This window comes from Rhinolophus ferrumequinum, chromosome 7 (genome assembly GCF_004115265.2).
Source record: "Rhinolophus ferrumequinum isolate MPI-CBG mRhiFer1 chromosome 7, mRhiFer1_v1.p, whole genome shotgun sequence".
NCBI lineage: Eukaryota > Metazoa > Chordata > Mammalia > Chiroptera > Rhinolophidae > Rhinolophus > Rhinolophus ferrumequinum.
In genome coordinates, this window is record NC_046290.1 from 91,389,336 (window position 1) to 91,676,532 (window position 287,197).

Below are 287,197 nucleotides of genomic sequence, written 5' to 3' on the forward strand. Positions count from 1 at the left end.
CGAACGGGACACCTTTGGCCCTAATGATGTGGCCTTGCCGGTCCAGCCATGTGGCGTCATCTCCTGTCCTTGCCCATGTCCTCTCTGTGTCATTCCCTAATCAGCTGTTTCCCTCCTGACACTCTCCTCACTTTCCTTCCAACTCCTACTCACCTGGAGGACGTAACTCACACGGGTCTCTTCTGAGACACCTGTAACCCCAGTCGGTTCCTCTCCTGGCACTTCCTAACCACCCTGTGCGTGTTTCTGTCTCAGCAGGTGTTACATGGCTTAGACCTGTAGGTTCACTTAGCTATCTCCCCAACTCCTTAGGACAGGAACTGTACCTTTCTTGGCCTCTGGGTCCTGGGCACTGAGCCATGTACAATCTCACGTTAGCTCCTGCAGTTTCCCAACCCTGTGGCTATGGCTTGCTCTGGGATTTATAACGTGTAAATGGAAGTGGTGAGAGATGATTTTAGAAAGGTAGTTTGGGACCAGGTAGTGACGGGCTTTGAATGCCAGGCCAAGGAGAGTTCAGATTTCTAAATTTTTTTTTTTTTTTTAAGGAGGGCACAGCTCACAGTGGCCCATGTGGGGATCGAACCAGCAACCTTGGTGTTATTAACACCACGCTCTAACCAACTGAGCCAACCGGCCACCCTAGAGAGTTCAGACTTTTAGACAGCAGGGAGCCACTGCAGGTGTTAGAGGGAGAGCAGCTGGGGCAAGGAATGAGGCCAAGAGGGCATTTTGACCTGAGTGTCAGGCTCAACATGAGGTCAAATCCAAATCCTTGGCACCCTCTGCAAAGGCCTGGAGGGGAACGACATGATCTGCATTCTAGAATAATCTTTTCTGAAAGCCAGTTAGGGATGAGTTGGAGAGAGGAAGAGAGGGAGAGAACGAACACACCCTGAGCTTCTACAAGCCAGGCCCTTTCCTAACACTATACGTAGGAACGGATGTAGAGATGAATTTTCCTAGTGACCCTTGCAGAAACCATTCTTTCCACCTTATAGAGAGAGAAGGAAACTGAAGTTCAGGGAGGTGAGGAAGTTGCCCAGAGCAACTAAGCTGGGGTCCTGCTGGGCCTGAATGCTTACCGGAGGGCCTGGCAGCGGCAGAAGGAAACCAAGGAGACACTAGGGCAGGACCAGGCTGGCACCATACCCTGAGCACGACATCCACACCAGAGGGGTAGCAGCCTCTGGGTGGCACCAAGAGGTGTGCACTGGACTGTGGGGGCCGCTTCCCCAAGGCCCAGTCTCTCTGGGTGGCCCCCTGAGGGCACCCAGACCAGACTGAAAGAGCCTTCGAGAGGAATCAAACAGCTGCATGGGGCTTTGAAACAAAAAGGGTTACTTACTTTGTCCCCCTCCTCCCCATAAGATTTTGATTAAATTGACAGGGTCTTCTGGTCACAATCAACGCCTTAGCTTTAATAATGCCTTGATTTTAAAATCCTTGAAATAATTTTTGGCTCTTTTAGCATGAAAAGATTTTCCCTCAAAGCCTTTAATTCCGCAGTCTTCTATTTTTCCAATCAAAGGAAACTCCACAGGATGTTCATGGTCTTAATTAATGACTCTCTAATCAGAGTTCCACTCTGACTGCTTTATCTCCATTTTCCCCCTTTTTTTCTGGTTTCTCAATGAAGGGCTTATCTAGAACTTTTTTCAACTTCAAACAGACACTTCATAATAGTAAATTGCAATAAGGTTTTACCAAGTGGAACAACCTTTTCATTCTCTTTCTTTTGAGTCTTACTATCAAAGCCACCCCTTAGGGAATATGGCCTGCCTTTCTGTCTGGTTTTCGGCAAAACATGCCTTCTGAGAAGCACGGGGAAGGTGTTTTAGATTATCTACAACAAAGACCTCCATGGTGTGAATCCTTATAAGATGATGGTGGGCTGATATTTACAAGGCTCTTTGGAGACTTTTGGTTTGACGATCACACCTGACAATTCGTAAGCGCTGAACTCAATAGTTTCGGATAGAGACATGAGGAGAGCAGTCACCGCTCCCTCTTGGAATGAACGACGAGTTCCTTCTTTGGTCTGGTCATCTATAGGACCCACCTGACATTTTCATTTGTGGTTCTGTCTTTTTCTTTGTCACACACCAAGAAATAACAAGTAAAAATTGTGTCACTCAGGGCCCAAAATGTTCATGGATGTCCTCCAGATGCCACCCCTCAGAGGGCGGTTTGGCCTTGGCTCTCCACTTCCTGGGGGTTTGGGAGAATGATTTACTGATTTACTCAGATACAAGCTCATGTTTATTAAGCTGTGTGAGCTTCAGGCCCAGGGAGACAGAGATGAATGGGGAGATACCTTTGGTCTTGGTGTGTGGGATGTGTTGTGGGGGAGATGGCAAACGGGTTAAGAAGTAAGCATGGCAAGGGGAGGTGGGTGTGGCCATAGAAGATTGTGGAAAGATCTCTGGGAGCACAGAGTGGGCATCAATTCTGTTGGATGGGTTGGTGAAGAGCTGAATCCTGAAGAAGGCTCTCCAAGAGGAGACGGAGTGAGGGTGGAAGAGTGTCTTAGTCTGTTCTGGCTGTTGTAACAGAACACCACAGACCAGGGGCCTTATAAACAACAGACATTTATCTCGCACAGATCTGGAGGCTGAGAAGTCCAAGATGAAGGCTCTGTCAGATTTGGTGTCTGGTGAGAGCCTGCTTCCTGGTTCATAGACTGCCGTCTCCTTGCTGTATCTTCATGGTGGAAAAGGCAGGGAGCTCTGTGGGGTCTCTTTTAGAAGAGCATAATCCCATTCATGAGGGCTCCACCTTCATGCCCTAATTAACTCCCATAAGCCCCACCTCCAAATACCAACACATTGGGGATTACGATGTCCACATAGGAATTTGGGGGTTGGACAGAAACATTCAATCTCTAGCAAAGGGCATTCCAGATAGAGGGAGCGGTCTGTCCAGTCATGATAATGGGAACGCAAGTGTTGCTCTGTGGCTGGAGCATAGGGAGGGGGTGTGTGGAAGTGGGGGATGACAGAGGAGTGGGCGGGGCATGACAGGCAGGCAAAGCAGACAGAAACAGGTGGCAGAGAACTGAAGTGTCCCGTCCAGGAGGTGAGGATGGGGAGCCAGCAGAGGTCTGTTTCTAAAAGCAAAGGGATCACACAGTTTGGGAAAGAGCTTTCTGGCAGTCACGCAGAAGAAAGGGCAGAGAGGGTGACAGGAAGCCAGGGCACCTCTTGGGGAGTTATTCTAACAGCCTGTAGAGGGCCTGATGAAAGCCAGGTGAAACCAGGGCTTTGGCCAAGGTTGTGAGAGCTCACAAGGGTGGGAGCGTACAGGGACAGGATCTAAGAGTTAGCTAGACTAGACTGGACCTGGAGACCCTGACAGATACGGGGCAGAGGAGCTGGACTTCAGTCTGGGTGGTGGGTGCATGCTGGAGAGACCCAGGTGGGGTGGAAGTTGGCTCGCAGGCTGTAGATGTCCTGCTTGTCTCTGCAGGGGGCTAGTGGGCGCTGACATCCAGCCGGGGCTCTGTGGACAGAGCCTGATGGGGGCTGTGTCCACCTAGAAAACGGGACACTTTCCCTAATTTGCACAAGTGTGGGCAGGCAGTGACCCTAGAGTGGGGTTCAGTTCCTTACCTGCTGAGTTTGAAGGAAGACGAGGATGCAGAGTCCAAGGGTGGCTCACGGCAGCAGCCTAGGACGCTATGAGGACGGGGGGCTTTCAGAGCAATAGCACGGCAGCAGCAGTACGACCTTGAGGTGACAGTTCAGGTCTGGGGCTCGCCCCCTGTGGTGTTTGGCGTTTGCACACACTTTTGATTTTGCTCTCTGAATCTGTAATCTCCACCCAATTCAGCCCTCCGACCTGGCTTCCTGATGCCACTTCAGCCTGAGTACGGTCCCCAAAGTCCCACAAACAACTACGCCTCATGCTTTTCTCATGAGCCCTGGACTTTCAGGGCCAGAGGTGAGGATGAAATCCTGCAGTCTGGTGGGAGGAGAAAGGGACAGACCGCATCACCACACAGAGCCCTCCCCCACCTGGAGCTGCCTCTGGGAAAGGGCCTCGCTCCAGCTGTTATTTGTGCCTGCAGGTACGTGCATGTGCCTGGTGTGTGTGCAGGTGTGTTGGGCTGGGCAGGCACTTTCTGCTCCACCCCCAGCCTTTCAGCACATGATCCTGCTTTTGCCCCTTTGCCCTGCTCCTACGGGGGCACCACCTGGCCCTCCGCCTGCACTCGCTCCTCTGCGCTGCTAACTTTGGATTACATGTCATTGAGGACAGTATCTCTTTATTTGTACACCTCCTAAAGATCCTGTAAGTCCCACTGAAGGCAGAAATGATGTCTAACCAGGGTGGGCACCACCAGGGCCTAGCAAAGAGCCTCACCTGTGCGGTTGGGTTTTTCATGCCTGAAGGTTTGCTCAGTGAGAAGGAAGGACACAGCTGGGAAAGTGAAAGAGAGGATTAGTTCCTGCAAAAATGCATATGGATAAGCATCAAAAAGTCAAACCTTGGCCTCCTGAGGTCATTTTCTAACAGCTTCTGTGGGGCAAAAGTCCCCTTTGCACCAAGCCACAAAACCATACCTATGTCCTTAGTGTATATAAGTCAGGAAAGGCTGGGTGATGCTGCAATGGCAACTGACATCTCAGTGGCTGAACAAAATAAAAGATGTCCAATGCTAGTTAGAGGGTGGGGTGGGTGGGAGGGAGTGTCTTCTGCACTCAGGGATCCAGGCTGACAAGGGCCAAGCCCAGGGAACATTCTGTGACAGGGACAGACAGGGCTTGGGGAACCCATACTCCCTCTTCTCTATTTGACCCAGGTCCCTTCTGCTCATAGCCCATTGGCTAGAGCTAGTCACGTGGCCCTGCCTAGCTGCACGAGGGAGGCTGCCAAGGGAGATCTTCTCTGTGCCCAGAGAGGACAGGGAAACCAGATGTTGGTGAGCACTAGTAAAACCTACTATACTTATTCATGCCTATTGGGGGAGATTCTACTGTTGCTCAGACCCTTTTCTTGACTTTAGGATCTAGAATCACAGTCTGAGGGCCATAAGTAGTGCATTCTGTTTTATTTCAATGTTTCTACAAGGTGTTACCCCTCTCTCTGCCTGGATCCCTCTTGTGACGAGAAACTCAAGTCTCGCCCCCCCCCCCATGCCCCCACCTCCCCAGCAAAATCCAATTGTGGACAACCTATTACAAATTTCTTCCTTATAGTCAGCTGACATCTTTCATCCATTGGCTTCCAATTCATCCTTGGGGCTCAGACAACAAATTTAATTTTTTTCCTGCATGGCTTGAAGGATCTGTATCACTTCCCTCTAAGTCCAACATCCCTTTTGTAACCCAGCCCCTACCTGCCCTGGCGACTTCCCTCTTCATTTACTGTTGGCTTGTTTTACCGTCAGCTCTCGTGGGAGGAGCCCCAAGTGCTGAACTGCAGAACTGGGCAGTGGAGGGGTGTGGAGAGCTGGGCAGGTCCTCCACCACAGGCCCTCAGCTCGGGGCTCTTTTGTACAAGACATCATGATGTGGATTCATTGTGTTTGAACCTCCTACCACCTTCACGCCTGTCAGGGTAAAGCTTTAGTCCCCTGCAATGGACTGAATGTTTGTGTCTCCCCAAAGGCATATGTTGAGATCCTAACCCCCAATGTGATACACGGAGGTAGGTCCTTTGGTTATGAGGTGAAGCCCTCCTGAATGTGATTAGTGTCACTATTAAAAGCACTCCTGAGAGCTCTGTCACCCCTTCCACCCTGTGAGGACACAGTGAAAAGGCAGCTGTCTCTGAACTGGGAAGCAGGCTCTCACCTGACACTGAATCTGCCAGCACCTTGACCTTGGACTTCCAGGTTCCAGAATTATGAGAAATAAATTTCTGTTTTTTTCTAAGGCCTCCCCCCACCCCGTGCCCACTGTATGGTATTCTGTTATAACAGCCTGAACAGACTAAGACATCCCCTTTTTCATGTATCACCAAGTAATCTCAGTAAGCTCCTAGGGAGGCATTTGTTTAGCTGTGGCTACATTAGCCAGCAGTCAAACTTCTTATCGCTACATTTGCGTTGGGCTTTCAGCATTGGCAATTGGGCAGACTCCATATTTTTAAATGTTCTTTTAGGGTTTGCTTTCAATAGATTTTTTTTTTGCCCTTCGAACGTCTGGTTAAGATCACGGACTATTTTGTGGTAGCCATCTATTTTGCTGTCTTCTGACTGCCTGTTCCACTGCCAATGTTTGGGCAAACAGGGTAGGCTTACACTTGTAGGTATGCTGAGCAAAGAAGTGTTCCTTTTATAGGGCGTGGGTGGAATTTGGGGGGTGTCCAGGTAAAGAAGAAAATTCAGGGTGGGCATCTTCCAAAATACCCATGTTCTGCTCATATTTTGCCCCAGCCAAGCACAGAATGTGTGGAGCAAAACAAAGAAGCCCTTCTGTTGTGCCCGACCTGCTACGTTGAGTCAACTCCAGTCCATTTCTGTGCGGTCCTGGGATTGGAACAGCTGGGAACATAGAGAAATCAGTATGAAAACCACTCTGTTCCTGCATTGCCTCCCTGAACTTCTGGGAGAACTGCAGAATCCATGTCCTATAGGGCAATTGGGGGAGGGGGTTTCTGTTTTAGATTAACAGGAGGATTTATCATGCCAGAAGGTCAATATTTACCTTGGCTCCAGCTTGATGAGTATTTACTTCTCCGTTCAGTGGCTCTCTCTGCTGACTTCAGCAGAAGTGAAGATCTGCTTTTTGTCTGCCGAGGAGGATGCTGACTGATATTTTCTTATCAGCAAGGCCTGGAAACATAGTTGCGGAGGAGCCCACTTCTCTGGTGGTGGTGGGGGGTGGGTTTGTCTTCCTCCACCAAGAAATCTGATCCCTCTTTGTACAAACAACCCCGTTTCTAAGGTGCTTCTGAACTTACAGAATGGGAAAAGCACAGGATCCCAGACAAATCACTTCTCTCATCTCCTCGGAAAAATCAGGATTATTAGAACGCCTGCCTGTCCATGTCAGTGTTGTGGTGAACGGTTGTGGAAATAAGGGCTCAGTGAAGGTCCCCCCCAACCCTTACTTGTCCAGTTTTGATTTTATCGAAGTTCGGGGGATTATGTGATCACCAAAGGTAACCAAGGAAGTGAGGAGGAAGGTGCCAGCTCTACAACTGGGGCCCCAACTCCAAATCTTTAATGCTTGATTTTTCCAGCTCCTGGGAACAGTGGCTTCTGCATCTACTGAGGTTTTAACATGTATTTAGGGAGTGACGCGGGCACAGTTCTGAAAAATAGAGACAAGCACTTGTGTTGAAATCTGATCAGAGGCCAAGCAGGGATGCTAACATTTGAAAATGCGCTAGACTTTCCGAGGGCACTGCCGTGTCCTTTATTTTAAACTTTCTCACTTTTGCCACCCACAAATGTGTTTTATATTTAAAAGTAACATAAATTGCACATTCCACTTTATAATATTCCCGCTTAGTATTTGTTTCAAAATGAAGTTTTGTTATAAATTGTTGACCATGGAGTAAGATGCATCAGGTTAATCCCAGGGCTCCACGTCTTCTGAGAAAGCTCCGAGCACTCCCAGGAATGAGCCTGCTGGCCTGCCCCACCCTGGGGGCTTGAAAAGGATGGTGGTCTTCAATTTTATCCCTCACCAAAGTCTTGCAGGCAATAATAATTAAGCTTATTGGGCATTATATTGTGTCAGGCGCACCATTCCAAGTCATACGAATAATTCATTGAATTCTTTTAGGAAATCCATACTGTTATTATTATGATTTTACAGATGAGGATGCTCAGAGGGGTTAGGTAACTTGTGCATGGTCACACGGCTGGTACTTGTTAGAGTTGGACTCTACTAACTGGTGTTTTCTGGGGGGGAGTTTACAGGGTGATTCTACAGAATCCTTCTCCAATCTTCTTGGATCCCATGGCCTCATTGAGGGGTGCTACAGATGAAAATCTTGCCTAAAAGAGTGGCGACTTAATAAGGTTGGGTATAACCACAGCTGCCTTGGAGACAGGAGGGAGGATGAAGGGAAAAATGAATTACATGTGGCCAGAACTGGAAAGGTATTCAAAGACAAGCAAATCCATTCTTTATTGTTTAATCCAGGTCGCCTAGCAAGTTAGTGGGGGAGCCAGGAGCTGACCTGGGGCTTCTGGGTCTGCGCGGTGTGGGTGAGATCTCATTTCTTGATTTTATGCATCTTTGTCCTTTTATCCCTCACCATCTAAATGGAACCTCCTCTTGTTTCGCAGATGATTTGTCCATACTGCCTGCTATCTTTTGAAGAAAAACGGCCATTTTAATGCCTTCCGAAAGAATAGTATAAGCACTCTGAGGATGAGAACCTTGTTATTTGCTTCTCTAACAGCCTTCACTGCATCCCGCGCGATGCTGGACACACGGAAATATCCCAGTAAACATTTACGGGGCCAGAATGAACTTACTGTCCTTGTGTGAAGAGGAGGACCAAACTGGACAACTGCTTCAGTCCTGAAGTTTCTGGGATATATTCATTCTTTTTCTAAAGCTTTTGTCCTAAAAAAATCTTGTGCTATATGGAGTAGAGTTATCCCTTCCTCTTCTTGGTCCCTCTAGCTTGGGTGCAGCCCATGGCACTGGAAAAATGAGTTTAAGGTAAAAATAAAATTCTTGTTCCCTTACTGTAATGCCTGCAGCATGAAGGCAATTCACAGCAACATAAAATTTTCTGGTCTTTAAGATCTCATTATGTAAGTAAAGGAGGGAAAGGAGGAAAACAGAATGCTTACAAATTCCCGGGGGTATGTGTGACCTCATCATTTATTGTATGTTAGCCAACTGCCCAAGGAGCACAGTTCAGATTCCTTTTGGGGGAGGCACTGAAAAATCCCCTGATAATCCAAATTCTCCAGATCTTTTAGGCCTTGGGAGAGGGATGGAGGACCAGATGAAGGAAGTGGTCCTAGGTCCAAGTTATGTTTCCAATTAGAGAAATTCTGAGATGGACTCTATTTATCCAGATTCCTAGATGGAGACTCTGGTCTTGGGGAGTGTCGAAGTTCCATTTAACAGGCCCCGGCAGGATTTGAGGGAATTGAGCGGATGAGGATGGGTAGTTTGGGGAGAGGGTGAAGTGGGTTGGATATACCTTGGCATGTGTATTCCAAAGGTACCTATGGGATATGTACGTATTGGGATGTGCAAACAACAGGGCAAAAAAAACAGGAGTGCTGTAGTCCATCAAGCACTTCCATATCGAATGGGCTTTCCAGTCCTATAGGCATTTTACAGACCGCAGGCTCTCCACTGTCAGCAGGGCAGAGCCTTCCTCGGGCCTCTGCCAGCCTCTAGGATGCTTTGGGGAGAATTTGAAGGACACCCAGCTTGGGGAGTGAAGCACATGATGGATTTCAGGTCACACCTGTCCCTTAGGTGGGACACAGTGTGTTGGGGATCCTGCAGCTCAGAGAAGACCTACTTGGGGGCAGGCTGGCCATGGGCTCATGTACGATCTGGGATCCAGCCTTTTCCCCTGTAAAAGGTGAAATTGTATTACATCTCCCCCAGTTCCATTCCAGATTGGACGCCTCATGCATCCTTGATTCCAGGGACAACTTCTCACCCAAATTGAGAGCTTCCCTCATTTTCAGCTACTTCTCACCTTGGAGACACAGCTGGAGAGATACTGGTTGGAGGTGAAACGGGGAAAGGATTCTGGGGAAGCCTGGGTGTGCAATGGTTTGGTCCACAGAACCCTGGACAAGGAGCACGTATTTTTCTGGCTTAACTTTTTTGAGCCTCAATTTCCATCTCTGAAAAATGGGAATGGTACAGCCTAATAGAGAGAGCAATGTTGGTATTAATTTTGCCAGGTGAAATTGCCAGGTACAGAGTGGGTGCTCCATAAGCGTTTGCGGACCCGAAGAGGGTTTGGTTGGGAAGGTTCTAAAGATTGTATGTGCGGGGACCCAGGCGCAAGATCTGGCTTGCAGGGCATGTCGCTTCTAGGACCCCCAGAGGAACTCAAACCCCAGCTCTGCGGCCACTGACGCCTCCTCCGCCCCGGACCGCCGAGGGTTAAAGAGAAAGCCCCACGCCCCCTTTGACGGCACAGAGCCCACCTCGCAGAATTTGAAAAGGCAGCCCTGGAGAGGCGTGGGCGCCCCCCAGACACTTCCAGCTCGGACCCGGGCTCTGCTCGCTCGCCGGCTCGCTTGCTCTGCTCCGGGCGGGGCCGCGGGTTCGGTCCGGCCGCCGGTGCGCTCCCGACCGTCCTACCGCCCGGGACTCCGGGCCCCCGCGGGCGGCCGCGCAAGATGAAGCTGGCTCTCCTCTTGCCCTGGGCGTGCTGCTGCCTCTGCGGGTCGGCGCTGGCCACCGGCTTCCTCTACCCCTTCCCGGCCGCAGCCCTGCAGCAGCACGGCTACCCCGAGCCGGGCGCCGGCTCCCCCGGCAGCGGCTACGGGGGCCGCCGGTGAGTAGCGAGCGGCGGTGGGGCCTGGGGGCGCCGGGCGGTCGAGGACTGGGGGCTGGGGACGCAGAGTGGTCCGGGGCTGGAGACAAGACAGTGGGGGCTGGGGGCGCGGGGCAACGGGCCTGCGGGCTGGGGGCTGGGGACACGGGGGTGGTCGGGGGCTGGGGACGAGGACAGTGGGGGCTGGGGGACCCGGGCGGAGGGCCTGAAGGTGCGGGGCCCACCCTCTCTCCTCTTTTCCTTGCTCTCACAACCTTCGCCCCTTCAGCTCCCGGCTGCCAGTGGAGGTGGCTGAAACCTGCGGCAGGGGCGCGGAGCAGGCAACCGTGGCTGGCTGGGGTTGGGTGGCTCAGTCCCTGGACGTGCCCCGGCTCACATGGCTCCGCCGCGCTTACCTGCGCGGCCGCGGCTTTGTGTTGGGGAGCAGGTTCCCGGGTTGCCAAGGCCGTGCGTCCAGGTCCCCCGCCTCTCTTGCCTGCTACCCAGGGACACCGGAAGGGCGATTCTGTCCGGTGTTTGGGGCTGGGACCTCGGAGGAGCCTTCCCTGCGGCTTCCCAGGCTCCTGGGGACGTAGAACCGGCTCTGATCCGATGGTTCCGCGGTGGGTTTAGGAAGAAGCCGGGTCCCTGAGCTCGCGGTCCTGGGACCCACGGCTGCCTCCTCCTTCGCCGGCAGGTGGCGCCCTGGTCACCGCTGCGACGGTTAGGGCAGCATCTCCTCACCCGGCTGTTGAATTCCCCCAGAAAACGCGTTAGCACGCAAGTAAAAGTTGCCAAATGCCTCATTTGCGCAACTCACTCGAATTTGGCTTTTCCCCATTTAATAGTAATTACGCCTCACACGGCTGTAATAGGTCCCTAGAACACACACCATGCATTCATACCGTCCATCTCTTTTGATCCTAAAACCACTCCAGGGTTAGCTATTCGAGTGTTATCTTTCCTTTAATTGAGGAAACTGAGGCCGAGAGAGAGAGAGAGAGAGAGAGAGAGAGAGAGAGAGAGAGAGAGAGAGAGAGAGAGAGAGAGAGAGAGAGAGAGAGAGAGAGAGAGAGAGAGAGAGAGAGAGAGATCCTCAATTAGGTGGCAACTCAGGACTCGACCTCCTGAATTCTTTCTCCAAATCCTGTAATTTCTACGGCACCACTCCGCTTGTGGAGGAAGACAAGAGACCCCAGGTCTTTTCTCCTCCTATTTACCAAACCCGGGAGTGCGACCAAGATGAATTCTGGCAATGTCTTATAGGAAGGAGACAGGGATATTTTGTGCTGGGAAGAACGTACATTTAATGGCTGGATAAGGCGAGACTCAGAAAAGCTTATAAAAGTGCTCTGGAAAACTGCATGCAATTTTATGTCCCTCATTCTGTTTGGAAATACTTACCCAAAGCTTCTATTAGTATTATTCTCCAAGCACCCACAGTAGTGTGGCCTCTGCACACTTCCATATGAGAATAGTCTGAAAAATAAGCTTTTCAAGTTGCAGAATGATACGTGTAGCATGATCTCATTTATGAAAAAAAAAATTCTGATCTATGTCTAGGTATATAAGTGCCTGGAAAGAAAACATAGGGAACCGTTTTCACGGCTTCCTATATGGAGAGACCTTTGGCTGAAGTGGGGAGGAGGGGAGAGAGTAAAAGAGACTGTCATTTTTTTGATCTCTGTCTGCTTGTGTCTTGTTTGCCTGTTTTACAAGGAGCGTATATTCATGCATTACTTTTGTAATTAAAAAGTGCAGGGGGGTGGGGAAAGGCTCCTGCAGCCTGGAATATTAACTCTGAGAGGAGCAAGAGGTGAAGCCATGAAGGGAGTGAGTGGCTGAGGATGGGAGTCTGGTGTTTGGTGGGCTGGAACTTGGGGACCTCTGCAGAAACTTGGAAGGGATCCTTTTAGCACAAATAAAAAGAGGCCCAAACAAATGTGGTCATCTTCCAGAACTCTTTCCATCAAGATGGGAGCAGAGAGAAGGTATAATTATGTTCAGGAAGGATCTGGATGAATCTGTGGAAAATGGATTCCCAAATCGGATACCGGGAAGTGTTAAGGAGGTGTGGGGCAGGTTCCAGGAGCTTTGAGACTGACGCTCCAGAGTGCAGCAGCCCTTCCACGCAAAGCCCAGCGTGGGATTGCGGGCTTGAGCTGGCCTGGTTGCACATGTGCCTGTGTCTTAGGAGCTGTCAGTTACAGGTGGCCCGTGTCCTTGAAATTCAAGAGCCAGAAGCAGAGGGCTTGGGGACAGCATTTGGCATGATGCCCTTCACCGCTTTGGCTCTGTCCGTGTGTTTATAGTGGCTTGGTCTCAGTTGACAGGCAAAGCGACAGAGCTGTTTTTGACAAATAGTCTTCCTTTATTTCATGATATTGTTCCTGTTGGCATCTGATTTTTGGATGTGGTTTGTGTTCTCCCTTCTGTGTGTGTGTGTGTGTGTGTGTGTGTGTGTGTGTGTGTACTCGTGTGCGTGTCTGTCCCCACCCTCCTGGGCCAGGCAACGTGTGCTGGGGGCATCTTACCTTACCCAGGGGTGCTCGGCTCTGGTCATTCCATCAGAAGCCCAGGGTGGACCCCATGGTTTAAGCTATTTTGGCAAAAAGAAGAGAACCCCAATACCTCAGAGGGCTGTTTCCAGTAGAATCTTGCAGCCCTGTGTATGGGCCACTAATGGTTTTTGCCAGCCACACAGCTGTTCAGATGCCAAATAAAAGCTGAAGGGAAATGCAACATTAATTGACTGGACGGCTGCACTAAGGAGCCAACACCCCAACTTCCAGCCTCAGTTCTTCCTTCCATTCTACTCTAGTAAGTTTGCGACACTCTGTAAAGGGTGCAAACCTCACTCACCTCTTTCCCTCCTTCCCTCCCTCCCTCCCTCCCTCCCTCTCTCTCTCCCTTCTTCCTTTCCTCCCTCCTTGCCTCTTTCCTTCCCTCCTTCCTCACTCCCACAGATGTGTATCAGGTGTCTTGTCTGTTGTCTCCTCCTCACCTCTGTATTCAACCCAAAAGGAGCTAAAAGAGCAGCTGGTGATCAGAGCTCAGGGCACAATGAATGAGACCAGAGAAGGGCCTGTACCCCATCCTCAGCTGGAGCGGGGAGAAGTTTTAACCTGGATAAAAGATAAAGTTTTAATACCGTGTTTCCCCGAAAATAAGGCCTAGCAGAACAATCAGCTCTAATGCGTCTTTTGGAGCAAAAATTAATATAAGACCCAGTTTTATTTTACTATAATATAAGACCGGGTCTTATATAATATAATACAATATAAGACCGGGTATAATATAATATAATATAATATAATATAATATAATACCAAATATAGTATAATACCGGATATAATATAATATAATATAATACCAGTCTTATATCAATTTTTTTTTGCTCCAAAAGACGCATTAGAGCTGATTGTCTGGCTAGGTCTTATTTTAGGGGAAACATGGTGGATAGGTAGCCACATGCTGCTGAGCAAATTACTTAAATTATCTAAGTGTGTTTTGGAGAAAAATTATAGTAAAATAATTATTTTGCTATAATAATTTTATAATAAAATAATTATAGTAAAATAAGACCGGGTCTTATATAATATAATATAATATAATATAATATAATATAATATAATATAACATAATATAATACCGGGTCTTATATTAATTTTTGCTCCAAAAGACGCATTAGAGCTGATTGTTCCGCTAGGTCTTATTTTCAGGGAAACACGGTATTAGTTACTGGAGTGAGAGTGTTCTTCTGACTACGAGAAACCAGAAGAGCTGTGGGACCTGCTGGGTTTCAGCAGAGGAGGGAATGAATATATCCAGAGAGTGGGTCCATGGACCAGGGGACAAAGAACAGCGTTCCTTTTTGCTTCTTTCCTGAAGAATGGTGCGCATTCCACAAAACATTTACTCCTGTACAGGGTCTGAGGCCCAAGGACAAATGGAAGCCACATACCATAGGGCTAAATATCTACAGGCTGTGAATTAAGTTACCGATGTTTAAGTAAGTAGGTTCTGTCCTCCAACCTTGATGAATATACCTTTGCAATGACCTGGAAAGCCAGGTTCAAATGAGGAATTCTTAGATGCCTTAGAATTCTGGACTGGAAGATGGCGGCAAGGGGAGGTGCTGGCCCGGGCCCATTCTCTACCCTGGATTCCTCCTACACTGTGAAGGGCCTATGCACAGGCTTATGCACCACCCAACCTGCATGTCCAGGTTTAGTCCACACCCCTTGGCCTAGGAGTGGGCACACTGGCTGTGGGGGTTTGCCCTGGCAGGATGGCCTGGGAGAAATGGCCCTGGAATTAGGCTCAGGGCCATTTGGGCAGGGAACCTGGGTCCCCAGACCCAGGTTTAGAAGGAGGCAGGAGCCTGGGTGGCTACTTTCTCTTGGGCCCGCAGACTCGTCATCTCCCAGGAGGGGCACAGCTAGAGGAGACCAGAGCAGGGTCCTCTCAAGTGAAGGACCCCAGGGTAGGGCCTCCCTGTGGGTCTAAAGGCCACTGCTCCTCTCACCACAACGGGGTGGGGACTCTGGCGCTGCCCTAATTCATAATGTGGACTTGTACGTATTCTTTAACTTCCCTAAGCCTGTTTCCGGGTCTGCATGCTGAGTACCCCATGGAGACCAGGATTTGGGGTGTGAGGCTCGCTGGTGTGTGAGGAGCGGAGAGCAGGAAGTGATGCACAGATGCTGGATTTGCAAAATGCCTCCTAGACCTCATGCCTCCTAGCCCTCACCTTTCGGCTGTCCCCACTGTGATCGGGAGAATCCAAGCTGCTTCTCCAGCTGACATGGCCGCCCTCTGGCCCCCCCTGGAGGCCACTCCTTACCCTCCAGCCCGCTGACCGGCTGCTCCTGCAGATCGTCCAGCTGTGCAGGGTGCTCTCATTCCTTGTCACACCTTTCATGATGCTGATACCAATGAATGAGTAACAGTTTCTCCTAAATCCTCTCCCAGTTCCATCCTTGTCCTTCACTTGCGTGAACCTGTCATTCTCACCATATCCCTCAGGGCTGCCCACCACCTCCCGCCCCCTCCCTCATTCTGCCATTGTTTTGGGCGCCTAGGTGTTCAGGTGTGTGGCTCACCACTGTGCAGTGTCACACTGCTAGGCCTCTCCTTCCCTTTCCCTCCACATCAGCCACTTTCCTTGGCCTCCTCCTGGCTCTTGCTCCCCTGCAGGAACCTCATACCTCAATATCTCAATATCGCAAACTGTGAACTCAAGCCGTTTCGCCCCATCTGTCTCTCACTCACGTGGCTGATCCTCTTGGCTCACTCCGTCTTCTCGTGGTCTGTCAGCCTATCTTGTCTTCACGGCCTTTCCAATCCTGTCTGGATCTTGCTGATACCCTCAACTTCCTGTCCCCTTGACCTTCTCTCCCAGGTGCATAGAAAGGCCTCCCAGGGGACCGTCCTGCTTTCTGCGGAGGGTCAGGAGTGCCGTCAGTCTGTTTTAGCAAAGCCATTGCTCATTGGCAGTGCCAACCTAGCTGCTGTCTAATGGGACCTGTTTTAGTTTTATAATGATCTGTCTTCCTTCTCCACGCTGCTGCCCGATGGACCTTTCTCAGCTGCCATAGAAGCCTTTCCCCTCGTTAAAATCCTTTGATGGTCCACTGTCTCCTACATCAGTTTGACAAAGAGGTTTCAACTGTTAGGTCAACTCTCACCGGTTGATAGTAGCTGCCTGAGGCAGAGTCTGGGCTAAGTGCGAAGGCTGCTGGATGACTGAGTGACGGCCCGTGAGTGGGGGGCAGGAAAGTGCAGGCAAATGTGATGTATTTGCAGCTCCAGCCTTCATGATAAAAACCCACCCTTTCTAGGGCTATCTATAAAGGTTGCCTTTTTTTTTTTTTTTAAAGATTTTATTGGTGAAGGGGAACAGGACTTTATTGGGGAACAGTGTGTACTTCCAGGACTTTTTCTTTTATTCCCAAGTCAAGTTGTTGTCCTTTCAGTCTTAGTTGTGGAGGGCGCAGCTCAGCTCCAGGTCCAGTTGCCGTTGCTAGTTGCAGGGGGCACAGCCCACCATCCCTTGCAGGTCTCGAGGCGTTGAACCAGCTGGCCCATGTGGGAATCGAACCGGCAGCCTTCGGAGTTAGGAGCACGGAGCTCCAACCGCCTGAGCCACCGGGCCGGCCCAAAGGTTGCCTTTTTAAAGCCCATCCTAATATAGCTACGCGGTATTAGTTGTTTCTCTCACGCCTCTGTTTCTTTGCATATGCTATTTCATTTTCTTGGAATGCCTTCCCCTGCTGAGCTAGGTGCCCTCCTGTGAGCACCTGAAACAGTCTGCTTACCTCTATCTCAAGGTTTCTCCTTGAGTGCCCTTGACATGGTAGACTGGATAGTCCTTTGCTGGGGGGCTGTCCTGTGCAGAATGTTCAGCAGCTGCCCTGGCCTCTACCCACTAAAGGCCAGTAGCACAGCCTCCACCTCGCAACTGTGACAACCAGAAATGTCCCCAGATACTGCCAGATGTCCCCTGAAGGGCAAATTTGCACCCAGTTAAGAACCACTATTCTCTCTGAAGCTGAACATTCTGATTTGTGGGACATTTAAAAAAAAAATACTGTATTTAAATTTTTTTCAATAGAAACTTTCAAGCCTACACACAAGTGGAGGGACCCTCTCTGAGATTTGCCAACCATTACATTTTGCCACACTTATTTCACCTTCCCTCCCCAAATACTTTTTGTATGTGTATATGCTCACGTATGTGTAGCGTTTTAAAGTAAATCCCAGACTCTTGTTCATTCCACTGGTAATATTCAGTATATGAGGTCAGACAATTAAATTTGTGAGTTCATCCTAGAAAAAGTGATACATACCTTATTGCTGAATATCACTACGGTCAACTTCGAAGTACTCCCCTTGGGAAGCTATACACTGATGCCAGCGCCTAGTCCACCCTTCAAAGCAATTTTTTGAATTCTGTCTGGAACGGCCATCAGAGCTGTCATTGAATTACCCTAGATGTCCTGAACGTCATCAAAATGTCTTCTTTTCAATATTTCCTTTATCTTCAGGAAAGAAAGAAGTCATTGGGGGCCAGATCAGGTGAGTAGGGAGGGTGTTCCAATACAGTTATGTGTTTACTGGCTAAAAACTCCCTCACAGACAGTGCTGTGTGAGCTGGTGCATTGTCGTGATGCAGGAGCCATGAATTGTTGGCGAAAAGTTCAGGTCGTCTAACTTTTTCATGCAGCATTTTCAGCACTTCCAAATGGTAAACTTGGTTAACTGTTCGTCCAGTTGGTACAAATTCATAATGAATAATCCCTCTGGTATAAAAAAAGATTAGCAACATCGTTGCAACAAGTTCGTGAACTTAATTGTCAGATGGTGTTCATCTTGCTCCTTACCGCCATGCCATTACTACATCTAAAACACTCACAATCATTCCCGACTACGACTACTATTACTCCTCCTCCACCTCCTCCTCATTATTGTTATTTATTCCTTATTATTGGATCTAAAATTCAATCCACATTCAGATTTTTTCCAACCGTCCAAAAATTTCTTTATTCTTTGTTCAAATTTGGATCTAAATAAAGTCCACTTATTGGTTGTTGTGTCTTTTTAGTCTCTTTTGATGTAGAAGAGTCCTCCCTCTTTAACAAGAGTGCTTTCCCCCCCATGACATTGACTTGTTGAAGAAGGCCTGTTGTCCTGTAGAATGCCCATGTTCTAGATTTGGCTGATTGCTTCCAAGTGGTATAATGAATTTGACCCTCGACTCCCTGTATCTCTTTTATATTGGTAATGAGATGTAAAGATTTGACTAGATTTAATATCTCTTTTTTTTGGGGGGTGCAAGAATGCTTCATAGATCCGATTTATCATATCATATCAGGGTGTGTTGTGAACTGAATGCTGTGCTCCCCCCAAATTCATGTATTGAAGCCTTACCCGCAATGTGATGGCATTTGGAAGTACCATCGTTGGGAGGTGATTATATTTAGACAAGGTCATGAAGGTAGGGCCCCATGATGGGCTTAGTGTCTTTAGGAGAAAGGAGAAAGATCAGAGGTTCCCCCTCCCCTTTTTCTCTCTGCCATGTGAAGACGCAGAGAGAAGACATCTGTCTCCAAGACAGGAAGAGGGTCCTCACCAAGAACGGAATCTGCCAGCACTTTGACCTTGGATTCCCCAACCTCCACATCTGAGAAATAAATGTGTGTTGCTTAAGCCACTCAGTCGATGGTATTTTGTTATGGCAGCCCGAGGTGACTAGTACGGGAGGACATGATGTCTTTTCCGAGAGAGCTGGGTGTTATTCACCGGAACACCACTGTCTGCAGGTTTCCCCCTCTAGCTCTCTCTTTTCCTTGCAATTTACTGGTTGAAGAAACTAGGCCCGATATAGGGTTTTCCTTGTTCAGGAGTTTGCTGATTATATCCTCACGGTGCCTATTAACATGTTTCACCGTCTTCGGTATCTCCAGAAAACTAAAAATAGGATCGAGAGGCTTGATTGGATTTTTCTTCTTCTCCTCTTCCTCTATTATTATTATTATTATTTTGTCAAAATTATCTCTGTTGTGTAGTTGTCTTCCATCAAGAATCATCTAACAATGTCTGGTCATCTCCCTGCTTTGAGATCTTTCTCTACATCATTATTTCATGAAAGGTTGCAAAGTGATCCTATTCTAATTGACATTTCTTTTTCATTTAATTACTGGAATACTTGTATAAGTAATTTTCCCATTATCTACTATTTGTAGGTAGCCATGTTTTGAATTGTTTTTTAGTTTATCTTTCCATTATTTCTTTTTGTAAATGTAAGCGTGTGTGTGTTTGTGTGTGTGTGAATCTGCCTCCTCCTTTTCTTAAAAAGCGCTTGGCTTTTTTTTTTTTTTTTTTTGCTTTACAATGTGCTATGGAGACTGCTCTATATCAGGGCATAGATACCTTCTGCATTCATATTTTGTTTTCACAATTTTTTAAATTGTGGTTAAAATACACATTGCAAAATTTACCATCTTAACCATCTTTAAGTGTACGGTTCAGTGGTATTAAAGACATTCATAGTGGTGTGCAACCATCAGCACCATTCATGTCCAGAACTTTCCATGTCTCCTGCATTCATTTTCACAGCTCCATGCAGTTTATTCAGCTCGTCCCCTACTGAGAGACATTGTGTTTTTCTAACCTTTTGTGTCACATATAATGCCACATTATGTTATTGTGCATTACTTATTTCATATTTTCACTAATGAATCCTTAATAGAATATATTTTTTAAAGTGTGTTTTCTGAGTGAAAGTGTAAAGGCATACGTAGTTCTGCTAGATAGTGTCAAATTACCTGCCAGAGGGGTTACACCATTTTGCATTCCCATCAGCCCTTTTTCCTTGGGATACATTTTGAAGAAGCCACTATAATGATGCCGGATCAAAATGGCCTTGCGGGGATGGCCATTGACTCTGGCCTATACCACCTGCAAGCCCTGGCCCTCTCCAACATTTGCGGGGTTGGGGGCTAGGGTACAGATGACTACCCACATACCATATGTTTCAATATTTAAAAGTTATTAAGTTTACAAACTGCCAAATAAAGTATATTCTGTCATTGACCTTGACAAACACACCCCCCTAATGACCCAGGGGGCCAGGCTCATGTTTAGAACCCCTGTCTTCCTTGAATTTTGTCCTGGACCCAATGGTGCAGGGAGAACCACCCTTCACTTTCCTTCTTGTCCCAGCTGACTCCTTGCCCCTGGTACACACACATTGTGGACACTCTGGCCCCAATCCAGACCCCTCCCCTCACCCTAACATCTGCCACATGACCATACCTGGTACTCAGCTGTGTGGGGAAGGAATTCCAGGCCCCTGGGAACCTGTGCTTAGTCTACAAGTGGGGTGTGGGCTCTGGGGGTCATGTGCCCTTGGCCCCACAGTCTCCTTGCCCTGTGGGGAAGGGCGTGGCTGGAAGTGGGGCCCTTGAAAGCACAGCGCAGAGGGTGAGGCTCTTCTTGCCCAGGTTTAAGGCAGTTCTGTGTAAATGTCACCTCTGGGGAGATGTGGAGGTAGCCTTGGGGATGGAGTGAGGACATGTATATTCCAAATCCTCGAAAATCGGATGACCTGTCTCCAAATGTTCCCAGTCATACAAGCTGTATCACAGTGACTGGGTTCAGTTGTTTGCATTCAAATGTTTCCTTCTCATATCTTTCCTGCCTAACTGCTCTTCATCCCTCGGTAACCTGTGAGCGCCAAGGGGACATCACCCAGGGCTCACAATAGACTTCGGCTCTGCTGATTGTGTTGAGTGGACCCAATTGCATCCACCAGGGACCCACCAAGACCATGACTGTGGAGTGGGTGTGGGTCCTACCGAGGGTCACTCTTCAGTCCCCACGGCATCAGTCAGTACAGTGGCCCTGGACGTACAGACCGCTTTCAAAAATGACAAGGGTCACTTTTGAAGGGAACGCTCAGGATTCCCTTCAGGAGGGAATCAGGAGGGAACGCTCCAGGATTGCTCACAGGGACTCATTTCTGCTCTTTTTGAAACATGACTCTCTTCTGTTCGGGGATTTTGCCCATTTTCAGATGATTCTAAGAAGTCATGGGATGGAATTCAGAACTTGTGACTGCTTTTTGTTTTCCATTTAGAAACTCTCTGGAAGTCAGTTTTGGAAAGGGTCTGATCCCTGATATGACACTGCTGCAGCGGGACTTGTCCCTCTCCCCACTTCTCCCTCTTCCCTTTCTCTCTCTCCCTCCTAGTCTCCCTCCTCCATTCATGTCTCCCTAGGCAGGACCATTTGACCAGTGCAGAGTCCAGAGCCTTTTGCTAAGCAGGGTCCCATGCTTGGAGTTTAATGCTTTGTGCTCACCATCTTGAAATTCTCAATACTCTTATTTTTAAATATGTGCTATGTAAGTGACGTCTGATGGGACCACGGAGCATACTCTGGGACTTGATCGTCAGCTTGTGTCATGTTCCACCTCACACCGCCTCCTAGCCCCTCCCTGGGGCCTGGGAAGCAGCTGTTTGCTTCCCACCCTCTGGCACCCCAGGTCCACCTGGCTTCCACCTCTCCACCCCCGCCCAATGACTGCTGCCACCTCTGCCTCTGGCTGGTGGTTTAGTACTTTTAATGGCACGTTTTCTCCAGCTCTTTTTTTTAAGGAGGGTGCAGCTCCCAGTGGCCCTTGCAGGGATTGAACCGGCAACCTTGGTATTATCAGCACCACGCTGTAACCAACTGAGTTGACCGGCCACCCCCATCTCCAGTTTTTTATTTGCACTGAGTCCTACAAATTATTTGGTTGGTCTTGCTCCCATGCTAGGAAGAGCATCCCCTAAAGAAGCAGAGTGCTGATGGGCTCATCAGGATGAACTGGGGAGATAAAAGGATTGGATAGTCAGCCCTATCCCTGACTCAGGAAGGGCAGAGCCTGGAGATGGGTTTTAATGGCCTCCCAGGTGCTTCTTTTGGTGCAGCCAGGTTTAGGAAGCACTGCATGGAGAACAGAGTTTTTTGAGATTCTTTCATCATGACCCATAATAAGAAATACCTTTTATATGGTGACTGAGCATGCCTGCCCGCGCACGCACACAGACACATCTGAAACAAGTTTCACGAAATAATGCTTACTGTTACCATATGTGATACTCTCTTTTTTATTGTATTTTATCTAGTTCATAAAAAAGTGCTTGCCAAGATTCAGAAAATTGATTCCACAGCCCCTTCAGGTTAAGACCTGCTGTGGGAGACCCCACTTCCTGGGGGAACGCAGGGGACTCTGCTTCCCGCACTCCTCAGTTCCTGCGCACGCGCGCACACATGCGCGTGCACCTGGACCTCCAGCCGATCTCTGACTCTGAAGTCTCTTTCTTATTGCCTCGGCTAAGCTGGGTGATGAAGTGTCCCCTCCTCACTCCAAACGCCTCTCCCATACCTCGGTTCCACCCTCTTCTGGGACAGTCACAAACACCCCTCCTTCAGGAAGTCTTCCAGACTGACCTCCCTGCTCTGCTCACCTCTCTGTGGGCAGCTTCCTGCACCTCTTGTATCTATGATTGATTGTGGTTTGGGTCCTGAGAACTCACTTCCCACTTCCGTTCCCCGCAGATGGAATCATTTCTCCTACCTGTTTATGTCTCAGCGTGGCCCTGACTGGCCCGCCCGGGGGCATGAGTGTACGAGCCTGCGCTGCCCACCACCCACCCCTGCCTCTTGGGAATGTGAGCTTATCCAGGCCTGGCACTTAACTGCCCAACCTTCACTGGACCCACAGTAGGCAGGCTGGAGCTGGGGACTGAAACGGGAGGGCAGGGGCACTGCCCCAAGGCCTGCACAGGAACCCTGGTGCCTTATTTCAAGAAGTTACTATGAAGCACCTACTGTGTACTTGGCGCTGGGGGTAGTGAGATGATTAATGATTCAGACCCAGCCTCTGCCCTTGATGAGCTCAGAGGCTGGTTGAGGAAGGCAGACCCGTGAGCAAGTGTGGAATTTGGTACAAATGTGTGCAAAGTGGGGTGGGCAGGCAAGGGGCATGTGAGCAATTACTTGTCTAGGGGAGTGCAGGTGTGTGGGAGTTTGGGTGTCTTTGTAACTCAGTTTTCTCCCTCGTAAAATAGGGATGATCATAGTATTTACTTCAGAAGGTTGTTCTAGGGCTTAAGTGAGTTAACAAAGTGCTTAAGAAAACATGTAGTGAACCGTATTAGGGTTTGTGACGTGTAGTGTGCTAACGTGCCTTGCAAACGTTGGGAGGATGGGATTGTCACAACATAGGAAACCATGGAATCCTTTGTTAGGATGGTGTTGCGGACGCCATGCGTTGGGAAACGCTGGCCTGGTGGATCGGGCTATATGCCAAGGAGCATAGAGGAGTCATGTGTTAAGTGGGTCTTATAGGATGAGCAGGGTGGTCTCAGCAGTGACTGGGGAGTACATTTTGGGGGAACAGAAGAACCGTGTGAGGGCTGGGAGGCGTGACACGCCTGACATGTGGTTAGTGCAGTTGAGTTCCGAATGGCTGGAGTGTGGGCTGCGGGCAGGCAGGGGGCAGGCTGAGCCTTTCGAGCCTGTGTGCAAAGCCCCTTTTCTGCCACCCTAAGGAGCTTGGGCTTTATGTCAATTCAGGATCACAGTGGGTCTGGTGCCAGCTTTGCTGGTGGGGGGAGATGAGGCAGAGAAGAAGAACCAGAGGAGGGAGGCCAGCTAACAGTGTCTGGAGACCTGAAGTTGGGCAGAGGTAGTGGGGATGGAACAGGGGGAGAGGAGCGCTCGGAGCCTGCAGTTGGCAGTACCCGGTCACTCTGTGGACTGGGGATAGGCAGGGACAGGTTGCAAAGTGGGGCTCCTGGCCCTCCCAGTGCTTAGGGGCTGCTGGGCGTTGGCTGCTTGCTTCTGAGAACATGGCAAAGACTCTTCAGTGTTTTCTCAGCTTTGACAGAAAGGCGGTCATGTACCCTGCGTTTTTGTGAAATACTTATGTTTTTCCTACACGGGGTTTTGTAGCCAAATTTTGGCATCCAACACCTGGCTTGCATATATCAGGTATTCCATGGCTGCTTGTTGAGTGAATGAATGAACGAATGCCTTGACTTCTCTCCTCTGGGAAACTGAGACCATGGCCTCTGCCCCTATGCAGTTCTGTCATTCTGAAGGGTCCTGGAGAGAAGGCTTGTCTTCCCTTTGTCCCCACCAGGCCAGTTCTGGAAACCACATTTAGAGGAGACACGGAGGCCACCCGCTTTAGGGGTTCCTGCTTCTTCCTTTGAAGTAGGAGTGGGTGGAAAAGGGGGAGTTTTCCTGAAAATCACACTGAATGGCCTTTTCCTAGGCCCCAGGGTTTTCTGAATCTCCTCTCCCTTCATCTCACTCTCCTCTCCCCCACCCCAGCTTGTCTGTTATTTTAAAATCCATTCCCAGAGAAACAATTCCTATGGCAATAAGAACACCACTCCAGGCTTCTCTTGGCTTGAACTGGTCCGACACTTCATTGCCGCTTCGAGAGTGTGTGAGCTGGACCCCAACCAACTCTGCCTGGGGCAGGGGAATAGAGTAACAATAACTAACTGTTAGAGGATTTTCGGGAATCCTGCAGCCGATCCTATGGAAGAAGACACACGGCATACTGTTCTCCTCTCAGAGGAGTCAGAGGTCCCAGCCTTTCTTGCCTGGTCTTCCTTTTCTTGTCCCAGAAACCAGGCTCTAGATGTTTCTCTTCGGTGGCCTGTACGAGACCACCTTGAAAGGAGCTGGACATAGTCCAGGTTAATTCTGTAACACTCAGGGAGCGAAGTGGGGGCTCCCACAGGCTCGCGCCTTGCTGTCTGCCCCACCCCCAGCTGCCTCCAGAATGATCTGCAAAAGGTCAGAGCTGGCCAGGCTGCCTGCTGACCTTTGCCAGCTCCCCCTGCCTGGATGTTTCCGGAGCTTGTTCTGTCAGGTGTTAATGGGAGTTATGAGAAGAAGCTTGGAAGTGCTTGTGAAACAAACTCAAGAGTTTCCTTAATAAAAAGGGAGGGTGTGAAGAGCAGGCTCTGGAGCCAGGCTGCCTGGGTCTGACTCCCTGCTCTGGGTGGCCCTGCTTGAGTCACCTGACCTCTTTGTGCCTCAGTGTCCCCATCTGTAAAACGGGGATGATCATAACATTTACTTTATCAGGTTGTTCTGGGGCCTAAATTGAGTTAATATTATCAAAGTGCTTAGGACAATATTTTGTAAACACTATGCAGCCTCGTAAAATGATAAAGGCTTTCCCAGAGCCGGCAGTGTGCTGATGGGCCTTGCAAAGCTTGGGAAATGGGGAGTTTCACAGACATGTGAGGCCACCAGAACCTTTTCCAGGGAGCGTTTCATTAAGAGAGCGTGCTAGGTGATGTGCTCTGGGAAACGCTGGGCAAAGCTTAGATGTCTTAGCAGTTTATTCTGCCTCTAACCCCTTGGGAGCTGGTCCTAAGCACTCTCACCAGGGTCGTTTCCAACCTCAGCCTGCAGTCACCTACCCTGGTGCTTTGGGGGAGCCAGAGAAATACAGAATCAAAGGTCCCTTGGGAATCCCGCTCAGGTTTTCAAGGCTTCGAGTGAGGAGTGGGGGCTGGCCTCACTCCCAGTGGAAGCACAGCCACTGGAGGAAGAACAAAAAGGTGAGCTCACCCCCAGAATGAGAATGGGTAGCAGGTTAGAGGGCCTGGGAGTCCGAAATGCCTATGGTGAGGTCAGGGGCCAAGGAGTTATAATAAACTTTGTGTCCCAAGGGGTGTGACAGCCAAAGGAACCCCAAGTGCTTTTTCTGGCGAGTGTCCTGCAGCTGGCCTGTCATGACTCGCCAGGGGACCCACAGTCAAAGAGGCACTTCCCTCATTGACTCGGTGCCTCACAAGTAACATGAAACTAATAAGATTGGGCTGAGATCAAATAAGGAAATGGGTTAAATATGCAGACTAATTATTACTCAGCGGTTCCTGCTCACTGGGTAAGGGCCCCGCTTTACAGCTGTACATCTCCCTCACTCTGCTGCTACCTCTCTGAACAAAACTGGGGCGCACCAACACTTGCTGGAGGGTGTGTGTGTGTGTGTGTGTGTGTGTGTAAGTTGTTCGCACCCATGAAGGGCTGCGGTTTGCAGCTCAAATACTTTGTCTTTGTTTAAAAGTTTCTGGCCCCCCATCCCTTCCCACTTCTGGAAGGACAGGTACTGTGTGGCATTTGCTGAGAAGCCCCCCGGTTCCCAGCACTAGGAGGCCCAGCAGAGTCTTCTCTGCTTGGTGCCATTGTGAAAGGCTCAGGCTTCTCTCTTCTCTAGGGTGTAGCCTCTGGAATCAGGCCTTGCTGCAGGCTGCCTGCCCACCCTGCCATCCTGCTGTCCCCTGGAGGCACCAGGGCCTGTCATACACCCTGGGCCTGCCATTCGCATTTGGGAAGCATTGTGGGAAGGTGGCAGTTTCCTTCTGATTTGGCTCCGGCTGTCTGTGCCCCAGCCAGTTGCCTCTGGCATCTGACATTTTTGTCATTCCTGCTCTCCTAGAAGGGCTTATCTAGGAAATCAGCACTTCCCTCTTCCTGTCCCTCTGTGATTGACTTGGTCACAAGGTTCTTGGGCTCTCAGAGGTCTCAGCCTGACTGGGCACCTCCCCCTCTCCCCCCCCGTTTCTGGGGTTATGAAATCCTGGGCCTCTATAGGGTTTGCCAAGCCCTTCCTCTCATTTGTTCCACGGTGATGATGACAATTAAATCAGGCTCTGAAACTCTTCACACAAGAGCACTGAACATGTGGGTTTCCCTGGAGAAGCACCTAGCAGGTGGGAGAGACCCCTACATCAGGGGCCTAGTGAGATCTCTGTCTTCACCCCTTGTCTCTCTGGGTGCTCTGCTCACCACCAAGTTTGCCTTTTAACTTCAAGCCACTTCCTGCCTCAGGGCCTTTGCACCACCTAGATCGGTCTTTGTTTTCTCTTGGCCTAGCTAACTTCTCAGAGATCACAGCTCAGAGATCAGCTTAAAACATCACATCTTCAGGGAAACTTTTGCTGGCCTTGAAGGTGAGGTCAGGCCCCTTTGTTAAATGCCTTCAGAGCTTGTTCTCTGACTTAGAGGCTCATGATAACTGTAATATATAATTATAGGATTATATATCAATCCTATAATTAATCAATTGATAATTAGTTAATAATTGTCTGCCCTAAGGCTGTAACTTTTCTGAGGGCAGGAATCCCATCTGTCTTATTTGGCATTATATCTCTAGGTTCTCGCAGAGTGCCTGATTACAGAGAATACCCAGAAAGAACTAACCACTTTGCAAGCTGTATTAGTTTCCTGTTGCTGCTCTAACAAATGACCATAAACTTTGTGGCTTGAAACAACACAACTTGACTTCTTACAATTTTCAAGGTCAGAAGTCCAAAATAGGTCTCACTGGGCTGAAAGGTATTCCAAGGACTGATCCTTCTGGAGGCTCCAAGGAAGAGGCTATTTCCTTGCTTTTTCCAGCTTCTAGAAGCTGCTGGCATTCCTTGACTTATAGCTCCTTCCTCCGTCTTCAAAGGGCATCCTCCATGCTCTCTTTCCAACATTTCCTTTCTCTCTGACTCTGATCCTTCTGCCTTCCATCTTATGAGGACCCTTGTAATTAGGTGGGGCCCACCCAGGTGATCCAGATCATCTTCCGTCCTCCAAATCTTTACGCACATCTGCAAAGCCCTTTTTCCCATGTAAGAAAACATATTCACAGGGGTGGCCGATGAGCTCAGTTGGTTACAGTGTGATGCTAATAACAACAAGGTTGCCGGTTTGATCCCCACATGGGGCACTGTGAGCTGTGCGCCCTCCTTAAAAAAACAAAAACAAAACAAAACAACCCCCCCCAAAAAAAAAAACCCAAAGAAACATATTCACAGGTTCCAGTGATTAGGATGACGACACCTTTGAGGGCCATTATTTAGCCTACCGTACAAACAGAAATGAAAAGGGAAAGATACATCAGACATTTGGGGCCTTGGAGAGTTAGACTGATCCTAGATTTCAAACAGTATTAAGGACGAAAGTGGCTTTGAGCAACAAAAGCCTGTTAAGATTCAGCCTTGTGTGAAGAATCATGATAAAAGCATGACCTTCCCACACAAGTTTTTGCATAGGCTGTGAGGTAGTGTTTAACTTTAGTTCCCGCCCGATCCCCCAAACACACACTTCTATTAAATAATCCATTCTTTCCCAATAATTTGAAATGCCACTTTAATCATATGCTCAATTTCCCTATATACATGGATAATCCTTTTTCTGAACTTTTCACCTGATCTGGTGCCAAAATCACACTATTTTAATCTTTATTGTATGTTTTGTTAGCTGATAGAGCAATTCTTCCTTCACTGCTCACCTTCATCAAAATCATCTCAGCTGTTCTTGTACATTTTTCATTTGGGGTGAATTTCAGAATCATTTCTTCTAGTTCTATCAAACATGCTGTCTGTTGGGGTTTTGATCGAGGCTGTGTTGACTTACAGATTAATAGAATTCAGTGTTTATAATGTTGTGTTTTTCGGGAACAAGGTATACCGCTCCATTTATCTAGATCTTGTTAGATTTTCTTCGGCGTTTTATAGTTTTTATTGCTATCATGAATGAGTTCCTTTTGTTCCTTGACATTTGTAAATGTTTATGTCTGGCAAATAGGAAAACTGTTGACTTTATATCCAGCTACCTTCATGCATTTAAAAAAATATTTTAATGGTTTTTCAGGTGATTCTTGAGGATTCTCGACGTAGGGAATCCTATAGTCTCCCCATGGGTGTGTGTGTCACTCTGTGTGTGTGTGTGTGTGTGTGTGTGTGTGTGTTATTGTGTAAGGCAAACCTTGGTTGAGCTGGAAGGAAGGTGCTTTGTGTTTCTTACAAAGGATGACAGAAGTCAAGCAGAGAGAAAGGGCGTCTGGCAAGTGGGTGCTTAGGTCCCATGCACAGTCATCTTCTCTCCTCCTCCTTCTTCACTCTGAAGAGAGGCAGATATTGTGTGGGTCCAGGACATGGTTAAAAGATGATAATATCTTTGCCTTGCTTCTTCGTTTATAGAAAGCACATTTTATGGTGTCAGGGTAGCCTGGATTCACCTGCCTTTCCCTCCCCTGCCTTCCCACATTTATTAAATAAAAAGCCCAATAATCGCCTGTGGTTTCTAGACTCCTCGTAGGGCTGGTCGTTCTGATTTCAGGCTAAATTGTTCCTGCCATTATCGCCCATGTGTCCTCCCCCTCCTGCCATCAGAAACAACTTATTTTTCCCGAAAACAGTGCTGGACTAGACCACGAGTTGTTAGCTTCTGTTTGGTTTTTCTCTGTGTCCCCAGCATCTGTTTGAGGGGCTCCAAATACTGAGCTGGGGGTGGGGAGTGTGAGAGTTTACTTCCTCCCTCTGCCCAGCTTGTCCTATGCTGGGAGACACAGTTAAAATGAAAATCAAGGGCCATCTTGACCAGCAGAGCCAAACACATGAACCTGTGTCCGTCCGCACAGGTGTCACATGTAGGTGGTGTCCCCCCAAACTGCAGTTGGCCCAGAGCATTCCTGAGAGTGAGAGAACAATGTTTCAGACTGGCATGATACACTTCTCTAGGCTGATGCTAGCTGTGTCTTAGTTCAGGCATTCGCCGTCCAGTTTCCTCAAATAGGCTGGGGCTGGCGGTGTAGGCTGCCTCTGGTCCCTCTGCACCTGTTGGTGTGCGTGTGGCGGAATCAGAGGGACAGCTGTGCCCCAGAGAATACAGCGGGCCAAAATAATGAGTGCGTGGAATCTTGGCACACCCTAGCAGAGAAGATTCTGGGGGTCAGGGATTGTCTGCCTTGGTCATCACTGTATCCCTAGCACCTGCCAATATAGAGCCAGAATTAAGTTCATGCTGGGGGGGTGGGGGTGGGCATCTGCTGGCTGTGCAGAGCTGGGTGGGTCAGTTTACAAAAGGCTCAGCCAAATTGAGCTGTGGTGGGTGGGCCTGATAGCACAGACCTAATACTCAGAACTTTGGAGTCAGGCAAATTTATGTCAGAAACTTGGCTCCCCCTCTAGCTGTGGGCAAGTTACTGTTAACTTGCATCAGTTTATACATCTGTGAGATGGGACTAATTGAAGCCAGTTCCTATGGGAGCATTAGGTGAGCCATTTGAATCAGGAATGTGTGTGTTGCCCTTGGAATCCAGTGTGAGCAGTGTCCCCCGGAGCTGGTAGAACTGTGTTCTGGATTGTGTGGCACCTGGCCAAGTGTCTGCCATGAGCAGCTTCCCCCGGTTCTGGCCCGGCTTCCTGTATTTTTGTTTCATGCGCTTGTTCTGCACCTTGGCTGTAGGCCCCCGGGGTCAGGAGCCCTATCCTACAGGCTTTGTCTGCCAGGGCAGGTAACACAGGGCTGAGCATGGAGTGTGGGCTGAAACAATCCCTCATTGATTCAACTACAACACGACCAACTGGGCCACCGCTGCGTTTACTTTCCAGGCCGAGAAGTCCAAGTTGCTCTGGAGTCCATGAGCCTGAAGTTGCATTCTAACCTGGAATGAACCAGAGAGTGAATAAGAAGCCCAGTGGGCCCTGATGGCTGTGAGGGCCCAGGCAGTTGCATGACCAAGGGGTTTGGCAGGAAAGTCCACTTTTCTGCCTGGTCATTGGCAGGGAGGTGGTAATGCTGGAAGTCGTCTGCTTGCTGGCCTGGAGCAGCTGCACGTGGGGACAGCTGTCTGAGCTTCGGACATAGGATCTGCCCTTAGATTAATAACAGAGCCCGCGGGGAGCAGAGAGAGGCTTGGGTTACCGCACCAGGAAATTCGCCTGCCCTGCTGACAGTGGGTGGGTAGCCTGCAGGATGGATGGGCTCCGGGACCTGGGGGTGTCTGGGCAAGGCAGCTCACCACTGGTCGAGCCAAATCTACCCTCTTGGGATGTAAGCTGACCCTCCCAAGAACTACTTTCTTTCCGCTGGACTCGAAACCAGCAGGAGCTGATCTCTAAGACTTATGTGAAGAGTTGGGAATGGAAACCAAATGTTGGTGTCAGGTAGAGAAAGCTGATGGAAGCCCGTGGCCCAGCAGGCCTAGGACTGGCAGAGGCTTGGGCTCTGGTGGCCAGCCCAGATGTTTAGGTGAAAGGGGCCTGACACATTTTCTTGAAAGAAAAAGTTTATTTTTTTTCCGATTATATATATTAGAGCTCCTTTGGGAAATACGGAAAAGTGAAAAGAAAGAAATCATTTATAATTTCATTTTTTAAATTTAAAAATTTTCTTCTTTTTATTGTGGTAAAATATACATAACATAAAATTTACCATCTTAACCACTTTTAAGTGTACAATTCAGCGGTATTAAATACATCACATTGTTGTGCTACCATCACCACTAGTCATCTCCAGACTCTTTTCATCTTGCAAAACAGAAACTCTACATTCATTAGACACTAAGTCCCCCCTCTACCCACAGCCCTTGGCAACCACCTTGCTACTCTATGTCGAGAAATTTGACTCCCCTAGGTATCTCACGTAAGGCATCGTGCAGCATTTTTCCTTTTGTGAATGACTTGTTTCATTTAGCAAAATGCCCTCAGTGGTCATCCATGTTGTAGTATGTGTCCGAATTTCCTCCATTTAAAAAAAATTATTAGTTTCAGGTGTACAAAACAACATAATGATTAGACATTTACACACTTCACAAAGTGATAACCCCAAGTCTACTACCCATCTGACACTGTACATAGCTATGACATTACCGCTGACTATATTTCCTATGCTGTACTCTACATCCCGTAACTATTTATATATTTTTAATTATAGTTGACATTCAGTATTATTTTGTGTTAGTTTCAGGTGTACAGTACAATGGTTAGGCATTTATATAATTTAAGAAGTGATCCCCCTGACAAGTCTAGTACCCATCTGATGGCACACATAGTTTTTACAACATTATTGCGTATATTCCTCAGACTGTATTTTCACATCCCCATGACTGTTTTGTGACTACCAATTTGTACTTCCTAATCCCTTCACCTTTCTCACCCATCCCCCGAAACCCCCTCCCATCTAGCAACCATCAGTTTATTCTCTGTATCTATGATTGTATTTAAATCTGTTTTGTTTGTTTGTTTATTCTGTTCTTTAGATGCCACATATAAGTGAGATAATATGGTATCTGTCTTTCTCAGTCTGACTTATTTCACTTAGCGTAATACCCTCTATGTCCATCCATGTTGTTGCAAATGGTAAGATTTCATTCTTTTTTATGGCTGCGTAATACTCCATTGTATAAACGTATCACAATTTCTGTATCTAATTGTCATTGATGGATATGTCAGCTGTTTCCATGTGTTGGCTATTGTGAGTAGCACTGCAGTAAACAGAAGGGTGCGTATATTTTTTTCGAATTATTGTTTTGGATTTCTTTGGGTAAATACCCAGGAGTGGAATTGTTGGTTCATAAATCAGTTCTTTTTAAAATTTTTTTGGGACCCTCCATACCATTTTCCGTAGTGGCTGCACCAATTTGCAATCCCATCAACAGTGCGTGAGGGTTCCCTTTTCTCCGCTTCCTCGCCAACACTTGTTTGTTGATTTATGGATGACGGCCACTCTGACAGGTGGCTCATTGTGATTTTAATTGGCATTTCCCTGATGATTAGTGATGGGGAGCATCTTTTCATATGTCTATTGGCCATGTGTGTGCCCTCTTTGGAGAGATGTCTATTCAGGTTCTCTGCTTATTTTTTAATTGGATTGTTCGATTTTTCTGGTGTTGAGTTGTATGAGATTTTTAAATAAAATTTGGATATTAATCCCCTATCAGATGTATCATTGGCAAATATCTTCTCCCATTCAGTAGATTGTCCTTTTGTTTGTTGATGGTTTCCTTTGCTGTGAAAAAACTTTTTAGTTTGATGTAGTCCCTTTTGTTTATTTTTCCTTTTGCTACTCTTGCCCAAGGAGATATAGCAGTAAAAATATTACTAAGGGTAATGTCTGAGAGTTTACTTCTTATATTTTCTTCTAGGACTTTTATGGTTTCAGGTCTTACATTTAAATTTTTAATCCATTTTGAGTTTATTCTTGTATATAGTGTAAGAAGGTGGTCCAGTTTCATTTTTTTGCATGTATCTGTCCAGTTTTCCCAGCATCATGTATTAAATAGACTGTCTTTACCCAATGTACATTTTTGCTTTGTTTGTCATAGATTAAATGACCATAAAAGCATGGATTTATTTCTGGGCTCTCTATTCTGTTCCATTGACCTACGTGTCTGTTTTTATGCCAATACCATGCTGTTTTTATTACTATAGACTTGTAGTATAGTTTGATATCCGGTAGCATGATACCTCCAGCTTTGTTCTTCTTTCTCAGGATTGCCATGACTATTCAGGATCATTTATGGTTCCATATAAATTTTAGGATTCTAGTTCTAGTTCTGTAAAAAATGCCATTGGTAGTTTGATAGGGATTGTGTTGAATCTATATATTACTTTGCATAGTATGGACATTTTAACTACAGTAATTCTTCCTATCCATGAGCATGGTATATGTTTCCATTTATTTGTACTTTAATTTCTCTCTTCAATGTCTTTTAATTTCCTGAATACAGGTGTTTTACTTCCTTGGTTAAATTTATTCCTAAGTATTTTATTTTTTTGATGCAATTGAAAGTGGGATTATTTTCTTCATTTCTCTTTCTGATAGTTCGTTATTGGTGTGTAAAAATGCAACTGATTTCTGAATATTAACTTTGTATCCTGCTATTTTACTAAATTCATTTATCAGTTCTAATAGTTTCTAGGTGGAATCTTCGGGGTTCTCTCTATATAGTATCATGTCATCTGCAAATAATGACAGTTTTACTTCTTCTTTTCCCACTTGGATGCCTTTTATTTCTTTTTCTTGTCTGATTGCTGTGGCTAGGACTTCCAGTACTATGTTGAATAAAAGTGATGAAAATGATCATCCTTGTCTTGTTCCTGATCTCAAGGAGAATGTTTTTTAGCTTTTCCCCATTGAGTACGATATTAGCTGTGGGTTTCTCATATATGGCCTTTATTATGTTGAGCTATGTTTCCTTTATTCCCACTTTGCTGAGAGTTTGTATCATCAATAGGAGCTGGATTTTGCCAAATGCTTTTTCTGCATCTATTGATACGACCATATGATTTGATTTTTCATTTTGTTTATGCAGTATATCAAGTTAATTGATTTGTGGATATTGAACCAAACTTGCATACTAGGAATGAATGCCACTTGATCATGGTGTATGACCTTTTTAAATGTATTGCTGAATTTGGTTTGCTAATATTTTGTTGAGGATTTTTGCATCTATGTTCATTATGGATATTGGCCCATAGTTTTCATTTTTTGTAATGTCTTTGTCTGGTTTTTGAATCAGGGTAATGGTGGCCTTGTAGAATGAAGTTGGGAGCCTTCCCTCTTGAATTTTTGGGAATAGTTTGAAAAAATAGTGTTAATTCTTTTTTGAATGTTTAGTAAAATTCGCCTGTGAAGCCATCTGGTCCAGGACTTTTGTCTTTTGGGAGCTTATTGGTTACTGATTCAATTTCATTAGTAGTAATTGGTCTGTTCAGATTCTCTGTTTCTTCTTGATTCAGCCTTAGAAGATTGTATGCTTCTAGGAATTTATCCATTTCTTCCAGATTGTCCGATTTTTTTGGCATATAGTTACTTGCTTGTAGTATTTTCTTATTTATTTATTTATTTTGTATTTCTGTGGTGTCTGTTGTCATTTCTCCTCTTTCATTTCTGATTTTATTTATTTGGGTCCTCTCTTTTTTTCTCAATGAGTCTGGTTAAAGGTTTGTCAATTTTATCTTTTCAAAACACCAGCTCTTGGTTTCATTGTTCTCTCGTATTTTTTTTTTTTTTTTAGCCTCTATTTCATCTATTTCTGCTCTGATCTTTATTATTTCCTTCTTTGTACTCACTTTGGGCTTTGTTTGATGTTCTTTTTCCAGTTCTCTTAGGTGTAAAGTTAGACTGTTGATTTGAGAATTTTCTTGTTTCTTTAGGTAGGCCTGCATTGCTACGAATTTCCCTCTTAAGACTGCTTTCGCTGTGTCCCACAGATTTTGGGTTGTTTTGTTTTCATTTTCATTTGTCTCAGGGTATCTTTAGACTTCTTTCTTGATCTCATTGTTGACCCATTCATTATTTAGTAGCATGTTATGTAGCTTCCATGTATTTGTGTGTTTTTCAGTATTTTTTTTCTTGTAATTGATTTCTAGTTTCATACCATTGTGGTCAGAGAAGATGCTTGATATGATTTCAATTGTGTTAAATTGTTTTGTGGCCTAACATGTGGTCTATCTTGGAAAATGTTCCATGTACACTTGAAAAGAATGCATATTTTGTTGCTTTGTGGTGAATTCTCTAAAAATATCAATAAAATCCATCTGGTCTAGTGAGTCATTTAAGGCTGCTGTTAAAGTGTTGATTTTGTGTCTGGAAGATCTGTCCATTGGTGTAGGTGGGATGTTAAAGTCCCCTACTGTGATTGTGTTACTGTTGCTTTCTGCTTTTATGTTGATCATTATTTGTTTTATATATTTAGGTGGGTGTATAAATGTTTACTAGGATTATGTCCTCTTGTTGGGTTGGTCCTTTTATTATTATGTAATGTCCTTCTTTGTCTCTTATTATAGTCTTCGTTTTGTCTGATATAAGTTTTACTACTCCAGATTTTTACTCATTTCCATTTTCATGGAATATCTTTTTTCATTTCTTATCTTTCAGTCTGTGTGTCTTTTGATCTGAGTTGGGTTTCTTTTAGACAGCGTATTCATGGGTCTTATTTTCTTATCCATTCAGTTACCCTATGTCTTTTGATTGGAGCATTTAATCCATTTACATTTAAAGTGATTATTGATAGGTACACAGCTATTGCCATTTTATTATTCATATTTTTGATCTTCTTTGTTTTCTCCTTTCTTCTGCTTAAAAAAGTCTTTTTAACATTCCTTGTAATACTGGCTTCGTGGTAATGAATTCCTTTATCTTTTTCTTGTCTGGTAAGTTCTTTATCTCTCCTTCAATGATAGTCTTGCTGGGTAGTGTAGTCTTGGTTGTAGGCCCTTGTGTTTCATCACTTTGAATATTTCCTGCCACTGTCTTCTGGCCTGCAAAGTTTCTGTTGAGAAATGAGCTGATAGTCTTGTGGGAGCTCCCTTGTAAGTAACTAGTTGTCTTTGTCTTGCTGCTTTTAGGATTCTCTCTTTGTCTTTAACCTTTGCCATTTTAATTTTGATGTGTCTTGGTGTTGGCCTGTTTGGGTTCATCTTGTTTGGGACTCTGCGCTTCCTGGACTTGTATGTCTATTTCCTTCTCCAGGTTGGGAAAATTTTCAGTCATTATTTCTTCAAATAGGTTCTCAATTCCTTGCTCCCTCTCTTCTCCTTCGGGTACTCTTATGATGTGATTGGTGTTATGGTTGATGTCCCAAAGGTCCCTTAAACTATCTTTTTTTTTTTTTAATTCTTTTTTTCTTTCTGTTCTAGTTGGGTGTTTTCTGCTATCATGTCTTTAATTAATTAATTAAAATTTATTGGGGTGACAATGGTTAGTAAAATTATATGGATTTCAAGTGTACAATTCTGTAATATGTCATCTATATATCACATTGTGTGCTCACCACCCAGAGTCAGTTCTCTTTCCATCACCATATATTTGACCCTGTGTACCCTCATCTACCACCTCCCTCCCCCTACCTTGTCTTTTAAATTGCTGATTCAATCGTCTGCTTCATCTAATTTGCTATTGATTCCTTCTAGTGTATTCTTCATTTCGGTTATTGTATCCTTTATTTCTGAGTGGTTCTTTTTATGGTTTCTATGTTCTTCTTTATGCTTACTATCTCTTTATTGAAATTCTCACTACGTTCCTTAAGCATTCTATTTTAGTATATGTGCTGCCGAAGCGAGCACATCCTTAAGCATTCTTATAACCAGTTTTGTAAACTCTGTCTCTGGTAGGTTTTATAGTTTTATTTCTGAATGGCTTTCTGAAAAGCCATTTCATAGTTTTATTTCTGGAGGTTTCTTCTGTTCTTTTATTTGGGACATGTTTCTTTGTTTCCTCATTCTGGCTGCCTCTCCGTGTTTGCTTCTATGTATTAGGTAGATCTCCTATGTCTCTCAGTCTTTGCTGGGTGGCTTTATGTAGTAGGTGTCCTGTGTGGTCCAGAGGCACAATCTTTCTGATCACATATGCGTGTGTTCCAGGAGTGTCCCTTGTGTGTGTTGTGTGCATTCTGTTGTAGCTGAGCCTTGATTGCTTTTAGCTAGTGGGTGGGTTTGACTCCCAGGCTGACTGTGAGGATTGGCTATGCCCACAATGTATGAGCTGCTGTGTGTGGGGGGTGACCCCTCAGAGGGAGATCAACCCTCATGGGCTCTTTTGTCTGTTGAGACCACTCTTTGGGGCTAGGTAGGTAGTGCTCTGGTGTGGTCTGAGGCCGGCCTCTGGGTGTGTTGCTTCTGGTGTCTCTTGGGAGAGCCTCCCATGCAGGCCAATTTCAGCCTTTCTTGTTACCAGCCCGGGGCTACTTGGTAGGAGCTACAAAGCTATATGCAGTTGGTTGTTGCCTGTGCTGGACCTGTAGGCATGTGGGGGTGGCTTTGCTGTAAACTGAGGCTGGCTGCCACCAGTATTGGGTCTTAGTAAAAGAGCCAGGTCCCCCTAGGCCTGTTGCCACCTGCTGGCTGTTCGTAAGGCTCAGCTGTTGAAAGAGCCTCCTTAGGTGCATAGGCCAGGCTGGTTGAGTGGGTATTGAGAGGACCTCTAGTGATGCAGCCCTAGCTGGGTGGGGCAGGGTCCCAGGGAGTCATGAGGTATAGCCGGTGGTTTTTACAAAGTTAATGCAGTTTCAGGTTTTGCACCAGTGCCGGGCCCACGACCACTTTGCAAAATTGCCCTGAGAACACTGAGGCCAGCCATGGCTTGCCTCAGGCCCGCAGATCCCCGAGAGCTGCCCAAGAGCAGCTGTGACATAGGCACTGCCCACTCCCCCAGAGTTCCCTGGGCCACCTTGGGATATCCACTACTGTAAAGGCTTCCGCAGTTTGTGGGCGAGGCCTGCACCCAGGAGCTGGGAATGCCCCCAGCAATGTAGTACTAGCAGTACAGGGCAGGGACCCAGGGCATCACAAAGGTGGTGCACATGTGTGAATTTTACCAGACCAATGTGGTCTCAGATTTGCCCCTTTGGTTCAAATAGAAAAGATGGTGTCTTCCTGTAGGCTACCTGTGAGGCAGGCTCCACACAGGGACAATAGCTCCTGTCCCTCCAGCCCTTGGCCCAAAGCCACACAACTTAGTCTTTCCTGGTATGTCTCTGGCACCTCCTGAGTTGCCACCCCTCCATTGGAGACCAAGTGAGTGTGCAAGCGAGTAAGTCTGTGTATGATCTGGGTTTCCAGCTACCTTCCATCTCACTGGGATGGACTGACAGAGTCCTAGCTGATTTTCACTGCCAGATGTTGTGGGGACTCCTCTTCCCAGAACAGGACCCCTGGGCTGGGAAGACCAGTGTGGGGCTGGGACCCCTCATTCTTCTGGGGAACGTCTGTCGTCAAGGTGTCCCTCCTGGTGTTCAGCCACTATCTGGGGGTTTGGGGCCAGCCTGTTTCATGTCTTCCCCTCCTACCAGTCTCGATGTGGCCTCTTCTTTATATTTTTAGTTATAGGGGTTCTGTTCAGCTTGTCTTCAGATGATTTGTGAAGTTGATTGTTCTATAATTTATTTGTAATTTTGGTGTGATCCTGGGAAGCAGTAGGCATAGTGTTGACCTAATCTGCCATCTTGGATCTTCTCTGAATTTCCTCCATTTTTAAGGTTGAATAACATTCCATTGTATGGATATACCACATTTTGTTTATCCATTCATCCTTTGATAGGCACTTAGGTTTCTGTCACCTTCTGGCTATTGTGTGTATTGCTATGAACATGGGTGTACAAATATCTCTTTGCGTCTCTGCTTTCAATTCTTTTGAGTATATATACCCTGGGATTGTTAGATCATATGGTAATTCTATTTATAATTTTTTGAGGAAACGCCATACTGTTTCTCATGGTGGCTGCACCATTTTACATGCTCATGAATAGTGCAAAAGTGTTCCAATTTCTCCACATCCTTGCCAACACTTTTCATTTTCTGATTTTTTTTTTTGATAGTTGCCAACCTAGTGAGTGTGAAGTTATCTCACTGTGGTTTTGATTTGATTTCTCTAATGGTTCTTGATGTTGAGCATCTTTTCATGTGTTTATTGACCATTTATATATCATCTTTAGAGAAATGTTTATTCAAGATTTTTGCCCATTTTTTAATCAGTTTTTGTTGTTGTTGTTATTGAGTTGTGTTATTATATATTCTGTATATTAACTCTTTATCAGATATGTGTTTTGCAAATATTTCCTCCCCTTGTGTGGGTTGCCTTTTAACTCTGTTGGTTGTGTCTTTTGATGCACAAAATTTTAAAATTTTGATGCAGCCTATTTTATCTGTATGTTCTTTTGTTGCCCATGCTTTTGGTGTCATATCCAAGAAATTCAATATAATGAAGCTTTTGCCCTATGTTTTATTCCTATGTTTTGCCCTAAGAGTTTTATTCTTTTAGGACTTATGCTTAGCTCTTTGATCCATTTTGAGTTACTTGTTGTATAGGGTGTAAAGCAAGGGCTCAGTTTTATTCTTTTACATGTGGATACCCAGTTTCCCCAACACCATTTACACCTTTCCCTGTAATTCCATTTTTGAGAGTCATATTTCCTTTTGCTCTTTGCTCTGTGCTTGCTTGCTTATCTATCTACCTCTCTCTCTCTCTCTCTCTCTCTCTCTCTCTCTCCTCTCTCTCTCTCTCGCTCTCTCATCTACTATTTTGCAGAGTTGAGTTCACTCTGTTAAGGAGGAAGGTTAGTATATTTAGTTTGGGCTCCTGACTTTTCTTTTAACACGTTGTCCCAGAAGCCTCAATAAAGTGGTCTTTATTCATTCTCTAGATATTCCAGATGCCCGTGGTTTACCAGGGACTGTCCGTTGTTGAGTATGGAGACATAATTCAGGAGGGGTTACTGTCAAAGTCCAATAGAGGAGAGTAAATGAACAATTATCACAAGAGACCTGGAATCACAAAGGTCTGGACAAAGGGATATGAAGAAATAGAGGCAGAAGCAGTGTGTACCCTGGAGACCTGGGGAGGCTTTCCAAAGGGGGCGACCTTTGAGGTGGCTCTCAAAGAAGAGCCAGAGAAGGGGAAGGCTGAGAACAGGGAGTCAGCAAAGTCTCAGCAAGTGTATGGAAGGGGGCCCCGGCATGGTGTGGCTCAGGGTTCTGAAAACAGGAGGTGGGAAGCAAGGATGGAGGTGAGCATGGGCACCTGATGCAGAGCCTGACCTGCCAGGTAGAGGAGCTGTGGTTCATCCTGGGGACCATGAGGAGCCTCTGGAAGCCTGGAAGGAGTGGAGGGAAGTGGGCCTCCAGAAGAGATGCTGGGTCACAGGTGCAAATAACTGAGGATAATTAAGGGACAATGAGTGAAGATATGAGCGAACGACTGACCCACTCTCCTCTGGGAAACTGAGGCCCTCTCTCCTTCCTCCAGAGGAGGCCTGTAATTTCAAGGGGGTCCTGGGGTGAAGGCCTTGTCTATATGCTTTGTTCCCACCTGACCAGCTTTCCAGAAGCCACTTTAAAGAAGCCACGAAGGCCGCCAGCTTTAGGGGTCTTGCTTTTCTCTTTGAAGTGGGAGTGGGTGGAGAAAAGGGAGTTTTCCTGAAAATTCCTTGAGACTGCCTCAATGTAAATATCTGGTGAGGTCTCAGGGATTGGGAACCACTTCTCGGGGACTGGGGAGCTGCAGGGGGCTGTGCTGCAGGCCAGGCTCTGCAGGGAGGGGAGCTTGGCAGTGAGCCTGTCACGGGCCCCGAGTTCTTGCGCCCCCTCTCTCCTCCCTATGAGGCTTCAGAGAGAGCTCTGTCAGGAGAGCACTGCCCCTCCTCAGGTCCCCGTTTTGGCCTGTGCCCTGTGCCCCTGCCCCGCCTCTCAGGCCTGACCTGCTGACGAAAGCCTTCTGTGCGGAGGTCAGCGCTGCCTGGCTGTGGTAACAGAGGCCTCACAGGGGACAGGGCAGCGGAAGGAAAGGGGGATGGGGTGGGCCCCAGCCCTCAGAGCAGGAGCAGATGGTGAAGAAAAACATGGGCTTGTTTGCCTCTCTGGGGGTCCGATTCTAGTACAAAATGGAAGTTTCTTCTGGTTTCTGGAGTTTGCTTACACGCAGCGCATATGGGAGTGTGTGTGAGGGGTGTGGGTCACCCCTTTTTTCTGGAAGTCCCAAGGTCTGATGGGGATTCTGGTGGTTTACCTTCCTGGGGGCCTGACTTTGGACTGTGAATTCACGGGGGCAGACCTGTGACCCACCTTTGGGCCCTGCATGTCCCGGGTGTGTGTCAGTGAAGGGTCCTGGGAATGATAGTTGGAGCCAGGAGATTTCAGGAGAAAACAAGAGTCTTCATCTTCCTCATCAGTCCTCCTAAGTCTTCTCCATGACTCTCTGGGGCAAGGAGTGATCTCTGCATTTGGGCCCAATTTTAAAGGCCTTTCACATTCTGCAGGCTTTAGGTCGGGGATAAATGATAGCCTTTGTAGTTTTAGGCTGATGACAGGGTCTGTTTCTCATTTCAGGGGCAGGCCCCCCTCCCCCCCGCCCCCTCCTCCCCCCTGCCCCCCCACCCCCCGCTCCCCGACCCCCACTCCCCGCAGTGGGGAAATGGGCTGGGAGATGAAAAGGGACTTGTCCAAGGTCATCCAGTGGGGGCATGACTGAGCCAGGGCTGGAGTCTGGGTCTTCCGGCTTCACATCCTGCATCATCCACATCATGCAGCTTAGGGGATGCATTTGGATTGATGGAGTGGCAGGGTGTAATACCCTGTTTCCCCGAAAATAAGACCTAGCCGGACCATCAGCTCTAATGCGTCTTTTGGAGCAAAACTTAATGTAAGACCGGTTATTATATTATATTATATTATATTATATTATACCCAGTCTTATAGTAAAATAAGACCCGGCATTATATTTATATTATATTATATTATATTATATTATATTATATTATATTATATTTATTATATTATATTATAGACCCGGTCTTATATTATAGTAAAATAAGATCGGATCTTATATTAAGTTTTGCTCCAAAAGACGCATTAGAGCTGATGGTCCTGCTAGGTCTTATTTTTGGGGAAAACACGGTAGACGCAGTGTATTAAGAGGAAATGTGAGGCACAGACATCGATTACTCACAGTTCCCAAGATGAGGGGCCCTGCCAAGCCACACAGGGCCACACGGGGAGGCACCACGGGGCAGAGCGGGAGGATGGAACAAGAGCCTTGTTGTCGGTTTGAAGGAACAGGTGAGTGAGGGTAAGCAGATTTAGGATTGGCTAGTTTGGATAATTTCAGTGCGCTCTGGGATGTAAGGGCTGTCCCTAGTTGTCTGGTAGCTGGTCCTGGGTGATTAAGGCAGGTGGGTAGTTCCGAGTGTGAGAGGCCAGAAAGGAGGCAGTTGGGATGTGGACTCTGGATTGACTGGTTTGTGTTTAAGAGCATGCCCGGGGCAGGACTGGGGCGGGTGGGGCAGTGATGAGGGAGCAGGAGGCCAAGGCAAGGCGTGTTCAGCATATGCATGCAAGGCAGATGTTAAAGAAACTAGAAACATGGCTAATAGCAGATCGTGTGTGTGCCCATGTTTGAGTGGTGCCAGCTCAGAAGCAAGTGTAAGACCGGCTGTTTGCGGAGCTTGGAGGAGCCCCAGTTTTCAGCCGATGTGGCCTCAGGAGGCAGGGGCACATGTTACTGCTATACGCTGCTTAAACTTGGTAGTTTAATTAGTTAACAAATTATTTGTTAATATTCTGTGTTCTCTGTTAGACTATAAAATTCCTGGGCCGAGAGACCAGGTCTATTCTGCTCACTCCAGTGCCTGGAATATCTTAGATGCCTAATGACAGTGATCCACACTTCATTAGTGGTTACTATGTGCCGGGAGGCCTTCTAAGTGTGTTCGGTACATTATTAACTCATTTAGTCCTCACAATGAACCCACAGGTTAGGTGCTATGATTACCTCCACTTTGTAGGGAAACTGAGGACATAGGGAAGTTAAATAGCTTCCGACTCCGTGCTTTTAATCGCCTTGCTACCCGACCTCTCGGTGCTTGAGAATGGAGGATGAATGACGAAGGAAACACAGCCTAGGGAGACATGGTATGCCCGGCTGGGGGAGGGCCATGTACACGTGTGTCTGCACCCACACTGAGCTGGGGGGGTGCATTCCAGGAGTACAGCAGAGCAGTGTGGGAGCATGGGGGGAAGGTGGGGGTGTGGGCCTCAGAGGGAGGAGCATGTAAGTGGCTGGGGCAGGAGGTCATTCTAGGCAGAGGACTGAGAAGTTGCTGTGGGTTTCACGGCAGAGCTGGGACTTGGACCAGGAGGTGGGTATAGGGGCAGGAAGGGCTCTCGGGTAGGTGGAAACAGCAGAAGCAGAGGGGCCCTGAGGGCAGTGGGTCTGGCACTGCCAGTGAGGCACGTGCACGTACCCCCTGCGTCCCACCCATAGGGACCTTTGCACAGTTCCTTTTCTGCGTTAGTTGCTTTGAACCACACACCCTCTGTATTAACTAGGGACCAAGTTTCAAAACCAGGCTTATGGTGACCTCTGGGAACCCCGAAAGGGTGATGAAGGTTTCTGACCCAGTTCCCACTTGTCTGAACTGTGCCTCCCTCCAGAGGCCCTGGTGTGACCACCTCCCGGCTCTTTGGCCTGGCCAGCTATGTGTGGGAGGCAGAAGAGTGGCCCCAAGGATGTCCACATCTTGCTCCCCAGAGCCTGTGACTACGTTACCTTACACCAGGGTGTCCCAACTGCGGGCCCACACAATCCATTGTTAATTGGCCCGCAGCAAATTCCAAAAATATATTTAGTTTACTTAAATAAACCAGGTGAGGCAATACGTACTTCACCTCGAGTGAGTGGCCCGGCTGTTTGTGTATTGTTACCGCACATGGCCCTTGGTGAAAACCGTTGAAAAACGTTTGGACACCCCTGCCTTACACGATTAAAAATCACTTTGCAGATGTGATTGAATAAAGATGTTGCGATCAGAGGTTATACTGGATTATCCCGGTGGGCGTCTAATCACAGGGTCCTTATGAGAGGGAGGCAGGAGGGTCAGAGTGAGCAGATGTGACACCTGAAGCAAGAGGTTGGAGTGATGTGAGAAAGGGTCCCTTCAGCCGAGGAATGCGGCAGCCCCGGAAGTTGGAAAAGACAAGAACAGGTTCTCCCCTAGAGCCTCCGGAAGGAGCTGGTCCTGCCAGTCTGCGACTTTAGCCCACGGAGACTTCTGACCTCCAGATAATCAACGTGTGTCATTTTATATCACTAAATTGTAGGTACTTCGTTACAGCAGCAACTGCTATTGCCGTAACTTTCTGTCACCGTAAAGCAGGTTTCTGCCCATCAGTGGATGACGGGATAAAGAACATGTGGTATTTACATGCAATGGAATCTTATTCAATCTTAAAAAAACAGAAGGAAATCCTGCCATTGTGACAACATGGTGAACCTAGAGGAAGTATACTAACATTAGCCAGACACAGAGGGACAAATACTATATGATCCCAGTTACAAGAGGAACCTAAAATAGTCCGGCTCATAGAAGCAGAGTGGAAGGGTGGTCGCCAGGGATGGGAGGACGGAGAAACAAGGAGGTGTTAGTCAAAGAGTACAGAGTTTCCGTTACGCAGGATAAATATGCTGTACAGCTAGAGGCCTATGGTTAATACTGTATTGTACACTTAAGCATTTGCTAAGAGGAGATCTCATGTTAAGTGTTGTTGTCACCAAAAATGAACAAATAAGAGGGCAGGAGAAAACTTTTGGAGTGATGCATGTGTTTATGGCACAGAATTGTGGTGACGTTTTCACAGCTGTATACGCATCTCCAAATTCATCGAGTTTGTAGCCGTTAAATACACACAGCTTTGTGTATGTCAAACGCCCCCGATACATTGGTGTAGGAAAGAAATACAGGTTGCCAAGACTCACTGTCATATGGTTCCAAGTGTCCTTTTGTGAGGTCTCTTCTGGAGGGGAGAAAACCTTATCCTGAGGAATTCTAACCAAAAGCTCAGCCGTCCCACCACAGGACTGATTAAAAGAAACCTTCCTAGCAGGAAAACTGCAAGTCATTAGTTTTCCGCTTTTTCATGTGTGACCATTGGGTGGCCTGGTTCAGAGCAATTCTGCAGCTTGTGATGGATTTAATTTTGTTTTGATCCCATGGTGAAACCACAAACAAATAGAAGTGCCTTGGCTGCCCCCACCCCCCGACCCTGGCAGCTGAGCTCCTGGGGACCCTGCGAGGTGCAGAATCCCCTCCTTGCTCCTTGGAGTTGTACTGTCTGCAGGGGTTCCCCGGAGGAAAGCTCCGTAGTCGGTGGGGCTGCAGGGAAATGGTCTACAGAAACAAACCAAAACTTGAGATGGGTCTCCCCTCAGATACCAGCAGAGTTGCAATCTTCTCCAGTGATTTTGTGCCTTTCTTGTGGCCAGATGAAAAGTGAGGGGTAGGTTGGGCTGCCTGGGCCAGAGGGCCATCTGCCTTCCCAAATTAGAGCAGAGAACAAAGGGGGTTGAGGAATTGTGTTCGATGAGGGTAAGTGGGGTTCTGTAGAGACTTGCGGCCTTGCAGAGGGAATCTCAGCCCCCGGGGGTCATGCGCTCCAGCGGGCTGCTGGAGAAAACCTTCTAGAGCTTAGCTCTGTTCACACCCTGCCTTTGCCTTAAAAACTGCTCTGATGGCTTCCAAGGCGTCATGCCAAGCTTCGAACCCCTGCGGCATGGCATGCAAGGCCTTTCGTGGCCTGGCTCTTCCCAGCCCGCTTTCCATCCTCAGTCTCCCTTCCAGCCCCACAGAGCTGCTCCACTGGCAACTCCAGAGCTTTTAGAGGCGTCTGTGATGCCTGTCCTCCTCATGAACATTCTCAGCCCTGACTGGGAGTGAGGCTGATACTGGGTTACTTCGGAGGACACACACGGCTGAGCAGGATCTGGTCCTTTCCGTCCCTCTCCTCAGCCAGTATGGAAGGCCTGGAGGCGGCAGGATTGCATGTGTCCTGGGAGGGACCTGTGAGGCTTGGACCCGACATGGCCGGAGTGAGAGGGTTAAGCAGTGGCCAAGCGTGTGCTAAGGAGATGGCGTGAATCTGTGACATGGGCGAAGGGGCTGAGGGGGAGAAGCCCAGAGAATAGTGCTGTTTGCTGAGGGAAGGGCTATGGGAAGGGAAGCTGTTGTGGTGTGTGGGCCGCTGAGTTTGCCTTTGAGCCCGGGGGAAGGTGCAGTGCCGGGATGTCCTGGGGAAGCTGTCCAGGGGGCCTGCCTTCTCAGTAGAGGTCTGGAGTGGACCAGGTCCCTCAGGGGTGGGCATAGAGGGGGAGGGAGGAAGGCCCCGTGGGACCTGGGACCCAGCATCCAGATGAAGCTCAGTGAGGGAGGAGGAAAAGCGAAGCTGGTGGAGCTCAGAGAATCACGAGGGGAGACTTAAGGAGGCAGGGGACTGAGAAGTGCTACATCACCATGAGGCTGGGGAGAGGACGGAGAAGAGGCCTGGCCGACAATGCAGACGTACTTGTGGATGGAAGGGGCGGAAGGCCAGCAGGCAGGGGGCAAGTCCAAGGAGGACGCTGAACCTGGAGCCCGTGGCCCCAAAGAAGAGCAGGGGAGAGAAGGATGGCAATTCCCCAGCAGCTGTGGGGACCAAGGTTTGAGGTTGGATGTGAGAGTCTGGGGCATTCTGATTGTTGGAGCAGGAGCTAGTGGAGAACATGGGGGTTGGGGGACCCCAGGGAGTGCCCTCCTGTGGGCTCAGTTCCCAGTGGATTGGGAGGTAGTGAGGCCGGCAGGTAGAGGGGAGAAGGAGGAGGGGAGGGGGCCCCGGGGAGACCAAAGTGCCACCTGCATGGAGGGCCCTGCCCAGGCGGGGCTGTGGCTCTGAGGGCCTCCACACTGTGTGGCTGGGGGGTGTCCCTTCCTCAGCCCAGGCCTGGGGCATTGCTGGTGGAGAGGGTTGAGTGGCAGGGGAGCAAGGAGTGAAGACAGAAGGGAGCTCACAGGTGCCTGGGTGAGGCTTTGGGGGGTCAGAGTCCCTGTGCTGCCACCTTCCTGACCCTGCCAGGCTGAGCCAGACACCTCATCCTCAGGGCTCCCCCAGCACCCCAAGTCCTTGCCTGTTCTTGTCACCTGCCACGTTTCTATAGTTCTTTGTGTCGTTTGTGTCCTCTTCCCAAATGGCAGGTCTGCTTCTGTCAGTGTTGTCAGCCAGTGAGGTGTCATGTTCTGGTGCCTAGACAGGGCTTAATAAATGTTAATTGACCAGATGGCTTAGAGTTGCCCTATCCTGTTTTATTTTTTTTTAAACTTTTTTTTCTTCAAAGCGTCACTTAACTACATCAAAAGGCACAATCTTAAGCGGACATCTCGATGCGTTTCTCTGTGTGGGCATTCTCACATCACCGCCTTTCAGACCTAGAGAGAGAGCATTTCCAGCACCTGAAGGCTCCTACACGCCCCTGCCCAGGTAGCACCCCCACCCACCCCTCAGGTGATCACTATTCATTGAATAGCTCTGCCTATTCTTAAACTCCATGTAAACAGAATCATACAGTATAGACTGTTTTGTCTTCTTTCATCAATACTATGTCTGTGACATTAATTTGTGTTGTCTCAGGGACCAATGTGTTCTTTTTCTGCTGTGTAGTGTTCTATTGTGTGAATTCAGTACTTAATTTCTCCCTTCTCCTCTTGATGGACCTTTGGGTTGTCTCCTGCCTTACCCATTGTATCTTCTACTGGTGAATAAGAGCTGGAGTGCCTCGGCTTGAGGCTCGGAGATTAGGCGTCATGCCAGTCACGTGCAGTCACAGGCAGAGCCAGAATGAGACCCCGTTTTCTGTCTCACAGGCCAGAAATTTTCCCCCAAAGAGGGCAGAAATATAGACTGCAGGGCTTCCTCAGCGGTGCCGCTTACAGGGCTCAGGGCGGCCAAATCCCCATATCAGCTGATGCTTGCTCATCTAGGGCTCCGTGAAAGTCAGCAGGTCACAGGGGCCTGGGCGGGCTCCGGGGCATCCGAGTTCTCACCCCCTGACCAGCAATGATGGTGATAATCAGCGGTAGCAGCTGCCTTTCTTCCTGCTTTTATGCGAGCCAGACCCAGAGCGAGGCCTTATCTGCACGATTTATCCTCTCCTTCCTGCTTCCTTGTCGGTGGTGCCAGGGAAGCGGGTTCCCAACTCCCTCCTAATTGTCATCACTCCCCAAAGAGGGTGCAGAGTCCTCAGAGGGACTCTGCAGGGGAGGGGTGTGGACTGTGCTGATGTGAGGGCCTTCATCATTAGGTCATAATTGGGTGACGATCTGATTACGTAGACCAACCGCCTGGCTAGACTAGAGCGGAGTGGGAGGAGGGGCCGTTGGCCAGGGGGAAGGTGGGCGAGGACTGTTCACCCAGGGGTGGAGTGTGGCCCCCGGGTGTGGGCAGGGCTCTAACATACTCAGCGTGGGCTGGAATCTTCTAGATTAGAGATGACAATGTGTGCGTAGAATTAACAGAATACAATGGACATCCAGATGCGTCATCCACCCCATGCCTAATTACAATTCTGGGAGCGGGGTGAACAAGTGTGAATAAAACTCGCTGCTATTTTCCTGAGCCCTTATCCAGTGCGCCACTGTTCTGGTACCCCGCAGGATTTAGTCATTTAATCCTCACAACAACCCTTTTGGTATTGTTATTATCCTAATTTTGTACACAGGGCATGAGGCATAGAGAGGTTAAATCACCTGTCCAAGGTGCTCAGGTTATACCTGTTTTGCAGATGAGGAGAGCAGAGCTAGGAGGGAGAGGGAGGGACCTCTGATCCATGTCCCATCTCCCTTGTCTCATTCGCTGTGCCTTGGCTCCTGAGGGTACCCTCGAAGTGATGCGTGGTCATACACAGCCAGGGAAAGGGCGACCTCTCCCTGTGCACCTGGCCAGTCGCAGCCACAGCTCCTTCTCAAACACACCTGTATGTATTGCACTCTGCAGCGTTTCTTCTCTTGTACATTATAGATGGTCTCTAAAAGTGGGCAAATATTTGTATAAAGAATCCTATTTCTAATGGGCTTTCATTCTAATTTTAAAGATGCTTTCCTATGGGAAATAATCAGATAGTAAAATATGTCAGAATTTGAAAGTAAGAATCCTAAAGTTGCTTCTTTCAGTACGCAGTTTATGTGCATTCATTTCTTCCACTACTGAAATCATTCCTAGGCAAACATTTCACTTATCACCTACTTGATGCCAGACAGTGTCATGGAGATACAAGTCGAGTGGGTTTCTGCTCTCAGGGACTGGAGAACAGAGATGGTGGTGTGAGCCCACACGTGCTGTGTGGCTATGAGTGGGTGGGCAGCGTTGGGGGTACCAAAAGAAGAGCGTCAAGCTTGTCCAAAGGGACAGCAAAGATTTGCGAGAGGAGAAGCCGGGTGGGAAGGGCGGGAGGGGGCATTCCTGGAAGAGACTACTGGGGAGCTGCAGGCCCAAATCTGGGAGGGGATCAGCTCAGCCTAGGTAGGGGGTGGCAGGGCCCACATTCCAGGGGGAGCTCGGAGAGGGCCCACCAGAGAGCCAGACAGGGCTCAGTTACAGGGGCCATTTCAAGGGATGGCAGCTGGAAATGGATTTTGTACTTTCCAGACCTTAGTCTACACCATCTTGGCACCTTCTTCATTCATTTGTTCATTCAACACATAGTCACTGATGTGGACCCTGTGTGATGTGGACATTTGGGCCAGGGGCCAGGGATGCAGGAGCTCAGGATGTCCGCCTCTGGAAGATGCAGTCAGACAGGGCATGTAGACAGAAGCACACACCTGCACACAGCATGCCCCACACACGTGGCTGGGTTTTGCTAGAAATTCTCACCGAACCTTGGCTTAGGGACGATTTTTAGACGCAGCTGTTGGCAAACTACCTGCCTGGAGAGGTTGTCGGGCTAAGGCTTTCCCTGACACTTCTAGCTCCGTGGGCATTAGAAACCTGGCCCTGGCTGGCTGCAGGACAAGAAGAGACCATTTGCTCAGCCAGTCTGGTTTCCCAACTGTCTGACTTCTGGATGAGAGGCAGCGTTGCTCTGGCCCTTCTGTCTATCGCTGCCATTCCTGCGTTCCTGCTCCATCTGCTGCGGAGGAAGCAGAGGCCCAGAGGAGGCGGGCCCGGTGCAAGGTCACACAGCCATCCTCACAGCTGGACCCCCACCCAGGGCTCTGGAAGCTCTTGTGAGAGAGAGCTCTGGAACCCACTGGCTTATCTTAGAGGGAAAATGCAGGTTCCAGTGGTATCTAACCCACCTTTCCTCCACCTGCTCAGGGGTTTGATGAGCTGCCAAGGATTAGTGCTACATAGTGGCAAGGCGTCTCTTAGAGGTAGGAAGAAAAGGCAGGTTTGAGAAATGGTGATGCCAAAAAAAGGCGAACTTTGTAAACAGCAGGATTGAATGCACAATGCTGTGCTCATTCCCAGAATCCTAGTTGCTTCAAGTTCTCTGGGGCCTGCCCTTCCCAGGGGAATTGAGGAATTCCTTAGAGACGCAGACAGCTGTGGATTGCAGGGGTGCCACCATTCTTCTGGAAATGGACGCAGGTCCAGAAGGTGTTCCCGCTCACGAGAGGACTGGCTAAGTTTATAATTGTGTGTGATCCTTTGGCGGGTATCAAATGCCAAATTCCACAGCCAGTTCCCTTTCAGCAGTCACATTTCCTCAGATTCTTATCAGTTTTTTTCCCCCTCAAGTGAACACTGGGAACCAGTCATCCCACTGATTGCAGGAGGATGGGAGAAAATTAAAAACACAGGAGTCTTGGCTTTCCTCCCAATTCTGCCACCAGCTTGACTCTGTCACTAGCTTGCTTGTGCTACCTTGAGTCCTTTACTTTTTGGGGCCTCATTTTCACGCCTGTAAAGAGGGGGTTGGGACAAGATGCTCTTTGGAAGGCCCCCTGCAGTGCAAAGCTTTCATAATTCTCCATTTAAGTCCACAGTGAGATGCTTTCTGGAAAATATACCTACATAAAATTTCTGTGTGTCTCACTGAGAGGACGGCTTTTCTGGCACACGGCGCGGCGGTGGCAGCTGAGGGGTGGTGGCTCTTCCATGTGTCCCTCCCTCAATGGGAAATGTTACACCCCCTGAGATGCTTCAGCTGAGACTTCAGGGACTGGCATTCCGAGTGGCAAGGGGGCAGGCCCTCAGTGAGTTTGTACCTCCCTGGCCCAGCAGTCCACTGTGTGGCCTTTGGCTATACCTAATTGCAATCACAATCACGACAGTAACTACCACTGTCATTCCTTCACAAGTGACACACTGCTTACCCATTCATTTATTTTGTTGATGTTAGGTTGCGTGTTATTACTCCCATTTTATAGATGAGGAGGAAACTGAGGCTCGGCATGGTAAAGCCTGTCCAGCTAGGCAGAGTAGAACTGGGCCCAGAGGCTGGTTCTCTTGCTCCACCAAATTCCTGGGCCTCACACGGTGGCCACACAGCTAGTCTGGGACCTTGCATGAGACAGGGGCTCTGACCATTTGTAGAAATGGTGACTGATGCTACCTTGGCCCACAGCATCCAGAGCCAGTACCTTGGCTGGCAGTCAGCAGTGGGAGTCACGAGGTACATGCTATGATGAAGTTTATGGACGTGAAACATCTACTACCCAAGGAGCCTACAACCCCAAACCCAGGGGCTGGTCAAGCCAGAGCAGTCTGATCCTTACTGACCCAGATATAGGCTATGAGACTATCCATGAAGATGATCTAGTGGAGAAAAAAATGCGGATGTCATATGGGTAAAGAGCACAGTCTCCTTTTGTTTCAGAAGAGAAGAGATTGAGCTAGTTCAGGATCGTGATTATATTTCCATTATGAAGTAATGGAAAATAATTTATAGTTTAGTAGTAACCCCTACTATCTGCCTAGAGCTTTACAGTCCACAGATTACGTTCATATAATTATTGCTCTTGATACTTCTGGCATCCCTTGGAAGGTGGTCTCCCATTTTGCAGATGAGGAAACTGAGGCTCTGAAGTTGAAACTTGTCTAAAGCCATGTAGCTGGTCAGTGGGTACAAGTAGGACACCAACTAGGCCTCCTGATCTCACATTCTTATGCCTTGATTGTTCTGTTTGACAGCAGATTGTTTTGATTAGGATGCTTTCAGATGTGAGTCGTAAAAACCCTACTGACATGCGCTTAAACAACAAAGACATTTAGTATTTCACATAGTAAGAAATGAATGCCTTCAGGACTGGCTAATTTGACCCCATCAAATGCTCCAGGACCCTGCTGTTTGCTCTGCTTTCCCCAGGCTGTCTTCCCTCATGGCTGTAAGATGGCTGCCATAGCTCCAGACATCATGTCTTCACACAACTGTGTGCAGAAAGAAAGATGAGTTTCTCCTTGCAACCTCCCTCCCACATAGGCGATACTGTTTTTCCAGAAGCCTCTGAGCTGACTTTCTCTTACTTGTCATTGACAAGAACTGAGTGAACATGCACAAACCTCAACTAATGAGATTATGATTTTGCCCACATTTCTTGAACTTATTGATGCCCAGAGTCTGAAGAAAACTAGTGGGTCTGTTAGCAAGGAAGGAGGAGGAGGAGATGACTTTTGGGGACACGTGTCATATATGAAAGGTCAGTTATGTATGCCTGCCTCTCTCACAGTCTGTTCTAAAAGGCACAGAGTGCCTGCTGCAGGGGGCCCTAGGTCCCCTGTTTTGTACCATGTGACTTCCCTCACAGCTGATTGGACCAGGGGTGAGCATGTGACCCAAAGCAACTAGGCCTGCTGGGGCCTGGCGTGGATGGAGGAGCTGGGCCAATCAGAGTCTCTCTGTGTCTCAGGAAATAGAACTGGGAGGGAATGAGGTCACTCAAAGTGTGGTCTGCAAAGACATAAAAAAAGCTCGCACAAGCACGTTACCAACTTTGTCACTAAGTACACATTTTTCCTTTTTGGGAAAGTTATTAGCCTGTCTGGCTTCTTCTGCAACACGGGCATGCTGATAGGTCTTACTTGTAGGTTTTTATAAGGATTGCAGGAGGGAGATGTATCAGAGGCTCGCCACAGTGCTCAGTAAACGTTATTCTTATTTCTGTTTTAGTTTCTGACTTCCACCAGGCAGATAGGGTCACTTTCCTGCCTCAGCATCACCAGGAAGCCTGTTATACGTGCATATCACTGGGCCCGTCCCCACAGAACCTGAGTCCATGGTGGTTTTGAGAGATGGTCCATTTGAGAAGGACCATTGAGGACACCACTGCTAGGTCCTGTCCTGATCTTTGATACACTGAAAGCTCTGGCTTCTGCAGAGGTTAAGCGCAGGCCAAATGCATCATGGTCCATGGTAGACGCTGAAGACTGTTGGTGGGTCCAGAACAAACGTGTAGCACCTTACTAGGTAAAAATGCTGGTCGGTTCCAGTGCTAATAGTGGGCTCTGTTTAGCCAGAGTGCTTCTCAGCACGTGGTCTTCCTAATGTATGCAGGAACGCTGATCCCATGGAAGGCATTTGGCATCATCCTCTCACAGCTTGTCGACTCTGGCACGCCTATTAATGGGAGTAGCTGTGGAGCACTACTGAAATGCTCAAAACCACATGGCCTGTTCGGCCAAATCATACACTCCCTGAGCTGCCCCCATGCGAATGGGAAATTCAATCCGTAAGTGGCTGATGTTCCATGCGGGGTTCTTTCCAGCCTTCTCTCAGGTGGGGGAAGCCTCAGGAATTCTCCTCTGTGGAAGGTGCTAGAGAATGAGCGCAGACGAGAACGAAGTGGGAGGAAGCCAAGTGGCGGCTTGCGGCACAGCTGTGTGCTCTCGGTCTGGAATCCACACACCTCTTTCGCCCATTGGGCCTCGGCGCTGGACCCTGGTGTCCATGTTATCACTCTCCTTTTTATTACTGAAAGATTGGGTCAGTTGCTGTGCGGCTTTCAGATCAGCATCCTTTCCCTTTGAAAGTCAGCGACCTTAAATTTACTTAAACTGCCCCCAGTATTGCCTTGAAACAGATCATTCCAGTAAAAATGATCGTGAGGAAATCAAGCTGCTTATGCAAACACTCCTACTGGGTTTTGCACCCTAAAAACTGAGTGAGACTTAGTGTAACATACACTCATTTCTCCTTACATAAACAAAACCGGAGCTCTGGATAGTGCTTTAGATGGATGAGCGCTGGAGAGAAACCTCAGCCATAGAGACACTTACTTTGTTGGGAGATTGTGTGGCAGTCCAGATGTTGGCCCGTTTTGGGCCCACTTTGCCCGAATGGGGGACAGATGATGAAGAAGATCACGTAGGGAGCTGCGGCCATGAGTGCCTTTATCGACTGTGTCCATTTCTCCCAACTGGGCTCAGCCTCCAGCCTCTGCTCACCTTTCCCTACCCCTCACCCTCACCACCAGAGGGTCCTTCTGGAATCCCATTGACCGGGTTCCCCTCTAGTTAAAAAACCTCCCACGTATTCACCTCCTCTTCTCCAATAAGGTGCATCTCCCAGCTCCTTACAGGTGGACTGTGTATCTCCACTTTTCACCCATTGATTGGCTGTCCTACCTCTGTCACCGCTCCCAGAACAGGGCACCCACTACAAGCATTGTGGGTAGCTCACTCTTCCCCTTGGCTGGCTCTCCCGGGAGCAGGCCCCCTCCTTAGCTTTCAGGTTCTGACCTGACTCTAGGCCCTCTGGGGCCACATGAGCGAGTTTCATCTGGTTCCCTGGCAATATCCATGGTGGAGAGCTGGACTCCCAGAGCTGCCCTCTCCTACCACAGCCCTCAGTTCTGCTCAGTATAGCTGAAGGACCCATTGCCAAGGGTCCTCCCCTGCTGGAGATGGTGGATATGCATCCCAGGGCACGGGGCCTTCCCCTCCACCTCCACAGATCTTGGGCTTCTGACCTGTCCTCCTCCCGTGAACACTCACTGCTCTGTAGGTCAGCCTCCCCTTCTTCCCACGGAGTCCTGTCATCTGTTTGTAGGACAGTGGCCACAGTCCTCTCCTCCCTGTGCACTTGATGCCAATTTGTCTTTCTTCCTGCTGAGGCTCACAGGTTCACTCTCCAGGAAGCAGACTGCAATGGGCTCCAACTTCGAGGATGGGCATCTGGCATGGCTCTTAGGAGTGATGCCTGTGGAAAGGAGGGGCCAGAAGCAAGTGGGTACAGAAGGAGTAGTTGAGCTGTGATGCAGGCCCAGTAACAGCTACTGATGACCTCCTGGGGGGCTCTGCAGCTAGAATGGCCCTTCAGAGTTGTCCTGACAACCAGGCACTGGATGGGAACTGCCCTGGGAAGAGCTGAGCCATGGGTGAGGCAGTTCCGGGCAGCTGAGGCAGTACCGGGAGGGGTGGCTGCTGATAGATGCCTGCTGACACTGCTTCTGGCAGCTTCTGGAGCTGAAGGCCCTTCATAGAAGGGGATCGGGGTGGCACGGCCTGGTATCCACCACACGTGGCTGGCCGGCGAGGAAGGGGGAGCAGGGGTGTTCTCAACGTTATTCTACTAAGACAGCCTGAGATTGCTTTTGTGCTTTGGAGGCCGAAGCACACACCTCGGACTCACACAGAACTTATTGTTGGTGAAAACCTCTATGCCCCACCTGGGGCTTGTTCGCTGGGTTTCTGCAGTTGCAGTGCTGGACTCCCCATTCACCCAGTCATGTTTCATCCTCTTAGATTTAGCTGCGGAGACCTAGCGTGGCTCCCGACTCTCTCCTAAGTCACAGACTCCACCCTGTGTCTGCCAGGGCCTGCTCTTCGGCAGTTTCCGTCAGCAAGGCTGCCCCCATCAATGTCTGCTGCACGGCCCTCTCCCGGTGGCATGGCCCCAAGTGGAGACCCAGACATTCTGGGGTGGAATCAAGTCAATCCGGCAGTGTAGCCCAGGGGCCAAGGGCTGCGCTTGAATCTTGGTTGCCTGTTGACTTCTTGGGCAGCCTTGGATGTGTTATGTATCCTCGTCCTGGCCTCAGTTTCCTTTTCTGTAAAAGTGGAAAAAATACTTACTGCCCAGGGTTGTGCAAGGATGAATGGATGTCTGACTTAGGTAGCTGTAGTGAGGAGGAGGCAGGGAGCAGCTCGGAGCCTATCCCAGGAGCCCTGCTGTGTCCTGAACTGCCCTCAGCTATGTCTCAGTGGTTTCCCACGGGGTGGTGGCAGCTCCTCCTGCTTGCTGTTTGGCATGTGAGATGGTCCCCTGAGTTTGAGATGGTCCCCCGAGTGTGACATGGTCCGCCGAGTGTGACATGGTCCCCTGAGTGTGACATGGTCCCCCGAGTATGAGATGGTCCGCCGAGTGTGAGATGGTCCCCTGAGTGTGACATGGTCCCCCGAGTATGAGATGGTCCGCCGAGTGTGAGATGGTCCGCCGAGTGTGACATGGTCCCCCGAGTGTGACATGGTCCCCTGAGTGTGACATGGTCCCCCGAGTGTGAGATGGTCCCCTGAGGGACTCGCTGATGAGGGCCTGCCAGGGGATATTGTGTTTGCTCTCTGACTCTCGCTGTCTTCACTGGCAAGGTGGATGCAGCATAGGGTTTGGAATTAGAAGTCTGAGCCTCAAGACCTACACAGATCACTTAATGTATGACCTTGAGGCTCCTCTAGAGTCTCAGGTTCCTTCTCTATAAAATTCCTACCTGAGAACTGTTGAGAAGATTAACCTGGGTCACATACGTGTGTTAGTTTACTAGGGAATGCCAAGACAAAGCTCCACAGAGAGGGTGGCTTAAACAACAGAAATTAATTTCCTCGCGGTTCTGGAGGCTGGAAGTACAAAGTCAAGGTGTCAGCAGTGCGGTTTCTCCTGAGGCCTCTCTGCTTGGCTTGCAGACGGCCTCTTTTTCCCTATGTCTTGACATCTTCTTCCCTCTGTACATATTTGCATCCAAATTTCCTCTTTTTATGACACCAGTCATAATGGATTGGACCCCCTGCCCCGTGACCTCATTTTAACTTAATTATCTCTTTAAAGACTCTATCTCCAAATACAGCCACAATCTGAGGTACTTGGAGTTAGGGCGTCAACATATGACTTTGGGGGTAACACTCCAGCCCATAACAGTATGCAAAGCTGTTTTGCCAACCACAAAACAGGTCTCGCGGTGCTGAGTCTGACGGCCTGCAGGAAAGGGTCTCTGTATGGTCAGGAGCTGGGCCAGCTGTTTGTGCCAGAGTTGCTCTCTCTCTCTCTGGTAGGGGCTGGGAGCTGGTTCCTCTGCCTGCATCTGTCCAGGGACCAGCCGAGGCCCCATGGGCTCTGCTTCATGGGTGTGGCCTTAGATCCCGTTTGGCCAATGCCTTCAGGCTGAAAACCTTGGTTCTCACAGAGCTTTTGAACTCAGCTGGAAGAAAAATTCCCTGGAATGGCCTTTCTGGGGGTCAGGCGGAATGTGGCCAGGTAATTAGAATGAGGGCCAGGTGCAAAGGGCCGAAACTGAATTCCCGTAACCTTGAGGTGGGGAACTGCAGCCATGGGAGCAGATCTGCTGGGACCCCAGGCCTGGCACAGCAGAACCTGGTGAGTGGGTGTGGAGGGGAGAAGGTCCTTCTGGGACATAGGGCTCAGGATCAGATGAACACATCTCAGGGGATCTGCTCTGAGCCTGCTGTCCTCAGGAGCCGTCTGTAGTCTTCTGGTATGAGAAGGGCTAGGACAGAGGTGTGCACAGGGCCCCGTGGAGCGTGAGGTAGGAGTGCTTTCCTGGCCAGGGGGTCTTCCCGGAGGGGTTGGAGCCTGAATGGAGACTGGTAGGGTGAGTAAGAGTTGGCGGAATGAAAGAAGGTGGGATGGCATGCCAGGAAGGACAGTGTGACAGTGTGAATCACAAGATGGAGCACGGTGGGAGCCATGGGGGGAGTGGGGGTGGGAAGCTAAGAAAAGAGTTTCAAGAGGGAAGGTGACAGACAGCTTTGTGTTTGAGAGAGTGCCCTCTGGTGGCAGATAGCAGAGACTGCAGGGAGACCGGAGGGGCTGAGGCTGTGGTTGAAAGATGAGCATGAGCGTACCTGAATCAGGAAGGTGGGAGGAGGGGCGGGGAGGGGTGCAGGAGGCCGTCGTGCCTGGCTTGGGGGCTAACTGGCCATGGGGAGTGAAGGAGGAAGAAGGTGAGTCTGGGGGGATTTGCCCCTGGGGTCCTGGGTAAGGGGACCTAGAGATTAGTGGCGCTGGTCACCAAGATGGAGCAAGTTGGGTTTGGGTGGTGATAAGCTCAGTACTGGACAGACTGAAATGGTGTGTCTTGAGGTGTCCCATGGGCTATGATGATGTGTGACTACTGTCCAGCAAGTGGGACGCATATGTTGGTGTTTGAGAGGAAGCCCTGAGGTGACTACGTGGGGATGGACAGGGAAATGGGGGAGACGGGGTGGTCCTCGTGGAGAGGGAGGCACTGTCGAAGCCCTGGGGTTTGGTTCAGGCTCAGAGCTCAGGGTCCTGGGGATGGAGGGTAAGTGTAATATCGGTCCCAAAGGGAAGTTCAGCCAGGAAAATGAGCTCAGGCCCGATGACGGGGTGGGGGACTACGGCTTTGGGGAGGAGGGCTGCTGCCCTGGCATGTCCCTGGGTGGCGGGCAGCATCAGAGACATGTTGGTTAGTTATGTTCAGAGGTGGGCATGGGTCAGGGGTGTCCGGAAGGCCCCTCGATTCCATTGTGACATAATTTCCTGAAGCCACTTAGCACTTGTTTTCCCAAAGGACCCTAAATTAAGGATTTCACGGCTCAGCCAAACCATGGAGCCAAACACTTAGTGAAAGCCGCTGTGGGAGCAGCCCGTGAGCGTAGTGGAGCAGGGCCAAGTCCGTCACAACTCCCCTTCAGGGAGTGGGCCTCTTCTCATAAGGAATGGACCTGGAAGGGAGCAGGTTGGTCCCCCAGTCTGGGAGTGAGTTTCCTATCCTGGACCCTCCAGGAGAGCTCAGCTCGGGAGGAGGTGGGAGAAGACCTTGCTGGAATGATGCGCAAATGTAACTCCAGTCCCCTCCCTTCCTGATGACGTCTGCTGAGGGCGCCCTCACTTCCCAGGCAGTCGAGGACCAGCTCTGTCACTTCCAAATTCTCTGCCCCTGGACCATTCCTTCTAGGAGGGTCATAAAAGGGGTAGACATCTCCTGCCAAACTAGCCTCTGGCTGGAGTTATCTGTAGCCCATACAACCCTGTTCACCCACCACTATTCACCCACCATGGACAAGGGTGGAAGGTGAGGATGGGTGGTGGTGAGGGTGGGTGGTGGCCTGATGTCACCTGCCAAGCAAAGACGTAGACATGATGCTCAGGACACAGGGGTCCTAGGAGGTAGCAGAAGCTCGGGTGCCTGCGGATGAATAGGGTTTTGAATTCCATCTGAAAAGCCCCGGAGCCCTCTTTCCTTGTCTCTGCCTGCCTTCTTAGTTGTTTTTGGCCACGTTTTGATTTGGGAAGCCATTTACAGCCCATTAAAAGATCAAATGTCTAGAGATGATGAATTGAGGCATCTGAAAATGTTTTCCAATTCAGAGCTCATTTCCCTATAGAAAGCCCTGACCTAGCGTGATTCAGAGGTGGTGGGACAGTCTGTCTATTCTGGACCACCAGGGGCAGATCTCTGGGTAGAGCACTGTTTTCAGATTGGACTAGTTCATCCTGAAGAGAATCCCACTGACATGGCGCTGCCGCTCCCTGGTAGAGATGAAACAAGGGTTCGTGAGGCTGTCGATGTCTCCTGCACAAGTTCCAGACCCAGGTTCCCCGAGTAACTGGCACAGGTGGGAGTCCTGGTTGGAGGTGGGACCCTGCTGGTCCTCTGGCAGGAAGGCTGGATTCCCTTCCCAGCTCAGGTTTCAGCTAATGGCAATGAGCTTTAACCTCCCAGTGCTTCTTTTCCCATCTGCAAAATAGGAAGGGCAATCCTTAGGCTCTTAGGAACATTGTGGGGTTTCAGTAGCCAGCTAATCAATAATGGTATCTTAGGGTATGTAGTGACGCACAATTTACACACCATTAAGCTGGATGTGCTCATTTAGTCTTCACAATAACCTTGAGAGGTAGAAGTTTTCATTTAACTGAGGCTCAGAGAAGGGACATCTCTGCTCAAGTCACACAGCCGATTGGTGTGTTCAACCAGGTTGAACTAGGTGCCTTTGAAGAGAGGGATGGGCTTTTGACTACTTTTTCCTTTTCTTCTGTGCCTATTGGTAATATATATTTTCCTAGAAAATTGTCAAGATTTTGAAGCATTTTGATGTGAGATTATATATATTTATTTTGTTTTACTTTTTTCTTTTGTGGTTGGTCAGTTTTGTGTCCCCTTTCCATCCTTGATAGTATTTATCCTCAAATTCAAAAATATATTTAATTGTGTATTTTTCTACTACACCTAAAGTTGCAGAGCTTCTATATCCTTTCCTTAAACAAGATGAAAATTTCAGCAGTTTTTAGTTCCTTCTGTCCCCCATACAACTTCCCCTCTTTGCCATCTTCCATATTGCAATCATCTTGGATTTGAGATCTAGGCTGTTATTAAGTCTTATTATTGTTTCTTTGTTCACTCCTGCTTCTCACATGTAATATATTCCTCTTATGTTCTTTATCTTATTTTGCTGGAATACATCCTTTAGTAATTCTTTCAGAAAAGGCAACTGATGAATTTTCTAATTTTTTGTGCATCTGACATTTTCTTTATCTCACCTTTGCCTTTGAAGGAGGTTTGCCTGGAGTTAGTCCCCTGGGAACCTTGAAGTTAATTGTGTCACTATATTCTTGATGCTGCTGATAAGAAATCTAATTTCAATTGATTATAGATAATGTTTTTCTTTTCTTTCTACAGCATTTAGTAGTTTTTTTTCATCCTGAATATTCTGAGATTTCACCACAATCTGTCTGTTCATCTTCCTTAGTACTTTCAAATTAACCCATGTCTTTCTTTAGCTCTTGGAAATTTTATTATTTCTTCAGCTATATATTCCCTTTGCTCTCTCTGATCTCCCCTTCCAGAGCTACTGATAGATATATATTGGACCTTGGTCTGCCTTCTAAGTCCCTCACTTTTTCTCCCATATTTTCCATTTCCTTTTTTCTTTGCAGTGCATTCTTGGAAAGTTCACGGCTCAGATTTCCAGCTCCTCAGCTCACTCTTGAGTTGCATCCATTCTGCTGTTCAGACCATCTGTTGAGCTTTTTATTTTCATAGCCATACATTTCATTTCCAAGATATCTAATTTTTTATTCCATAATATTTTTTAAGAGTGAAAAATTCTCTTATTATGATTTAAAAATTATCTCCATCTATTTGCTTTATTGTTTTTCCCTGAGGTGTGATTTAGTCTCTGTCAAGTTGGTGACTTTTCATGGTGTTGGCATTTTTTTCTCAAAAAAATTTGAAATTCCTTGTACTTGGTGTTTTCCATTAGCTTGTCTCTGTATCTGTTTATTGCCATTTTGCCCCTTGGAGGCTTAGCAGCATAAGTGAAGGGTAGAGAGTGTGCAAGAATTCAGTTGTCTGACCTTGAGAGGGTCCCAGTTTCTCCCAGAAGTCATCAGCTTTTTAGGCACTCTGATCACATCTGCCTCAAAACAGGTGAGTCCCATGCCTGATTCTTGACAGGGATCTGGGTCCTACCTGTCTGGCTCCTTCCACTGTGGTCCTATGACAATCACCTCAGACCCATCCAAGGCAGAGTCCTTCGATGGCTTCCCACTGACTTCATGATAAGACCCACACCCAGCCTGGCAGTTACCAGACTGTTTCTTTTTCCTGGCTCCTCCCCTTTCCCCAAGTAGACTCTGCTGTGTCTACTTGCCTCTGCTCCCTCTTCTGCTAATGCCACCCCCTCTCAGTGCCCCCACACTTTTGGTCAACTGACTCTTATCCTTCAGGTGGTTGGCTTTCCTAGGAGCTGGGTGGGTGGATGCCCTGCTCTGTTTTCAGAGCTCCCTCATTCAGGATGTGGCTGTACCTCTGACCCTGTGTTCCTGTGGGTTGTGATCATCTGTCTGTCTTCCCCACCAGAGTGGGATTTCCCAGCAGGCAGGGGTACGGTCTTCTTCACTGATTCCACATGGAGAGTTTGATGACTGTCATGATGCCAGGGTTTTGTGGCCTAGGGAGGTGGGCACTCTCCCTTCCCCTTAGACATGGATGGAAAGTCTCAGTGGGCCTCTTCCCCAAGAGGATGAGCCCCTACCCCGGCTTATAGCGGCACCTTTTGACCCACAGTTGGCACCTCAAGAACAAGCAGTGCTGATGTGACTGTTGTTCTCCCCACAGGCACTGGTGCCATCACACGGTGACACGGACGGTGTCCTGCCAGGTGCAGAACGGCTCGGAGACAGTGGTCCAGCGTGTGTACCAGAGCTGCCGGTGGCCCGGGCCCTGTGCCAACCTTGTGAGGTAAAGGCTGCTGGGCTGGCCGTTCTGCCCTTCCTTTCTGTTCCCGTGTGTGAATCCAACCCGAGCACAGCTGCCGGGAGCGGTGTGGCGGGATGATGCTCAGAAACATGTGTTCAACATGCATTTATGAAACTCCTTTTGTCCACAGGGCATGGGGGGCGGGTGTATGTGTGTGCAAAGAGGAAAGGGACTTGCTCCCCACCCTGACAGAATCTCACAGTCCAATGGTCGATGAGAAGGGTGAGGGGATGGGAGGGGAGGCAAAGGGCCAAGTGAGGCTGAAGAGGGAACCAGCCTGCCGTGGGGCTACAGACGTGGGCCTGTGATGCCCTTGGAAGTCCAGCTTGCCTCCAGTCCTGACTCTCTTATCAGCTCCGCTCCTCTCGTAGCTCTACCCTCTCACCACGCCTGCGTCCTCGCCAGCTCCACCCTGGACCAAAGCTTTTAGTGAGTCTCAGCATTCACAGGGAGAAATTTCTTTTCTTTCTTTTTTTTTTTAATTAAAAACTTTTTAATTTTTAAATTACAGTTGACATACAATATTATATTTGTTTCAGGTGTACAACATAGTGATTAGACATTTATATAACTTACGAAGTGATCGCCCTGTTAAGTCTAGTAGTTACCTGACACCATACATAATTATTAAAATATTATTGACTATATTCCCTATGCTTTACTTTATATCCCTGTGGCTATTTTTATAACTGGCATTTTGTATCCTTCACCTTTTTCACCTATGCCCCGAAACCCTCTCCCATCTGGCAACCATCAATTTGTTCTCTGTATCTATGAGTCTGTATCTGTTTTGTTTGTTTTCTTTTTTACATTCCACATAGAAGGTGGATCATATAGCATTTGTTTTTCTCCGACTTATGTCACTTAGCATAATACCCTCTAGGTCCATCCATGTTGTCACAAATGGCAAGATTTCATTCTGTTTATGGCTGATTAATATTCCATTGTCTATATGTATCACATCTTTAGCCACTTGTCTGTTGGTGGGCACTTGGGTTGCATATCTTGGCTATTGTAAATAGTGCTGCAGTGAACATAGGGGTGCATATATCTTTTCAGATTAATGTGTTGGATTCCTTTGGGTAAATACCCAGAAGTGGAATTGCTGGATTATAGGTAGTTCTGGTTTTAATTTTTTGGAGAAAACTCCAAATCATTTTCCGTAGTGGCTGCACCAATTTGCAATCCCATCAGCAGTGCGTGAGGGTTCCCTTTTCTCCGCTTCCTCGCCAACGCTTGTTTGTTGGTTTATGGATGACGGCCACTCTGACAGGTGGCTCATTGTGATTTTAATTGGCATTTCCCTGATGATTAGTGATGGGGAGCATCTTTTCATATGTCTATTGGCCATGTGTGTGCCCTCTTTGGAGAGATGTCTATTCAGGTTCTCTGCTTATTTTTTAATCGGGTTTTTGCTTTTTTTTGTTTTTCTTCATGTTAAGTTGTATGAGTTCTTTATGTATTTTGGATATTAACCCCTTATCAGACGTATCATTGGCAAATATCTTCTCCCATTCAGCAGGTTGTCTTTTCGTTTTGTTGAAAATTTCCTTCGCTGTGCAAAAACTCTTTAGTTTGATGTCTCATTTGTTTATTTTTCTCTTTTGTTTCCCTCGCCCAAGGAGATATATCCAAAAACAATATTTCTTTTTTTTTTTTGGGGGGGGTGTTTCTATTTATTATACAGAACAGAGTAGGCACTCAATAAATATTTGTCAAATATGTGAAGTCTAGTTAGTTAAAGTAGACTTACTGTTTTGTTTTTAGTTTCTCAAAGAAAAAGTGAAATTTTCAATAAAATATGTAATAGGCAATAGCTTTAGAATCCACACAGCGGACAAGTAAACTATTTTAAAGTATCTCAAGTTCTTCTCCTTCTCTTCTTTTTAATCTTCCTTTCCCCCTTCCTATTTATTCTCTTTCCTTCTTTTTTTTTTTTTTTTAAGTTTATTGGGGTGACAATTGTTAGTGAAATTACATAGATTTCAGGTGTACAATTCTGTATTACATCATCTATAAATCCCATTGTGTGTTCACCACCCGGAGTCAGTTCTCCTTCCATCACCATATATTTGATCCCCCTTACCCTCATCTCCCACCCCCACCCCCCTTACCCTCTGGTAACCACTAAACTATTGTCTGTGTTTATGAGTTTTTGTTTCTCATTTGTTTGCCTTGTTCTTTTGTTGTTTTTGGTTTATATACCACATATCAGTGAAATCATATGGTTCTCTGCTTTTTCTGTCTGACTTATTTCACTTAGCATCATACTCTCAAGATCCATCCATGTTGTCACAAGTGGTCCTGTTTCATCTTTTCTTACCGCCGAATAGTATTCCATTGTGTATATATACCACAACTTCTTTATCCATTCATCTATCGAAGGACATTTTGGTTGTTTCCATGTCTTGGCCACCGTAAATAAAGCTGCAATGAACATTGGAGCACACGTGTCTTTATGGATAAATGAAAAACAATATTTCTAAGAGTGACGTCAAAGAGTTTACTGCTTACGTTTTTTTATAAGAGTTTTATGCCTTCAGGGCTTATATTTAAGTCTTTGCTCCATTTTGACTGTATTCTTATATAGGGTATAAGAAAGTGATCCAGTTTTATTATTTTGTATATGTCTGTCCAGTTTTCCCAATATCATTTATTGAAGAGACTTTCTTTACCCTGTTTTGTATTCTTGCCTCCTGTGTTATAGATTAAATGACCATATAGGCATGGATCTCTGGGCTCTCTATTCTGTTCCATCGATCTTTGTGTCTGTTTTTATACCAATACCATGCTGTTTTGATTACTATAGCCTTGTATATAGTTTGATATCAGGTAGCGTGATACCTCCAACTTTGTTCTTTTTTCTCAAGATTGCTTTTGCTATTTTGGGTCTTTAGTAGTTCTATATAAATTTTAAGATTTTTTGTTCTAGTTCTGTGAAAGATGCCATTGGTATTTTGATAGGGATTGCATTGAATCTGTAGATTGCTTTGGGTAGTATGGACATTTTAACAATGTTAATTCTGCCTATCCATGAGCATGGTATATTCTTCCATAAATTTGTATCTTCTCCCATTTCTTTCTTCCATGTCTTATAAATTTTCCCAGTTAAATTTATTCCTAGATATGTTTTAATGCAATTGTAAATGGGATTGTTTTCTTAATTTCTCTTTCTGATAGTTTGTTATTGGTGTATAAAAATACAACCAATTTCTGAATATTAATTTTGTGTCCTTATTTTCATCATTTTTTAATAGAGAAGTTCTTAAGTTGGGATCCCCATTGCATGCAGTGTTTTTGTATAGCTCATTTTGCAAGGGGAATAGCTAAGTAAATGGGTATATGTGTCCATTCCAAATTTTTAGACAAAGGACTGCTTTTAAATGCTGTGTTAAAGGGAAGGCCACCAGATCAATAACGGTGAAAAAGATACTGACCCCCCCCCTTCCTTTTCAGCAGAGGGCACAGAGACCCTCTCTCGCTCCCTCCCCTACTAGCCCAGGAACTGAGTTCCGAGGCCCTCCTGCCTTTCTCATCAGCAGGGAGCTTCAGATGACAGATGGCCACCCCCTGATCCTGGAAACATCTTCTGAGAAAAAGGGTCTTTGGAGTCTGGTCTACAAGTGACCCTAACAAGGTGGACTTTGGCTCCCGGCTCCATTTGAGGAGTGGCTGCTCTGCTCTTTAAACAGGGAAGCTGGCTGGCCCTGGAATGCAATGCACTGAGAAGTGAGGCTATGCTTCTGTGTCGCAATTCTGACTCCTGTCAGTCTTGCTCTTTTCAACACAGAATTTGACTTCGGCAAACTAATATTGTATTCAGAGTAGAGACATAAACACGAAGAGTTGTGCATTTCTATTTTTATTTCTATAGATTTCAGCCAAATTGGACATTAGTTACATTCCCATGTGTTCAGTGCACCCCATAGTGAGCTATCAAGGTGGAAGCAAAAATGTGCATGTGTGGGCACGCACACACACGCATGTGTACACACACATGGGCACGCGCATGCCATTGTATTGTATTTGGGTTCATAAAATAAACTTTAGGATTTCCTTTACTGAAAACACTTAGAAGGAAGGAAACAGGGGGCCGGGCTTTCTTAACGTCAGAATTACAAGTTGAGGTTTTTATACTTTCTAAATATAAGTAAAGGTTTCTAAATGTACCTTTAAGAAAAGCTGAACAAGCTCACTACTGAATCGCTGACAACGACTTAAAAAATTTCCAATGATCATTAGTTTTCACAACTACCCTTTGCTTTATGACTTAAGCAATGATCTGAATACTGTTTCAGAAACCTCAGGGTTCGGTCTTCATTGTGGGGGCTTATAGGCCTTTCATGGGGTCCTCTCCCTCTCCTTGGAGTCAGGAACTGCGAGCAGAATGTTCCATCAGAGCGGACATGCGTTTGTCATGAGTCTTCTCTTTGCGCTCAAAACTTAGCAGGGACTGTGTTAAGTAGAAGTTAATTTCCATTCTTTTAGAGGAATTCCATACTTCTGGTCTTAATTATCATTGTTACTTTCATTACTATTATTTTTTAAGGGAGGAGGGGTTAATACACTTTTCTTTCTCACCGGTAACTCATATGTAAGTTAGAATTGGGGTGTACCCGCTCTGTGGTCTTGGGACCCCTGGCTGGGCAGGTAGAGGAAAGATTGCAGATTGCAGCACTGTCAGGGATGCAAAGTGACTTGTCCACGGTCACAAGCGCAGTCAGAACAGATTGGGTTGGGTTTGACTCTGGCCCATCAAACAGGCCCCAACCGGATGCTCCTGAGGTTTCAAGGCCCAGCTCCCTTCCTCATGCAAATAAATATTTGTTGACCTTCTCCTCATAGAGGCCCCATGGAGAGCATGGGGTGAAAATACAGACCAGTCCCTGAATCAGGGAGCTGACAGTCCAGTGTGGGGAAGAGTTGGGCGCTAGTCAAAATGCCACAGAAACAGATGCATAGGTGTGTCTGTCATTGCTGCTGTGCAGGTACAAGGTGCCCTGAGAGCAGAGATGGGGTGGGGGTCCCGACCTGTGGGGAAGGCCTTCCTGAGCAGGGGCCATTCTGTGGAGGGGGCATTTACTGAGATAAGAGAAAGCTCAGTATTGTGTACCCCTGTTCCAGTATGGTTATTGTGCTTCTTAGTGTAACATTTTTTTAAGTATAAGTTTTCTGGAGTCTGCCTGCTGCAAGAGTGTATATTCTGAGCTGACATCCCTGAGCGGAGCCCCAAGGTAGGGGGAGCTTGGGAGGAGCAGGTTCCCAGGATCATGACATTTGTGTCTGTTTTCCCATGTGTGTCACTGTACTTTGGGCTGAAAGCAATGGATGATATTACCAAAAGAGTCTTCGATAATGGGAGCCTATTAATCTTGAAATAAATGTGGGAGAGGTGCTTTGTAAGAAGCACTCTAGGAATGCCAGCTGAGGCCACACCTTGGCTGAGCTATGAGTCAGATCCCAGGCTGTTGCCCCCAGGCAGCTCCCAGTGGGCATTTAGGCCCAGTCAGCTCTGAGCTTCATTTCTCACTCTGATGTTAGGATGGCAAAGCCCAGTGGAGCCCAGTGGCTGCCTTGTGCCATACTGTGTTGCTTATAATCCTGGCTGCTCAGCTGACTTGCCACCTCAGCAGTTACGTAGGTGTTGTTTTGTCTCCCCCTCCTACTGTTTTCTGAAACTGTGTGGGACCTGGTTCTTGTTCCCTTCACCCTTTGAAACATTTTGGATGTTTTTATTTGTGTTCACACTGACCTTTTGCAGGGAAAACAAGATGGAGTATGATTATGGCATGGATTGATTGTAATCTGCTTCTCCCGGTTCTCCACTTCCTTGGTCCACTTCTTTCTCTAGTTGAATAATTTGCTGCAATCTCCAGGTCATGGATATATCCTAGGTTTCCTTTCTTTTCCTTCCTTCCTTCCTTCCTTCCTTCCTTCCTTCCTTCCTTCCTTCCTTCCTTCCTTCCTTTCCTTCTGTCTTTCTTTCTTTTATTTATTTAAAATTGAGATATAATTGACATATGACATTGTATAAGTTTGAGGTATATAACCTGTTGGTTTGGTGCATTTATACAGAGGATGCCAAAAAAAATGTATACACATTTTAAGAAAGGAAAACTGTATTAAAATTGTAATACTCAATACATACTGATAACAAAAGATGAACACAAGTCACATTTGACTTATGCAATTACAAGAGGTGCTCAAAGTGGTTACCATCAGCATCTAGACAGTTCTGATTGCTGAGAACTACTACTTGAGCAACATTGTATACATGTTTTTGGCACCCCAGGTATATTGCAATATGATGGCTACAGTAGCGTTAGCAATATGACCTTTGTCACATAATATCTCGATTTCTTGTCATGACAATACAAGAAAGAGAAAGAGGAAAGATAATTCATTCTCATGAGAGCTGGTGCAAATTTGTCAGGATCCCTGTGATAGGTTTTGGTTGGGGCTGGTATAGTTTACCTTATGCACAAGAATCCATCAAATGTGTCATCTGAGATGAAGATATGGTTATATTTGAATGGATATTAGTCAATATCTCACTGGGAAAGGAAGAGACTGTTCTCATCATCACATGAGAACAGGCTGCCCCTTGCTCCTTTTATGCCTCTCCTGTTTCCTTCTTCATTTCTGACTCTTGAGGAAGGAGTTTTCCTCTTGGCCCTGGGAACAATTCACCGGCCCTCACTTTCTGTGGTATTTTATTCACATTTGTTCTATATGTTCACCTGCCCTCTCTTTCTGTGGTATTTTGTTCACGTTTTTTCTATATGTGTCACGTCTCTTTGCTGTCCTACTATATTTCCAGCCTGTTATGTATGGGTGTTTGGGGTGGGGGGTGTACAGGTGGACTTTGGAGTTATAAATAAATAAATAAATAAATAAATAAATAAATAAATAAAACAGAGCGACTTCCAAATGGCGCCGGACCTGCCATTTCAGAGGAACTGTCTTGCATGTTTTATGTCTCAAATCTTTGGAACGTTAGGACAAAAGAACGTTTAGATGGGCCTAAGCAAAAAAAAAAAAAAAACCTTTGCAAAGATAACAAGAAAGCAATTATTATGACTGCGGGCCTCATGACTCCTGGACTGAAAGTTCAAAACGTTATTTAGAATTAGCATCACTATGTGTGTCATCTGTACCAGTAGATAGTCTTCTTCTAGTTGACATAATTGTTCCCCTTCCCTGTCTCATAAATACCTACTTTGTCTCCTAATCAGAACACTATGAGGGCTTCTGCCGGGATCAGTGCATCCTGGTAGGTACTCTTACGGATCTCAAAAAATGCTTGTTGCTTCTCTCTTTGAAAGGCCTTTTATTTTTAGATTAGCGGAGTCCAAAAGACCAGCTGTGTGACTTGGAGCACATTACTTACCCTCTCTGAGCCTTAACTCTAAACAGAGACAGCACCTGTTTCTTAGTTCAGTTGTTAGGATTCCAGAAGACAAATTGCTAGTTAGTGCTGTTCCTGGTATGATTCGGGACATGGTAATGACGGTCATTTATTAACTGTTATTTCTCCCTGGGGAGTGAATTACCTCGTCACCTTTGAGGTCCAGCTGCAGCCTCCACTTTGCGAAGCTGTTGCCTGCACCCTCCCAAGCAGAATTGATAAGTCCTTCAGTTATGTTCCCCCAGAATGTTCTTTGTCCCCTCACAGAGCACAGCTGGGCTTGTTCGGGTTAATTGTGAGCCTGTCCACCTTTCCTGCTGGAGTCTGTCCCTTGAGGGCAGGAGTGTCTGTTGTTCATCCTAAGATGTCACTAATGCTGTTCAAGTGTCTGGACAAGCTTATCACGAGCTTCATTAAGTTTTAGCCCACCTCCCCCCTCCTTTCTGCCTCCCGTCTCCACTCCCCCACTACCTGGGGTGCTCACACCCCACAGCGAGGGCGTCCCTCAGCTGGGTCCCTTAGCCAGAGGTGAGCCACCCCCCAAGGGAATTCCTATTTAACTGAGGGTGCCCGGATCAGGCCTCTCCCAGTCATGTGCAGAATTGTGGGCATTCCAACCAGAAAAGAATAAGCATGACAAGGAAGCTTGGAGAATAAATGACTGTTGAAGCCAAGTCAGGGAGGGCATGATAGTGAACTTGACCCCCAGACAGGGGCAGCTGTTGGGTGTGATCCTGTGGAGGCAGCCCCTGGAAGGAGGTGTCCGCTGGCTTGTCCTCCTTTAACGTGGCTGTGCCCAAGGGCAGAGAGCCTGCTGGTGGGGAAGGGCTGGTCAGTGGGTGAGGACAGGAAGTGAGAGCCAAGGCGCTCTGGGCAACGTGTGATTGGACGCTGTGTGGGGACGGGCTGCTCTCCGGCCCATGTGTCCGTGTGTCCGAGCCCTGGACTTGCCTGGGTCTGTGCCTGCGTCAGGAGTACTGCCCTCCCCCGGCTGTTCGCTGACCTCCTCCTGCCTTCTCCCCTGTTTGGGTGTCTGAATCTGGGCCGGACCCCCGCCCACCCCTCTCCCAAGTCCACTCACTCACCATAAGCTGCACCAGGGAAGTGGCTTGGTGTGGAGTCAAGCTTAATAAATGGTTGCTGATGGACCAGCCCAATCACCTGGACACGGGGCTTGCCTCCTTGGAGTGGTGGGGATATCGGGACCTTCTCCTGGGACACAGGGCTGTGCCACGTTCCCACCACTCAGAATCGGCGATGGCTGCGTCACATCTCTTTCTCCTAGAAATGAGCTTAGCTTTGCTTAAAAATAGGTGATGTGATTTTGAGGTGCTACGAAAACCCCCACCCCCAGATAGCCCCTCCCAGGGTGCACAGAATGTCTTATTTGTTTGTTCACTCACTCACTCATTCACTTGTTCATTTGTTCATTCATTCACATTTCCTTAGAGGCTGGTTGCATGACAGATCCTGGCTAAATGAAGGTGTACTGCTATCTGTCTGTTTTTGAAGAGATGACACATTATGGGCAAATAAAGGATAGATGGTGGCTGGGGTCCCGGTTAAGCCAGTCTGCTGAGCGAGGGCCACCTCATCCTAATGGGGGCTCGGGGAAGGGTCCTGTGAGGAGGCGACATCTGAGCAGAGGCAGGGCTTCCCAGCCAACGGAGGGAACAGCTGGAACCCCAGCACATGGTGACCATGGTGGGAGGGACTCAGGAGCTGCAGACCCTTGCGTGAGGCTGGGCGATGACAGATGGTGGGGGTAGGTGAATCAGGAGGGGCTACAGTGCCTGTCACACAGGCCCACTGCGCTCACCGGAGTTGGGGCTTAGCTGGTCATTCCTCTGAATTCTGTATCATCTAGTCCGAGAGCTTCCAGTTAAATAGACTTATCTCCCCACCCATTCTGCTGCCTGACGGACACCCTTCTCCCCATGAAGGGAGCACCTTGGGCAGTGAGGGCCCAAGGAGTAGGAGGGTGAGGTGGTGAGAGCACCCCGACCCGTTACACTCGTGCCCGCAGGATCCTGCTTGCTCAGAGCTCTGGGTTTTTTGAGAGGAGCACGATCTCCACACTTTGCTGCCTGTGGAGCTATGACAGATGGAATGGTACTTGGGCATGACCAGGAGCCAGCTAGCCCGCCCAGGCCACAGAGCAGAGTTCCTAGGGCGTATGGCCCTTCCACTCAGGAAAGAGGAGCTCTTGTTCCCCTTGAGGGAGGCCACTCTGGCCCTCCTCCAGCCATGCCCATCCTCAAGGGGCAAGGAGTCTCTGAGGCCAGGGGTACGTGAGCATCAGGAGCCTGCGCCCCTCTTCTGGCTACCTCTGCATTCTCTGGGTACCTGGCTAAACAGCCCTGAGTGGTTTCCAGGCCTGCACTGGCCTCTCCTCCGGACCTGAGGAACCGTGTCTGTTTCGGGCCCACCCAGAGCCCTAAGGAGCCTGCGAGGGGTGGCTGTTCGCTGGAGTGGAGGGTAGGGATGGAGCTGGGACGTGTGAGCTGGGTCCACACGCAGTGTGTGGGTCAGAGCCGGGGGTAGGGAGAAAAGGGGTGGAGGTGGGGGTCTCACTTGTTTTGACTGTAAAATGATGACAGGGCCCTCCCACTTCATGAAGTAACTAGGGGTGATTCAATGTCTGCACTATGCCGTGTCCAGACCAGTGTCTGGCTTGTGATAAGCCCTCAGGAAGTTGGTTATGAGAAGAGGTACAAATGTCAAGTGAGCAAACAGTGGCTGGTGAGAGAACACAGGAGCTAGTTTGTTGCCTGAGACCTTGGGACACCTGCATCAGCGTCCTTCTGCTGCCCACCCCCACTCCGTGCAAAGTCTGGGCTAGGGCAGGAAGAAGGGGTTTCTGCATTTCTGTGTAGTTAGATTTGGGGATCAGCATGGCCAAAATCCTTGGTGGGGCCTCTCTTTGCAGAGGGCTATGAAGTCAGCACATTATTTCATTACATCCTGATGACATTTTTATGACAAAGTATGCAGGTGGGGGAAGGGAGGGTGTGGTTGTGAAAACGTGAGTGTAACAGAATCTGGGCACGTTGAAGCCTATTTGGAATGCACAAGGGGACTGGCATGTGCCCCAAATTCCTCCCTGTGCCCCCACCCTCTCCCCCAGGAGCCCCATGTATGTATTTTCCTTGCATTTGTTAATTCACTCAACCTTTTCGACAAGTATTTATTGAGAATGTACTATGTGCTGGGGGTGAGGGGAACAGGATGGAGAATAAAACCAAATCCTCGCTCTCATGGAGTTTATATTCACCAAATATGAAAACAGAAGGAGGAGCCCCTCATGATGAGTACAGAAAATTAAAACAGGGTGATGTGACTGAGCGTGAATCGAAGCTACTTTAGAGGAGGTGGGAGAGAGACTCTGAAGAAATGACGTTAATGCTGAGCAATGAGTGTTGAGAAAGAGCCTCCATGTGAAGACAAAGTGAAGATAACCGGTGCAAAGGCCCAGAGGCAGGGAGGTCCTGGATGAAGGAACAGAATGGAGGTCTGTTTCCAGAAGCAGAGCAGGAGAGGAGGAGAGTATAGACAGAGCTTAAGTTTGAATTTTATTGTAAACGTATTGGGAAGCCATTGAGGGTTTTAAGTCGAGATGTGTGGAATGACCTGACTTAGGTTTGTTGTTTTTTTAATTAAACTTTCTATTTTGAGATAATTGTAAATTCACACATAGTTGTAAGAAATAATACAGAGAGATTCCATGTCCTTTTACCCTGTTCCTTTCAATGGTAACATCTTATAAAACTAGGGTACAATGTCACAACCAGGATTGACATTGATACAATCAAGACACAGAGCATTTCCTTCCCTAGGACCCCTCATGTTGCCCTTTGGTAGCCTCACCTACTTTCTTCCCGCTCTTACCCTCCTTAACCTCAGTAAGCTCTAGCAACCACTAATCTGCTCTCCATTTTTATAATGTTGCCATTTCAAGAGTGGAATCAGATAGTATGTAACCTTTTGGGAACGGGTCTGTTCACTTATCATAATTTTCTGGAGATTCATCTAGGCTCTTGGGTGTATCAATAGTTATTCCTTTGTATTGCTGAGTAGTATTCAATTGGATGGATGTGCCACAGTTAGTTTAACCATTCATCTGTTGAAAGACATTTGGGTTGTTTCCAGTTTGGGGCTTTTGTGAATAAAGCTGCTATAAACATTTGTGTACATCCAGGGTTTTGTGTAAACATAAGTTTTCATTTCTCTGGGTAAATGCCCAGGGGTGCAATTGTTGGGTCATATGGTAGTTGCATGTTTAGTTTCTTAAGAAACTGCCAAACTGATTCCAGAGTAGCTGTATCATGTTACATTCCCACCAGCAATGTCTAAGTGCTATATTCCGGTATCCCTGCCAGCCATTGTATTTATTTGTATTTATATTGTATTTTATCTTAGCCATTTTATGTAGTCTATTTTATTGTGGTTTTAATTTGCGTTTCCCTAATAGATAATAATGTTGAACATCTTTTCATGTGTTTATTTGCCTGCTGTATATCTTCTTCGATGACATGTCTCTTGCCTATTAAATGGGCCATCTTTTGAGCATTTAATTGGATTATTTGTTTTTTTACTGTTGAGCTTTGAGATTTCTTTATATATTCTAGGTACTAGCTCATTGTGAGTTATGTGGTTAGCAAATATTTTCTCCCACTCTGTGGCTTGTCTTTTCATCCTCTTCACAACCTCTTTTGCACAGCAAAAGTTTCTAATTTTAATGAAGTCCAATTTACCAGTTTTTCCTTTTCTGGATTGTGCTTTTTGTGTCAAGTCTAGCCTTAGATAGAGCCTTGTGTCAACTCTTTGCCTAGCCTTAGATCCTGAAGATTTTCTCCCATGTTTATTTCTAAAAGTTTTATAGTTTTTATGCTTGACATTTATGGCCACGGTCCATTTTGAGTTAACTTTTGCATAAGGTGTGATGTTTAGGGTGAAATTTGCTTTTTTGTTTTGTTTTGTTTTGTTTTGTCTTGTCTATGGATGTCCCAGTTGCTCCAGCACTATTTGTTGAAAAGGTCATCCTTCCTCCATTGAATTACTTATGCATATTTGTCAAAAATCATTTGGGCGTATTTGGTCGGTCTATTTCTACATTCTCTTTTCTGTTCCCTTGATATGTATGTCTCCAGTTCTTTCAGTACCATGCAGTCTTGATTGCTATAGCTATATAGTAAGTCTCAAAATCGGGTAGACTGATTTTTCCCACTTCATTCTTCTTTTCCAAAATTGTTTTAGCTACTATCGTTCCTTTGTCTTTTCATATAAACTTTAGAATAATCTTGTCTATATCTACCAAAATCTTGATGAGATTTTTACAAGAAATGCATTAAACCTGTATTTCCACTTGAGGAGAATTGATATCTTTATTATGTTGAGTCTTTCAAATCAGGAATATGGTATGTCTTTCCACTTATTTAAATCTTTTTTGATTTCTTTCATTTTCTTCATTGATTTCTTATAGTTTGCAGCATACAAGTCCTGTTCGCTTTTAAAAATAATTGTAAATAGCTGTTGTTGTTTTTTTGGTAAAATTGTATTTTTAATTTTGATGTCCATATGTTCATTGCTAGTATACAGAAATACAATTTTTTGTTGTATATTTATCTTGTATCCTCTGACCTTGCTAAACTCTTATATTAGCTCTGGGATTTTTTTTGGTAGATTCCTTGAGATTTTTTATGAACACAATCATGTCATCTGTAAATAGAGATGGTCTTGTTTCTTTCTTTCTGAGCCATGTGTCTGTTATTTGCTTTTCTTGCCTTTCACTGGCTAGAATTTTCAGCACTCATTGAGTAAGAGAGGAGAGAAAGCTTTGTTCCCAATTGTAGGGGGAAAATGTTTCACCATTAAGTATAATGTTAACTGTTAGACTTTTGTAGATGTTCTTTATCAAGCTGAGGAAGTTCCCTCTATTACTATTTTTCTGAGAGTTTTTATCATGGGTACTGAATTTTGTCAAATTTTTTCTTTTGCATTGATTAACATGGTCATATGATTTTCTTTAGTCTGTTAATAAGGGGATTACATTAACTGATTTTGGAATAGTGAACCAGCATTGCATCCCTGGCATAAAGTCCGTTTGGTTATGGTGTATAATCTTTTTCTATATTCCTGAATTCTATTTGTTAATATTTTATTAAGAGTTTTTGTGTCTATATTCATGATGGATATTGGTCTGCAGTTTTCTTGTTTGTACTGCCTTTGTCTGATTTTGCTATCACGGTGTCATAAAATGGGTGAAGTAGTGCTCCCTCTTCTATTTTGTGGAAGACATTGTGTAGAATTGGTATTAATTTTTCTTAAAGAATTAATTTGGTAGAATTCTCCAGTGAAACCATCTGGACCTAGAGATTTCTTTTTGGAGAGTTCTAAAGCTACAAATTCGATTTCCTTAATAGAGTTACAGGGCTGTTCAAATGATCTATTTCATGTTGAGTGAGTTGCGGTAATTTGTGTCTTTTGATGACTTGGTCCTTTCCCTCTAAGTTGTTAAATTTATCTGTATAATGTCGTTCCCTATTTTGTTCCTGATGTTGATAATCTGTGTTGTATCTCCTTGTTCCTTTGTCAGTCATGCTAGAAGTTTCATTGCTTCTTGTCTATTGATTTTCTGTTTTCAATTTCATTGATTTCTGCTGTTATATATGTACTGGATCTTTCCTTCTGCTTGTTTTGGGTCTCTTTTTCTCTCCTTTTTGGAGGTTCCTGAGATGAGCTGACTTAGGTTTTGAAAAGATCACTGCTTGCTTTGGGGAAAATACCCACAGGCGAGATCATGGTGGCGCACACTAGGACGATAGCTGGAAAAGTGGAGAGAAGTGGGTGGCATCCTGAGGTGTTCGGGAAGCTGAGATGACAGGAGTGTCTCACCACTTAAGGGCAGAGAGCAATCAGCGATAACCCTAAATTTTTGGTTTGAGTGTCTGGCTGGCAGGGCATGCCATGCTACTGAGTTGGGGACATTGGCAGGAGGTCATCTCTAGGAAGTGGAAACCAACAGCTCGGCTTTGGCCAAGTGAAGCTTGAGATGCCTACAGGGCATCCATGGGGGGAGGAGTACCGGTAGGAGGTTGGGTGGAAAAGCCTGGAGTACCAAGAAGGCTGGGGGCTATGGCCCTACTCTATTTCATGGATTCTAAGATGCCATTGGTAGGAAGAAGTGCCTTATCTTATGATCACTGAGAATGCTGTTAATTAAACTATAGCACACTGTCAACTGTAATTGAATCCCAATGTCAGAGAGGTTAAAATGTAACTGTACGTGCACGTTAGAATTGAGGAAATGTGGTATGATGGAGAATCATGAGCATGTAGGTGGTATTGAAAGCTGTGGGACTGGAAGTAAACATGGGGTTCAATAGGTGGAGAACGGATGCTGATCCTGGAACAGTCCTGGTACCCGAACCTTAGAGGTGGGGCTGAGGAGGAGGAGCCAGCTGAGGAGGGGAGGAGCGTCAGGAGAACCTGGTGTCTGGGGAGGCGAGTTTTGGGAGAGGGAGGGAGAGCATGAGTCTCCCAGTGCTTCTGGGTGGCTGGCAGGAGGAAGGACAGCGATTGACTATTGGATTTGACAAAGTGGGATCACTGGGGAGCCTGGCAAGTACAGTTTGGGGGAATGGAGGAGATGGAGGCCTAGATGGCATGGGTGGAGGAGAAAAGTGAGGGATGAGGAAATGGAGACTGGAAAACTCAGGAAGTTTTGCTGTGAAGGAAGCATGAAATGAAATGGGGCTTGGAAGCTGAGGGCAGCCTCTGGTCAATGGAGGTTTCTGTTTGGTTATTTTTTAAGATAGGCGGTGCAGGAGCATGTTTTTAAACTGCCAGGAATGATCTGGAAGAGAAGGGAGAAGAGATGGCACAGCTGGGCAGAGGCTGGCTATAGGATTCAAGTGTGGAGGAGCCCAGAGGAGGTGGACTGGGAGCGGGAAGGGAAGGGAGCCTTGTCAGAGCAGCAGTAGGAGGGAAGGCCGAGGTCGGGAGCACCCGTGACCAATGTGTGTCCACCCACGTGGCTCTGAGATGGTCTGATTTGGGGGCCGATTCTTTCCACAACCCATGAGCGCCCGAGAGGCAGGACCACGATGTCCTCATTCCGTTCCTCCCAAGGCTCACTGCAGGGGCTGGCACATCAAGGTGCTCAACAATGTTCACTAAATGCATCCATCTGCTTGTTAAATGAAAAAAACAAAACAAAGAAAATTGTAATGCAACTGTGTGCCGTGTGGATTTTCCCATTCTGTGATTTTTTAAATTGGATTTTTGTACTGTTTGTGTGTGTGTGCGTGTGTGTGTGTGTGTTAGAGGGATGAGGATGGCACCCAAAACTAACGTTTAAGGACAAACATGAGGCCCAGAGGACCGTGCCAGATGCCCAGTCGGTCTACAGCTGGTGCAGAGAGAGGGTGAGGGGCCCTGTTAGGCTTGGTCTGGCCTCTGGGAACTCCGGCCTTGACAGCTTTCTCAGATCATGTGTTTGGTCTGTTCAGTTTGTTCAGTCCTTATTGAGCACCCCAGTGCTAAGCACTAGTGTGCAAAAAGAACATGCACTGGGGGGACATGTCAATCAAAGATTTACAGCAATGGGAAGTGTGTCCCTGCTATGAGACCTGGTGCTGACTTCCCTGGGGGAGCCACATTAGAGCAGAGACCAGGGTGATGAAGGGATTTCATGAGGGAAAGGAAGGTGGATGGGGGAGAGGAAACAGCCTGTAGGGCTAGGCAGTGGGCCCTAGAGGGAGCCCAGGCTTGGGGTGGGTGCCCTGGGCCAGTCCCCTCCCTACTGGCTTCTCCAGCCAGCTCTTTAGTGAGGGGCCTGGACATGGAGACTTCCTTGTGAGGGGCCAGCTTGGGATTAAAGGAAGGCAGCAAGGACAAGCCATGCTTCCCCTTTCTGTGCTTTAGTTTTCCGTTCTGGGAAATGGGGATAAACCCCCTGCCTTGCTTTGGAGTGGAGATCAAACAGCTGCTGTGCCTTGTTCACTGTAGTGGGATGTCAGGAGTTATTGACATGCCCTCCTTGCCCTCCTGAGGCCCGGTTCTGCTGTAAGAAGGGGTGGGCCAGGCTGCAGGGCCTGACAGACTTGGAAGAACCAGCTCCAGGGCTGGCTGGGTTAAGTTTCCCTTGCCCACTTCCCCTGCCCTCTGCTGTCTTCTGCCCCCTCACAGCTCTTTGATGGCATTAGAGCCAACCTTTTCCAGATGTGCTGAGCAGAGGGGTCTGCCCTACCTCTCCAGGGCTTCATCTGCTTCCTTCATTCCCCTCCACTAGACGGTCCCCTGCCAGCTGACCTCCCCCCTCTGGTTGGTTTGCCTGCTGCCTGAAAGGCCATATGAAGTCTTGGACTTAGTAATTTCTCAAAACATGGCCTTCTTTCCTGCCCCTCCTTCTTAGTTGGCCCATGTGGATCCAGAAGCTTCCAAGGCTGCCTACCCCAGCTGTGGGAACTTGTCTGGGCTGAGGCCACCTCCTTCGACCTGGCCACCCAGTGTGGCCCAGTGTGGTCCTGGGCCTGAGTGGGGGGGGGGGCGGGCGGGGGAAGGCCTGGGCAAAAGACACTATCCCCTGGCCTGTTGTATTTTCTACCTGGCATTTAGGGAAGACTGCCTTGGATTCTGGGGAGGCCAGAGGCTGGAGACCCGCGCCTCCTGCCTCAGAACTGCAGTGGGACAGGCCCTTCCCCTCCCACTGGCCCACCGCTATTAATCAACAGATTAATAATCCACTGACTCCCTCTCTGAAACCCCCACGCCCGTTTCCTGTTGAGTCTCCCGTCTGTCTCGGTACCTCCCAGTCTGGTCCTCCTAGCGGTGGTCCCTGGTGAGGAAGTGGGGCCAGGGTAGGAGCAGAGGCCTACGAGTTGAAATGCCCAGGGAGGGAGGGGGCGCCTGCTCCCCCAGGCAAAATCTCTGGGCTGGCAGCGTTGTTCCCTGTTCTGGAACCCAGCGAATCACCTCATGATGCTTTGGGGACATTACCTTTGGAGGCCAAAGAACCATGGCCTCTGCTTACAGACCTCCAGTGATGGGCACCTCACACCTCGTGGGATCCCCTTCTTCAAATGCCCTCTCATGTGACTCTGAAACCTGGGGCACCTTTCGGGACACGCAGGACACATCTGCACACTTTCTAGGACAGTTATTGAGCGGCAGCCGTAGGACCTCAGCTGGGCCCCTTGGAGGACCTCCTGACCTCGTGGAGGGTCCCAGGAGCCTGCAGAGGGCAACAGTGTCCTCCAACTGCTCAGGGTTGAGGGGTCAGCTTCTGTGGGTTGTTGAGCAGATGAGAACACGCTGGCCCCATGAAGAGGCCTGTTTCCGGCAAACATCTACCACTTTATAACCAGGAGTCTGAGCCTCAGTCCCCTGCTGCACAGTGCGGCCATTCAGCCCTGCCCCGCCCCTTGTTTGACCAGCAGCCGCCAGACTCACTTCCCTGGTTCCCTTCTCTCCCTTCCCATCTGGCAGCTGCAGGTGGGGGTCTTTCTTGAAAGCTGGTCTCATCAAGACACTTCCATGTGCCACAGTCCCTGGGTGGCTTCACGATGGCCGGGAGGGGTGACACCACAGTGGGTCCACAAGGCTGTTTGTTGAGGGGTGGAAAAACCACATCAAATCTTATGTTTATTATTTAATCTACAAAATAAGAGTGAAATTAAGCTCACTGATTTTTCCTATATGCAGAGATAGTAAATAATACATGTGCGAGTATATATACATGTATAAATTAATATGCATGTATTGTGAACTTCAAAGTAGTTTACTGATCTGGAGCATGTTCTGGAAAGCCTGGAGAGTACTGGCCAATGCAGGGTCCACAGCCCCAGTCCACACTCTGCTTGCATTCGAGGCTTTCACAGCCTAGCTCTCGTCTGTGGCCTGGCTGCCTATCAAAGCACTCTGCTCCCCAAATGCATCAAATTTTATCCCAAATAACCTTCTGGCTTTTCTGGTGCTGGCTGTGTTCTCACCCTGAGGTCCTTCCGAGGTGGGAGGCTTTTTCTGGCCCCTCCTGGTAGAAGTGGCCAAGCCCTGCCCCCACGCCTGTTACCATCTGTTTCCATGGGTGTCCCCCAGCCAAACACCCTGAGCTCCTCCAGGGAGTCCCACGTCTTGGTCAGCAGTGCAGTTCCCAGCTTGGGACTCCGTCTGGCACACACTATTCATTGATTGTTTCACTCATTCCACCCATCTTTATTGAGTGCATATGATGTGCCCCACCCTGAGCTAGGCCTGGGGTGCAGCCAGCAGCTTAGTGGAGGAGACAGATGTCAGGCAAATGATTGCCTGATGGGTGTATAATTATAAGGGTGATAAGTGTTTGGAAGAGAAAACACAGTTCTATGACAGTGTAAATCGAGGGGACCCAGCCGACAGTGGGGTGGGTGGAACTGAGAGTAGGCTGGTCAAGGAGGGCCTCCCAGAGGAGGTGGGCTTTCTGGGGAGCCCCGGGGAGCCCTGGGAGTTAGTGGGAGTCTCAGGCAGAGGGAACAGCGGATGACAAGCCCTGACATGGGAAGGAGCTCTGCTAAGAGCTCTGTCTGGGGGAAGGACAAGCAGGGAGGCAGCCAAGGTGGATAGTGGCTGGATCTTAGATGTCCACGTGGTGTACTAAGGATTCGGGTTTTGTCCTAAGATTGAAGAGAAGGTAGGCAGGGCTATGAAGGAAACTTGTGCTTTGAAAACACCACTGGCGCTTCTCTGTGCAGTCTGAAATACTGAAGGTGGGTGTGAAAGCTGGCGTGCCACTTATGGGCCATTGCTGCTGTCTGGGAAGGAGGCTCTGAAGGCGGGACAGAGATGAAAGGAAGTCTGTAGACCCTGGGATTACTGCTGTTTGTCTTATTGTGGGGGTGGTCGGGTGCTGTTCTGACCTGAAAGGGATCGTTCCCCGGGGTGAGGGGTGGAAGTGGGGCAGGAGGCTTCTCTGCCCCTTGGAAACAGCCTTACCTCTTATCTCACATAGGCCCTCAGGACTCTGTGTGTGTGCACTTTTGTTTGTTTCTTCTTGACAAATAAAAATTGTGTATATTTAAGGTATACAACATGATGTTTTGATATAGTATATACACACTATGAAATGATTATCACAATAAGCGAATTAGCGTATCCATCACCTCCCATCGTTACCATGTCTTTCTGTGTGGTGAGAACACTTGGGATCTACTCTCTTAGCAGATTTCAAGTATGTGACACATTGTTATTAACTATAGTGGCCATGCTGTGCATTAGGTTTCCAGAACTCACTTGTTTTATAACTGAAAAGTTGTACCATTTGATCAACACACCCTGTATTCCCCCACCTCCTAGCCTCTGGTAACCACCTTTCTACTCTTTGTTACTCTGAGCTTTATCTTTCTTTTTTTAGTTCCATGTATGAGATCATGAGACATTTGTATTTCTGTGTTTGGCTCATTTCACTTAGTATACTGTCCACTAGTTTTATCCATGTTGTCTCAAATGACAAGATTTCCTTCTTTTTATGGCTGAATAATATTCCATTGTGTATATGTGTATATAGATCACATTTTCTTTCTTTATGAAACTTAAAAATTAAATGTATTGGGATCACATTTTCTTTACCCATTCCTCTGTTGTTGGACACTTAGGTTATCTCGACCATTACGAATGATATTGCAAGGACCATGGGATGCAGATACTGGTTTGGTTTCCTTTGGATATATGCCCAGAAGTGGGATTGCTGTATCATACAACAATTCTATTTTTCATTTTTTAAGGAATCCTCCATACTATATTTTCCATAGTAGCTGCACCAGTTTACATTTCCACCAACAGTAATCTTCTTTACTCACTCCACTAATGCAAATGCTAATCTTTTCTGGAAACATCCTCACAGACACACCCAGCAATAATGTTTTACCAGATTTCTGGGCATCCCTTAGTCCAGTCAAGTTGACACATAAAACTAACCATAATAATAGCTAACATTTATTAGCCTTTGTATCTCCTTCCTGGAATTTGTGTTAAACATTTAATGTAAATCTGTATTAGTCCACTTGGGCTGCTGTAACAAAATGTGATAGACAAGGTAGCTGAAACAACAGACATTTATTTTTCATAGTTCTTGAGTCTGGGACTTCCAAGATCAAGGTACTGGCAGATTTGGTTCCTGGTGAAGTCCCTCTTTCTGGCTTACAGACAGCTGCTTTCTGTGTCCTTACATGGAAGAAACAGAGAGAGAGAGCTCTGATCTCTTCTTTTTGTTATAAGGACATCAATCCCACCACAGGGTCCCCACCCTTATGACCTCATCTAAACCCAATACCTCCCAAAGGCCCCACCTCTAAATACGAACATTTTGAGGGTTAGGGTTTCAACATATGAATTGGTGGGGGGACAGACATAAACGTGCAGTCTATAATAGCATCATCTGTTTTTTATTTAGCATTTATACTTTATTCCTTTTTTTCCCCATGTATCAATTTTTTTTTTTATTTATTGGGGTGACAATTGTTAGTAAAATTACATAGATTTCAGGTGTACAATTCTGTATTACATCATCTATAAATCCCATTGTGTGTTCACCTCCCAGAGTCAGTTCTCCTTCCATCACCATGTATTTGATCCCCCTTACCCTCATCTCCCACCCCCCTCCCCCCTTACCCTCTGGTAACCACTAAACTATTGTCTGTGCCTAGGAGTTCTTGTTTCTCATTTGTTTGTCTTGTTCTTTGGTTGTTTTTGGTTTATATACCACATATCAGTGAAATCATATGGTTCTCTGCATTTTATTCCTTTTTGAGTGATTTAAAAGGCATAAAATTCAAACTCCAAAAAGAAGAAACAAGTATACAGTGAAAACTAAGGACCCCACCCATCCTGGAGGTGATCCCTGTTATCAGTTTCTTACGTTTTTTTCAAGAGATAAAGAATTCTAACTATGTCCCCAGTGAATATAGTCGTAAAAATTCAAAATGAAATAACAGAAAATAGAATTCAGTGAGGCATAAAAAGGTTAATCTATCATGACCAAGTGGGACTTATCCCAGGAATGCTAGGTTGGTTTAACATTTGAATGTTAATTAATACAATTAATCAAAATAACAGAATAAAGGAGAAAAACTGTATGATCATCTCAATAGATGTAGAGAAATCATTTCATAAAATTCAGTGCCCGTTCATGATTAACAAAAAAAATCTCTCAGCAAACAAGGTATAGAAGGGACTGTCCTCCATCTAATAAATAGTATCTACAATAAAACGTACAACTAACTTCATACTTAATTGATGAAATATTGTACACATTCCCCCTTAGTATGGGAACAAGAAAAGGATCACCATTATCACTTCTATTCAACATTATACTATAGGCAATAACACAAGGAGAAGAAATAAAAGGCATACAGCTCAGAAACAAAGATATAAAGAACTCTTTATCCACAGATGACATTATTATGTACATAGAAAAATCAAAGGAAAAGGCAGATATAGGACTTGAACTAATAAATGAACTTATCAAGGTCACTGGGTACAAGTGTTTCCCACTCCTCTCAATTCATATGTTGAAATCTTAACCCCCAAGGTGATTAGGTCATGAGGGGGGAGCCCTCATGAATGGGATTAGTGTTCTTATAAAAGAGGCCCCAGAAAGCTCCCTCGCCCCTTCCCACATGTGAAGACACAGCAGGAAGATGGTTGTCTATGAACCAGGAGGTGGATCCTCACTAAATACAGAATCTGCCAGTGCCTGGATCTTGGGCTTCCCAGCTTCCAGAACCATGAAAAATTAATTTCTGTTACCCTGTTTCCCCGACAATAAGACCTAATCGGACACTCAGTTCTAATGCATCTTTTGGAGCCAAAATTAATATAAGACTCGGTATTATATTATGTTATGTTATATTATATTATATTATTATGTCGTATAAGACCCAGTCTTATATTATAGTAAAACAAGACTGGGTCTTATATTAATTTTTGCTCCAAAAGATGCATTAGAGCTGATGGTCCTGCTAGGTTCTATTTTTGGGAAAACACGGTATCTATGAGCCACCCAGTCTATGGTATTCTGTTGTAGCAGCCTGGACGGACAAAGACACAGGTTAATATACAAATAAATGAATAACTATTTACTAGCAGAAGCAAGTGGAAAGTGAAATGTAAAAAACCTTCAGGTACAGGAAAAAAAAATAAAACCAAATCATTAATACTGTTATGGGGTGAATGTTTGTATCCCCCAAATTCATATGTTGAAACCCTAACCCCCAATGTGACTGTATTTGAAGATGGGGTCCCTAAGGAAATAATTAAGGTTAAATGAAGTTACAAAGGTGGGGGGCCCTGATCCAATAGGATTAGTGTCCTTATAAGAAGACACACCAGAGCGCATGTTCTCTCTCTCTCTCTCTGTCTCCCTACAGACACACACACACACACACACACACACACGCACACACACACGCACACACACACACACACGCACGACCACATGAGGACACAGTGAGAAAGGGTCTGTCTGCTAGCCAGGAAGAGTCCTCACCAGAAACTGAATTGGCTGGAATCTTGATCTTGAACTTCCCAGCCTTCAGAACTGTGAGAAAATAAATTTCTGTTGTTTAAGCCATCCAGTCTATGATATTTTGTAATGGCAGTCTGAGCAGATGAAGACAAATATTTAGGAGTGAATTTAACAAAAGATATGCACCCTGCTGAGAAAAATGAAAGATCTAAGTAAATGGAAAGTTCTGCCATATTCATGGATAGGAAGACTCAATATTATTAAGATGTCAGTTCTCTAGAAATTGATCTATAGATTTCATGTGATCTTTATCAAAATCACAGTGGGTTTTTTTATTTTTTGCAGAAATTGATAAGTCAATTTAAAAATCTGTGGGAATGTAAAGGACCGAGAAACCTAAGACAATCTTGAAGGAGAATAAAGTTGGAAGATTTACATTACCACCAGATTTTAAAACTTACTATAAAATTACATTTATTAAGACAGTGTGGTTTTGGTGCAAGGATAGAAAAATAGATCAATGGAACAGAACAGAGTCCAGAAACAGATACACATTTAAACAATCATTTGGTTGTCAACAAGGCGCTAAAATACTTCAGTGGGGGAAAAGAAGGTCTTTTTTTTTGACCTTCTTGATACTGGAGCAAGTGGATAGCCAAATGAACAACAATGAACCTTGACTTCTACCCAACAAATAATAAAATTTTAAAAATTTGTAAATTGGGCTTCATCAAAATTAAAAACTAATTATCATAAATACACCTTTCTTTTTTTTTTAATTTATTTTTAATTTATTGGGGTGACAATTGTTAGTATAATTACATAGATTTCAGGTGTGCAATTCTGTATCACATCATCCATAAGTCACACTGTGTGTTCACCACCCAGAGTCAGCTCCCCTTCCATCACCATACATTTGATCCCCCTCACCCTCATCCCCCCCCCAACCCCCTTACGCTCTGGTAACCACCAAATTACGTTCCCCAGATTAATTTTCAAACCCCGTGGCCATCCTGTGGTCACCGACTGCCCTCCAATCCCTTCACCCTCCCCCCCACCCCCCACCCCTCCCGCCCATCTAGCAACCCTCAGTTTTTCCTCAATAAATACACCTTTAAGAAAATGAAAAGGCAAGCCACAGATTGGGAGGAAACATTTGCAATACATATATGTGACAAAGGTCTCCTATAAAGATATATATTGGGGCGGACGGATGGCTCAGTTGGTTAGAGCGCGAGCTCTGGGCAACGGGGCTGCTGGTTCGATTCCCACATGGGCCAGAGAGCTGTGCCCTCCACAACTAGAATGAAATCAATGAGCTGCTGTTCAGCTCCCGGATGCTCAGATATCTCAGTTGGTTGGAGCACCAGCTCTCAACCACCAGGTTGCCAGTTCAATTCTTCGAGTCCCGCAAGGGATGGTGGGCTGTGCCCCCTGCAACTAGCAATGGCAACTGGACCTGGAGCTGAGCTGCGCCCTCCACAACTAAGACTGAAAGGACAACAACTTGACTTGGTGGAAGTGCACACTGTTCCTCAATAAAGTCCTGTTCCCCTTCTCCAATAAAATCTTTTAAAAACAAGTAAAATCCCATAAAATATATGACGTATGGTTGTACCAAATAAAATCCAAATCCCATGGTAAAAAAAAAAAAGAATATATATGTTTTACAAATCAATAAGGAAAAGACACAAAACCCAATGTGAAAGTGGGCAAAAGTCTTGAACAGGCACTTCACAAAAAAGATATTCAAGTGACAAACATAAAAAGAGGTTACTTTATTTAGTCAACAGGAATTGCAAATTAAAATCATAACGAGAGTACTGCATACACGCTGGAATGACTAAAATGAAAATGACTGAAAGTATCAAACCTTGGAAAGGTCATAGAACAACTGGAACTCATACACTGCTGCTAGGTGTGTGAATGGGTTCGTCCAAACAGGTCATGGAAACCTGTTTGTAGCATCTACTAAAGTTAACGTGTGTCCCATCAATTCTATTCCTAGGTACATACACTCTAGAGAAATGGAAACATCTGTTTACAAAGACTTATATGAGCATCCTCATAGCGTCTTTTTTTCCATCATAGCCCAAGACTGGAAACAACCCAAATGTCCATCAACAGGAGAATGGTATAGTTATATAATGGAATATTATGTAGCAATAAAAAGGAACGAAATAGTTCTATACTTAACATGGATGAACCTCACAGACATAATGCATGAGTGAAACAAAGCAAACACAAATGATTGCATGCTGTAAGAGTTCATTTGTATGAAATTTTAGAACAGGCAAAAAAACTAATCTCTGGTGAGAGAAGTCAGAAGAGTGGTTATGTGTAGGGGCCGGGTCATCAGTATGGAGGGGGCACAAGGGGACTTTTGAGGGATGGGAGTGTTGGTGTACCCATAGGTATAAGTTCATTGAGCTAAACATCAGATTTACCTATTTTACTGTATGTAAATTATATTTTAATCACAGAAGAAAACAATTCCATCATAGTGTGAGGAGTGAACTCAGTACTATTCCCTCCATAGAACTTGTCACCGTATGTGGTCACAGTCACGTGTGATATGTGACTCGTAGTGCCGCGAGCTCTGACGGAGTGTGCCTGCCTTCTTCATTCTTGTATCCCAAGCACCTGGCACACAGCAGGCTCTTGGTATGTATCTGCTGAGCGCACGGAGGAGTGTGGGTTAAAACCAAGCTCTGTATCATGTGTTGTGGGAGGGCTGAGAAGAGAGCCTGTGAACTCTGGCCAGGAGGAGGAGGGGACATTTGAATCACACCCTCAAAGCTCTTGGGGATTTTTCTCAGGCAGAGTAAAGGAGAAGGGCAGGTAGGCAGCCTTCACATGCAAAGGCCCAGGGACAGGAAGAACAGCTTGTATACTGGAAGTTGGAGCCTTGGCTGGTGGTGGCAAGGTAGGTAAGGTCTTATTTACTGGCCTCGAAAGTTTGGAAGGTTTTGAGAGGACAGTCATAAAAACTGGGTCTGCATTTTGGAAAGACCACTGGGTTTTCGGACTGGACCCTAGCGGAAGGGCTGAGAGTTCTTCATGGACGCAGGAGGGTAACCTCTTCAGGTTCTTGCCCAGACTGGGGGACAAGGCACCAACACTGAGCCGGCGGTTGGCCTTCAGGTGAGACTGGAGGGGGCAGACACGGTGAGCCCTAGCCCTCTGGGCTGATGAAGCAGTGCCACCTACTGGTGTGCCCTGCTCTAGGACTTCACAGGCCATCTGGTTCCTTCTGGTCCCAGACTGGGACAGGCCGGTCCGTGGCCTCAGAATGAGGGGCAGAAAGACTTTCTCTGGGGGACGAGCTCTCCCTCTGGTTCAGGGGCTCAAGGTTGGTACCTTGTGCAGCTGTAGGGAGGAAAAATGTTCCCCCGTACTGAATGGACGCAAACTAATATTACTAGGCTCTGCCAGTTCTGCCTGCATTTGGACCTCGTTTCCACCACCTTCTAGCAGTGTGATCTTGAGAAAGTTACTTAACCTCTCTGTGCCTCAGTTTTCTCATCTATAAGTTAGGAATAGTAATAGTGTCCACCTGTTAGGGTTGTTATGAGTCAGCAAATATAAAACACTCAGAACAGTGCCTGGTACATGGTGAACATTCAATCAAAACTCTTATATCCATCCATATTACTACTATCTTTAATCACCATCATCGTTCAAGGCATGGACTGGAGAATGCCTGGCGCATTTGGAGAACTCGTGGGCTGGAGGCTGAGGGGTGGCCTGTGGCACAGGGGGCTGTGTGAGCTGGAGAAGGACCTGCACAGGTGGCTAAGCAGCTCGGACTCTCCTAATCACCGTGGGGATATTAAAGGGTGCAGCCCAAGAGGCACGAGCTCAGATCTACGTTTTGTAAACCTAGCACCTGTGTGTCTCTTTCTGCGTCCAGTGCCTTGCACACATGCCCTTCCAGCGAGCCTCATACTCCACATCCTGGTCTCCATCGTGCAGACCAGGCGACAGGCTCAGAGGGACTAAGAAATGTGTGCAAATCCAAGTGGTGAACTAAGGACAGAGCCCAAAGCCCAGGGCTTGTGCCCTGCCGCCTAGGGCTCCGTCTACCCCGTGGTGCTGAGGTTATGGGGGGACCCGTTCATGGAATCACATTCACTTGGCAGGACATGAGCAGCAAGCTACTTGACCCCTTTGTGCCCTGCATGTCAGCCCTGCGTGTATTCTGAAGCTTTGCAGGTTCTCTCAGCTGGAGCAACAATCTTACTCCAGGAATGAATTTTAGAATCGATATCTTTTTTTTTGTTTTTGTTTTTGTTGTTTTTTTCCAGTTTTATTGAGAAATAATTGATGTATGTCACTGTATAAGTTTAAGATGTACAGCATGATGGTTTGATTTATATACATCGTGAAATGATGACCACAATAAAAATGGAATTTTTAAACTAAATTAAAGCTTCTCCCTTCTCCCAGCTCGGCCCGTTTCAGGCTGGGAGACCTGCATCAGCCTGAAAGGAAGGAGGTGTGAGGGTTGAGCCTGTGAATGAGAACATGTGAGTGTTGAGTGTGTATGTGTGTGAAAGCACGTGAGTATGTGTATGCATGTGACTGGATGTGTGACTGTGTGAATGAATCTGTGTTATGAGTGTGAAAGCGTGTGTTGTTTGTTATGCAGTTCAGTCTGTTTGTACTCCTTGGACGCAGGCTCACCAACCCACCTATGTCCCACCAGGCCACCTGCTGTAAGGAGTGGTGATCACAACGCTCTGCCACACCCAACCCCCAGGGCCTACACCAGCTGCTTCCTGTGGGGGGATCTGAGAGTCCAAAGACCTGGATTTGCGCTCCAGGGCTCAGCTGTGGGCACCTCTGTATGTAGACTTCTGGCCCCTCGCTTGAAGGTTCCTGCCCCTGGCTGCACACAGCCACACCCCTCTTAGATATCCAGACGGAAGCCGATTTGTTGGAATGTGTACGAAACATGAGTGAGAGGATTTTTTTTTAAGAGAAATTAGTGTAACAGGATTGTTCAGATTCAGTGCAGTATTTCTGAAATTCAGGACATGACTTGTGTGTTTTCCTGTCAACAGTGCGTCTCAAAACAGCGTGCCTGCTGCTACCAGTTAATTAATAATTTTTCCATTTACCGATGAAGTTGCTTGGTGTCAGCAGATTCAGATTTTGTGAAGTCACGTAGTTTTGCATTCGAGAAGAAGTTGTGCCAACTTGATTAAGCAGCAAAATTATAATGAGTCATGTTAATAAGAAGCAAATAATAAGGCTGAATTTGCCCTCCTTGTGAAATTGGGTCATACGTGTTATAGTCACTGTTCTTGGAGTTTCACAAAATTCCAAGATACATTTGATACAAAATAAGCATCAAACTTATTTTTAAGAAAAAATTGAAAACTGTAGGACTATGAAATCTGACCATGGAATCCATAGCATTTTGCAGAACATTTTATTGCTGTAAGGGTCACAACTGCTGGATTGTAAGTTGTCACTGAAGTCTCTCTCATCCATTAGGCTGTGATTTTCTTGAGGGCGGGGACAGTTTTATCAGTCTGCGACCACAGTACGGCATGTAGTTGGTGCTTAATAAGTGTTCATTGGATGAATCAACAAGAAGAAATAACAATTGGGGAAAAGATTGGAATTCAGTCATTTGTGGGTAGTTGGAAGTTGTGCAGGTTATTTTTCTTTTCCATATTCATTATTGGGCTGTCATAACAAAGCATCATAGACTGCGGGCTTCAACAATAGACATTTATTTTCTCAGGCATGTCTTCTGCTGTGTCCCCACATGGCCTTTCCTCAGTGTGTGAGAGTGACTCTCTTTTTTTCCTTTTCTTATAAAGCCACCAGTCCTACTGGATTAGGGTCCCACCCTTACAACCTCATTTCACCTTAAATATCTCCTAAAGGCCCTATGTCCAAATATAGTCACTTTGGGGGCTTATGGCTTCAACAAATGAATCCCGGGGGACACACTTCAGACCATAGCATCAGTGTGCAGGACGTTTCCTCATCACAGGTGTTCACCCTTGGAGACTTTCAGGAAGACAGAGCTGGAAGGAACTCGAGAACACATTTGGCATAGAGAGGGGTGGTCACTTGCCCAGGGCCACACAGCCAGTGGCACAGAGCTGGGGCGGCTCCCAGAGCCCTGGGCTGGGCCAGCTCTGCAGGGGTGGGGTCTGGGGGTGGGCAGTTGGGTGCTCACACTGTCCTGACGCTGACCTTGTGTTAGTTACAGGACTCTGATCAGACCCACATACAGAGTGTCCTACCGAACGGTGACGGCGCTGGAGTGGAGGTGCTGCCCTGGCTTTACCGGGAGCAACTGTGATGAGGGTGAGTCCACTGGGGCACAAAGGGCAGGGGACGGGACACTGGCCGGGCTGGGCTTCAGAGTCCTGGGGGCTTCTTCCCCTGCCCTTCTCCTGTGAGCATGTCTTTGTTCCTCCACATTTCTTCCTTCCTTTTCCCAAGCACCTCAGAACCAAGTGCTCTGGACTGGCCAAACTGGGGGGAGCCTGCCACCCTGCCCGTGGCACTGAGATGGGGCCCTTATGTGCATAGTTTGGGTAGGTGATGGAGGAGACCCATGTGCCCTGGCCTGGGGGAAAGGATTTGCCTTACAGCCTATTGCTTCCTCTCTGGCTCTGACTTACCCAGAAATTGGGGCAGGCAGAGCAGGAAGTTTGGGCTCTGAGCAAATGCAGATGGGGGTCCACCAGCCTTGGAGCCATGTCTGTTGTAGAATGAGGCAGATAAACCTGGCGGGCGGCAGCAGAAGGAAGGTCTCTCCCGGCTGCCCCTGCCCTTCTGCCCGGCTGGTGCCCAGTGGGAGGACAGGACAACGGGGCCTGGAGCCGAGCCTTCCTTCCAATGCCTGGGCTGGCCTCAGCTTGGCTCTGGAGCCTGATGGAGCCAGACAGCTGCACTCAGATGGAAGTCAGAGATGGCCAACGGCAAATCTGTGCCGTGCTCGTAGGCTGGGAAAGCAGGGCCTGCCTAACGAACAGGTTTGCAGCCCACCTTGTTCCCGGTGGGAACACCATGGCCTCAGGGGTCAGTTTTATTGGAAACAGTAGTTCTCATCAACCTTGACTTTCTAACAGAATTATTCTCTCTCATCTTTTTCATTACCTAACTTACTGATTTTGTTATATATATGCTTTTATAATATAAGCAAGGTGATAATACAGTTATAGTAAGTTATAATATAAGTTAGATATGTGCTTTTATTATAAACTGCCTAATAACATAACAACAGAACTAGCAGTAATAGCGATGATGATGGTGCTTCCATGGGCCTGTGGCCCAAAGCTGAGCTGAAGGAAGGGGTTGGGATGTGAAAGGGTCCTGATTTGCGAGCTGCCTGATCCTGGGAGTGGAGGGTGGGTAGCCTTCGGGGCACAGGACAGCCCCGGGCCTTTCCTTGGGGAGGAGCAGTGGGGAGCTCAAGGGTGAGGGGTGAGGGAAGGCTGGGTCCCTCCAGGTGGAGGCGTGGGTGGCAGGACCCGTACTTTACGTGTTGAATGAACACAACTCACACCAGTTCCCTCGCTGAGGTATGAAGTCCTCAGAGCACCTGTCAGTGCATGGCTGTGGGGAGAGATATCTGGTCCCTCTAACAGAACAGAGTAGACCTGTTCTCTAGATTCCGCAAGAGGCTGGAGAGGCAAGGGTTTGGAGAGAAGTGATTGATTTACCCTTAAGTAGCTGACTGGGCGATTTTCAACCATCACTGAAATGAGCACCGTCGGGCTCCGCCCAGTGGAGTACTGGTTTACCGTCATGGCATCACTTTTGTAAGCCCTCCTACAGCATTAGGAAGGCTTCCAGGCCCTTCTCTCAGCTCCCAGAGCCTCCAGGCTCCCCCTGGCCACCTGCCCCCCACAATTGCCTGAGGTGACTATAATCGTGTGTCTGCCTCTTGCCACCCTGTGGGACTGTCTGGTTCTTCTAAGGGTTACTGGTCCCGGCCCAAATGGGGCCCCTTCCTCTGTCTCCTGGAAACCACTGCAGCACTAGAGCATATATGTTTTTCATCTCTCTTCATAATCTCTTTATTAGAGAAATGAACGAACTACTAAATGAAGTATAAGTCTAAAAATGTTTAAGTCATAATTCTCACACAAGTCAATAGTGAGCATGTGTTTTATTGAACTCATTTGATGAGGGAACCAACAGAATGGCAGAGCTGATTCAAAAGAGGATTACAGAAACTGGTATATATGCTGATTGGGGTGCCCCAAGACCACCTTCAGGTCTGATAATTCACTAGAAGGGCTCACAGAACTCATGAATATGTTTATGGTTTATTACAGTGAAAGGAGACAGATTAAAATCAGACCAGGAAAGAGATGCAGGGGGCAGAGTCCACGAGGGGTCCACACTCAGAGCGTTCAGTTGTCCCCCGCCCTCCCCCCAGCGTTAGCCTCTCCCAGCAATGACTTGTGACAACGTGCTTGGGGTATTGCCAACCAGGGAAGTTCCCTGAGCCAGAATTGTCAATGGCCCGCAGTCACGTATATGAGGTCAGACAATGAAGTTCACGAACTCATCATAGAAAAAGTGCTACCTACCTCATTGTTGAATATCTCTATGGTCACATTCAAAGTACTCCCCTTGGGAAGCTATGCACCGACACCAGCACCTTGTCCACCCTTCAAAGCAATTTTGGAACTCTTTTTCTGGAATGGCCGTCAGAGCTGTCGTCGTATTACCCTTGATGTCCTGAATGTCATCCAAATGTCTTCCTTTCAATATTTCCTTTATCTTCGGGTAAAAAAAGAAGTCATTGGGGGCCAGATCAGGTGAGTAGGGAGGGTGTTCCAATACAGTTACTTGTTTCCTGGCTAAAAACTCCCTCACAGACAGTGCTGTGTGAGCTGGTGCATTGTCGTGATGCAAGAGCCATGAATTGTTGGAGATAAGTTCAAGTCGTCTAACTTTTTCATGCAGCCTTTTCAGCACTTCCAAATAGTCACTTTGGCTAACTGTTTGTACAGTTAGAAAATGCATAATGAATAATCCCTCTGATATCAAGAAAAGGTTAGCAACATCGATGCAACAAGTTCACGAACTTAATTGTCAGACCTCGAACACTTGGTGACTGCCTACATGGCTGAGGGGTTCCTCGCCCTTTTGGAGGTTGAGCTGGCACTGCGTGGCCCAGCGATGTCCTAAATATCACATTGTTAGCATAGACTGGCATGTCCCAAGTTTCCCAGGTCAACAAAGCCACTTTCATCAGCAGGCCCTTCCAAGGGTTTAGGGATCACCTCCCAGAAGCCATGTGCAAAGGCCAGACCTCTCTCTGGGTAAGTTCAATCCATCACTGATATATCCATTACATTTTCTAATCCATTATATTTTATATTTATATTATATATCATTATGTCTATAAATTATATATGTATATTATATATAATGTTAATATATATACAAACACAAATATATATATAATGTGAAGTATATTATATATATATATGAAATAATATCACTATAGGACAATAAAAAACAAAACCTTTGGGCTATCCTCTCTACTGAGCAGAAATCACTTGCACCTTACCAGTTTTGTACAAGTTACCGTCCAATGTTGCAGAACCTGGGCTGTAATTCGTAATATGTGGTAAATAAACAAAGTGACATTCTCCCAGGGAGTCAGTGGCACTTAGGCTCATTAGAGAGCGCGCTAGCATGACATGAAAAGGTGAGGCCATCTCCTTTTTGCCCTATTTCCATGTTTTGGGTAAGCCTTCTTGCAGATGAGTGGATGAAGCCCAGAGGGCATGTCCAGCGAAGGGCGAAGGGCGAAGGATGAGTTGTGCCTCCTTCAGAAAGCCTCAAGGTCACGTGGCTCCTTACTAGCTGTGAGCACGAGGGTTCCTGAGCGGGTGAGGATTCCTGGGAGTGTGAGGACCTGAGCTGAGTTTGGGACTGGCTCCTGAAAGCCTTTGTAAAGATTCTACATTCCTGAAAACGAAACAATAAAGACAAAAGGTGAAATCAAGGCAGTGCCTGTGACCTGAAGCACATTCCTAAGATGGCTGTGCAGGATCCTGGGCCATTTATTCCCACTCAGTCCCATTGTTGCCTCTCAGAGGTGTGTTTTGCTTTGGGTCAGATGAGATTTTCCAGGAGAAGCATCTTTTTTCTTTGACTGTGTCTGGTCTTCCTTCCAAGTGCTCAGGCCTCTGGTCTTATGACTCAGGACTCGTGATTGCCTAGGGGTAGGAGGCTCCCACCGCCCAGGTGGCCTCTTTCTGGGCCTGCACCCTCCTTTCTGTGTCTCCCCAGGTCCTTCTTCCTACTAGCCTCTTTTCTTTCCTCCCCGGATACCCCAGGAGTGCAGGCTAAAGGCTTGGGGATACTATCCTTCATAGATATGTCTATATATAGTTGACCCTAATTATTTGTACATTCTGTATCTGTGAATTGGCCTACTTGCTGAAGTTTACTTGTAACCCCCCAAATCAATAAATACTTGCGGCACTTTCGTGGTCTTTCACAGATATGCATAGAGTGGTAAACTATTTGAGTCACCCAACTCTCATTCTCCCAACTGAGGTCGCAACGGCTCTGCCTTCTTGTTTCAACTCTTACACTGCAAACAAGTGTCCTTTTCAAGATCTGTTTAATGCCATGTATTCCACATTTTTATGCTTTTTTGGGTGATCCCATTGTTTAAAATGTTCCCAAGCGTAGGGAACATATATAGTTGTTCCTAAGTGCAAAACGGCTATGATGTGCCTTTTGGAGAAAATACATGTGTTATATGAGATTTGTTCAGGTATTGGCACTGTTGGCTGTGAGTTCAATGTTAATGAATGAACCGTATATATTTAATAAGGCATTTTTAAATAGAAGTACACATAAAACAAGGTCACATATTGATCCGTTGATGAAAATATTGTGACCGGACGCTTGGAGGTAAGAGCCTAACCCTGTACTTCCCTTAGGAGCAATGGTTCAGTATTTGCTAATTCAGAGTTCCTGGTGTCTTTATAGAACATAACGACCATGAATAATGAAAATTAACTGTATCTATGAATCTTTATCTATAAGTATATTTACATATCTAGAAATATATATTTTTTCTTATTAAAAAAGCAAGTACATGTGTAGAAAAGGGAAAACATCCTCTTAAGATAACCTCAAGTTTCACTTCGGTGAAATGCCTCCAGCCCGTTTTCTGTGCTTACACGTCAGTTGTAATGTACATGTTGTTTGATAACTTTCTTTTTCAAAAAAGTTGTCATGAACATCTCTCCTCGTCAATACACAGCTTTCTATAGTATCATTTTTAGTGGCTGCGGAATTTGGTTACACACTTTATTAACTACACTGCTATTACAAGATATTTAAGTTGCTTCCAATATTAAATTATCAATAACATTGTTGTAAACATCTTCTTTTTAACTGAGGTAAAATTAACACACACTGAAATGCACTAATCTTGCATGTACAATTTGATGAGTTTGATAAATGCATAAACATTTCCATCATCTCCCAGATATTTCCCACCCCTAAGCAACCACTGTTCTAGTTTCTATCATCACAGATCAGTTTTACCTATTCTTGGACTTCATATAAATGGAATCATATAATATAATTCCCTTTTGTGTATAGTTTCTTTCACTTAAAATAATTTTTGAGATGTGTTCATGCTGTTACATGTGTATCAGTAGTTTATTCATTAATGTTACTGGGTATTATACCATTAACAACCACAATTTTATTCATTCATTCTCCTGTGGATTGATATTTGGGATGTTTCTAGTTTTCGGCTTTATGAAGAAAGCTTCTGTGAACATTCTTGTTTATGTCTTTCTGTGGACATATGTTTTTATTTCCCTCGGGTAAATCCCTAAGAGTGGAATTGCTAGGTTGTGGTATATGTTTACTTTTATAAAAAAGAGCCAAACTCTTTTCCAAAGTGGTTTTACCATTTTACACTTCTACCGGGAAAGTATGTTCCAATTGCTCCAAATCCTTGCCAACATTTGGTGTTGTCAGTCTTTTTTATTTTAGCCATTGCAGTGGTGTGAAATGCTCTCTCACTGTGATTTGAATTTTCATTTCCCTGCTGACTAATGATGTTGAGCATCTATTTGTACGCCTACCTGATATACTTACCAGCCATTCTTATACCATTTATTTTTGTGTGTGAAGTGTCTAAGACTTTTACCCATTTTAAATTGAGTTGTTTAATTTTATAAGAAATAGCCAAACTTTTTTCCAAAGAGGTTTTAACAGTTTACATTCTCACAAAGTATGTTCCAAATGTTGTTCCATATTCTTGCCGACATTTGGTGGTATTAGTCTTTTTACTTTTAGCTATTCTAGTGGGAATGAAATGGAATGTAATTGTAGTTTCTTCTTTTTTAAGACTGTTTTGACCACCCTAGTTCCTTTGCATTTTCATAAAAATCTTACAATCAAATTATTAATGTCTACAAAAAGCTGTCTGTTGGGGTTGGGATTAGGATTGTGATAAATTTATAGTCCAATTTTGGACGATTGGATATCTTAATAATGAGTCTGCTGATTCCTGAACATGGTATAGCTTTCCATTTATCTAGGCTTTTTAAAATTTTTCTCAGCCATGTTTTGTAGTTTTCAGAGTAGAGAGCATGCTTGTCTTTTATTAAATTTATTTCTAAATATTTTGTATTTTTGGTTCTTTTTAAAATGTGGAAATGCTTTTAAAATTTTCATTTTCTAATTTTTTTGCTGCTAGTATATAGAAATATATTTGATTTTAAAATATTTACATTGTATACAAAAACTGTGATAAATTTATTTATTAGTTCTAATAGCTTATTTATTGATTCCTTTGTATTTTCTACCAAAACTATCATGTCCTCTGTGAATAAAGACATTTTTGCTTCTTCCTTTCAAATCTTTATGACTTTTATTTCTTCTTATTGCCTTATTGGGCTGGCTAGAACTTCTAGTAAAATGTTTAATAGAAGTGGTGAGAACAGACATATTTGCCCTGTTTCTGGTCATAGTGGGGAAGTTCTCAATATTTTATTATTAAGTATGTTGTTAGTAGTAGATATTTCACATATGCTATTTATCAGATGAAGATAATCACTTCTATTCTTAGTTTGTTGAGAGTATAGGTACTGAATCTTGTCAAATGTTTTTTTCTGCATCTATATTAAGGTGATCATATATTTTTATTCTTTATTTGTTAATGAGACAAATATCATTGATTTAGAATACTAAACCAACCTTTTGTTCCTGGGAATAACATTATTATTACTGAGATAAACCTCATTTGGATGTATTATTCTTTTTTATATTTCCATATTTGATATTTATCTGTAATTTTCTTATAATGTCTGTTAGTTTTTAGTTATGAGGGTTATGCTGTTCTCATAAAAAGAATTAGGAAAATTTCCCTCCTCCTCTATTTTCTGAAAGCACTTTCTTTTTTTTTGTAAAGTTCATATTACTTTTTCCTTCAATGTTTAATAGAATTCATAGTGAAACCATCTGGACCTGTAGTTTTCTTTGTGGGAAAATTTTTGATAGCATATTCATTGTTATCAAATGAATTTGATAGCATAGGTTTTATAGATATGGGGCTATACATAGATACAGCGCTATACATGTTCTCTAAATTTTTAATAATTACTTATGCATTTTACAATTTAAATTTATTGAGGTGTAATTTACATACAACTTATTACATATACATTATTTATGCACAACAGAAGTGTACAGTTCAATAAGTTTTGACCCCATGAATATTTTTCTACACAATTCTCGACTTTCTGGTTGGTATTCTGTCCACCAAATTTGCTTTAGCCTCCCTGACCTCTGGTTTCTTTCTCTTCAATTCAGAGAAATTGCCATGTTCTACTTAGTCACCTCTCCATGTGCTCTGGTCCAGAAGGTACCTCTAGGAATCACCTTGTTTGTTTCTCTTCTCTCAGGAATCATTGTGCCACGTTCAATGTTTGTGAACATCTGTTTCATAAATTTTGTCCAATTGTTGAATTGTTTATGGTGGGAGGGCAAGTTAGTATGAATTAGTATGACTGGAAGCAGAAATTGCATATTTTCCTTTGTTGCAATTTAGTTATACTTCTCTGTATCATTTCTCAGTTGTTCTTCTGAGGATTACAGTCTGCTACCTTAACTTATTGTATTAAACGGAGTAAATATGGGGCTATTACATGCAAATTGGAAGAAACTATTAATTGTACAATTCCATTTATCCACCCCCACTATCTTTTGTGCTACTATTGTCATACGTTTTAAATCTAAATATGATATAAAATTCACAATTCAATATTACAATTTTTGCACTAACCAGTCAGATAATCTTTTTTAAAAAATTTTTTATAGGGGAATATTGGGGAACAGTGTGTTTCTTCAGGGCCCATCAGCTCCATGTCATTGTCCTTCAATCTAGTTGTGGAGGACGCAGCTCAGCTCCAAGTCCAGTTGCCGTTTTCAATCTTTAGTTGCAGGGGGCGCAGCCCACCATCCCATGAGAGCACCCACCATCCCACGCGTGTGCCCATCATCCCATTCAGGAATTGAACCGGCAACCTTGTTGTTGAGAGCTCACACTTTAACCAACTGAGCCATCCGGCTGCCCCTCTGGCAGCTCAGTGGCAGCTCATTGTCTTCAATCTAGTTGTGGAGGGCGAAGCTCACTGCTCCACGTGGGAATCGAACCGGCAACCCTGTTGTTCAGAGCTCGCTCTCCAACCACCTGAGCCATCCGGCCTCCCCCCAGATAATCTTTTTAAAAAGTGGAAGGAGGAAAAAAAATAGCCTTGTATTTATCCCATAGTTAGCATTTCCAGTGATCTTTAATCTCTTCCTGGAGCTCCGAGCCTCCATCTGGTATCCTTTATCCTCAACCCCAAGAAGTTATTTCAACATTTCTTGTAGTGCAGATCTGCATGCAATGAATTCTCTCAACTAAAACAAAAGTTATTTTAGTCTTTATTTTGCCTTAATTTTAGTTAATTAATTAATTAAATTGTGGTAAAATACACATACATAAAATTGATTATTTTAACCATTTTAAAGTGTATAATTCAGTGGTATTAAATACATTCACAGTGTTTTGCAGTCATCACCACTATCTAGTTCCAGGACTTTTTTTTATCACCCCAGAGGGAAACCCTATACCCATTAAATAGTCGTTCCTCATTCTCCTTTCCCTTAGCCCTTGGCAACCACAAATCTGCTTTCTGTCTCTGTTGATTTGCCTATTCTGGATATTTCATATAAATAGAACCATACATTTTATGTCTGGCTTCTTTTACTTAGCATAATGTTTTAAAGCTTCATCCAAGTTGTGGCATATATCTGAATAATGAATAAAATTCCATTATATGGATATACCACATTTTGTTTTTTCATTCATCCATTGATGGACATTTGGGGTGTTTCCACCTTTGGCTATTGTGAATAGTGCTGCTATGAGCATTCACATATAAGTTTTTGTTTGAACACCTGTTTTCGATTCTTTTTTGATATGTACTTAGGATAGGATCTCTGCATCATATGGTAATTCTTTGTTTGACTTGCTGAGGAACTGAAAAACTGTTTTCATAGTGGCTGCACCATTTTTGCATTCCCACCAGCAAGGTACAAGGGCTCCATTTTCTCCCATCATCATCTCCGATACTTCATTTTCCATTGTTTTCAATAATATTTTCATTGAGTTCATAATTCTGGATTGATGATTTTTTTTCTTTCAGTGCTTTATACAGATTGGTTGGTCCATTGTCTTTTGGCATTTATTGTTTCTGGTGAAAAGTCTGCTGTACTCATATGTTGTTTTCCCCTCCATGAATGGGGTCCCCGCCACATTCAAGATTGTTGTTTTCAAGATTTTACTTTATCTTTCAGCAGTTTGACTATGATGTTACCACGTAGAGTTTTCTTAATCCTGCTTGGGGTTCTTTGTGCATTTGGATCAATAAGTCAATTTTTTAAAACCAAATTAGGAAAATTTTGTTCATTATTTCTTCAAACATTTTTCCGCCCTATTCTCTCCTGTCCTCTCAAGATTCCATTTGCACACGTTAGATTGTTTGATATTGTCATTAGGTTATGTTCTTTCCCTCTCTGTTCTTCAGACTGAATAATTTCTATTGATCTGTCTTCAAGTTCATTGACTCTTTCTTTTGACATCTATAATCTTCTCTTAAGCACATCGAGTGAGATTTTCATTTCAGATATTGTACTTTTTGGTTCTCGAATTTCCACTTTATTTTTTGTTTATATTTCCATGATAAGATTTTCTCATCTGTTCACTCATCCTGACAATAATTTATTTAATATCCTAGAACTTATAGATAATAGCTACTTTAAGTTCTCATCTTCTATTTCCAACATTTGGGTCATCTTAGGGTTTGTTTGTATTGACATTTCTCTTGATTTGGGTGACAATTGCTTCTTTTCCCCTCCCTCCCTCCCTCCCTCTTTCTTTTCCTTCCTTCCTTCCTTCCTTCCTTCCTTCCTTCCTTCCTTCCTTCCTTCCTTCCTTCCTTCCTTTCTTTCCATGTTAATAATTTTGGTTATATACTGAACATTTTGATATGTTGTAGAGATTCTGGTTTCCTTGAAGACTGTTGATTTTTGTTCTAGCAAGCAGCTAAGTTACTGTAAATTTCTTAAGGTTTGGTTTTTATATTTGATTAGGGTGGGTATGTAAATCCCTTACACCTAGGATATAGTTTTACTCCTAAAGCATAGCCTTTCTGTGGTTTCAAAGGCAAACCCTAGGTGTTAACTAAATCCCCTAACTTGGAGAGATTCAAGCTCTAAACCATCTTCCTTCTGTTGGGTAGCAGCTGATAGCTCGGCTCAGCTTTTGTAGCTTTCCCACTGTTGTTTTCTACTGAGCTCATTGGAATCTCACTTACACATGCATGGTTCAGGGATCAGCCAAGGATTTCGGTGGGAGTTTGTACATAGAGTTTGGGGCTCTCTGCTCTATGTGCCTACTCCCTTATTAGATTCTTCTCTCAGTTTCCATGTCCTCTGGCAGCCTTAAACCTAAACCACTGCAGTTTTTGACTTGAGTTTTGGCCACCCTGCACTGCCTGAACTGAGGTGTGTACCCAGGGGAAAAGTCATGTAATGTAGAATTCAGTCAGTGCTATTCCCTTTTTGCAAGGATTGAGTTCCCTCCAGTTTCTGCTGGCTTTGTGTTGGTCTCTAGTGTCTTGAAATAGTTGTTTAAAATTTTTAAAATCTAGAGTTTATAGTTTTTATCCAAAGTAGAGTTAGTCTGATACAAGCTACTCCATTATTACTGGAACTGGAACTTTACGGACATCTTTTTAGCTAAATCTTTGTCCATACCTTTGATAATTTCTTTAGGATAAATTCCTATGCGGAATTATTGGGTTAAGGCTTTTGAATCATAGTGCCAGATTAGCTCCTAGAAAGGTTGCTGATTACACTGGCGTGGACAGACTGAGAGGTTCTAGAGGCCAGAGGGTGTTGTCATCATTTGTTTCCCTTTGTGGTGCCCAAAAGACTCCCTGACACTCAATTAGGGTTCTGTCAAAGCTGTACCTGGAACATGATATCAGCCAGTGCTGATCCAAGAAGTAAGCATTAGCACGGGATACACTACCGTTACTTCACCACTAGATTTAATTTTAAAAGTAGTTCCTTAAGCCGCCTTCCACCAGTAGATGTCCCTCCAGTTAGTTCAGTCGGCTGGCAGCAGAGGTACACCCATCACTTTTATCAACAAGCATATCATCATGTCATTGTTTCTTACCTTTGAAATAGTACTTTATGCTTTAGAAAAGTCACATTATTCTATATTTCCATGGTATCGATGCTGCTATAGGCTGAATGCTGGTGTGCCCCCGCCCCATTCATATGTTGAAACCTATTCCCCAATGTGGTGATATTAGGAGGAGAAGCCTTTGGAAGGTGAATAGCTTTGGAGGGTGGAGCCTTTATGAATGGGATTAGGCCCTTATAAAAGAGACCGCAGAGAGCTCCTTCCCCACTTTCTGCTATGTGAGGACATCTGAAGAAGGCAGATGCCTATGAACCAGCAACTTGGCCAAGGTCATCCAGCTGAGAAGTGGCCTAAGCAGAACTAGAACCTGGGTTTTCTGTCCCTGATGGAGTGCTTTTTAACTCTAAGCCACCTGGAAAATTTGAGGTCTTGAGAAATCCCACCCAAGGTTTCCCAACACAAGGGAGGGGTCCCAACACAAGCTGGACTCTGGGCTGGCCCCTTCCTGCAATACCGAAGATGGCCTGGTCCATAGTGTTTTAGAGGCCAGATCTCATGTTGCCTTGGTGTTGTGGAGAAGATCTGCCACAAATTCGTTAGGAGATGACAAGTTTAACTTAAGTAAGGGATTTTTCCTCTCTCTCTCTCTCTCTCTCTCTCTCTCTCTCTCTCTCTCTCTCTCTCTTTTCAGCTGGAGTCCTGGCCAGGACAGGAACTGAACCCCCTGGGCCCCCATATAGGCAAGGGCAGGCCCGGGGTGAGGTGGCTTAGCTAGTGCATCCAAGCATTGAGCTGATTGATTTGAGTCCAAGACGATGTTGACATTTCACCCCTGGCTCAAGCTCTGTGTATGAGTGTGTTTGTGTTTTGAATGGCTGAGGGTTCAAAGCCAGAAGGAGTTCTCCTGGGAGGAGGCTGCAACCTCCTGGCCAATCTGCAGAGCTCAGCATTTTAGGGAAATGATTCTCAGTGAATCTGATCATGTTTCTGAGACTCGCTTAAAAGGAGGGACAAGCAAGTAGCGCCATTTATTCAAAGTAGCTGAGTGCCTGGGAGATTCTAATCACTGTGCTAGATGCTTGGGTCACAGTGATGAAAAGGGGACCTTAGGAGCTCCCAGGCAGGGTATGTGTATAGGGGAAAGAGGTGCAGGGACCAGAGAGTGAGCAAATAATCCTAATACTGTGAAATAAGGGCATTGCTAAAGGTGTTTGAGGTGTTGTGGGACCCAAAGGAGGTAAAGGATTCGGGGGATTGGGGGTCTTCCTCCAGCTTAAGGCCTGGCCCTTTGGATCTGGCGTAGCTCATTTACTCTGGACTCCGCTCCACTGGGCATCCCCTCTCTCCTGTTGTTTCCATCTTTCCTGCTCACTGGTTCTACCCTATCAGCACATAAGCACAAAAATCATCTCTCATCTTTAAGAAGACAATCTTATTTACTTTGCATTGCCCTTAAGCCCCGGCCCTGACTTGAGCTTCCTTTCCCAGCCAAGCTTCTTGGAAGAACTGCCCTCCTTCGGCGACTCAGCTTCCTTGCTTCCAGGGTCTTCTCTAACCTGTGAGGCTGGGTCTCTGCCCCACTTACCACACAGAGAGTCCTTTTACTGCCTGACCTTTGTGCAGTTTATGTCCCTGTCATATTTATTTCAATTTTCCCAGCCACTGGCAAAGAGCTGGAACCTGGAGTGTTTCTTGAATGAATGAATGAATGACTGCAAAGGCAATTTTCATGTGTGTGAGATATGAGGTCAGCTGGTAGATGTATGATTATCCTCAGTGTACAGATGAGTAACTGAGGTGTAGAGAAATACTGATATTACTTATGTGAGGCCCTGTAGGGTCAATGGGTGAGGTGGAGGCTGAGTATGGCAAAAGGAAAATGTCATAGTTGCTGCCGGCAGTCTGGCTGGCTGAGCTGGAGAGGACATTTGATAGGGCCTGAATACCTGCCTCTATCCTGGCATCTTCGGTAAATTTTGGGTCCTGGCCTGGTGGTGTGGCAGAGCTGAAGGTCTCTTCCCTTGGGCATCTACTCCTGCTCTCAGCTTCAACTGACAGCATGGCCTCACTTGATGAGATTCTGGGCCCTTTGATATTGCATTTCAGCCTGGAGTGGTTCCAGCTGTTGTGATGGGTTTTGTTGTCAGACAAGCATCTTTCGGCACCTCCCGTCATGCTGTGTGGGGCTGTAAATATCCACAGATGTCACCTGCCTTTTCTTTTTCTGGAAAGAGCTTGCACAGGGGCTGGCCCGTGTCGCAGGCACATCGCTCGGCTGCTGGGCTGTCGGCACATCCAGAGGGCTCTCAGCACTCCCCATGGTGTCTTCTTCTCCCATGGGCATTTCACAGGGTGTGGCAGGGGCCAGAGTGATACCAGAGATGATTGTTAAGCTTTTGAATTTTCTGAGACTCTTCTGGGTCTGGGTTAGGCCACCTGGAGCAACACGGGCATTTCCCCATTGGGCAGAGGGACCCTGCGTCTCTCCAGGTGTAAGACAAGGCTCTCCTGTCACTCACTCCATCATGCTGAACGCAGGGTGGGAGTTGGGGTCTCCACTGAGGTGTGGGAGAGGGCGGAGCAGAGCTAGGGAAGTCAGTCTCTCTTGCTGTATTCAACCACCTCTTTGAGAGGTGAGCAGAGGCTAGCTTGGAGACGGAGCTGGAGCATGAAAACTGGAACGATGCAAACATTCTGGGGGTGAGATGGAGGGGGCTATGGGTGGCAGAGGAAAAGGGGCCAGGCAAAGGGCAGCAGATGTGCATTTCACCCCGTGGCTGGGCCAAGGCAGCCTTTGGGGAGGCTGGGATCTCCTGGTTAGCTATAGGGTGAATATGTCTGTCCTGCATGTGGCCTGTTCAATACCAGTCGACTTCTCTCCAGAACAGTCAGGAGGGGAGTGGGGGACTTTTTAGAGTCCTGCATGTTGTGGGGGAGAAATAGGGGAGATAGGAGAAAACATAAAGAAAGAGGTAGTTATATTATTCAGCAGATCACGGAGTTGGTTTTCTTCCTTCTTCCCATTATGATTCTCTCAGAGAAATGCAAATTAAAATCACAACGAGGTATCAACTCACACCTGTCAGAGTGGCTGTCATCCACAAATCAACAAACGAGGCCACACGCTGGGGGTCAAGGTCACACACTTGGGCTTTGGGGGCCAGAGCGCCTGACCTGTCTCAGTAACACAGGGAAGCATTTTCAGAATCTTCTGGCTGGGGCTGGGGTCCCAGGGGTGAGCACATCTCATCCACACTGTGGTCAGGAAATGGGAAGGGTCTTGGCCAGTGTCATCAGCCACCTGCTCATCTGTTTATGCTATCCCAGGCTGGGCAGATCCAGTGGCCGGTGGAGGCCGTCTGTCCATCCCAGCCCCACCCTCAGGGTCTATGGGGTGGATTGTTTGGGGCCTGTCCTTGCTTAGCAGAACCCTAGGCCTGTTATGGTGGATGGTGATGGACTGGCCCCACCCAGGGAGCACTTGTAACTCGACAACTCCATCTTCTAGGTAGTTTTGCTTTTCCTGGGGTGGAGGGAGAGCTCAGCAGCTGGCAGCGCTGGACCCATCCTAAGAGTCCTAGAACTGGGACATACCGAGGAGCAGAGAGCACAGGCGTCCACAGAACGAGCCTGAGCAAAGAAGCCAGGAGCCCCTGCCTGAGCTGAGGAGGTCCTTACAGGGAGGGTTCCTACAGTGACCCACGATCTTAAGGAATGATTCAACTGGCAACCACCCTCTCTTTTCCCAGAAGAAATGTCCACACCTCCTAGAGGGCGAGGACAGACCACAGCTGACAAGCAGAAATGGGCTCATTGGACTAGAAGTTCTCTGTTATCTGCTGCTATCCTCACCCTAAGCTCAGTCTTTTCTAGAAAGAGGAGGAAGGTGGAGGGGGTCCAGCCCTCCTCAAGTCTGGACAGGACATTTCTCTTTCTCTCTTTTTAAATTATTTCTTTTTTTCAATTACACTTGGCATTCAATATTATTTTATATTAGTTTCAGGTGTACAGAATAGTGGTTAGACATGTATATAGTTTATGCAGTGAGTGCCCCAATTAGTCTAGTACCCACCTGGCAGGATACACAGTTGTTGCAACATTATTGACTATAATAATCCCTATGCTGTACTTTACATCCCATGACTGTTTTGTAACTACCAGTTTTTATTTCTTAATCCCTTCACCTTTTTCACCCAGCTGCCCAACCTATCTGCGCTCTGGCAACCATCAGGTTTCTCTGTATGAGTCTGTTTCTGTTTTGTTTTTTTTTATTTATTTTGTTTAGATTACACATATAAGTGAGGAATTTATGGTATTTGTCTTTCTCTATCTGACTTATTTTACTTAGCGTAATACCCTCTAGGTCCATTAACATTGTTGCAAATGGTAAAATTTCGTTTTTATGGACGAGTAATATTCCATTGTGTATACATACGGTATCTTCTTTATCCCTATTGGTGGGCACTTGGGTTGCTTCCATATCTTGGCTATTGCAGATAGGTGAACATAGGTACCCAGAAGTGGAATTGCTGGGTCATAAGGTGGTTCTATTTTTTTTTTTTTTTTAAGATTTTATTGGGGAAGGGGAACAGGACTTTATTGGGGAACAGTGTGCACTTCCAGGACTTTTTTCCAAGTCAAGTTGTTGTCCTTTCAATCCTAGTCGTGGAGGGTACCGTTCAGCTTCAAGTTGTCCTTCCTTTCAGTCTTAGTCGTGGCGGGCACAGCTCAGCTCCAGGTCCAGTTGCTGTTGCTAGTTGCCCATCATCCCTTGCGGGAGTCGAACTGGCAACCTTGTGGTTGAGAGGACGCGCTCCAACCAACTGAGCCATCTGGGAGCTCAGCGGCAACTCAGCTCAAGGTGCTGTGTTCAATCTTAGTTGCAGGGAGCGGAGCCCACCATCCCTTGCGGGACTCAAGGAATTGAACTGGCAACCTTGTGGTTGAGAGCCCACTGGCCCATGTGGGAATCGAACCGGCAGCCCTCGGAGTCAGGAGCATGGAGCTCTAACCGCCTGAGCCACCGGGCCGGCCTAGGTGGTTCCATTTTTAATATTTTGAGGAACTTCCAATCATTTTCCATAGTGGCTGCTCTGGTTTGCCATCCCAACAGTGCACAAGGGTTCCCTTTTTTTCACATCATTGCCAACACTTGTTGTTTGTTGATTTATTGATGATAGCCATTCTGACTGGCTATCAATGAGGTGGTGTCTCTTTGTGATTTTAATTTGCATTTCTCTGATGATGAGTGACATCGAGCATCTTTTCATATGTCTATTGGCCATGTGTGTGTCCTCTTTGGAGAGATGTCTATGAGTATGTAGGTCCTCTACCAATTTTTTAATTGGATTGTTTGGTTTTTTGTGTGTCGAATTGTATGAGTTCTTTATAAATTTTGGATATTAACCCCTTATCAGATGTATCATTGGCGAATATCTTCTTCCATTCAGTAGACTGTCTTTTTGTTTTGTTGATGGTTTCTTTTGCTGTGCAAAAACTTTTTAGTTTGATGTAGTTCCATTTGTTTATTTTTTCTTTTGTTTCCCTTTCCCAAGGAGATAGATTAGAAAAGATATCACTAAGAGCAATGTCAGAGAGTTTACTGGCTATCTTTTCTTCTAGGAGTAGTTTTATGGTTTTAGGTCTTACATTTAAGTCTTTAATCCATTTTGAGTTTATTCCTGCTTATGTCATAAGAAGGTGGTCCAGTTTCATTTTTTTTGCATGTATCTGTCCAGTTTTCCCAGCACCATTTATTGAATAAACTGTCTTTACCACAATGTGAATTCTTGCTTCCTTTGTCATAGATTAAATGACCATATAGGCATGGATTTATTTCTGTTCTGTTCCATTATTCCAATACCATGCTATTTTTATTACTATGGCCTTGTAGTATAGTCTGATATCAGGTAGGGTGATACCTCTAATTTTGTTCTTTCTCAAGATTGCTGTGGCTAATTTGGGGTCTTTTTGTGATTCCATATAAATTTTAAGATTATTTGTTCTAGTTCTGTGAAAAATACCATTGGTATTTTGATAAGGATTGCACTGAATTTATATATTGCTTTTGGTAGTATGGACATTTTAACAATGTTAGTTCTTCCTATCCATGAGCATGGTACATGCTTCCAATTATTTGTATCTTCTTCAATTTCTTTCTTCAGTGTCTTATAGTTTTGTGAGTACAGGTCTTTTACCTCTTTAGTTAAATTTATTCCTAGGTGGTTTTTTTTGTGTGTGTGTGTGTGTTTTTGATGCAATTATGAATGGGATTATTTTCTTAGTTTCTTTTTCTGACAGTTCATTATTGGTGTTCAAACATGCAACTGATTTCTGAATATTAATTTTGTATCTTGCTACTTTACTGACTTCATTTATCAGTTCTAATAGTTTTTTGGTGGAATCTTTAGGGTTCTCTCTATATAATATCATGTCACCTGCGAATTGGACAGGACATCTTCTTGCAGTTGATCCCAGTGTAGGTCAGAGAGGGCCCACCCAGCTCTCAGGACTTGGGCTGAGAACTTCAAGTGGAAAGCCGGGCCTGGGCCCTCCTGGTGAGGAGAGGGGAGAATGGAAGATGACATCTCCTGGAACTGCCGAATCAGCTGCCCTTTGCAAAGCACAGAGCTCTGGCTGGGCAAACCTGCACTCTTGGTGCCTGACTGTAATCCTCACCAGCCATGTTGGAGCTGGGGGATGTCGGCCTGGAGCAGGAAGGAGGTTTGTGTAATGGCTTGCAGCATGAGGTGGTGGGGTTGCTGGAGCCCTGCCTGGATCTCACCAAGCTCACTCTTTCCACTCCCCAAGGCTGTGTCCATGGGCCCCGAGGAGGCATGATGCCTCCATATCAGGCTCTGTTCTGTGAGCAGTGGTGGAGCCATCTTCTCCCAAGAAAGGAGAGCTGCCTTCTGGGCGGCATAAGTGCCCTGTGGGGAAGCTGGACCCAGTTTATTTTTATGAGGTTCCAGCACAGTCTGCATTCACATGTCCTCAATGATGTTCTCCCTTCCACTCCACTAGTCTTCGCCCGGGCTGTTATAACAGCATACCATAGACTAGGTAGCTTAAACAACAGACAACTCTGGAAGCTGCACAGTTGAAGATCAAGATATGGGCAGATTCAGTTCCCGGTGAGAGCTCTCTCCCGGCCTCCTTCTCACTGCGTCCTCACACGGCCGGGTGGGGAGAGGGAGAGAGCTCCCTGGGGTTTTTTCTTATAAGGACACTAATCTCATCATGAGGCCCCACCCACATGACCTCATCTAAACCCCATCACCTCCTGAGGACCCCATCTCCAAATACCATCACCTTGGGGGTAGGGCTTCAACACGAATTTTGGGGGGATGCAGTTCAGTCCATAGCACCCCTTTTTCTCTGAATCCTTTACAGCTGGGGGTTGGAGGGGGACACTTGGCCACTTGGCATCCCCTTTTGCTTGTGTGTGGTTGTGGCCTGTCCCTAGTGTTCCCAGTGATATCAAGGGAACCCTGCAATCTGGAGCTTCTGTCTACCCAAAGTTTACTGGGGGCCTGGTGCCTAGTCGACAGCCACTGCCTGGCACGCTGAGTCCCCAGGGAGCCCCGTGGTCTCAGCAATCACTCTGGTGAGAATCTGGGTTTCAGCAGCCCTCTGAGATCCTGCGTCAGACCTCGTCCTCAAATCCACCCTCACGTGACCATCGGGGGACCCCCTACGGGGCAGATTGGACCTTGCTGCTGCCCGGCTGAAAACGCTCCATCATTCCCCTTCCTCCACAGCAAGATGTCCAAACCCCCTAAGCCTGTGTCTCTCTCTGGCCTCAGCTCCACATCTCCTCCTCTCACAATTTAAGCTCTAGCAAAACTGAGCAGCTTTTCGTAGTCTAAACACATCGGATTGGTTCCTGCCTCTGTGCCTTTGCACTGGCTGTTACCAGGCTCTCAATGCTCTTCCCTATGTGGCCTTACTGTGGAACTCCTCTGTCACCCTTTAAACCCTCGTGTAGCTGCCCTTCCTTTTGTTAGCCTTCCCCATCGCACCACCATTGAGAGAGGCGTGACCAGCATCTGTGCTGCTTCTGTGCCCTGAGCACGCACTCATGGCAGGTAGCACTTCGGGTGGTGAGCTATTGAACAACTTAGTAGACCCCTCCCCACCCACTGGCTCCCGGATGACAGGGCAGGAGTCTGACTCCTCTGTGACCTTTTGCGCAGCAGAGGGCCCAGCATGTAGGAGGTGCTCAATGAATGTTTATTAAATCATGAAAGTTTGGCTTCTGGGGTTCTGTGCAAGGCAAGAGCTCCTGCTCAGAAGACCCACACTGGGCTCTGAGGATTCTGTTTCTGCACAGCTGCATAAGTGTCCATCTGAATTTGAGCCAGGCCCTTGCTCCGTGTCCTCATCTGTAAAACGGGGGCCAATCAGACTCAGCCTGGTCTAAGGTGTTCTGGCCTGGGCTTCCTGCAGGTGGCGGGATTCTAGGCAAGGAATGTCCTGAACCAAACCGCTGACACGGACCCTGGGCCTCTTCCTTCCTCCAGCTTTTACAAAAAAAATGTGGTGAAAAAAACAAACAAACATAGAACTTACCATCTTAACCATTTTCAAGTGTACAGTTCAGTAGTGTTAAACGTACTCACTCTGTTGTGCAACAATTGCCAACTTTTTTTTCACCTTGCATAACTGAAACTCTGTACCCAATAAACAACATCTCCCCATGTCCCACTCCTGCCATTCTACTTTCTGTTTCTATGAATTTGACTGCTTTAGATACCTCATGTAAGTGGAATCATACAATATTTGTCTTTCTCTGACTGGCTTATTTCACTTAGCACTCAAGCTCATCTACGTTGTACCATGTGACAGAATGTCCATCCTTTCTAACACTGAATAATATTCCATTGTATGTACACACCACTTTTGTTTACCCACTCGTCTGTCGATGGCTGTCCGGTTGCTTCCATCTCTTGACAATTGTGAATGGTGCTGTGATGAACATGGGTGTGCAAACATTTCTTGAAGATCCTGCTTTCATTTCTTTTGAATATATACCCTGAAGTGGAATTGCTGGGTCGTGTGGTACTTCTGGTTTTAATTTTTTTGAGGCACTGTCATACTGTTTTCCACAGCAGCTGCACCATTTTATATTCCTACCACGAGTGCACAAGGGCTCCAATTTCTCCACATCCCTCGCCAACACTTGCTATTTTCTTTTTTTTTTTTAATATAGTAGTCATCCTAACAGGTGTGAGGTGGTATCTCATTGTGGTTTTGATTTGCATTTCCCTAATGATTAGTGATGTTGAGCATGTTTACATGTGCTTGTTGGCCGTTTGTGTATCATCTGTAAAGAAATGTCTATTCTAATCCTTTGCCCATTTTTGAATTAGGTAGTTTATTTTTTTATTCTTGAGGTATAAGAGTTCTTTATAGATTCTGGATAGTAACGCTTTATTAGATATATGATTTGTGAATATTTTTTCTCATTCCCTTGGTTGCCTTTTCACTCTATGTCCTCTGATGCACAGAAGCTTTTAAGCTTCATATAACACCATTCGTCTATTTTTTCTTTTGCTGCCTGTACTTTTGGTATCATATCCAAGAAATCATTGCCAAATCCAATGTCACAATGTTTTTTTTTCCTGTGTTTTCTTCTAGGAGTTTTATAGTTTTAGGTCTTATGTCTAGGTCTTGAATCCGATTTGAGTTACCTTTTGCGTATGGCATTAGGTAAGGGTCCAATTTCAGTCTGCTGCATGTGGATATCCAGTTTTCAAAACATCGTTTGTTGAAAAGATTGTCCTTCCCCTGTCCCCAACTTTTTTAATGAAAAATTTCAAACATATAGAGAAGTTAAAAGTACTTTACAGTGAACACCCCACCCCACAGCCACTATCTAGATTTTTCTATTTACCATTTTATTATATTTGTTTTGTGAGACATCTTATTCATCTCTCCATCCCTCTCTCCATCTTATTTTTGGCCCATTTCAAGGTGCACTGCAGACATCAGCCCACCTCTCACCTGGGCCTCTTACATACATTTGTATCCAGCACGTGTTTAATGCTGAGGGTCCTGGGCTTTCATGGACATGAACCATGTAGCCTTAGGACCATCCTGTGAGGAAGACGTGGGCCAACCTTTTCATCCGAGTCCCTCCTGTCCAGCGAGGTCTCCTCATCAGAGCTGCAAGCTTTTCCTTCCTCTAGGGAATTGCTTGTGCACCTGGCTTGGTCTGCACCTGGGAGGGTTGTACACCCACAGCCATCCATGCATTGCTGGGGAGTTAAAGAGCTAAGGAAGAGTGAGAGATCTCAGCTGCCAGGGCCATGACGAGAGCCTTCCGGAGAATCCTGCACTTCTGGGCTCAGGGCTCCCGCGTTTGCCCCTGAAGAAAGGAGGATGGCTTGAAAGAGAGGGGAGAATCATTTGCACATCCTTGAGTCGGCATTCCAGCTGTCCTTAGCTAAGGTGGCCATTGGTAACTTAAATATAAGGCCAATAGCACATTAGCTGCAGACGTGGGGGCCGGGGCGGGGGCAGGAAAGGGCCGCATAGCTTTCTCCTCAGTGAGAAAAGCACCGTCAGGGTCAAATGTGCATTTTCACATGATTTTTATTTTCCAGACAGGCGCTGAGGTGTGGGGGAACGACTGGGGCTCATTTGGGTTGGGTGTTGTAGGATCAAATCCATACCTCCGTTTTCTCACCCCCCAAAATGGAGGTAGTCCTGGACCTTTTGGGGGTTGTTTAGAAAATTTTATGAGGTCAGGTCATGTATAAGAAAAACCTTTGTAAAGTAAAACTGGGAGCATGTGTTATTTACAGTTATCAATGACTTCAATTCTTATTAAAAGAAATAAACATCATAGAGTCTTTTAATAATGGAATTTCATTAGATGAGGCTAATCAAGTTGTAATGCGAAGCTCTGTTTTGCACATTTGAAGCCATTTGGCCTTTTCTGGACACTTGTTTTCAGGGAAAGAGCTGGCAGTGCCCCCCTGAAGCTTGGAGAAGACTAATTTTCATTTCCTCCCTGTGGGGCTGGAGGCTTAGCTGCTGATGAGGAGGCTGGATGGTGCCTCATGGTCCCTGGCTCCCTGGCCTACCTGGGGAACAGGTTAAACATGGAGACCTCCAGGCCCTCCCAGCTGTCCGGACTAAGAACCTCTGGGGGCTGACCTAGGTGTCTGTGTGTTTAAAACCTGTCTCTCCTGCAGGTGGTCCAGGTCAGTGATGTGGGTCTCAGTCAGGGATGTGAGAAATGCTACTGCAGCCCTGCTCCGTGGGCCAAACTGATAATAGATCTGAAGAGAAAGTTCTCAGGAATTTTACTGTCTTAGTTAAAAGAAAAAATTGCCAACTTACCTTCTGCCAACGTATTAGTCAGTGTTCTCCCGAGCAGCAGAACCCAAAAGATATATGTAGATGTATACAGAAAAAGGTTTATTATGAGGAAATGACTCACAAGATTACGGAAGCTAGGAGTCCCGCAGTCTGCCATCTGTAAGCTGGGGACCAGGAAAGCCAGTGGTGTAGTTCCAGTCCAGACTGGAAGACCCAACAACAGGAACACTGGTGTCTGAGGGCAGGAGAAGATGGATGTCCCAGCTCCGGCAGAGAGAGCAAATTCATCCTTCCTTCACATTTTGGTTCTATTCAGTCCCTCAAAGGATTGGATGAAGCTCACCTGTGCATGGGGGAGCGTGCGCCTCTCTACTCAATCCACCAATTCAAGTACTAATCTCTTGTGGAATCACCCTCACAGACACTCCCAGAAATAATGTGTTACCAGCTATCTGGGCATCCCTTAGCCCAGCCAAGCTGACACATAAAATTAGTCATCACCGCCGCTGAGGAAAGGCCCCCCAGTCCTACCCCTTGTGTTCCGAGAAGGCCAACGCAGTTCACAGGGCCAAAGACACGTGAACCGAAACAATGGGAAGTCCAGAGCTGTTGCAGGTTGGGTTCCCCAGAACACAGACTCTGGGGGGGACATTGGTGCAGGAAGTTTATTGGGGGGGGTGCTCTGAGGATCAACACCTGTAATGGGAAGGGAAGCAGGGTGGGTGGAGCAACGTGAAAAGCTGGGCTGCGATGCAGCCTCAGTGAAGGTCAGCCTGCCACAGGGGAGCTCTGACATGTAAAGCCCTTCAGAACTGCCTTGAGCCAGGGGCCAAGTGTTTGGGTCCTTATACTCTCAAGTTGGTCGGTGATTGGATGTGGCCATCTGCCTTCTGCTGAGGCAATTCCTGAAGGGGCAGACCGAGGTGAGTTGCCAGCCCACAACCTTCCCAGCAGTGGGAGAATGAACCGTATGTCCTGAAGGGGGATCCAGGTGGTGCAGCATCCCCAAAGAGGGCCTCAGTTGCTACTTGAGGTCCATCCAAATGTTCCAGTTCCCAAATAGTAGATGCCAAAGCTGGACCATGTATTGTTCTCCATACAAAAGGTCACAGAATTCACGATCACATGGGCAGCACTGAGTTCAAATCCTGGTTCCTTTGCTTTCTTTTGGCATCAGGTGGCCCTTGGAAAGTTGATTGAACCTTGAACTTTAGCTTTCACACCAATAAAACACGCCAAAGCGGATGTGCTGAAAACAAACAGAGCACACCCTTCCTGCTGTCATTCAATGTGCCAAGGGGAAGATACGGATAAGGACCGGAGAATGGAAGTTTCAGCTGAAGCACAGAGACTGTTTATCCAAAATGAGACAGCAAAAAGCCTGGGAGGGCCTCTTGGAAATAGTCTGAGAGCCGTGGGTCCCCCACCCGCCCTGTGCTCCCTTCACCGTGAGTCCTGAGAGAGGAGACTTTACATCCCCAAGGCCTCCTGCAGCGCCGCCCACCTGGTGGCCTATGTCTGCCTCCCACTTGGAGATGTGGAGGTTGGGCTGGTAGCAGCTGGGATGGAAGGGCAGGGCTGGGTGGCCTGGAGGGAGGCCTGCACGCGTGTTGGGAAGGCAAAGGGGGCTGGGAGGCTCCTGTGGGCCAGAGGTGATTGCAGCAGAGCAGGCCAGAGCAGGGTGGTCCTAGGTCCTCCACAGTTTGGCTCTCCCCTTGCACTGGGAGCTTCTCTCGGATTAGATACACACAGAGGAGTGTTTCTACCTGCAGAGAGCCTGAGCCTGCAGAGCAAATGTAGTGCCTATTGTGAGGTGGCACAATGTTTTGGAGGGGGTTCAGCCCAGGGAGCTCTTGGTGCATGATGTCAGGTGCTTTTTCAGCCCCAGACTCCCTGGCAGGTGGCGGAAAGATAGCTGGGTCCCTTCCCCCAGCCCTCGACAACCAAAGTGACAGCTCAAGGCTGACAGTGGGATGTAGGCAGGGGCTAGATGGCCTGGGGCGTCTGCTGTGGTCCCAGCCCCCACACAGATACCTGGGTCCTCATGTCCTGGGTGGAAGGGCTCTTGCCTTGAGAGAGGCTGCTTCTTTTATCTCTCGTTTGAGTCCCACGCCCTGGCCTCGTGTCTGCGTGTAAGCCCTGCTGCATATTCCTAATCCTCCATCATATGGTATCTCTTCTCTCTTGCTGAATGGACTCAGTTTCCCCAGTCCTTTTGCAGACCAGGCAGACCACCATGGCCTCCATTCTTGCTGTCCTGCCTGATTCTCCCACTCCTGACATGTGTGGTTGATCAACTATGCCTTCCCAGCTCCACTTAAACATTTTTCTTCCAATGACACATGATTAACTAAGGCCAGTTTGAGGTCCACTGTGAACTCAGAATGTTCTCTCTGCACCGTTTTAACAGAGTTGCAGCCCCTGGACCCTGGGAGTTGCAGGCGCTAGGCCCTGGGCTGGGGAGGGGGCAGGGAGTTCCAGCTTTGCTGCCCAGCCAGAATATTAACCCTCTTACACCCTGTGCAAGACATCCGGGTGGTGGTGCTATAAGGCACCAGGCCCCTTCCTATGTAACCAGAAACCCATGGACAAAGTGTGGGGGTTTTACAAACAGGACAAGCAGTCCCTGGCTTCCACAAAGCTCCCTGCCCCCCCCACACACACGACCACCCCTGAGCACAGAGAATGATCCAGGCCAGCTGGCTCAGGGCGAGAGTGCCCTGGGAGTCGGGGTGGGGGGGGATGGCTTTCCACCTAGCCTGAAGGAAAGAAATGGCTGACCACCTCCCCCTTTCTATTGTCAAGCAACTGGCTAATTGCTTCGCTCCTAGTGTCTCAGTTTCCCAGCTAGAGCTCCCAGATGGGGATCTGTGCTGGGCTGGTGTGTCATCCATACTCCCAGCACAGTCTGGCCCTGCTGAGGGATTCTGTATCCCTTACCTGCTTGGACACTGGAAAGATCACAGGCTTCAACCCAGACCAAGGCCTGAAATCCTGGCTCCTCACACTCTCTCTGTGGACAAGCCACTTCTCTCTCTGAACCTCAGTTTCCTTGTCTGTAAAGTGGGCACAATGATGGCTGCTTTGCAGAATTGTTAATTCTATTGTATATCAAATGAGGTGAATAAAAACGTACCTGATATGGCACACATTGGCACATAGTAGGCCTGTAATAAATAGTTCTTGTTACTATTATTATTCTCCCAACTTGCCCAGTGCTAGGCACAATGGTATTAGAAATACACATTGACTGATTTTGGTATCTTCCCCGTCAAAATACAGTTGCTTAGAACTGAAATGGATGTGAAAATAATTGTTATGTCCATGTGTGTGGGGGGTGGTGGGGGGTGAGAGAGAGAGAGAGAGAGAAAGAGAGAGAGAGAGAGAGATTCAGTCTGTGATTTTTTGAACATGACCGAGATCTGAGTACAACATGGGTTTAGGCCCACAGATTCCCTGAACACCAGGGGCCACAAAAATGGGGTTCACTCAACTGCCAGTAACCCTGAGCAGTTTGACAGGTGGAGGGCATTAGGAGTCCCTGGCTCAGCTGCCAGTGATGGGAGCCCTGGGCTGAGGGCCAGGTGAGTGACCTCACCTGCAAAGTTACTGTTTAGAGAGCAGAGGTTTGCAGCTGGGGCCTGAGGTCCAACCAAACCCCCCTTGAAGGCAGCGGGTGCTATGAATGGAACTTGGGAGGCAGCAGGTGGTATGGACAGAGCTTGGGTTTGCGGCCGGAAGTTGTGACTTTTCCTGGCCGCGTGACCTGTGTAAGTCACCTGCTCTTGGTTTCTCCTCTGGAAACGAGTTCCTAGTAAGTCATTCTGCTGGGGAGGAAGGACCTTTGAGGTCTGTGAGCCCACGGCTCTGTGCTCCCCTTGGTGAGGCTCCCCACTGCCGCAGAGCAAGGCCGTTGTAACTACAACGCTGGGCTCTGGTGATTGTAAACTTCCCACAGAACGCAGAACGAGGCATACCTTACCATGATGTCATGTCTAGACACCCAGGTCAGGTATAAATTATGGAGACAAAGTAACATGTTCAGTGGTTAAACTGTAAAACTTTAACGAGAGATTTCTGTGACTTGAACATGTGCTGGGGAAGAGTGTTCTGGGAGGGAGGAGGAGAGGGGCTCACTTCCCCTTTCACTTCCTCTCCGGCCATCTGTAGGCGCAGGCACCGCCTTTGAGGCAAGGCCCTTAGGACTCAGCGGAGACTCTGGTCCCAGATGGCTGCTTTTTCCAAAGCTGGAAGTGCCCAGAGTTGGTTTCCACAGACCTGATGGCTAGAGGTCTGCCCTGATGAGCTGGGTGGACGTCAAGCCAGTCATGGCCTTGAAGGGCCTCAGTTTCGTTATCTGTAAAATGGGGGCAGGAGAGAGAATCTTCTGGCACAAATGTTTCCATTTCCTGATCCTCTACAACCTGGCGGAGAGAATAAATAGACACGCATGTTGAGCAGAAGGAATGCCTTTAGTTTAAGACCTACCTCCTGGGGCTATGGTGATGAGAAATTTGGCAAGACAGAGGAACGACTTGGTAGGCTGTAAAGTGTTATGCAGACATGAGGGGGCCTGTCTTGGAAATCCGGGGTCTCCTCTGAAAAGGGCTGAAAACTATGCTGTAGAAACTTAGAGGATATCTTTGTGGAAAAGATGGACACTGTTGTGTGGGTTTTGTTTTTTTTGTTTTTTTCTGACACAAAATTCATCCTTCCAACACCAATTCCCAAATTCTCTTACACCTAAACTGGGTGTTTAACACTTCCGTTCAGTTCCGACATTAACTACCCAGAGTTAGCACAGACCCCACAAGTTACGGGCTCAGTCCTACAAGACTGCCCCCCACTTCAGACGCCGCCGGCTGCAAATGAGATCCCCAGGCTACCTGCACTTCTGCCACCCTGCTGACTACAAACTTGTGGGTTCCCTCAACACTCCCCTCAAGTTTGATCATTCTTTGGAATTACTCCCAGAACTCAGGGGAGACGTTCTGAGAAATGTGTTGTTAGGTGATTCCGTCATTGTGCGCACATAATAGAGTGCATTTACACGAATCTAGGTGGTGTGGTCTACCACACTCCTAGGCTACACAGTATAGCCTGTCGCTCCGACACACCTGTACAGCACGTTACTGTATGAAAACAACAAAAGATTAAATCAAGCACAAGAGGAAATGATGCAATCACGAGACGCGGTAAACACATGCATGAGGCTGCTGCCAGCAGAGCACGGCACACTGTTTTACAGCACACTTTTTTTTTATAAGAGGAAACAGTACACTTTTAAAATGATGATAAAAAGTGTCATAAATGCATAAACTAGTAACATGTCATTTATTATCATTATCAAGGATTATGTGCTGTACGTGACGGTATGTGCTGTCCTTCGATACGACTGGCAGGCAGTAGGTTTGTTTACACCAGCATCTCCACAAACACGTGAGTCACGCGTTGCACTTACGAAGGCTATGATGTCACTAGGCAAAAGGAATTTTTCAGCTCCGTTATAATCTTATCGGGTCCCTGCCGTATATGTTGGCCATTGTTGGCCGAAACATCGTTATGCAGTGCATGGCTATACTTCTGATTACAGTTTTATTCTAAAGCACATGACTCAGGAACAGCCAGATGGAACAGATGCACGGGGCAGGGTAGGGGGGAAGGAGCGTACAGCTTGTGCCCTCTCCAGGGGCAACCCCCTCCCAGTACCTTTTTTTTTTTTTTTTTTTTTAAGGAGTGTGCAGCTCTCAGAGGCCCATGCGGGGATCAAACTGGCTACCCTGGTGCCATCAGCACCATGCTCTAACCAACTGAGCTAACCGGCCACCCCATCTCCCAGTATATGGATGTGTTTACCTACCTGGAACCCATTGTTGAGGGGTTTTATATGGGGTTCCAGTACACAGGCACGATTGATTACATCATTTGGCCGTTGGAGACTGAACTCAATCTCCAGCTCCTCTCCTTCCCTCCTCAGGAGGTGGGAGTTGGGAGGTGGGGCTGAACCTTCTGTCACCGGGTTGGTTCCTCTGGCACCCAGCCCCTAACCTGAAGCTATCTAGGGGTCCATCTAGAGTCACCTCCTTAACACGAGCTCAGGTATGGTGGAAAGGGCCTTGGTAGGAATAACAAAAGAATTTCTTATCACTGAGGAGATTCTAAGCATTTTAGGAACTCTGTGCCAGGAACTGGAAACAAAACCCAAATATATGTATTTTATTATACCATAGATATGAAGGCCTTTTGAGCTGGGATTAGCACTATGTGTGCTGAAGACACCCTCCTTGGGGTCTTGGTATCTGGCAATGACATTCCATGGTGCCAGCAGCCATGGGGCATAACATAGGGGCCCGCTCCCAGACACCATGTCCATCAGAGCACGAGGTCACACAAATGGCTGAGGGATGGAAGAGCGTTTCAATAAGGTGGTTGGTGCTTCGTGATGCTCATGCCTTTACTGTGTAGGTGGACCCATTTAATCATGAATGGCTTTGGTGCCACTTGATACCGACCCATATGTGCTGAAGACATGGAGCTCTGCGATCCTAGGATGTGTGGACGAGGGTCGTGTTCAGCACGCTGCAGGAAACGGCCCCCCAGGAGACCACCGAGCAGCTGGGATGAGGACAGCCCTTCCCTCAGCCAACTGTTCCACCATCAAATCACATTTATGAAATGCCCACGTTCTCTTAGAAGCCCATAAACACTGGAATCTGTGGTACAAACCCTCACTTCTTCCAGCTGAAGTGTTGCAGGGACCCAGGGGACGGTCAGGCTCTGTGGAAGAAGTGCACTTGGCCCTGAGTCCCCTGTTCCCACAAGAACCTCTTAAATATTCTTTGTGGCCAAGCATTGCCTGGAGTTTCCCTCAGGAAGGGCTGTGTTTCCTGACTTGGGGTTGGAATGTCCAGGATCCCCGTGCCTTGCTGCTTTGAGCAGTTATTTATTGCCTGCGCCTCTCATTCAGCACTTCTCACATGCTTGGGTTTTTTCTTCTTTTTCTCTCAATCGCCTACGTGTTTATCTTCCCAACTAGTGTGTGAGCTGCTGGAGGATTGGATTTTTCTCGGCTGCTTTTTGGTCTGGGAGGACCCTCCCTACCCAGAGGACAGAAAAAAAAAGGGGGGGGGTATTTGGAACCTCCAGGCCTACAGTCAAATCTGGCCCCGCCACCTCCTAGCTATGAAGTTCTGGACAAGCAAAGGATGTCCCTGAGCCTCACTTTCCCCATCAATGAAATGGGAAAATTAAGGCTTACCCTGCAGGGGTGCTCGGAGGTCTAAAAGTTCTGGCAATTACCCAGCTCAGGAGCCCCCAGGGAACAGGTCCGGTGGCTGGCATGTGGAAATCAGATGCTGCCTCACAGCTGGCAGAGCAGCGACTCTCCAGCATTGTTTTCTTTTACCTTCCCAGGAATGCCCTGGAGCAGGCAGGTGTCCCTGTATTCCCATTTTACAGATGAAACCGATGGGGTTAGGTGGTTAAGTGAGTAGATGAAGGCCACATGGATGGTACATGATTCATCCTGGAGCAGAAATCAGGTCTCATCTTTGCACTGCACTACACTCACTGAGGAGGAAACGAAATGAATAAACCATTACAATACAGGCTCGTGCTGTTGTTGCAGCTGGCACCGGGCCTCGGGCTGTGGGGAGAAGGCGTGGGCATAATGAAGAGAAGCAGCTGGTCAGTTGGTTGGCTTGGCAACAGACTTAGTCTTCAGAGGCCTTATTCAGAGACCAAGGGAGAGGGTGAGTGTCAGGGCCCCTGGGTCACAGGGTAGACTCACGGAGCAGGGGTGGGTTTGCATGTATTGTGAGTATCCGTGTTGGGTTTAGGAGGTGTGCTTGCATCTAGTATGTATAGGATGTGTGTGGTGACTATGCATATGGTCCACGTATGCATAACAGTAGTGCCAGTGCATTGTGTGTGAGGGTGGGTGTGCTGCCTGTGCCCAATGTGTGTGAGCATGGGGGGTGGTGTATGTAAGGTATTGTGTGTCCATGTGGTATATGTGTACTGTGTGTGTGTGGTGAGTGTGAATTATGTTTGTAATTTTGTGCATGTGTGTTCATCAGTGTGCAGTGTGTGAGGTTTATATGTGTGTGGTGTGTAAGCCCTCAGTGACATTCTCCTGGATCAGTTAGATTCCCCCGAGAAAAGGTGTCTCATCTCTTACTTGGAGGATGTTTGGTTACCTGTGTTCTGGAAGTTGAGTTGGGGAGGCGGGCTTGGTGGAGAGTGTCTCGACATTCAGTGTATAAAGTCGCACTTAACCTGCTCATCTTCAGTATGGCTCTCTCACGCTCAGTCATTCCTGCCATCCTTCAATTGTGAGATCCTCTTTTTTTCTCTCCAGAAAATAAGTCTCCAAGGTCCTGCCTGAGTGGGCGTGAGGACCTACAGACTTCTTCCTCCTTATCGATTTTGAACCTATCCTGTTTTTAACACCTCCGTATATCTTCACTCTTCTAAGTACCTGATATGCTGTCATTTTGGGGAGGGGTGTTCTGCAGAGTAAATGAACTTTGCTCAGGTCTCCTCTCTGCTGACTTAGAACTTGACATTCTTGGGTGAGCAGAGTCAGCTACCATTTGCCCATGTGTTTTGCAGTTTCCACGTTTCTGCTGCTGTTGGGTCCTCTCCTATTTTCTTTATCCTTGTCCATATATTTATTTTTTAAAAAGGAACTTTCTTGTCACTTTAGTTGCAGAGGGAGGGTGTTTCAGGAGAGTGTGATGGTAAATGTGTCTCTGCTATCTGTGCTGAAAACAGGTGAGCCGAGGAACATGGCATATCCCTTTGAAGTAGGCCACAGCACAGTGCAATTTGGCTCAGCAACCCATAGTACCTCTTGCCATCCAGTGGTAAAATTAAACTCTGAATTTTCAAAGTTTACATAGGAAATATATAAAAAAGTAAAATGTACATAAAGTACCCCATAAGATATTTATGTACCCACCACTGAGTATAAACAGTTTTTAGCATTGTATCAGATTTGCTTCAGAAAAAAATTTTTTTTCTTTTTAACTTTTTATTTAAAAATAGTTCATAACAGTCCATTTTAAAGACATAAAATGTTACAGGTATGGCTAAAGTCAGGTGCAGCTAAAGCCCCACCATCCATGCCTTTTTTTCTCTTTTCCTTTCCCACATATAACACTAATCTCAAGTTGGTCTGTGTCATTTTCAGGCAAATTTCTCTCTCTCTCTCTCTCTCTCTCTCTCTCTCTCTCTCTCTCTCTCTCTCTCTCTCTCTCTCTGTAGTATATTTTGACTATGTGTTTTAAAATGTTATAGATGATGTTCTGCTGATTTCATCCTTTTGCAGCTTGCTTTTGCAGCAGCTTAAGATATTTGTGAGATCTATTCATATTGACTTTTTAAACTTCTAGTTCATCTATGTTAATTGCTTTCTAGTATTGCACTGCATGAAGATAGTACAGTTTATTTATCATTCCTAAAAGACATATTGCTTTCAGTTTTTCACAATAGCAAGTAAAACTATAGTTAATATCTATATCTTTGGATCCTCATGCATATGAGCAAAGGCTTGCCCAGACTGAAAATGCTTGTCTCTAACTCTTCTAGATAGTATCAAATTGCTGTCCAAACGCATTGTTCCAATTTCCACTCCACCAGCAGTGTATAAAAGTTCCCCATTGCTCCATAGGTTAGCCAATATTTGGTGTTCCCAAATATTGGGATGATATTTTTTAACTCTGATGAATGAGAAATTATATTTGAAAGATTTCTCTCCCCTAATACACCTGAGTTTTAGCTTCTTTCAGTTTCTGTTTGTCCAAAAATTATTGTATTCAGCCATTACTCTTGAATGATACTTTAGTTGGGCATAAAATTCTCAGTTGACAGTTACTTTTCCTCTGTGCTTTGAAGATATTATACCATTATCTTCTGGCCTCTTTTGTTGTTGTTCAGAGGTCTACTGAAGTTGTCTTTGGAGATAATTCAATTTTTTCTTTGGTTGATTTAAAGATTTTTATCTGTCTTTGGTGTTCTGCAGATTCACTGTGATTTGTCTAGATATGGATCAGTTTAGTTATCTGTTTGGGATTCATTGAAATCCTTGAATTCTTGATATATGAAGATGAATATATTTTTAAATCAATTCCAGAAACCCCAAGGCATTATCTCATCAGATTTTGTCTTTACCATTTTCTCTTTTCTTTGCTTCTGGAATTCCTTTTAGACAGAGAGAATCCTCCATGTCTCTTGACCACTCATTCTATTTCTTTGTTTCACTTTGCATTTTGGGCAATTTCCTCATATCCAGCTTTATTTTATTAATCTTATCCTCAGCAGTGTCCATTATGACTTTTTACCTATCCATTTAATTTTTATCTTTAATTATTATGTTTTTAATTTCTACAAATTATATTTAGTTCTTTTTTTATTTTTGTCCTATTTTCAACCCTTTCTTATATCTTTAATATTTTTAAACATCATATATATTTCATATTGGAATTATATTTTCTCATGTTGAAGTTTAGTTTTCCTGATTCTTATTTGCTCATGGTTTCTCACTCATGGTAGCTTCTTTCCTTATTTGTTTTGTAATTTTTTTAGGGTGAGCTCATCTTTGTCACAGCCTGTTTTTCCTGTGAGACTCCCTTGTAGCCTGGATTGTAGAACAGTTCTTCCACAAAGTTTTCACAAGACATTCCAGAGTATCACTGGTTAGGAATAGATTTTTATGTTAATTTCTTGGTTTGTGGGTTTCTGGATAAATACTTGTGAGTTTCTAAGATTAATTCAAACTCCAGATCCACATGAGGCACAGCCTGAAGTTTGGATGTATCAGGGGAAACTTTCTGTTTAAACTTGGGTAAAAGGGAGAAGCTTCATTCTCCCCTCCCTGTGATTGGCAGACAGGCCTATAGCAAACCTTTCATGGAAGGTGTCACCCTTCCTCGTTCCATGGACCCTTAAAGCACATGGGTGTGAAAACCCCACACTAAAGAGGCTGGGTTATTATGATAACCCCCCCACCCCCGCCCCAGGTCAGTTCTTGCATCTGCTCATATAGTAACTACTCTATTTTCAGTTTTCTCTTTATTCTTGTAAGCATCTCTTTTCTTTCTTGGGAACTCAGGAAACTCTTGGGAACTTATTCTATGTATTTACAATAATTTTTGTTATATTTATCCAGAATTTCTAAGTGTTTATAGCAAGAGGTTCTTTCTGATTTTCTTATATACTGTCATATTAGAACGTCCTTGATCTCAATTTTTTCATTTATAAAGTGGGGATAATGTTGCCTCCTACAAAGTGTTATCAGGATTAGGTAAGGATTTACATAAGCAATCTAGCCACATGGTAAGTGCTCGATAAATGCTAGCAATAATGATTATTGCATTGATATCATATGTATTTTTTCTCTTGATTGATACAGCTGATTAATGATGGGGAGACATTCTGAGAAATGCAACGTCAGGCGATTTCATTGTTGTGCGAACATCATAGAGCACATTTACACAAATCTAGGTGGTGTGGTCTACCACACACCTAGGCTATACAGCATAGCCTTTTTCACCTACACACCTGTACAGCACGTTAATGTACAAAACAACAAAAGATTAAGTCAAGCACAAGAGGAAATGATGCAATCAAGAGACAAGGTAAACACGAAATGTATGAGGCTGCTGCCAGCATAGCACGGCATACTGTTTTAAAGCAAAACAAGTACACTTTAAAATGATGATAAAAAGTATAATAAATTCATAAACTAGTAACATGTCATTTATTATCATTATCAAGGATTATGTGCTGTACGTGACGGTATGTGCTGTCCTTCGATACGACTGGCAGGCAGTAGGTTTGTTTACACCAGCATCTCCACAACACATGAGTTATGTGTTGCTCTAGGATGTAATGACAGCTATGATGTCGCCAGGTGATAGGAATTTTTCAGCTCCATTATAATCTTATGGGACCACTGTCTCGTATGCAGTCCTTTGTTGATTGAAATGTCGTTATGTGGCACATGACTATATTTTTGTGTGGCTTAGATGAAAATAAAATAGCTAAATTTCTCCCAGTGCAAGTTGTGATCTTTGTGCCAAATTTACCCTGAGAAGAAGGTGGGGAGGAAGCAATGAAACTAAAAGTTAATGTTCACATTTTATGCTAGTTACATTAATATATATGATCTCATATCATCTGTATAATAACCCCATGATGTTGAATGTAACAGTCAGAATGGACCAGGTTATACTTTGGTAACAAACAGCCCCAAGATTTCAGGAGGTTAACCCAACAAAAGTTTCTATTTTGCTCAAGCTACATGGCCAGTGCAGGTCAGTGGAGGGCTCAGCATCACAGAGCTCCTTAGGGCTCCAGGTTAACGGAAGTGCCACCAACTTGCAGCTGCACTCTCTGAAACAGGTGGGAGACTGCAGTGCTGCACGTGGACTTTTCACTGCCTGAACCTCTTATAACTTATCCGCCCAAACTAGTCATGTGGCTCTGGTCAACTCTAAGGGGTTGAGAAAATGTAGGGAAGAAAATGGGATCTTGGGTGACTACATCTGTCTCTGGCAGAACAGAAAGAAGCAAACTTTTCTCAAACACCTTCTAAGTATCCAGGACTGCGCTAGATACATATCCTCTCTCTACTCTCAGCAGTACTGCAAGGTTGCTTTGCATATGAAGAAACCAAATGAAGCTCAGAGTGGTTAAGGAACTCATGCAAGATGCCACACTTAATTAGTGGCAGAGACAAAATTTGGCTTCTACCCTCTGATTCCATATCATATATTTTAACTGGGTCAGACAAAGAGTCAGAGAGAGAGGGACAGCAGAAATACAGGGAGGAGAAAGCAGTCTGGAGGTCAGCTCTGGCCATGTTGGTGCTAAGAGGTGATACTGTCTCCACATGGAGCCCAGAAGTGGGGGTACCTGATCAGCTTTTCAGCTCACCTATGTGAGGTGTTCACCCCATGGCTTCAGAGGCAACTCCTGCCATGCCAGTCACATGTGTAGCTAGAGACACATTCCATAGTGGGGCATGAAAGCCATGTGATAGTGTGAGTTTGGGTCCTTTGTGCCATAGGTTGCTATGCTCCAGGGGCCACCAAGACTGCCATGTACCATACACTTTGGGAGCTAAATGAACCTGAAAGGGTGTGGTTTTCATGGTCACTTCCTTCTCTGCGCTGCTCGGTAGCTTGTTCTGGCCTCTGTCCCGGGAGCTGCGGCTGCCTTGGTTTACATGGCTGCTTTGGGCAAGATGGTGAGGTCTTCATCTGATTCATCTCTGTGTCCCCAGTATCCAGGACAGGGCCTGGCCCTGAAGAGTCCTCAGGAAAGGCTCTTTGGTGGGATAGACCTGACTTTGCTGGCATCTCCAGGAGCAGGTTGCCACAAACCTGTAAGTGCTTGAGCTGTGGGGGAGTGGCCTAAGGAGATTTGGAGGTGGGTCCAGGCCCGGCTGCAGCATCTAGGTGACCTTGGGATGGCTACATCCTCTCCTTCAGCCTCCAACTCTCATCCCCGATGGTGGTGTGGGGGGAACTAAGTGATCTCAGTGGGTCTGAGATTCTCTGGGATTCTGGGATCTTTCTTTGCCCTTTGGGCATGGCTGAAGCTTGGGACATGGATGGTCAGGGACTGTCAGCTCTGTGGAGGAACCAGCTGAATTCTTGATGCCATGTCCCCTCCAGAGCCCAAGGTTCTCTGCATCCTGCTCCATGAGGACTCTTCAAGCTGAGCCTTGGGGTTCGCAGACCAGGCTCAGCAAAGAACTTGAGGAGGGAAGCGGCTGGGGTTCTGGGACCCTCAAGCTGGGGGTCCCCCACAGGCCATTCTTTGGGGGCAGGCTGGAGACAGCCCCCACCAGCCTGCCGCTGCCTCTGCCACCAGCAGCTGCGGGGAACAGGACGGGGCTGCATTGATAGAATTCCTGTCTGCAAAGGCCACGCAGTTGTTTTAAATTAGCATACAAATCGACATTAGTGTAGTACATCTGTTGTTAATCCACGGCCCGGTGGAAGGGGGGTGCCAACACGTCGTTTATTAGGCACGTCGATCCCATAATGTCCTTTTTTGCTGCCTTTGTCTTCTATCGAATCCATAATGGGTTCCAGGATGTCTTTTATTTTGCTACAGACCACGTTTCCTCCTGCCTAACAGATCAGAACATAATGGATTCCAGGATGTAATTTATGCTATTTTGGAATCAGACTGTACTATTAATTCTGAAGCCTTCGGGCAATCTCCAGGGAGGCCGGAGCCCTACATTTGCCCCCATGGCCACCAGACAGGCACTGGGAACCCAAGCACAGTCCTGGGCCGGAGGGGGAGGAAGGGAACCCAGCCCACAGCTCCCAATTAAGGGAATTCCAGGCAGCCGTGGGAGCAGGAGCCAGAGGGTGCTGGGGAGTATGTGTGTGGGGGGGCGGGGCTGGGGGGTGGATGGACAAAGGAATCTGAGAGGATGCGGGGCTGGAGGGAGGAGCACAGGTGTTCTAACAGCCCTGCCGTGAACAAACCTTGTGGGGCTTGTCCTGGACCATGGTTGTTGAGCCCCTGGAGAAGATGACATGGACTCTGGGCATGGGGGTGGGTGACAAAGCCCCAAGGAGGTGCCTCCTGGAGGAGGGCAAGGCCACGTGAGTAAGGACACTGTCCTTGGAGCCACCAGGCCTGAACCTGAGGCTACCAGCGGACTCTGGGAGGGTCACTGCCCCTTGATGAGGCTGATTCTCCACCCAGAGCCATCATCTAGCTGAGAGAGATAGAGGAAGTGTTGTGGACGTGTGCAAATTCAGGAGACGTCTGCAGATTGTGTTCCTGGGGGTGGAGCTGTGTCCAATTCACAGCCTAGTACACCCCCAGCCGGGTGAGTCCCTGACACCTGATTTGTTAAGCAGGTGAGTGGGGCTGTTGCCAGCCCACAGGGTGCCTTCATGGGAGAAAGGCACCGTGGCCTCTGGGAGCCTGAGGCCCTGGGAGACCTCTTTGATCAGGCCTCGAGGGTGGGGGACACACTAGGGTCTCTTCTGTGCCCTGTGCCTTGGGCCACAGACCTAGCACACACCCAGGCTCTGAGCCCATGGGTGCATCGCCCAGGCAGATCTCAGGGGGCCTCCTGCCCGCAGCCAGGGCAGGTGATACTGTGGAGGCTGAAGCGGAGGCATGAGCTTCTGGGTGGTCTCCAGCCTACTTGTGGACCATCACGCTGTGGCCACTTACTGCTGTCCTACTGGGGCTCCCTCCCTCCCTGGTGAGGCAGCCTCTTCCTCACCAGACACCCTGGGCTGTGGCCTGAACCTCCCAAAGGCTCCCCAGGCATGCCAGTACCCTCTGCCTGCTGCCAGGTCTTGGGAGCTGGGGGCTGACTTGGTCCCTGGGGGTTCCTCCATCACTCAACCTTTCCCCTTATAATGTGGTGTTCATTGCTCTCTCCCCACCGGCCTGGACACCTCTGGAGGGAGGGACTCAGGACCAGCCGCTCTGTGGGGCTTGTGTTTTGAAGGCTGTGAGGAGGATGGAGTCCAGCGCCCCCACCCTCCTCTGCGATGGCATGCTCAAGGCCAGACCTGAGCCTTCAGTCACCTCAGCCACCACTCTGTCCCCAGGGCCTCTGGCCTGCTTTGCCATCCTCCATGTGAGGGAGGTCCACTCCCTAAAGCTGGGTCTGGAGGGCTTCTGGGCAGAAACAACCACTTTCTGGGCGGTCAGAGCCCTTCACAGCTCAGGTGTTTGAGACCACAAAACGAACCCACAGTGCCACTACTCGGGCTAGTGCAGGATCTTTTACATTGCAGACTTTAAAATAAATTGTGGTAAAGTATGCATAAGATAGAATTTACCGTTTTAACCAGGTTAAGTACGTGATGCAATGATACTACATGCATTCCCAGTGCTGGGCAACCATCGCCACCATCCACGACTAGGTCTTTTTCATCGTGCCAATTACACTGCAGACTTTAAGTGGGGAAAACATCTTACTGTGCATCCATCCTGTTCAGCACAGGGTTAGCCCCACCTTTCATGGGCTTTGAGTTTTTCACGACTCTTAAAGTTGTACAAAACTGGGGATAATGTGAGCGATTCTTGTCCATATTAATGTAAGTGAATGGAGTCCAGGGGAAGGCGGATGGTTATTGCCCTTCGATGGGCCCTGTTTGCATTCGTGTACAAGTTCATTGCAGCATTCCTTATTTGCTACATGTTCTTGTGGTTCTGAGTTTTTGTGTTTTTTTTGTGTTATTTTTTTTAAATTGCTTATAGCATCTTACTGGTTTGTTCCCTCTTTAATGCGTTAAATAAAATCTTTGACACATGTTCATTTGATAGTTGTACGAGAGCCATGGTTTTCCCTTTGGTTAGAATTGGTCTTTTCACAACAAGATTTTAATTTGCGGCATTGGAGGAGCTGTGGTTTAACCCCTGAAAGTCCTCAGGCAAAGTCACGTTCCCCATGGGGTCGGAGTATGTGGACACTTGGCTGGGCTGGGGATACCCTGTGCATCCCTCATGGATTCACCCTCATTTTTCACAGGAACCTGTGGGTGTGTAAATCTGACAGATGAGAAAGTCACATGGCGGCCCCAGGGAGCCTGGGTCTAAGCGGGGGCTGAGGTCTGGGCCTTTACCCAGCTGCAGGAAGGGCAAGACCTTGGGTCTTTTCAGCTGTTAGAGCCCAGCTGGGGACAGAGGTGCCAAATAGATTCCATCCTTTGTCACCCTGAGAGCAAATGACAGCAATTGCACGGTCAGTCAGCCAGAGCTGGAGGAGGCCCTGAGACCGTTTCGCCAACTTGCTCATGTTACTGCTGAGGCCCCAAGGCCAGATTTGGACCAGCAGGCACTTCCTGTGTGCCAGGGCCCACACTGAACTAATCATGTCTGTCCGATCTGGTTGGCCCTCGGACATCCCTGTGAGGTGTGGGTGTGGGTGTGGGTGTGGGCACTGCCTCCTATTCAGAGATGAACCTACCGAGCCTCAGGAAGGTCAAGGGGCCAGCCCAAGGTCACACTGTGGCCAGGTGGGCAGAGTGAAGGGTCCCTGACCTCCCCCCGACATGAGGGAGGTCAAGAGGCGGAGAGAACCAAGTGGTCCCCAGTGGAACAAACAACATTTCTGGGCACCTGGAACTACTCAGACAATAAGCTTTTGTTTGGTTCAGAAGAAAGGGAGTGTTAAAGAAAAAAACAAAACAATAAAAAGCATTTGCAGGGGAAATGTAAATACTGCCTGCTGGGTGGCTGTGCATTTGGTTGGAAAAATGCATCTGTCGCTGGGGGGAATTGCAGGCTCAGTTTCCTTCCGCAGCTGTCTCGGAGCAGGCGGGTCACCTTGGACCCAAGGCTGCACGGGGACTGGGCCCCTTCCAGGGCTCTGTGGATGGTGGAGCTCTCTGTGCAGCTGGCTCTCAGCAATCATCGCACCCCCCACATCTCCCTGTCCATCTGTCCTTCTGCCAGCTCCCCAGGGCAGTTCTGAAAACAGTGCACTTTTATGGGAGGCTTGGTGGTAAAGCTGAGAGACGTAGATTCAGAGTCTCTAGGTATATGGACTGAAGCCCTTTGAGCCACATTTTCTTCACCTGTGAAATGGGGACGTTATGCTCTTCCCTGCAGGGTGTGGTCAGCTCTGCACTGAAGCTGCCTCCTACTCTTTCACGAGAGCCGTACAGAGGACGTGTTCAGTGACATCATGTTGGTAGCTTTAAATTGGCCACGATGGGATTATTTATGCCATAGAAACCAGCAAGCGCTCCAAATGAAGGGTTGTCCCCACGGAGAGCAGGTTTTAACCATTGGCCAGCACACCACTGGTGGTTGTGCGAACGTGTAGCAGGTGGTCGGTGCGCGACACTCGGGACGCTTGCCCCTCTGGGGTATGAGGGCTGTGTTGTAACAGGTCAGCGCAGATACTGAATTGAAGAGGGTAAGAATTGACCTCTTGTGGAAACAGCATCTCCTACTTTGTTCTCTTGCCCAGACAGTGGATCTTCTGGGAAAGGCTTCTTTGTTTTAGCTTAAGGGGAAAAAAAGCAGTAGGGAGAAGGACAGTTGACCTTTGAACAACATGGGTTTGAACTATGCAGGTCCATTTATAGTCGTTTGCCAAATAACGACGCTTCAGTCAGTGACGGAGCACGTGTATGACAGTGGTCCCATAAGATTATAACGGAGATGGGAATTCCTATCGCCTAGTGACGTCAGAGCCTTCGTAACATAGTAGAGCAATGAATCACTCACGTGTTTGTGGAGATGCTGGTATAAACAAACCTATTGTACTGCCAGTCATATAAAAGGATAGCATGTACAATTATGTATAGTACATGACACTTGATAATGATATTTATCGACCATGTTATTATCATGGTTTATGTACTTGCTATATTATATTATACTTCTCATCTTTTTACTTATACAAAAGTTTTCTTTTTTTAAATAATTCTTTATTTTTCAATTGCAGTTGACATATACTGTTATATTCGTTTCAGGTGTACAACATAGTGATTAGACATTTATATAACTTACGAAGTAATCATTCCGATAAGTCTAGTACCCATGTGACACCATACATAGTTATTACTACATTACTGACTATATATTCCCTATGCTGTACTTTGTATCCCTGTGACTGTAACAAAACAAGTTTTCTGTAAAACAGTGTGCTGGGTCACGCAGTCAGCAGCCTCAGACATTTGTGTTCACTGCATCTCGATCGCATCATTTTTTCTTGTGCTTGATTTAATCTCGTGTTCCTTTTTACAGTAATGTGCTGTCCAGCTTGTAGGAGCAATAGGCTATGCCATATAGCATAAGTGTGTAGTGGGCTACACATTCTAGGTTTGTGTAAGTGCCTCTATGATGTTTGCAAAACAATGAAATTACCTAATGACGCATTTCTCAGTATGAATCCCTGTCGTTAAATGGCGCATGACTGTATCTGTGGGTTGTTTTTAAAAAATACAGTTGGCCCTGTATTTATTTTGAATCCGCAGTTTTCACATCCATGGATTCAACCAATCTTGGATCAAAAACAGTATTTTCGCATTCCCAACAGTGGTTTCCCAACCACTGATTGAAAATATTGTTTTCGATTCATGGTTGGTTAATCTGTGGATTTAAAGGGCCAGCTGTACTTAAATTTTGGGGGAGTCAAAAGTTATATGAGGATTTTTGACTGCTCGGGGGTCAGCCCTAACCCCTGAGTTCTTCTAAGGTCAACTGTCAAGGTGAAAATAATTTGGATAATGATATGATGATTTGTCACTATTTCTTGGGCAGCCTCTAGTTACCAGGTATGGTTAGCAAACTATAGGCCTTGTTGCATTTAATCCTTAAACAAGGCAGTTGTCGACGTTCCTCCTTCATGACGCTTTCATGACGTAAGACACAGAGGAGTGGTCACTTTGCACAGAGTCACCCAGTGGACCAATGACAGAGTTGGGGTCGAACAGGATGTGTCTGAGCACGAAGCACATCCTTTCCCATTCTCACTACACTGGGGAGCGAGAAGCTGGGACACACCATGCTGCCCCTAACCCTCAACCTGGCTGCTCCCAGAGCAGCCCCCTTCTCAGCCCTCGTCCCGCACCCTACCGAACTGGCCACTCTTCTTCCCACCTTCATCCAAGCTTAGGGAGAGGTGCTCCCACACCATCCCCTCCATGTCTGCCCAGCAGTCTCTACTTGTCTGCAAAGGCCCAGCTCAGAAGTCATCTTCTCTGTGAGTCCCCCCGACTCCCCAGGAGTCCTGTAGTGTTGACTTTGCTCCGTTGTTCAGAGTCCTCACCACCATGCGTCTCAGCCAGTGGTTCTTTACTTTTGGTGCCACAAGCCCCTTTCGCTGTCTGCAGAAGCCTGAAGGTTTTTTGTCCGAAGAGTGTTTTAACATACATCAAATAAACGGTCAGATTACAAGTTACCGCAAAATATAGTTATTAAAATTTTAAAAAGGTACATATAGAATAATGTGTGTGCTTCTTTACCAACCCACAAATAGCAAGATCTAACAGCCAGCTTGCTGACTCCCAGAATTTCAAGATAGCGATGAGTGTAGACGATATTTTGAGATAGCTGCAACAATTGTGATATGAACTCCATGAGTTCTATAGGGAACAAAACTATAGCTACTTCTACTTCTGCATTGCTGTTGATGTTGTCCTTAGTACATTCATAATGGAAAGAAAGTTAGAGGCTGGTGAAAATAAAGATATCATTTGATTTTCCATCAAAGTTCACAAACTCCTGATTGTTACCCTTGGACCCTGGCTAAGCACCTCTGCTCCAGAGTCAGGGTTCTTTTCGGGCCAGGGTTGAGTTCTGTCCGCCATTTCCAGTACTTAAGTCACGCCTGGTTTGGACCAGGCAGACAAGCTGGATATAGTAAACAGTTGATTTGTTGCATGAGTTGAGTGAGTGAGTAAATTAAGTGAAGGAAGGCACAGCAGACGGTCAGGCCTCATTCCTTTCCAGGCTCTGGTCCTCCAGCTGCTCTGCTCTAAGAGCGTGAATGTGACTTGGCGTGGCCGGGCACCGTGGCAGGGAGCACATACTGCCCGGAGCACTGCAGGGTGAGACCCCCTCTCTGAATCAGTGCTTGTCACATGCTGCCCGACTGGCTGTGATTCATCTCATCTCTCAGGGAGAGGGGCTGTGCTCATCACGCCCAGGCTTCCCCACGGCTTCCAAACCTTCCTCCTGGCAAACGCAGCCTGAAGGAGCTGCTGCGGTTTTAGAAATTAATTGACGTGATACTATTCTGGCCCAGAGAAAAAAGATATTGAGTGTTGTCTTCAAGGGGCATTACACTATCCGCAGAGAATGTCAGGCTATCAGGGAGCCGCCCGGGAAGAGAAGCCATCGGCCCAGCTGTCACCGGCACGCAGTGCTGTAACGTTATCTGCTCAACACAGACCAATGTCAGTCAGAACCGGTGCTGGAGCCTCTGGCAGGCAGGGCTTTGCAAAGCATGTGGCCTTGATTTCCCTTTCTTCCTAAGAGAAGCTGTCTAGCTCCCCACGTTGCCAGGGGACCTTCGACAGTAGGATTTGGTACAAGGGCACTGGCAGGTACTGTGGGTAGCCCGGGGTGCTGTGCCACCAAATCCAGACACTCTGGGTCCTTCAAAGGCTTTCCACACAACTAGAAAGTGGTTACTCAGTGTAGCCCGGCCCCCAGCAGCTCCACGTCTCACGGCACACCTGACATTACACTTTCCAAGACCATTTGTCACCATCTGGAATGGAGCACTCCTACTAGGCAGGGTCTCGAACTAGCTGACGCCTGGACCAGTGGGCTGTGGCCAGGGCCATGGGGCTGATGGCAGGCCACACCCAGCAGGAAATATCAGGGTTCAGGAGCCAAGAGTGGTTTGGGCCACTGGCCCCCAACATGGGCAGGGAGGACCGTGGACCTCCCAGGCACCAGAAGCCCTGTGGCCTCATCAGAGTGAGACCTAGAGAAAGGGCCCCCGTGGTGCTTTAGCCCCCAAGGGGTGGACGTTTATGTCTCAACGGGCCTGCATGCCTGGCAGACAGGAAGCCTTGCATCATTCTGAGCCTTCATTTCTTTTCTTTCTCTGGGTCTAGTTTGTTACTAAACTGGGTCTGCAGCATTTGGGAAGCAAAGCAAGGGCTTGGCCAGTATGGTTGCTGGCAGGAGAGGCAGGTGATCATTCTGCTCCCAGTGTTTGGAGCCATGACCTGCAGTTTGGGGAGCAGGAGGCTCCTCCTATCTTGTGTACACCGTATTTTGGCTAACCTCTGCTGAGCACCTTGAATGCCAGGCACTGGCCTGAGCCCTTGGAAGGCATTTAATCCTCATTTAATCCCTACAACAATCAGGAGAGACTGGGGCCATTTCTGTAGATGAAGAAACTCACCTTCAAGGCCGAGAGAAGTTGAATCGTTTGCCTGAGCTCACCCAGCTGGTGAGTACGGGTGCCGGGACTCGACCTGGAACCTGGAATGATCGATGCCCTGAACCACTAAGCTGTGTGGTAGCCAAAACGCTTCTTCAGACCCGGTGCTAAGTGCTGGAAAGTCTAAGCGGAATAAGGCCCAGTCCTCGACCCTGAGGAGCTCACACCAGTCAGTGAGGGGACAGACACGGAGGCAGATACACTGGATATGGCCCAATATGTGTCGTAATGGAGAACATGGGGCGGGGTGGGGTGGCACGCTCCCCCAGGGGCCTGGGAGGGCTTCTCAGAGGAGGCGGACCTGGAAAGATGAAGAGGAATCGGCCAGATCAAAGGAGTTAGAAAGGTCCTCTTGGTGAGGGGAACAAGTGCGAAGTCACGCAGGAAGGCTCAGGGAGAAGCTGGTGGCTCTCTGTATGCCCTGGAATGGAGTGGAAGGAGGGGACTGGTGGCCAGACACGGTGATGCTGCCACCCAGGCTGCGTTGAACTCGGTGCTGTGGCAGTGGGGAGCCAGTCGAGCTTACTAGCAGGGCAGTGAGCAGAGCTCAGACCCTTGCCCTTACAAGAAAACTAAACCCAATGCTGCCTCCTGTGCTGGCTTCCTTGGTACTTCCCTGGGCATCCTGCCCCGGGGGCCATCGGAATCACATCAGAGTGATTGACAGGGGAGATCCAGGTGTGGACACAGTGACCTGGGGTTGTGGCATGAGCACTGGGCATGGGATTGGAAGCCCTAGGCTCTCTCAGCTCTGAGCAGCCTGGCGGGCCTTGCATCTCATTCCTTTAAGCCCCGGTTCTTATCTGGAACACACGTGGCGTGCTCGCGACCCTGGGCGCCCCCATGAGTTCTCTCGCGATGGTGGTTTGAGTTCAGAGGACTTTTGGGAACAAGCGCGCAGGAGTGTGTTTTCCTTGACGTGCTGGTCACCGATGTTGGCGAAATCTGAGTAGGCACGTTCCCAAGACAAAGGCTATTGTCTTTTGGAGACAGATTCTTTGGGGTTCGCAAAGTCGAGGGAGGCAGAAAGGCCGGCCGGCTCTGGCTCCCTGTGTGCGCGGCACCCCCGAGAATCTGGTCTCCATTGAGCGCTCGCAGGCATGGGTGTAAGCCGATCCCCGCACAGCAACGGCGCATTAATGAAAGTTTTGACAGAGAGATTTCATTTTGGAACTCACATTCCCTGAAGGGTTTGTAATAATTGCGCTTGAAATGGAGCCATTCGGCCTCAATGCTTTCCAGATTGGGGGAGCAGAGGTATGCTCCTTCCCAGGAAGGTCGGGCTGCAGAGGGGGCTGCCGCGGGAGGTGCTGCGCGGTGGGAAGCCCCCAGCTCTCTGAGTGGACGCAGGGCCACTGGCTGACCCTGGGACCTTGTGTCCACGGCTGTGACCTCTGTGCCCTCCCAGCCATCTTGGGAAGTGGACATTAGGACTGTCAGGTGAGAGCTGAACAGTGGTGGTGACGTGACTTGCTGGGGTCTGAGTCACAGACCACGTAGGGACAGACTGGGGCTCCTGACCCCTTCCCAGGCCCCTTCTTCCTTGCCCCAGAAATGCACCGGGGAATGTCTGCCTCCCAGAGCCAAACCCTCCTGTGATCTGTTCTGAGGTGTGTGGGGCCTTTCTCCAACTTGGCTTCTGCCCCAAACAGGGTAATTTAGGGCCTGTGCACTTACTGTTTCCTTCAGCTGGGACACTCTCCCATCGTGCACAGCACCGCCCCCCCAACCTGTGTTTTTACTCGGCTTTCTTTCTCCCCCTGGCACTTATGGCCCCTACATTCCAGTACTATATAATTGACTTAATATTATGCTAATTATCTTCACCACTGGAATGTAGATCCCTCTGGGGCTTTGTCTACTGTGTTTCCTGCTGTATGCTGTTGCTCCAAAAATACTTGGGGAATGAATGAATGAATGAATGAATGAATGAGTGAATGAACACAACAGGACCAGGCATCTTGAAAGGTGACCTTCTGCCACATGTGGCTAAGGGTTTGGTGGAGCGGGGAGTGGAGAGGCCATCAAGGTGGCCCCGCCCAGATTCAAGGAAGCTTGTTTCACATGTCAGTTTGGGCCAGTTTTGTGTGAAGTTTGTTCTGCGCTGGAATTGACACATGGGCTTTTTGTGTCTCTATCATCGTGCCCCCAAAGTTTCAGGGATGGAAGCCGGCTCCACAGCTCTCCATGTGCCGGCGTGTGCTCCTCTTGGCCCGAGAGGAGGTAAGGCCAGATTACCACCCCCTTTGCAGATGGGAAAACTGAGGTTCAGAGATTCAGGAAGATCTGACCCCACGGGGATTGGCACTTGGGGGACCAGAGAGATCAGTGAGTCTGCCCTCCCTTATAGCCTCTGACCTGACCCCAGGACTGCAGGAAGGGTACCCACCAAGGCAGCTTTGGGGGATGAGCGTGCCAGGGATTCGGGCAGACCTGGATTCAAGTCCCGGTGACAACAGTTCTCAGTGGTAATATGTGTGCAAATCATTTCACCTTCTCATTTGTAAAATGGAGATAATCATGCTTTGCTCACAGGGTTATTGAAAGGATAAAGTGACATCATATTGATGAAACAGCTATATAAGCTGATGAGCCCTCTCCAAACGGGATTTTGATGAGGGTGGTTGGCACCGGTGTGATTGTCATGGTGGGGAGGTGACCTTGGCTCCCTCTAGCAGGGAGAGTTCTGCAGACAGCCAGGCTCCTATAGGAGGGAGGCCCTTCCCTGCATTTCTGGAGATGGCTTGATTCATCTGCATGCCTTCTCTAAGAGATAGGAGCCTAACGCACACCAGGAGAGGTCCACAGCCAAACTGCACGGGGGTGTGTTTGAGCTGGCCTCAGGGTGGATGGGAACTATGGAGTCACCTCTCTTGCCCGCACCTCCCCCACTTCTCCCGGATCTTGTTCTCTGTGTGTCATCTTTGGGTCTTTCTCTGGAGTGTGTTCCCTTCATTCCAGCAGAGGAGCTTTTTCCCCCAGCATAGGACATGGGCACGAGTAATCCAAACTCACAACCTTATTGCTTGAGGCCCAAGAGGAAAGGTGGCTCTTCCTGATGCTGGAGAAGGAAAAACTCCCAGGGAAGGATTCTGATTGGTCCAGCCGGGTCACATGCCCACGTGATCTCTCTGCTGAACCAGGAGGGCAGGGGTATTTAAGAAGATGGCAGCTCACCCTTTCAGAGTCAGGAGGATGAAGGACTGTCCCTGAAATAAGGGGGACTGTTACCTGAAGGTGGCAGAAGGGGGCTGGAAAGCAATGAATGTGCCCTTTCTAGGGATAGATGCCAGGTGGTATGTGAAAAGTGGGACTTGCGGATATGTCAGGAAACACCTTTATTATTGTCTCGCATGCTCCCTTCGAAATTTATTCAAGGGGGAAGTTCTACCCCCACTCTTCAGCAGAAACTGGGTTCCCCATTGACGTTTCTGGTCCCTTAGTAGGTTATAGAACATTTGATAGTCAGTGTACGTCACAAACCCAGTCATTCGTTAATCAGAAATGTCTGTTTCCATGTCATAATCAAACTCCACACTTGATTTAAAATGAAACTGGCCTCCTTCCCCAGTTGGGGCTGCCATGGACTGGCTGCTCGGAGTGAGGTGGGCATGCTCACGTTCTCCGTCTCATTGTCACTCCACCCCCGCCCCCAGTCTCTCCAGGACTGGAGCAGGGGTGTGGGGCCGAGATGAGGCCCGAAGACTAGGAGAGTTGCTACGTGTCTGACACTCATTAACGGCTTCTCCCCACAGGGCTGCCATGCTTAGAGTTGCCTTTCTCTGGGCGGGGTGGGGGGGAGGCACCTCCCCATCCCAATCCTCTGGACAAATGTACTTCTTTCTGGCAGCTTATGCCTTTTCCAATGTCCAGGAATTCTAAGGCCACCTCCAACTTCTGCTGAGTCCTGTTCATCAAGATGGAGAGGAGCTGAGATGATGCCCTGGCCAGCTCACTGTGTGCACGACCCATATCTGGTCTAGGGGAAAAGCCACACAGTCTCTGCTCAGAGAAGCTGAGAGTGCAAGCTAATCCTGCAGGTCTCGTTGGTCCTGCCGCCAAAGCAGCCAGCCAGCCGACCTCTCACCTTCTAGATTTCCAGTTCCAGTTGTAGGGAACTCCTGTTAAGCTCTATGAGTGGCCTGGCCAGCCGTCCCATTGAAACCTGCTCACCAGGCTTGAGGTGAGAGGCAGGCATTCTGAGTTATACAGCACATCGCGCCCTCTCCACATGAAACTTCAGAAATCCTTTCAACCCTTTTATATTTTGATGGGAGCGAGTTGTCTAACAGGTTCTTGGTCACCTGCTTTGAACTTTCTGCATGATGGTTTGTTTCTGAATTCACTGTGGTATTTAATAGCTTGGTGCTTCCGTGGAAACTTCCAGTTGAACATCCTGATTCATAATGGAAACAATACCACAATTAATAAACACTTTTTCCTTGCCAGGCACTGTGCAAAGCGCTCTGCAAGTGTTCTCATGGAATCCTCCCAATGCCATGAATTAGAACTTATTATTTCATCATATTATGTTATACATTATATTATAACATTATATTATTTTACATTACATTATATTTCATATTAATATAATATAGAATTATATAACATAATGTCACCTAATATTATTACTATTGTTATCTCATTTACAGATGACAAAACTGACACTCAGAGACTGCATAACTCACCAAAGGCTACACAGCTAGCAAGTGGCCAGTTGTAACCAGGCCCCTGTTTAACCCCCAAGATTTTCTGCCTTGACCCTAGTGGGAGAGTGAGAACAAGATGTGCCTTTTCCCAAAGTTCATTTTGCAGGAAGCGTCCCACCTGAGGGGCAGAGGCAGCCTCGAGACCCTAGCACAGCCGGAACTGCTGGTCTGCACTCGGCTGGAAGGAGCGGAATTATTCTTGCAAACCACTCCTTTCCTTCCTAAGTCCCCTCTGATCTTAGGGCTCCATTGGGAGTTGGCATGTTTGAGGAAGGGTGTGTAAAAATGCCCAGTTGGGGGTCTCCCTTTCCACTGGCCAACATGTCCAGAGCCTGGGTACCAGGGGCCCAGGAACCACATAGAAAGGTGGCCAAGTGGTCATGGAACCGGGCCTGGTGGGCTGGCGGCATCTCTTCCAGGTCATGACAAGGCCCGAGGAGCCTGTTGTACGTTACCTTCTGCAGAGACCCCTGATCTGGGGACCTCTGATCTGGGGACACACATGAGGCCCCTAAGCTCAGAGAATTTCAGTCAGTTGCCCACAGTCTCCAGCCACCAAGCGCCAGAGCTTGGGTTCTCGATTGTCTGGGGAGGAAGGGGGTCTTTTGACAGCAAACTCTATGATCACAGACTGGCAGGGTGTTCCTTTTGGGTGTTAGTCTTTGGTCATTCTCTAAGTTGCACTTGTGTTTAATCCCCGCGTAAGCTGACCAGCTACCCACATTGTCCAGGAGCATTGGCTACAGGATGGAGCCAGGCCTCTGGGGCAGGGCCGTCAGCTTCATTAGAACCAGATTCTTATTGCGGGGCTCAGGAGTTGGGCCTCATATCCGTTTTATTTTTATTCTTATTAAAAAGAAAATTGCCCTGATTATCTAAACGAGGCTGTTAAATATCACTTAGGAATCTGCCAACTGAAATAAGCCTGCGGGATTAAGGAGGAAATGGGTTGGTGGCCATGAGAGCTGTTGGCCAGGAGACCTGCACACATCCCCACGCCCATCCTGCTCCAGCTCCCGCTGCCGCCCTGTTGGGGCTGCAGGGGCTCCCTGGCTCTGGGGCGGTGGTGGGGCAAGGCTAGGAGGGGCTGTGATCTCAGAGTTGATGCCCCTGAGAGATGGCATCTTTTCAGGTCCAAAATCTCCACCCTTTCTTCCAGATTCACCGGGCACCTCCTCCAGGATGCCTCCGCTGGTCTGTCTAGAAGGAAGCCAGGCTCTGTAGGAGCTGCCCTCTTTCTGGCCCGTGTCCCTCTCTGCCTGCCGTTTCGGCCTGGATTCCCTGCTCAGCCACACGCTCCACTGGGCATCGTGATCCTTGGGTTCATCCCCACAGGGCCCAGCACAGTGGTGCTCAGACTCTTGGTGTCATATGTTCATGGAGTGTGTGCGTGGGCCAGGTGTGTACATGTGACTTGTATGCAAGCATGGGCTGTGTACATAGTGAGTGTGCTTGAGATGTGTGTGTACGTGAGCTGTGCAAACAAGGGCTGTGTATGCAGGCCTGGGCTGCGTGTGTACATAGTAGTGTGTGTGTTTGGTGTGTGTGAGCATAGGATGTGTGTGCATCGGCTGTGTGTACACGGTGGGCCGTGTGTGTATGGGCTGTGTGCGTGCGCATAGGCTTTGTGAACATGGGTCTGCAATCTTAGTTCAAAGCGGCTCTCTAGAAAAATACACAGGGGATATATCACCCCTGCCAAAGGCTTAGACGTCATTGGCCCAACCCCCTTTTTTCCAAGTGGAGAAACTGAGGGTCAGAGAGGGCATTGGGCATTCCATACCAACTGGCCCCGACTCAGAAACTCCTTCAAAGCTGGAGGCTGAGACTTGTAAGGGCCTGACGACTCCCAAGGAGGAGACAGGGCTTGGGAGGAAGTTGGGCTGGAGCCCTGCCATCCCCAGGGACTTATGAACGGGGCCTAACAGCTGCAGCCTGGGGTGGGGGCAGGGGTGGCAGCTTGACCGGGAGCCCCTTCCCTGGTCCGATGTGAGTGGGTGGCTCAGCCCTTGGGGGCCTCATCCCATGTATTCTTGGGGGACCAGCCCTCCCCTTGGCATGCCCAGCAAGGGGCTGCCCACCCTCTTCTTGAGTATTTCTAGGGAGGGCACACCCTGCGCCCCACCCCCTCCATCCTGGAGCAGCTCAACCTCTCTGCAGGAAGCTCCTCTTCTGAGGGTGATGGGACACTGTGTGGTCTGCACACTGACTGTGTTTGTCCCCACGGGGCCCACCTGTCCGCTCTACCTTCTAACCTCCATGGTCCCTGCCACCTCTTCCTCCCCAGGGTGAACTGCCCCAGTGCAATGGTGGAAAATAAGTGTGAATCAGGGCCTCTCAAACTGTCCTGTGCACACAAATCACCTGGGGTCCTGTCAAATGCAGATGTGGATGGAGTGGGTCTGGGGCCAGGCCTGAAAGTCTGCATTTCTAACAAGTTCCCAGGAGAGTTCAAGGCTGGCGGTCTGTGGACCCCACTTGGAGTAACAAAGGTAATACTAATGAAACAAAGAGCCAAAAGGAGGGAGCCTCAAGGCCAGATGTGGGGACCCTTGTCTTTCCGCCAGAAACTGTAGGCACTGCTCCTATTTGAGGGCAGCGAGGGTGTTACATATTCAAGGAGCTGGGCTGAGGGGCTGAGTGGGCAAGGGTCGTTCTTTTCCTCAGAAACCCATTGCTGCAACCCCCTTTTGGGTCATTGAATGCAGCTCCAAAGCTATTGCAGAAACCTGTTTGCGCTACTATGGGTCTGCCACTTCCTGTTTTACAGTTCTTCAATATTTATGGTGATTTCCAGGGAGGGGACCGTGTGTAAGGCACCAGCTGCCCCTTTCTATAGGGGACCCAGGATGTAGGGAGGTAGCCTACTCTGAACCCCTGTGTCTGTTTCTTGTGAGCCCCAACTTCCCAGCCCCCCTGGGCTCACTGCCTCTGTATGAGCCGGCACCCCCTCTTGGCCTCAAGCTGACCCCTTCTCACACTTTGGGATTTAGGGATCAAGGCTCTGTACCCTCCCCCATCCATGCTATTCCTGATTTGGGGGTTTCCATCACCCTCCTCTCCATGCCAGATGCTCCAGCCTCTCTGTCTGTCGGAGTGACTCCAGGGCTGCTGCTGAAAACTGACATGCATGCTGGGGTCTGTGATTCATAAACATCTGCCTTCTGCTGCCTTGTTGGTCCTTCTCCAGGGCCCCAGACACCAGTGGGGCAGAGAGGGTTTTTATGATTTTTTAACTTACTCACTACACACATGAGGCCCCTGAGCTCAGAGGATTTCAGTCAGTTGCCCACAGTCTCCAGCCACCAAGCGCCAGAGCTTGGGTTCTCGATTGTCTGGATTCTCTGACTCCAGTGGGAATTTGAGTCACTCTCAGCCCCGCCCACAGTGTGTATACGTGCACACATGTGTGTATATATACCTCTGGGTGTGTCTATGTGTCCAGTCATGTGTGTGAATGGGCCTGAATGGGTCTGGATGTGCTCGTGTGTGACAGCAGTGTGTGCGTACGTGTGTGTGTGTGTTTGTACATGTATGTGTGTGTGCTTGTCATTCCCCTGCCATTTAGAAATGGCCCAAGACTGTGATGATTACAGGAAACTACGTACTGCAATGTTTGCTTTTCGTTTTATTTGTGTCCCACCCTGAAACCTTTTTGGCAGCTATGGCAAGTGGAACTCCCTTGGAACCAGGCCCCAGAAAGCTCTGGTAAGCTGGGCAGCGCATCCCATAGAATGAAAGGACGGTGAACAGGGAGGAAGGGCAGGGTCTGTGATTGGGGCTTGCACCCCAGGCCTGAGTCTCTCCTGAGGGCTGTGAGGCCCGGCTGAAAGCTCCTGGGAGCAGAGGCCCAGAGTCTTTGGCCCTCGGCGAAGTCTTCTAGAGGTGCAGGGTTCTGTCATCTCTCAAAGAGCAAATGCGACCTTTGGCCTCCCTCCTAAAAGAGGTCCCAGTCCTCTGGCAGAGTCCGACGGAGCCAGGTCACGTGGTGCTCCAGCACTGCACTGTGCCAGGTGCTTTAGATGCACTAGATGCCACCACAGCCCACGGAAGTGGATGCTATTAATATCCCCATTTTGCATATGAGGAAACTGAGGCTTGGAGAAGTTAAATGACTTGCCCAGGGTCACCCAGCTGAATAGAGGTGAGGCTGGACTTGGACCCAGGTTCTAATCCCTGGGCTCACTGCCTCCCAATACTTCTGAGTGCTACGTGCAAGTCCGGTGACGTTGGGCAAGTTAGCCGACTATAAAATGGGTACCCATGAGGAGAGAATGACCGAATATATAAGAGAAGCATGCCTGGCACTTCCTAGGTGCTCAAGAAATGTTCCTCTTCTGCCTTTTCTCCTCTTTCATGCCTGTTAGGAGGGTGTTTAGCAGAGCTGGCTCTTGTCTACGTGAACCTGCCCAAGGTAGCCAGGCCTGGACACCAAGGCCTGCAGCTGGAGACTGCAGAGTGGGGATGTTGGGCCCAGGACACATCCAGGGGAGACTTGTCTATGCTTCCCAGACATCTAAAGAGCTGCCATGGATGGGGGAAGGAGGCCAAGGTCTCTCGGGGAGGACCCCCAGTGGGCACACCTGGGACCAAGGGACTAAGAAGCAGCGATGACCTGGAGGCAGTCCCAGAGAAGCAATGGTGGGGGGATGTTGAAATGAAGTGTCAAAGAGCACAATGAGCGGACTTGATAATGTTTAAGGTACCCCTGACTGCGTGTAATCGCAAGGACCCCACAAGATCCCGTTGGCGCTCAGGCCACTCCACCAGCCCTGCTCCACTGTCCCCACCCAGACAAACCAGAGAATGTCGGAGATGGAAGTCATCTTTTGACGTCTGGGCCAAACACCTTCACTTATAGCTAGGGAAACCAAGGCCCAGCAGCCCAGAGACAAATAGGCACTCGCCTGCTGGAGAGCTCTTCGCTCCCCCCTGCACCCCGGTTCACTTCTGAGAATGCTAAGACTGTCCCCCGCCCTCCCATCATGCTACAGCCTTTGAATTCTTCCACCCTGTCCTCCCCCCGTCCCTCTGCCAGGCTGGAGGTAGCCTCGGTTTTTATAGAGGGAAAGAACAAGGTAAAAGCAGACCCATTCAGAGCCTTTAGGACAGATATTTGAGAGTCACCAATTACCTGATCCTCAAAGACATGCCTTTAACTTCCTTCCTGCTCCTCTTGATTGCCGAAGTCGAAGCCGGGCGGCCTCCTGGAATCCCGACTGTGACAGGCATATTGCAAGCACATGTTTTCTGTGTGCAGGGCTGCTCACAATAAACCAATGCTGAAAACCACATTAAAATGAGCTGGAGGAGAGGGAATCACTTTGTAACATGCTTTATTTTATTTTATTTTTGACTTGGAAAGAAGCATGTCTTGGCTGCTAATCAAAGAGCTGGTGGGGGCCTCTCAGCAGAAACCAAACCAGTCCAGGGCCAGACCTGCCCGCCTGGCCCCCTCGGACAGCAGCTCCAGCTCGACGGAGCTAAGAAGAGGCCCCCAGACCATGGGTGGGCCATGTGGCTGGTTTAGAAGCTGGAGGTGGGTCCTCAGTGCCAGCCTAGGTCCACTATATCCAGGCTGTGGGACCCTGGACCTCTTTCTTCCCTTTGCCCAGCTGCAGTGTTCCTGGGTATCAGAACTCCATTTGTTCCCCAAAACATGAACTCCTTCACATTAGTGAGTGGGATCTGCAGCCCCCATGGAGAGAGTATATTTAAGGATCTTTTTGGCACAGGAGGGGGACAGTGGCTCAGGGTCCCACTGTGGTGGCATGGAAGCACATCCTGGCTTCAGCTCGACTTGCTCTGCGACCACAGAAAGATCCTGCTCCTTCTAGATAGCTCTGCGAGATGGTTTGAACCATTGTGGGGCTCCCATCCGGAGGGATCAGCATCTCGAATCAATGGCTCAGACTCTCAGATTCATTTTTTTTTACTTCCAACCATCCTTGGGATGTCCCTCTTAGATTCCCACGGTCCCCTCACCCCTACATGTCCAAAAGCCAACTCATCACCACTCCCTAGAACTGCTTCTGATTGTTGTTGCTCAGCGACAAGCATCACTCCATCTATGTGCTGTTGAATCCGGAAAACTCAAAGCCCCAACTCTCTCCTGTCCCTTGCCCCCAGTTTCAGGGATCCCCATCTCCTCTGGATTCCTTTGTCCACGTTTGCAGCCCATCCCCTCTTCTCTGGCCCCTGTCCATTTCTTAGGTTAGACCTTGTCTACCTATCACCTGGCCCGCTCCAGCTGCTTCTAGTCTAAGATGGAAATTAAACATCCCCCTTCCCCGTTTGAGACCCTTCTGGATGTAAGCCAAACAGCACCACCACTAGTGCTCACGGCGGCTTTGTACAGATTAAGGAAACGCGCCCCTTCCTCAAGGCGCTTGACTGCCATCTGCTGGAAAACGGTTGTAATAAATATACAAATCAATGAAGACTGTGCAGTGATGGCGCCCCCTAGGGTTGTGCATGCGCAGTGTCCTGAATCCAAACATCTTGTGGCATGTGAGATCCTGAGAGCCCTCATACCTCCCCCCACTTTTATCCACTCACACCTTACCCTTTAATGATAACGAACTGTTTGAGGCTCTAAACACACCCAACCATGGTGGTTAAGAGTGTAGACTTGGGAGACAGAATCCCAGCTCTATCACATAACCTGCTGTAAAATTCGTTAACCTCTGTGTCCAATCAGTTTCTTCATCTATAAAATGGGGATAATAGTAAGAACTTCTCCATTGGGTTGCTGTAAGATTTAAATGAGTTAATATTTGCAAAATGTTAAAATAGGGCTTGACATGTTGAAAATGCTCTATTAGTATTTTTCTTTTATTACTATTGTTCTCTCTCACCTCTGTCCTTCTGCATGCATTCTTTTTGTTGAGAACTCTCTCCCACCCTGGCCTGCCTCTTCTCTGCTCGGCCAACTTCTCATCATACCTCAAGGCTTAGAAAGCCTTTCCTGACCAGAGTCAGGCAGCTCCCCTCCTCCTCTAGGATCCCCTCCTCTCTGGGCGGCCCTCAGGCACAGCTCTAACGAAAGCTTAGATGTCTCTGGACTGTGAACTTCTTACCAGCAGGGACAAGGTGGTATGTGGGTCTTTATCTTCAGGCCCTGGCCTAATGCTGGCCTCAGAGCAGGAACGTCCCAAAGTGTGTCCTGAAAATGACCACTTGTTTTGAGCATTTTGCTTTTTAATGCTGATTGTAAGCAAGATAGCCATTATATAAGGGATCTCAGTGCAAAATGGTAAAATAAATAAAATATTCCTTAGTCATTTATTTAGTATGTAAGCCCTTTTACAAAAGGGACCAAAGGAGAAAAGTGAATAATAACACCTAATATTAATTGACCATTATGGTGAGCTCCTTATGTGTCTTCTCAGGAGACCAACAACAATCCTATTCATAGTTCCATTTTACAGAAGAGGACACTGAGGCCCTAGGAGTTAAGGAACTTGCTCAAGGGCCCTAAACCAGAAGGGGTGGATCTAGGATTGGAGGCGGGGTCTGACTGATTGCTGGGGCGGATTCCGACCCCTGAGGAAAGCGGTGGGGAAGCATTCTATATATCTCAGACTGGGAAGACTAGGAGGTGTAGGTGGGGCCTGGAGCCCCAGGGGCAGGGAAAGGGTAAGACAGATGCAGTGGGAAGGGTGGTATCCAGGGCTTTGCCCTCTGAGTCTTTGTTTTGATATTCTGGCCATTCCCGTGGGAGCAGTGAGATTGTACCCTGGGTGATGGGAAGTGAAATGGGCATTGAGCATCACACCAGCCTGGGGGTCAGAAGCCTGGGCTGAAGTCCCAGCTCTGTCAACGGCTGTGTGGCCCTGGGAGAGTCGCTACCCTCTCTGAGCACCAGCTTCATCATGCTAATATCACATCTGCCTCAGGCTTGCAGGCAGCTGGCGAGAAAGGCTGCATAAATCGGCCCTAAGAAGAAGCAGTGCCTGTGGGGAAGGAAGTCTCTAGTGAGGTTGGCAGTTACCTTATTGAAAGGAGACTGAAACCTGGGACTAGGGGATTTACATTTCAAATCGGAAATGGCGCCATTTCAGACCAAGACTCTTTCTTACTGGGGCATAACTTTGTCTATCATCCCTGAGGCGGGTCCCTGCAGTAGAGTAAAGCCCAAGATGTCTGATTGGACATGTCCTTTTATGGCTCAGCTCCGGGAAAGGCTGGCATGAGCTCTCCATGGGCAGATGGGGAAGACTTAGTGGTTCAGAGGCCCAAGAAAGAATGGGGTGAGGGGCCCATCCAGGCTAGGAAAACCTATTCTGTGGTTTATAGTACATTTTCTGGTTATTTACTTATTTATTAAATAACTTATTGAGGTAAAATTCATGTACCATAAAATTAACTATTTTAAAAAGAACAATTCATGGCATTTACTACATTCACAATGTTGTGTAACCACCACCACCTCTCTGATTCCAAAATATTTCCATTAGTTTAAAGTAAAACCTCATAACCAATTAAGCAGTTTTCCCCCATTCTTCCCTCCCCTCAGCCTCTGGCAACCACCAATCTACAACTGTCTCTCTGGATTTATCTATTCTTATATGTCATATAAGTAGAATCACAACAGGTGACCTTTTGTGTCTGGCTTCTTTGACTTAGCATGATGTTTTGGAGGTTCGTCCATGTTGTAGCATGGATCAATACTTTGTTCCTTTTTTTGGCTGAATAATATTCCACAGTTTGTTTATCCATTCATCTGTTGATAGGCATTTCGGCTGTTTCCACCTTTTGGCTATTGTGAGTAGTGCTGCTATGAAGCATATGTGTATACGTAGTTGTTTGAGAACCTGTTTTCAATTCTTCTAGGTATATATCTAAGAGTAGAATTACTCGGTCTTACGGTAATTCTGTTTAACGTTTTGAATAAGCACCAAACGGTTTCCCATTGTGTCTGAACCATTTTTCATTCCTACCAGCAATGTACAAGGGTTCCAATTTCTCCACATCCTCACCAACACTTGTTATTTTCTGTTTAACAAAATTTTTAAGTTATTAACCCTCCTAATGGGTGTGAAGTGGTATCTCATTGTGGTTTTGATTTATATTTCCCTAATAACTAATGACGTTGAACAGCTTTTCATTTGCTTTTTGGCCATTTGTATATCTTCTTAGAAGAAATGTCTATTCAAGTCCTTTGCTCCATTTTAAATTGGGTTGTTTGTCTTTTTGTTGTTGAGTTGTGTCTTTTATATATTCACTAGATCCATTTCAGATATATGATTTGCAAATAATTTCTCCCATTCTGTTAGTTGTCTTTTCACTTTCTTGACTGTCCTCTGATTCACAAAAGTTTTAAATTTTGATTCAGTGCCATTTATAATTTTTTTCTTTTGTTGCTTGTTCTTTTGGTGTCCGAAGAATACATTGCCAAATCCAAAGCCATTGAAATCACCCTGTGTTTTCTTCTAAGAGTTTTATGGTTTTAGCTCTTATTTTTAGGTTGTTGATCCATTTCAAGTTAATTTTTGTATATAGTGTGTGTATGTGTGGGGGGGTCTAACATCATTCTTTCACATGTGGATATCCAGTGTTCCCAGAACCATTTGTTGAAGACTTTTTTCTCCCATCGAATGATTGTGACACCCTTGCTGAACATCAGTCAGCCATAGATATATGGTTCTGGCTTATTTTTAAAGCCTGGATCTTTCCCTGGCGCTGCCACTTCCCAGCGTGTGCTTTGGGGAGGGTCTTATTCTCTCTAAGCCTCCATTTCTTTGTCTGTGAAATGAAAACTTTGGGTTAACTCACCACTGAGGCTGAGTGGTAGCCTCAAAGACTTCATGTTCTGAGTTGTAATTGCCTTGGGGGGGTCAGTTCTGAGTTGGCTTTGCTAGTGTGGGGTGCAGATTGCCCCTTCCTTGCCCCTACATCTTGCCGACCCCTCTGGCTTCTGCGGAGAACACATTTCCCTTTCCCTTTGGTTTAGCCACTGAAAATCTTAAGGGTCTGCACAGCCTCAGGCAGCTAATTCTCCCGCAGACCTTGTGATGAAGCTGGACTTTCAACCTGCTGTTCTGGGGGGCATGATGGTCTTCCCATCCACCTCCCTGTTTATTTATTCTGCAACTCTGAAAGAGTTTTCCCAATAAGTTGGAAATGAAATCCTAAAATCAGACCCAAGTCTCTGTTGTGTTGCCAGGATTACATTTGTGTTGTGGTGGTGGGTGCTGCGAATACAGCAGTCCTGAAGATGTCAGAAAACTCAAGCCCTAACCAGTGCCCACCTTACACCTCCCTCCTCCTCAACAACAGTGCTTGCCGGTGATCCGTCCTGTTCCTTTCCTGTTCCTTACTTTCGAGGAAGAAAGCTTACATCTGTATAGAGCACCTGCTATCTCGGCCTGACTCAATGTGGGGTGGGGCTGGATTCTTGCGAGCTCACTCCTGTAATTCTCACCATAGGGGCGGTAGAATGGCCCACAGGACAGGTAAGGATACTTGCTGCCTTACCCTGACTTACCCTGGGAGGCCCTGGGAAGCCCTGGGAAAGGTTTCTTAAGTGCTGACTGGATTTCTGTCAGGCACGTCTGGGGCCATCGCTGCCTCCCCACTTGCCTCCTTTTGTGGAAGCCCCAGAAGGAACTCCTGAGACTTATGCCAGAATTGCAAGTTTAGTTTTCTCCAACAGCTGGTGGTTCCCGTCTTAGAGATGTGATCCTTTTCTTCATTATCTATAAAGCCTAAAGCCCCATTTGTACCTGATGGTTGACGATTGTGGCAGTTCTCCCAGTTCCGTTTATTACACCCTCACTTACCCCTGGTTCCATTTGACTTTTCTGCCCTGATATTTCCTCCCCTCCATTTTCCCACCTGTTCTTGACCTGTTACACTGCAGGCACATGTCAGCATCTCTAACCATTCTTCCCTCAGTTCTTCATCTGTAAATGGAGGGATTGAACTGGACAATCAGGGCAATGATTTTAACATACAGGGGGCCATGTATTCCCTACTCTGAGAATTGGACAAAGCTCCGGGCAGGTTGTCCTAGAACATGCTCAGACACAGATAACCTTGTTTATAGTTTCCAAGGGTTCAGAGACTGTGAATACTTGGGGGGTAGCCTGTTCTCTCATTAAGCAACCAGCATCTAAGGGCTTTCAGCTCCAGGGGTAAAACAAGGAGAGAACCCGAATCCTTGCTGAGCCCCATTTCACATGGATAGGGGTCGCTTTTCAAATTCTGAGGCACCTGACTGCCCACCACAGTGGCCCAGAGCTTTTCAGCTGGCCCTTTGGGAGAAATACACTTAATTCTGTTGGAGCATCAGACCCTTCAGGACCACCTCACCCCTCATAAGTGGGGAAGAAACCAAGTGTTCTTGGGGAACAGAGCAATGTACTGAGGAGGTGGGCTCAAGATAGAGCCTCAGCCAGCTTGCAGCTGACCCTGGACAAGGCCTGACATCTCTTTCTTTGGTCTGTCCGTGAAATGGGGCTGAATCGGGAAACCCCTGGTGGGAGCGTGTAAGCACAGGGAGCTGGGTCTCTCTTTATAGTGAGGGGATAAAAGATTCCTCGGCCTCTTCTCAGGAGTGGAGCTCATGCCTGTTTTCCCTAGCCGGGACTGAGTCACAAAAATTCTTTTATGATCCGTTTTCTGGCCCTCACCCCTGTTTTTTTTGGAACTCTGAAGCAACATCCTAAATTTTCTCTGCCTAATTTTAGTCTCTAGGAATTGCAGCCAGATGATGTCAGACTGAATATTAGATGCCATTGGTCTTCCCAGGCTGGGCTCTGTCACCAGCTCCCTGCAGCTGCCCCATCCCCTGGGGTCAGGTGTGGGCCTGGGAGATGGCACCAGCCAAGAGTTGCGCTAAGGCTGGGAGTGCTGGGAATCTTTCTTCGCTGTAGGAAATACCCTCCGCATGCGCGATCCCCCTCAGTGTGGGGCTGGGAAAGCTTTTCCCAAAGGGAAGGGTCAGTTCTGCCTCCATCAGCAAGCCTTTCTAGAACGCCCAGTGCAGGCCAAAACCTACTGTGTGTCTGAAGAAGTCCCTCCTCTCTGAAAGTGGACCCCATCCCCCTCCCTCCCTCAGCCCTGGAGCCTCTTCCAACCGCAACTTTTTAGACTATTTTTTAGAGCAGTTTAGGTTCACGACAAAATTAAGTGGAAGATACGGAAATCTCCCTGCCCCCACCCACGGCCGCCTCCCCCGGAATCAACTTCCCTCACCAGAGTGGTGCATTGGTTACAACTGATGAATCTTCATTGACATACCAGAATCACCCGAAGTCCATTGGGGTTCTTTCTTGGTGTTATACTTCCTATGCTTGGAGCACCTTCTAACAACCAAATCTGATCTCATCATCCGGAGGCAGAGCCAGGCTGTGGGCTCTGACACTTATACAATTTGAGGGGCTTTTGAATAAAAAGAATACATAGAAGACACTTGGGTGTCGAATTTTACAAAATCATGTGTGCATGCAGACACAGTGCCTGAGTTTCTCTTGAGGCCTTGAAAGAGCCCTTGTAAGTGAAGGTTCCAGAAGTGTAAGCTTCATGGTAGCGCCCCGCTCTGCTTCTCACTCTCTATAAAATTGTTCATCGGCTTCTGTCTTTCTAAGGATAAATACCAAGCCCCTTAGCTAGCTCGTGGGGCCCATGTTCTAGTCACCCTGGCTTGGGCCAGGCTGCTCATTCTGCAGTCAGGGCCCCTCTACCTGAGTAGCTTCCCTGCCATCTTCACTCGTTCGCTCCCGCTCGGGAGCCTCCACCGACAATTCGTATTTGAATTTGAGGCTCTTCTCCCTGTTCTCCAAATGGCCCGTCACTACTGCCACCACAGCACATGAGACACTGCAGTAGCTGTCTGCTGTCCCCGTGTCTCCTATAGCAGACTCGAAGCTCCCTGAGGGCAGGGGGACCCATTGGCCTCTGTGTGTGCCATACCCTGACCTACGGCATGGCACAGGAAAGCATCTGCTGAAGAAATGGCTGGCGGAAGGTTGACTGTGGAAAAAGTAGAAGGAGAAGCATCTGAGCTGTGTTCTTGTCCTGTCTGGAACCGTCCACGAGCCTTTACACAGCTGCCAAGCCTCTTCCAAGTCAGGCCTGTTTGGACTTAGCATCCCTGTGCCTCCTGGGTATGGCTGGGTGATACATTTGCAAGAATTATCCCCTGCCTTTCTTTTATTAGTATTATTTTTTTAGAAGTTTTTTATTTTCAGTTACAGTTGACATTCAATATTAATTTGTGTTAGTTTCAGGTGTACACATAGTGGTTAGATACTTATGTAGTTTATGCAGTGATCCCCCGAATTAGTCTAGTACCCACCTGGCACTATACGTAGCTGTGGCAACATTATTTACTATATTCTCTATGCTGCACACCCCTGCCTTTCCAATGAGATGTATTCTCCTGAGCACTCTGTTCCTGGCTGCAGCGTGTGGTCGTTTCCTCCCCCAACCCCCAATAACTTTATTGACCCAGCTAGAAGGAGAGATTTAGGATGTGGACACCCCTGACCACTGTTCCTTCCTTCCCTGCTCCCTGCCAGCCCCAGACACTCCAGGCTCATGGCCGTGGAAGCTGTGATGCTGGCCTGCTGCCCAGCCTTTTGTATCTCCCAGGATGGACCAGACCCACGCCCCCCCCCCCCCCCCGCCCAAGGGCTCCTGCCGCTGAGCTTCTGCATCTCTTGGACTTACCTAGAGTCCCAGGTGGGCTCAGGCTGCTGGGCCTTCAAGAACTCACCGAGCTGGAGGCCTCTCACATGGAGGTGCGTCCCGAGGCTCTCTCTGTCATCGTGTCATAAAGTTTGGGGGTGCCATCCCCCCTCAGTGTGGTGGAGGTTCTGCATCCTGCACCGAGATGGCTGGTCCAGGGCAGCAATGCTGACTCTCCCTCTGAGGACTGCATTCCAAGTTCCCTGGCCTGGGGAGGCAGTGTGGGTGGAGGAAGGAGCCGTGGGCTGGAAGTCAGGCAGATCAGGGTCATGTGGCGAGGGGCTCATGATCCACGGTAATCTTGGCTAACTCCCATCTCCTGAGTCTCTATTTCTTTATCTTCAATGGAGATAAACAGATCCCCGCCGTCTTTTCACATAAAAAATGAAGGCTGCCTTGGTCCCTCCTGGAATTTGCACTTGACCTAGGTTCTGAAACCTTTGATCAAGCTCACAGTTCCTATGTCCTGTCCCAGGGGTGGGGCTATTCGCTTATAAATAAGTGGTGCTAAATATGGGCAGAAGCAGCCCTGCCAGGAGTATCAAGGGGCGGTGGCTTCCTGGAAGCCCCCGGGACCTCCAACCTTCTGCCAGGGGCCCCCGTGCTTCCACGTCCATTGCTCGGCCGTGACTGAGGTGTGTGTGTGAGGAGGACACAAAAACAGCAGCCTCCCCTCCCCTCACAGCCTCACACACAGGCTCACACGACATGACCCCACGCCTGCCTACGAAACAGACTCAGACAAAACACACAGGTAAACACACCCAGGCTCGCACAAATGCAGCCGTTGTGAACTCGTGCACATGCACCTGTGCATGCATGGCCTAGCAGGAATGTGTTGCATTCACACACACGTGCACAAGCACACACACACAAACAGGCTCACACATAGGCGCATATGCCATGGGCTGGGAGGCGAGAGTCCACACGAGAGTCTTGAAGGGCAAGCGGAGGAGTTTGCACTTTGTACCACAGTTGACGGGAGCCTGTGCTCTGCAGGATTTGAGACTTTCCTTAAGAGAGCTGGTATCAGCCTGGGGAGCCCCGACAGGGCTGAGACGGCTGCAGGATTGAGAACTTGCAGAAGCCTGAGCCCTGCTGGAACTGGCGTGTGGGCTTCAGGCTCCGGCCCAGCTTTGCCCCAAGTGGCTGAGTGTCCTGGGCAAATCCCTGCCCTCCCTGGGACGCTGTTCCTACCTGGATAAGGTGGGGTTTGGCCTCAATGTGTGCTGAGCGACCACCCATGGATACAGCCCTCTGGGCCTCCGGGGAATGCTGGGCCTCTCAGACCAGTCCCAGTGGTTGGAAAAGGGGCCTCACGGTTGAGGACAGATCCTGCCGCTTCCGACCACCAGACAGAGCCATGGGCAGACCTGAGCAGGAGCCTCGCCCTTCCAGCATCAGTCTGGGGAATTGTCAACCAAATTAGGTGTGGAAACTACCTAATTACCATTTTCCCTTTCCAGTAATTCCAAATTGTTCTTTATATTCTGGTGACGCCACCCTCAGGAAGCCTTCCCTCAATACCCTGCCCCAGCCCCTTGCCTTCCTTGGCTTCCTGTTATAATGGTCTGGTGGGGTAGCTCTCCCAGGACATAGAGCTCTCAGGGGCTGGGTCTGTGGTCTCATAACCTGAGTCCCAAATGCCCAAGACAGTGCTCCCTGGCCAGGGTGTTGGGCAGTGTTTGTTAAATGAATATCTGGGAGGTCATTTGCTATCTATTGTTGCAAATGGTGGGCAGTGGTAAGTGCCTTCCTTTCCTTAGAGAGGACTCTGTGCTCCAAAACTTTCCAGGGGTATTTCTATCTGAGAAATACTCCAGCAGCTGATGCTGAAAGCCTGTCCTCCCCTTGACATGTAGCCTCAAGCCTGCCTCCTGGGGCTGGCCACTGTTTCTGCCTGGATCTCTTAGACCAGGGGTGTCCACACTGCGGCCCGCGGGCCAACTGTGGTCCGCAATCCATTATTAATTGGCCCGCAGCAAATTCCAAAAATATATTTAGTTTACTTAAATAAACCAGGTGAGGCAATACGTGCTTCACCTCGAGTGAGTGGCCCGGATGTTTGTATATTTTACCGCAGATGGCCCTTGGTGAAAAACATTGAAAAAAGTTTGGACACCTCTGTCCTAGACCCTCACTTTCCATAGGCCTTGGGGACGGAGAGAGGGAAGTCTCACCTCTTGGCTTTTGAGTCAAGTCTCAGCCTGGAATGACCTACAGGGAAGGCTTAAGAGACTGCTATGATGTGCATGTGTATTTGTGTATTTGTGTGCACATGTTCATGTGTTGTGAGAATGTGTGTGTGTGTGTGTGTGTGTGTGTGACCCCAGCATCAGAGTCCGCATGCCCATACAGAGCTTGGACATCAGAGCTAGAAAGGTCCTTGGGGACACACACACACATACACACACACACACACACACCCCATATTTTTGTGAATATAGGTATGTACTTATATATATGTATATGTATATATGTATGCGATGTAAAGAACTTTGGGCTCCAGGGATTTGGCTCTGGCCCAGGAGCAGGAGCCCTGTTCATGCTCAGTAAAGGTGTGAATGTGGAACCGAGCATCACACACTGAAAATCTCTTTATATTTCGGCACAGATTGTCTCTTAACACTGAGTACTGTGACGTTCTACCAGCACTGGCGTATTATGTATTATCCTGAACCTGGTAGGCTAGCTGACTGGTAAGAAGAGAGCACTATATTCTTTTGCTTTATTCATTAGCATTTTCAAGAACCATTTCCTTCACATTTTAAATAAAAATTTAGCTTGGAAAGAAAAGCAGGATGAGGCTTCTGGCTCCTTCTCTGACTCTTCTCCATGGCAGGGACCAAGGGTGGGGGCCTGAGGACCCAGCCAGGAACTTTGGCCCCCTCAGGCTTCAGGTACCCAGGTAACCTGAGGACAGAGGGTTCGCGGCTGGTGCTGTGGTTACCTGTGGTGGGGATGGTGGGGTGGCGATGTGGGTCTTGGAAACTTGGGACCAAGGTTTACCTGAGCCAGAACAGGGGTTGGGTGGGAGGGCTCCAGTGTTGCAAGGAGTGAGAGATGAGACTTAGTTAAAAAGGCGACAGGAAAAGTCCACTCCTGGCTCACAGAGGCAACGAGGAAACTTGTCCATCTGGACTCTGGATGGGAGAAATAAGCCTGAGAAATCAAGGCCTTGGGCTTCTATGTCCCACAGGTTCAGGACTCGAATTTACCCTACCTCTGTGGTCCAAAGTTGGTTCCAGATTGGAGCTATAAATGATTCAAGTGAAAAATCTAAAATAAAATATTAACAATAAAAAATAAATAATCTGATTAAAAATGGACAGAGGACATTAATAGACACTTTTCCAAGGAAGACGTACAGACAGCCAACAGATATATGAAAAGACGCTCAACATCACCAGTTATAAGGGAAATGCAAATCAAAACCACAGTGAGATACCACCTCACGCTTGTTAGAATGGCTATTATCAATAAGACAAGAAATAACACGTATTGGAGAGGATTAGAGAAAAGGTATCCTCGTACACAGCTGGTGGTAATGGAAATTGGCAGCCACTATGGAAAACAGTATGAAAGTGCCTCAGAAAATTAAGAATGGAGCTACCATATCACCCAGCAATCCCTCTTCTGGGTGTCTACCCCAAAAATTTGAAAACACTTATTTGTAAAGCTATATGAACCATTATGTTCATTGCAGCATTATCTACAATAGTCAAGACATGGAAGCAACCTAAGTGTCCATCAATGGATGATTTGATAAAGAAGATGTGGTACTTATATACACAATGGAATGCTACTCAACCATAAAAAAAGAAAAAAAGGAAGAAATTTTGCCATTTGCAACAACATGGATGGATCTTGAAAGTATCATGCTAAGTGAAAAAAGTCAGACAGAATAGGACATATGATTTCACTCATATGTTGGATATAAAATTGAAGCCAACGAACCAACCAACAAAACAAAACAAACGAACTCATAGACACAGACAACAGAAGGATGGTTACCAGAGGGGAAGTGGGGTGGGCAGAAGATGAAGAGCATACAGAGGAGTCAAATATATGGTAATGGAAGGAGACTAGACTTTGGGTGGTGAGCACACAGTGAGGCATACAGATGTTGTATTTTAAACTTGTACACTTGAAATGTATGTAATGCTATTAACCAGCGTTACTGCAACAAACTTTAATTTAAAAATTAGCTATTCAAATCCAGCAGTACACAAAAAAGTAATAGATCATGACCAAGTAGAGTTTAGAAAAATCTATGCATGTAATTCAGCTCATTTACAGTTTAAGAGATAAAATTCAATACGTATTCATGATGAAAACTGCAAACTAGGCGGAGAAAGGAACGTCTGAGCGCATAGATCTCAGCTTCGGATCCCGCAGCCATCATGTCACTAGCCTGAGTGAGTAGTTAGAAGCGTCCCTTTAAATTCATGAATGGATTCCAGAGGTAGCTATCAGACTTCATGAAATACCTCAAGTTAAAGGAATAAAAGGTAAATAGATTGGAAAACTTCTATAATGACAAAAGGCAGTGTTAGCAAGCCAAAGACACAAGCCACAGACTAAGAGGAGACATTTGCAATGTGTAAAATTCACATCGGGTTGGTATCAGAAATACAGAAAGAACTCCTGTGAATCCAAATAAAAAAGGACAATCCAACAGAAAAATGGGTCAAGAACAGGCATTACATGGTGGGGGCGGGGGGGAAGGGAGAAATGGCTCAAAAACCTATGAGAAGAGGTTCAGCCTCATTAGCAATGTGGAAAATGCAGATTCAAACCACAACGAGATAGCATTTCACACCCACCAGATTGGCAGACTTTACAGTCTGGGATGGCTGCCTCTGGGGCTCTGGGAGCGCCCAGGTATGGGGGAAAGGGGTGTTGGTGTTGGAAGAGGCAGGGGACTGGATGCCTCCCCATTAGGGAGGCTCGTTCCTGACTCCCATAATCCCTCAGGACTTGGGCCGCAGCTGGGACAGTGAGCAGTCACAAAGCGGTGGTGTTTGGGTCCTACCCGAGTGCCTCCCACGCTTCCCTGTGCCCCATCCCAGGCCCTTGGGGTCTGTCAGAGACCGCTTCCTTGTAATCTACTGGTGTCAGCCTTCTCCCCTGGTGTCAGCCTTCTCCCCTCCAGCCCACCAGGCAGCCAGATGTGCCTCTGGCTGCAGTGCGTGGGTCTGGTCTGCAGAGCTGGGGGGCAGGAGAGAGGAAGAAGAGAACCAAGGGTAACTGGATCAGACTGCCCTTCCCTTACCTTGGACACATCTCTCCCCCATGAGAATCTACTCCCCCACCCCCACATATCCTTAAACCTCAGAGAGACTGAAAGGAGGAGACCGGGTCTCCCCCCCCCCCACGCTCCAACCCATCTGTGGTCAGGAAGCAGGCATCGGGCGCTGAGACCAGCCTTTGGCGGTCCTCCCACCTCCCTTGCAAGGGCTTTGCGTCTGGCCTGAGCCTTCTCCCATCTTCCACTCAGTGAGTCCAGCTGGGTTCTCAGAAGCCTGGGAGAGGACCACTGTGGATATTCATAGGGCAGAAGTTTCTCCCACGGCTCCAGACCAGCATCTGGGTGCTGGCAAACATGGCCAATAGGAACTCCAACCCAGTAACCGTTCTCAGTGCCTGAGCAGAGAGCTTCCTGTCCCCTTCCTTCCTCAAGCCTGCACACAGACAAAGCTGCTGACCAAGGAGGATTGGCCTTTCTGGATCCCAGGCCACCTTTCACCTTTCTGGGCTGGATTATCTCTTGCTCCTCCTTAATTGTGGGGATAACATTATTTTCTTAGGCTCTCCTGGCAAGAAAGGGAGATAAGAGAGAGCTTTGTAAAGGCTTTGCCCTCAGTGGTATTGTATGGACTCATTCTCACTATGGTGTAAATGACTGAGGGGCAGTAATGAGGTGCCCACTCCAGGAAAGTGAAAAGGCTGCTGGATGCGTGCCCAGAACTGGATTTTAGCTCTGGCTCAGCTACATCTTCAAATGTGAGACTGTGGTCATGAGCTGTGGCCATGTACCACCCCAGAACTGTTTTCTAATCTGTAAAAAGAAAGGGCCAATGAGAGAGCTCTAAGAGTCTTCTGGGCTTTACAATCGTACGGGAGATTCGCTTTCTAATGAGTACAACGAACAGCTGCCCTTCCTCGGACATACACTCTGTGCTAAGCCTGCTTTCTCTCTAACTGGTTCAGGGCCCGAGGAGGTGGCCTTGATTGATTATTCCTGTCTTCTGGGCAAAGCAACTGAAGTTCAGAAAGTTAAGTAGCTTTCCCAAGGTCACACAGCTTGTTGGGAGGCAGGGCCCAGAGAGATGATTAAGCCTTAAGCTATTAGGCAACTACTCTAAATTCTAAATACCTTTGTGTTGTTCAGAAGTGTTTTAAATTATTCTGGGGGCGGGGGAAAGTGTCTCTAAGAAAGAGCCAGACTGTGTCCGAGTGATCCCCGAGGCTGGAAAATACAGGCGATTAGCAGAAATAGCCATCCTCAGTGAGGGTCTGTGCCTGGTAAGAAGGGCCCCATCAAGTGGGCCTTTAGTTGCCATGGCAACCTTCTCTTGCTGGGAAAGGTGAGGTCCAGGTTTGAACCTGAGAGTCAGGAATCGCATCACCTGCCCACCCTTCCTCCCTGGCCTCTTCCCATTGTGTCTCACAGGCGACCAGGTGAGCCCGCTGGCTAGGAGGGGGGGAGGGGGCAGCTGACCACTGGATGGTGGCACCTGAGGGGAAGGTAAGCAGGAAGGGGGCAGGCCAGGCCACGAAGTATGTAAGCGGCAGATGCTGCCTGAGGGAGCTGAGCCCAGACTGCCGGTTCCACGAAGCAGATAGGTTTTGTGTGGGCACTACACCCCCGCTAGATGTGGGACGGGCCACATCACATGCTGCTCCTGTGGGTGTCTGAGAACCAGGGGTGGGGGCACCATGACCTGCCCACCTCTTGCCCACCTTGAGCCCAGGGGTCAAGAGGTAGCTGATTGGGGCCTCTGGGCTCGCACCCCCTGCTTTCAGAGCAGAACAGCTTCTCTTTGATTTGTTATTGATCTGGGTCCCAGAAGCAATTATGTGTAGGAAAAAGACTTCTTCCTTCAAAACATAACAAAACAAAACAACCCCAAACATTTGAGAACTGCTGCTCTGAGCCCTTCTCCAACGTGAGGTCAGGGCCGTGTTCCCTGTAGCCTGGGATGTGGTCTCTGACAGAGAACTTGGGACGCCCAGCACCAGAGGAAGCATCCCACGCTCACCTCCCAGCTCCCCTAAACAACCATCACAAGGCAGACGGTCCCATGAGGAGACCAAGGCCTACCCTGGAGCCCAGCTGAACCATGAATTAAAGCTGAAGCCACCTTGGGCCTTCACAGTGCCTTTGGAGGAGTAGCAACCCTGGGAAGGGAAGGGACCTGCCCAGGTGCGTGCAGAGAAAGATGCAGAGCTGCTCCCAATCCTCCTTCCTCTTTTCTCGGGGCTCTTCCTTTGCTGACCCATCCAGTCCTACCACTGAAGGATGGGCCAGTGACTTTGTCTTTAGTTCTTAAAACTCTGCTACCATTTTTTCAGAAAGCCCCAGTGACTAAAGAGATGCCACCCCTGCTTGCTCTTTTTGGGCACCTTGTCTGTTTCTCCGAGAGAGCTCATTGCTCCCTCCTGAGCCGTGACCGATGCTTCGAGGTCTCCAAGGCTATGGATGCTTCTCACAGACCCCTGGGCTCCCAAGGGCCCCAGCAGAGTCAGGCAGACCCACCCAGGGTCTGGAGGCCCCTCGTCAGCCAGCTTTGCTTTATGGCCCCTGAACCTTGACCTTAGGCTTGGAATCCTATTAAAAGGGATTCTTTCCCAGTGACACACAGCGATGGCAGCACCGACTCCACATGTCCAAGTGGGTCAAGAATCACAGCGCTCATCCCTCTCTGCTGGGCTTGGTGTCATCTTTCAGGCCCCGGCAAGGCTGCCTGCCAGCTTGTAGGACCCTGGAGATATTTATGATTTCTTTCTGGATGGAGAAAAAAGAGTAAGAGTGCTTCAAGCAATAACTTCAGATTAACAACAGGAACCTCAGAAATCTACCAAAGAGAAGCAGCTGAATCACTGAATCCTGAAAGATAAAACGTACTCCGAAACGACAACCCCCAGTTTCTTGCTCCCAAAAATGGCTGCAGAGACTGGATCCCTTATTTTTGTTGTGATAAAATCCCCTTCAAGTACTGAGGGGACATTCAGAAGACTTGAAATCCTCTGCTGAGCAAATAGCAACACAGCTGCCTTCATCCAAGCACCCCCAGCCGCAGAGACCCCACTCTGTCCCCAACAGTGGGCCCAAAAGTACTTTATCCTGCAGGATTCTCGCGCCTCCACACTCATGCCATTGGTTTCTGGGGACTTCTCCCAGCCATGCCAGTCTGAAGGAAAGTCACTCTCCAGACCATTTGGAACAGCGCTGCTGAGAAATATATTAAATGAGTCAAACTCACCTGCCATAACTTGCTATGACTTGCCTATCCAGAAGTGAGTTATACTTACCTCTGGACAACCTGACCGGCAGGTGATGCAGCCACGACAGGGTCGAGCCCACCTCAGGGGGCCTCAGGTCCAGGCACTAAAGCTCACGCCCCTTTCTCAGGTGCTCTCACCCATAGTAGGGGTCTAACTCCCTTGCTTGTGAGGTCTCCAAGGTGGCCAAAGCAATAGGAAGCCAGGAACCACTCAGGAAAGAACACAGGCTTGGGAGTGTCTCTGATATAGGTTCTGCCCCTGCCTGTGGGTCCTGGGGCAACTTTGCAACGTCTCCGAGTCCCCACTTTCATCATTTGTAACGGAGGAATCCAAACACCTATTGGGAGAATGGGTAATGCACAGCTGTGATGCCCAGGAGAACCTAGAGTTGTCCAGGGAGAGTGGATCTAGTTACATCATTACAAACAGCCGGTGGGAACTGAAAAGACAATACCTGCTGAGGTCAATTAGTCTTAACAGGCGGGAGGACTCAGGGCACCCATAAACCCAGACCCAGAACCCAGGGCTCAGAAAGTCCAGCAGTTAGTGAGGGCAGAGGGAGGGTGCAGTGGAGATGGGCGTTTAGTTTAGGAGCAAGCTGCCCTCCACCTTTGGGTGCCCCTGTGAGCAGTCAGCATGAGGTGTGCTTGTAAACCTCTCCTTGAGAGGATGGTACTTCTTAGATGAATTTCTCTCCAAAATGGTCCAGACACAAAAGGCTCTGATGGACAGAGGACTGGCTCTTTGCTGCTTAGAGCCCTGGGGGATCCTGAGGGCCCTGTGTTCTCCCTGCCTATGCATGCCCCACACAGGTGTTTTTGGGAGGGGTGGGCTTGCCCCAGGAGTTCGGCCTGAGACCCTCAGTCCCCCCACCTTCAGCCCCAAGATGTTCCTGAGGACTTCTGGACGTCGAGGCAGCTGTCCCTTCCCTGCACGTTCTCCCTGGGCAAACAGCGGGGATTCAAGGCCAGGGCACTGTTCAAAGGTCAGAGGCAAAGGTCTGGACTGGGCTTCCCGGCTGTACATGGCAGGGACTACTTCTCCATTTTATCATGAATGAAAGCTGGGAGTCCACTGACAGAGAGCAGATAAGCCAAGATGGAAGTGGGGTCTCTGCTCCTCACCTGGACGCCACCAGTGGGCAAGCAGCCTCTACCAGCCACGGGATGCTTCACAGGGCATCCCACATTTCACTACAGAAGCCCGAGAATAAGCTGCCATGACATGATTTGTCTCCTCACAGGAAGCAAAGGCCTGCTCCTGTTTCCATAGGAGAGAGAAGGGGAAAGGTGGGTGCCCAGCTGATGTAACTTCTGGCTTCACTTATGACTGCTGACTCAGAAAATGACAGCCTGATAGGGCCAGGAGACAGCATCAAGTCTGTCCCTGCACCTGACCCATGGGAAGCGAAGGCCCAGAGAGGGCTGCACCCTGCCCAAGGACACACAGCACAGTTCCTGATGCCAACTCCACTCTTGGTCCATCAGAAGGCAGGCGTTCACAGAGCAGGGGACCAGTCAGTGCCCTGGCCTCACAGCTGGTGGATCCAAAAATAGGGGCTGGCAGCCCCTCCCCCTGTAGCCTTTTATGGTTCATTTGGGTTACTTTTGATGGAGAGGCCATGGGAAGGGTGGGGTAGGTGAGGTGGGAGGACACCTGGCGTTTCCCAGAGGAAGACAATGGGGTTTTTGTCAAAGCTCTGTGTGACCTGGGAAAGTCCCCTCCCCTGTCTGAGCTGCCCTTTGAACAGCTATAAATCCAGCCACACAGGTACCAAATGAGGTCAGAGGGCAAAAGGGCTTTATAAAACCATGGGCTCTGTGTAAACTGAGAATGTTTCTTTCTGTCCCTGTGTCGGGACAAGGACCAGAAACACACACACACACACACACACACACACACACACACACACACACGCCTACATGCATGTCCTTGCATGTCTGCATTCTGGTGCGTGGACATGTGGATTGGCCCCCCGCTACACCCCCTATGCCTCAGCGGTGCCCTTTACCTCTAGGAGCCAGTGATGCTGACCTGAGGGCCCTCCCAGGTGCCAGCCCCTCTGTCCCTGCAGCCCCTACCCCATGCCACTGCCAACTTGGGTTTCCTCTTAGTTGGGCCCAGTTGCCCTCTGGGGGAAGAGGGACAAAGGGAATATGTCAGCCCTATGTAGCAAAGGGACACAGCTAACTTTGGGGAGGGATCTCATTTCCTAAAGAAATGCATTTATTTAATTCCTGATGTTTCCCCACAGAAGTCGAAGGCCTTATGTTTTAGAAAGGAAATGCTGTGGTGCCCTCAGCTGGGGCAAAGGGCCAGGATGGCATCTGGGGAAAGGCTGTGGAGCCCCACCCCCGGGCCCGCTGGGTGGGGGTAGGAATTCCAGAGGACAGCAGGGTGGGGACTGGAGCCGGAAGGAAGTCATCAGGGCAGCTCCCCAAGGGACTTCAGGCCTTTTCGGCAGGCCAGTTCCTAAGGCCTGCGGCTGGGGCTGGTCAAAAGCCAGGTGCCACCCACTGACTGCCTCAGGTTGCATCCAGGCCCTGTCACTTACTAGCTGTGTAACTTTGGGCAGCTACCTAACCTCTGTGTGCCTCAGTTTCCTATCTATAATGGGGATAGTAAAGGTCCCTATCACATCAGGTGACTGTAGGAAGGAGATGAATTCACACGACAAGTGTCTCATCAGCAAAGGTCTAGCGCTTCCACAGTGTCCAGCACGTGGCAAGTGCTCTGTGACTGTGAGTCGGTTTCTTCCTTTTGTGGTCATTCGTGTGACCTGCATCGCTCCACATGGGCCAGACCCTCTGCTCTGGTGAAATCGGAAGAGATTGTCGTCCTCCCTCTCCTCCCCTGGTGACACAAGCCAGAGTGTAATGAACTTCACCATCAAAATATCTTCCTTATCTCTACCTTAAGCCCTTTCCGCTTTTTCTGGCCTTGGTGGAAATGGAAAACAGCTGCTGGAGGGCTACAGTACTTCCCGTGCACGGTGAGGAAGCTCCTGGCACAGAGATGCCAGGGTGTGCAGGGACAGATGCCCCAGGGGCACACACCTCCCTGTGGGAGGAGAGCAGCCCCCTCCCTCCTTCCTGGTCCCCGAAGGCCCTCCAGGGCAGGCCTCCTGCACAGGGAGCTGGGGGTCTCCTTCCCTTTCTGCTCACCATCCCAAGGGCAGCACTGTACCATCCTGAGAGGACACACAAGCATCTTTGCAGCCCCATGTGACGGGAATATGCCAGCCCCAACTGGTTTAGAATACAAGAATGAATGAGACATGGTCCCTGCCCTCAAAGGGTTCACAGCCCTCAGGGCTGAGGTGTACCCAAAACATCATTCTATCCAGGGTGCCAAGTGCCGTAAGCACAGTACATGGTAATTGATGGGAAAGTGGGTGCCTGAGCCCTCCTGAAGTGTTGACGGAAGGCTTCCTGGAGGAGGTGGTGCTTAAGAAGGAGTTTGCTGATCAGTGAGGTGGGCTGGGAGCCATTGCTAAATGAGAGAAGATAGGCAAGGCCAAAGGCCTAGGAGTTTGTCTTCAGGGTGACAGGGAACTTTGGAGGGTGACAAGTCAGATTGGTGGTTCCGAATGAGCAGGAGAACAACTCAACACGTTTTCCCCAAAGTGACTGCACATGGATTCCAGCACCTAAATCAACAAGAACATTTTCATCATCTTCGAAGCCCTCCTCTCGCCTCTTCCAGTAATTGCCCTCCCTGAGGTAACCACTATGAAAGCCAACACCTTAGAGCTGTTTTGCCTTTGTTGGGACTTTCGATAATTGGAATCACACAGTGTGTGCTGTTTGGCTCCGTCATCTTTCACCCGACACTCTCTCTGAGGTTCATCCACATGGCTGTTTGGTTTGTGCACAGTTCTTACTGTGTAGTATTCTGTTTTGTGAATGTTCAATTTATTTCTCCAGCCGGCCATCGATGGGAATTTGGGTTATTTATAATTTTTGGTTATTCGAGCAACACTGCCTGAACATTTTTGTACATGGCTTTTAATGAACACATTTATTTATTTGTGTCAGATTTATATCTGGGGATGGAACTGCTGGGTCACAGAATGGCCTTCTAATCAGCTGTATTAGAAACTGCCAAACGATTTTTTAAGTGGTCATACCACAGACACTCCATCAACACCATGAGAGTTCCAGGGGCTCCCATCTTCTGTAGTACTTGGTGTTATCAGTTTTTCTAATTTTAGCCATTCTGGTGGGTATGTGGGAGTATCGCATTGTGGTTTAACTTGCTTTTCTTCATATGGCTGAGTTGCGCCTCTCTGTGGATGACTATTGGCCAATTGGATATCTTATTTTGTGGCTATATGTATTCCAAGAATCCTCTTCTACTGGGTGACAGGCCTCTTCATTCTCTTCATGGTATCTTCTGATGAAAAGAAATTCTTAATTTTAAAGCAGTTCACTTTATCAAAGTTTTCTTTAATGTTACTGCTTTTTGTGTCCTGTTTAAGAAATATTATCTATTCTGAGGTCACGAAAGTAGTCACCTATGTTTTCTTCTAAAAGCTGAATTATTGTACCTTTTACATTTAGATCTACAATCCATCTGGAATGAACTTTTATGTGTGGTGTGAGTTAGGGATCTGATTCTTTTATTTTACTTTTCCATTTGGATATTCAATCGACTCAGCATAATTTATTGAAGAGTGTGTTCTTTCTCCACTGTACTGCATTTGTGCCTTTTTCATACACCAGGTGACTATTTAAGTGTGGGTCTATTTGTCTTTCCTTGTACCAACAATACAGTCTCTTAATTACTGTACTTTCACAATAGGTCTCAATTCTGGTAGTATAAGTCTTCTATATCATTTTCTATTTCTTCTGGATTGCTTTGGCTATTCTTAGACCTTTGCATCTTCATATACATTTTAGAATCAACCTGCCAACACGCACACACACACAAAGCCTTCTGAAATTTCAAATGGGATTGCATTCACCCTATAGATCAACTGGGGGAGAATCAACAGCTTTACAACATTGGGTCTTCCAATCCATGAATATAGTATATCTTTTCCATTTATTTAGATCTTCTTTAATTTCTCTCAGTGATGTTTTATAGTTTTCAGTAGATTTTTTCCTAGACAATGATGCTTTTGTGAATGGTATTTAAATTTTTCATTTTCTATTTGTTTATAACCAGTATATAGGAATATAGCTGATTTTTTGTAAGCTATCTTTGTTTTCCAGTGTCCTTGCCAAATTAATAATTCTAATAATTCCTCTTTAGATTTTGTTGGGGGAAAGATGCTTTGGGGTGTGGTCCAGCTAGGGTGCAAGACCCATTGACCTTGAACTTTGGTCTGGATATGGAGGTAGAGAGAGAGGAAGACAGATTCAGCTATCTAGGTCAGCAGAGCCCCTAGAGCCATGGGGTGGGGTGCAGAAGTCACAGACTTTGCCCAGGTCCAGCCCACTATGGCCTCATGGGAAGAGAAACCTGGGTCCTGATTCTGACCTTTAATTGACAAACTGTGTGACCTTGAGTACATCGCCAAACTGAATCTTATCCTCCTCACTCACGAGGAAGGGCAATATGCCAGGGTATTTCTGTCTCTTATCCAGTAATTGCCTGATAAATACTAGTGAATCGATTTCAGTCACCAGTGTTGCCCCTTTCCCCATGGGCTGTTTCTGAACATTGCCAGAAAGTCCCGCAGTCCAGGGGTTGCTGATGTGGGTGCCAGACATGGGAGTGGAAGTAGCCAGCTACTATCGTGTTCTGAGAAGCTTCAGTATAGTCCGTCCTTCAGGGATTTGTGTTTCTACAGTGAAGACCCCCATGCGAGATTTCCCCTCTCCAAGAAGGAACTCAAGTTACTCTTCAATAAAAGTCTTGGCAGAAGTTCCTGAAAAATCTTGCCTTCTCTGTGATCCCTAATATAGAAAAGGATGGAATTTAATTATCCCGTCCTGTCCATGAGCCCTACGGCTGGGCCTGGCAGGCAGCCACAGCTCTATCCAAACAGCAGGCTCCCTGGTCCTCGATGGGTTCATTGCTCTGGCATGTTTTGGGGAGCATAGGGGAGGCACAGGGCAGGGCCCCCACCTTCAGTCTGACCTTGCCTTCTCTACCCTTCCTTCTGGGATATGTGGCTTAGAGAAATCCAATCTGTCTGCAATTACCTGGGCAAGCAGCTCTCTAGAAGGTAACTGGACAGGTTTCTTCCCAGGCCCAGTGCCTCTCTGCTACCCATGAGGCTGGGCTTAGAGCACCAGAGGGCACCTTAGAACTGCAGGCTGAACTGGAGACATCCAGACTGGAAAAATCCAGAATTATCAGGCCACAGTTGCCCCAGAGGCCTGGAGACCTGGAAATCCAGCCTGCAGCTGACTTGCTTTCCCCACAGCCGTCTGCGATCCTCATGGCTAATTGGATTCCTACCTGTTACACAAGCTTAAGCAGGGACCTGAGTGAGGTCTGTTTGGGCAGGTTGCCAGTGCGAGGTCAGAACGAATCTTATAAAGGTGAGGAGTGGGAAGCCAGGAGCAGACAGTCAGGCGCATGTTCGAGCTGTGTGCTGTTGGGCTTGAGGATCACCACCATTGGTCTGCGTCCTCCTCTGTAGGTGGGAGGGACAGCAGGGTCCCTTCTGCTGATGCAAGGATCTCAAGAACATGGAGAGCCCTAGCACTGGGCCTGAGTGGGGCAGGTGCGCGGTGAACAGCAGCATTACGTCAGACATTAAATAGTTCAGTGGTTACAAGCAAAGGGCTTGTGCTTCCAGGTCAGTTTGTGGTTGGGAGACTTCAGCAAATTTGCCTGAGCTCACTGTGCCTCCTTTTTCCCATCTGCAAAGTGACAATAGCAATCTAGTGCCTGCCTTAGCGTTGCTAAGTGTCTTACACAGACAGAAAGAATGGGGTGTAAGAGACTTAGGCCAGGGCCAGACCCAGAGCAAGTGCTCAGCAAATGTTTCACTAGCGTTTGTCAAAGCTCAGGTCCACCTCTTCAGGAAGCCCTCTTGATCTCCCCCGCCTGGAGTTGGCCCCATCCTGCACGGGAGAGGCACACAGATGGGCACTGCCCTTCAGTACAGCCACTTACATGTCCAAAGGCCCTTGAGGGTAAGGCCACTTGCCCCTGGCTCCCAATCGCAGAGGAAGCGTGTCTGTAGAAGGACTGAAGTACTAAGGGTTGCTGAAATTTTGTGTTTTTATTTGATAAGTCTGGCAGCACTATCTTTAAGGCAGCTGGAGCTGAATCACAGAACCCTCCTGTGAGTTCAGGAGACCCTGCCCTGCTGGATGAGTCTGTGGTTAAGACCTATTTGTGAGTATCAGGCAGGTTCCCCAGAGAAACAGAACCAATAAGGTGTGTGTGTGTGTATGTGTCTATATATCTATATCTATATCTATCTATGTATCTATCTATCTATCTATCCATCTATTTATGTAATCTTTTATAGATATATATTAAGGAATTAGTTTATGCAATCGTGGGGGCTAGCAAGTCTGAAGTCTTTAGGTTAGGACAGCAGGCTGGAAACTCAGATAGCATATGCTGCTACAGTCTTGAGGCAGAATTCCTACTTCTCTGGGAAACGTCAGATTTTGCTCTTAAGGCCTTCAACTGATTGGATGAGGCCCACCCACGTTCTCCAGGGTACCCTACTTTACTTAAAGTCCACTGATTGTAGATGTTAACCACATCTCAAAATACATTCACAGCAACATCTAGACTAGTGTTTGACCAAACAACAGCACTAGAGCCTAGCTAGGTTGACACATAAAATGAACCTTTACAGGCCTCCAGCCTCTTTTTAGCCATCAAGTCTCAAGGCTGCAAGGATTCTAAGGGGGGCCACAGGTGTGGGGGGACTGGTTCCTCTCACCCAAGACTAGAAATGTGAGCTTCAGAGCCATTCCCCTCATGCTCTTTGTGACATGTGTTCTGTTCACATTGATCTCTTCTGAGACCTGTTACAGTTCTTAGGGGTGGGTCAGGGAGAGAGTATCAGGCCCATTTGACAGATGAGGAAACTGAGGCTTAATAGTCAATGACTTTGCAAGGGTGTTGGCTTGGAATGGAGCCACATATCTAGATTCTTCTTCACCTTCAGGACACAAATGCAAAAATGTCTCCTCACAATACAGGAAATCCCCCAGCGAACCGAGGATGGGCCTCACGGCCTGTGGTAGATGGTTACGCCCTGGACTGAGGTGAGAGACATGGGTGGCTTATCTCCCATGAGGTCATGAACTTGGCCAACTCCCTTTCCCTCTCTGGGCCTTGGTTTCTCTACCTGTAAATGATTTTCAAGGTCTTCTCCTGCTTTGTTCAGAAGACTAAGAACTATGAACGAATGACCCTCAAGGGGTGCCTATTTCCTTCATTCCATGAATATTTATTAAGAGCCTACTGTGTGCCTGCTAACATGTGGAACCAGAGCTGGGTTCATGCAGAGGGGAACAGAGGCCACCAGCCCAACAGGAACAGGGAGCTGTCCTCAGCGTGGTAGTGGCCCTGAGGGGAGGCGTCACCAAGCCAGGAGCTCAGAGCTGTAGCAGGTGGAAAAGCCAGGGAACCTGGTGCTTGTCACTCCCTGGGAGCCGAGGGCAGGCAGACACCACTCCCCCCTCAGTTCTCCCACCCCATACAGCAACCCTAATGAGGTAGGGATGGTTGGCTCCATTTTTAGATAGGGAAACTGAGCCAAAAGAATAGAACATCACCCAGAAATTTTAGAAAAACAAGGGCAAGACACCCATAATCCTAGCACTACAATTATGTCTATTTTTCCATATTCCATTCCTTGACTATCCATCTCTTATATAATTATAAACAGAATACAAATACAATTTTGTATATTTTTGACATAGTATCATGAGCATGTTTCATGTTTTTACTCAGTTAAAACTTTATATTATGTATATTCAATGTTTATTGTTTTAAAAGGGCAAACAGTCCTTCAAGGCTTAGAATGAGAAAGAGAAGTCTCCTGTATCCCTCTTTACTTCCAATTTTCATTCCCTTTAGTCAAGCTTTATACACACACACACACACACACACATATATATGTATGTATATGTATATATATATGTGTGTGTGTCTATATATATATATATTTCTCTTGGTTCTTAATCCTAGAGGTTTTATGTCGACTTCCTCCTGTGTAAGGATCTGGTGTTTTTTCTTCACCTCAGATCCATCTTCCATGTCATCTCTTCCTCCCCTCCTCCCAAATAATTGTATCACAATTTGAGTTAAATTAATAGACAATAAATCGAGTATAATAATAAAACAAATACTGTTCACAGCTGATTCAGGTGGTATACCAAGGTGCTTCTCTTTGCTTTAGACTTTTCATTTTTCTGGAAATTAATAATTCATTTTTAATTTATTTATCTTTCTATGCCATATCATAGATATGCATTACTTGGCATGTCACTAACTCACCCCAGCTTCTCCAAAAGAAAGTTTAATTCACAATTCCTTACATTCAGACACATCAGGGCTCTCTCCTTTCTAGAACCCTCTGTCTCTTGTGGTCCAGTACTGCTCCAGCCTGCCTCATGCTATCATTATGTGACATTCCTTCATTTCCCTTCTTAAGATATCCCTTTGTCTCTGTCCCATGTTGAACTTCTTGTTTTGTGTTTTCCTATTTTGGGTCTTTCTTTCTTTAGTTTACTCTTTTGTTTTGGTGGAGTACATCCTTCAACATCTTCTTGAGAAGGGGTGCATGGAGTATAAATATTTCAAAACCATGTATGTCTACAAATGCCTTCATTGTACCCTCAAACTTTAAGGGATAGTTGAGCTGGGTACAGAATCTTAGCCAGAAAATACACTTCCCTCAAAAGAATACCTCATCTTGAAGAATGGAGAGAGCCAGTGGGCTTTGGGGAAAGCTCAGGTGGTGTGTCCTGGCAGGAGGTGATTAATCTGGGTAGATGGGCTGGGGCATGGTGGTGAGAGCAAAAGGCAAAAGAGACCATGGCAAGCAGGTTGAGCCTTAGCCAAGACAAGGACTTTTTCCTGAGAGCAGAGAAAGCTGTTCAGCATTTCTGACAGAAGGTGAGATGACCAAAGTCTCACTAGAAGAGGAAGATCTTAAGTGACGTACAGGTCCCAGTGGGGGAAGAGGGAGGCACTAAAAGAATGTGTGGCCCAAGACTGACCTCCTGGTAGGAGCAGGACTGACACTATGTGTTGTAAGATAGAAAGGTGCCACACATATCTGTGTTGGGCCCAGCCCATCTCTTGTTCCATTGAAGAAACTGAGGCAACTCAGGACCTCCTTGTCTGAGGTCCTGAGTTTCCCCTGTTAGTGTCTCAGGGCCCACGCCTCAGAGTGGACTCACTCTGCCTCTTTAGATTCCTCTGCAATAGGCAACTCCTGCCCTCTCAGGGGCTAGGTCTTGGGAATCCAGCCTTATTCAGGAGACAGGTCCTGAATTCTGGGTGCAGAGCTATCACCAGTTGCAGTGCTGGCCAAAGGCAAATGGCAGGTGGATTGGCAATTACCATCCTACTGTGGGTGACCAGAGCCCAGCAGTGACAGCCTAATGGCGAGGATGCAGGTGGCAGGAGCAAAGAAAGAGTCTAAGACCCTGAGGCCCTTGGAGCTGATCCAGTGTAAACCCCTTTTACAGATGGGAAAACTGAAGTGCAGAGAGGTGAAATAAGGGCCCTTAGGCCACATAGTGAGTTAGTGGCCTCTATGGTTCTCTTTCCACTGACCACAACAGTCTCTCTCTCTCTGTCTCTCTCTCTCTCTCACACACACACACACAGTGGTTTGTCTGGCACATCTACACTTCCAATATACACATATTGGCAAAGATTTCCTGACAGAGGTTTCTGCATCTGTGTCCTAAGCACTAGGAAATGTGCTGTGGCCAGGTGCTCGTAGGCCTGTGTGTGGCGGGGAGGAGGGCTAGGAATGGGGGAATCCCAGAATCTGCAGAACCCGAGAAAGTTAGAGTCCTCATCTTAGGGAGGGAAACCCGACACCCAGACCCGGGTGGGCAGGGCCTTGTCCACCCGCAGAGCCAGTCAGTCTCATCAGTGCCATTTCCATGTTTCCATCGCTCCATGAATAATTAGAGAAAGTTAAACAAACATAATTTAATTGCCTGTTGATGACAGAATGCCAGGGGAACCATAAAACCTGCCTGGTCTCAGAGCGCCTGCCAGAGCAGGTGGCATGGGGAGGCTAAGCTGGCAACCTCACCCCTGCCCACTGGCTGGGCCTCCCAGGTCTCTCCTCGGCTGGGGAGCTGGACCCCTGTGCTCACTGACAGCCAAACCGCTCCTCACCTGCCAAACAGGGTGCCCAGTGCCAGAGCAAACTGGGCCCGGACCCAGCACACTTTCCAGAAATAGGTTCCTGTGAGAGCCCGAGGTTCGCACCTCCCTCTGCTGACCTTCCCCCCTGCAGGGAGCCCTATTTGTTGCCTGAGACCCTGGAAACACTCTCTTCAAGGCCCCAGATGTGGCTAGAATGGTCCCTGGGTGGGGCTGGGGCTCTAATTTACAACTCACCCAGTCCTGCCTCCTCCTGTTCTTCCTGCTACCCCAGGGTGGGGTGGCGCCCTCCTGTGGCGTGGAGGGCCAGCTGAGGCGCAAGCCGGCGGGTCCTCTTCCAGAGGCTGTTCCTCAGAAGACATGGCTGCTCAGGACAGTTCATGGGCCTTTGCTCCGAGGGCAGGCACCCACATTCACAGCCCTGCCGCCCACCCCGTCAGTATTAGCACAGGGTCACCAAGGGCCTCTTGACCAGCCACCTTGGCTCCAGGTGGATGAAGGAATGGTTGGGTGGGGAGAGAGGTAGATAGAAGGGTAAGGGAGTGGATGGGTGGGGGGATGAACAAACGGGACCCGGATTGTTTTGATCTCTGTCTTTCCCAGTAAAGGCTTTTTTAAGAGGCCCAGGAACCCTGAAATACTGGACTGTCTGTATTTTAGAGGGAGGCACTAAAGCCCCCTCAGGCTCTTACCCTGTGGCTTGGTTTTGTTGACTAGGGGCCTTTGGAGACCCAGCTGTTTCACCAGGGGGCCTCCCCCAATGTCAGTGCCCTTGTGCCTTTCCCCTGGGATGGGAGGGTCCCTGTGCCCAAGGAGAAGCGCTCCCCTCTCCAGCCTGGGGCTGTCCCAGCCTGAGGGAGGAAGCCTGAAAGCTCCCATCTCCTCCGTTTTGAATTTGAAGAAGCTGGGCCTTTCATTTACTCTTCTGCTTCTCTTTGTTCTGTGGTTTATACCTTTTCCTTTCTTTACCATCCATTTTCTGGGAGAAACTAGAGGGAACCGTGTGTGTTCACCCCCCGCCCCCATTTAACCAGAAAACCATCCCCCTCTGGTTGGTCTTTGTGAAGTCCTACCCCAACCCAGAGTCAGACAACTGTATACATTCTTCTAGTTGTTTTAAAGTTTCAGTGTTTATACCTCAGTCTTTAATCTGTTTTATGTATTGAAGTTACTGACAAGGTTTATTGAGGGGGGAGCTCTGTTCCTAAAAACTGCTCATAAACCACTGACTGGGCCCAGCCCTGGGAACAGGGAGGGAGGTGAGAGAGAACGGGCCTCTGCCGCCCACGTAGTAGGTCTCGTAAACCCAGGTAGGGCGAGTGAGCAGAAAGCAGTGGGTATCAGCCTCCCTGGCCCTGAGGCCGGGCACCCTCGGGAAGGACACAGCCTGAGCCACCTATTCTCACGGCTCAGAGACCCCTGGCTGTCCCCCCACAGCTCTCACAGAGCCATCACCATTTTAGAACAGGGACATCAGCAAGGTGATTGGCGTTCAGTGACAAAGACGGGGTCCCTTTCCAAGGACAGGAGGGCTGATGGTGTGGGGTCTGTGGAACCCGCTGCTGGGCATGCAGGCCTCGCTGCGGCCCAGGGGCCTCCACACACCAAATGGGACCTATTGAGTTACCCAAATACCTCCCAGCTTCTGCGTCTGTTTAACCAGAATGGGGTTCCTGTAGGGTCAGGCTTTGAACTGAGTGAGGGATTTAGGCGTCCCTTGACTTCCAGAGCAATAAAAGTTCTTTAGAACAGCTTTGAACCATCTATTTCCTCATTAAAGAGCTCCGGTTCTCTGGAGGAGACAGACATAAACAAATAATTACAGCCCAGGGAGATGTGTGCCTGGGGCTTAACCGTCACTGGTCTCCTAACTGGCCTTCCGGCCTCCCGCCCCTCCCACTCCCACCCACTGTACACTTTGCTGCCAGAGTGAGCGTTTGAAAATGCAGATCTGACCTTGACTTTGCTGCCCGTTGGCCTCAGGATACTTCCAAGCTCCTCTTGCTAGTACCTCTGTGTTAAGGTCCAGCCCACCACTCCAGCATTGGTGACTCCCAGGGGTGCTGTGATTTGGCCAGGCTGCTGGCAGACCCCTATTCTGTCCCTCTGTGGCCTCAGCACTTGTTCTTCCCTCTGCTGAATCTGGCCTCTCTCTGCTTCCTCACCCGGCCAATCACTGTGTACCCCTCAGGCCTCACCTTAGATGCCACTGCCTCCAGGATGCCCTCCCTGACCAACCCCTACCCCAGACTGGGTTTAGTGTCCTCCATCATCCTCTCTTGCACGTTCTGTTCTTACAGCCCTACCGTAGACCTTACCAGCTTGTGGCTATTTGCCCATCTCCCTCCCCAGATTATAGTTCTCAAAGTCAGGGAGCCCATTTCATTGATCATCCGTTTATCAGCTATATTTTTGAGCCCCTACTTTGTGCCAGGTGCTGAGATTCATGGGCCAACAAAATAGATGAAGACTCCAGCCCTCATGACGCTCTCAGGCTGACAAGGCATCCAGGTGCTGGCTCAGTGCTGGCTCAGACACGTGGCTGAATAAACAGATGGTCCAATGTGCTGTGGGCGCTCGGGAAGGAGGCTAGGAGTTCAGGCAGGCTGCATGGGAGGGATGCTGATGATAAGGCCCTGAGGGATGAGTAGGAGTTTTCCAATAAAAGTTCTTACAGGCCCTCCATCAGCGATTTCCCTGCCTGATTCCTGGAGGCTGGGTGGCTCTCTCCCTAGTATCTATACTCCACTCTCATCTGGGCTCTTTTCTTTTAGAATGCATGAACTGTACCCGGCTCAGCGACATGAGTGAGCGACTGATCACGCTGGAGGCCAAGGTCAGACGGTTTGGGGAGCCTGGGCCTGGGGAGCTGGCTGGTGGGAGGGTGTGTTAGGTACCTGCAGAGTGTGACTGGGGAAACCCTAGCCGCAGGGAGCCCAGCAGGCCTGAGCAACCTGGCCCCAGGTGCTGGGTACTGCTGCGGCTAGGTGGCTCTGGGTGGCCTTCTGAAGGCTGGGTCAGCCTCCTGGAGTTGGGAAGAGGACTGGGGAAAGCAGCAGAGCTGAGGGTCCTGGGCAGAGGCTGGTCTCAGTGTAGGCCTTGGGGGCTGAGAGGGTGGACGCCCAGAAGTTGAGTCCTCACTGGAAAGAAGAGGTAGTGGCTGTCCCCCAGGGCTGCTGTCCCCCCAGAGCTGCTGTCCCCAACTGTGGCTCCTCCTCCCGCTGTATGGCAAAGGGGCTGGGCACAGAGGAGCTGATGGAGGAGGAGCCTCCCAGCACCAGCCAGCCTCAGCCTGTCTACATCAGGGGCAGGAGCAGGTCACCCCAGAGGCAGAAGGACTGATACAGGATAAGTATTAATTTGTGATGGCCCCATGCGGGCATTGGGAGAGGAGAGAGGAAGTAAGTCAGGGAAGAGGAGGATATTCAAGGTGCAGGTGGGTTGTCAGGGCAGATTACCCAGGAGACCCCTCCAGGAGCTGGTGCAAAGCATGCTGCAGAGGGGGCCCTCATGCTGCAGAGGGGGCCCTCCGGGATGAGGGCGCTCGCATCCCTCACGGGGCGAGGCATCAGCTGGGTGGTATTCCCGGTCACTCTGGCCTGCCCCCAAGTTCACTCATATGGCCAGAGAAAGCCCTTGGCTGGTACAGGTGTGGAGAAGGCAAAGTAGGGGGGTAGGGGCTGGGCGCATTCTCTTCAGTACCTCATAGGGTCTAAGAGCAGACACCGAGTGACTGGCTAGAGGGGCTGGGCCTAGGGGAAGACAGGCCTCTAATTCTCCACGGAGACGCTTGGGGCAGCAAGACTGCAGAGGGCGGGAGGTCGCCTGGCACTGGGAGGCTGGATTTACCCGAGCCTGAAGCAGAGCTCCCAGCTGGGGCAGGTAGTGCAGGCCAGGAGGGGGTGTCCTGGCCATAGGAGGCAGGGCGAGCGTGGCCAGCTGGCAGGAAGGACAGAGTGAGGCCAGAGCACCAGGTGGGCTGACAGACCCCCCACAGCAAAAGCCCTGAGAGCAGGCCCAGAGGTCAGGCCCCCAGCCCAGGAGAGCCCCCTGCAGACACATGTACTCACACACACACACACACACACACACACACACACACAAACGGATACCACAGAGACACACAGATACACATGGACAAACTCATACATAAACACAACATACACATACACACAGATACCACGTACACATACGTAGACACATAAAGACACAGAGACACACATAGACATAGACACACATACACATGGACACAGAGACACATACATAGATACAACATACACACAGATACCACACACATACACATAGACACAGGCCAGGGTGGGGACCCTGTGTCCTGGGGGTCAGTGGCTTTGTGGGACTGGGGGTGGAAGTCTTCAGGGAGCAGATGCTGCCATGTGGGCCAAGCCGGGGATGGGGCCGCCCTAGGAGGGTCTGGGGTACTGGGGAAGATGCTAGGGTGAAATTCTGGCACCCAAGATTTTAGAGAAGGTGGGGACCCCAGGCCAGCTGCCTGACAGACATTTTCCAGGCACCTGAAGCCTCTGCATGGTTTGGCAGAGCAGCGGCCCACAGCCTGCCCTGGCCCCAGCCCAGGACCTCAGGGTGTTAAAAGTCACAGCTCTGGGGGAGGACTGGCACAGTGCCAGCTGTCCCCACCCACCTGGCCCTCACCCATGCCCTCCTACCATGAGCAATTCCTTCCCTCATCTTCCTGGCCCTGACACCTCCCTCCAGCTTGGCCCCTGCAGCACGGTCTCAGGCAGCAAGCCGGGGGCCAGGCCTGCTCTCTGGTCCTGAGCGTGAGTACTGTGGCCACTCTGCAGACCTTGGGACATGGGGCAGGGACGGCAGGATGTGTGGGAGGAGGCAGGGCTAGGACCCTGTCCTGGCAATAGCTCTGTCTGGGCAGGTCCCGCTTAGCTCTGGGCCTCAGTCTGCTGCCCTGGAAAATGGAAATTGAAGGAGTCACTTCTCTGCCACTCACTGAGTCGTTTTGAGGCTGGTATACAGGGGGCAGCTCAGGGTGGGGAGTGGGAGAGGTAGCTTGAGTCGGGTGTGCAGGGAGGTGGCTGCACCACCCTCCCTGTGGGGAGTCCAGCTCAGCAGCCCATGTCCTTCTGGATTCCCAGGCAGGGGCTGAGAGACTCCTATCTCAGCTCCTGTGTCCTGTCTCATTCTAGCTGCCCACCTGCCTGCTCCATGTCTAAGTGTCTCCAAGAGCGATAGGGCCACTAGGAGTTTCGTTGGCTTGGGTCAGAGGGCCTTGAGAGGCAGTGGCCTGGAGAGGGAGAAGGACACAGTGTGGGTGACTTGTCAGAGCAGCCCAGCATCCCCAGGGGCTGTACCAGGGCCAGGTGAGCCTGCAGGGGTCAGAGAACATGGAGCTGGGGTCAGCCAGGCCAGAGGCTGCAGTCTGGTGGCTGATGGCAGAGCCAGTCAAACCAAGTGACATACAGAGCAGCAGCCCAGAGGCCTGAAAGCTGAGTTATGCTCCCTCAGACAAGAAGCCATTTTGGTGTGTGAGGAGGGACACGTTCAGGTATAAGTAACAGAAACCTAGCTTTTGGCAGCTTATTCCTTAAAGGCATTTATTGTTTGTTCAACTAAAGGTCCAGGAGTAGGTGGTCCTAGGGCTGGTTTGGTGGCTGCAGAACCATGCTCTTCACAGCCTTCCCTTCCCTCTTTAGTGAATTGTCTTTTGTCCTTACGGTCCGTGCTTCATGCTTATAAAGTGGCTGCTGTCGCACAAGGCATCACATCCTAACACTGTGTTCAAAGTCAGGAAGTAGCGGGTGAAGCAAAGCATCCCAACAGACTCATTATGCCTCGTTGGCCAGCAGTGGGCTATATACACACACCTCAGTTGCAAGGGAGCTGGGAAAATGAGTACCCGGACAATTAGGATTCTTCCTCTGAGACATACCCACAGGTACACAATAGGGAGTTCGGGAGCAAGGGGGGTGGGGTGGGGTCCGGACAACCATCAAGGCTGCTCTATCTTAACTTGCTATGGGTACCTGAGTTACCCAAGGACCCAGATCTAGCAATTGATCTGGGATCCCTGCTACCCTCTTTTCCTGGGACATCTGGAAGGGCTGCTGGAAGAAGGTAGGGCAGAAGGCCAGCAGGGCCAAGCTTCCTGCCTTCCTTCTTCTCCTCCCCCTCCGTTTACGCTCTGACTTCATGGACCACAAGGAGTGGGAGGGAGCCCGAGGGAACTTCCCTGCGTGAGGGTCATAGGAGCCTGGAGTTCGGCTGATGTCTGGTGCCACTCAGCCAAGCCACGATGACATCATTAGGGCCGCTGCCCTCGAAGGCCGCGGTCTGGTGTTCTTGGGCCGAGTCCCCACGCCTACTGCTGCCCGCCCTGGTGAGCTCATGCCCGGCAGGGGTGGGATCAGTTTCTCCAGGAGGACGGCCCCGGCCAGGCTAGGGGGGCTTGGACTCCAGCCGGGGCGGATGCTAGCGTGGCTGTGGTGAGTGCCCCTGGGTCCGTGGGCTCTGTGGGTCTTGGTGTCTGTATGGGAGGTGGCCTAGGGAGAGGTGAGCCAGGCCTTTTGTGTGGGGACAAGGCTGCATGTGGCAGTTCCCTCCAGGAAGCCCAGAGACCGGCCATGAAAGACCACCAGGGCCTGCCCCAGGAGCTCAGAGCAGTCCCCCCTTTAATTCCTCCAAGCTGCCCTTACCCCTACTGCTCGTGACTACTCCCTGTTAAATATGTCCACATGGAAGTCCCCGGAAACACTGCAACTCAACCCACACCCCCATACTGGTCACCTTCACCCCCAGTCTTGCCTTCTTCCATGCCCGTTTGATTGGTGGCAATCCCGCCATCCCCGGAGCCAGGCCAAAACTGAAGGAGTCCCTCCCACCTTCACCCACCTCCCTGCCCACAAGCCTCAGGCACCAGGTCCTACCAGTTCTCCTCACGCGCACTGTTCTGGGTCCCCCATCACCGGCCCTCCACAGCCACGTCTCCCTGCCCCTCCTCCCTGGCACCCCGACTGCCCCAGAGCCCTTGACTGACCGTCCAGCCAGCTCCCCAGTGAACACGCTGCAGTTGAGGCAGGGCAGGAATCGTAACCCTCCCCTCCTCTCAGGGTTTCCGGGGTCAGGAGACTGGGTTCCAGCCCCACGCTGCTGGTCTGAGCCAGCGGCTGCCCATCTCTGTGCCTCCATGAAGCTCTGCCGTGGCCAAGGCTGTGGCCGTGCTGTGGGGAGGTGGACGAGGCTCCAATGGGGCTCTGGCCTTGCTGTCCGCTTGGTGGATGACCTTGGGCAAGTCACTGTGTCTCTGAACCGTTATTTCCACCTTGCCTGTGATGTGGCCACAGTGACCCTTCCTGCCTCATGGGCCCTGAGGACCAGGTAGGAAAGGGGCTCAGAGATGCCACCGGAGCCTCTCGCGGCAGGAGCCCATCTGCCCAACACAGATGGGAACCCTGAGACCTTGGTTCTCAAGGATCCTCGGAGACTCTGTCACCCAGGCCCAGAGACACTGCAGAACTGGTGGGGGTGGGGGTGCTCAGTAGGACCCTTTGCTGCACACCCTGGAAACCTCAGCCCCACCCGGGCCTGAGCCCTGTGAAGGCAGCTGTTTGTCCCTGTGAGCCACCAGCATCAGCAGGAGGAACCGGGCGCCCGTGGGCTACATACCCCTATTCTCTCATGGGCCTACAGGGTCAGTGTTGTCACCCGTATTTTGCTGATGGGAAAACTGAGGCTCACAGAAGTCATGGTGCTTGCACAAGGTCACATAGCGGCCACCTAGTGGAGAGCTGGGATTCAAACCAGCCCGCATGGCAGCAGGGCCTGAGCCTCCCCCATCGGGCAGCACTTAACCTGTGCCAGGATCTGGGACCAAGCGCAGGAGGACGCCTGATCCAGGTGGTCCCGTTTCCTGAGGGCCCAGCTGGTGGTATTGCTCCCCCACCCCAGCCGTTGGCACAAAGCCAGTGTACAGGGGCTAAGGGGACGGCCCTCTTCTGCTCAGAGGGTGACAGACTGCAGGCAGGAGAGCACAGCTCACTGGAGTCTCCGGGTCTTCCTCAAGAGGGAAGGGCAGGGCTGGCAGCGGGCCCTGTAGGAGCAAGGGGCTGGAGGTGGGGAGTCTCGGGGCATAAGCGGCCCTGAGGTGGTTCAGGGCTCCTGGAACACAGCAGAATGGGGGAGCTGAAGGTGACACCCAGGATGGGCAGGGCAGGATGAGGAGGGCACTTGTGTGGGGACATTGGCTATTTGAGGGAGGGGACTGGGAAGAGTTTGCTTGGCATGAGGTCCTCATCCCACTGCTATGCTGGGGAAGGGGGCAGATGGAGGGAGGGATGACAAGGGGCTGCCGTGGACCCTCGGGCCACAGGCCAGGGGAGACATGCCGTGGCCGAGAGCACAGGCAGGCCAGACCCAAAGGCACTGGGGTGGGGCCGAGGGGAGGCCAAATGCACAGGCCCCAATCCTTCGGGAGTGGGGAGGCAGGGGTCAGTTCAGGAGAGGCCTCTGGACTCTGGTGTTGGGGTGGGCCCAGGTTGGGTCGGGATGGGGGTTCAGACCTGGGGGCTGGGGTTTGATTGCCTTGGGTAGCAATGCCTGTGGAATTAGACATCAGTGATCATGACAATTGTGGGACCCCCCAGATAGGCCCACTCTCAGCCCTGTTCTCAGACCCCCCCCTTAATCACAGGGTGGTGGGTGGTTTTGTCTAGCACTCCAGCAGGATGCAGGGGTCTGGCTCCAGAAGTCTGGAGGAACCTGAGACAACAGGCTTCTTCCTCCCCGTCGGGTAGATGGGGCACTATAATCGGGGACACAGGCATGGGAGCAGGAAGCCGGACTCCATTTAATACAGCTCAGAGACCCAAGCCCTCCCCCTGCCCCCCCATGGCCCCCCTTAGGTTCTCTGCACCTGCCGGCCTGCCCTGCGCTGATCCTGAGCACGCAGCGCCCCCTGCTGGCCTCTTTGGAGGCAGCAGGTCTTCACGCCTGGGGCCGCCACCCCAGGTCTGGCTCCCAGTTCATGGGAATTAGGGAGTCGCTCTGTCTAGGCCCTGGGTCTTTGTAGTCTTTGACCCCTGCTTCCCTCAAGGGGACAGGACAAGCTGTTATTCTTTCTTCTGTTCTTTCTTCTTTATTTCTTCTCTTCTCTTATTTCTTTCTTCTTTGTCTTTTTCTTTCTTTTTCTTCTTACTTCCTTCATGTCCGGGACCTCCTGCATTCATGCATTACTGCCTCACTCCCTTCCTTCCTCCTTCTCCTTACGGCTCCTGTCCTTCCTCCCTCCCTCTATAACTCTTTCCTCCTTTCCCTTCCTTTCCTTTACTGCACTCCTTCCCTTCTTTTCCTTTCTCTTTCCTTCCCTTCTTTCCTCCATATCTCTCCCTCTCTCTCTTTCTTCTTCTTTCTCTCCTTTTTGGTCTTTCTCTCTCCCTCACTCTCTTTTTCTTTTTTCTTTCCTTATTTTCCTCCCTCCCTCCCTCCTTCCATTCATCCATAAACATTCCCTGACCACGTTGTTTATGCCCTGAGCCAGGCAGTGTGGGGGACAAGTATGCCCAGTCCCCTCCTTGGGAGGAGCCAGTGACGTGGGCGTGACCACAGTCATTTCTCCAATCCCAGCGATGGCTGCTGTAGAAGAAATGTGCAGGGACTCTGAAAGGGTCTGATGGGGTCCTGCTTGAGCCTGAGGGTCTAGGAGGGCTGTCCTGAAATGAGAAGGAGAGGAGGGCAGGTGGGAGAACATTCTAGCAAAGGTGGTTCCCCTGAGGAGAGTCACTGCCCAACCCAGCAGTGGGCAGCTGCGGGTCTCATGAGGCACCGTCCCTGTCCGCACGTGTCCCTGGCCTGGCCTGAGCCTGACCCTCTGCCCTTCTCTGGCCCAGGTTCTCCTACTGGAAGCAGCAGAGCGACCCTCAAGCCCAGACAATGATCTGCCAGCACCCCAGAGCACCCCACCACCCTGGAATGAAGACTTCCTCCCTGATGCTATCCCTCTGGCACACCCGGGGCCCCGAAGAAGGCCCACAGGCCCGGCTGGTGAGTGAGGTCTCCAGGACAGGGCTCAGATCAGCCAAAGTGGCCCCGGGCATGGCCTCCCAGGGCGTCCACATGTAGGTCACACACTAGGCCTCTGGGTCACACGTGCCCACATGGCATTTTGAAAAGTTGAGCTAACATTTAAAAACTGGAGGATTTCACATAAAAATCAGGATTTCTAGCTTCTCTTAGAAAAATAAAAGATCTAGTCATTGGGACTAGCAGTCCTGCATGGAAGCAATTGGCTGCAGCTAAGTCCTGTCTGCCCCATCAGGTCCCGCCCCAGCTCTGCAGTGTGCCACAGTCCCCACCGTTCCTTACTGCCTTACAGTCCAGCTACTGTCCTCATTAGCTGCCCTGCTGCCCCTTAGCGCCTTCATTTAGGCCCCCAGCCCAGCCTCCTCCTTGGTTGGCTCAATTTACAGCAGCCCCTGCCTGCACACCCCCAGGGACAGGGGACTCACTGCCCCCCACCACCTTCTGGGGCTTCCTTGCTAACCTCTGACTGGAGTTGGAGGACATCTGCCATGTTATTTTCTCCCTTCCCTCCACTTTTTAAAGTCAGGGATAACAATTTCTCTCTACAGCTTTCATTCATTGGCTGGGACTCCATCCTCTGGGCCTGCAAATAGTAATGACAGCTGTGATAGCAGTAGCTTGAAATGTTGAATGCCTACCTTGTGCCAGGTACTGTGCTGAGCCTTTACCTGGGTGGATGTTTAGCCGGCACCTGTCAGCATGGCTGAACTCAGGGATTTAAGACTGGTGTCTCTTCTGACTGGTCAGTATCCATGCGGTGCCAGTTATTAAATATTTTTATATTACCCTAGGCTGGACAGATATCCTTTCTCGTCATTCCAGTAAGCTCATAAAGCTTGGAGTTACAGAGGAGAAACAGGCTCAGAGAAGTGACTCCTGGGTCACCCAGCAAATCAGGGGCGTTGTCCCCACTGGGGAACTTTGGAGGTGATGCTCTCCTCTCTCCCAGTTGAGCCCCCAGCTTCTTAGCACCCTTGCCCTGACTCAGCTCTGAGCACACTCCCTGAACCCCTCTTCCCTGCCTCTTCTGCCCTGTTTTATGTATATGCCCCTCCTGTTCAGAGCGGAGAAAGCGGCCCCCTGCAGTGGGAGAATTAACCTCCAGTGGAGAGGAGCAGATATTCTGCATTCTTCTGATGAGGCTGAGGCCGTGGGAGGAGGGGTGAGTCCACGCCTGCTGTGGGCGTGGGGGAACGTCTCACTCTGGACCCCCTGGCCTACTTCTCTAGCCACTGTCCCTAAGGTCCCACCACAGAGGGCTGCCCCATGCCCTCTTCTGTGACTGAAGAGGAAGAAGGTTCCCATCAGCAGGAGGACCCAGGCCCCAACCCCCCTGGGGGATGGGAGGGGCTCTGAGTCTTCTGGGACAGACCTTACTTTATCCCAGGGAAGTGCAGTTCCAAGGAATGGCCACCAGGTGAGGCACAAACCCTACAAATGGTGACACCTGCGTGCTCCCTGGAATCCCAGAGAGCAGGTGAAGTCTCCCCAAACCAGTGGCCCCTGTAAAGCCCTTCCTCCAGGACCACAGTCACACGCATTTGGAGCTGGAGGGACCCAAAGAGCCAGCGCAAGCCCTTACATCGGTCCAGCAAGCATTTCTGAGCACACTCCAGCCGTTCCGGAGGGAGAAGGGGCTGTCGCCAGGCCACACGACGGGCTTCTTACTGCTCTGTCTCCTCTAGCTCACCCTTGGGGCCTGGAGAACACAGAGCTGGGCAGGCGTGTCCTTTGGGGCTTTCTGGGGCCTCCGAGGAGGCCTTACTGGGGAGCTCTTTACCACAAGCCTGATTCCCAACCCTGAGCAGGGAGGCCGAAGGATGTGGAGAAAGGGTCCTGACTCATCTCCAGCCTGGCTCTGCCACCTTGAGCAAGGGACCACACCTTTTTGCACCTCAGTTTCCCCACATGTGGAATGGGAACAAAAGCAGCTCTTGAGATCATAGAAGTCGATAGGGACAGAAATGTTGCGTAAACTGTAATGACTGATTCAAGCTGACTGTGAGCCCCTTGCCCCACTGGGGAAGCCGTAGGTGGCTGGGGCTCCTGGGCGCAGGTCTGACCAGACAGCACAGGTGGTCAGGCCTGGAGCCACCAGCTCAGCCCACAGTGTCCTCAGACCTCTTCTTGTTCTCTCCCCAGGGCCCCCGGGGCAGACGGGACCACCAGGGCCTGCAGGGCCCCCAGGCTCCAAAGGTGACCGGGGCCAGGCAGGAGAGAAAGGCCCAGCAGGACCTCCCGGTAAGGACACTGACTTTGTTCTTTGTCCACTGGGGGCTGGGGGCTGGGGTTTTCCCCTATCCAAGCAGGCGCAGCATCCCATGTACCTCCTGCTCTTGCTGGGGCGAATGATTACCACCCGGGGGAGACGCCAGGCTTACCTCCTTCCACCAGCAGCCTGACTGCTGCCCATCCCAGGCACTGGGCTGCAGGAAGAAGAGAATGCTCTGGGAGCTGTGGGTGCCGGTGTTGGAGTGGGGCTGCCAGGAGCTAGGGGTTGTTCTCAGCCATTTAAACAACACCCCCAGAGAGCCACAAACTCCTCCTGGGTCCTGCAGCGGAGTGACCCCTGGTCAGCCTGGCTGACGCCCTTGGTGCTCTTGCCCAAGAGCTGAGATTCCCTAGAGGGGACAGAAGGTACCAGGCCAGAGCTGTTCCTTTCTCCCTCCCCTGCCACCCAGCTGCCCCAAGGTCCCATCTGCATGGGGCCGGGAAGAGGAAGCCATTTCATTTACATTCCAGGACAGTCCTCCAGGAAGACTGTGGTCTAGAGGCCACCACTGAACCCAATTCTGTCCTCTCAGGGCCTGTTTCCTGTCAGTAATGGTGGCTGCCCGGCCCAACCCTCACGTGACTCCTCTTCTCCCCATTTGCAGGCCTCTTGGGGCCGCCAGGGCCCCGTGGGCTTCCTGGAGAGATGGGGCGCCCCGGACCCCCTGGCCCTCCTGGCCCAGCAGGCAGTCCGGGCCTTCCTCCAAATGGCCCCCAAGGCGTCCTCTACTCCCTACAGCCACCTACCGACAAGGACAGTGAGTGTCAACCTGAAGGGGGGAGGGGGCAGACCTAAGCTGCCCTGTCTGCTGGGGGATCGGCCCTCCCCAGAGGACCCTGTGAAGGGACCCAGCAGTGAGTGCGGAGTCAGCTTGGGAGTAGACGCCACCGGTGGGGGTCCCTCTCCTCCAATACCGCTCCCCCATCCCACTTTGGCCCCCGCATGACCTGTTTCTGCCCTGGTGCTTAGCTCCTGCCCCAGGGGTCCTGACACCCCAAACGTCACTCTGCTCTTTGGCCTGGCTTCGGTTTCCCCACCTGGTGATCGCAGCACCTCTGAGATCATCCGTTATCACATCTCCTTGTCACAAATGCCATCACTGCAGCTTATCCAACAAATGCTGATTGAGTACCTACTGTGTGTTGTCACTGGGGATGCAGCAGTGAGCAAAACAGACAGACTCCTGCCCTCAGGGGCCACAGGCTAGTGCAAGAGGGTACATCTGAGCACCCAGAAACACCTGCCTACACGTGGAAAAGCCCATGTGTGGAGAGAGGGGCGCTCTGGCTGCGCTGGCCAGGCTCTGAGGATGGGGCAGGGAGAAGTCACGTGAAGCTCACCCTAGAAGAACCCAGGTCATGGGAGACAGACCCCACCCCACCCTTGGGCCCTGATGGAGGCAGCTCAGAGGGTGAGCAGGGAGGACTTCCTGGAGGAGGCCCCGATGGAGTGAGCCAGCTGGGTACATCAGGATGGGCACATAGGTGGAGCCTGGAAGAGAGTGCCAGCCTAGGGCATTGGGGAAATGAGCAAGGTGGGGCCAGAATGTAAGGGCCTGGAATATTCAGGAAGGAGTTTGTCTTTATATGAAGCCCTTTGACCTGGCCTCTGTGTGCTCTTCTGAGCAGTGGGAGAAATAACATCTCTTTCCCAGGGCTGCTCTGAGGCCCAGCAGGGCCTGGGGTGCCTGTCCTGGCTTCGGGGGGGACCTCAGTTTCAGCCTCCCAGCCATGCCGGCTCCACCCTGGCGTCACAGGCCACCTGCTCTTCCCGTAGATGGAGACTCACAGCTGGCTTCTGCTGTGGACACAGTGCTGGCGGGGGTCCCAGGGCCCCGGGGTCCCCCTGGCCCTCCAGGTAAGTGCAGAGAACAACAGCAAGGCCGGCCTGGACCGGGTACCCCCTCCTGGGTTTGGCCCAGGCCACGAGACCTTGGGGGGTTGTCTGGGGGCTCTGGCCTTGGCAGGGTGCTGGGAAGTTGGTCTGCCCTAACTTGCTGCGTGGCCTGAGGGGAGGCGTCTGGCTTCTGAGTGGCACCTTGCCTGTGTGACTGGACACAGGACCCCAAGCTCCCGACATCCACATGAAGCAGTTCAGGGCTGCCCTCGTGTGGACCAGGTTGGGGTGCACTGGAGCCCCAGGCCCAGGGAGCTCGGGGTGAGCACGGGGGAGGCTCAGGCGGCGCAGGGACCTATGAGAGGCAGCAGGCCCATGGCCGTTAGGTAGAAACCAGGGGCCCAGGGGAGGGGGTGGCCCGGGGTTTGATGGGCTGAGCCTGGGTCTGGCTGGATCCCCACCTTCCCCAGACCCTCCCTGGAAGGAGGGGGCAGGGCAGGGGCCACTGAAGCCCTGTGTGGATGTCCCCGGGCCCAGAGCAATCACTCCCTGTCATTTGTTTACTCTCCTACACATTCGGCAAATATCCACTGAGCATGGTCCTACCTGCTGGGCAGTGCTCTGGGTCACCGGGTGTTACTTACATGCTAGTGGAGGAAGGCAAACTGTGCAGCTACTGAAAGTAAAGTCCATAGATCTGAGAGAGTGATGGCTGGGAAGCAGGGCTGGTTGAGGGCCAGGCCAGGCCAGGGCAGGCCTCATTTCAAAGGTGAGGGATTGCTGGGAGGAGATGAGGGAGTGAACCTGAGAGTACCTGGGGACCTCAGGTGATTTGCTCTGACTGGAGAGAGAGGGTTTGTTTCATAACTAGACTCAGTCCAGCTGTGCACCCCACCTGGGGTACACTTTCCTGCACCTGTCCTCCTCAAACATGGGGGTGCATTGGTACAGCCCAGCAGGGGGCTCCCTGCAGCCCAGGAGGTACAGGTCCGTACAGGTCCGTACGTGCCACCAGGGACATAAGCCTCACTTTCCCAAGTGTGCTGGAAGTTCAGTCGTGAACGCTGTCCCCCATGCTGGACACAGGTCTCCCAGCCTGACCCTCTGGGCATTCCCTGGCATATGGGTGAGACAGACATGTAAACTGACAGCAGCCAGGAGTGGTGGCTGGTCCATGTCGAGGGTCTGCCTAGGGGAGAAGGGGGGGTAGGTGGGGAGGCTTCCTGGGGGAGGTGACGCTCAGCCTGAGACTAGTAGGAAAGGCCAGTAGGAAACAGTTAGCGGGGACGTGGAGGGAATGGAGAAGCTCCAGGAGGAAGGAACAGCTTTGGCACTGACACAGAAGCAGAGGAACTTTCCGGGAGGGTATCTGGGGAAGGGGGCGGAGGGGCCAGGCTGAGAGGCACCTTACTGAATGGTTGTTCTGGGTGTCTGGATGGTCAGGAAGCAGTTGTGGTAACCCAGGTAAGAAGGATGACCTCGGAGAGGTCAGGTCCAAGGTCCGAAGAAGGGGCAGATGTGGGAAAAATTTGCCAGGGGACCGGTGGCTAGGGGTGACGCAGGGTGGCCCCGGAGATGAGGCCCTGGGAGGAGGGGCAGGGTGGGGTGTAAGGGCTGCGTGGAGAGAGTAGATGGAGGTGGGCTGTCCGCTCTGAGAATGGGCAGGCGCCCCCTGCCCCCATTCATTCACCGACCTTTTGTTTGCTGTCCATGGAGACAGACCCAGGGCAGGGGCTGGGGTGGAAGGGTGGGAAAGTCCTTTTCCAGAGCTGATGGGGGATGAGGGGCTTCTCTGGCCCCAGGTGACCATCTGTCACTCTGCTGACAGGTCCCCCTGGACCACATGGTCCCCCAGGACCTCCAGGTGCACCTGGATCCCAGGTAAGGCCTCTCCCATTTCTGTCGGGGGAGGGGACATTGGCTCCCTAGGAAAGAAAGAGCTAGGCTTCTTGCCTGCAGGAAGGAATTAAGTCACCTGGCCCCACCCCACCTAGGCCCAGGTGGGTCCCACGGGTAGATAGGTGTGGGATTCTTGTTTTATTAACAGCAGCGACCTTTGCTGCTCACTTCCTCTATGCCAGGGAAGTGTTAGCATCATTCCTGTTTCATAGAGGAGCTAACTGAGACCCAGAGAGGCCAGCATCACAGAATGTCCACCCCAGCATGCCACTCCTCCTCCCCAAGAATCGCCGATGTGGGAGGGGCACCCCAAACCCTGACTGGGTGTCTCCAGCCCTAGCTTGCTGTGCCTTTCTAGCTGTGTAACCTTGGCTAAAAGGCAGACTTTCTGGGCTCTGGCTTCCTTGACTGCGAAGATGGGGGATACAGGGCCTGCCTTGTAGATTGTTACAGGGAACGAAAGAGAACTAAAATGCCAGGTGGAAGTGTCTTGTGTTAAAGGAACCCAGGGACCTGGGCGAAAAATCACACTGAGGAGGAAGAGGGGCCCAGGACACCTGGTGGCGGCAGAAAGGGTGGTGTTTGGGAATGTCCTGCCGTGCAGGGCTTACAGCCCCCATCCTGGATCTCATCCAGACCAAGGGCTGCGCTGCCCTGGAGCTCCACTCTGGGGCAGAGGTGCTAAGAGGTGGCCCCCGCACTATAAGAGGTGTGGATCCAGGCTTGGGTCTGTGGGCACTGGGACCCGGGGAGTCCCACACGTTCATCCATCCGTTTAGTTACTTGGTATTCCTCACGCTCTGGGAGGGTGCTGGCCTCCCATCTGGTGACAGTCAGGACGAGGGGTCACAGTCCAGCCCCCTAAAGCTTACCTTCCAGACATCAAAGAACCAGTGTCCCAGGATTTGCACCCTGTGGTCCCCGCTGTGTGTTTTCACATCAGGAGGATGCAGCGTGGAGGAGAAGTGCCGGCTGGTGCATAGGCCATGGGGAGGGGTGGATAGCAGCTCCGACCAGGGACATGCCGCAGGTAGCACAGGGCACAGCAAGAGCGGATGTGGTACAGACCAGGCTGGCGGGCAAGTCTAGGGTGGGGCAGGGGCTCAGAGGGCGTGGGAGGCCCCCAGGGCTCATCTGCTCCTGAGTCAGGTGGGATGGGCCAGGTAAGCCGGAAGTCTAGGCCCCCAGGGTTACCCTCCTCTCCTCTCCAGCCCCCAGCCACAGGCCCTGGAGAGAGGAGTTGGGGGCAGGAGAGAGAATGACAGTGAGCAAGAGGACTGTGGTGAGGGACAGAGAGGTCCAGGAAACCATAGGACCAGCTGGAGGAGAGAAGTGTGGCCGAGCTCCACACGCCACAGGAGCTCCAGTGGGGCCCCTCCAGCTGCCCCAGCCCAGAGCAACAGGCAAGGTCAGGGCGACGGTGTTCCCAAGCCTTCCCCACACTTGCTCATGTCAACTGCTTTCAGGGTCTCATCATTTAATCCCAGCAGCGATGGGGAAGTGGAGGCTCAGAGAGTTTCTCTCCCTTGCGGAAGTCACACAGCAGGGTGGCAGAGCTGGGATCATGGCTGGGCCGGGGTGACTCCAGGCCCCTCTCAGGCTTTTTCCAGCTGCCTCTGGCCCTCACCAAGAACACAGTGGGTGCTTTGGGGTAGCCTTGTCCTGCCAGTCTATTTTCAGGGTCTTCCAGTTCCTTGTGGGCAGATCCTCAGGTGACTTTGTAGACCATGTCCTTGTAGGGACCCAGGTCTGCAAGATTCCAAGGAGGTTCAAGGGGTCCGAGTCTGAGCTGCTCCTCCAGCCCCCCTCAAGAGGGTGTGAGCCGGTATCAGCATGAAGGGTCTTTGGGCTGCTGGCGTGTTGACTCCTTACGTCCTTACTGTGGTCCTTCCCTAAGGCTGGGGCCCTATGGCCACGGCTGGGACCCCACAGTGCACCAGGCCTGTCACTGGCTCTCCAGGGCCCCAGTGGACAGGTTCTGAAAAGCCCTTCCAAGACCCACTGTCAGGGCCTGTCCGGGACCCCACATGGCAGGGATGGAGATAGGTTCCAAGGTTAGCCCACTGACAGAATGGCCAGCAGCCTCCTCTGCTCACCACAGAGGGACTGTGGCTTCACTGTGGACAGCGGGGGCCAGTCTGGTGACCTAGCCATTGTCTTCTTCCCTAGCCAAGGAGTCAAGCCCTCTGAGGATTGGGTGTTCCTCCCAGACATTGGTCAGATAGAAGTGAGCAGCGACAATGGTGAAGGACCAGGTGGCCCCTACTCTCTCCTCTGATTGGGACAGATAGGCTGGGGTTTGAAGCCTAGCTCTGCCAATTTCTAGCTGGTGATGCTGAGCAAGTCACTGACCCCTCTGGGCCTCAGTTTCCCCATCTGTGAAATGGGGATGAAAATCCTTCCTAGGCAGGTGAGGAATCAGAGGGATAATAGATAGAAAATGCCAGGCCCTGAGGAGACCCTTAATAAATGCTGTTCATGAACCAAACATCTCCTGGGGCCTCAGTTGTGACAGACATCGTACTGGGCACAAGAGTGAGGACATGGGGACCCCTGCCCTCCGGTAGTTGATAGGCTGATGAGGGAGGCAGATGATGAAAAGGAAGAGTCATGAAAAAACTAAATGAGGCAGTGTGACAGTAACTAGGAAAGGGCCTATTGCCACGGGGGGGGAGTGACAGACGTGCGGAGGTGACACTTTGGCTGAGACCCGAGGCACCAGAGGAGCAGCCACGAAAGATGCTGAGAAAAGGCAGTCTGGGTAGAAGAGTAAGCGCACAGGCTCTGGGCAGGGAGAAGGCTGGGCCACGCTGGGCCAAGACGAGTGTGGTCTGCGAGGAGGCAGAGCGGCAGGGCGTTATCTGCAGGGCTGCAGTGAGGGAGCTCTGAGTGTCCGGGAGGGAGAATCCGGAATCTGATTTATATCTTTAAGAGGCCCCTTGGCTATTGTGCGGGGGCTGGGGGCCTGGGGAGTGGAGCAGGGAGATCAGGGAAGGGGCCACAGCAGCGCAGAGGGGGACACTGGAAGGCAATTTGCATTAAGGTGGTAGCAGTGGACGTGGCCAAGGGAACAGACATATGTAGAAAGTGGACCTGACAAGTCTGGCTGATAGAATAAATTTGGTGAGTGAGGGAAAGGGAAGGTGAACTCCTAGGTGTGTGCTGGAGCAGCTGGGAGGACCATGCAGACATTTCCCAAGAAGGGCCACTGTGGGGTGGGAGCAGGTATAAAACCCAGGAGTTCCCTTTGGAGAGGTGGAATGGGGCGTCTCCTGGTGGGGATGTGGGGGACGCTGAACACGGGGGTCTGGGGCTCTGGGGAGCCTTCCCCTGGGCACCAGCTCTGATGGGAGTCCACGTGTGGGACCCTTGCAGTCACCACTGCTGTCACTCAGTCTTATGGGGGGGAGGGGTGCGTGCTTTTCCATCCATTTCCCTTCTCCCCATTTCGCAGGTGAAAAGACTGAGGGCTCAGCTGAGGCTCACTGAGGAGCCAGTGCCAGGTGGCTCCAAGACCTGGGAGGCCCCCAAGTGTGGCCTTCTCATTTCCTCCATACCATCATCTTCCCTCCTGTATTTTTCAGATCCAGAGCCCCGTGCAGGGGGAGCGGGAGGGGAGGACTGCGGGGTTGGCGTGGGCCGGCAAGGGCTAATCTGCTTTGTTTGATTTTCTACAGGGCCTGGCTGGAGAGCGGGGCATGATGGGGCCATCTGTAAGTGTGGGGCTGTGTAGGTGGGCCACTCCTAGGGCGGTGGCTCTGGTATGGGCCCCGGGTACCAGGGGGGCGGGGTCTGTTCCCGGCAGCCTTGCCTGGGCTCAGCCCCACAGTCTGCCCAAAATATCCAACCCAGCCGGGGTGGGGCAGAGGAGAGAAGGGGCAACCTGAGTACAGTACCAGCTTCCCAAGTTGAGAAGGGTTGGCCTTGGGGGGTGGGGAGCCCCCTCACTGGGAATGTGAGCAAGGACTGAAATAGCCTCCTGTTAGGGGGTTTGGATGAGAGTCCTGAGGTGTCTTCCAGGGAATCCGGACACCTGGGTTAACGTGCTGTGTGATCTGGATCATCCCTTTCCTTCTCTGACCTCCCATAAATAGGAGACTTAGGCTGCTGACCTCTAATTTCCCTTCTTGGAAATAAGAATTCTTGATTCTGAACTCCTGCCTATAGGGGGAGAACCTCTTACTTGGTGCTCAAGCCTTACATGGGAGGTGGGGTCATTCTGGGGTGGTGCTGGTGGTGATCTTTGCTGAGCACCTATTATGTGCTGGCCACAGTGGAGGCACTCTTATAGTGGATTTAAGCTTCACAGTTACCCAGCAAGACCACACTTTATTATCCCCGTTTGCCTGAACTGGCAGCTCAGAGAGGGTAAGTAACTTTACCAAGGTCACACAACAAGGCAATGCTAGGGCCAAGATTTAAACCCAGGAGAATTAGCCTCTAAAGCCGTGTCTCCTCCTGGGTTTCTGTCTAGTAATGTATAACAACACTTTCACAGCACTTGAGGCACCGGGCTCCAGTCTAAGCTCTTTATCGATGTTGCTTTACTTAATCCTTCTAATCGGCCTATGATGTAGGTACGGTTATTACCCCCCTTTTAGAGATGAGAACACGGAGGCACAGAGGTAAAGTACGTTGCTCAAGGTCACACAGGAAGGTGTAATTGTGAGGCTGGCCCCGTGTAGCAGACAAGGAAGCCGAGTCGTGAGATCCCTGGAAGAACCAAGAAATGAGCTTGGAGGGCCCCAACCTGCCCCAGAAGCAGAGTTAAGCCCCTAAAGACAACTCTAGACACCTCCCACGCCAGGCTGTGCAGGGTGACCAGGGCCTTGGTCCTCCCAAACTCCCCACTCACCCTCCCTGATTGTTGACTGCATGATTTTCTTCCCAGGGTGAACCTGGCGGGAAGGGAGAAGAAGAAGAGAAAGCTGCTGCAGAGGTAACTGTGCTCGGCCTGTGCTTCCCTCCTGCCCTTGGCTGTGTCTTAGTGGGAGAGAGGACACCCCACAGATCCGTCCTGACACTCCTCAGTCCTGAACCTGACCCCAGCCCAGCAGCTGACACAGACGAGGGAAGTGGGGATTGCAACATAGTGTGAAGAGTCTGCACTGGGGGTAGCACAGATGGGGTAACTGGCCCAGAGCTGGGGGCCAGAGGAGACCCTGCTGGAGAGGGCAGGAGGAGCTATGGACCTGCAGAAGAGGCTTCAGCCTGTGGGGTCCCTCTCCAGGGACAGGACTCTCCCATGAACAGCGCCTGGCACACGGATATGCCCACAAGGTCACAGGCTGGTGGAGTGAAGGATGTGTGGACAGGTGGACAGACAGACAGATGGCTGATGAATGTGGGAGAGGACAGTAAGGGAGTGAGGATGGGAGCACACATGGCCCTGGGCAGGATGGGCAGGGAGGGACACGGCCAGGGCGAGGGCACGGCCATGATGACCCACTACCTTCTGGGGAGGAGGAGGGGTGCTGAGGACTGGGGTTATTGCTAACGGGGGCGAGAGCCGTGGACCAACAGAGGGGGCCTTGCAAGCTGAGACTATGAATCCCCTGAGTTGGTGCATGTCTCCCCTTAAGTGAGTGAACTTGGGGAGGCTCCAAGCACGAGGGTATCTGGCAAGGTCCTTGTCTGACTGAAGAAGGGGAAAGTTGCTGGAACCAGAGCCACTTATGGGTGCAGGAGGCAGTGGGAGGAAGATGAGGGTACTGGAGCATGAGCAGATTCACAGGTCACTTGTGATACCAGACTGAGGGGGTGCATGTGATTTCATAAGAGTGCAACCTGTGACCCAGGGACATGGGGCTTAGCTGGGTCCCTGACAGAAGGGCCTGGACCCTCTGCTTCTCACCGGAGACACCCCCATGCCCGATACCGCCAACAGCACAGCTTCTGGTGGACGTTGGTTCCCTGGTGGGAAGTCCTCAGTCCTGTAACCCAGTAGGATGCTTTTCTTCCCCCCTTTGTTTGGTTTTAAGCTAAATTAATCTCATTATCACGACAGCTGTCATGTTACACCAGCAAAAGGTGCCTGTTTTGCTGCTGACTCCAGGTGGGGCCTTGTCCCTTCACCATTACCTTTCTTTTCAAAGCGGCCTTGATACCTGTCTTCTCAATATGTCAGCTCACTCACATGTCTCGACACACAAGGTCCTTTGCCCACATGTCGCCAGGTCACAGAAATGCAGACTCCAAGCATCTCATCAACACGCCCTCCTGCCAGCACTCGGAAGTGGTGTCTCTCCCCCTTTCCTTGCCAGGCGGCCACACCTGGAGGGCTCTCAGGTGGGCAGTGCCAGGAAGGAAAGCAGCAAAGCTCCCCCACTTGTGGACCTGTGCGAGGTGCTCTGCCCGAGGCAGGGTATTTTCTGGAAAGGGCACACAGGGGAAGCAGTCAGGCAGCCACGGAGTAGGACAAGCCCAAGCTCGAGGGGACAGGCCTACGTGTGAAACACGGGTTTCTTGTCTTTGAACAAGAATTTGAATGCCATCCCTGGCACATAGTAGATGCTGGCTGTTGTATCAACGATGGTGACAGGAGGGAAGAGGTGAGGGCTGGGACAACAGGTACACTGAAGCAGAATGGCTCTGACCCTGGCCGCTCCCTCCCCGCCAGGGCGAGGGGGTGCAGCAGCTGCGGGAGGCCCTGAAGATCCTGGCAGAAAGAGTCCTCATCCTGGAGCACATGATTGGGATCCACGGTGAGTAGTGACCAGGGTCTGGGGACAGGCAGGCCCCCAGCTGGCCACCACGTTGGGAATCTCCCTTCACTCTCACCTCCCTACCCCTGGTGGCTGGGGCTGTCTCTGGTCTCCCTGCCTCCATGGCCCATCCCCTTGGCTGCCAGATGGTTTTCCGCAAACCCCAGTCTGACCTGCCCTTCCCCTGCTCAAGGACCCTCAGTGGCTCCCTGCTGCCATGACTGACATCCAGGTGCATCAGTTGCCTCACGACTTCCCCAGCAGAGCCTGGTGCCTAGTGTCACAGAGCCACCACCCAGTCATCCCAGGCCCCCTCCCACCTCGTGCCTTGGCTCCAGCCGCGTCCTCTGCCGGCTACACACTATTTCCCACTTCAGGACCTGCTCCAAGTTCTCTCCCTCTCTGAAGCCGGCCTCCCCTCTCCTCACACTGCTCCGCAGAGCCTTCTGTTCCCTCATAGCGTGGGGCTTCCATGTCTCTCCCTGGCACACTGGAAGGCCCTGGTGGCAGGGTGGCGACTGAGCCTCTGTGGGGCCTGGAGCCCAGCCCTGGTCAGTATGTGTTGAAGAATGAATGAATGAATGAATGAATGAATGAATGAATGGGTGAATGAATGAATGAGTGAATGAGTGTGAATGCATGAAGAGTAGAAAGCCCTGTCCTCGCTGGGCACAGCACACACTTTGCTGGCTGGGGACCAGAAACAAAGGTGCCTTTGAGTGCTCCCAAGGCCACCCTCCTGCTCTCCTTCCAGATCCCCTGGCGTCCCCCGAGGGGGGCTCCGGCCAGGATGCTGCCCTGAGAGCCAACCTCAAGATGAAGCGTGGCGGCGCCCCCCCCGATGGCTCCCTCACTGCCCTGCTTGGCCCCAGTCCTGTGCAGAAGAGCACTGGCCAGCCCAGCAGCCGGAAGTAAGGGCCCAGCTCTCCAGGACAAGCCCGGCCCCACCAGAGACCCAGCCAGCCCTGAAGCCTGTGCTGCCACTGCTTCCGGAAGGCACCCCTAGAGGGACTGGGCCCCAGGCATAGACAATCATGAGCGACATTTGCTCCCAGGACTTGGGGGCCTTGGGGGCAGATGGCACCTCCAGGGGCAGGGACAGGGGCCCTCCCCTTGTCCCTGCCCTCCCCCACCCCCACTCCCTGCAGGAGGCAGTCTAAGTGGGCTGGACGGGGTGCGAGAATAATCATAACACACATCATTTGCTGAGTCCCTGCAATGCCGGGGCCTGTCCAGGGAGTTCTCCCCACATTGTCTCATTTAACCCTTAGGAGGTAGGCTAGTTATCCCCACTTTACATGGGGAACAGAGGCTTGGAGAGGATAAATAACCTGCAAGACCACCGGACCGTGGAGGGCTGGGGCAGGATTTGAACCCAAGCCTTTCAGTTCCTTAACTCTTTACCCAACCATCTTCCCGTCTTTACAGGAAACTCCGTAAGGGTGGGCACAGGGCTGCGGGGAGGCGGGACCGGCCAGCAGGAAGGAGGGCAGGGCCCTGGGCCTTCTTCCTTGACTCCCCTCTCCTGGCTTGTGGCCAGGGAGACCCCTAGGAAACTCATGACAGTCACATGGACCTGGGGACTGAGAGAGGAGCATTGCGGTGTGAAGGTCCTCATACCAAGTTGGCACAGCCTACCACTGCCTCCCAAACTCTCTGAGTCCGCCCACCCCCATCGGGTCTCCCCACCCCTGAGCCGGGAGGAGGCTGTGTGCACCCTCAAGGGCCCGTCACGTGCAGCCCTGCCCTCTCGGGGAATCTGTGAGGTTGACCCCTTCTGTGTCACATGGCAAGTCTAATGTCTCTTTGACGAAGGAGAAAAAGAGGCTGCCAGAGTCCCAGGCTCTGTTCCGGAGAGATGCCGCCACCCTCAAGGCTGTGGGCCCAGGCAGCTCTACAATAGACCCCATGTCCCCATGCCCCAGAGCCACTCACGGTCTCTCAGGCCACGGGTCCTCTGTGATCCGGACCACCCTGGTGCTCCTCTCTCGCTGGGCCAGGACCCGAACTCAGCGAGGACCACAAACTCAGAGATTCACAGGTGCTGGCACCACCCCGGGCACGTCGCCCCTGGCAGCAGGAGCAACCCAGCCCCAGCGCTCCTGTGGTCCTGGGAGGCAGTGGCCGGTGCCTGCGGGCCCTGGTAACCTTTCCCTGCCCTCAAGGCCCTGACGCCCCTTGTGAAGCCGGCTGTCCCGGGGCCAAGGTGTGGCCTCCCGCAGGCCTGCCTCATGGAGGGGCAGCCCGAGGCGGGCAGGAACTCTGTAATACTCTGATAATAAAGGTGCTCTCCCAACTGGGGTTTGGTGCTATGCGGCAGCAGCTGCGGGGAGGCCTGCTGAGCCTGGCCACAGTGACCCCCAGGTGTGAGGGAGGCTGCCCCTGGAAAGCCCCACATCTAGTGACAGTGTGGCTGGATGTGAGGACAGGCAAATCCTGGCCAGTGTGACACACATGGCAGGGGGTGGCCGTGGGGCCACATCAATACAGTGGACCGGGCAGCTAATCTTCTGGGGGCATGAGGAGGGGCCACAAAGGAGAAAGGCGTCCTCAGGATCAGCAGGAGTCAGCTAAACAGAAAAGGGCTCTGCAGGCAGGGCGGACAGCGGCCGCAAAGGCTTGGAGGGGGGAGGAGGGAGACTTACTGGTGACCCTTTGGGCAAGGTGTACACAGAGTGTGCGTGCAGGGGTGCAGGAGGGAGAGGATGGGCCAGATAGAGGCATGCGTGCTTCTCCCAGACGGCTGAGCCCCTTTCTCTTTCTCTAGACCACCCTTTCAGCTCACTGGAGGCCCCCATGCTGTCCCGAGCACCCCCTGGGAGACTGAATACCCTCTGACAAGCTAAGTCCTCTACACTTTGGTGAAGCAGGCTAGGAGGCACGTCATTCTCCCAGACCCCATAGCAGAATGGGACCCTAAGAGACTGTTCTGTGTACCCAGGACGCCAAATGTGCTGCATCGTGGCCCCCGGCCCAGGCTCTGCGTGGGCCTCTCCCCCCGATGCCGTATGGGTAGGCATCTTAGACCAGGTGGTTGCTGCTTTGGGAGGGTGTGAACTAAGCACGGCCATGCAGGGGGGTGTCCACACGTGCACATAAAGCCCCTCAGTGCAGAACAGAAGCAAGCGGGGCAGGGGGAAGTGGGGGTTCAAAGGGCCAGGGGCTGGCTCTCCCCTGGCCATCCGGTTCCAGTGCAGAACTCTGCAAGCTCAAAATCTGAAGTCAACCTGGCCTTCCAGGTCCATATAACAGATATTTGTCAAAGCAGGCGCATATAGCATATTTTATTTAAGTTGGTTAGCTCATGTATAACTTTAAAATATTTAGACATGTGGGAAACCTCCATTTGTCCCCTGGCTCTGGATCCTGCATGGTGCAGGGCATGCCTGGGTGGAGGCTAGCAGGACCTGGAATGAGCCCGCCCAAGATGGGAACACGGTGTCCAGGTGTGCCAGGCCCACCTCAGAGCTGCTGGGGACAAAAGGGGGTGCAGGAAGGAACCAACTTCCAAGGGGAGGTCCCTGCCAGCAGGGTGGACAGGCCAATTTGCAGTGTGTTGGACCTCAGAGGGGGCCCCAGTCCCCAAAGGCTGGAGTTGTGGGACAGGGTCTCCCCAGGGAGGTGGTCATAAGCTGGTCCTTCATAAAGGTGAGACCAGGCACTGTCCTAAACACGTGGCAGGCATTACCTCCCTTCTGCTTCGCAGCTGCCTTCCTCATTTCATGGAGGGTCAACTCAGCCCCAGAGAGGCTGAGTGGCTTGCCCAGAGTCACACAGCTGGTCGATGGGCAGCTGGGTTTCTGAACAGGTCTGTGGCACTCAGGGAGGCTGTGCTCTCAGCTGCCGAGTTCTGGAAGGAAGAGTGGAGTTCACAGAAACCAAGAGACAGAGGGGTGGCATTGCAAGGAGGGCATGCGTGAGTAGAGTTCGGAGGCGGGTGATGAGTAGAACAGATTAGGGTGGGGAACAGAGGGTATTCTCACAGGGGACTGAAGCAGCTACAGGTGCCGAAACTTGGAGGACACTGAATGCCGGAGGGGGGGGAAATTGACCCATGTTAGACGGGCAGCTGTGGCAGGTTCTCAGTCTGTCGGGCCTCTCCCCTCCATCTGGCCCCAATGATCTTTCTGAAATGCAAGCCTGATAGCAAGCTCCACTTATTCATGAATCTGCAGAGGCTCCCCTGTTCCTGGGCTCTGCTGCAACCTGGGGCTTTCAACCAGTGACAGCAGCACCGGCAGGGTAGTCGGGCCAGGGCTCCTGTCATTGGCTGGCCTCATCTCTGTCCAGCCTATGGGTGCTGGCTGGAGGGAGTTTGGGGCACGCACAGCCCCAGCGATAGCACAGTTCTTGGCTTTGGGCAAAGTGCTCAGATGCATCACCTGGGTTGGGCCCCTCTGGTCCTTGACTGTGTCCTGTGCCATCAGCGTCTTTGTGCCCATGTATGGAAACCCCGAACTGCACTTCCGGTCAGGCGCTCAGCCTACAGGTCCCGGTGGTGACTCAGAATGGTGAAGCAAGTCACACAGTGCCCCCAGGTAGGATGCCATTAGTGGGCCTCCAGGGCCCAGGCACCCTCTGCTGCCCAAAGCCGCCCCTCTGCCCCCAACCGGGGATGGGGCTTCCGAGGATCAGCCCAGGGCAGGGGGAGAGTGAGAGGAGGGCTGAGGGACCTCCGGCTGCCTCAGGCATCTGGGAGCTCCCACCCCTGCATCTGTCTGCATGGTCCACCCAGGGGTTTGATGAGGGAGAATTTACAGGGGTCCACCCCCTCACCGCACCCCACCCTATCTCCTCCCGGAGTCCTCTCTGCTTTCCATCCCCCAGCCCCACTCAGGGTGCACCTCAGCATCTCTCCAGGCACTGCTTCATGCACACACTTCTCCCCGGTGCCCCAGTGTCCACATTAAATCCAGCATTCCTTAAATGCTGACGGGCTCCAGGCCCTGCTATGTGTATGTGCAGGCATGGGTGTGTGCGTGTGCGTGTGTGTGTGTGCATGTATGTGGTGGGACAGGGGCTGAAGGCACTTCACTAACACCTTCCCTTCCGGATCCCCTTCTCCGGGTCCGGAGCAGCCATAGTCCTTGTTGCCCCCAAAGCCCTCGCCTACGTCCAGCTCCACACGACCCTCACCTTCTTGCCCCCGCTTAGCTGAACCCAGAGGAGCAAGGCACCAAGACAGCACAGGCTCAGGCAGGGCCCTGACTTTGGCCTGCCCTCTCTGTGAGCAGGGGCCCCAACGTCTCCTTGGCTCTCTGCAGGGACCCCTTCAGCCAGCAGCCAAAGCAGAAATTCACGATGCCCTCAGTCAGATGGGGACTTCTGGCAAGTGCTCCACCGTGGCAGCCACAGGGTGGAGGGGACTCGGTCTGGGCTCTCACCAGGTCAGCTGAACCTGCTGTTACGTTATCGAAACACCTATGACTGACAGCCCCGTTCCTCCTGTGTCCCCCCCCCAGGTCGTCCCTCCTGTAGACCCCCCCACCCAGGCTCCCTCTCCAGGGCAGGAGGAGCAAGATCTATGCTGAGCAGTGGGTCCTGCACCATATTGTTCCTAATGTATTTTTAATGTCACTCCCAACACAGGAATGAGAAACAAATGGAAGGGCTGGGGTAAGAGGCATGCTTTGCCTCTGCCTGGGGACACATCATGGCCTCAGGCAGAAACCCTCAGCTGGTGCACTGCCTTGGGATGGGAGACCTCCCAATGGAGGGACTGGCTGGCCTTGGTCAAAAACTCAGACGTGGGCCAGAAGCCCTGGTCATCGCAGGCTGGTTCCTCTCGCCATTCCAATGGGGCTCCACATTTCCTGCTGTACCCCCTTGGACTGGAACTCAAGAAAACATGGTGGGACCTGTTTCCAGGGACCAGGAGGGAGTCAGGCTGTGGCTGGAAGTTAATCAGACACTCACCTGACACCCAGGGTTCGGGGGCCACCTCAGCATCTCCCTTCCCAGAATGCCCTGGGTGAGGTTGGCCCATCCAGGCTCAGCAGGAAGGGCACCTGGGGTGGGCGGGGGGCATATTGTTCTCACGCTGAGCTTGGTATGTCCTAAAGACACACGAGGGGCTGTTCTTCCTCGTGGGACTCTGGCTCAGGGACCCAGCCAGAAGTGGTCCAGGCCTCACCTCCCTAAATCAAAAAGGTGCCCTTACAGCTCTGTCCCCCACCCCCACTAAGCTGTAATCTTCTTGTGGGCAGGGTCACATCTGTGTTCCCAGTGCCCAGCAGTGATCACTGCAGTGAGTCACAGGATAGTCTCAGTAGGAGAGTGACTCTTTCCGAGACTCAGAGAGGCAGTGATTGAGATGGTGGGCAGGGGTAGGCAGGGCCTGGGTCAGAACAGAAGCCCCTCCCACGTCAGCTACCCACACCTGCAATCCCAACTGCCCTGAGGCTTCTGGAACACCTCTCTTCCAAATGTGTTTTATGGATTATAAAAAAGAGAATTTCACGAGATTTTAAATTACTTGAATTCTAGGGAGATTTATTTCCGATGTTATTAATAAATTCTAATGCCACCTATAACTTTCAATTGCCAGTTAATGAACTTGCAATTGATGCATTGTAAAAGGCAAATTAAATACCATTTCAGGCAAGGGCTGGTAAATCTAATGAGCCAGTGTGGCCCAAGGAGACAGCAAAGCTCCTGTCCCAGTCTGCCTCACCCCAAAACTGATGGGTGTGTGACATGGGCAAGTGACAAAAGGGCCTCAGTGTCCTTGTCTGGAAAAGAGGATCACAGAACCCAGCTCCAGATCCTTCACGGTATCTGGGGTTGAAGCTTTTTTTATTCACAAGTAAATGTAATGAAGGGTCCCAAGTGATGACGAGTCCAGAGTCCTGGCTCGGGCACCCTGGGCTGAGTGACTGTACCCGTTTCCTGAAGCTGCCGTAACAACTGCTAGAAACATATTATCCTCTCACAGTTCTGGAAGCTAGAATCCAAAATCAAGGTGCCCGCAGGCTCCAGGGGAGAATCCTTTCGTGCCTTTTCCAGTTTCTCGTGGCTGCAGGCGTCCCTGTGGCTCAGGGCTGCATGGCTCCACGCTCTGCCTCCGTCTTCACGTGGCCTTTTCCCATATAGCTGTCTTGTCGTCTGGGTGTCTCTTACAAGGGCACTTGTCATTGGATTTTAGGCCCAGCTGAGTAATCCAGGATGAGCTCTTCATCTCAAGTACCTTAATTACATCCGCAATGACTCTCTTTCCAAATAAGGTCACTTGCAGAGGTTCTGGGATTAGGATTTGAACATGTATCTGGCAGACTGGTCTTCAGCCTGCAATAGTACCTTTGGGAAGTCTTACTCTCTCGGGGCTTCCACTTTCCACCTCAACCAACAAAAGTTTGCTTCACTGAACTGCTAAGAGCAGCTGCCTGTGTGTCAGGCACTAACCAGATGACACAGGTGCTTTATCTTCATTTCGCAGGTGAGCAAATTCATGCACAAGGAGGTTAAGTCACTTGCCTAAGGTTGTCCATCTAGTAAGTGGTGCCGGAATCTGAACCCAGGCTGTGAGCCGTGTAAACTATAGCCCTTTCTTTTAATTGAGCTTTTTTTTTAAACCGAGCTATAATTTATTAGGTTGGTGCAAAAGTAATTGCGGTTTAAAATGTTAAAAATAATTGCAAAACCCGCAATTACTTTTGCACCAACCTAATACATACTGTTCAATGCATCCATTTCCAGTGTACAATTTAGTGAGTTTTAGCATAGTCAGAGTTGTGCAATCATCACCACAATGAATTTTAGAACACTCTCATCACTCTCAAAAGAAGCCCTGTATAATTTATTAATACCCACCTCCCAATCCTCCCATTTTCCCACCCGAAGGCAACCAGCAATTTGCTTTTTGTCTCTGTGGATTTACCTACGCATATTCTGGACATTTCATAGACATGGAATCATACGTAGTGTGGCCTTTGTGACTGGCTTTTTCCACTGAGCATAATGATTTCAAGGTTCATCCATGTTGTGGCACATAGCAATACTTCATTACCTTTTATGGCCGAACGGGAGCCCACACTCTTAACCACTGTGATGACATGTAAGGTCCCTGGCTGCTCTGTAGGATCAGCATATTCCAGAACTGTCAGCCAAACCCTGAAGCTTGATCTGTGAGGATTCTATAGGATGCGGGGGACAGAATCTCTTACCCCTCTCCCCACAGTGCTGTCCTCTCTACAAGATTCCTGGTACGGCAAGAACCCCAGCAGTGCCGGGTACCAGTGGGCAACCTAGAATGCCAGCCATAAGTCGTAGTCACGTCTGAAGTCGGGTTGTTCTGCCCTCACCTGGGGTGGAGCTTCCTGACCTTTCTTTCATAATGGTTCACAGAGAACAGGATATTTGCACAACACTTGGGGTTAATAATCAGGGTTGCACCCAGCAGATGTGCCCAGCCAGGGTCTATGGGTGTCCCAGCACCACCCTGGTAGCCCCTAAGGAGTCCATCTGCAGCGCAGGGCTGGGTAGCTCTAATCTCAGGTGTCAGGGCCTGCGCCCAAAAAATGCTCCTGTTGGATGTGAGGAGGGAGGAGAACTGTTGGTTCTTCAGTGACCCAGGTTCTCAGACGGTTCTCTGTCATCAGCTGAACGGGGAAGGAGGGCATGAGAGGAAAGACAGTTGGACCAGGGCTCCAGCAGGCCTTGGTACCTGAGTCTTCAGGGAGAAGTAAGGAGGGGTGGGTGGTTAAGGCTGGAGACCCAGGTCCAACAGCACTGTCTGTAGACATGTCAAGTGGGAGGCCAAGGGACCACCTCCAGACCCCTCATGCCGACTGGGATTAGGGCTGCTTTGATCATAAGCAAGGAAACTTATTACATGTGCCTCAAGTAATAGGGGCTTATGACAAGGCTCCATGGATCTCTGGGGACCCCAAGCATAGGGGTGGGAGTAGGGACAAGTCCCAAGGGAATAGTGCTGGCTCTGATTCAGCCTTGTGGTCTCGGCATCGGGAGGAGGCTGTTGATCAGCCACAGCTCCGCTGTGTGTTCATTCGCCCTCACTGAAACCCGTTGTTCTGTCTCTGGCCTCAGCGCTTCTGCCTGCTCGTGACCTCTGCATCTTCTTATGGCTTGCCATGACCTCTCACTTGCTCTCCCCTTGCAACAGGTGGCTTTTCAGCCACCCGATGTTCAAAGTGATTGTCAAGCATCTTCATTGTCTCCACCCACCTCAGCACTCAGATCCCTGAGACCTCCCCCAAAGTAGGGAGGTCACCGCCTTCTTGGGCACAGGCCCACGTCTTGATCCTGTCCCCCACTCCAGGCTAGACACAGATACCCTATAAAGAAGGAGGACTCCAGAGACAAGGCCAGAAGCTCCACAGAGCAAGAAGTGTGGACTTCGCTGTCTATTGGCCACAGCAGCTGCCATCCCAGGAGGGGAAAGGGTGCCAAGGGCCCCAAACTGGGCTCTCGCTGGGCCAGCAGCACAGTCTCTGTTCTTACATTAGAGCTGTGTCCTTAAACATGACCATCGTACCCCCACCCTCCACTATTCAAGGACCTTGATGACGGCCCTCTAGGTTCTCGGGACATCACGGGAGCAAATCACTGTCCACATCCTCACCTACTTGCCCATCTCCCTCCATGTTCCAACCATCCTGGCAGGTCCAGCTGATAACAGATTGGGCACGAAAGGATCTTGGCCTTAATTTTCTTTCTGCATCATGGCTATAAAGGGAGAAGTTTTTTAAAAGACAAAACCAAAAGGTGTATCTTAATTAGGGAAGATGAGCAATGAGGCCAGACTGAGCCCTGCTGGGCACCAGCCCTCCACTTTGTGAGAACAAATGCTTTTAAAGCAGCCTGTTACCATGGTGATCACCAAGTCTCAGCTTACTGAGGTGGCATTGCAAATCTGTGGGGAAAGAACAGATTATTCAATAAATGATGCCGGGACATTTGCTTAGCTATTTGAAAAAAATAAAATTAGCTCTTTCCTTCACACCATACTCCAATATAACTTTCAGAGGATTTAAAAAATTAAATGTAAAAAGAGAAATCATAAAAACTAGAAGAAACTGTAGATAAAAATTTGATCTTGGGGTGAGTAAAGACTTTCTAAACATAAAAGCAATGGAAACAACAAAGAATAAGACAGAATTTAACATATAAAAATTTAAATCTCTTTATGTTTTATAAAAACCATTTAATTAAATTTATTGGGGAACTACAAACAAAGCTAAAATAGTTGCAAAAAATATGACCCAAGGTTAATACCTCTAATATATTAAAAGCAATTACAAATCAATAAAAATTAACATTCCAATAGAAAAATGGTCAACAAGAAATGTACAAAAGAAATAAAAATATACAATAAACATATTTTACAATATTCAGCTTCACTGGTAATCAAAGAAATGCCCACTAAACACCAATCAGATTTTTCCCTATCAGATTATTCGAGATTGTTTAAAATTATATTACCCAATCTTGTTGAGTAGAGTGAAATTGAGCACTCTTCCCTGTGAGGGTACAAATATAAGGATAATCAGTATATAATGTCTGGGGGAAAAAATTGGCTTTATGCCACAAGAGCTTTTAAAATGTTCATACCATTAACTTGGTACCCTTACTCTTGAGACATCCTAAGGATATGGTCAGAATTGAAGCTAAAAATGTGAATACAATAATATTCATTGTAAGTATTTAACAGAAATTTATACTTTACTCAAACACGAGGACATGGTTAAGTAAATTTTGGTACATAAATATGATTAAATATTGTGCAGCCATTAAAATAATATTTTGAATAATAGTTAGTGGTATGGAAATATGTCCGTGATATAATGTTATGTAGAAAATAGTATATCAATGGAGGTCTTAGCTTCTGGCAATTGAAACCCACTTTGATTGGCTGGGTGGAGCAGAAAAGGAGTTCATTGGAAGAATGCTGGAGGGCTGAGAATCAGCAGGAACAGGAGAGAACCAGACTGAGGAAAGTCAACAAGACAACCGCAAACAGCCCAAATCAGGAACCTTCTGGTGAGGAAACCGCTTGGAGTACTGCTTTGCACGGAATACTGTCCCGGCAGCTCTGATTGGTCAAGTAATGGAGGCACTGCTTCCTTCAGAAACATGCCGTGTTTCCCCGAAAATAAGACCTAACCGGAAAATAAGCCCTAGCATTATTTTTCAGGAGGACATCCCCTGATCATAAACCCTAATGCATCTTTTCAAGCAAAACTTAATATAAGACCTGGTCTTCTTTTTGGAGAAACACAGTAGAGTGGGGAATTCAGCACAGTAAGAAGGGAGTTTAGTGATTCAAGTGCTGTTCACACAGAGCAAGCTCTGAGTCAGGTCAAATAAAGACATTCCTTGAGAACAGAGCTTTTCAGGGAACTGCCAGACAGGTCAAATAGTAGTTATTCTCTGGGGATGGGACTTTTGGAGAAGCTCCAGACCTGTTCTTTCCTTTCTATTGGCTGCTGGGCTGCTGGTTTTCATAGACACCAGCCTTCCGAGACTACCACTTTTCAAGCCTACAACGGAGCTGTCGAGAGAGAAATGGGAATAAAGCAAGTTAAAACTTCACAACGCTTGCCCTTCTCATTGTGTTTCAGCCTTTTTTTTTTTTAAATCAACACTCCTCAGATTGTTGCAAGCCCTTAGTGAACTTCCAAAGTCATGAAAAAGTTGATTTTGACCATTTTTGCCATCATTGTCTCTGCTTTTATGAAGAAGGATATTTTTTGAAGTCCTTACTCTGCATTCTGGAAGTGCTTCCCCCTACCTGTTTCCATACAGAAAACTTTATTGGAACACAGCTCTGCCCATTCATTTGTACGTTATCTATACTGCTTTCATACTACAATGGAAAAGCTGAGCAGTTGCAACAGAAACTATATGGCCTGCAAAGCCTAAATACTATATAATATCCGGCCTTTGCCAAAAAAGTTTGCCAGCCCTTACAGTAAAGCAAAAAAGTGATATAAAGATTGGAAAGGAGGAAGTACATTGCCATTATACCTAGATGAAATCATTTTGCATTTAGAAAATTTTTAAATCTGTGAACAACTTGTTAGAATTAATAAGTGGGTTTAGCAAGGTCAGAGTACAATACCCAATTATAGGATTTCTGGACCCAGCTAAGAAAGTGTAAGTCCAGTCCACTTTAGCTTTCCCACTTATTATAACTAAAACGCTTGGACAGAATACATAAAGCAACTATGAGGACTCTGAAAAGTAAATCATAAGAGGTAATTTAGGGAGGGAAATCAAAACTCAAAGAATAATTGAAATAGCTGTGAGTTCCCTGGTTTGTTGGTTTGTTTGTTTTTCTCCACATTTCCAGGTTAAACTCTAGCACAGCCCACATCCTGGAATTCTGAAGTAGATGGAAACAGGATAAGCTCTAAGAAAAACCCTGTCTTTCTGGCCACAGAACCAGGAATGGGGTATCTTGCAGGACAGAGAGCAAGAGCGGAAATCCCAATTTTTTTCTTTCACTTTTAACTGTGCTTTTTCTTGAGATAAGCCCCAGCCAGGACTCTGCAGTCGTGGGGTGGCAGCAGTCCCACATGCACCTAAAACTCTGAGAGAGAAAAAAAAAATTCTCTGATCACCTGGGCAAGAGGCCCCTGTGATTTGAAGAGGGTGGGGAATCCCAATATTTTTCTCTTTTCTCTTGCCACTTCTCCCTGAGGTGGACCCAGATGTAGGAAGTGACGGTAGCAAGGAGAGATCAAAACGCTGGCTTTCTAATGATAGCACCAGGAAAAGGGGCCTTGGAGAGCTGGAGTGTGGAGGTGGGGTGGGGTGGGGAAAATCTTTTGGGGGAAGGAGCTAGAAAAAGGGATCCTTTTACTATGTGGCAAAAAGTCCCAAGGCTTAAGTTGTGCCTGTGTGGAACTGACCTGAAATAGCACAACGAAGGCTTTGAGAACTGAGATCAGAAAACTGTCTGTAAGGAGCTGGATAGTAAATATTTTAGGCTTTGTGGATAATATATGTTCTCTGTCATATATTCTCTCTGTCTCTCTGTCTCTCTCTGACTCTCTTTCTCTCCATCCCCTTCTCTCTCATTTCTTTTTCTTCCTTGTATAACCCATTACAAATATTAAAACCAGTTTTATCTCATAGGCCTTTACATAATAATTCAGGCTGGATTGAGTTTGTGGGCCATAATTTATTATCCCCTAGTGTAGACCACTACCGAGGTCACAAACTGGCCTCTGTGGAGTTAACACATGCGATGGACCAGAATAACATTGCAAAGGTTTTAAAATGCAGCTTGCATTGCAATCACAGCTCAGAGGAGGATCAACTCTTGGGGTCTGAACCCAGACACAATGAATTCCTTCTTTTAAAGAAGAATCAGCATTTATCAGAAGATTTTAATAGGACTCAGAATTTCCTAACGTCATGTGCAAAATTCCAGGATAAAATCCAAAGTTACTCAACATGAAAAGAACCAGAAAAATTTCAATAATTCTCAAGGGAAAAGATAATCAACGGATGCTGTATAGTCACGGTTCTCCAGGGAAACAGAAGCAGTAGGATACATAGTATAGATATAGATAAGAGGAGATTTGTTATAGAAATTGGCTCATGCAGCTATGGCAGTCAAGAAGTCCCGCAATCTGCCATCAGCAAGCTGGAGAACCAGGAAAGCTGGGGGTTTAATTCAGTTCAAGTCTGAAGGCATGTGTGGGGACAGAGCCCCAAAAAGCAGTTTCTAGGCTCTCGGCCTCACATGGAAAGGTGCTGGCTCAGGTAGTAAATGGCTATCAACTGTGATCAAATGGCCATCAGCTGTGGCTGGTTGGCCGTCAGCTGTAACCAGTGAGCCATTGGCCACGAATATAACTGCCGTGGCTACGCTAGCGAAAAATGGGGGGCTAGCAAGAAGATGGTGGCTGAGCCTGCAAGGGGAGCAGTGAGGGTTGCGAACAGTGTGGCTCCTGCTTCCTGTGTCTCCAACCCAGCCGCCAGCGAGAGTATAGAGATATGACTCCCCTACTTATGGCTCCGTGGGTGTTCCTTTTTGGCCTCACCATGTCCTGCGTTCTTATGTGGAGAGCGGGAGCAGAGACCCTGCAGGCTGCCCCGCATGACAGCATGAGAACCAGGAGCGTAAATGTCCAGGGGCAGGAGAAGATGAATGTCCATCTACTTCAGATATGAGTTTGTTGTCTCTGCCTGCATGCCTCTGCCAGCACCATACATAGGCTTATAAAGTGCCTGATTTCCCAATCCGGAAACCTGCACAACCATGCCTTGTGCCGAGAGGCCTATTTTTACAGCCAAGGAGGGACAATGGATGCGTGACAATGGGATTCACCTTCCTACCAACTACCACATCCCCTGCACGCAGCCAGCCTGGTTGACCATTGCCTGTTTAAGGCTCGGCTAACGTGCCAGTTTGAGGAAAATGCCCTGCAGGATTGGGGGCTTGTATTAAAATGTACTTAAGATTTGTTTTAATCAGGTGTGGTGAGGCCAACAGGTCAAGAGAAGGTTGCCACAAAAAAAAGAAGGTTTTACTCACAGTTCCCTAGAAACAGGAGCCATGGCACGCCCTGCAGAGCCACGTGGGGAAGCGCCTGGGTCAATCAGGAGGCAGAAAGATCAAGGGGAATGCATAGGCAAAAGGCTTTATTGTGGATTCAAGAAAAGGAATGGGTAAGATAGGAGAAATGGGCCAACTAGGTTTGGGATTGGCTAGTTTGAATAGTTTTAACAGGCTCTAGGGCGTACAGACCGCCCCTATTTGCCCGATGCCTGGCCCTGGGATGATTAGGGCACAGAAATATTACCTTCTAGAGTTTAAAAGCCAGATAGAGGAGGTGACTCACAGCGTAGGCTCTGGATTGGTTGTTTGCATATCAAAGGTATGTATGAAGGCAAACCATTTACCGTCTCTAGGAATTAGCTAAAGCTTTCCATCTTTTCACTTTCAACCCATCTGTGTCTTTGGAGCTCAAGTGCGAGTCTCTTGTAGACAGTATATAGCTGGATCATGTGTTTTGATGCATTCTGCCAATCTTTGTCATTTGGTTGGAGAGTTTATTTCATTTACATTTAAAGTAATTTCTGATAAGGAAAGAATTACTTCTGTCCTTTTGCTATGTTTTCTATTTATCTTACTGTTTTTTTTGTCCCGCATTTCCCACATTATTTCTTTTGTGTTTAGTAGATTTTTGGTAGTAAAATGATTAAATTCCTTTCTAATTTCCTCTTGTGTTTATTCTACATATATATCTATTTTCTTTGTTTTGTCATGGGGATTGCATTTAACATCCTAAAGTTATAACACTTTAATTTGAATTCAATAATATACAAAAACTTCTCCTTTACAGATCTGTCCCCACTCTTTTCAGTTGTTGATGTCAGAAAATTACACCTTTATACCTGTGTTGCCAAAAACAAAAACTTGTAATTCTTTTAAATGCATTAGCTCCTGAATTATGAAGAAAAAAAGATTTGGAGTACAAACCAAAGTTACAGTAATACTAGCTTTTATACAATAATTTTTAAAGTATTAGTCTCTTAAATTATGTAGAAAACAAACAAAAAGTACAGTTACAAACCATTGTTACAAGAATACTAGTTTTGCTAATTTCCCATTTACCTTTATTGAGATCTTTAGTTTTCCATACATCTTAAAGTTACTGTCTAGTATCCTTTCATTTCACCTCCCAGTATTTCCTTGAGTATTTCTTGCAGGGTAGGTTTAGTGGTCACAAACTCCCTCAACGTCCATTTATCTGGGAACTCTTAATTTCTCCCTCACTTTTGAAGGACAGTTTTGCTAGACTTAGGATCCTTGGTTGAAAGTTTTATTCTTTTAATTCTTTGAATATATCAGCCAACTGTCTACTGGCCTCCAAAGTTTCTGATGAGAAATCTGTTGATAATCTTTTTGAGGATCCCTTGTATGTGATGATTCTCTTCTCTCCTTTTGCTTTCTCTCTTTGTCTTTGAAAGTTTGATTATAATATGTCTTGGTGTGGGTCTCTTTGAGTGTCTCTTCCTTGGAGTTCATTGAGTTTTTTGAATGTTTATATTTATGTCTTTCATCAAATTTGGGAAGTTTTCAGCCATTATTTCTTCAAATAGTCTCTCTTCCCCTTTCTCTTCTCCTTCTAGGAGGGTGGCCAGGGCACCACAATGTGTGTGTTGGTCTGCTTAATGGTGTCCCACAGGTCTCTTAGGCTTTGTTTGCCTTTCTTCAATCTTTTTTCTTTCTGTTCCTCAGACTCAATTTCCATTGTCTTGTCTTCAAATTCACTGATTCTGATGGCTGTCCTTTGAATCCCTCTAGTGAAATTAAAAACATTTTAAGTTATGCTTTTTGGCTCTTGAATTTAATTTTGGTTTGTTTTTAGGTTTTCTCTCTCTTTATTGGTATTTCCAAATTTTGTTCACATCTTGTTTTCCTGACTTTCTTCCTATCTTCCTTTCTTTGAGCATTTTTATGACAATTGTTTTAAAGTTTTTGTCTAGTATATCTGCCATCAGGTCTTCTTCAGGGACCTGTTTCTGTAGATTTCTTTTGTTTCCTTTGTATGGACCATATTTTTCTGTTTCTTTTTATGCTTTTTTTCATTTTTGAAAAAATGTATTTATTTTCCAATTACAGTTGACATACAGAATTATACTTTTATGCTTTTTCAGTAATATTTTTTTTTTTTGGTCAAAAACTGGATGTTTGAATCCAGTTGAATATCAAATTGTGTGGTAACTCCGGAAATAAGATTCTCCCCTTCCCGAGGGTTTGCTGTGTTTTGTTATAATTTAATTTTTTTTATTGTTTATGGGATGTCTCTGTGCCAAGGATCAGCCTGAGATGTAAATATAAGGTCTTCTCAGATCTTTACTGAGCCTTTCCCTGGGCATGCATGGTCAATTTCTAATTTTCCCCACATATGTGGTTGGTTTTTAATGTCTTAGTTTTTAATGTCTGTCTCTCAAAGAAAAAGCAAAAAAGGAAGTGTGGGGATGAAATTCCCTGGAAGTCACTTCAGCTGAAAGGGGAGAGGCTTTCAACAATAGGAAATGTGCAACAACAATGGCTGCCTGCCTCTTTGTTTGAACCTCTGTGATCAGAAGCCATAATCAAGGATCAGAACACAGATCCTTAATCAAGGGGTCCTAGGGAGGGGAGCCAAGGAACCAGGAGAGGCACTTCTATTGTTAAGGGTGGCTGCTATTTACTGACACATATGGAAGAGACAGTCATACTGGTGTGTACTGGCAGAATACCAGCTCTTATTTCCAATTGTGACAAAGTTCAGAGCATAGTAAGGTATCTACTGATCTGAGACTTGAGCAGGTTAAATCATTCACAACCAGTTCTTCCAAGTATGCATAAAGTTCCCATAGAAAAACCCCTTTTTGGTGGTTATCTGACTGCCTGGTATCCGGCATGTGCAAAGCAGATAAGTGACCATTTCTCTACTAAATGGGGCTTCAGCCAGACGTTTGTCTTGTTTTGTTTAGTTTGATGATCAGGTTCTTCCAAACATTACATTAAGATACTTAGAGTAATAATCATGATGATAACAGAAAAATGACATTTATGGGCACTTACTGAATTCCAGGCACTGGGGTAAGCATTTTACATGCAGTATCTTGTATGTCTCCTATTACTCTCTGGGGTAACCATCACTGTTACTTCCATTTTCTTGATGAGGAAACTGAGGCTCAGAGAGGTTAAGTAGCTTACCCAGGGTCGCTCAGCAGTTAAATGACGGAGCTAGTATTCTCACCCTTTCTCTGGGCCGTGGCTTAAGTGTCCCCATGAGATCCAGCACCTAGCTCAGCACCTGACACAGTGGGGTGGAGTCAGGGCCCTGTGAGATGGGTTCATCTCTGCACTCTGGCTCCAGGGCAGGGCCCAGCTCAGAGTGTCCATTGGCTTGTGTCTGCTCCTCGAACCTGTGCACACACAAATGAGACCAGCGCCTGCTGTCCCTGGATGACTAAGAGAAGCCTTGAACTCTACTCTGGATCAGCCTGATGAACTGCTGTTGATGTTCTTTGGACATAATTTTCCGTGAGACAGGATCATTTGGAAAGCCATAAATACACATTCAGATGCACGTGATGGATAATAAACTCGGCTCCAACGAGTCACTTGAGCCCCCATAAATCTTGGCTACATTTTCCTCCCTGGTGTCTGTAAATCAGTCCCTATTTCTGCCTTCTTTTCCATCATCCTGGTGGCCTCTACCTGCCATTGTACTGCAGGTAGAGGTTCTGACAGCCAGCCCCACAAGCTGCTCTCTTGCCCTGCACACCTCCTGCCACAGTCCTGGGGGGGCCCAGACATTTGCCTGTTTTAGCCCTCCTTTGTGATTTTCTGAACAGCAGCTGCCCCACATTTCATGGTTTACATGAGCCTGATGGAGTTTTAACAACAGGCAAGTTTTTAAAAGCAGGCTGTAGCTGCCCCTTGCCTCTCCCCTCTCCTGGGCTTGTGTCCCTGTGGCTGCTTTCACTGACAATGCGCAAGGGGCAGGGACTACCTCTTGGAGTCTGGAGTCAGATACAGTAGGATAAAGTGGTTCTGTAACTAGAGATTGCAGCCAAGTCCCTTCTTTGGGCCTCTGTGCGCCTCTGCAGGACGGAGACGTGAATCCCTATTTCCCAAGATTGCATTACTCAGGGTAATGATATTCAGGTAATCCAAATTAGAGAAAGCCTCAGACCTCAGTTGTTTAAGCCAACACAAAGGTTTAATTTTTGCCCCTATAAAGTTTGATGTGGAAGTCTTCCCCCATCTTATAGCTTTGTTATCTGGCACATGTGTCCCTCCAAGATTGCTGCAGCAAGAAAAGAAAGAGATGGAGAAACTACATTGGCTCCTGACTGCTTCAGCCCAGAAGTGACACGGGTCCTCTCCACTCACATCCCATTGCCCAGAACTAGTCATTTGGCCGAGGGTAACTGCAAAGGATGCTGGGAAATCGAGAGGTGAATGGCTGGTTGGTGAGCGTTCACATTCTTGTCAGAGTGGTTGTGTTTAATTAAGAGCAATTCACAAGAGAAGGCAAGGATGAACTCTAGCAGAACCTGAAGATATCAAAGGTGGATATAGATTGGGATTGGCTGATAAAGGATTTATTCCCAGCCCTCTTCCAAAATGGCATAAGGTGGTCCCTGCTCATGGGTAGAACTTCACCAACATGCCTCCCATGGGGCCTGGTTATAAAGGGCCAAAAGCCAGGTTTCTAATAGGTGCTCAGGAAGTGGGGTTTGTCCAAGGCCTTGCCATTTTCCATTGTACAATGCACGCACCCTGAGGTGAACTCGCTCTCTTTCACATTCCCACCACCCACCCTGCCCTTGGGCTGGCACCTAGCAGCAGCAGCGGCCTTTCCCAACCCCTGGCTCCTCCCAGAGTTCCTTGTGGCTCCAGGCTCCCATTATTTAAGAGGACGAGAAGAAGGCTGCCACCCACAGCTGGGCCCTGCCTGCAGGAAGCCCTCTGTGATTTCCCCAGCTCTTATGAGTCTGGGGAGAGGGTAGGTTGCTTTCAGTCTCTAGACTGTGCCTGAATAGGGAGGAGGCAATTTGGCACATGAGGGTCTCCCTTGTCTCTGGGCCGCCAGCCCACTGAACAGCCTCCCACAGCTGGGCCATGTGGTTTCACAGCTGGAACTTTTTATACATGGTCTGCCTCCCTTCTTTAAGCATAGAAGCAGTGGGTCATGTGAAGATGGGACTCGAGCAGAGCCTTGAGGTATCAGGGATGGATACATGTTGGGATTGGCCGATGGAGGATTTACACCGAGCTCTCTTCCAAGCAGGAAGTCCAGAAGGGCAGGGCCTAGTGTGGTTGGAGGAAATGGACTGATTTGGTGCCCTCTGCTATCAGGGCAGGAAGTTGCAGCCCCTGGGGCCACCTCTCTCACGACTGAAGGCTGCTAGCCTGGAATGAACCAGCCTAAACTGTGGGGCCGATGCCCCAAGTTCCAGTCTTTGCCTGGATGCTTATTTAACCTGTGGCCTTACGCCAAGCCTTTCATGCCTAGGCCTCAGCTTGCTCATCTGTAAAGTGAGGACTATATTCGTCCTAGCCACCTTTGTAGGTTAGCTACAAAGCACTTGAGAGAGGGTTCAAGGTGGGGCTGGGTGTGGGAGTGGAGGATGGGTGAGACAGAGGACCCTCTGTTAGGATCTAAAATCCCGCCTGTGACTAACTCTGGGCTGGGGCAAGAATTCTGGAATTGAGGCGGTGCACAGAGGTCCGCATTGGACCAGAGGGGCTGTTCCTCCTCTCTCCTTCCTCCCACTTCAAGGGTGAAATCTGCTGCTTGTCCCTGCGGGAACTCTCTTTTTCCACCTCTCATCCTCAAAAGTACCCCATAAAATATCAAAAAAAAAACCACTGTGCATGGCTTCATTTGGGGAGGGCTTGTCTTTCCCCTTTTATTACTTCTTACCACGACAAAGAGCCTTTCATCTTGGTGCGCCGGGGTCAGTGACCCCAGGAGGCAGGACAATGGCAGTGTGTCCAGGCCTCTTCGGTCAAATGAGGACTCGCTTCTTGGAATGTTGGGGCAAGCACAGGGGGCTGCCTGGGGGAGGCAGTAAACGCTGAACAGATGAGGAGACTTGGGCCTGCGTTTTGAAGGATGAGTAGAAGTTTGTCAGGTGGAAAAAGCAGGCAGAGAGCATTGCCAGCAGAGGGACCAGTATGTGCAAAGGGACAGAGAGAGGAATGACTGGTGTTCTGGGAGCAAGCAGAAATTCAGCAAGGCTCAATATTATGGTGTCTGAGGGAAGAGATGCTGCCTGGAGGGTGGGAGGACAGGGTTGTGGAGGCCTTGAATGCCAGGCTAAGGAGCCCAGTCTTTCTCCTGGAGCCCATGGAGAATCGAGGAAAGTAAGTGAGGTGGGGACACCCTGGGACACCTGTCCACCAGGGACAGCCTTTGTGACAGTGCCGCTTCTCAGTGTATCCATGAGGTTGTGGGTGGCAAGCTGGCCCTTCTCCCCAAACTCAACTTCCTGGGCAAAGGAAGTCTTGAAAGAATCTAAAATGAGACTCCACATAAAATGACTCTTTTAAAAAGTCAACATTTCCGTGATTTTGTAGAAATTAATCAGGAACACATGCGTTCCATTTTTCATAAATTGCAAGGGATCAAAAGGGAAGGAAAAACCTCTCAGGGTAAAAGACAATGTGAGTTCCATCACCAGCTGAAACACCCCACACCACTGCGATGGAGCATGGGGCCTTCCCCCCATGTGGCGTGCCCTGTGTGCCCTAATGGATGTGGGCCCCGGGCTGGGTGTGGGACACGAAGGGGCCTCAGATGCAGCCCCAACCCTGAAGTGCTCCCAGGTGTGAGGGAACGCCAGCCAGTGAGGGGCGATGGCGATTGGTGTGACCAGTGCTGGGAGAGAAAGCAGAGCTGGAGGAACCCAAAAGAGGCCTCTAGCCCAGCCAATGGAGGGAACAGGACAAGGGACAATTAGAGAAGAGATCAGATGAGAGAGTTGGGGACAGATTAGGACTGTCTTGACTGCACTGCTAAAGAATCTGCATTTTCCTCTGCATTTTCCCCACAGCTCTCTGAGGGCCAGAGCTTGGGGACAGAAGCTCCATTCAGCCTCTCTCTCACAGTGGGACCTATCCTCTACTTCAAACCTCAATGCCCTCATCTGCAAAATGGGGATAATAATAAAGCCTACATCCCCTAGAGGAGCTGTGGGCAAGTGGGCACTTGTTTGGGTCTCTGTCACCCTGGCCTTACCCTTGCTGCCCTCACCTGCCTCTGCCCAGCTGGGGCCTGCAGTCAGAGGTGGGACACATGGGGAGGCAGGCAGTCTCCTAGGCTTCTGCCTGCCAGTGCATTACATGTCTGAAGGCCCAGTGGTTCCACAGCATAGAAGAGAGAGCGGGGCCTGTCAGGTCCCCACACTCCTGCGTCCACCCCACGGTGTTCAGAAGACCTGCCCACGACACAGAGCTGTGAAGGCCCTGTGTACTGCAGCCTCTGCACACCAGATCAGGGCTCCTCTGTTTCCTTCCTGCTCTCACCCGCCCTGAGCACCCCCAGCCTGAGTTGAGCAGCACCCAGCCTGCCCGGCCCGCCCCCGAGGTGGGCACTGTGCCAGTCCTGCGGGCGGTGGTGAGATAATCCGGCTAGACGGGCTGCCATCCTGGCACGGCCCGAGGCGCCCCGGGCCGCGGGGAGCTTCAAAAGGAAAATTAATGTCTCTTACCAGCAATTAGAGGAAATTATTTAGATAGAAATCTTGTTTTATATCTCCTCATCCTTGTTTTTCAATCCCCAGCCTTTGATTTCTTTCTTCTTCAGGGATTCTCAGAAAGACACTGAAAGCCCGGCCACGTACCAGGGCCTAATGAGCGTAGTGGCGCACCTGGCATTGGGGCCTCGCCTGTGGAGGCAGCTTCTGAGGCGCTGTGCCTGCTAAACCCAGCCCTGGGGTCTTCCAGAGTGGCGGGCAGACCCTTGGCGATGAGGGCCATACTCCCAGGGTGGGCAGCCGTGGGTGGGCCTCTGCCCTGCCTGGCTTTTTCGCTGCCTGAGAGGGTGGCACTGGGGCCCAGGCCTGGCTGAGGTGGCATGGTGCTGAGGGTGGGCCTGGGGGCGGAGGTGGCCGAGAGACAGCCTGGGTGAGGGCCAAGACTTCTCCTCACTCAGCTGGAAGACCCTCCTCACCTCATATTCTTCAGCATCTTCCTGTTGCCTCAGATGTGGTCCCAGCTCCACAGCCTGGAGCTCAAAGCGCTGCAGGTCTATCCCCACCACCTTCCTGGCCTTACCCCTGCCCTCTCCACCACTCATCCCTCACTCCAGCTGCCCAGGGTGCCTGATGTGTCCCAGAGGGGAGCTAAGCTGCTGTGACCTGGCGTCCTACACAGCCTTGGCCTGAAATCAATGGCCTTATCTTTTTATACCTGGCCAGCTCCTGTGTCTCCCTCGAGGACCAGCCCGGCCTCATTTCCTCAGAAACGCTGACTCGGAGTCCATCTCCCAGAATGTTTAGTGCCCTCAGGACTTCACCCAGGCCTCTGCCCCAGTCCCATCTGTCTACTCATGGATTGCTCCCCTCAGAGCTCCTCGAAACCAGGGAGCAGGTCTGCTTCATCTCTGAGTCCCCAACACTAGGTAGCCCAAAACGGCTTCAGAAAACTTCTGCTTGAATGAGGGACACCCAGTGACAGTGACTACCTGAGTAAATGAATGAACGAGGGAATCAATGGAGCTTATCGGAAAAGGCATCAGGAACGAAGTGTCAGGAGACTAACCTTGACCTGTGCCTCAATCACGTCCTCCCTGTGTGATATGGAGCAAGTTGCTTTATCAGTTTTTCATTCAGTGTTCAATTCTACAGATAGGATTCATGGGTCTAGCCCTGCCTTCAAATTAGAGTTGTGAGACTACAACAAAATAAATGAGCTGAGAATGCTTTGCAATTGTATTAAAGAGCTATGTACTACCCTTTCTTCCCTTCCGAACTCCACCCATCCATGATCCATCCATCCATCTATCCATCCATCCATCCTCTTGTCCATTCACTTATCAGCCACTCACTTGGTCTCTTATGTGCCAAGCCTGTGTTGAGATCTGGGGGACAGAGAGGGATCAGAAGCAGCCTGCCTCCAGGACCCCCCGCCTCCCAGGGACAGGTCATGAGTAGCAGCAGAAAGGCCTAGGCAGGAGCTGAGGGGGAAGGCTGAGCGCACAGTCTTCGAGCAGCCCCAGAGCTTCCGCTTCTTACTACCACCAACGCACCTGCTCCTCTCAAGCTCAGCTTGCTTTGGGAACCCTAGGAGACCTGGAACATTTCTGCCAGGAGTCCAGTTAGGAGGGTAACTGGAGGGCGTAGAGGTGAAGAGTCAGGGAAACCCAGGCAAAGAGAGGTTAAGAAATTTGACTACATGACTAGGAAGCTGCTGAACTGAGACAGGTCCCAGAGCCACACTCTTAACCTCTTCCTATACTGACTGGTCAATAGCCTGCACTATGGGACCTCAGGTCAAGTGCCCAGAAAGCCTCTAATCAGTAGTTGCCCAGCATTTGCTTACACACTTCCCCTGACAAGAAGCTTTCTACCTTCCTAGGCAGTGAGGATCCTCTATGAACAGCTCTGTGAACTGCTTTTTCTTAGACGGAGGTCCATGTTGGCCCTGGTTCTGCCCTCTGGACCTTGTACATTCCTGCTGTCCCAGAATGTCCCTGCAGAAAATTGAAGATAGCAGTGGTGTCCCTAGCCTTCCCTTTCCCTGCCTGGGACCCCTCTAGGCTCCCCCAGACACTCTCACCTCCCGGCTGTCAGTCAGGGCCAAGTGCATCTTCGGGGTCATAGGGGAGTGGCAGCAGCCCAGGAGATCACAGGAAGGAAAGTACCTTGTGGCATTCATTTGGGGTCTTAACCTCACTCCTGGCCTGTTCTAGTCCCTCCAAACACTAGCTTACTAACTTTCATCAGCCAATAAATCCTTTATTCACTACATCGTATTGCATTGTCTTCACTGCTATAAAATGCCTTGAATTTATTTTGGGCAGAGAGTAGAGATGAATAAATAAAGCAACTAGCCAACCTGCCTGAGTTTCAGGGGATGGCCACATCTGGGTCCGTTCTCCATGATCACTAGCCCACTCCTTACGTTATACACACCATGGGTCTCCATGGGCACCCACCCCACTCTACCCTGCTCCATGGAGTGAGAGGAGGGGGATAAAATCTTACCCAGGGGTGCTGGGACCTGCTCATGCCAGCTCCAAGAACCGATCGTTAATTTCTCAGTAGGTTGCAGGCCAGTTGATGTCACGATGCTATCTTGAAATCAGCCGTGGTGAGAGTACTTATACCAGAGGAATTGGCAAATGCTACAAACTGTGGCTTTCCCCCACGATTTGCAGTGCACGACTGAATTTGCCCCTCATCTTTCCTCTTCCCAGGAACTTCCAGTCATCAAGTGGGGAGAGCCCTGGGTTTACCTAATCCCAGAGACCCCAATCCTCCCAAGAGGCAGACAGGGTCCTCAGGGGACTTTCCCATTGCCAGTCTGTCCTCTGTGCACACGCCGTCCTCCTCTGTGCTCTCTAGGGGCAACAGGGGTTCAGTATCGTCCGTTCATGTACACATTCAGTATATGTTGAGCACTACCATCTATCGGTCACTAGGCTGGGAACCTAGCAATGGGACAGAGCTGCTGTCCTCTACCAGCTAAGGAGGTGGGGGCGCTGTTCTGTGCTCCATGCACTACACTCATTATCTCACTTAATCTCACAACACCTGGCTCCATTTTATAGATGAGAAAACCAGTGGCTGGAATGCCAAGTGAGTAGTTACCAGCTCCAAACACCCAGACTTAACACTCCAAAATGATGGTGATAGTGAGTGTTCTCTTGTTTGACCTTCACTATAGCTCTGAGAGGAAGCCATTATTGACGCTATTTGCCAATGAGGAATTTGAAGCTCAAAGAGGCTGACTGGTCCACCTTTTAATGAAAATGCAGAGCTCTCTCCCCAAGTCCAGGGAATGATGAAGAGTGAGCCCCTCCTGGGGTGAGGCCCTGAGTCGGACCACTGAGTTCTTGTCTCAGTTCTCCTCATACGCTAGCATGAACTTGGACAAGTCACTTCTCACCATCTTAGCCAATCTGCCCACCTAGCCCTGATCTCCCTCTGAGCCCCATACCCCAGCACCCCCTGATACTTGGGCTTCATCATGGGATGCCCCATGGACACTGGGAACACTCTAAGCCTCCATTTCTCCTCTGTGCATCTAGAATAACAACAGTTGATACTTCGCAGGAACGAGGTACGACATCACACTTCCAGCGAGCCCCTTGTAAGTGCTCAATAAATGTTAGCCACCAACTGGCTGGGAACGTATGCCCGCTGTCCAGCTGGCCGTGGTGCTCGTGTGTCGTCCATGAACATCCAAGCCTCCAGCGATCATTTGAAATCTGCACCGGTTCATCCATCCACTTGTTGACTTTGACAGGTGGCATTGTGGATTAAAGATGGCCACAGATTATTTGTTACTCTCTTCAAGGGATCTATTTCCTCTCCCCTTGAGTCTAGGCTGGCCCTGTGACTGCTTACTCCACAGAATGCCATGGAAGGGATGCCGTGCCAGTTCCAATCTTAGCCTTTAAGAACACTGGCAGCTTCTGCTCCCTCCCTCTGGAACACTGTCTCTTGGAATCCAGCCATCGTGTTCCAAAACATGTGGGAAAGCCACATTCAGGCGTTCATTCCGACAGCTCCAGCTAAGGACTCAGCCAACATCAAACATCAGTTGCCAGTCACACACACGCGCCATCTGGGATGTTCCAGCCCAGTCCAGCCCTCAGCTGGCTGCAGCCCCAGTGAATATTTCACAAAGCAGAAGAACCTCCCAGCTGAGCACAGTTAACTCAGGATCACGAGATTTAGTGAGGTGGCTATTGCTTTAAATTACTTACTAAGTTTGGGGACAGTTTTTTGCAGCAATGGGTAACTACAACATATGGCATAGCCACTTACGAAATGTATCTGCATTTCTAAGTATTTATTTACTATTTTTTAAAAAGATTCACCATTCTACACTATAGAACAGAAGTCAGGAAACTATGGAAAACAGCCTGCTGTCTGTTTTTGTACAAGGCAATCATTCTGTAAGAATGATTTTTACATTTTTAAATGGCTGGAAAAAAATCAGAAGAACATTATTTGGTGACTGGTGCATGAAAATTATATGAAATTCAAATTTTGGTCTCCATAAATAAAGTGTGATTGGAACACAGGCAGGCTCATTCATCTATGTCTAGTTCATGGCTACTTCTGCACAACAAGGGACTTGTGTGGTTGTGGCAGAGACTGTATGGCTGCAGAGCCTAAAAGATTTACTGTCTGGTGGCCCTTTACAGGGACTTACCAACCCCTGCTGTAGAACATTAAATATGCATCACTATTTTGAACTTAAAACACTGCATAAAAGGATTTGTATGTGTTTCTGAGCATTTATTTACTTAGTCCACTAAGTGTAAAAAAAAAAAAAAAATCCCGCCGTGGTCGTTTTTGCTGACTTATTTGTTTAGTATTTAAAAGTTTCAAAGTTTTAAGAAGTATAAAAATGGCCAGTGTGCAAACATCTAACAAATTATGGGAGGAATGTTGAGAAAGCATTCGAGGAGAGATCAGAGTGAAACTTTCTAATGATGGGGAGGGACTGAGGGTTTTGAAGAAAGAATAAGGACTGGAAAGTGGGCCCCGTGGGACAGGGACGCTCCCTAGCTCACGCGCCATCCCTGCCGCCTGCCTCCTTCTGCTCCCTGCTTCCCACCATCCCCACTGTCCTGCCCTGGTTACTGCTCCAGGCCTCGTGCCTCTCGTTAGGGGGTTACAACAGCTGTCCCCCTCCTTGTTCCTTGCCTGTCTCTCTGTCTTCACACAGTACACTGTCCATGGGCCTGTGAGTTGGCCAGCCCCCATCCTGCACAGATTCCGGCACATACCCTCTCTCTGCCCTCCCACCTCCCTTTCCCTGCCTGGAAATCTAGGCCAAGCTTGCAGTGCCCCTCCCACCCACGGATCAGCATTCAGTCCCTTCTCTGTGCTCATCCCTCTAAGATACCACCAGCCACGTCATATTTTTCAGACTCACTGACTTGCACTTTTTTCCCTGGGTTGGAAACACCTTGAGAGTGGCGGGACCCCAGGGGAGGTATCAGAGCCAAGCTGCTGAACGAAGGAGCCCCAAAGCCCTTACTAAGCATTTGGGTGTCAGAAACCATAAGGAAGCTGAGTGGGTCAGACAGCACCCCCCTCCCATGGCCCACCTGCTGGGACCAGGGGTGCGGAGAGATCAGGGCCCCCTGACTGGTGGGTATGTTCAGGGCCAAGACCGAGCTGCCCCCACTCTTGCCACCCTCACCTGGCCTCTGGCAGGGCTACCCCCTGCTAAGCTGGGCACTGACAACTGGGCTCTAGACAACAAGGGACCCATTCAGGGCGCAGGGCCGGGCAGGCCCTGCTTTCAGGTACATGATCTCACCTTGTGGAAACCCAGGGGACCTGCCAGAGGGCCTCGTAAAGTCTTTGATGACCCAGTGTGGAGGACACAAATCACAGGCCCCCAGGCCTCCCGGGCCTGGCCAACACCCCGTTTCATGGACAAACATTCAAATCCAGAAAAGGGTGCAGATGGGTGGGACAGCAGGGTATGCAGGCAGACAGCAGGGTGTCCACCTGGACAGCAAGCCCAGACCCCAATGAGGCCCAGACCTGCCAAATGTCCTGTGCACCTGGTGGGGTAGGGCAGCCCAGCCTCCTTAGTCCCTGCTCTTGGGGACACAGCAGCCTGTTTGCTCTGGTGAGTCGGCTTTGGCAAAGCTGACTGGTGACATCAGGCAGACATACACCATCCCAGACTAGTGGCCCTGACACCACGGGCCTGGCTGGAGGCTGGAGCTAAAGGGACTTTTGGTCTAGGCTTTGCCCTCTGATGGCCACCAGCTCCCTGCGGGGAAGGGACCAGCCTCAGGGAGCAGCTGGTTCCGTCTTGGATGTAATCTGCTAGAATTCCTTGGCCTGCAGCTAATGGGAGGCCCCACTTTTCTGTGAGCTCACAGGGCATGGCCTGGGAACCAAAGAGGAAATGGAATTCAGATGGCTAAAGAGTGCTACCCTCTGCCCTCCTGGCATGCCTTCTTGGCTCCACCCGCAAAGACAGGGCAGCAGCCTCTGGCTTTTCCAAGCACTCACAGGGCAGGAGTCCTGGATAGGGCACACGTGCCCCTCTTGTGTCCAGCAGTGGCCTCTGTCATCACTCTGTGGGCAACAGCCTTCCCATCCATTCTCCACAGGAAAGACCATGTCACAGAGCCCACAGCACCCACACCCCGGACAGCAGCGTCAGTGCCCTCAGGACAAGCACCCAGATCTGGCGGGAGGCCCAAGGCACTGCCGCCTGACCCTACGGCCTTCTCCCAGCCTCAGGGCCTGCCTCCGGACCACCCACCCAGCTTGGCTGGCTGCTGCCTCCTAAGCTCCTCCTGCTTTGGCAAGCCCAGCTCACTGGTGCCCAGGCTTCTCACTCTGTCCCTGGCAGCAAGGGCCTCTCCCTCCTCCAGGCCTCACAGGACCCTGCATACCTCCTGCCATGGGTTGTTTGTGGACGTACCCACCCTCTCTGGACACAGCTGCTCAAAAATGGAGCAGCCCTGACTCCCAGTGCCCAGCATGGGACTGGCGAAGGAGGTACCCGCCAGTGGTTTGCAAAGTGACTGATGCATTCAGGAAATCTCTGGCCAGTGGAAACCAGCCTGACCATGCCCTCGGAGCAGAAAGATGGCAGGCTTTGAGGGCAGACAGTCCTGGCCGTCCTTGGCCGTTGGACAAGTGTCTTAGCTCCTCTGAGTCTCCGTTTCCTCATCTTCAGCAAGGGGATTCTAGCACCATTTTCCCCATTCTGGTGAGCACGCACCCTACCGAAGTTTTCATTTGCATTTGCCTTATGAGGAATGAGGTTGAGTGTGTTTTCTGGTCTTTACTGGCCATTTGGATACCCTTTTTTGTTACTTACCTGGGTTTTTTGTTGTTGTTGTTATCTTTCCATTACTAATATGTAGGGTTTTTAAAAAGTATATGTGGAATATGAGATCTTTGTCAAAATCTATTGTTGCCAATATCACAGGGCTTCAGAGAGGCCCAGGGCTCAATGTGCTGTGCTCAGAAGACATCACTCCCTTTTCCAGCTCCAGACGTCTCCCATTACCTGCCTCTCCAGGTCCACCTCTTTCCTCTATCCTTAGTTCATCTAAAATTCTCCTTCCTCCTAGGTCTTCACCGTGTCCCAGTGTCTGCCTCAGGGCCCAGGACTAGCCCCCTCCCAGGCCGCAGTAGCTCCAACCTTGAGCACTCTTTGGGGATTCATGTCATCCATGCTCAGCCTCCAGGGAGCAGACCAGAGCCAGGGGTGGGAGCCCCAAAGCAGGCAATGGGGAGAGCACTGGGCCCAGAGATCTCAGCCTTGGCTTCTTGGGTCCATTTTGCCACTTCTTTCCTGCATATACAAAGGCAAGCTACTTTTCGTCTCAGGACCTCAGCTTCCTCATCTGTAAAATGGGCTCTCCTCTTGCCTGGCCCACCTCCCAGAAGTTGACAAGCCTGAAACTCAGAATAGAAGTCCAAGTGCTATGAAGGCTATTAAAGGATGGCCCGCCCCATACCCCCCTCAGTAGCAGGGAGCTCACCCCCTCACTGGTAGGTTTGCAGAGAGACAGTGCTTGTTCATGAGTGCCTCCCTGGATGGTGGCTCGGTGAGGCTTCTTAGCCCCAAACCAGGGCTATTCTGGGCCCAGCTGGATCTGTGGTCCCATCCAAAAGTCTCCCAGTCTGGACAGTAGGTTTCTGGGGTACCCATTCCCTTTACATTTTATTTAGATGTACTCAAGCTGGCTCAGGCCTCCAGGTTTTATAGCAGACTCCTATCTTTTGGCAAAAAACGTGATGAAGCTTGGGGGTGGGACAGGAAGGAGAAGAACCAGTAATTACAGAGCTACGGAGGGAATTTCCGGGAGCGGGTATTGCATCAAACAGGAGGCCCACATAGAAAGAGGGCAGGCTGGATCAGGATGGCTGTCCCCAGATCCTGAGCCTGGGGCCACATCCTGGGCCCTTTCATCGTCCACCATGACTGCTGGGAAGATTGCTGCTCCCACTGGAGCGTCAAATGGCACCGACGAGGGCCTCCCCAGTGGAGATGTGTGGAGGCTGAGAACTGGTATCCTTGGTTGATCCAACACCTGACGGGCATGCTGAGGGGGAAAGGAAAATGTCGGGGGAGTTTGGAAACTTCCACCCCCACTGGAAATGGCTGGAAGTATAATGTAACTCTGTTTGCAGACCAGGAAACAAGGGGTCGCAGAGGGGATCACGCGCTGGATGGTAGCAGGCGTTTCCTCCCACCCCATCATCCTGGGAGGCTTCCCAGGTTCCCAAGTAGATGGTTGGGTTAGGCTACACAGGAGACGCCGGGAAGCCCAAAAGGAGAGGGACCCCTTCTCCCGACAAATTTGGAGGAGGGTGTGAATTAGGCTCCAACAGGCGAAGCCCCTCCACGTTGTTTCTCCCTCCCCTCACTCGGTCCCAGGGCTTAGGCAGCCTCCATTCTCTGCCCTGGACATGGGAAGGAGGACGAAGATCCCTTCCCTCTGAATGTCCAGCCCCCTCCCGAATTGCCAGCCTTCTGGTGTCCCAGGATGCAGGACTCCGGCAGCGTGAGGACTGCTTCGTGGACTATCCCTGGGGGGACCAGCAGGGGCCCACCTACTCAGAACAAGGATGTCGTTGATAAGTGAGAACAACAAAGTAATCACTGTTGCCAGGCACTGTGTGTCCCTTCCGTGCCTCATCTGTGACACTCGCAGGAAACCATTGATGAGGACACTGAAGCACCAAGCCTTGGGTGGCGTGCCCAGGTCCCACAGCTAGTGAGTAGTGGAGCCAGGACTTGAGCCCAGAACAACTGCAAATCTGGTTCTAGGGTCACCATAATCACTACCAAGGGTTTCAGCTAAATTACCAGGAGTAACCTGTATCCCTGAAAGACAGTTGTACCAGCTGTGTGTTAACCTAATGGTAATAAGCAAGGTCTGAGGAGCCAGACTGCTTGGGTTCAAATCCCAGTTCTGCCACTTACTGGCTGTGCAGCTCAGAACCAGTGTCTTACATTCAGTTTTCTCATCTATAAAGTGAGGATAGCAATAAGTTCTATTTCCTGTGGCTATTGGGAGACATGCGTGTGTGCATACAAGCACAGTGCCTGATACACGGTGGGTGCTAAGCGTCTGCTGTCATTTTTTACAGGAAACTGAAACTCAAAGAAGTTAAAGAGCTTGCTCTGCCATTCAGCCAGAAATGTAGGCAGCCTAGACTCACATTCAGACTTGTCTGCCCCCAAATTGCACATTTAATCTGTGCCAGTAGCTGCCCAGATATGCCCAACCCTGGAGACCTTGGGGAAGCTAGAGCTGGCGCGGCTGCTCAACTGTCAGTAGGTGGCGCTGTGGGGCCACACGGCTGCACTTAACGGCAAAAGCTGTGCTCAGACACCAGGTCACACAAGATTGGGGTTCCCCCACTCCAGGCCAGATCCTACACCAAGTGCTGCTCTGGAAGAGAGTTATCATTCTCTGATGAGGAATACAAGGGCCCAGAGAGGTTAAGTCACAGGCCCAAGGTCACACAGTTAGTTGTAAGGGACCCCCATATGCCCCCAGTGAGATCCCCAACCCTGCGCTCATGCCACCCGCCCCATCCTCACAGCTTCCAAAAGGCCGCAGTTACTCTCTGGAGCTTGATGGGAACCAGGCGTCCCCCTTCTGCCCCCACCATGGCTGGACATTCCAATGAAGCTGAAGCCGCCAGCTTTGAAGTCAGAGCTAAGCCCTAGATTAGGGTGGCTCCAGGCGGGTCTGTTTCTTTCAGCCCCTTCAGCCCACACCCACAGCCTCAGCCCCACCCCCACCCCCAGTCTGTGTCCTTGTGGCACAGAGAGGGAAGGACCTTCACAGCAAGACACAGCCCCTCTTCTGATGCCCTCTCCCTGCTAACTAAGGAGCCCTAAGTCCCTCCATGACCTGCCACCGGCCTGAAATCCCACCTCACCGCCCCCGACATTGCCCAAGAGGCCGCATGTTAACGTGTTGTCCCCGCCCCATCACAATGACACACACTCCTTAGAACCCATCACCCGTTGGACAGGAATGTGATCCTGAGCATATTCAGGGGTGTGGGGCGAATGGAAAGCAGAGGGAATGGGGAGGCAGCTGGGAACGGCAAGCTCCCTCAGGGCCTCAACTTCCTCATCTGTTCACAGAGCACTTCACACCTCAGCGACCCCAGGACCCTTCTGGCTCAGGCTGTTGCGGGCTCTGATTCTGGTTGGACCACACAAGCTGCTGCGCGGGGGAGGGACACCCACTGCATGCCAGGTGACGGGCTGGGGGCTTTCTGTACCGCTGTCTTTCTGCCCTGGGGAGTGACTCTGGTTCTAAAAGCCAGCCTGCTCCATCTCTGCCATGTGGTTATCATCTCTGGCTTGCATACCTCCTGTCACAGGCAGTTCACTCTCTACCGAGGTACCTGTCCACGTAATGGCTGAGGCTGGCAGAATGTTCTTCCTTAGAGCAGTCCAAAGTCTGGGTCCCTATCACTGCCAGATACCTGCCTGGCTCTGCCTTCTGGGACCCCTGAGCCAGTCCTCAGGACAGGGATTTGAAGGTAGGGCCTCCCCACCCTGTTCTCACAGGTTCACAGGACACTGTCCCCAGCCTCCCCTATGCCCATTCTGGCCTCTCCTCCTTAGGCTCACCCCTGTCTGTCTTTGTTCCTCAGAAGTGGGGGGCCCAATCCTCCTGGGGTGAGCAGGACCAACCCCTCCTTTGTCCTGGTGGAGGCCACTCCGTGAATACCTGTGCTAAGTGACCTCAGCTTCTGGTCAGTGACTGCTGACCTCAAAGAGAGGCTGGAGTCACAGCATTGATGGCTCCTGCCTGTACCAAGTACGTTTAGCTGGGTGGTCTCAACTGAACCAAGAGGAAAGACTTAACACCTCGTCAGCTTCACCCTTACACATAGGCACTGGGCAAGCCTGAGCACCCTGTGCCACACCAGCTGGGAGAGGCTGGGGCACAGGGGCAGGTGAAGTTGGGGTGGTGGGTGCCGCCTGGGACTGAGCTGGCTCCTGAATCACCCCTCAAGTTTGTCTTCAAGACAATCAACTCCAAGCTTGCGTGCATGTCCAGCAACAAACTCTCCCGTGGCTGGGAGCGTATCTGTCTATCAGCAAGCAGCCATACTCCCTTGGCCCCACCCAACTGGTTTGGGGTCCGTGAGGGAGCCTGTTTGTTCAAGGAGATTTGAACTTAAGATTGAAAGCTAACACTTTCTGCATAGGGGTTTGGGAACCCATTTCCAGAGAGTTCTGGAACATTTGCTTTCAGAATAGTCTCTCACAGCCTCTTCTCTAGAATTCAGTTCATCCCAAACCTCAGTGATTCCCATCCCACATTCATGATTTTTGCCCTTAAATATTGTTTACATGAATTGTTTTCCTTAAACCAACCAATTTTGGAAAACCAATTTTTTCCTTAAATATACATTTATTTTAATGAAAGTTTTTCTAAAAAGCTCACTACCAAAAATGAAAAGCTAGTCCCACGTGCCGTAAACAGAAGATGGCCATAAAAATATATAGAATGAAACAAAGCCATGCTGTTCAATTCTAGCTGGCTGTTGTGGCCAAAGGAAGGCTCTCTCCTGTGGTCTGCTCCCTGCTTCTTAAGAAGGGCAATGGGCTGGCCAGAGACCCACCAGAACCAAACCGAGCCTCTCTCTTTGATGTAATCTTTCTGGAAGAAGTCTCCCTTTCTCCATCTTTCACCTGGAGGCCTGTCATCATCCCCTCTTTGTCTGCATTTCTCTCATCTATTCTTCAGGTTTTCACCTCCTCCAGGAAGCCTTCCAGGCTGGATTGAGCAACTCCTCTGTGCTTCCTCAGTTCCACAGGCTTTTACGGACTTTGCACTTGTCACCCTGGGTTGTTAAATGGCATCTGTGATCATGTCATTCTCAGTGAAATGGAAGTGTCCCTACTCCTGGAACAAAACTATCATGGCCTACACAAGAGGCTTACTCCCTCTCCATCTGCCCCTGGCCCATTGTCCACCTCTCTACCATCTTGAGTCCTTCTTGCATCATGATGTCATCACGAGTCATGTTGTCTGCCTTCCCCTGCATGTAGGCTCAGTGGGAGCCCAGATAACATCAATCTGTCCACCAGGGGACCCCTAAGCCTGGCCTGCGTGAAGGAAGAAGCCAACCTGTGAGGTTAGTCTATCATTATCTTCACTTTCCAAATAGGGAAACTGAGTCATGGAGAGATTAGTGACTTGCCCCGGGGTCACCCACCTAGAAGTGGTGGAGCAAGCTCAGACCTCGGGCTCCAGAGCCTGCACAGGTCCCCACCACCTTCGATTGTCTCTCTTGCAGGACTTTTCTTCCCTTGTCAAGTGAGCCTCGAGGGCTTTATGTGTGAGACAGACAGGAAGAGACAGACACAGACAGACACTTGGGGGCCCAGACTAACCCTCAGCCAGACTAAAATCTTGGTCCAGCCCAGGGCTCAGCTCACAGCGGAAATGGAGTAGAATTTCCTACCAAACAGACTGTGGCTATGGGGACGTCCCCTCGGAATCTCAGCACATGCCTTCACCACCCCTGAGGCCTGAAATTCCACCAGGATGTTTCATTGCTCCAAGGTCTAGTGTTTTTGGCTAAGGACACCATCAGCACCCTCCGCCATCCCCCACTTTCTGGCTGTGAAAAAGAAAAGGTGCAGGACCCTCCCCAGGGTTGCCACGGAGACACAGAGTGATGGTGCAACCTCCTCAGACACAGTCTCTCCAGCAGCCTCTCGGTCCTGGAGGGACCTGGCCCTCCCAGCGGTCAGCAGAGGCTCCCTAGGAGATTCCCGCCCAGCCGGCTCCAAGCCCCTGGGGTCCGTCCTGGAAAGACCTTCAAAGGATTTGGCCATTCTTGAATGAGCGCCAGGAAGGAATCTGCTCTCAGGGTCAATTTAGCCAGCCACATGGGTGGAAGGAATTTGCCGTTTCTCTTAACAGCTACCCCCTCATGATTTACACAGGGGCCACTGTCCGAAGGCCCCGGCTCACAGATCACAGTGGAAAATGAAATGCCAAGATCCAAGCGTCTCACTGAATTAATTACCCTCAATGAGACCCAGCTGTCTGGGGGAGCCGGCGGGGCCAGGGCAGGGCCAGATCCTTGCACCCAGCTTCCTGGGGATACCAAGGCCTGCAATGGCCATGCCTGGGCACGTTGCCCATCACCTACCAGGTCTGGGTGGGGTCCTCCAAGAATTCCAGGAGAGCCAGTCTGGCCAGCTCATGAGACAGGTCACTTTCAGTTCAGTACAGCCAGGCAGGCAATTGAAGATGGCAGATCCCTGAGACCCCCAATACCCCCAAGTCCCATTCTGCTTGTGGGGAGACTAAGGCCCAGACAGACAGGGCACGCCCCATGGAGCCCCAGGGACGGCTCTAGACTGGGTGCAGGCCCTGGGCTCTCCCTCTGGCCCGTAGTGTCTTCCTGGAGGCCCAGACCCTGGAGCAGCTGGTCATGGAAGCTGCCTCCAGAGGCCTCTGCAGTTCAGAATCAGCTCTCTGGGCCTCCTGGAGTTGACTAAATGCTTCCTAAGAGTCTACTAGGTGGCAGGCCCTGTGCAGGGTGCTGGGGATACAACAATGGACAAAATCCAACCTAATCCTAGACTTAACAGTCCTATGGGGAAGACAAACACCGCTGCATCTCCCCAGTGAAAGTACTCGGTACCGTGAAAGTGCACGGAAGGATTTGACCTATTCCAGGCACCAGGGTCTGGGGGTATGATGCGAAGCTGAGAGCAGAAAGCTGAGTAGGGGGTGACTGGGCAAAGGACGGGGTGGTGCCAAGTGGGCTAGTGTTCCAGGAGAAGGAACAGCATATGCAAAGGCCCTGTGGCAGAAGGAAATGTATGGCACCCAGGAACAGAATACAGCTGTGCAGCTGGAGCCAAGAGCCAAGAGGACAGTGGTACAGGGGGAGGTCAGGGAGGCCACAGGCGTCCTTGTCCCTTTAAGAAGGTGATTCCAGGTATGACTCAGGAGAGATGATGTGTCCATAAACATGTGTGCTCCCCCCAATTTTTCTCTGGCTTTCAGGAGCCTCAGCCCCCACCCCTGGAAGGGACAGCTCTGTAGACCACCCCAGCTGCCTGGACCAGAGGAGGACCTGGGGGAACCCTATCTGGGGGTCTTGTGGAGCCAATCAAGAGTCATGGAGACTGAAGGCTGATGGTAATGGGCCCAGGTCACGGGCAGCCACCAATCCCATCGCTGGAGAGAGCGGGGCAATGAGCAAGCACTGCTGTGGAGACGACAAGAAAGACAGAGACCAGGGCCCTGGAGCCACCAGCAGCCGCACAGCTGGCCTGCCACTCCCTCTTCCCTTATTTTCCCTAGGCCACTGGAACCAGGTCACAACCCAGAGCTCCCTGAAGACTGAGGTGGGCCCTGGAACAGAGAAGGTACAAGTGGATGGATGTCTAAAGGATGGAGGAATAAGTTAGCAAAGGAATGGCTCCCAGTCTTCTCTTCTAGGCCGCACGCACGGAGCCCCTCTGGCCTTCCCCACTGGTCACCCTGTGTCCTCGTGGAGCCAGGCCACTATAGGGCAGGCAGAACTAGGTGGCAAGGAGCAGGGCAGCCGGAAGTTGCCAGGCAGGCGAGCAGGTGCCTGTGGTGTCCACTCCCTCCAGCTTGGCTCTAGCTTGGTTCCTTGGGATACAAACAGGTCTGACGAGTTCCTAGCAGCTGAATCCTTGATCTCCAGGAAAGCTGAACTCTTAGAAAGCAGAGGGTACCAGGCCTGGGCGGAGGGAGGGCTCTTTTGGAATACTCCCCTTTCTCACCCTTGGGCCTCCCCCACCCCTGCTTGCAGGCCTTTTCCCTTGCGTTTGGAGCTCCCCCTCTCTCCCCACCTCCCCCAGAGGGAACAGGAGCTCAGGAGGGGAGGGCCAGAGACAAGGAAAGGGACCTTCTTGTTGTGACCCCAAACACAGTCCCTCTGCTTTGGGTGGCAGTGTCAGGGAATGCTAGCAGAAGCAGGCTCAGAGCCAGGCTATCTGGGTTCCACTCCCAGCTCCGCTACTGACCTTGGGCAAGTTCTGCATCCGTTTCCTCCCCTGTCCTCACAAGGATAAGATGAATAAGAGCACACGCAGACCTTAGCCTGGGACCCGGAACATCGGATCCCATATTGTCAGCATTTCTCCACCCTATCTTCTACCTCATCAAATCCTCCAGCCCTCAGTTCCCACCTCCCAGCCAGCCAGCCACCATCTCTGCCTGGTCCTCTTCCTGCTCCACGTGCTCAGAGTTGCTTCATTTCCTCTTGTTGTCCCACTGCCTGCTCTCCCTGTACTGGCTCATACAGGCCCTGGCTCTCCATCCCACACTGGCCTCTACTTCCCTGGGCATCCACCTGCCTCCTGGACCGCACCACCTCGCACTTGACAGGCCCCAAACCAAACTCCGCCTCGCTCCGCACAGTCATTTCTCCAGAGTTCTCTGCCCCAGGGCATCATTCCCTCAATCCCATTCATACCCATTATATCGACCCTGCCTTCTGATCACCCCGTCTCTTCTCTTTTCCTCCCTCCCTCCCTCCCTTCCTTCCTTTCTTCCTTGTCCCTTCTTTTCTTTCTTTCCTTCTTTCTTTCTCTTTCCTTCTTTCTTTTTCTTCTTCCCTATAAACATAGTAAAGGGCATTAATTGCACAAATCTTAATTATACAGTTCGATCATCTTTCATATAAGTTTATACCTAAGTACCCACCACACAGATCAAGACAGAGCATTTCCAGCTCCCATAAGTTTCTCTCATGCCCTTCACTCTGACCCCAGAAGTAACAATTATTCTGCCTTCTAACTCCATAAATTCGTTTTGCCTAGTTTTGAATTCCACATAAATGAAATAAAAAAGTGTGTACTCTTAGACATGGAGATCAATGAACTAAAAACGAGAGTCCAGAAATCAACCCATACATCTCTAACCAACTGATTTTTGACAAGGATGCCAAGACCATTCTTTGGGAGAAAATAGTCTTATCAACAAACGGTGCCAGAAGAACTGGATATCTGTAGACAAAGAATTAAACATACAAAATAAGATGGCTCAAAGTCCTAAATTTAAAAGCTAAAATTATAAAACTCTTAGAAGAAAGAACAAGCATAAAAGAATTCTATCAAGAAAGTGAAAAGGCAACCCACAGAACGGGAGAAAACATTTACAAGTCATTTATCTAAAAAGAATCTAGTCTCCAGAATATATAAAGGACTCTTACAACTCAACCACAGAAAAGACAAATAACCCAATTTAAAAATGGGGCAAAGAACCTGAATAGACATTTCTCCAAAGAAGACATACAAATGGTCAATAAGAACATGATAAGATACGCAACATCATTAGTCACTAAGGAATGCAAATCAAAAATAAAATGAAATGCCACTTCACACCCACAAGGATGGTTATAATTTTTAAAAAGAGAGAAAAATAACAAGGGTTGGTGAGGATGTGAAGAAAGTAGAACCCTTGAACGTTGCCGGTGGGAATGTAAAATGGTGCAGTCACTTTGAAAAAGATGCTTTGAAAAGCAATTTAGCAATTTCTGAAAAGTTAAACATAAGAGTTGCTATACGATTCTGCAATGTCACTCCTAGGTATTTGCCCAAGATAATCAACAACATGTTCGCACATAAACTTGTACATGAATGTTCATAGCACTGTTATTCGTAATGGCCCCAAAGTGGGAACATCCCAAATGTCTGTCAAGAGATGAATGAAGGGCCGGCCCGGTGGCTCAGGCGGTTGGAGCTCCGTGCTCCCAACTCCGAAGGTTGCTGGTTCGATTCCCACATGGGCCAGTGGGCTCTCAACCATGGGGTTGCCGGTTCAATTCCTCGAGTCCCACGAGGGATGGTGGACTCCCCCCCACACCCTGCAACTAAGATTGAACACGGCACCTTGAGCTGAGCTGCCGCTGAGCTCCCGGATGGCTCAGTTGGTTGGAGCGCGTCCTCTCAACCACAAGGTTGCCGGTTCGACTCCCGCAAGGGATGGTGGGCTGTGCCCCCTGCAACTAGCAACGACAACTGGTCCTGGAGCGAAGCTGCGCCCCCCACAACTAAGATTGAAAGGACAACAACTTGAAGCTGAACGGCACCCTCCACAACTAAGATTGAAAGGATAACAACTTGACTTGGAAAAAAGTCCTGGAAGTACACACTATTCCCCAATAAAGAACTGTTCCCCTTCCCCAATAAAACCTTTAAAAAAAGAAAAAAGGAAGACAATGTCATAATTTAAAAAAAAGAGATGAATGAAGAAACAAAATATGGAATGAAGAAACAAAATATGGCATAACCGTACAATGGAATATTATTCAGCTATTAAAAAGGAATAAAGTACTACAACACAAACCATAAAACATTACACTAAGAAGCCAGACACAAAAGGCCACATATTGTCTGATTCCATTTATATGAAATGTCTAGAATGGCAAATCCATAGAAAACAAAAAGACTGGTGGTCGCCAGGGACTGGGTGCAGGAAGGACGGGGAGTGACTGCTAATGGATTTCTTCTTGGGGTGATGAAAATGTTCTGGATATAGACAGTGGTGATGGCTGCACAACATTGTGCATGTACTTAATTCACTAAATGCCACTGAATTAGATACTTTCAAATGATGAATTTTATGGTATGTGAATTATATCTCAATAAAAAACTTTTTTAAGGATACTCTTATGAATGTTTTTAAAAGAAAGAAAGTAAGCTCTCTTGTGTGTCTTCTTCCATGCTATGTGATAGATGACAGCATCACCATGTTGTCGTGTGTATCCGTAGTTTATTCCATTTTTATAATTATTTTTTTTGTTTTTTTGGTTTTTCTTTTTCTGTTTTTTCTTTTTTTGTTATTTTTATATTTTTTGGAGTTTTTTCTTATTGCTGTGTGGCATTCCAATGTACGAACGTATCATTTATTTATCAGTTCTCCTCTTGATGGACATTTGTCTTATTTCCAATTTGGGACTCTTATAAATCTGCAAATTTTTACACATGTCTTTTGAAGGATGGACGTTTTGGTGGTATATACCTAAGTGTGGAACCGCTGGCTCAGGATATGCATATATTTTAACTTTAGCAGGTAATTCCAAAGTGGGTGGCCCACTTTACACTCCTGCTACCAAAACTGAAGTTTTGTTTGTTCCACATCCTCACCAACACTTGGCATTGGCAACGTTTTTAATTTTAGCCGTGGTCGGCATGCACTGTATGGAATTTTTCATGTGTATTTTCCTCATGAGACATGAAGTTGAGTATCTTTTCAGGTCTTTATTGGCTATTTGAATATCCTTTTTTGTCACTACCTGGTCTGTTTGTTTTGGTTGTTATTTTTCCATTATTGACGTGTAGGATTTTTTAAAAGTATGTTTGGGATATGAGGACTTTGTCAAGATCTATTCTTGTCAATATCTTCTCTAACCCTGCATCTTGCCTTTGCACGTTCTTCATGCTGTCTTTTGCTGAGTGGAAGTTTTTAATTTTTATGAACGGCAATTTACGCACTTTCATTTCCTGGTAGGTGCTATGTTTGTCCTGTTTAAGAACTTGTTGCCGACTCCTTAAACATCCCTTGAATCTACCCCTCCAGGTCTCCCCTGAACTGTTCCATCCTCTTCCCGCTGTGTTCCCACCCCAATTCGTGTCCTCTTCACTGCATGATCTTCCTGCCAGGGACAGGACTGGCTCATTGCTGTGTACCCAGGACTGGCACTGGGTCTGGCATATACTAGATGCTCAATAAAAGCTTCATAAATGAAGGCAGTGTCCTGTGGCCCAGCTGGGGACCATTAAAACTGCCAATTAGTTCTAAACACCAGCTCATCAGGAACATGTGAGCAAAGCCAGGGAAGTAAAACGTTTTGGAAAAACCAACAACATAGGAATGTTTAGCTTTCTCTCCAGCTGGAGCATTAATCACGAAAACTCAGATCTTATTAGCATTATTTATTCTTGCTTTGCCCCCAACCCACAAGGCGAGGAGAGCCTTTTCTTCAAACACACTGGCCTCAGGAGCTCTCCATTGCTGGCCCCCACCCCCAGTGTTTGCTGCCTCTGACTGCGCGGGAGGTTCATGATCTTCTAGTCTTTCTCTTCACCATGTGTGATGACGTAGCACAGGTTCCTGTAGTCCAGGTTGCCATACACATCTGGTGGAAAAGCGGCAAACATCTGCTTGACCTGGGGGAGGAGCAGGGAGTCAGCTTGGACCAGGGCCAAATGGAAGCTAGAGCAAGGGGTCATCCAAGGAAGTCAGAGTGCAGCTGGAGGCGTCGCGGTGGAGGGCACAGAGGCCAGGGACCCACAGCCACCCCATCCTTCTTGTTCTTATCCAGGGAGTCAAGGGGGACATCATCTCAGCATCTAAAGAAGAGTGATCTGGGTGGGGGTGACTATAGAGATTGTTGGGCTGCACCTCCCAGGAAGACTCTTAGCAGCACTGAACGGCACCCTAAAAAGCCAGTTCTTACCTCCTCCTCACTGAACCGGTCTGCCTGGGTCATGAGCTTCTCCTTGATGCTGCTCAAGGGAGAGAAAGGGTCATGTTCAGGGGAGGGCCGCCCTGTGCGTGGACACGCAAATCCCATGGTGATGAGGGAGGGGGCTGAGGGGAGAAGTCCTGGCCCAGGAGGACACCAATGGGGGTAGAGGTTGGGGCTGGGGCTGACCCTACAGTCCCCAAATAGCCATATGGTCTCAGAGGGCCCCTTCAGCTCTGAGCCTCAGTTTCTCCCTTTGTAACATGGACTCTCCTCCCAGCATCGGGTGGGGACCAAATGAAATGATCTTGGGGGCTGTTCTGATGTCCCATCGTGCACTAATCAGCAACCTCAAGGTTACTGACGGCAGCCTCTTTGCCTTGGTTCTAGACGCACTGCTTTCCCAGTTTGTGATGGTCGCTGACAGCTGCGTAGTGCTCGACAGCGTGCAAGGTGCTGATAGCCAGGAGTGGGAAGGCCTATCCAGGTCCACTTCCTCCGGGGCCTGCCCACGTCTTATTTTCTCCTCACGGCCCTGGGAAATGAGCGCCATCGTCCCCCTTTACAGAGAGGGAAACTGAGGTTCTGGAAGGGTAATGATTTGCAGGGGTACAGTGGGGCCTACCCCCCAGGTGGTCCAGGGCAGCTGCCCACAGAGGTCAGAGCTGCCTGGGCCTAGAGGACCGGCATGGCAGCTGCTTTGGAGGCTGTGCTGGGAGGGACTGATGACTTAGGAGCTGGGGGGGCGAGGGGGGGCCAGCAGAAGGCTCTCAGGGGAAGCAGTGGGCAGGAATGGGATCAGAGGCCTGAGCCGGGCCCTGAGCACCCAGCCTCCTGTGGCGCCAGCACCAACAAGCCACGCTAAGGACCAACGCACATTTTCCATTATTTACATTACTACAGGACAGTCACAGTTTCCAACTCTCCAAGCTGGGGACTTGCACAGACTCTGTTTCAACCAGAGCCTCCTCTGTGGCCTGCCTGGCAAGCAGCCACATCTTCCAGGTCCCATATCCCCAGGGTGGCGCCTTTGATTCCCAAATCGGGTCCCCAAAGGGTTCCTCCCAGCCCTGACCTCGAGCTGGTGGGAGTGAAGGTGAAAGGCAGTATAGGGGTTGGTCCATGCTATTCCAGAAGGTGTCCCAGCACCTCCCTCGGGTCCCCAAGATGGGAGTGGGAACCATAAACCCTGAGGCAGGGATAAGGGAGAGGGCTGCAGCCTGGAGAAACCTTCATCACCCCCTCCCCTGGGGAGTGTGTGACTCACAGCTTCGGGGGTGGGAACGTGTGAGAGAGAAGACAGACCCTCCGCACTTCCCCGCTGCCTCTCTGCCCCCTCCCACGCCACCTCCCTTAAGTGATGATTCCAGGGCAGCAAAACTAGCCTCAAAGCCAAGCCCTGAGGCATCGCAGTAATTGGGCAGGAAGTCTACGCCTGGGGAAGAAATCTTGCCTGCCCAGGACCACCCACAGGCCCTGCAAGCCCTTGGAGGCTCTGAAGGGATGGCCCAGAGACAGCTCAGAGGTCAGCTCAGTGTCCCTGGCCCTGGGCAGGTAGCCACCGCCCTACCTGTCCCTCCTCGCCACTCTTGGCTCTCTGCCCTGTGTTCTCACTGGTCAGAGGCTCCCAGACATAGGAGGAGTCAGTGACCCCAAGCCCCCATATTGCCAGCCCAGTGGCCCACTGGACAGCTGCCCACAGCCACCTCACTCTTTATGCATCCCCAGCTTAGCTTGTCCGTACCCAGGGCTTCGTCTCCATGCCAGTATCCACTCAGGCCCTAGCTACCATCGGGCCCATTCCTCTCCCCAGAAGCCCGGATCCCATTGGCACTGGACTCTGGTGTTTCTCTCACCCATCCACTTCCCTGTATCTTAACAGCCAAGGTCTTCATGATGGTTGCAGCCCTCTCCTCCTCCAGGCTGGCCTCCATGTTGCCCCTGCCTAACTCCTTCTCAGGCTCTCATATGCCTCCAAGGCAGAGCTGAGCTCCAGGGCCTGGTGAGTGAGCTACCCCACACAGGCCCTGCCTGCCTCTCTGTACTCGGTCTCCCCCACCCACATCCACTGACACCCTCCAGCCACAGCCCACTCCTCACCAACCCTGCTGCCCCAGCCTGGCACCCTTAATCACCCTTCAAGGCCCCCCCCACACCCCTGTTCCCCTTGCCACTGGGAAACCCTCCCCTGGTGACCCCACACTGCCTGTACATTTCCACACAGAAATGGGGGCCCAGAGAGGAGAAGGGACATCAAGAGATGGCTGAGCTGGGCAGGGCAGTGGTCTCCTGGCTCCCGGGAAGACACTGCCTGAGCTGGCTGAGTTCTGGGCAGAGAGGAGACTAGGCTGCCACCCATAGGGAACTCACCCCAGCTCCTTTATCACCTGAGGTTTTGGGGAAAGAAAAGCCAAAACGGAGGGCAGAGGGGACTTACAAATCCGCCTTGATGAAACCTTTCCCTTCAGTGTCGAACACCTTGAAGGCATGAAGAATGGTCTCCTCTGGATCCGTGCCTAGAAGCAGCACACACAGGCAGGGTGAGTGCCAGGATGAAGAGGATGGGCATAGGCTGGGTAGGGGCTGGGGTGGGCGGGGCCCATGGCCCCTACAGAGGGCAATGGCTTGGGAAGCTTCCTCCCCAACTTCCGCTCCACAGTCAGAGCCAAGCCCACTTGAAGCACGAGAAGGGAGGTTTCAGGGAGAAAAGGAATAGCAGTAACAGCCAAGGGCACTGTATGTAGTGATGCACAAGCTGCACAGCTGATTCTAAGGCAGCAAAGCTAGCCTCAGAGCCAAGCCCTGAAGCATCGTAGTAATTGGTTAGGAAGTCTACGCCTGGGGAAGAAATCTTGCCTGCCTAGGGCCACCCTGAACGTGGAGACCCTGACTGAGCACTTACTATCTGCTTAACCCTCCTGATGATTGGCCCCATTTTACATGCAAAGAAACTGAGGCTCAGAGAGGTTAAGTGACTTGCTCAAATTCTTGCAGCTGATGCTGCTGTGTGATTAATGAGTTGAGGGGACAACTTTGGGACTTTCGCGTTTCCCAAGGTGTGCGTGAGAGGCTGTGGTTGGAGGAGAAAGCGCTGCACTGGGTGCTGAAGGCTGAGGCTCAGGCAGTAGCACTGGAAACGTCTGCAAGACTGTCCTGGCCAGGGGTGGGCAGATGGGCCAACAGGCGGTAGCATGAGGGGAAGTAGAAGGGGCAGTGGGGAGGAGCTGCTCTGGTTTTAGCACTTTTATAGCATGGGCTTTGGGGAAAGATGTCAGAATAAATGGCGCTATTCCCACAACGACATTGAATACCCGGCTCCTGGTTGTACAGACGGGGAAACTGAGGCCCAGAAAAAGAAGGGTCTTGCCCAAGGCCTCACAGACTGTGTGAATGACAGCAGGTGACCTGGTGACCCATACTTGGTGCTTTCCCCTCTGTCACACTGCTCCCACTCACAGTGGACCAGGGGATGTCCCCTTCCTTCTTTAAGGCTCAGCTGTGTCATCGATGAAATGGAGACAAAGGTAGAGTTTGCTGCCCACTCTCCAGGATCAGTTAAGAAAACATATTGCTGATGGTAAAGATCTAGACAAACATTATTCGATCATGGCCACAAACACATCTGAGGACTCCGTGCCGAGCTCCACCCTGAAGCTTCACTGTTTTAGGGAGCTTCCCCTACCACTACCTACCCACGTGGTATTATTTCCCCAATTTGTCAAAGAGGAAACTGAGGCTCCAAGAGGCTCTGTTACTTGCCTGAGGTCCCGACTAATAAGGAGAGAGAGGGTTTGAAGTCAGCTCTTTGGGGGCTCCAGAGCCCCCTGCTTGTTCTGCCTCTCTGTGCCTCTGACCGTCAGCCTGGGTCAAAGTCAGCTGTGTCTCCCCCATCAGACTAGGTCAGGGCCATCTGTGTGTCCCCCATCAGACTGGGATCTCATCCAGGACAGGATAGTGTCTGGGTCATTCAGCATCTCTGCGGATGGCCCAGAGTGACCAAGCCTGGCAGTGCTGGCCCCACAACCAATCTGCTCTGTGGACTGCTAACCTCATCAAATGGCTGCAGAACGGCTGCATTCCCCCGTCGCTATTGGGAAGTTTATGACAATGTGTCCTCGTCCCAATTAGAGGGATGAGACAATGCCTGCCCCAGCCCCAGCTCCTGTCCCACAGCTGGCCAAGCATGCAGGCTCAGCCAAGTTCACATGGCACGTTCAGCTGGAGCCTCAGTTCCAGCGCCCCTGCGAATGAGAAAACGTTGCAGCCCCGACCCCCCCGCCTGGCCCTGAGTCATTCCTCTTAGCTTATTGGCCACAGACCAATATGAACTTCAGGCCTCCCTTTAAAGTCACTAGGTCACTGGCTGGAGTCACACACCCCTTTCCCCAGGAGTATGCCCCTGCCTTTGGCCCCTAGGCATCTGAGCTCTTCCAGGAGGTGGTCGTGGTCCCGGGAATAACCCCGAATGCTGCCCGAAGGCGGGCCTAATGGCACTTCTGGAGTTAGCTGGACAGCGCGAGGCCCACAGCCCGGCCCCTCTCCAGCCGTCAGTTTCCTTGTTGCTAACACAGGAGGGTGAGGCTGTTCAGTCATAGGTCAATTGTTGGCCTCCTTCTAGTCTAGAATCAGCCAGACCATCCTATCATACTTGCCGGCAGGTCACAACCCATGAGAGCGTTACGATTTTTCACCAAATAAAATCTGTGCCGTTCGCAGGATCAGCTCCGCAGTGGGTTAAATCATGGTCCCCAAATGATATATACATGTCCTCATCCCCAGAACCGGGATATGTCACCTTCCTTGGAAAAAAGGCCTTTGCAGATGTAAAGAAATGATCTTGAGATGGGGAGATGACCCTGGATTATCCAGGTGGGCCCCAAATCTTAAGACAAGTGTCCTTTTAAGAGTGAAGCAGAGGAAGACAGACAGAAAGAAGTTGGGGCAGTGAACCACAGAGGCAGGGATGGGAGCGATGCAGCCACTAGAAGCTGGAAAAGGCAAAGAATGTGTTCTCCCCTGGAGCCCCTGAAGGAGCAGGCTCCTGAGAGATTTCAGACTCCAGGCTCCAGAACTGAGAGAATACATGGCCGAATTTTTGAACCATCAAGTTTGTGGTCATTTGTTACAGCAGCCTTGGGAAACTAACACAATGCCCATTTTACAGACAAAGACCTGAGGTACAAAAAGCAGACAAGCCTTGCCCAAGGTGACCCTGGGTCAGTGGGGGACTAGGTCTTAAACCCAGATCAAACCAAGGCAGGGAGGGCATCAGGCAAGGACGTCCTGAGGGTGGGGTGGTTCCAAGGACCACCTCCCAGGACAGCCACAGCCCAGGCTGGCCCTTCCCTCTGAACATGGAAGCCTTGAACCCAGGGGACATCTCTAAGGGGTAGGGAGTCAGCTCCCACGGCCTAGAGAGAAAGGGACATGATGCCCAGACCCCTGTCCCACCCGAAGCCCAGGCCTGACACTGTGTCTCAGGAGGTGCAGTGGTTGGAGCCAGGAGTCGGGGTTTGGCTCCATCTCCACAGATGTGATGCTGTGGCATCTGGAAAAGGTGTGGCGAGCCCTTTGAGCGCGAGTCTCCTCACTTGTGAATGAGGCCCCTCCATCCTTTCCCTGGTTGTTGCACTGGGGTCGGCCACAGTAACTTCCAGAACACCACCCCCCATATCCCCACTTCCTGTCATGGTTGGTGAGGCAGAGCAGGCAAGATGAGCCTAGAGGTAGTGAGGTGGGGCTGGGACAGTGTCCTGATGCTGCACAAATTGTCCTGCTGGGCCCTTCACAGTCCTGCAAGACGGGGTTACTACAGTTACACCCCCTCTGTGGTGTAGAGGTGGAAACTGAGGCAGGGCTGGAAAAGTGTGTGTTCCTGCAGAGGATACCATGCTCCCAGCTGGGGTGTGTATCCCTGGGGGGGCACATCTGCACACAGAGCCCATCCTGCCCACACCTACTCACTCCTCCCTCCCCAGGGCAACTGGGGCTTCACTCACCCTTCAGCTTCTCCCCAAACATGGTCAGGAAGACCGTGAAGTTGATGGGCCCCGGGGCCTCCTTCACCATGGCGTCCAGCTCTTCGTTCTTCACATTGATGCGACCTAGGGGAGGGGAGACATGGGGATACCCGGGAGCACAATGAGGGTCAGAGGGGACTATGCGTGCAGACAGCCCAGGGAACAGAGCATAAGACCACAGAGTGTCCTGCACAGTCTCCCAGCTCTACCATCCACCCGCCTCCCACTCAGCCCTAAGGCCCCTTGCGCCTGCTGGGGGACCTCGGGATGGGGCACATTCAGCCACACTCAGCACTGGGCTGCCCCCAGCCTCACTGCCTCCTGCCACCACCTCAGCAAGTTGTTTGTCATCCCCATTTTACAGATGAGGATACTGAGGCCCAAAGAAACTGAAGCTGAGGTGCATAGGGGCAGGAAGACCTGGGCCTCAGGCTCATGTGCTCCAGGAGGCGGCAACTGGCTGCCTGGAGGTGGGGACTCTGGGATGCATCATGGTCGCAGAGACAAGTAGATCTTTAGGAGCTCAAAGCTCAGTCCAGACATAGCTTGGTTTTGCCGCCTTCCCCCAGCCTCAGCTCCCACCCACGCCCAGTCCATGAGGCCCCTTCAGGCCCCTCCCTGGGCCTTATAGGGCAAACACCTCCCTTGGCAGCCAAAGCCCCGTATCCTTGAGATCTGCACCCATCGCCGGCCTCTCCCAACCGCAGTGTCTTGACCCCTTGCCCCACCTGGGCCTTCCACTCCAGACCTTTGCACAGGCCTGTTCCTGAGCCTGAAATGCCATCCCTGCTTCCCTGGAGAGCCCTCCTTAACTAGCCAGGAGTTCTTTCTGACCTGCCAGGCAACAGCCGCTCCTTTCCCGCACCCCCAAATGGCACACGAGCCCCTCGTCCTCACTGTGCCTACTGTCCTGGCTGCCCGTAGCCACTCACTCTTTCTGGATGGCCCGGGCTCGGCTTTGCTCCAAGCCCCAAGTCTCCCTGGCTGCTGGTCACTCACCCAGGGCAGCAAAGGTGTCCCTCAGGTCTTCCTTGCCAATGAAGCCATCGCGGTTCTGGTCCATGATGGTGAAGGCCTGGCAGAGACATGGGCACTGAGCCCACCGACACACCCCAACCCAGCTTCCCTCCCCAGAAACAACCCCTCTCCCCAGGGGGCGGTCCTCCTACAAACTGCTGCCCGGGGAACCTCAGGGCATGTCCTTCTGGCCACCCGGTTATGCAGCTCAGTGCGACCAGCATGAGAGTGACGGGCCACCCACACCGAGCTCCCACTGCTGGGGCTTCCTGCCCATCCCTCCTGTCATGCCCACAGCAAGTCTCTTGCACTGAGAGAAAAACAGGCTCAGAGAGGAAGGACTTGCCCAAGGTCACACAGGAAGCAAAGGCCCAGGGAGAGAGGGGTCGGGACTGCCCGAGGACAGCAGACACACCTGCAGGTTCTGAGGCAAACCAGGTGGCCACTAAGATTAGCGACGTCATTCCTTCAGGGGTTGAGGGATGACCGCGTGCCTTGCCAGCCCCCCAGGTGATTCATACATGAGTCCTCCCAAAGCTGCAGCTCACACTGACCAACCTCTTTAAACTCCTGGATCTGGGACTGATCAAACATGGAGAACACATTGGAGCTGGCTCCTCCTTCTGTTCTTTTCCGGGCTCTTCTCGGCGCCTGTGAGGTACCAGGGGAGGCTTGCAGAAGCCCTTCCTTGTGAGCTCAGCCATTCACCACCTCCCAGCCCTCATGCCTCATTTCCCACAGTGTCACCGTCCTGAGTGACACACCTGCCACCCTCCAGCCCACAGCAGACAGACAGACAAAGCCCTTAATGAAGCCTTGCAGATAAGCAGGGTGGTTTTCCAGCTCACGGCAAGAAGCCTGCGGAGCGCCCACCCCACGGGGCCAGACAGCTGCTTCCTGACCTGGGCCCCCGGGCTCCGGAAGGTGGGTGGTCTGCGCCCAGGCTGTGAAGCAGAGAGGGGCATCTTTTGTAGCATCAGACCACAGACAGGGCCCATCTCCTCTCCTGCCGTCCTCCCCAGTGTTCTTAGGATAACACTGGGGCTTCTCAGCCTGTAAGGTCTGTCCTTTGTCCCTCTCCCAAAGCTTCCACACCCACCCACCTAAGTGCCCCCACTCTGCCCCAAACCTTCTTTGAGCTTCCTTCTCCCCCAACTTTTGCTCCTGACATTCCCACCACCTGGAACGCCTTCCCTGCCTTCTATCTAATAGAATCCTCACCCTCCAGGCTCTACTCCTCTGCCATCTCCTCTGAGAAGCCTTCCGTGACCCCCAGGACAATTTAAAGCTCTCAGATTCTTCCTTCCCCATCAGTTTAGGGCAGCCATACCCTGTAGCACATGTACCACGCTGCCCTTCCATATGTCTGTGTCTGGCCATCCCTGAGGGCCCTTGCCCCCACCAGGGCCTAGCTCAGAGTGGGGACCGGTTTGGAAATAGCAACCCAAAGCTCGGAGGAGAATTCCCCAGCAGGTAGCCAGGCGACCACCCACATGGAATAATTCCAGGTTCTCTGACCAGCCTTCCTGTCTCCACGTTTCTTTCAGGATGTCATTGTGCCTGACAGTCCATTATTGGGCATTTGCTGAAAGCTCTTGGTCCTCCCCTGAGGAGGGGACCTTTCCCTCAGCAGCCATGTGCAAGGAGTCCCCAAACTGGCTCAGAGGTGGAACAGATACAGGCTTCCTGCTCACACACCCCCACCCCCAGCTCCTGCCTCCATCTCAGCCTACACCGCCCTCCAGCCAAGCCCTGTCTACCCATCCCCAGAGCATGGGCTTCCTGTGCCCCCACCCAAGTACCTGTGTGGTCTCCCCTCCCCCCAGCTCACTCCTGTCCCACCATCCAACTTCCCCCACCCCTGCACTCTCCCCCACTTCCCTCTGGCGCCTGGGCTCACTTCAGGAGCAGCAGCACCCGGCTGACTTATAATTAGCTTTTACTGGGTGCTTTGTCTCCACTAATCCTTTGAAAGGGGGCTGGCAGGGCAGCCAGAACGTTATGATGCTGTAAAACCTCTGTAATATTTATAAATCCCTTCAGACATCATAAAGAAAAGAACCTCCCTGCAGAGTTCATCTCACATAATTACATATACATTTCCCTCTGATTAATAAAAAACGATCACTTCCGTCTGTGGAATATTCTGTCCTTTCTCTCCTTAGAACTGTGCTCAGCATCACCCATCCTTGCCTCACCCCAGCCTTCCACGTCCATCCTGTGAAACATCGCCCTACTGTGTGCCCAGCCCTATTCTGAAACCCTGAGAGGGAGGACTGCACAGCGGGAAACAGGCCCTGACCAGGCTTCTGACCTCCCAGCCGGGACCCTTTGCAGCCCAACTGTCTTGGGAATTCCCTTATTATAACTTGCCACTAGAAAAATAAAACTCCCTGAAAGGAGCACCTTAAAGCATAAGAGGGTTGCCCAGACCTGAGCTCTAATCCCGGCTTCGCTGCTCACAGCCTCTGTGATATTAAGAAAATCTGTTGCAGACTCTGAGCCTCCTTTTCCTCATCTGTGCGTATCTCAACGCATCAGGACATGTATTAGGCACCTGCTGACCTCCAGCCAGGCCCTGTGCCCAGACCCAGGGGCCCAGAGCTGAAACAGGCCCCATCCCTGTTCCCAAGGAACCCATAGTCCAGCAGGGAGACAGACAATCAGTAGCGGATGATGGAGGGAGGGACAGGCGCTGAGAACACAGAGAAGCCGCTCTGTCACTGGGGCACTCAAGGCACACCTGCCAGAGGAGGTGGCTTCTGAGCGGGGGCTTGACAGCCGAGTCAGAGTTCTCGGGCCAAGAGGGACTGATGAGTGTGTGTGAGATGGCCCTGAAAGAACAGTGCCCTTGAGAGACCACAGGGATACCCTGGGCCGGATGGCAGGACAAGGGGAAAGCAGCAGGACAGGCCCCATATGGCCTGAAGGACCCTGAAGCAAGGCCAGCAGGCCCCACCTCAGGCTCCATGGGTCCCAGCTGTCCTAGAATCCCAGACTGACCCCACAGGCTCCATGTCCCCTCAGCAGGAGCAGAGCCCCACTTCTGCCATGTCTTTGTGTTCTCCCTGTCTCTCTCTACTCTCCCCACCCAGTCTAGCAAAGCAGACCCAAATCAGGACCCATATAGATGGACTGGCCGCCCAGGGTGGGCCAGGTGCAGGCATGACACCACGGGCGAAGAAAAACTCAGGACCAGGGATATCAGGTCAAGGGCAAGGATGTCAGTGAGAGGAGCAAGGTCAAGGATAAGGTGAGTTCAGGCAATGAGGTGAAGGTCAGAATCACAAATCAAGTCAAGGTCACGGGATGAGGTCAGGGTCAGGAGGCAGGGAAGCCCCAGCCTACCATGGTCTGGAGTGCTCCTTTAGGCTGCAGCAGGGATGGGACAGTCCAGAGATGGGTCTTTAAATAGTGCTCCAGGTCCGGACAACAGTTTGGAAGATGACAAAAGACAGGATGGGAGACTCCCTGCCAGACACCTGTCTGGGGCCATTCAGAGTGGGTGGGGTTGTGGGATCCAGAGATGGTCCAAGCCATGAAGATCTCCAGCAGCACTGGGCCAACCGGATCTCTGTAGTTAAGGCACCAAGGCCTGGGAAGGGCCTCTCGGCTAAGGACACACAATAAGCAGAGGCCTAGAACCAGCTGGGAAGACGTGGCCGTGGGCCAGGCAAGGCCAGGAGAGCTCCCACCTCCACCAGCTGGGGGAATTCAGGGCTGCAACATTGTCTGACCTCTTAGGCCGTGTGACTCTGGGTGGGACACCATCCTCCAGAAGGCTCAGTCCTCTCCTATGAAAAAGTGCAGAGTAGGTGACACCCCCTGGTCAACTCGTGCAGAGGGTTTCTGCATCAATCTGGCCCACAGGTGCCCTGCAACCAACAGGACTACTATTGCCCTGTAGTTATGAGTGCCACTGTTACCCTCCCCAGACCTGGCCCCCTCAGGGCATTGAAAAAGCCCAGGGAGTTAAAAAACAAAGAGACAAAAGAAAGATGGAGGTGATGCTGACGAGGTAGAATTGAAAAATCAAATCTCCATTCCACTCTGGCCACACACACGTATCTGGACATGGCCCATCCCCACGAAGCTTGGCTCAGCCTGAGAATTCTCCAGCACATGTGCCAGGCTGACCCTTGCACCTGTCCCTGGTGGGCCCCACTGTGTGTCCAGTGCAACCCGGCTGCCCCGTCTGTCCAGCCAAGTCAACCCCCGCCTGGGGCCCAACACGTCTGATCGGCTGCCAGGGCCGGCAGTGCTGGGCTCAGTCAGTGAGCCCACTTGTCCCCGGGCACAGGACAGCTTAACTGTCCCGGGAGCTGGCCTTAGGCCCCTAGGCCCTGGTATGACTGAGCCGCTGCTTTGGGGGAGAGAATGTGATGATGCTGATAAGAAGAAGAGTAGCTAACATTTTAAAGGTCGGGCTATGTTCTACTCATAAAACATGTGTCTTCATAGTCAATCCTTACCCCATTTTCCAGGTGAGGAAACTGAGGCACAGGTGGGGAAGTGACTTGCCCAAGGCCGATAAGTGGTGGTGTCAGGATGATAGCCCCTCTTTCTAGTAGTTCCAGAAGGAAGTTTCCAGAAGGTTCTGCCCATCCCAATGCTCCCCTCCCTGAGCCATCCCGGACTGACTGACTATGGCCAGTCCCTCTGACCTCCCTGAGACATGGAACCTCTGCCCTGAGCTGGGGCCAGGCCCTGACATGCTGTGCCCTGGCAGGGACCTACCACAGGCTCCACAGCAAGCTGGGGTGAAGGGGAATCGTCCCCGGGGGCAGGAGCCTGGATTCCAGTCCCAGCCCACCTCGACCCACTGCAGGAATCAGACTGTGTGAGCGAGGCAGGGGCCTGCCCTGTCTGGGCCTCCGAGGAGGGACAGGTGGCTGCTGTCTGTACCAGCCCTGGGAGCAGCCTTTCCTGCCCAGTCCATGAGCTTGGACCTGGGCCGCAGGCTCTGGGCTTGCTGAGCAGGAGAGATGATGCCATCTGAGCTATACTTCCTACTTCCTGCTGGCAGGAGGCCTCCTCACGCAAGGGCTGGATGCCCCTAAGCTCCTGCCTCCGGGGATCACCACCAGGCCACGGAGGGGCTCCTGAGGGCCCAGGACAGCCCTAAGCCAGCCAGCCTGTGGGACGGAGGGGACGGAAGGAAATGCAGAGGGAATCATGGTGAGGTGGGTGTGAGTCACCGAGTTCGCAAGCGCTTGGCAAATTAGTCCTGACTGTTTCCTGCCCTGGCCGCCTCCTTCATATTATGAAAGAAGGAAGAGCTGGTCAGAAATCTGGTGGAGCCCCTGGAACCCCCCGGGAAGAGAGGGTTGGGAAACATTAGTTCCTGGGGTGCAGGGGTGGGGGTGTGGGGAGCATGCAACGACCCTGAGAAGGGAAAGCTCTGAGTTCCGCCTTCACTGTGGGACCCTCGCTCAGCAATGCACAGACACTGAGTTTCTGCATCTGAGAAACGGTGCCAACAACCCAGCAACCGGGCCCAGTGCCGTGGGAAGGAGGTGGGCACTGAATGAAGTCACCGGCCCAGGTTTGGAGGGTGGACAACCCACAGGGTTGGAGTCCTTGATGAAAACTCACCGTTGAAGTCCCTCGTCAGCTGGGTGGGCCTGTGGCGAGTCTGCTGCCATCGCTGGGTTACATTGGCTTAACTGACTATGGCTCCAAACTGACTGCTGTGACAGCCAGTTCTTGGGGTCAGAGAGAACCCTGAGGGGTCTGTGCTCCCAGCCAGGGGCCTCTGGGAGCAAGTAGCCGTGAAACTGGAATTCCCAGCTTGGCTCCGGTGAGTCAAAGCAGTACTTAGCTCCTGGGGAAGAACATCCCACTTTCCAGAGGGCGACCTGAGGTCCCAGGGGTGACCAAGCCCAGAAGGAAACTTGAAAGAGACCAACTGCCTTCGTAGAGACGCCCCTGCCAGGTGACCGGTGTCGCCCAGACCACTCTAAAACAAGGTAGGGCAGGTGACGTCACCTGTCACCCCTCACTCCTAACCTCCTACCACTAACTCCTCATGGTCAGCAGGCTGTCCCCTGCGCTCCCGGGCCCACAGCCCTGGGTCCCTGCCCTGGCCAGGCACTACCTTGATCGCCACTGTTTACAAGTGCTTCCCTCCGTCTCCTTCCGTGAAGCCTTTGCTCACATCACCTGCTCCCTCCCCTCTCCTCTCCCACTGGGATCACTGTCTGTCTCTGACCTCCACTCTGTAGAGCAAGGCCACCTGCCTTTCCCTTGGCCTTACCACCATTGCCCCAGCTCGAGGCCTCCAGGAGCTCAGATGGAAATCCATCGGCCCTCTGAGTCCAGCCCTGCTAGATCCTGAGTGTCCTTTGCAGCCTCCCCATCAAGTGGCCCTTGCTTGCATACTACCTTTGATGGAGAGCTCACCACTTTTCAAGCAAAGGCATCTCAAATTGGCCATGCTCATTGATGGTCTTCTGTAGCCCTATACTGGGTGTTCTGGGGGACTAAGAACTCATCCTTGACAACCCATAGGTTTGGATCATTTTAGTAACCCAGTCAGACTTATGCTTTTATTCATACATTCATCAAATATTTATTGAGTACTTATCGAGTGCTGGGCACTGCAGACACAGTGGTGAACAAAACAGGTGTGTTTCCAAGAGTGAGAGGACCCAGGTGGAAAGTGTCACCACACGTTCATGGGGGGCATTATGGACTGGGAACCGGCAGACTAGGCCCTGAAGAATGAGGAGGACACAATAGGAATTGTCATTGCTCTGGGAGAAGAGCAGACGAATGTGTGAAATGTCCCAGGGCACCCACAGAGCTGCTCAGATATGCAGGCAAGTGAGTGAGGGTCCAGGGTCAGGCAGGTGGGAGAGGACTGCTCCCAAGTGTTATCCCAACCATTGAGAGGTGACCTTGAAGGCCCAAGTGGGACCCAGAAAAGAGCTCCCAGACCTGGCTTGGAGGGTCCTCTTCTGTTGGTTTAGAGTGCCTCTTGGCACGCTGGGCAGACAAATCCTGCCCTTTCTCCTCCTCCAGCCATCAAACCCGCAGCTATTTTTACGGCAGGACGCTGTGGCCACAGGCCCCTTGAACAGGGCGCCTCCCTCGTGCTTCTGCAGAACTAACTAACACATTGGCTGGCCTCAGCCACGGCTATAAAACAGGCAGGATGCATCCGGGAGACATTCTTCTTAGCTTTAAAGGTTTCTTTGTCTTTTCTAAGTGGCTCCAAATTAGAGGAAGGCTCCAGACAGGGGCGGGCCTGGGGAGGAGGGGACACCAGGGAGTTTGGGAAAAGACAGACCGCCCCCTAATTGTCCTCAAAATCTCAGTCATCCCATCTGGTAATTAGAGAGTTGACGGATGAGAAAGGCAATTTCCTTTGGGGTAAGAGGGAGAAAAGGGCTAATTGGCTCTACATCCGGGTTCTGCCAGAAATATTAATTGCAGGGGCGTGGACAGCTCTGGCCTGACCCAAGCTCTGATCCTGGTCACTTGGGAGTGGAGGATGCCTCAACCAAGAGCAGGGGGGCTACTATGCCAGCAGTGCATGTTGAATGTCCCTCAGCTCAATGCCAGATTTATTGGTCTGGATTCTGAGTGGGGACGGTGGGCCTCAGGGAGCGTGTAACTGCCTGGTTATAGGGCCCTGCCTCCTGGGGCTTTTTTGGGGAGTCCCCTGGGGTGAGGGGTCCTGCTCCTTCACCCAATCTCTGATCTCTTTACTGAGGAAGCAATAAGAAGATGGGGAATGGTGAGAAGCAGGTATCAGAACTCATACCCTCCTGTGCTCTGGCTTGATTCCCCACTACTGACTGCTGGGATCCTTCCCATATGCTCACATTGCCTTCCTCAGACCTGAGTGGCTGCAGAGGTGGACGGGGTGGCCTCTTGACTGAATCACAGCCAGGCTGATCCAGGGGTTCGGGGGTCCAGAGCTCTCAGTGCAGCATCACTCCCCAGATAGTGATGGTGACTTGTCCTCCCAGCCACTGTAGCCTCAGGCAGGTCAGACCTAGCACTAACTTGGGCTGAAGAGTTGCCAGTACTCACAGCAGCACAAGAGCAACCTAAGGATTGTAGTTCACAGTCAGCTCAACTCAGACATGTGGTTGTAAAAGTGAATATATTCTTGGGTTGCATTAATAGAGGGCTAAGTCCTCAATCCAGGGAGCTGACAGTGCTACCTTCCAGTGACCTACTCAAACAACAGAAACCTTATGCTTGGTCCTAGTACTGTGCTTTAGGAGGAGGGCTTTTTAGAGGCTAGCAGCATCTAATCACATGAATTATGGCTGAAGGGCTGAGGGCTCTCACCTAGAGACAAACAGCCTTGGTGGAGGAGCATAACTGTGGCAGTTATGTCAGTTCATCAGATGGGCCAGGGCCTGTATACCTACCCAGCTAGAACCAACACTCACCTCTGCAGCTGCCATCTTCCATCCCCCTGGTGGTCACAGCTCGGCTCACAGCCCTCTCCAACTCAGGCTCTTGGGAAGAACTTTCTCCCCATCGCCCAATTTAAATCTCACTGTTTGGGTTATTAACTATTGCTACACAAAGAATCACAAAGCACAGTGGTGCTCTCATAGATTCTGTGGGTCAGAAATTCAGAAAAGGCATAGTGAGGACAGCTGGTCTCTACTTCATAACATCTGAGACCTCAGCTGAGAAGACTTTAAGGCTGGAGTGGCTGGACAGCTAATGCTAGCATCATCTGAAGGCTTGACCACTCCTGTGTTAGGTGTGGGGGCTGGGAAGACTCAAAGTCAAGAACTGTTGAGCAAAGCGCTTACAGTGGCCTCTCCATGGACCTTGAGCTTCCTCACGGCATGGCGGCCTCATGGCAGTCAGACTTCTAACATGGTGGTGGCTCAGGACTCCAGCACAAGTGTACCTGCAAATAAGGTGGAAGCTCCATGGCTTCTTGTGACCTGAGCTCAGAAGTCATGTAGTGATACTCCTACCCTACTATCTTGGGCAAAGCAGTCACCAAGGCCTGCCCGGCCCTGTGGCAAGGAGAGGTGATACAGCCCCCGCCTCTCAAAGAGTTTGTAGACACATTTACATTGTAGACACATTTACAATTGCCACTCCCACCCAGCCGGGCTCAGGGTGCTCAGAAAGTGGCCAGAACTGAGACCTAGGCCCAAGGGACTCTGTCCCACACTTGATTATGTGCGCCCAGGAAGCCAGGGTGCTCACCTGGGACATGTGAGCATGGCAGGTGGTCACTCTCTCCACAGCCAGAAAGGCCTGAGTTGGAAAGAGGCCAGAGGAGGGATGGAGGTCAGGCCCCCTTTTCCAGCTGGGAACAACATCAAGGGTAGGCCCAGCCTTCACCCCACGCCAGCCCCTCCACCTGGCCTGGACCTGGACATTGCCCTCTGTGTCTCAGCATCCCCGTCTGCCCTTCCCGAGCCCTTGAGCGATTCCTCCTCTCTCCTCTCTCCTCGACAGCTGTGGAAGCTGAGGCTCAGAATGGGTAAGGGGAGTTGGGCCAGCACTTTTACCACCTTGCAGCTGGCTCCAGTCGCTTGCTCTTTCTATTGTCTCAGACCCCTGCCCTCCACAAGTGGGGTGATGAAAGGGGAATGTGGGCTCACGTATGTGCATCGCAAGCCCTACTGGGCATTTCTGTGGGGGCTCAGAGCAGAAGAGAACTCTGGGGTGAAAAGAGTCTAAGAGGTCAACCTGGTGGAGAAGAGAAAGGACCAGCAGAGCCATAGTGGGTGGTAGGGCCAGGCCCCTGGTTTACAAGGTACAACCTTTTCTTTCCCTCAGGAGATAGGCAGGTCTTATCTCATGGGACAGCTAAGTGGAGGCTGGAGTGAGAAAGCGCTGATTCAAAGTGCTACTGGAAGACTTCTACCCCATCCCCAAAGGGACACCTGGGAGCTGAGCGGGGAGCAAGGGTGGGGTGGGCCCTCCCCTGAGACTCAGGACATCCTGCACTAGAGGGTGGGCCAGGCAGTGGGGCCCTGCCAGGGGCCTGGAGGCTGCCAAACAGGCCCAATTTGCTGTGCTAATGTGTGATTGGAGCCTCCTTACACCCTCTTCTGTGAGCCAGGCCGGCAGCAACAGAAAAAACTATAATTATGTCAAACCACACCCTGTTGCCCTAGCTTAGCAATTAGCCAGGTTGCCCAGCATCCAGCAGCTTCTACCCTAGCCTGGCTCAGGGTGGGGTCAATCAGAAGCAAGGATGGGGGTGGATGGGTAACTTTTTAAACCTCCCTCATATCCCCACACCCCAGAAATGAGACAGGGCTCCCTACCCTAGCTGGTCACCCATGGCCCCAGCCGGACCTCAGCCACTCTCCAGGGGTGATTGCTGAGCCAGGGAGCCCAGCCACCCCTCAGGCAGGGGCACCCGCAGTGGCCGGGGAACAATGGAGAACAGAGCCCTCTCTGGATGCCCCTCCCAGCGCCTACATTTGTGGGCTGATCTGGAGGGGAACTGGCAATACACCCCCAGTCTGCTCTCCAGGGATCTGGGGGCTGTGGAAAGACTAGAGCATGAATTTGGAATCAGATAGACCTGGGTTCGAGTCCTGCTGGGCCTGCCTACTCTCTAACTTGTGCACATTACTTAATTTCCCCATGGTTTCCGTTTTTTCACCTGTAATGAAGAGTTGGCAACAATGGAAGCAAGAATGTACGATGGGGTAAAGACAGTTTATTCAATAAATGGGGCTGGGAAACCGGGACAGACACATGCAAAAAATGAAGCTGGACCACCTCCTTACACCATATACAAAAATAAATTCAAAATGGCTTAAAGACTTTTATGTAAGATCTGAAACCATAAAATTCCTAGAAGAAAATATAGGAAGAAACTTTACAGACGTTACCCGGAGTAAGAGTTTTACTGATAATATCCCCTCGCGCAAGGGAAGTAAGAGAAAAAATAAACATGTGGGATTACATCAAACTAAAAAGTTTTTTCACAGCAAAGGAAACCACCAATAAAACAAAAAAGGATCCTACTGAATGGGAAAAGATATTTGCCAACGATATATCCAATAAGGGGTTAATACCACAAATTTATAAAAAACTCACTCAACTCAACTCCAAAAAAACAAACAACCCAATTAAAAAATGGGTAGAGGACATGAAGAGACATTTTTCTTAAAAGGACATACAGACGGCAAACAGACATATGAAGAAATGCTCAACCTCACTAACCATCAGAGAAATGCAAATAAAAACCACAATGAGATACCACCTCACCCCAGTCAAAATGGCTATCATCAATAAATCAACAAACAACAAGTGCTGGCGCGGATGTGGAGAAAAGGGAACACTTGTGCACTGTTGGTGGGATTGCAGATTGGTGCAGCCACTATGGAAAACAGTATGGAGGTATCTCAAAAATCTGAAAATGGAACTACCTCATGAGCCAGCACTCCTCGGTATCTATCCGGAGAAATTCAAAACTCTAATTCAAAAAAATATATGCACCCTATGTTTATTGCAGCACTATATGCAATAGCCAAGACACGGAAACAACAGAAATGCCCATCGGTAGATGACTGGATTAAGAAACTGTGGTACATTTATACAATAGAGTATTATGCAGCCATAAAGAAGAAAGAAATCTTACCATTTGCAACAACATGGATGGACCTAGAAAACATTATGTTAAGTGAAATAAGTCAGACAGAGAAAGATAAGTACCATATGATCTCACTTATAAGCGGAATCTAAAGAAAAGAATAAGTGAATGAACTAATCAGAAACAGTTTCAGAGACATAGAGGAAAAACGAGAGTTGCTAGATGGGCAGGGGGAGTGGGGGTAAAGGGGAAGGTGAGGGGATTAGAAAACAATCAGTAACCACAAGATGGCCACGGGGTTTGAAAATTAATCTGGGGAATGTAATCAATAATGTTGTAAAGCTTTTGTAGGGTATCCGATGGACACTTGTCTCTTTAGGGAGATCACCTCAAGGATGATGTAGATGCCTGATCACTGCACTGTACCCCTGAAGCTGAAGTCATTGACAAAGGAGATGGCCGTCAGTGACAAGGTCTCCCCCAATTTTAAGACCTCATGGCCCAACCTTCCTTGGGCCCAGCATATGTGCCGGCCTTGAGGTCGTTGCACTTCCAGAAGGTGAATTCCCAGGGAACACTTCCTGTTCATAGCACCCTGTCATCAGCAGATTATAGACTCAGATTAGCTCTGGACTTACTCACTTGTGTGAGAACTGTTCACTGATACCTCTGGAATACCTCTGGTAAGACCAAGGAAGTGGCAGCGTCTTAGATTGAATGGAGTGTGGGTATATTAGGGAGGTTGGTGGGTTGGGAAATGTGGATCGTGTGTGTGTGTGTGTGTGTGTGTGTGTGTGTGTGTGTGTGTGGTGTGAAATGCTCACCTCCTCTAGTGGGCAGTCCATAGATAATGTCGACACTGAGAAGCTGACTAGTAGCAATGCAGGCATGTTACTTAGTGCTATGGATGGACTACTGAAAGAATCAGCTAGAATTAAGAATAGTCTCTGAGGCAGGGGAGCGGGGGCAGAAGGAGGGACAAGCCTTGTGTAACTGTAATGACACAACTCTTACTATAGACTCTAACTGAGGTATATGCTTAAGTTTGACAAACTAAATTTAAAAAAGAAATATGGACTGTTGAGTCGACCTCCATCTCCCTATTCTTGGGGGGCGCTGAGGGAATGGTGGGGGAGCCGGGCTACCTCTGGCCTTGTACGGCCTTGGTGTAGGGAAGGGCAGCCGACCTGGCCTCACTCAGGGGTCTGTCTGCTCCCCTGAGTGAGCACCGAAGGCTGGACCCTTGGCCCGCCTGGACCCGAGGTGCTGTTCTGGGGTGCAGGAGTCACTACTAGGCCCTCCAGACCATGGGCTCCACAGAGGAAACCCTGCCGCCCCCCTCATTTTCTCACACGTCAGTTCACACAGTCTGGAGCCCTCAGCGCCAGGGCAGTCTCTGAAAGGCCTGCCCCTACCCACCCTACCTCCAATACTGAGCCTGGCTGGGGTGAAGCCTTAGGGAATTGGAACCTCCTGGATCCCCTCAGTGGGACCCCCAGTCCAGCAAGGATCCAGGTTCTTTAAACCTTATTCTCTCCCTGTCTCTCCCTGCCACTTTCAAGGGATGTGAAGTGTTCTGTTTGTGCAAAACTCCCCCCAGGGGGAGGAATGGCATGGGAGGAGCTGAGGGGTTGACAGGACCTTGTTTCTGCCAGACTATGAGCCCTTTACCTCTCGCCTGTCTCCTGTCTTTGCTTGAGCCCTAGGTTCCCCTGGCGTCCCCTGTCTGGCTCCATGCCACTATCTGGCCAGTCCCTCTTGAGCTAGTGTCATGCAGGGTGTCATGCGGGGTCTCAAGTCCCGCTCCCCACATAAGAACGCAGGATATGGTGAGGCCAAAAAGGAACACCCACGGAGCCATAGATAGGGGAGTCATACCACTATAGTCTCGCTGGTGGCTGGGTTGGAGACAAAGGAAGCAGGAGCCACTTGATTCGCAACCTGCCGTCCGCTTCTCTGCAATCCACAATCCATGCTCCACCGCGCTTGCTAGCTTAGCCACAGCAGTTATATCAGTGGCCAATGGCTCACTGGTTACCGCTGACGGCCAACTAGCCACAGCTGACGGCCATCCAATCACAGTTGACGGCCATTTACTACCCGAGTGAGCACCTTTCCACGTGAGGGTGAGAGGCTGAAACTGCCCTCCTGGCTCTGTCCCCACAGCTAGAATCCCAGGGGTCCAGTGATTCTGAATGCTGTCTGTCTTGCAGAGAGCAGGCCTCCTTGGACATGACCCACAGTGACCTTGTGTTTCAGTCTTTAATCCCACACCCCTGGAGCTGGTCACTGAAGCAGGGCCACCACGCACAGCTCCAGGGGGTGCTGCTCAGACGTACTGCAATGACCTAGAACCTGGCTTCCAGTGGAAACAGTTGCCTTGGCTGTTGAGCAGTGTGCAACCTGAATAGCTGTACATGGCAACCCTTTTCCTAGACAGATTCTCAACTCCTTCCCTCAACCAAATATGATACATGTCCTGGGGCCATAGGACCAGACACCCAGGTGTCCTCTGCCATGGGACTGTAATCCCAGAAGGATGAGGTTCTCTGGGAAATAGGAGAAGGACTTCCCTTTCTCCGCTTTTCTCTTCTGAGTGGGTGCTAGCCTAGAGTTCTGAGTACAATTCTGAGCCTACTTTGGGAGAAAAACACATACACTGAAGGAGATATTTCAGGAACGTGGGAGATGGTAAGGACCCAGAACGACATTGCCCGGGTCTAGCTGGGCCTTCGGTCAGCAGATGGCCCAGCAGAGCTTTTTGGAGCTCACGTTTACAGAAATAGACTAATCATGACCTTTAGTTAATGGGACACCCTCATCATTGCCTGTGCTTGGCCTTTTCCTTTTCTCCGTTTAATCGATGGATTGATTGATATCATGAATACGATGAACCCACCATCCAAGCCAATAATTAGAACACCACCAGTAACTTGCATTCTGTCCACCTGAACTTCTGTTCTGCAAGCCAAGGAACAACCACACGGAATGTTGTGTCTATTATCCTCTTGCTTATTTTCATTTTATTGCATATTCATGTATTCTTAAATTATATGTTGTTTAACTTTGCTTATTTTTAAATTTTAATATAAAGGGGCAGCAAAAATCTTCTGGGACTTGCTTTTTTAACTCAGCATTACGTTACTAAGTAGGGGAAATTGAATGACTGGCTCCAATCTTTCACACCGTCCAGACGGCCTTATCAGGGGCTGACGATTTCCCGGTCCCAAGACTTTGAGCTTGGCCATGTTGTGTTGTAAAGTCTGAAAATTTAAATACTGACGTGAGACCTTTGAGCAGAGCAGTGCTGGCCAATCCACAGACCTTCAGCTCAGGCAGAGCCACCAGCCAAGCTCAGTCTAGATCAGCCAAGATCAACCGAGTCCCAGCCAGGCTAAAGATTTGTGAGAATGAATGATTGTTGCTTTCACTATTGGAGAGAGACTGGGGGTGATTTCTCATGCAGTGTTATTGTGACAATAGCTGATCATTACAGCAAAATTCATGTATGTTGTTGCATGAAGCTCTATGTGGTTTGTTCTCCGTCATGTGATGATAGCACATTAATGTGTCCGGTTTTCTACTGATGGGTATCCTTTTGCTGTCATGAACAGTGCTGCCTTGGACATTCTGGTAATTGTCTCCTGGTACATGTGGGCAAGAGCTTCTCTTGGGAATATAGCTAAAAATAGAAATGCACATAATCAACCTTGCTAGACAGCGTCAAAATGTTTTTCAAAGTGACTGTGTCAATTTTCACTCTCACCAGCTGTGTACGAGACCCTGTTGAGCCCATCCTCTCCAACACCTGTTGTCAGACTCGTAAGTTCTTGCCAATGCAAGGGTTCTAACTGGTGTCTTAAGGTGTATGGGCAGAACTGTGCTCCCCCGCCCCCTCCGCCCAAAAAGAAGTATATTGGAGTTCTAACCCCCAGGACCTGCGATTGTGACCTGATGTGTAGATGAGTTCTTCACAGAGGTAAAAATCAAATTACAATGAGGCCATTAGAGTAGCCTGTAATCTGACAGGACTGGTATCCTTCTAAAGTTGGGAAATTTGGCACAGAGACATGCATAAAGGGAAGACAATGTGAGACACGGAGATGCCATCTATAAAACTGGGGACACCCGAGGTTACCAGGAGCCAGGAGAGAGGTCGGAGTAGATTCTTCTTCACAGCCCTCGGAAGGAACCAACCCTGCCCACACCTTGCTCTTGGACTTCCAGCCTCCAGCACGGAACCGTAAGACAATGAATTTCTGTTGTTGATGGTCCTCAGTTAAGGTGCTTTATTACAGCAGCCCCTAGAAACTAATACACACACAGAGATCTTGACTGATTACTTCGAGCGGTTGAACATGTCTTCTTAAGTTTATTGGTCTTATTTCTTCTTGTATGAAATGCCTGTTCTGGTCTTTTGACTATTTTTCTATTAGATTTTTTTCTTATTGACTTACAAGAATTTCTTATTTATTCTTGATATCAAGCCTTTGCTGGCATCGTCTCCCAGTTTGTAGCTTATCTATTTACTTTCTTTAGTCTATTTTCTGATGAGTCGATGTTCTCCATTTTAATGTAGCCAAATTTCTCCATCTTTTCTTTGAGATGTGATGTTTCTTGTGCCTTCTTTATTAATAGCAAATGTCAAGAAGAAGAAATTTCCCTCTACCCGTTGTCAACATAAGAAACATCCAAACCTGTAGAGAATTTTCATAAGAGTTTATTTGAGGCAAGCTGATAACATATGCTGGGGAAATCTCAAATGCTGCAGCGAATGTCAGTTTTGCAGTTTCTGCTATGCATTTGAAATTAAGGAGGGAACTAGAGAAGATGACATGAAAAGGGGAGAAACCAAGGAAAGTTACCAAGATTCTGTGCTCTCCTGAGGGTGGTCATGCTTTAGAAGGAGGAGTCTGAAAAGAGGCATTTCAAAGGTGTGTTTACCTGGATGCACAGAAACAATGGACAGGGCTTGCTTTGGCAAAGCTAAGCCTTTTACTAAACAAGGTATATGCCTGGGGTGTGACCACCCCCGTGACCTGCCCACTTAGGAATTTATGATCAGATCACTCTACGAGGTCACTCCATAGAACCCCTTTTTCTTCCATACCTTCTACGTTCTTCTGGCTGGTCTAAGAATTAAATTGACATGTAACGGGTTAACAGGAGAAAACCCACTTTAATTTCATATGCACGGGGGTTCCACAAGTATGTGGAGGTAGAGGGACCCAAGGACAAACCCGGCAGTTGAGGATTGTATGCCATCTTGAGCTAAGGAGTAAGCGGGGTGTGATTTGGGGCTTCAAAGAGGAAGAAGGCAATTTACCTGGATATTAAAAAAGCAAATGTTTGGTAAACAAATGTTTGCTGGGCCATGCAGAGACAATGGCACGCGGAGTAGGCTGATCTCTAGGGCCTGCCCAGTCTCTCCACCATACCTATCTTTGTCGATATCTCTGGTGATATCTGTTCCAGGAACAGGCCCTTTGTCTAAATTCTGTTGGGCAGTTAAGGGGGAGGTCACAAGAAAAACTTTTTGAGTCTTCTGTTTTTTTAAAATAATCAGCCTACATTATTCCTCATGCTAAAGAGACACCTTTTGGGGTAGCAAATTTTGCTCCTCTACACAAACCACACCGAAGACGAACAACTGGGTAGTAAATGTTCTATAACAAGGATAAGTGAAATTATATCAAATTCACACAATGAAATACTATATGGCAGTTAAAAATCATATTTCAGGGGAATATTATGATATAAAGACATTCACACAAGTAAAAATAGCAAGTGACAAAATATTACTCATGGCTCTACTTTTGTATGTGTCAGATGAAACCTCCTCCACATTTCATTAGGTCCAGACTTGGAATAAAAATCAAATAATTTGAGCTAGGTCCATCCCTGCAGAGAAAAGAGCCTTTTACTGATAGAGCATGTTCTGTTGTGATCAAGCCAGGCTCCCACCAGCTGATCTACTGCTCTGAAGGGAGCAAGCCAAGGCCATACCGCCAAGGGAAGTATATTCACCTTGATTTGAAATTGGTCTGTGTTACTCTGAGAAAGAAATCATAAAAACAGTACTCACTCTGGTGAGATGTTTATAGCTCTTTTCTTTATGAGGGTGGTCCCACAGCTCTTTCTCTGGGAAGGTCTTGACCCGGGCCTGGGTACCTATCTTCATCCCAGAATGGGGTGAGGGTGGCGGAGCTGGGGAGGGATTTCTCTATCAGAGAAATTTAAGAGCAACAACCTATTAAAAGGAAGGACTTTGGGATTTGCACTGAAGTTACATTCATATAATAAATGCCCTGATTTATTTATATCGTCTATTTTAGGTGGCTGGGGGTGGGGGAAATACTGACTATTGTTAGATGAATGGGGAGCTGAGACCCCTAAGCCATCAAAGGTCTAGAGCCAAAGGGACAGGGGATTTCTTTCTCTAGAGCAGAGGGGAGGATTGTCTAAGATTGGGAGGGAGGCCCAGGATGCATCAGACAGAGGGACTTAAGTGGACTGCAGGGGGGAAAAGGGAACAGGAAGAGAGAGGACAGGAGCAGGGCCCTTCCCCCATGGAGGACACTTCTCTACTAATGATGAACTGCACGGGGTTTCGTGTTTCCTTCCTCCACACTGTTCTGCCATCCATAGTTCTGGACCCTGGTGCCAGGGGGTGGGGGACGGGGGTAGGGGGTGGTTCTGGCCTGCATGTCCACTTCTCACCACCTGCCTTTTGGGAGACTACAATAAATTTTATGTGTTGACTTGGTTAGTCCACGGTGCCCAGATACTGGTGAAATATTCTGGATGTTTCTGTGAATGTGTTTTGGATGAGATTAACATTTAAATCAGTGGACTTTGAATAAAGCACTTTGCCGTCCATAATGTGTGTGGGCCTCATCCAATCAATTGAAGGCCTTAATAGAACAAAGACTGAGCAAGAAAGGAATTCCTCCAGCACATGGGTTTTGGAATTGGACCGCAACTCTTCTCTGGGTCTCCAGCTGCTGGCCTACCCTGCAGATTTTGAACTTGCACCTCCACAAACACATGAGCCAATTTGTTAAAATCAATTTCTCTCTCTCTCTCTCTCTCTCTCTCTCTCTCTCTCTCTCTCTCTCTCTCTCAATCTCTCTCTCTCCCTGACCAATACAGGAACTGAAAGGCCACCTAGCCAAGCCTTGTTGGAGGAACAGTTACAGGAATCAGGTGGCTTGGGGCAGAGGGAAAAGTCAGATTTCCATTCCACCTAGGAAGGAATTCAGGTAGTGAGTTCCCCGTTGCTTCCACAAGCAACATTGGGAGGAAATGCTGAACCCAACACCTAGGAATTTCTCAATGAAATCATCAGATGAGTGGTGAGTGAATGAAGGTTGTGGAGGGGTCCCCAGCCCTGGGGGAGGAGCAAGGACTAAACTCTTCAAAGATAAAGATGAGAGAAGGGCCTTCTCCCTTCGCTGTCCCACCTCAGCACCCTGTGCAGATCTGGGCACACTATAGACTTCAGTGAAGCCTCCCAAGGTCATGTTCCTGCCCCCACCTGACCCTGGGGCACAGAGGCACAGCAGACGCCCTGCGCTGACCTTGGGGTGCTCACACTGTGGGGAGCCTGCAAGGCGCCCCAATGAACCAGAGACATGTTTGAAGTCCCGGCACCTTCTAAGGATTCATTTTAACAAGCTGGGTGCTGCAGGCCCCTTGATGAAAGACGCTATATAAAGACATGAGATAATTACCAATTAAAGCCATTTTCTTAGAAATCGGAAGGTCCCACTTGCCAAGAGTAAACAGTGGGGGCAGGCCCTGCCTGGGCACAGGACCCAGTGGCTGGGAAAGTCATTCTGGGTGGGCTCAGAAGCCAGTGTGAGTCAGAGCATGGGGTCAAGTGGGGCCAGAGCTCCCCCCACACGAACCCCAAGGGTGAGAAGTCAGCAGAGATCCATGGCAGGATCCCTGGGGGCCAGGAGGCGCCCCGCCCTACTGCCCTGCACCCTGCCTCTCAAGAATGAAGAGATTACTGGGCCAGCTGAGATAGTGGAGGCCGCTTCATCTAACTCAGGGACTCCCGCATCCTCTGCAGGATGTAACTTTGATGAAGAGACAAACAAGGGGATGCAGGCCCTGTGGCTCCCTTTCCACTAATGTCACAAATCTCTATTGAGCACCTCCTGTGTGACACTGGGTGCTTGCACTGGACAAGAGACAAGTGTGCCTGACTTCCCAGGGCTGACCTACCGGTATTAGTGGCCAAGACTCACTGGTACTTACGATGGACCAGACACTGTGTCAAGTGCTTTACCGGGGCTGGACCATTTTACCTTCACCTCGATCCTAGAAAGTGGTCTGGTAGGGTCCCCATTTACAGAGGAGGCTAAGTGACTTCCTGAGGTCACCCAACTGGTGAGAAGCTCCAGGCTCTGAGCTCGTAACCATTGCACTGCACTGCCGGACCCCAGCAGCTTGGCCTCTGTTCTGCCTGTGGATTGGAGATTGGCAAATAAGGCTCCCAGAGGCCTCTCCAGTGCCCATCCCTCAGTGGGCAGCCACACGTTGCAGACTCCCAGCCTCCAGGTGGGTCCCAGGCCACCCCCCAGCCCAAATCTCTGTCCTGGGAGCCCCTCAAAGCCGATCAGGGAGTCAGACTCTTCCTCCACAGCCCCTGCTGACCGCGTCCCCGTCACTGAGAACCATCCATCCAACCTGCCAAGCCAGCGAGCAGGGAACAGCGCCAACTCCGGCTCTCCTCTCTCCACATTCCACCAGCACAGAGCAGAGGCCACACATCCCCGATGGGCCCATTGGAACCTGGAGCCAGGACCCGGCAGCCCAGAGCAATCCAAGAAGAGACACAGCTACTTCTACTAACTGCCCTGGATACCTGGTTACTATTAGTTCATGGTTAATTCCAGCTCCTCTGCCCAGTGAGAAACTTCCTTGTAAACTATAACATCCCTAATAACGGAAGCAAGTCTTACAGCACTCAAGTCAAATGTACAGGCTGGTTTCCCAAAACCACATGGCACTTGGAGGTGATTATATTCAACATTTCACAAAGGAAATGACTTATGTTGTGGCACCTACTACCATATGTACCAGCTGCCATGCTGAGTGGCCCTCAGATTTAGCTATCCCAGGGTGGCTCCAATCTCCCCCTACTTAAAGGTGAGGAATTTGACCCTCAAGGAACATAAATGCTGCCAGAGGTGAAGGACAGTTGCTTCGGGGATCAGTTCTTTCCCTGATGCTTCCCGAATTAGTTTCCTATTGCTGCGTAAAACATAGCCATAGATTTAGCGACTTCAAACAACACACACCTTTACTACCTGACACTTTCTGTGGAACAGGAATCTGGGCACTGCTGGCTGAGTCACCTGCTCAGTCTCACGGCCAAGCTGTGGCCAGGCTGTGTTCTCATGTGGAGGTTTGGCTGGGGAAGAACCCACTCCCAAGCTTATTCAGGGGGCTGCAGAATCCATTCCATTTCTTTGTGACTATGTGATCCAGGGCTCTTGCTGGCTACCTGCTGGAGCTGCCTCAGGGCCTAGAGACCTCCTGCAGCTGCCTGCTGAGTGGCCTTCTCCAACATAGTAACTATTCACTCTGTCAAACCAGCAATGAGGATCTCTCTGCAGTCTGCTAAGTCAGTCTTCTATAACATAGCATAATTATGGGAATGACATTCCATTCCTTTGCCATATTTTCTTTGGTTAGAAGCAAGTCACAGTTTTCACCCACACTCAAGGGGAAAGAATTACACTAAAGCATGAACAACAAGAGGAAGAAATCACAGGGGTCACCTTAGGGTCTGGGCCCAATATGCCCCAGGAAGGATGAGAGGCACTCCCGAGCCCAGTAGGGTTGTCACAGGTCAGGCTTCCAGAAGCACATGCACAACCCCACCACCCCCACCCCCTTGCTGGAAGTGTCACATCAAAGGTCCAAGGACAACCTCTCACTTTCTTGCATTCTCTTCTCAGAAGCTTCCTCTGAGTCAAGGAGCCAAGCTGCAGGCTGGATTCTGCCACCCCAATAAGAGCTCAAAGAGCCTCTGTGACCCTCTGGTCCACCCCCTGTTCTATGGTTGGAAACTGAGGCCTGAGGAGGGAAGGACTTACCCGAGATCACGAGGATCACGAGGATGGGCTAGAACAGACCCCAGCCACACCTGACTCTCCAGTTCCCACCTGCACTCCCCCCACCCCAGCCACCTCAGTGGTCCCTTTAATGTAGTCCGGCCTTAGACCCTCCTGTCCCCTCCTGGTGGTCTCACTGGGGCCTCCCAGGACCAGCCAGTCACCAGAACTAATGGCCATGTCCTGCTCAGACTCCCGGGGATGGGGCTGAGGGCCTGCTCTTCATGGGGACACTTTGCCTCCTTCGAATCCTGCATTAGTCAGCTTGAGCTGCCACTAACAAGTACCACTGACTGGCACCTTACACAACAGGCACCTATTTTCTCACAGTTCTGGAGGCTGGACGTCCAAAGTCAAGGTGTGGGCAGGGCTGGTTCCTGCCGAGGCCTCTGCCCTTGGCTTGCAGATGCCGCCTTCTCACTGTGTCCCCACTTGGCCTTTCCTCTGTGCACACACAGCCCTGGCATCTCTCCCGCTTCTTATAAGGACCCCAGTCCTGGTGGATCAGGCCCCACTCTTATGACCTCGTTTAACCTTAACTACCTCTTTAAAGTCTCTACCTCCAGACACAGTCATGGTGGGGGTCGGGACCTCAACACATGAATTAGGTGGAGACGCAATTTAGTCTCCAACTTGTCCCTCTCGAGAAGGGCACACGCCCCCTCCTGACCACTCCAGTTGGAGGTTTTGGAAACATCCACCCTCTCCCTCACTTTTCGCATCCAATCCCCACCACACACCTCCAGCCTCTGCATGCAAACCTGGGGCTCCTGCCCAGGTCCGTTAAGTGTTCAGACACCCCCATGGTCCCCACTGTCTCCAGGACCCCTGCTCTTCAGCCCCTCCAGGAAACCCAATGAACCTTTCTAGTCATTTTGCCCCAATACAATTATCCATTCCCATATACACAAATGCCTCACTCTCCAAGCCCTCTCCATCTTCCAGGACCTAAACACTCTCCCAGGAAGCCCTCCAGGATTGTAGTGGGCTACACTGACATAACCAGAACAGCCACTTAGAACTGAGGGTCTGCTATTTGGCAGTAGTTGCATATATTATCCCTAAGAACAAAAGTTAAGGTAGGAGCTGCATCCCCCATTTTGCAGATGAGGCAACTGAGGCTCAGAGAAGCTGAATAATTTGCCCAAGTTCAAATGCTGAATAAATTAAAGATCCAGTGTGTTAACTCAGGTTTGTCCTAACCGGGAATGAGTGAAATAACAAACTAATGAATGAGAAAGACAAATCTCCTGTGCTGCAAAATTCCAAATAATTTATGCGGCCACTCCGCCCTTATGGAGGTGGAGCATAACACTCCACTCCTTAAGTGCGGGCTACACAGAGTGACTTCTTTCCAAAGAGGAATAAAGTAACTTTACAGTGGAGATTCTTGACAAACACTACGTCTGCCAGGTGATCAAGGTCAACATCAACACTGATGAGTTGTGTTGCTTGCATGTGCCTTTGATATGATGTGATGAGAAGGGCACCTACCTCTGTGGTCTTCCTCCTCCAACCCCATAACCCCTGACTCATCATGAGAAAAATATCAGACAAACTCCCATAGGAGGCAGCTGACAATACACTTGAGCCATACTCCTCAAAACTGTCAAGGTCACCCAAAACAAGGAAAGTCTGAGAAACGGTCACAGCCAACAGTGGCCTAAGGAGACATGCTGACTCAATGTAATGTGGGATCCTGGATCCTGGCACAGAAAAGGATATTGGGTAAAAACTAAGGAAATCTACATAAAGTATGGACTTTAGTTAATAACCGTGTATCAATATTGGTTTATTAATTGTGACAAATTTACCACACTAATGTAAGACAATAATAGGGGAAACTAGGTGTGGGGTGTATGGGAACTTTGTACTATCTTTGCAACTTTTCTGTAAATCTAAAACTATTCTAAAACTAAAAGTTTATTTTAAAAAGGAGGAAAAGGGGAACATATTGTATGTTTTCATTTATATAAAAGTCTAGAACCTGCAAACTAATCTATAGTGACAGAAAACATCAGCGGTTGCCTGGGACTGGGGTGAAGGGACAGGGCAGGAGGGAGGGATCCCGAAAGGGCCAGAGGAAAATTTGGGGGTGATGGATGTGTTCATTATCTAGGATCTAGATACGTACTACATTGTGGTGATGCTTTTAATAGATGTATCCATCTATCAACTTATCAAATCATGCGCTTTAGATGTGTGCATTTTATTATATATCAAATATATCTCAATAAAACTGGTTTAAAAAACATAAATCCTAGGGGAGGATAGAGTGGTCTCCCCTGGGGTCAGGGCCCCCCAGGGGCTGGGCCAGGAAGTCCTTTCCAAGCATTGGGCTTTCCTCTCTAACGTTCTCCTGCTGGCTTTTCTTCTTCAGGTAAATTGTGTGCCGCTTCCCAGAGCTACGAGGGAAGCCAGCAGAAGGAAGTGCGTAGGAGAGGACCAACCAGCCTAGGTCTCCCAGACTGAGGGGTTTCCCGGGATGTGGGACTTGATGAGTGGTTGCCCTAGGTGGCCATGTGGGCTGTCAGGATGAGAGCAGCTGGCAGGATGGGAGCGGGGCAGGCACTGGGCACGGCAGGGGTCTCGCTGGCAGCTGCAGCCCAAGACAGAGAGGGTTCAGGGAATGGCTTCCCCATGGGAGCCGCCACCGAGGTTTTCCCCTAAGCTCCTATCCCAGGTCACCCTGGGAGAAGCTCTAGCTCCTCCCTATACTGGAGCTCTCTCCCTCCCCATGCTCCTCCAGCAGACCAGAGCCCTGGGAACATGGGAGCCACCCAGCTGATAAATGGCAGGGGCTGGGATTCAAACCCAGACAGCCTGGCTTTGCATCCACACTGATAAGCACTGCAGTGTCCAGCTGTCTATCGTACTGGGAAGACACTAGGAAATAGGCAGCGTCATCACTCACTCATTCCCTCACCACCTGCTGCTCCTTTGGGGCCAGCTTTGCCCTCAGAGCTGGGGACTCCGGGGGAATCAGACCTGGCTCCTGGCCCAGGGAGCCCCACTCCGATGGGCAAGAACCCATCCTCCCAGCAGCTGTGACAGAGGCTAGGCCAGCGGGCCCGTGGGACCCAGGGGGCCCTAGGCTTGGAGAGAGTAGGCTTGACACTGCTGGTTGCCCACCCAATATCCATCCTCCTCTCCTTCCTTCCTAACACAACCCTGACTCTGTCAGGGGCATCAGTGTGCCCAGTGAAGAGATGGCATTTATCAATCTCCCTTGAAGACAGAGGTGACCATGTGACTAAATTCTTGCCCATGACACGTGAAAGGCATTGAGTGCTATTTGTAGGAAAGTGCCTTCAGAGGGAGGCACAGACGCAAAGGGATTGGCACTTTTGCACTTCCGCTTCCCTCTTTGTGCCACCAAGGACACAGATGTGATGGCTGGAGCTATAGCAGCTACCGTTTCCCTGAAAATAAGACCTAGGAGGACCATCACCTCTAATGCGTCTTTTGGAGCAAAAATTAATATAAGACCCGGTATTATATATTATATTATATTATATTATATTATATTATATTATATTATATTATATTATATTATATTATATTATATTATATTATATTATATTATACCTGGTCTTACGTTATAGTAAAATAAGACCGGGTCTTATATTAATTTTTGCTCCAACAGACGCGTTAGAGCTGATTGTCTGGCTAGTCTTATTTTTGGTCTTAAGGCCAGGAAGGGACTGTGGAGATGAAAGGCACACACTAAGGATGGTGGAGAGAAGAGGAACCAGGGACATTGAGAACATCGTGGAGCTCCAGCACCAGCCATGAACCTCCTGTTGGTTACAAGCTAAACCCCTAGTTTGTTTAGTCCACACTTGGGGGAGAGGGTCTGCTACGGTCAAACACAGTCCCTAACTGATACAAAATACTTTTGGGAAGAGGTGATGCCTGAGCTTCACCTAGAAGGACAAGGAGTTCAGTAGCAGAGTGAGCAGCAGGAAACACCAGCGCCTTTCCAGCAGCAAAGCAGCTTTTCGCTCATTGCATCTGGAAATCCTCACAAGGTCCCCTGAGCGGGAAGCAAGGCAGGGGTTACCTACCGGCCCTTCAGGAGCATGAACCAAAGTTCCTAGTGGGTCTGTGACCGCGCAGTCTGCAGGCCTTCTGCCTCCACCCAGCTTTTCTGACACCCCAACTGCTCCAAGCCCAGTGCACAGCCCTCCGCCCTGACGCCGAGGCTGTGCCACCTTTCCTTGTCCTGCAGAGACAATTCCACAGCGTCAGCGCAGCCTTGAGCCACCGCCCTCTCTAAGCCCTGGAGGAGCTGGGGCGCCACTTCCCAGACTGTTTCCACAGCCTTGTTTACAGTTGAACTATTTTCGTCAAATTAATTAAATACATGCTAAATCCTCTCCAATTTGTTGTGCGATAAATTAAAGATGCTAAGACTGTGAAATGCACAACAAAACCTGTTTATTCTGATAAAAGCCCACACGACAGCCCCGAGTCAAGCTTCGGATGGCCCTGAACCTGCTTCCACTGCAGACTTTATCAGAGAAGGGCTTCTGCCATCAAGCTCCTTGGTGGCTGGGGTCCCAGGGAGCCCTCATGGCCACCTGAAATGGTGACTCAAGGCTCAGAGGGAGGGAACAGGCCCCACATCACCAGAGAAAATGATACACGAAGGCCAGGACTGCAGAACACAGAATCTTCTCCCAGAATTTTCTGCAGGGCTTCCCACTGCCTCTGGGTCAGCAGCTTGTAGGAATAATAACAGCAAACGTGGATCTGGTGTCGTGGCTCATAAACTCAAGTCTTTCTCCTGCAACTTTCTGAGGGAGGTGCTTCTACTGCCCCATTGTACAGAAGAGTAAGTAGAGGCACAGCAAGTAACCGGCCAAGTGTACACCGCCTAGGATGTGGAGAAACCCAGATGGCTCCGAGTCATCGAGCTACAGAGTTTGTGTGGGTTACCACCATACGTGTGGGGTCCTCCTCCATTTCTAGCTGCCAATCCCAGGCACCTCAGGCCAGGCCACACCCCCAGAATCCTTCCAGGGTCCAGGACACACACCACTACCACCACCCGCCCCACAACTGGCGTCTGTCTCTCTCTATTCCTTCTCTGGATAAAGTATGCCCCATTAATGTATGTGAGCATGGCAGATCCCCTGAGAGAATCCCTTCACCCATACAGGGGACTACCAAAGCTACCTGAGAGGGCATGGGCATTCCAGCAAAGAAACTGAGGCACACAGAGCCTTGCATCAGTCAGCCTGTGGCCCTAACTCCCTTCCCTGAACACATGGATTTATAGATTCCAAGCAACTCCACAGCCAGTGCCCGTGTGGGTCGCTTAGCAAACCCCAGAGCTGAGTTTTGTCATTCCCATCTTGTGGATGAGGAGACTGAAGCCCAGAGAAGAAAAGGCACTTGCCCAACTCCCCCAGAGAGATAGTGGGAGAACGAAGTTGAGGCCCAGAAAAGGCTGACTGCCAGTGCCCAAAGCCCAGCTGCCCATACCAGCACACACCAGCAGCCGCCACCACAGCCCCCGCAGCCTAGCCAGGCACTTCATGCATCGTGGAGCTCAGAGTAGATTTAACACAGATCCAGATGCAGGCCCCACTCTGCTGGGGTCCCAGCTTCCACCCCTGTGAGTGGCCATGCAGGACCCCATTCGCTGAGCCTCTGAGAACCTCAAAGCATTTGTGGATTGAGAACGTCTTACAAATTCTGCTTTTAATTATGATGGGGGAGAAGGTGAGGGGTGAGCTCCAGGCTAGAGCCTCCTGCTGAGGCGGACAATCCTCAGTAGACCTCATTGCTGTGCATCCACTCAGGTGGGCAGGGGCCCACACTGCCCAGAGCCTGTGCTGCCCACGGGCTTCCCGGGAAGGGAAGAAGAGCATTCACCCTTGGTGATCTCTCCTGGGACTCTCTTGCCCCTTTAGTGGCCCTGAGTGGGACCTCAGTTCTGTCAAAAGCCTTTTGATGACAGGTTGACGATGGGACTCCCACCTGTGACTTCCTTCTGCTCCTCCACCTGTTTCCTCTCATGATCCTGGCACGTAGTAGGCCCCCAGCTTTTCCTAAGTGCCTCTTCTGAGCCTGTGCTGGGCCATGTGGATCAGATCCAGTGCCTGCTGCCTGGCCAGTCATAGGCGGAGGGAGACAGAGAGTGAGAAGGCCACTGCCATCTGGTAGGACAGGCCCAGGACACGGGGAAGCCCAAGGAACTGCCGGAGAACCAGAGGGAGCGGTTGGTTCCGACTGGGGCTGGTGGGGAGGGCGTGGCCAAGGGAGCAAGTGAGCAGAAGTGACACTGAAGCTGAAGTGAGGGCAGCAGGTCGGGGGCTGGGGGTGGGTAGAGAAGGGGATTCCAGGTGGCCTGTCTGCAGGACACTGCTTTCCTTCTCATTTTTCCCAGGACAGTCAAATGAGAAGCTGATGCAGCAGTGGGGGTATTTGGTGTGGCTGACGCAGGGCAGGAGATGAGAAGATGATGGTGACTTGTCTGGGAAGGTGGCACGTGTCAGGCCCTGCAGGAGGCCCTGAGCCCCACGTAAGGGGCTTGGTCCTGTGTGTTCTGGGAGCCCCTGAGAGGTTTGGGGCAGAGAGAAATGTGAAGCAATCACTGTCCGCAGACACAGAACTGGACCAGAGCCAGAAAAGCAGAAAAGACACTGATGCCATCGTGCAGGCAAGTGGGGATAGAGGCCCGCATGGGGGAGCCCGTGGGGGCAGAACATCGGTTAGACTAATGGGGTAGAGCCGACAGGACGTGGGGAGCAGACAGGAAGTGGGGAGCAGACAGGAAGTGGGGAGCAGGTAACCATCAGCTGAGGAAGGAAGGCGGGATCCAGGCAGCCCACACACACACCTGCTCTGATTTGGGTAACGGGGTAGGTATCACTCAGGCTCAGTCAGGGAAACAGAACCATGATGAGGATTACACATGGGAATTGGCCTGCACACCCCTGGGCAGTGTCTGCAAAGTAAAGGTCCAAAGAAGGACCCTTGACAGGGAACAGGGACCCGTCACCAGCCAGCCTGCTCAAAGCAGGGGTGAAAGTGAAGATTGCAGAAGATCTGGAAGCCAGGTGGGTCTGGCTGCTGGAGCAGGAGGCCAGGGCCAGTGTACATGTCCACAGAAGTCTAGGGAGAGCCACCGTGTCTTCTCAGCCTCTCCTTGTGAGGTCACAGCCAAGCATCCGGCGGAAGGCTCGGGTCACTGTGGGTCAGCAGGGCCAGCAGTCTGGGGAAGAGCTAGCTGGGGATGGGGAGGAGGACACAGAGGAAAGAGTGTGGACAAACGAAGTTGCTGGTACCTCTGCCTCTGTCTCTCCCACCTCTAGCCATGACGGCCCTCAAAGATTTCTCTTTAGGGCTACTCTAACTCAGACCCAAGGAGAGGAGGGAAGTCTGAGAAACAAGTTTTCAACCTGACCCAGCACAAACCACCAGGGGAAAGACAGAGCCACTTGCTGGGGGATCAGGCACCCAGGAGGGAGGCAGGTACAGGGTTGCATGGTATGATCAAAATGTATATGAGGTATGATCAAAAACTGCGGTGAATGTTTAAATAAAAAAAAATTATTACAGGGGCGACCAGATAGCTCAATTGGTTAGAGCGCGAGCTCTGAACAACAAGGTTGCTGGTTCGACTCCCGCAAGGGTTGGTGGGCTGCACCCCCTGCAACTAAGATTGAACACGGCACCTTGAGCCGAACTCCCACTGAGCTGCCGAGGGGTGCCAGATGGCTCAGTTGGTTGGAGAGCATGTTCTCAACAACAAGGCTGCCAGTTTGACTCCCCCATGGGATGGTGGGCTGCGCCCCCTCCACAACTAGATTGAAAGGACAACAACTTGACTTGGAGCTAATGGGTCCTGGGAAAAAACACACTGTTTCCCAATAAAGTCCTGGAAATACACACTGTTCCCCAATGCAATCTTGTTCCCCTTCCCCAATAAAATCTTTAAAAAAAAATTATTACAGTAAAAGACACATTGCCATTAATCCCTCCCCAAAACATTCCCCGTTGCTTCGAATACATTCATCCCATCGTTCTTGCCACTTTCTGAAGCAGATCTGGAAGTCCTCTTTCATGAGTGTCTTTACTTCATCCTCCATCATGACAATGCTCCGCGTCACACATCGCTTCTGGTTTGGCAATTTCTGTCAAATGAAAACATTACGGTCTGTCTTCATCCACCTTATTCACCAGATCTGGCACCAAGCGACTTCTGGCCCTTCCCCAAAGTCAAAATGACCAGGAAAGGTAAACGTTTCAAATAGATTCAGGACATGGAGGCAGCCATGACAGTGCAACTAAAGACACTCATGAAAGAGGACTTCCAGAACTGCTTCAGAAAGTGGCAAGAAGGATGGGATACGTGTGTTCAAAGTGAGAGGGAGGGGCATTCTGAGGGGGATTAATGGCAGTGTGTCTTTTACTGTAATAAATTTTTGTTATTTAAACATTCACCATATCTTTTGATCACACCTTCGTATGCTGTTCACTGCTCAAGGGCACCTGCCTGGGCAGGGTGGGGGAAAGAGGATGTGTTCCAGCCGGGATGGGAGATGTTGGGTGTCTGTAGGTTTGAGCTTCTCCCAGTACTTCTCTTCCTTATGTGTGGCCCACACTGAGGAAGGGGCCACCTCCCTTTATGGGCTGGCACACAGAGTCCTTGTAAATGGTTGGACTGACCAATAACAGGCTCAGAGCATATGATGACGGTCCTTGATGATGGTCCTAAATTCCCCAGAGGACAGAGCTAGACCCAAGGGAGCCGTGCAAAAAGCAGCAGAGGCTGGCTTACTCTGAGGGAGAATTTGGCTCTTTTCATATAGAACAAGCTGCCTTTGAAGGTGGTGAGGTCCCTGTCACTGGAGATGTGTAAGCAGGCTGGACAGACGCTGGGCTGGCTTGTTCCAGGGGATGTTATGAAGCATCAGGTGCAGTTCAGCTACCTGCCCCTCCTTGGCTTAGTCAAACATGAGAAAGGCTTCTGAAGATAGGAGGGCGGGCCTTCCCCCAAGGCCTCTCCCACCCTTTCTCCCTGCTCATTTATTTCTGGAACCAGCTTGGGTATTTAGAAGATTAATTTCATGTTTGTGCAAAGCAGGGGATTAAGTGGGGAGGAGACTGGAGTTCTCTGCATGTTGTAAGAAAACATCATCTAAAAAAAGACTCTGGCAGAATCTCTGGATACAAGTTACAGCTGAATGTGCCACTTACCACCAACAACCCAGGGCTTTTAGTCGGTGACTTGCTTTCATTCTCTGCAGTCTCAGAACCAAAGCCCTTGGGCTCTGGGACATTAAAAGACAGAGCACAGTGGGTTGCCTCCATCCCTCAGAGCAGGCCCACCACCACCCTCAGACCTCAAACAGAATTCTGCCATGGGGACCACTCTGCTGCCATGCTCTGTTGCTTCCTGCATTACTTCTCAGCACCCCTGGGAGAACCAGGGAAGAGAATGAGGCTCAGAGAGGGCACAGGTTCACCCGAGCGTACACAGCACATTGCTGACTCCCAGTCCAGTGCTCCTTCTCTGGGCTGCCACTTGCACTTAAAGATTGAGGCAGGGGGAGCCGCTGGACCAGAGCAGGCCTTTCTATAGGCCTCAGGAAACATATGCCATCCAGAGTCCTGTCCTTTTTTGTTTTTTTGTTTTAACACAACAGCTTTATTGAGATATAATTCACATACCACACAATTCACCCATTTAAAGTGTACATTTCAAGGGCTTTTGTATATTCACATAGTTGTGCCACCATCCCCACAATCAATTTTAGAACATTTCTATCACCCCCAAAGAATTTAATAATTAAACAAAAACGAACACTAGGAAATTAAAAATATCTTTGCTAGAAATTTTTTTTTTTTTAAGATTTTATTGGGGAAGGGGAACAGGACTTTATTGGGGGAACAGTGTGTACTTCCAGGCCTGTTTTTCCAAGTCAAGTTGTTGTCCTTTCAATCTTAGTCGTGGAGGGTGCCGTTCAGCCTCAAGTTGCTGTCCTTTCAGTCTTAGTTGTGTCGGGTGTGGGCGCAGCTCAGCTCCAGGTCCAGCCGCCGCTTTCTAGTTGCAGGGGCGGGGCCCCACTATCCCTTGCGGGCGTTGAACCGGCAACCTTGTGGTTGACAGGACGCACTCCAACCAACTGAGCCATCCGGGAGCTCAGTGGCAGCTCAGCTCAAGGTGCCTTGTTCAATCTTAGTTGCAGGGGGCGGAGCCCACCATCCCTTGAGGGAGTCGAGGAATTGAACTGACAACCTTGTGGTTGAGACCCGGTGCTCCAACCAACTGAGCCATCTGGGAGGCAGCTCAGCTTAAGGTGCTGTGTTCAATCTTAGTTGCAAGGGGCGGAGCCCACCATCCCCTGCGGGACTCGAGGAACCGAACTGGCAACCTTGTGGTTGAGAGCCCACCGGCCCATGTGGGAATCGAACCGGCAGCCTTTGGAGTTAGGAGCATGGAGCTCCAACCGCCTGAGCCACCGGGCCAGCCCTAGAATTTTTTAAATGTAATAAAACAGTTGAAGAATCTCCCAGAAAATAGAAGAAAAGAGAGATGGAAGATAGATGAAGATTAGATGAAGCAGGTCAATTGAGAAAATCCAGTGCTTACATTGGGAGTTCCAGAGAGAACAGAGAATATGGAAGAGAATGAATTATCAAAGACACACAGAAGAGAAGTTTCCAGAACAGACAGGCCATGAGGCTTCAGTTGGACCTGGCTGAGCATCTAGCATAGTGAATGAAAATTTACAAAAATACACTACTTGCCCGGTGGCTCAGGCAGTTGGAGTTCTGTGCTGCTAACTCCGAAGGCTGCCAGTTCGATTCCCACATGGGCCAGTGGGCTCTCAACCACAAGGTTGCCGGTTCAATTCCTTGACTCCTGCAAGGGATGGTGGGCTCTGCCCACTGCAACTAAGATTGAACACGGCACCTTGAGCTGTGCTGCCACTGAGCTCCCGGATGGCTCAGTTGGTTGGAGTACGGGCTCTCAATCACAAGGTTGCCGGTTCGACTCCCCGAAGGGATGGTGGGCTGCAACCCCTGCAACTAACAACGGCAACTGGACCTAGAGCTGAGCTGCGCTCTCCACAACTAAGATTGAAAGGACAACAACTTCACTTGGAAAAAGTCCTGGAAATACACACTGTTCCCCAATAAAGTCCTGTTCCCTTTCCCCAATAAAATTTAAAACAATTTAAAACAAAAATTTAAAACAAAAACAAAACACATAGAAACATCCCAGTGAAACCTCAGAAGGTACAGGGGTGGTGAACAGATGGACCGAAACATTTCTGGAGGGCAGGGGTAGGAACGAGTCACCTGCAAAGGAACTAGGACTCAACCAACCACAGAACTCTCATCCGCAGCACCGTGTACCAGAAGGTAACTGAGCAGTGCCTTCCACAGTCTGAGGAGAAATGATTTTTAACCTTGAATTCTAGACCCAGTTAAACTAGCAATCAAACCGGAGGACCAGATAATTTTTTAGACATATAAAGTCTCAGCGAGTTTATCACCTATCCACTCTACCCCCATCTCCACCCCCGAGGAAAAAAGTAAGCAAACGAAAAAGAAGAAGAAAGGGACTTCAGGCAACAGTGTTTCCAGCCCAGGGGAATAATGAAGGAAAGTGCTAGGATGATTGTGTCCTGATTAGTGAAGAGGATGGGTGAGCAGCGAGCACCAATTAGAAAAGGCCCAGGAGAAATGGGGGACTCATAGATTTTATAGTACCCCTGCCCTGGAGCGTAAAAAAAAAACTTAAGATGCAACAAACCTAAGCAAAATAACAGCACTGAGAAACTTCCAGAGAAATAAAAACTGGACTCCAAAGAAAAGACACTCACTGAACAACTCGGACTATTTACATAATTGTAACAATGGAAACACGTTATTACCAACTTTCATAATCAGCCTATAGACAAAGCAGAGGAGACTTCATTAAGATTAAAGAATGCAAATATTTTCAACCGCGACAATGGAAATGACAGCTGTAGGGAGAGTGAGGAAGAGAGTTGACATAAATGGGAGAGGCATCAATAGCTTATCTTGTGCAGCAGTTTGTCAATGATTGATGAAACAATTAAAGTCCTGAAGATAAATAATAGAGTCATTCAAAATGGGGGCTAACTATGTTGGGAGAAGAAGTGGGGCTGGAGTGAGGATATATAAGTGAAATCTTCAGGTCTCAGAGCAAGAACACTTCAGATACCTAAAATGGAAACATCAAGAAATACCACTATAGTAAACATATGTCGTCCTTATTGGCCACTAAGCGTCTGGGCCCCTCTCCATTGTTCCGGGTCTCCTTCCCCACAAACCACCCATAGGAGGGCAAAATGCCATTACTTTATCCCAGCCTCCCTCACAGCCAGGGTCACGGTCGTGCTCAGACAATCAGATGTACTCGCTCAGACAGTGCTACGAAAATCAGAAGCTGGAGAAGCAGACACTGTAGATTTCATTCTGGAACAACTGGAAGCTGCTTGGGGCAGCCACCCTCAGCTTTCAGAACTGGCAGGGACCTCAGAGCAGTTGTCCAGCATTGGGGTGCTGGAACCACAGGCTGCAGTATCTGGGCACTGCAGGAGTCTTCACCAGGTCAATGCCAGGCATGAATTGGGGTGTTGCTCTTATGGGGGTCCCCCTACCCCCGGATCTCCAGCCTCCCATTGATTTTTGTGAATCTCCCTATATACTTCTAATAAATGCCTTTTCTACTGAAATTACCCAGAGTTGGCTTCTACTGCCTACAACTCAAAATGCTGACGGATGCAAATGATACAAGTACATTTTCAGATGTAGGAAAGTAATCTCCAGGAGGAAGGGAAAACAAAATCGTCACAAGTGGTGTCGCTGAAGAAGGGGACATGGGCAGGGAGGAATGGCCCTACAGCTTTTCCTTGTGTGAGTCCCTCTGTGTGATTTTTTTAAAAACCCATGTGCATTTATTTGATTAAAATTTAATTTCTATAATTTTTTAAGATTTTGGGGTCAAGTTCTAGTTGATGACAGAACCGAGGTGTGACAGTCTGGGGGAGTGGCTGAGTGGTGTAGACAGGAAGTCTCTGACCAGGACATGGGTGGCCCAAAAGGCACAGAGGCCACCAGGGTGGCGGCACAAGCCTGTGAACGGGAGCTAACATCTTCACTCAGTGAGGGATGATGGGAATAGGGAACTTGGGCCTCCACGAATCCTCAGACGGGTGTCGGCTGCCAAGCCATGCTGGCATCTTGCAGCCCAGGGAGACCAGGATCTGTACTTGGTCCATTGCCCCAAGCTTCTTGCAGCCCCCCAGGCTCATCTCCCTGCCCCCCCCCACTGGTCCCTCCTGCCTCATATCCAAGCCCACCCAAATTCTGACCAATGCTTGTAAGGAACATTCCCAGGGCCTCATAAAGTCCCACACTGGTATGTGCGCAGAAGGGAGTGGATTTTGGTTTTTAGACAAGTCAGAAATGATGTGGGACATGAACAGAAACTAAAGAAATTTTCCCAAAAGGAGAAGACTTTGGGGGTGAAAGGAAGAGAGGACCGGGCTGCCACCGGCGACCATGTGCGGAATATCCAAGGAAGAAAAGGTGGACCAACTGTGGTCTGGGACTCCAGAACGCTGAACCATCAGCAACTGGTAGATGCTACAGGCTATGAGAGTTGGGTTCAAATCAGGAAGCCTCCTGGGAGAAGTGAGTTCCCTGTCAGGGGAGGTATGTAAGCAGAGGCTGCACCTCCATCCAGCTGGGTTGGGGTTGGTAGGATTCATGCATGGGATGAGACTCTCCTCCAGCCCTGAAACTCTAAGGAGATGAAGAAGAAGAGCAAGGGAAAGGAGGGGGGAGCAAAACAGGGCCTAAGGCAAGAAAGGAGACGCCACAATAGCAGCTGCTGAAACAGCAGCTCAAGATGGAAACATGCCCTTATTTGTGGGGAATTTGTCTCAGCAAATGAGAGACAGTGATGAAGCTCAGGCTGTCTCCTGAAATGAATACCATCTGGAAAAAAATACCAAATTTAACAGGACCAATTTTTTTTTCCACTTAATGAGCTAAGCCAAGTTTCGTGCCCATCTAGATTTATCTGTTTAGAAAGAAGTTCTTTATTCCCATGAGCCAGGCCACCCCTCTGGCCAGATGAAGGCTCACAACCACAGAGAAGTTCCATGTCTGAGGCTTTTTGGTAAAACGAAGTTTACTGTGAAATACGTCAGCACAGAAAATAAGTATACACAATATAGATTAAATGTAGAGGTAAAGTTTATATGATAAACATTAATTTAACACTCGAGTACTCACCTTAAGGACTAGAATATCTAGAAACTTAGATACCCCCGTGTGTCCCTGGGGGTAACTGTTCCAAATTTCAGGTTAATTTTTCCCTTGCTTGTCTTTAAAACCACCCACATGTGTATCTCTAAGTAATATGTTATTTCATTTTGATTGTCTGTGACCTTAAGATAAATGGACTCATACTGTGAACATCCTTCTGTGAATTTCTTCTTTCATTAAACATTAGTTGGAAGTTCATTTACATTGATGTGTATAGCTATATTTAATTTGTTTTTATTCTCTATAGTATCCCGCCCAATGAATATGGATTTTTTTTATTGACTTGTGGATTGAGAAGTTTTTCTTTCTTGAATGTCCAAATGTAGACTGGTTTTCTAGTTATCTATTTATCATTGATTTCTAAATTAATTTCATTGTGGTTTTCATCATATCACATTGTGGTTATTTTATCATATAATTTTCTCGTAAGACTAGGATGTAAACTTATACAAATCCTTTGAAATGTATTGAGCTAGCTTTAGGAACTAACATGTGGTCATTTTTCATAAGTGTTCATGTGCCCTTGAAAAAACATAAATATGCTTCTATTGTTGGGTCCAATGTTCTCTACATATTCACTTGATCAAGTTATGTTATACGTACTATTAAATCTTTTAAGCATTTCCTTATTTTTATCTACTTGATTTATATGTTATTGCAAGCAAAATTTTAACTGTGCCATTATCATAAGGAACTTTCATATTTCCTTTTATATCTATCAATTCTTGCTTTATACATTTTAGTTTGTTATTCATGCATAAAGATGAGAATTGTTCTATCTTCCTGGTGAATTAACTCTTTTTTTATTCTTCATTGACTCTATCTCTAGTTAAACTTTTGCCCTTAAAGTCAAGTTTTTCTGACCTCAATATGGCCTTCCCATTTTTCTTTTCTCTTTTTTGTCATTTGCCTAGAACATATTTTTCCATCCTTTAACTTTCAATCTCTCTTGATGGTTTTTTGTGTGTCTCTTGTAAATAGCATATATGATTGAATAATATTTTAATGCCTTTGTCTTTTAACTAGAGAGTTTAGTCCAGTTACATTTTAGTGATTGGTGATCAATTTGGGTTTATTTCCACCATCTTATGTTTTCTTATTTGACCTGCACTTCCTGCTTCTTTTTCCCCCTCTTTTCTTGTCTTCTTTTGATCTGTGTATTAGTTAGATATGACTACAATAATACTGCATAACAGACGACACCAAAATCTCAGAGGCTTACAACAACAAAAAATGTATTTCTCACTCTTGGTTGGCTATAGCTTTGCTTGATCTTTTCATTATTCCATATTGTGGGTATATTCCAGGAATATTCTTACTGGAGCCAGGTTGAAGCAGCAGAGGCTTTCTGGGGCAGGTGGCAGTGGCAGAAATACATGAGAAAAAGCCAAATCATGCAAGGACATTTAAAGCCTTTGTGTTATATCTATTCGCATTCCATTGGCTAAAGCAAGTCACATGGTCAAACTCAACAACAATGAAGATTCCTCCCATGGGGAGGTGGGGAGGCAGAGTATTTTCTGAACAATAATACATCCACCATGAGTGATTGAGATTTTTAGGATTTTTCTCTCTCTCTTTTTTCATTTCATTTTCCCACCGCACCCCCCTTTGTTTGAGTTATATATCAGATGTCTATTCTTTTAGCCATTATTGTAGCTATTTTAACATGCATACTTAATACACTCTAAAGTTAATTTATGTCCTCCTGCTGACAAACATGAGAACCTTTGAACTCTTTAATTTAAATCACATTCCCTCCAATTTACATACTATTTTTGACTAGCATTTTAGTACTAAACTGTGTCCCCCACACACGTTAGACATTATCATTATTTTATACAATCAATGTTTATTTTTACCCCCACGTTTACCATTGTTATTGCTTTTCATTCCTTTTTGCATCTCAGTCTCTTCCCAAGAGTTCATATTCATTTCTCAAGTGCAACCTTATGAATTTCATTTCATAAAGGTCCTGGCTGAATGCTTGCTTATCTGAAAATGTCTCTATTCCCCAGTCATGTTAAATATAGAATTGATTCATTCATTCAACATATATTTATTTGGGGTCCTACTATGTGCAAAGACCCACTCTGGATATTTGGGACACCTCAGTGAACAAAACTCAAAACTTCCTGTCCTGTGGGCCTTACATTTTAGAAGAGAGAGTAGGAAGAATAAACAAAATAGACAAATCAAGTATCTTATACGTGAAAGTAAAAACCCACGTCAAAAAGAAAGTAGAGCAGGATAAGAGAGGTCAGAAATGCCTGGGGGAGAGAGGGCACATGACAGTATTAAATAAGCTAGTCAGAATAGACCTTACTGAGAAGGTGACGTGTGGACAAACATTTGTGAATATCTGAGGGGCAATTATTCTAGGTGGAGCAAAGAGCTGGTGCAAAAGCCTTGAGATGAAAGTATGCTTGCCACATTCAAGGAAGAGCAAGGAGGCCAGCATGGGTGGACAGAGTATGTGAGGGAAAGAGTATATGAAGCAGTCAGAGATAACAGAGGAACAAAACTGCATGGGGCTTGTAGCCGTGTAAAGACTCTGAGCAAAATGAGGAGCTACTGAAAAGTTTCAAGCACAATAGCATTTATCTGAGTTTTTATTGTAATCATTCTGGCTGCTGTGTTGATACTCAAAAGTTATTTTATTTCAGCACATTGAAATATTCACTTTCTTCTAGCTTCCATGGTTGCTGTTGAGAAGTCAGCTGTCAACCTAATTGCTTTTCGGTGATCCATCTTTGCACTTTTTCTTTGGAGTTCTGCAGTTTTCCCAGTGATGTGTCTGAATGCATATTCCTTGGATTTTTCTTGCTTGTAATTCATTGGAATTCCTAGATCTGCAGATCAGTCTTTCCACAATTCTAGAAAATTCCTAGCCACTATCATTTCCCCATTCTCCCTATTTCCTCCTTCTAGAACTCTGATTAAATACATACTACACCTTCTCACTGTATCCTTTATGTATCTTTGCTTTTCTTTAATATGTTTCACCTTCTTTTGACCATTTTGCATTATGTTTGAATAATTTCTTTAGATCTCGCTCCTAGTTAATTAACGTTTTCTATTCCACTGTGTCTAGTTTTCCTCGTTATTTGTGAACACAGATTTATTTTATTTTCAGTTATTGTCATTTTATTGGCAGAAATCCCATTTGGTTCTTTGTTTTTTTTTTCAAATGTGTTTATTTCAAGTTCATATTTTCAAGTTTATCTTATGTTTATTTAAACATATAAACATAGCTATTTTGCATTCTGTTCAACTATTCCAATATTAATATCTTTGTGGATCCATTTTTTATATATCATTCTTTGTTATGGTTCTCACTTATGGTGTTTTATATGTTTGTGATTTCTGACTGTGAGTTGCTCATTTTCCTTGGAAACTTATGAGGATTGTTTGAGAATAAAAATTGTTAATCTGAGAGTTGCTTGTGTCACAAGCCAACAGTGCCCTACTGGCAGCTTAGCTTCAAGCTTCTCCTTTTCCCCATCTCTTAGTATCTCTTTCTAAAATTCCTTTGTCTCTTTTTTGTGTAAATGTGAAAAGAATACAGTCAATTTGCATTATTCACAGTGGTGAAGTTCTATACAGTTGCCACATACACTGAGTGAATACTGAAACACTGCTCCTAGGAGAAATATATATGTGTGTGCATGCACGTGCACACACACGTCTCTCATATAGATTACAATTGTAAATCCTGAAAACAACTCATCCTGGTAGATTCTATTTTTTTATTTTAAAAAGATAAAATGGGGGGCAGGCCAGTTAGCCTCAGTTGGTGAGAGTGCGGTGCTCTTAATCACGAGGTTCCCGGTTCGATCCCCGCAGGGGCCAGTGTGAGCTGCGCCCTCCACAAACTAGATTGAAACAACTACTTGACTTGGAGCTGATGGGTCCTGGAAAAGCACACTTAAATAAATAAACTTTTTTTAAAAAAAGATGAAATGAAGTTCAGGAGTGTTCACTGACTGCCTAGGGCTGCCCTACTAACAGGTGCCAGAGTTGGGATTCAAATCCTATCCCTTTGGTCCGAGAGTTGGAGCTTCTTACACTACACTGCTCTGTGCCTGCCATCTCAATCCACTGGGCTTCTCTGGTAGACAGACGAAGCAAGAAGACAGAGCATGGCCTTGTTCAACCTCAGCTGGGAACGTACGCAATAGGCAAATAATTGTTTTACCACTCTGCAAATGCACGTGAATGCCAACAAAAACACCATGAGTATTGACTTTGGGATTACAAATACATTTTAGTGAGTTGCTGAATTCATAAATATGGAACCCACAAATAATGAGGATTGACTGTATATAATCTTTTATCCTCTGCCACAAATATCTATTCTATAAACTATTTGTCCGGTTCTGTACATCTCCAGGGGTAGGGGTTGCTGAGCAAATGGTCTACATTGCTATGTTTCGGAATCTTCATCTATAAAATAGGAAGAAAAATACCAGCTCAGAGGACCAAATGGAATAATGTAAAAATGCTTAGCAAACATACACAACATGTGAAAGTGCTTAGCAAACAAAGTGTGGACTCCTGCTTGTATTCTTGTAATAGTACTGAACCCACAATGCAGTGACACCCTGGTTCCAGGCACCATTTCCAGTCATTCCCACAGAATTCAAATTTATGTGGCCAGTAATGT

The 287,197-nt window shown here is 49.1% G+C and overlaps 2 protein-coding genes across 4 annotated transcripts; one reads left to right on the plus strand and one right to left on the minus strand.

Moving 5' to 3' along the window:
* The first annotated feature begins 7,656 nt into the window (after positions 1 to 7,656).
* COL26A1 (collagen type XXVI alpha 1 chain) lies at positions 7,657 to 199,610 on the plus strand. 2 transcript variants are annotated; one of them, XM_033109809.1, is made up of 13 exons: positions 7,657 to 10,449; positions 62,339 to 62,461; positions 91,613 to 91,716; positions 177,325 to 177,386; positions 184,426 to 184,579; positions 186,761 to 186,859; positions 187,495 to 187,647; positions 188,667 to 188,747; positions 190,555 to 190,607; positions 194,303 to 194,338; positions 195,517 to 195,564; positions 197,245 to 197,329; positions 198,084 to 199,610. In XM_033109809.1, the coding sequence occupies exons 1-13, from the start codon at positions 10,292 to 10,294 to the stop codon at positions 198,242 to 198,244; spliced, it is 1,317 nt and encodes a 438-aa protein (XP_032965700.1). In that variant the 5' UTR covers positions 7,657 to 10,291; the 3' UTR covers positions 198,245 to 199,610. The 2 variants fall into 2 exon arrangements, with proteins under 2 accessions (XP_032965700.1, XP_032965701.1); XM_033109810.1 differs by having other exon boundaries at positions 91,619 to 91,716.
* A 39,397-nt stretch (positions 199,611 to 239,007) lies between these two features.
* MYL10 (myosin light chain 10) lies at positions 239,008 to 249,919 on the minus strand. Of its 2 annotated transcripts, XM_033110788.1 has the most exons (8): positions 249,877 to 249,895; positions 247,431 to 247,472; positions 247,087 to 247,179; positions 246,511 to 246,586; positions 245,491 to 245,595; positions 241,929 to 242,007; positions 239,483 to 239,531; positions 239,008 to 239,192 (listed from the first exon to the last, which is right to left on the minus strand). In XM_033110788.1, exons 1-8 carry the CDS (start codon positions 249,877 to 249,879, stop codon positions 239,094 to 239,096), a joined length of 546 nt encoding a protein of 181 aa, XP_032966679.1. In that variant the 5' UTR covers positions 249,880 to 249,895; the 3' UTR covers positions 239,008 to 239,093. The 2 variants fall into 2 exon arrangements, with proteins under 2 accessions (XP_032966679.1, XP_032966680.1); XM_033110789.1 differs by lacking the exon at positions 247,431 to 247,472 and having other exon boundaries at positions 249,877 to 249,919.
* Positions 249,920 to 287,197: the final 37,278 nt, after the last annotated feature.

Excerpts from the sequence above, each read along its gene's own strand:
- COL26A1 (XM_033109809.1), top strand. The coding sequence starts at position 10,292 with ATGAAGCTGGCTCTCCTCTTGCCCTGGGCGTGCTGCTGCCTCTGCGGG. Across the intron at positions 91,717-177,324 it reads CGGGAGCAACTGTGATGAGG|AATGCATGAACTGTACCCGG; the intron begins GTGAGTCCACTG and ends CTTTTCTTTTAG. Across the intron at positions 195,565-197,244 it reads AAGAGAAAGCTGCTGCAGAG|GGCGAGGGGGTGCAGCAGCT; the intron begins GTAACTGTGCTC and ends CCTCCCCGCCAG.
- MYL10 (XM_033110788.1), bottom strand. Across the intron at positions 247,180-247,430 it reads TCCGGAGCCCGGGGGCCCAG|GCGCCGAGAAGAGCCCGGAA; the intron begins GTCAGGAAGCAG and ends GGTACCTCACAG. Across the intron at positions 239,532-241,928 it reads GGTTTCATCAAGGCGGATTT|CATCAAGGAGAAGCTCATGA; the intron begins GTAAGTCCCCTC and ends TCCCTTGAGCAG.